Genomic DNA, 286,572 nt, shown 5'->3' on the forward strand with positions numbered 1-286,572 from the left:
TCCCCTAGAGGCCCTAACACTGTGCTGAAGTCACGAAAATCTGTGAAACAATGCCTCCCTCTGGGAATCCTCAAAACAGTACAGAGGGTAGATGGGTCCCACTTCTGGGATCCACTGGTACACCCTGGCTGAGCTATGGTGTGGACCCACTGAGCTGTTCTGATTCAGGTGATGCTTTTCTTAAATCTGATTTTATCCCCACCTATTTCCTTCTTCTTGACTTAAAGCCTAGCCACAGACCAATCCCACCATCAAATCAGGATTTTCCTTACACTGCCTTCGGCCTGGTTTGGACTTCCACAGGTTCATTCTTGCCTATCTATTCAGACTCTGGACCTTATCTGATTCCTTCTGTTTGGCTTTATGTCCTGGATTCAAACCTTGGTTTTACCCTCATAACTCATGGTAACTAGTTACCTGGTCATTTCTAGCTTCCTTGTTTACCTGCTGGGTCAACGTGGCTACAAGTCCTGCCTTTCATTGTTTGGCATCCACCCATGACATAGCATAGACAGTGTATTTCCACCTTACTCCCTTTGTCACTTGAATTGCTTTTTCTACCCACTCTTAGAATATAAAGATGCTGCTCACGTTGTTGATACATAATGTTTTCATATTTCAGTGGCTTGTCCGGCTAAAGGAACCTTCATAACCTCCTCTGGCAATCCATCCCACTATCTAATCACCCTGATAGTCAAAGTTCTTCTTTCTGTCATACCATTTAGTAGAAGCCTGACTGCTGTGGAACAATAATCATTCTAAATGTCACCCACCTGGGAGAGATGAGAACAGTGATGCTCAGAGTATGCACTATTAAGAATGTGCCCAGAATGTAGAAATACCTGTTTAAGATGGAAACAGTGGTCCCCTGAACATATGTCATCGATAGGACCAGGGAACTATAATAATCACTCTCAGAGTTTATTGGGATAAAATGAGGAACCAATGGGGATTACTTTACAGCTCCTGGGCTATTGAGGGTCTTAAGGAAGAAATCCTTAAACTAGAAGTGAAAGAAGGCACCCTTCTGTGGCTGGATGGAGGCAGCGAGTTTGCTCAACTAATACAGCTTGTACTGTCTAGTCCAGAACCTAGCAAAATAGATCCCCATTCATTTATTTTTAATTCTCTCAATTTTAACTGTCACTGCCCACCCTGCTTAAGTTTAGGCACACACTTTCTTCTGCCTAGCCAAGTACAATAGCTCCTATCTAGTTTCCCTGCCATCGCTCTTGCTCCCTTCCATTCTATTTTCCTCACAGCAGTAAGGAAAAATCACAGAATGATCCTATAAAAATGTAAAACAGACCAGCAATCCCTCTACTAGGTATTTACCCTAAAGACTTGAAAACCCATATCCGAAAATATATTTGCACACCGATGTTCATAGCAGCATTATTCACAGTGGTCAGGACATGGAAGCAACTGAAGTGTCCTATGATAGACGATTAGATAAAGAAGCTGTGGTAATATATACAATGGAATATTATTCAGCTATAAGAAGAGATGAAATACTGCCATTTGCAACAACCTGGATGAACCTTGAGATAATCATGCTAAGCAAAATAGCCCTCCCAAATGAAAAGAGGGAAGGGATGGAGGGAGGGACAGGAGGAGGGAGAGAGGAAGTTAGGAAGAAAGAAATGAAGGAAAGGAAAAAAGGAAGGAAGGAAGGAAGGAAGGAAGGAAGGAAGGAAGGAAGGAAGGAAGGAAGGAAGGAAGGAAGGAAAAGAAAACAACTAATGAAGAACTAGAATTCATTTTACAGCTACCTTTGGTGGAGTACTCCCATTCCATTAAAGTGTGGGATATTTGCATGCTTCTTCATTCATATAATCTTCTGCCTCATTGGAAAAAATATGGCAAACACATTCATATTATAGTATGAATGACTGGTACTATGTGTTCTCCCTATCAGAGCAATTTTTAATTACCTAGGAACTTTTGGAGTTACATGTTAGGAAGAAATTAGGCTTATGGGAGAATTTCAGACACTAGCGAGTGGTGAGGCCAGTGGAGAAAATTTCTCCGCCCCCCCCCCCCACCGACCCAGGCTTCTTGTTCAATCTCATCTTCTGGGGCATAGGAAATTGAGGAGAGATAAAAGGAGGAGCATGGGCAGGCTCTGTTCTTGTACTTAGTTGGTCATAATTCTGACAGATGGTTTAGGAGGGAGGCAAGTGACATAGGCAAAATAAGAGAGAATGAGACCTAGTTCTTGTCTCGCAGCCCTCACAGAGTTGTAGGGGGAGGAGGCTGACTGCTATTGACTGCTTAGACCCCACCAGAATTAAGGAGGCGACTGGAATTGCAAAGCTGGAAGGCTTTGCTAGGAGATCAGCAGTTGAGTGAGCTATTTATTCAAACAAGCACTAAAAATAAAGTTTGGTGTCTCACTTGAGAACTTCTAGCAGTGAAGAAAGCTCATTCATTTTTTTTTCAAATAAAACTTAATTGTTGTACTATTTATTTAATAGTGATATAATGACATCTTAGGTTTATGAACTAACAGCCTGAAGGACTCACAACACCCTACAGACTTCAAAATCTGAGAGAAACTAGGCAGGGTCTGTGCCTTCCACCACTGAAATATCATCACCCCAGGGACTGGGGGCTAGGGTGGGGAGGAATTGGCTGAGGCAGTAGCAGTGGCTGTATAACAGCAGATGCTTCCTGGATTATCTTCACAGTCTATTTAGCCCAGGACTCTTGTCTCTAATGGGCAGGGCTACAGTTTAGGGTTGGGCAGCTTGTTTAATGCATGATGCCCAGCTGAGGAAGTGAGTGGGAGCTGAAGCTTAACTCAAGGTCCACTTACCAAATCAAGCACTCGTGAGAGTCTACATGTGCCTAAAGGAAGGGATAATCTCTTCTTCATTGACAGAGAGAAGTGTTTCTAATTATAATTAATAAAACATTTGATTCTAATGTGTGTTGCCTATCTGTGACCCAGTTGAAGGGGTCTCTAGGTATGTGTTGTGAGAAGATCAAGCTGCCTTTGATAGCCCAACCTCCATGGCAAGATAGTATGGTAGAGGTGAACTAGAGACCCTCTCTGAAGTGAAATAGCTGTGCAACCCAAATAGTCTACTCATTCATTTCTTCAGGCCTCCATATCCTCACTTGGGAATGTTGAAATTACAGTAGCTGATTTTTGAGGAGGGCTGCTGAAATGCAGAACTCCGGGGGCACCATCACAGTCTTTCTAAAGAAATCTCGGGCTCTAAACTGACTGTAAGCCTGACTATCCCACTATTTCTCACTTATTTATGTCCCTTACTAGACTATGATCTCTCCAAAGACAAAATATGTTATTTTTCTTATCTACCTTTGTATATATACCCTCTGCTTGCCCCTTGCAAGCTCCACACACAAAGAATCTATTGTTGGACATGGTTCCATAGTGTAGTGGTTAGCATGTCTACTTTATATGCAGAAGGTCCTGGGTTCACACCCCAGTGGAGCGATGGTCCATGGTCTATGGCCATGCCATCCTGAACAAGCCTGATGTCTGATCTTGGACGCTAAGCAGAGTCGAGCCTGGTTAGTACTTGGATGGGAGACCATCTAGGAAGACCAGGTGCTATAGGCATAAATGATAATAATAATGATAATGATAATGATAATAATAATAATAAAAAGAATCTATTAGTTCCTCTAGAAAATTAGAGGCTTTTAGCCTGTTCGATCCTTCTCTTCATCTCTAAAACTTAGCTGTGAAAAAAAAGGTTAGGGGTGGAGGGTACCTGGGAGACCACTAGGAATCACTCTATCCCATCCAATTCCCTCTTTGGCTCCAGGAACCCCTTTCTGACACCATCTCACCGTAGAGGTGGTGGTTGGGGGAAGGGGCTGGAAAGGTAGAGATTAGCCGATCTCTGAAGTCTCTTCTGTTTCCAGCTTCCTATGAAAACGTCCTAGTTACCCTTAGTAACCAGCTATGCATAAATTTATGAATGCATCTAACCCTTTTAAAAAGGTATTTATACATCTTTTCAGCTTACACTAACTCTTGAGGCTAATAAATTCCATACATTCCTTTTGCCTTGCATAAAATCACATTTATTTGTGTTTTTCTAAATGGACCTCTTTTAAAGCCTCGAGTAAGCTCTGGTAGAATCTCCTTGATTTCTTGATCACATCTGCATTCACTATCTCTGTGGGCCTACCCAAGCTCTGTTGTGTCTTCTTGCATACAGAATTCAGAGGCAAGCATTCTTTGTGCAAGGACAGAAACGTGTTTTTCCTGAACAAGCCAAGTATTTGGTTGCCCGCTTTGACTACAAGGGTAGGTAGCTATCCAGTTTTTAAAAAGAAAAAAAAGTTCTCCGTGACAGTTTTTTTTCTCATCCTTTTCCAGTCATCCCTCCCCAACTTCTTCTCTCTCAATCAGTGTTGAAGTGGGTTTTGAAAAGTCAGAAATATGCCCCCAAACAAGCTAGATAACTCTCATGGATCCTAGAAGGGCCTTTGGCTGCATTCCAAGAGCTCCCAACTCTTGAGGAGATAGTGTTTCTCCTGGGATCCTAGAGAAGCATGGAGCCTAGGGGACAGCAACAAAATCATCAACCATCCAGAAAAAATTCCACATTAGAATATGTACAATTGCCATATTATACAAAGAAAAGAGTGCTCTGAAGAAAAGATAACCAGGCTAATAATATACAGTGGACTCACACTTGGTGTTGAGCAATATTGTTGGATTGCTATGTGGATATTACCTCAGTTTTTCCATCTGTCCTATGGAAAAGTATGAGGATAGATAATGCGGCAAAAATAAAAAGCTATTTATAATCCCAACTTCCTTTTAAAGAGGGCAGCTACTGGTACATGGAAGAAAAATTCTTAATTCTGTTGAGACCTTGATGGATTGGCCATCTAGTGATGCTCTAATAGATGAGGGGAGGGGAGAAATTGCACAAGAGGTAGGAATACAATCTAAGAGGAAAGAAGGTAAAAAGATCAGAGAAAGAATGCGAAGGGGAAGAATGCCAGAGAGCTGGCAGAAGTCTCAGTGCTGTGATCCCCTCCCTGAAACCCTGCCTCCAAAGTTAGTAAGGTCTACCCAGACTTGGTGAATACTGAAGATGAGTTGATTTCTTTGAGAAATCAAAGAAAAGACTGAGGTTGTGCTTCAGAAGGGCTGACTCCCCTTCCACCACACTGAGCTGTCCCTTGGGGTCTTCAGTGTCCTTTTCTGCTAGGAGACTGTTGTTAAGCCTATCTACGTGGTCAGATTTCCCTAACCCGAAGTCTCTGGTAGGATGTCCTAGGGTCCCATCCCCTTTCCTCCCAGTAGGCCCCTCTCCTCCAACACTTTACCTAATTCTTATTTAAAGTGAGGGGTGCTAGAGAGGCATCAAGCCAAAAATAGTGTAACAATCCCCTTTACCTTGCACAGAGGTACAGATTAGCCTTAATTTATTTAACTAAGGGAAACCTCTCAAGGGATTTTCTTGCCATAATAAAATGAAATCAATAAAATAAAATAAAATAAAATAAAATAAAATAAATTAATTAAAATAAAATAAAAATAAAATAAAATAAAATAAAATAAAGTAAAATAAAGTAAAATAAAATAAAATAAAAAAGAAAATATATGAAAATCTGTGAGCTAAGGTGACATGTAGACTTGGCTCCAATAATTTTTAAATTGTTACCTCACAAGCCTCCAACCCTCTCAAAGAAACCCACACAGCTTTTCAGTTTTGAGACATCTCTCCCCTGAATCTGTCTTTTTACTTACAGATTTGGTTAGTGCTTGGCAGAGAGCAGCACAGATGGATCAATATTTATGAAGACCCTTTTCCTGATCTCTGAAACAAACAGGCCTCTGAGTATAGCCAGAATCTGATGCTGCTTTGAACTCAAGATTTAGACCTGGTGATTCTGCTGGCCTCTCTTTTCTTGGGGGCTGTGAGTCAGTTGAACTGGTGGTGTTTCTTCATGCAAAGTCTGAGATGTTAACATGAAATAGTGTGGGCCACTCCTGTTATAGAAATCAAAAAGGAAGGGCAGTCTCAAGCAGGAAGAACACAAAAGTCTCAGTGGCCTGTCCCCTGCCACCCCATCTTCCACTTTCCGTCTGCCTCTCCTTCACCTCCACAGGCTTTCTCTAGAATCCTGAACAGAAATGGATGCTGCTACCTCTACAACTGGCCTCTGACAACACGGTACTGCCCTATCTAAGCTGGCCAATTGTGGATAAATCCCTCAGTTCAGCAGAGATAAGGTTGGAATTAGAAATCAAATAGAAACACATAGAAATGGGGAGGGTGTGGGGGTTGACAGCATAGACATCTTTAGCCAAAGCCACGAAAATCTATTCAGAACGTATGGCCACTTGGTCACAGTTCCTTTTCCTCACTAAAACCTTACTTTGCACAAAAGATGGATTCTAGGCCAAGCCACTCAGACTTCCAGCCCAAAAGATTTTTAAGTTCATGCAGTACTAATTGCATGGAGAAAAGAGGAGGCACATACAGAAAAGAGGTAAAGACACACAGAGAAACACATACACAATCTAAGAACCTCTAACCCCACAACCAAGATAAATGATGCCTGACCCCCAAACACACACACACACATAAACCCGCACACAAACACACACACGCACACACTACTTATATGTTCTCTGAATAAGACAGAAAAGGTTGATTGTGACCCCAGCTCCTCCCATACATATCCAGGTGTAATTGTGTTAGCAGAGTTTCTCCTGTCTCCTCCCTCTTTGGAGAAGAGACCAACTTGAATAACATAAAAATGCCTGGATCTGAGATTATCTTTATATTGGCCCATAAAAGATAAAATACTGAGCATGACTGAGAATTTTTCGAGGACTTTTACGAATACAAAATGTCACTGTTGTTTGTGGGGAGTTGCTTAGAAATTGCCCTGATATATTTCTGAAACTGGTATATGTAAATATGTGTACATATTTATGTGTATGTACCTATTTATGTGTATTTGTTTAATAATATTCATAATTTGCACTGGGAGTTTGTTTTCCTTGTTATGCATTCTCTTGAGGCTCTGAGAACTGTGAAAATCTAATAGTAATCTGAAAACCATTACTAGGCCCATGGGGGTCATTAAATAAGTGGGAAGGGGAAGTAAAGGTGTTGGGTCCTCAACATTTGTGATAAATGTACCAGTTTACTGTAGGGAGATCTGAGGGGCTTTAAGTCTTACCTCAAGAAGCTGGCTAATCCCATTTCCAATAGGTTTTGATCTCTACTAAAATTCAAATACTAGGCTTTTATTCTTTAGTTATATCTTAAAATTGATACATATAACTCCCTCCTTCAACAAACATTTTTTTGAGCTCTGTGCTAGGCACAAGGTTAAAGAGGGAGAAAGATTAAGAGAGAATCCCAAAGAGCATCAGGGATGAGGAAAAAGTAGGGCTGAGTTCCTGAGCTCCTTCCTGTTTGCAAATCTCATTTATTCATTAATTCAACAAATATTTTTTGAGTACAATAGTCTTCCCTTATTTGCAGTTTCACCTTCCACAGCTTCAGTTATCTGTGGTCGACCATGACTTTTAAATATTAAATGGAAAGTTCCAGAAATAAACAATTCATAAGTTTTAAATTGCATGCTGTTCTGAGTAGTTTGATGAAATCTTATGCTGTTCTGCTCCTTTCCACCTGAGATGTGAATCATTCCTTTGTCCAGTGTATCCCTACGCTCCCTGCATATACAGTGTGATCTTAGTCACTTAATAGCCCTCTCAGTAATCAGATTGCAGTATCACAGTGCTTATGTTCAAGTAACCCTTATTTTACTTAATAATGGCCCCACAGCACAAGGGTAGTTATGCTGGCAATTCAGATATGCCAAAGAGAAGCTGTAAAGTGCTTCCTTTAAATGACAAGATGGAAGTTCTCAATTTAATACGAAAAAAATTGTATGCTGAAGTTGCTAAGATATATGGTAAGAATGAATCTTTTATCCATGAAATTGTAAAGAAGAAAAAGGACTAGTTAGCTGAGAGACAGAGAGAAAAAAAAGAGAGCCCTCGGTCACATAAGTTTGATTACAGCATATTGTTATAATGTCTTATTTTATTATTAGCTATTGTTGTTAATCTATTATTGTGCCTAACTTATAAATTAAACTTTATCATAGGTATGTACATATAGGAAAAGACAGTATATATAGGGTTCGGTACTAACCATGGTCTCAGGCACTCTATGGGGGTCTTGGAATGTATCCCCTGAAGATATGGGGGACTACTGAACCTACTATTTGTGAGACATTAAACACTAGATATAGAACACTGAATATAAACAAAACAGACAAAAATTCCTGCCCTCAAGAATCTTACATGATAGTAGAGAGAGACAGGTTATCAAGTAGTAAAGAAAATATAATAGATTATTAGGTACACTATGCCAAAAAAATTAAGCAGGATGTAGAGATAAGGATATCAGGAGTTGCAATTCTAAATAGGAGAGGGGCAGAGGAAACCTCACTGAGAATATAGCACTTGAGGTAAAACTTAAAGACAATGAGGGAGTGAGCCATAAGAATAACTTCAAAGGTAGAGAGAAACAGCAAGGGCAAAAGTCCTGAGGTGGGACTCTGGCTGGCATGTCTGCAGAATAGCTAAAAACCAATGTGGCTGGAGCAGAGGGAATGAGGGAGAGAATGGCAAGAAATGAGATTGGATAGCTAATGGCAGAGCTTAAGGTCAGATCATGAGAACTTTTCGGACCATCAGAATGACTTAGGCTTTTACTCAGAGTGAGGTGGGAAGCTGTTGGAGGGTTATGAACGATGACAGGATCAGAATATTTCTTTAAACTTAAAAAAATTGGTATGTATTTTGCACGATGGAAAAAATCAAACAGTACATAAAAGTATGAAATGAAATGCAAAACTTTCCCTTCCATCTTTCCATTTATCCTCACCAGTTCTCCAAAGATAAACATTATTTATAGCATCTTGAATAACCCTTAAGAAAAAAAAATGCATACATATGTGCATGTGTCTATAGAGAAGCATATTTCCTTTTTTTAATTTACACAAATGGAATCATATATTTTATATAGTCCATAGCTTAGAGATTTATCTTTATTGGTCCATATAGATGTATCTCATCTCATTCTTTTTAATGGCCGCCTAGCACTGCACTATTATAATTTATTAAACCAATTCTTTACTGATGGATATTTAGGTTGTTTCTAGGGTGCTTTTTTTGCTTTTATAAAGACTGTAATGAATATACTAATAAACGCTTCTTTGGGCACAATAATAATAATGATAGCTAACATTATTGTGTGCTCACTATGTATATAAGGGAAATTGTTACGTCAGAGAATATGAACATTAAAAATAATATAGTTAACTCTTGGACAATGTGGATTTGAACTATGTGTATTCAATTATATGCAGATTTTTTTCAATAAATATACAGTTGGCTCTCCATATCCCTGGGGTTCACAACTGTGGATTCGACCAACCATGGATCAAAAGCAGTGTTTTTGATCCGGGGCTTGGAATCTGTAGTTACTGAGGGCCGACTTAAGTTATACATGGATTTTCAATAGTGCAGGGGATTGGTGTCTCTAAACTCCACATTGTTCAAAGGTCAGCCATAGTAGCTAGATTGACCATTTCCTTATACTCTCATTGACATAGGATATTATCAGTTTTTTAAAAAATATTTGCCAATATAGTAGGTGGAGAAATGGCAACTTGGTCATTTGATTTGCATTATTTTGTTAAGGAGTGAGGCTGAATATCTTTTTATATGTGTCTTTTTCATTTACACTTCTTTTTCTGTGAACTGCCTGTTCATTTAATTTGCTTGTCTGTCTTTGTGTTATTGGTAATTTTCTTGTTCATTTGTTTGAGCTCTTTGGAAATTAAGGCAAATTAGTCCTTTATTATAGTGCTGCAAATACCTTGTTGCAGTTTGTCCTTTGTCTTTTGATTTTGTTTATGTACTTTTGCTATGCAGAAGTTTTAAATTTTTATGTAGTCACATTTATCAGTTTTTTAAATGATTTCTGGACTTGTCAGCTGCTTACCAAAGGCCTTTCTTTTTCCAAGATTATATATATTTAGAATTTCCCACATTTTCTCTTAGTTCCTTTAAGGTTTTCATTTTTCACATTAAAATATTGGATTCATCGAGAATTATTTTTGATGTAAAGAGTAAGTTAGAGAATTCAGCTAGCCTGTTATGCAAATATAATTTTTAAATATAATTTTTAAATATCCCATCTCCCCCTCATTGATTTGTCACACCATCTTTAAAATATATTGATTTTCCACATGTATTAAGTATTGTTAATAGATGTTGATTTTTTTCCTTGAGAACACAACTGTTTTAAGGTAGCATCGTAATATGTTTTTATATCTGATAGACCTTATTCCTCCTCAAGCACTCTTTTTTTTCAGAATGTATCTAATTTTTTATTTATCCTTTTCCCCTTGTGTTTCACCATCTCTTCCTCACCAAGAACAGCAACTATTCACTTAGCTAATCCATATCATCTGGATATTGTTCATTCAACAAATATTTACTGAGTATTGCTGATTGACAGATACTATGTTAGGGACTAGAGATATAACGATGCATAATGATACATTCTTTGCTCTCATGAAACTCACAGTAAACTGGGAAATAGAGATAAATCAATAAGTAATTACAAGACAATGCCATTGGTGTATTTCCTGAGAGATGCATAAATACTGAGGGTGCTTGACAGAAAAGTAACTAACCTAGACTCAGAAGAAGGGAAGAGGTCAGAAAAGACTTGTTGTAGGTGACACACTAGTTGACTCTTGAAAGATTAATAGGATCAAACCAGGTAGAGGAGAAAGAAATGGGAGAAGATTCCAGGGAGAGCAAGCTTCTTGTGCAAACGATTAGAAACATAATGAGTTTTTAAAAAGCACAAGGAGTAGTTAGTTGCTCCTAAAGCCTAGGGTGTGTGGGAAGTGTTGGCTTGGGGTGGGAGATATGACATATCTGGAGATGCAGTAGCTGGGTCCTGTCTGGAGGGTGCTGAAAGCTGGGCTAAGTGAGCTGGACTTTACCATGTGAGCAATAGGACTTCATTGAAACATTTTAATCAAAGGACTGACATGATCACATTCTCATTTTAGAGTGATCATTATGACTGCAGGGTGGAGAATGAGTGGAGAAAAGGCAAAATTTGAGCAGGGAGATGCATTGAGAAGACTTAATTCAGTAAAGTAACCCAGATGAGAAATGCTGGTTGTCTGGACTAAGGTAGAAACTATGGAGAGGAAGAGAAGTAGATGGTTTTGAAAGATGTTAAAATTGACATGAATTAATGATTAGTTGGACTCAAGTGGTGAGAGGGAGGTATCAAGAATGCTTTCCAGGTTTACTGAACTAGGGCATAGAAAGAGGTATAGGTTTGAGAGGAATGTGAAGAGACAGTGGGTACTTGGGAGTGTCCAGAGTAATTAACCTATTCCTTCCCCTTCCTGCATTGAAATTGATCTGTCCTGTGTCCTGGCCCCTCAAAAGCTCTGTCCTCCCTTTCTAATGTATACTAAGGTGTTACAAGCTAGTTATTCTTACTATGCAATGGGATCACTTTCATTCGGCAGCTACTTTTAAGGCTTTCATCTATAAAAAGTAATTCTAATAATGAGAGTTTCAGGCAGGCCAACTGAGGGTTAAGTCCACCGACCTGTGCAGTCAAAACTCCATGTGTAACTTTCGAGTCTCCAAAAATTTACGAAAAGCCTTATTGATCACATAAACAGTCAATTAAAAAATATTTTATGATATATTATATATAGTATCCTTACAATAAAATAAGCTAGAGAAAATAAAGTGTTATTAAGAAAATCATAAGGAAGAGAAAATATATTTACAGTATTTATTTTAAAAATTTGCATATAAGTGGATTTGTGCAGTTCTAAACCATGTTGTTCAAGGGTCAGTAGTATACCATAGTTTACAGTATGCTCCCCAAAGCAGGTCCTAGTTCTATATTACCCTAAAGGCAGACCTGTCTTTGTCACACAGCATGGACCAGTGTAAGATAGATGTAGGAGAGGTGTGGACCTTCGACTGGTAAGAGACTGGTCTAGACATCCGCAGAAATAGGTCACATACCTAACTGGAACAATCTGTCCATTCTGCCCTAGCCTCCAAATGTAAGGCTCCTTCTTCCTCAAAAGGAATGTGACATTAGGGGTATGGAGTCTTTGAAATCAAGCGCAGCATTTACTATAAAAAAAAAAACCTGCCATTCTGTATTCCAAAGGAGAGGGGCTGCCTGACATCAAAGAGGGATTTGCATTGTCATGGTAACCATAAGAGTTATATCGTATTGTTTGTACCCCGAATTTAAGAGATTATCCTTGGGCTAAAGAAAAAGAAAGTGTCATCTCTTCCACTTCAACATTACCATTTCAGGATGCCTGCCACCTTCCTGTGAGGAATTTTTATTTGTTCATTCATTACATGTCACTTGAGTATTTATTGATTTACTATTCTGCCTTCCTCCATTTTTTTCTCCTTCTTTTCTTACTTCCCTGTGTCTGACCAGCGCAGCCAGAAGGGACCATTTTTCTTCCCACAGATGGTGTCAGTAAATCAAACTTCTGGATGGTGGAAACTGGAACTCTGAAATACCTCCCAAGGTCTCCTTCCCATGCCTTAGGGATGCTTCTGGTCGGCCCTGGGAAGAATCTGGGGTTGGGAGAGGGCCTTTGGAAAAAGCTTTCTGTACAAAAAGGTGACAGAAAATCAGGTACTCATGAAACCCTGCAGAGGTCATTTTCCCTGCCCAAGCCTGTTTGGGGTTATTAGGTAGCCTTTGTATCTTCCCTCCCGAGATGGCATAGTCTCAGTCTATAACCACTAGGCAGGGACTTCACCCAAGTTATAGCCTTAAGAGTGTCAGAGCAAGACTGGGGATTAGTAAATAGGGAAAGGCCTTTTATGAACCTTTACACAAGCAGGTAGGCATTCCCTCATCATCGTGTCTTTCTTCCCATGTAACAGAAGGGTAAATTGAGACAGGAGAGTTACACCCAGCCAAGTTTTTAAAAGTGAATCAAAGAAGGATCTGGAAACAACACAGTACTTAATCCCCTGGGTCCAATTAACCTCTCTTCCCATCGATAACACTGACATCACCTAACTTTTTAATTCCAAGCCCTAATTGGCCTCCTGGTTATTAAGCTTTAAAAATCCTTTTCTTTCTTTCCCCTTCCTGGCTCAATAACTCTCACTTTGGAAATCTCTGGAGATTTTAATTTCCTGAAGAGCCTCCTGTCATCTTTTACAGTAAGTCTTTTCATTTCACCTCATTTAAGTATATTGGCTAGTTTAAAGGCTTAATTGTGATGAAGAAGATTAAGAACAAATTTAATAAGCATTAAGAGTAAAACAACACCCTTTGTTTCCTCTGGCTTCAATAATTATTGCCTTCGTTTTTTATATGTAGTGAAAAATTTCAGATGACCCAGACTGGGAGAAGGAGCTGAGCTAAAGAGAAGGGCAAGAATATGTTTAGCTGGCTTTAAAAAAAATCTGTGGTTGTTGCTACAGTGGTAACAGACAAATGGTTCAAGGGATGGATCTGGAAATGGTCTGGGGAAGAATGCAAAAGAAGCAGGAATGGAGAGAGAAAGGAGTGCCTTCAAGCTCTTCTCTAGTTTTAATGTAGGCTTTTTATTTCACCAGCAAGATTGGCTTCCAGAACACTCTGCATTCTCCAAGTCTTTTGGCATGGGTACAGACAAATCTCTTTTCCTGTTAGTATAGCTAAGACCAGATTAGCATTTTTTCAAAAAGAATTTGACTAAAAAATGAAGGAAAACACAAAACTAAAAAAAGAAAATGTAAATGCATAGAAATGAATACAGAGTCTAAGATAAAGTCTAGCCCCAGATTGGCTCAACTGGTATAGACTACCACGCACCCATGTGTGCACACATACACATACGTGCGTGCACACCCCCTCCCCCCCACACACAGTTGGTCCTTTCTCTTCCTCAGTGCTATTTGTGGAACCCTGCCTCAAAAGGCCCCCTTTCAGGCATTGGGTGTTTTTTCTCCTATGCATTGCAGTCTTGTAGGCTCTCTCCTTTATTACATCATTTATCCCTCTGTTTTCTGATGATCTCAGTACATATTTGTCTCTTCCTAGTGGACTGTAAAGCACTGCTAAGACAGAGACTAATCATAATCATCTTTGTACTCACATGTCTAGCACGGGAAACCATCCATAAATGAATGTGAAAATGAAGTGAATCAGAACAGACTGTGGCAACCTAGTCTCATGTCTATCCTTGAAAAGTAGCTCCTCTAGAAGATGGGTTCTGTGAATAAACAATGCTTTACATTCTAAACTTAGGTCTGTTTGACCCCTTGTAAACGTGCTTTTGGCAATTTACAAAAATTGTACTGCCTTATAATTGTATAGGACTCTATGCTTTTCCAAACATGTTTGACACAATATCTCATTTGATTTTCTAACAACCTAGTAAGGAAACAAAACTTAGACTGTTTAGCTAACCCAAAGTCGCAGAGCTATATAATAGTAGATCCAGGTCTTCTGATGTTTAATCCAATAGTCCTCCCAGCTTGGTGTGCACATCCCAAAGGAGACCATTCTTTGGTTGAGTCATCAATAAATTCAGAGAACAATTCTAAGACTTGCCTCCAAACAAACTCTCTGTTTTCCACCCACCCAATGTGGCACTAGCCCAGGGAGTGACTCCAATGATCATTTGGAGGCAAGCAAATAACAAAAACTTGCTAAATCAGAATTGAATGCCATGAGAGCAAGCAGTCCTATTTCTAGGAATGTATCCTAACAATCATCCAAATTCAAAACAAACTTTTTATTAAAAAAGATGTACTATTCAAAGAAAATACAACTGTGCGCAAAAATCAGTCAATGGTTGGCAGTTTGCTACCTCTGAAATAACTGGACAAGTGTATAAAGATGTATGCATAAGGGTGTTCATGACAGCTATGTTACAATGGGAAAACATTGGAAACTAACTAATGTCTAACAATAGGGGAAAGGGTAAAAAACGAAGACTGTTGTGAAGTCAAAAAAACTAATGATAATGATATACATCTATATTTATTGACATGGAACTATGCCCATGACACTGTGAAGGTGTTTTAAAAGCAAGGTGCAGATCAACACAGTATAACATCATTTTTGTAAATGGTATGACGGCATTTTTAAAATCTTAACAGTAGTGGAAGGTGTGACCTTGAGATTGGAAGGTGGATGGATATGTAATCTTCATTTTTGCTCACATGTATTTTTCTGCAATGAACATATGTTTCTCTCTCTCTCTCTCTCCATACACACACACACACACGCATGCATACATACATACATACGTACATACATATAATGATTTTCAAAGAAAAACCTGAATGCCAACCCTGACATTTATAATCAAATGATTTTCAACAAAATGCCAATACATTTATACATTTCATCGGCTCAAGAATAATCTTTTCAACAAGTAGTGCCAGAACGAATGGATATTCACATGCAAAAGAATGGATTTGGACCCTTACCTCACAACCATATGTAAAACTTAATTCACAATGAATTTAAGACCTAAATATATGAGCTAAACTTAAAAAACTCTTTGTAGAAAACATAGCTATAAATCTTTAATTCTTTGAGCTGGAGCATTGTCCTGCCCTTCAGTGATTTTTTTTTCCAAAATATAAATATCCACAGGCTGGTGTGTAAATAGGTTTTTTAGCTCCTCCTCTATTGTAAGCAATGGTTTACATGTGTATGTGTCTGTCTTTGTGTGTCTGTGATTGTGTTTGTAGGTGTCTGCATCTATATCTGTGTGTGTATGTGTGTATTGCAGATAGACGTGCACAAAGGATGAAGGAGACTCCACCATTGACCTTTTCATACTGTGGCCATCAGCAAAGTGCTGTTTTCTGGGTTTTGTGAACTAGGAATTTATTTTCATAAGGAAATATAAATTAGGAGTAACCTAGACTAGATGAATAAGAAGGGGCCGAGCTGAAATGTACTGCTGAACAGAGATGAAATATCTCTTAACTGTGCCTTTAAAGGCACAGCCTACCCAATTCATTCCCTGAACTGTAACCATAGTGGCCTTCTTGTGGATAGAGTTTTTCCAGCCCCCTCCATCCCACCCTAATATTATTACTTGTCTCTTTGTGTTACATTGAACTGTTGCATCTTACTCCTTTGCTTTTCCAGGTGGGCACATTTTGTTTGTTATCTTGGATCGGGCTTCCTAGAAACTAGCTCTGATACAGGAAGGTTATTAGGGAGTGCACTTGGAACCAGTGCCTGTGAGGAAGTGAGGAAAGTAGGATTGGGGGAAAGGAGAAATTGAATTAGAAAGCCACAGCTGTTCCCACAGGGAGGTCTGGAGCTGGGATGGCCTTTCAGAGTTGTCCAAGTTTGAAGCAAGGGGTGTGAGACTTTGTACTATCATTAGTTATGTGCTGCTTACCACGCCCTATCCTGCCTAAAAGGACATAACCTTGCAAGGCCACCATTGGTTAAGAGCAGTACTAAAAAGGGACTAAATGATGAACCATCAGCAACTAACACTTCCAGCAGCTGGGCAGGATCAGGTTGGTGTGCCACAACATCCTCTACATTTATTTACCTGGCCACACCTCAAGGAAGCTTCAGAACAGGTTGCTGTCAATCCTTTCACCTTCTCCTGTCTCCCCATATTCTTTCATGGCTAGAATTGAGAATTAGGACGAGAGGTAAAGGACTTTCAGATTTAGGGCTTAAGCAACTGGAGAATACAAAAAATTTCCCTGGCTTGAACAAATGGATGGATACTGGTGTAGTTTATTGAGGTGGATAAGAAAAAGGCTTGGGGCATGGATAAATAAAAATTTTAGTCAAAAAAGGTAAGTTTTAAGTGTTTGTGAAACATTCAAATAGAGATGTAAATTAGGTAATGGAATATATGGATATGAACTTAGAGAAATCTGGGATATTGCTTTAACTTGGGAATTAGGATATACATTGTGTTGAAAGCCATGGAAATGAATGTGATCACTTAAGGAGAGAATGTGGAAAGAAAAGAGAAAACCTAGAACTGAGCCTTCAGGAAATCTTCAACATTTAATGGCTGGATGAAGGAGGGTGAGGAGACAGAGACAGAAGAGTCACAGAGAGGTAGGAAGAATACTGTGAGAACATTGTGTCAAAATTCACAGGAAGAGAATATTTTTTAAATGAGGACATGGTCAGTAGTATTAAATACTGCCAGGAAGGGAAGTAGGTTTAGGATAGAAAATTTTTTATTAGATTTGACAACAAGGGAGGCCATTGGTGATCTTTGTAAGAACTGTTTTATGGGAATTATGGGGACAGAAGGCCAGATTGGAGTGGGTTGAGAAATGAGTGAAAAGTGAGGAAATAGGGGCAGTGAGTATAGAAAACTCAAGAAATTGGCTGTGATAAGGAGAGGTAAAGAGGGAAGGTAAGTGAAAGGGTAAGTAAATTTGAGGGATTTTTTTTGGTTGGCTTGTTTGCTTTCTCATATTTTAATGGGGATATAACATGCGTACTGAATCACAAATCATGTATACTGCTTGATGAATTTCTACGATCTGAACACAACCTGCAACTACTATCCAAATTTAAAGGGGCGGGGCGTGGAGAGAGGGAGAGAGAGAGAGAGAGAGAGAGAGAGAGAAACACCTAAAGGCTACTACTTACATACTGCATGAGTCCAACATTCTGGAAAAGGCCACACTATGGAGAGATAAAAAAAGACCAATGGTTGCAAGGAGGAAATCGGGAGGGAGGGATGAACAGAGGATTTGTAAGGCATTGAAACTACTCTATATGATACTAAATTAGTGAACACATGGCATTTTACATTGTCCAAACTCATAGAAGGTACAACACCAAGAGCGAGCCCTAATGTAAACTATGGGCTTTGGTTGAAAATGTTTCAATTTGGTTCATTAGTTATAACAAATATACCACTCCGATGAGGAATGTTGATAACTAGTGAGGCTATTCATGTGTGAGGCAAGGACTATATGGGAAATCTCTACACCTGCTGCTCAGTATTGTGAACCTGAAACTGCTCTTAAAAATGAAGTATATTTTTAAAGAGAGAGAGAGAGAATACCTCAGAAGTCCCCTTGTGACCTATTTTAGTAACTAGTCCCCACAAAGGTAATCATTATCCTAACTTCTAACACCATGGAGAAATTTTGCTTATTTTATTTTTATTTTTATTTTTCAATTAGAATTGACATGGTTTTCCTCATTTTTGAATTCTAATGAAATGGTCCAGTATGAACTCTGTCATGTGTAGCTTTTACCATTCTGCATTTCTTGTGAGATACATCCATATTGTTGTGTTAGTAGCAGCGCATTTAGTCTCATGGCAGTATATTATTTCATTGTGTAAATATATCCATTCTACTGTTAAAGGGCATTAGGGTAATTTCCAGTTTAAGGACTATTACAAAGAGTACATTCTTATGTATATATCTTTTTTATAGGCCCAGCACACTTCTGCCATGTCACCCTGCTATCTTGTATATCTTTTTTTAGTACTCAAATAGTCTTTAATGTGCTTCAAACAAATCACTTTTCGAAAAGCACTTAAACATTTTAAAATATAACTTTGTAAGATACCAGCCAAGATGGCATAGAAGCTAGCTAGCCATGTTTACCTCCTCTCATGACCACACCAAAATTACAATGAAACCGTAGAGCAGCCATAACTGGGAGTCAGCTGAGGTCTGGTCAAACAAGTCTTACAAACTGGGGACAGACATAAGAAGAGGTTGATAAGAGGGGTGGAAGCATGAAATGGACCTCTTAACTGCATGTGGCAGTCGAGAATCAGGAAAGTTATCTTGGCTGCAGAGCCCTCACTTTCCCTGAGGAGCGAGGGGTCCCAGCCCCACATCGGACTCCCCAGCCCAGTGTTCTAGTGCCAAGGAGAGAAGTCCGTACAACATCTGGCTGTCAAAACCAGCAATAATTGTGGCCAAGTGAGATGAAGTGCTGCGGGAGTCACAGATGTTCTTCCTAAAGGGCCCACGCGCAGCTTTACTTACTGACGGACTCATTTGCTCCCAGCTCCAGAGCTATGACAGCTGCTTGAAGAGTTCCAGGGACATAGGGGAGATACTGAGTTGTTGGGCTTCAGGACAAGGGCTCAAGGGGTTGTTTTCTCTTGGACACAAGTGCTACCGGTATCCATTATTCCTTGGTTGAGCCCTTCTTCTTCCCAGTGTGCAGACACAGCCAGCTGCCATACCTGAGTTTCATCAACCTGAATAACACAGGTTGCTTCAGCCAGGGAATTCCCTGAGACCTCACCTCTCCCAACGTGCAGGCCCATCTGAACTGCCTCCAGTGGTTTGTTCCATTCAAATGGTTTGTCTCGGCTCATGCTGCAGACTTATCTAAAATTTCTCAAAGGCTTACAAAGCCCAAAGAAGCAGCATCTGGCCTCGGCATGCCCCATACTGCTTGCTTAGCAGCACAAATCCTGGCACTAGTGGCAGCTGGTCTTGATTCCTGCCTTGGCCTCTTGAGGCACCTCTAAGCCCAGTACAAGAGGCAGCCATCTGTGGATTGCTTGGTGACTCTTAACAGGTGGCCCTGGAAGTAAACAGACTACAGCTGAACTTGGCCTACAGCTGGTTCCCTCCCAGGAGGCCATTGGACCACCACACCCAGTGGCCTGTTTCAACCGCAATGGAGTGGGAGCACCACCCAGGGCTGCATCTGAGGAGAACATACACGAAGGGGAGACTGGGCAGGCACCAGAGCCCTGCCAAAGTGAATCCTGCTCCAAAGGGTCAGTCCCTCACTGACCAATCCTCACAACCAACAAGACCAAGTATCAATCCCTTCCATTGAAGTGCAAACAGCAACCAAGGCTCAACTATAATAAGAAGGCACATACAACCCAAGGGACGCACCTTGAGCATCTGGCTCAGGTGACCAGGGAAGACTGTGCCACTGGACCCCACAGGACACCTACTATATAAAGCCACTCTATTGAGACCAGGAGACTTAGAAGCTCTACCAAATACATAGAAACAAACACAGGGAAGCAGCAAAAATGGGGAAACAAAGAAACATATCCTACAAGAAAGAACAGAACAAAGCTCCAGAAAAAGAACTAAATGAAATAGAGAGAAGCAATTTATTAGATGCAGAGTTCAAAATAGTGGTTATACAGATGCTCAATGAACTTAGGGGAAGAGTAGATGAACTCAGTCAGAACTTTAATGAAAAGACAGAAAACATAAAAATAGAGATGGAAAACATAAAAGGGAACCAGTCAGAAATGAAGAACATGGTATCTGAGATGAAGAGTATATTGGAGAAAATCAACAGATTGAATCAAGTGCAGGATCAAATCAGTGATTTAGAAGATGAGGTAGCAGAGTATACAGAAAAATGAGGGTCATTTAAGGGGCCTCTGTGACAACATCAGATGCAACAACATTCATATCACAGGGGTGTCAGAAGGAGAAGAGAAAGAGCAAGAAATAGAAAACCTATTTCAACAAAGAATGACTGAAAACTTCCCTAACGTGGTGAAGAAAATAAACATACAAGCCCAGGAAACATAGAGAGTCTCAAACAAGACGAAGCCAAACCATACCAAGACACATCATCATTAAAATGCCAAAGGTTAAATACAAAGAGAGACTCTTAAAAGCAGCAAGAGAAAAGCAATTAGAAAAACATAAGACTGGCAGCCTATTTCTCAAAAGAAACTTTGCAGGACAGAAGAGTTTGGGATGAAATATTCAAAGTGATGAAAACCCAAGTTCTACAACCATGAATACCAGCAAAGCTATCATTTAGTGTCAAAGAACTGATAAAGAGCTTCCCACACATGAAAAAGCTAAAGGAGTTCATCAAAACCAAGACAGAATTACATTACAGGAAATGTTGGAGGGACTTCTTTAAGAAGAAGAGAGAAAAAATTTTTATATATGTATATCAAAAATATGAATAAAAAGTGGCAATAACTATATATCTATCAACAAGTACTTCAAATGAAAAGGAATTAAGTGTTCCAAGCAAAAGATAGGATTCTGAATAGATAAGAAAACAAGACCCTTACATATGCTGCCTACAAGAGACTTGCTTCAGATTGAAAGAAATACACAGACTGAAAGTAAAGGAATGGAAAAAGGTATTTCATGATGAACCTAGAAGGTATTGTGCTGAATGGAGTAAGTTAGTTAGAGAAAGACAAAAAATCCATATGATTTCACATACATGTGGAATCTAAAGAACAAACAACAACCACCGAAAAAAAAAAAACAGAAACAAATTTATAGATATAGAGAACATTTTGATGGTTATCAGATGGCTGGGGAATTGAGGGGATAGGTACAAAAGGGAGAAAGGATTAAGAAGCACAAAATAGTAGTTACAAAATAGTCATGGTGGTATAAAGGATAGCATAAGGAATATAGTCAATAATATTGTAATAGCTATTGTACAGTGTGAGATGGGTACTAGATTTATTTGGGTGATCACTTTTTGAGATATATAGGTATCTAATCACTATGTTGCAACCTAAAACTAATATAATATTATATGCCAACTATAACTGAAATATATGTATATTAAAAAAAATTTTAAAAACCATAATTTGTAAAAAAAAATCCCAAATCTTCAAAAAAAAAAAAAACAAGACCAATGTATGGTCTGATCCTATGAAGTTAACTTCATGACATGAATTTCAGAGCAATTTATTAAGATTTTAAATATTCATAAAACATTTGTAGTTATATATGCAGAGAGTGAATGTTACAATGAGAAATTTGCTCAAAAAATAATCCCCTCTGTCGATCTCCCAAAATTTTCCCACTTGAAATGATCCATGAGCTCATTTATTGCTATACTTCTTAAATGTTTGCTACAAAATAAGCCTATATTTAAGTACTGGACAGAAACTTTTATTTCCAAGACATATGTAGATAAGCAACAAGTCAAATTCAAGCATTCTATTAAAAAAAAAACTTATTCAAGCGAAACTCACATAACATAAAATTAACCATTTTTAAAATGAACAATTCAATGGCATTTAATACAATCACAATGTTGTTCAACAACCACCTATACCTTGGTTCCAAAATATTTTCATCCCCCAAATGGAAACCCTGTGTCCATTAAGCAGATGCTCCTCAGCCCTCCTTCCTACTCTCTCTGCCCCTGAGAACCACAAAACTGCCTTCAGTCTCTATAGATTTATTCTTGATGTTTCTGAATATTTCATATAAATTCTAGGTACTGTATAGAAACGGAATCATACAATATATAATCTTTTGTGTCTGACTTCCTTTCATCTAGCATAGTGTTTTTGAAGTTCATCCATATGTTGTAGCATGTATCAGTACTTTAGTCCTTTTTATAGCTGAATAATATCCCACTGTATCTATATATCACAATTTGTCCATCGATGGACATTTAAGCTGTTTCTACCTTTTGGCTATTATGAATAGTACTACTATAAACATGAATGTACATGTGTTTGTTTGAGTATCTGCTTTTAATTCTTTTGTACATACACCTAGGAGTGAAATTGCTGAGTCATACGGTAATTTTATGTTTAATTTTTTAAGAAACAATGAAAGTGTTTTGTTTAGTGGCTGAACCATTTTACTTCTCCACTAGCAATGTACAAGGCTTCCAATTTCATTATGTCCTCAAATTTGTTACATTCTTTTTTTGTAGTATCTATCCCAGTGAGTATGAAATAGTACCTCACTGTGGTTCTGATTCTCATTCCCCTAATGACTAATTATGCTGAGGACCTTTTCATGTGTTCATTGGACGTTTGTGCATCTTCTTCAGATAAATGTCTATTCAAATTCTTTGTCAATTTTTAATTGGGTTGTTTGTCTTTTTCTGTTGAGTTGTAAGAGTTCTTTATATATTCTAGACACTAGACCCTTACTACATGTGTGATCTGCAAATATTTTCTCTCATTCTGTAGGTTGTCTTCTCACTTTCTTAATAATGTCCTTTGATACAATTGAGATGATCTCATGGGTTTATTTCTTCCTTCTATTTAGTGTTTTACATTGATCGATTTTGTATGTCGAATAACCCTTGCAATCTTAGAATAAATCCCATTTGATCAGTGTGTATAATCCTTTTACTACACTGTTTGATTCAGTTTGCTAGTATTTTTTTAAACGTTTTATTTATTGATTGATTTTATTTATTTTGTCCTTTCTCCTCCCTCTCCATTCCCCTCTGGTAAACACTAGTCAATTGTCCATGTCCATGATCTTCATTTGTTTGTCCAGTTCACATGATAAGTGAGATCATGTGATTTTCAACCTTTTCTGTCTAGCTTATTTTGCATAGTATGATTATTTCAAGGTCCATCCATGTTGTTACAAATGGCAGTATTTCATCTCTTCTTATGGCTGAGTAATATTCCATTGTATATATGTGCCACTGCTTCTTTAGCTAATCATCTATTGTAGGACACTTCGGTTGCCTCCATGTCCTGGCAACTGTGAATAATGCTGCTATCAACATCAATGTGCAAATATCTTTTCAAATATGGGTTTTTGAGTCTTTGGGGTAAATATTCAGTAGAGGGATTGCTGGATTAAATGATACATCAATTTTAGTTTTTTGAGGAACCTCCATACTGTTTTCCATAGTGGCTATACAAATTTGCAGTCCCACCAGCAGTGTATGAGAGTTACTTTTTCTCCGTATCCTCTCCAATGTTTGTTATTACTTGTTCTGTTGATTACAGCTATTCTAACAGGTGTGAGATGGTATCTCATTGTGGTTTTCATTTGCATTTCTCTAATAGCTAGCGATGTTGAGCATCTTTTCAAATATGTGTTGGCCATTTATATGTCCTCTAGGGAGAAGTGTCTGGTCAGATCTTCTGCCCATTTTTTGATTGGATCATTTGTTTTTTGTTGTTATTGAGTTGTACAAGTTCTTTGTATGTTTGGATATTAGGTCCTTATTGGAGGCATTGCTTGCAAATATATTTTCCCATTCAGATGGCTGTCTCTTTATCTTGTTGACGGATTCTTTTGCTGAGCAGAAACTTTTTAGTTTGATGTAGTCCCATTCATTGATTTTAGCTTTTACTTCCTTTGCCTTTGAGGTCAAATTTATAAAATCCTCTTTAAATTCAATGTCCTTGAGTTTAGGTCATATGTTTTCTTCTATGCATTTTATTGATTCTGGTCTTATATTCAGTTTCTTAATCCATTTTGAATTACTTTTTATGTGTGGTGATAGACAACAGTCTAGTTTCATTCATTTGCAGGTGGCTTTCCAATTTTTCCAAAACCATTTATTGAATAGGCTTTCCTTTCTCCACTGTACGTTTTTGGCTTTTTTTTTTTGTCTAAAATAATTTGCCCTTATAAATATGAGTTTACTTCTGTACTCTCAATTCTGTTCCACTGGTCTGTTTGTCTGTTTTGGTGCCAATACCATGCCGTTTTGATTACTGTCATTTTGCAGTATAATTTGAAGTCAGGCAGAGTGATGCCTCCAGCCTTGTTCTTTTTTCTCAGGATGGCTTTGGTAATTCAGGGTCTTTTGTGCTTCCATACAATTCTGATGATTTTTTGTTCTATTTCTTTAAAAAATGCTGATGGGATTTTGGATAGGGATTGCATTAAATCTGTATAATGTTTTAGATAATATGGTCATTTTAACTATGTTGATTCTTCCAATCCAAGAACGTATATTCTTCGATTTCTTTTAATAGCGTCTTACAGTTTTCATTATATAGGCCCTTCATATGTTTCATTAGATTTATTCATAGGTATTTTATTCTTTCCGTTGCAATTGCAAAAGGAATTATTTTTCCACTTCTTTTTTTCTGACACTTTATTATTAGAGTATAGGAACACTATGGATTTTTGAACATCAGTTTTGTAGCCAGAAACTTTACTGTATTTGCTTATTGTTTCTAGTAGTGTTCTTGTGGAGTCTTTAGCGTTTTCTATATAGAGAATCATGTTATCCACAAATAGTGACAGTTTGGCTTCTTCGTTTCCCATCTGGATGCCTTTTATATCTTTTTCTTTACTGATTACACTCACTAGGACATCCAATGTTATATTGAATTACAGTGGCAATAATGGACAGCCTTGCCTTGTTCCTGATCTTAGAGGAAAGGTTTTTAGTATTTCACCATTAAGTGTAATGTTGGCTGAGGGCTTGTCATATATGGCTTTTATTATATTAAGGTATTTTCCTTCTATACAGATTTTCTTAAGTGTTTTGATCATAAATGGATGCTGTATTTGTCGAAGGCTTTTTCTGCATCTATTGATATGATCATATGATTCTTATTTTTTAATTTGTTTATGTGGTGTATCACAGTAATCATTTGCATATATGTTGAACCATCTCTGTGCCTATGGGATAAAGCCCACTTAATCGTGGTGTATAATCTTTTTAATATGTTGCTGTATTCAGTTCGCTAGTATCTTATTTAGGATTTTTGCAACTTTGTTCATGAAAGATATTGGTCTGTATTTTTTTGTGTGTGTGTTGTCTTTACCAGATTTTCGTATCAGGGTAATATTGGCCTCATAAAATGAGTTGGTAAGTATTGCCTCCTCCTCAATTTTTTGGAAGAGTTTGAGTAGAATAGGTATTAAATCTTCTTTGAATGTTTGGTAGAATTCACTGGCGAAGCCATCTGTTCCTGGTCTTTTATTTTTGGTAGGTTTTTGATGATTGTTTCAATTTTCATACTGCTGATTGGTCCATTTAGATTTTGCAGTTCTTCTTGATTTAGTCTAGGAAGGTTGTATTTTTCTAAGTACTAATCCATTTTTTCAAGTTATTAAATTTGATGTTATAGATTTTTTCATATTATTCTTGTATGATCCTTTGTATTTCTGCAGTGTTCGTCATAATTTCCCCTCTTTTGCCTCTGATTTTGTTTGTGTCTTTTTTTTTCTTTAGTGAGTCTAGCCAGCCATTTGTCAATTTTATTAACCTTTTCAAAAAACCAGCTCTTTGTTGCATTTATTTTTCTATTGTTTTTGTTGTTGTTTTCAATTTCATTTATTTCTGCTCTAATTTCAATTATTTCTTTCCTTCTGCTGACTTTCGACTTCATTTGTTCTTCTTTTTCTAGTTTTTTTTTAAGATGAAGCATTAGGTTGTTTATTTGGCCTCATTCTTGTTTTTAGAGGTAGGCCTGTAATGATATGAACTTTCAGTTTGCTAGTATTTTATTGAGGATTTTTGCATTTATAGTCATAAAGAATATAACCTATAAGAAACATTCCATTTTAAAGAGAAAAAGAGGAGAAAAATATATCAATACACTTTAGTCAAACAATAAAATAAGGAAAAGGCAAAAAATCACACCACAGCAGCAGTTATAACTTTGAACAGTATTTTGTTATTACATTGTAAAATATAATTGGCCATATATCTTGCATGGAAATTTCCCTTAAGAAGGATCCTACTTAATCTTTCCAATATACTTAAAAACAACTAAATATTAAGCTCATCAAGTCATCTAAGAGATGACTAAACACTGCCAAAGAAGTTAAGTGATTTGTATATGACAACATGTATGGTAAACAGGTATTGGCACTTTATTCTGTAATTATTCACCTGAAGCACTTTCCACTTCACCATTCTATCCTTTGCTACTAATCTCTAAGACTTCAGCTTCCTTACTAAAAGCCCCATGCCATAAAAATTGCCCTTCTAACAGGAAATAATTTTCCATCTACAATTTAAGCCAATTTCTCCCCTGTATTTTCTTTGATGAGATTGGAAAACAACTGGGCAGTATTTTGTTATAAAAACCTTTTACATACTTGAAGTACAGTGAACCAGGTGGCAAAGTTGTTTAACATTGTCTTTGTTAGTATTATTTCCCAAGACTTTTGAGCTACTCTATACTGGACTAGTACATGTTCTCAACATTTCTCAAGGCTATGAAATTCAAAGTATAATATACTGTCCTAATAGAGAAATATTCACAGGAAAAAATCAACTATTAATTTTGAAGGTGAGTGTGATATTTTAAAATTTGAAAAATGACATGGCAATATCAAATCTATTTGAAATCTTCAGGCTGAAATGTTCAAGTTGAGAATAATGTTGAGAGACAGGAGAGTAAAAATGTGAACAATAATTGTTCAATTCACATGTATGAGTCAATTATATTTAGTAAGTGGGTGGAACTGGAAGTGGGTGGAAATAAGACGGAGAAGACTAGGAAGAAAAACCAACAATAAATGAGTAAGGGTCAATTCAAAGTTCAGATGAATGATAAATGAATCAATTTGAATTATTGCAAAATAATTTATGCAATGATTTGCTATATATCAGACTTTATATGACATATAGCTTCTGGTATTTATATGAGGTGTTGAAGAGTCCAATAATTCAGTATTTTTGGTAGTAAATTTAAGCTCTGTAGCTCCAGCTCTTTGGCAGTAGCACTCTGGATCTATCATATTTTGTCCTTTCCAACTTTCTCTCTCTCTCTTTTTCTTTTTCTTTCTTTTCTTTTCTTTTTTTTGTGCTTCTTCTTGTTTTTATTCCCTGTGGCTGGTATAGGCTATTGCCTCTTCTTGTTCACCCCCCTTCAAAAGCACAGTACCCCCACTCTGGCCACTGTGCCTCCTCAATGGCACTGATGGCCACTGTTACCACCTTCTGAAGACAGTCAATAGCTCCCTCTCACTTTCATTTTCTCAGGCTCTGAAGAACTGCAGCAGCAGTGGCAGCCTAGTACATACATATCTTTTGGTAAACCTATTTCACTTCTGTTGAGTATATACTGCGAAATGGAATCATAGTGTCACATTATTTAGCTTTAGAAGATACTGACAAAGAATTTACGCTCTGTTTGTACCAGTTTATACTCCCACCAGCAACGAATGACATTTCAAGTTTCTCTTCATCTTCACCAAAAGTTGGTATTGTCTTTTTGTTGTTATTGTTTTCATTTCAGCCATGCTGGTGGATGTGTAGTGGTTTTTTTTACTGTAGGTTGTTGTAAGTATTGTTCTTTTAATTATTTTAAAATAATTTTAGATTTATGGAAAACCTACAAAAAATAGTACAGAGAATCCCATATGCCCCTCACTCAGTTTTCCCTAATGTTAATGTATTATATACCCACAGTGTGACTATAGAAACCAGGAAATTAACATTGATAGATTATTATTAACTAATTTATGGACCTTATTTGAATTTTGCCAGTTGTCCCACTACTGTCCTTTTTCTGGTTCTGGATCGAATTGCATTTAATTGGAACCTGTTAATGCTATCATACATGTCAAAAGGGGCTTTGCAAGTATGATTAAGTTGAGGGTCTTGAGATGGAATGATCACTTCATATCACCCTGGTGGGCCAAATGTAATTACAAGGGTCTTTGGGGGTGCAGAGCAGACAGGAGATCAGAGCTGGTAGTATGAGATGTAACAATGAACAATGGAAGCAAGATGATGAAGTAATGCAAAAAAAAAAAAAGATTAAGAACCAAGGAATGCAAGCAGCCTCTAAAGTTGAAATGACAAAAAAAAAAAAACAGATTTTCCACTTTGAGCCTCTAGAAGAAACGTAGCCCTGCTGACACCTTGACTTTAGACTTCTGACTTCCAAAACTGTAAGAAAATTAATTTATTGTGTTTTAAGTCACTAAGTTTGTGGTTATATGTTACAGCAACAATAGGAAACTAATACAATTACCTTGACACTTTTGAAGACCACTAGTTTTGTAGAATGTCCTTAATTTGAGCTTGTCTGATGTTTTCTTATGATTAGATTGAGGTTATGCTGGATTTTTTTTTGGAACTTTTGCAATAATACTAAAGAGATGACATGTCCTTTACAATGCATCATATCAAGGTGTACTTATGTCGATGATCTTTATTACTGATGATGGTAACCTTGATCACTTGCTTAAGGTGGTGTCCACTAGTTCTCTCCACTGTAAACTTTTATTTTTCCTATTGTAACTGATAACCATTTGAAGGGAGATACTTCGAGACTATGTTGATATCTTATTTCTCCTGAATCTTTGCCCATTAATTTTAGCGTGCATCAATATTTCTTACTTGTAATAAATATTATTGTGGGGTTTACCTAATGTTTATCTGTTTCCATTATTCCTTTTACATTTATTAATTAGAATTCTTCTGTAAGAAAGATCTATCCCGCCCACACACACTTTGTTTATTCACTTATGTACTTATATCAGTATGCTCCCAACTATATTTATTTTATTCTATGAGTTATAATCCATTACCATCATTATTTTTCTCTTCAATTGCTTTATTTTATTTTTAAATTTATTTTTAATTAGAGTTGATATTTAATATTAATTTTTATTAATTTCAGGTGTTCAGCATAGTGGTTAGACATTTATATAATTTATGTAGTGATCCCTCCAATTAGTGTAGTACCCACTTTGCACTATACATAATTACTAAAATATTATTGACTATATCCCCTATGTTATACTTCCCATCCCCATGACTTCTTTATAACTACCAATTTGTACTTATTAATCTCTTCACCTTTTTCACCTAGCTCCCCAATCCACCTCCCTTCTGGCAATCTAATGTCTGTTCTCTGTATCTATGAGTGTTTCCATTTTGTTTATTTGTTTGTTTTCTTCTTTAGAATCCACATTTAAGCGAAATCATGTGGTATTTGTCTTTGTCTGACTTATTTCACTTAACATAATATCCTCTAGGTCCACCCATGTCATTGCAAATTAAAGATTTCATTTTTTATAGCTGAGTAATATTCCATTGTATATATGTACCACCTCTTCATTATCCAATCATCTATTGATGGAGACTTAGATTGCTTCCATATCTTGGCTATTTTTAATAGTGCTGCAGTGAACATAGGAGTGCATATATCTTTTCAAATTGGTGTTTTGGTTTTCCTTAGATAAATACCCAGAAGTGGAATTGCTGGGTCATAAGGTAGTTCTATTTTTAATCTTTTGAAGAACCTCCAAACTGTTTTCCACAGTGGTTATACCAATTTGCAATCCCACCAATCCATGAGCTATCTCATTGCTTTTTTTTTTTTTGTTTCAACTTACAAATTAAATTTTTTTCTGGATTTATTGAAATATAAGAGACAATTAGTTACTCACATTTGCATTGTACAATTCAATAAACGTTTTCAATTATAGTTGGCATACAATAATGTATTAGTTAAAGTTGTATAGCATAGTGATTAGAGATCTATACAACTCATGAAGTGATCACCTCACAAAATCTAGTACCCTTCTTCCCCCCCTACATATTTATTACAACATTGTCAATTATTTTCCTTATGCTACACTTGCCTATTTTGTACAACTATCCATTTGTATTTCTTAATTCCTTTGCCCTTTTTCACCATCCCCCCAAACTGCCTCCCATCTAGCAGACCTCAAAATATTTTCTGTATTTGTGAGTTTATTTCCATTTTTGTTATTGTTGTTGTTTATTTTCTTCTTTAGATTCTGCATATATGCAAAACCATCTGATGTTTGTCTTTTTTTATCTGACTTATTTCATTCATCACAATACCCTCTAGGTCCATCAAGTCTATCTTTTCCCATCTCCTTCCGTTTAGTCTGTGTGTGTCTTTTAATCTGAAGTGAGTCTCTTGTAGGCAGCATATGGAGGGGTCTTGTTTTCTTATCCATTCGGCCACCCTATCTTTTGGTCAGAGCATTTGATTCTTTTCCATTTGAGGTACTTGTTGATAGGAAAGTAGTTATTACCACTCTTTCTTTATTTTTTGACACATTTTTTTTCTCCTTAAAGAAGTCCCTCCAACATTTCCTGTAATACTGGCTTAGTGTTAATAAATTACCTTAGCTTATTTTTGTCTGGGAGGCTCTTTTTCTGTCCTTTGACACTAAATGATAGCTTTGCTGGTAAAGTATTCTTGGTTGTAGATCCTGGGTTTTCATCACTTTGAATATTTTGTGCCAAACTCTTCTGTGCTGTAAAGTTTCTTTTGAGAAATCAGCTGCCAGTCTTATGAGTGTTCTCTTGTAGATAAATAATTGCTTTTCTCTTGCTGCATTTAAGATTCTTTCTTTGTATTTAACCTTTAGCATGTTAATTATAATGTGTCTTGGTGTGGGCCTCTTTGGTTCACATTTTTTAGTACTCTTTGAGCTTCCTGGGTTGTATGTCTATTTCCTTCACCAGGTTAGAGAAATGGTCCATCATTACTTCTTCAAATAACTCTTCAACTTCTTGTTTTCCTTCAAGTACCCCTATGACACAGATATTTTTACATTTTATGGTGTCCCACAGGCTCCTTAAATTATTGTCATATTCTTGGTTACTTTATTACTGCCATTCTGATTGAGCATCCTTGGCTTCCCCTTCCTCTATATCGGTGGTTCAATCCTCTTCTTTATCTTCTCCAATGACTTTCTCTAATATACTCTTCATCTCAGATAATGTATTATTCATTTCTGACTGGTTCCCTTTTATAATTTCCATTACCATTTTTATGTTTGTTTTATCTTTTTGTTAAAGTTCTTACTGAGTTCATCTACTTTTTCCCTAAGTTCATTGAGCATCTTAATAACCAGTGTTTTGAACTCTGCATCTCTTAGATTGCTTGACTCCATTATTCCTGGATCTCTGTTCTGTTCCCTCATAAGCTTTCTGCTTCGTTGTCTTCCCATTTTGGCTGTTTTAGTGTGTCTGTTTCTATGTACTAAGCAAAGTTCCTAAGTCTCCTTGTCTTATTAGTGTGACTTTGTGTAGTAGGTGTCCAGTGGCATCTACTGAGAGGGATTCAGCTGCAGATCAAATTTAGCTCCAGCTTGTGCCCCTCCAGGGCCACCTGTTAAGATTCAGCAAGCAATCTACAGATGCTATGCTTATAGTTGCCCCAACAGGCCACACCAGAAACTGAGGCCAGCTACTACCAGTGTGCATCTTTGGGTTGGCTCAGCAAGGAGCACCGGACTCACCAAGGACACAACTGGATATAGCTTGGGTAGGGCCCCGAGCTGGAAGAGATGGTGTTTCAGGGAATGCTCTGGGCAGAGTGACCTCTGTTATCTAGTTTTATGATGTCTTAGCTATAAGGACACCAAGTCTGCACCCTGAGGAGGGGGGGAGGGCTCAACAGAGGAACAATGGATACTGCCAGCACTTCTGCCTGGGAGAGACCTCAGCTCAGGCCCTTGCTCCTATAGTTCAGTGTCCCCCTGGAAGTCTCTGGTGCCCCCCGAGCAGCCAACATGGTGCTGGTGCTCAGAGAAAGCAGGCCCATCACTGTGAAAGTCTGCTCGTAGCCACAGCACCTTTAAGAGGCACTTGTGGCTGCTGGCTGCCACTGCCGCAGCCTCTGTCCTACTCAGCTGCTGGGTACCAGGCAGCCTCGCGTCTTTACCCTATCCTACCTTCTACCATTGCAGGGTGATTTCTTATTTCTCTCCCTAGTTGTAGTGTTTCTGTTCAGCTAGATCCCAGGCAACTTTCCTTGCTTTTTGTTCCATGTTTCTGTCATAACTTTGAAGGGGCCGCAAGGGGGACGAACAAAGCCTCTATCATCTATACCATTTTTCCCTTATTATGGTTTTAATTTGCATTTCTCTGATGATTAGTGATGTTAACATCTTTTTTATCTAATTTTTTAAAATTTAATTTTATTATTAGTTTCAAGTATACAGTACATTGGTTAGATATTTATACAGTTTATAAAACATTCCCCCTCATTGCTCTTTCTCTCCTCCAGCTCTCCGCCTAACCATAACATTAATGCTAACTGCAATCCCTATGCCATACTCCCCATTCCCATGACCATCTATCAACTACTGATTTGTACTTCTTTAACCTTTTGGCCCTTTCTTCCAGCCCCCCAACCACCTCCCCTCTGGCCATTGTCAGATTGTCCTCTATATTTGTGAGTCTGTTTTTGATTAGTTTCTTCTTTTTGTTCCTTAGATTCTATATATAAGTAAAATCACATGGTATTTATCTTTTTCTCTGATTTATTTCACTCAACATAATAGCCTATAGGTCCATTGATATCGCAAATGGTAGGATTTCATTTTTTTAATGGCTGAATAATATTCCATTGTATATATGAACCATAACTTCTTTATCCAATTATCTGCTTTATGGACATTTAGGTTACATCCATGTCTTGGCTATTGTAAGTCGTGCTGCCATGAATATAGGGGTGCATAGATCTTTATGAATTATTCTTTTGGTTTTCTTTGGATAAATACCCAGAAGTGTAATTGCTGGGTCAAAAGGTCTATCCGTTTTAAATTTTTGGAGACACCTCCAGACTGTTTTCCAAAGCGGCTGCACCAATTTGCAATCCCACCGACAGTGCACGAGAGTTCCCTTTTCTCCACATCGTCACCAACACTTGTTCTTTAATTTATTGATGATAGCCATTCTGACAGGTGTGAGGTGTTATATCATTGTGGTTTTAATTTGCATTTTCTGATGATTAACGACCTTGAGCATCTTTTCATATGTCTATTGGTTATCTGTATTTCCTCTTTGGAGAAATATCTGTTCAGGTCTTCTGCCCATGTTTTAATTGGGCTGTTTGTTTTTTGTCGTTGAGTTGTATTGCATGATTTCTTTATAAATTTTGGATATTAACCCCTTATCAGATGTGTCATTGGCAAATATCTTTTCCCATTAGGCAGGTTGTCTTTTCGTTTTGTCGATAGTTTCCCTTGCTGTGCAAAAACATTTTCGTTTGATGTGGTCCCATTAGTTTATTTTTTTCTTTTGTTTCCCTTGCCCAAGGAAATGTATCAGAAAAAAATACTAATAGCAATATCAGAAAATTTATTGCCTTTTTTTTCTAGAAGTTTTATGGTTTCAGGTCTTACATGTAAGTCATGTAATTCTTTAATCCATTTTGAGTTTATTCTTATATAGGGTGTAATAAGATGGTCCAGTTTCTTTCTTTTTTTTCTTTGTCTTTTTTTTTTTGCATGTATCTGTCCAGTTTTCCCAGCACCATGTTGGGAGTCTTTTCGATTACTGATTCTATTTCATTGGTGATAATTGGGCAGTTCAAATTTCTGTTTCTTTTTGACTTAGTCTTGGACGACTGCATGTTTCTAGGAATGTATACATTTCTTCCAGATTATCCAATTTGTTGGCATATAATTGCTTGTAGCATTTTCTTATGATCCTTTATATTTCTGTGGAGTTCATAGTTATTTCTCCTCTTTCATTTCTGATTTTATTTATTTGAGTCCTCTCTCCTTTTTCCTTGATGAGTCTGGCTAAGGGTCTGTCAATTTTGTTTATCCTTTCAAAGAACCAGCTCTTAGTTTCATTAATCTTTTGTCTTTGTAGACTCTATTTCATTTATTTCTACTCTGATGTTTATTATTTCCTTCCTTCTATTCACTTTGGGCTTTGTTTGCTGTTCTTTTTCTAGTTTTTTTTTTAAGTATAAGGTTGGAGTGTTTATTTGGGAGATTTCTTGTTTCTTGAGGTAGGCCTATATTGCTCTGAATTTCCCTCTTTGACATGCTTTCCCTGTATCCCATAGATTCTGAGTTGTTGTGTTTTCATTTTCATTTGTCTCAAGATAGCTTTTGATTTTTGCCCTTGATCTCATTGTTAACCCATTCATTATTTAGTAGCATATTATTTAGCCTCCATGTGTTTGTGTGTTTTTTAGTTTTTTTTTCTTATAAATGATTTCTGGCTTCATAGAAATGTGGTGGGAGAAGACGGTTGATATGATTTCAATCTTCTTAAATTCATTGAGGCTCATTTTATGGCTTAACACGCGGTCTATCTTGGAAATGTTTCATGTACACTTGAAAAGAATGTATATTCTGCTGTTTTGAGTAGAATGCTCTAAAAATATCAATTAAAACCATCTGGTCTGGCGTGTCATTTAAGGCCGCTGTTTCCTTGTTGATTTTCTGTCCGGAAGATCTTTCCATCAGTGTCAATGGGGTGTTAAAGTCCCCAACTGTGACAGTTTTACTGTTGATCTCTCTCTCTCTCTTTATGTTGGTCAATATTTGCTTTATTTATTTAGGTGCTACTATGTTGAGTGTATAAATGTTTTCTGGGGTTTTATCCTCTTGTTGGATCGATTCCTTTATTATTATGTAATATTCTTCGTCTCATATTATAGCCTTTGTTTTAAAGCTTATTTTGTCTTATTTTTTCTATTTCTTTACTTTCAGCCTGTGTGTCTTTTGATCTGAAGCGGGTCTCTTGTAGACAACATATGTTTGGGTTTTGTTTTCTTATCCATTCAGCTACCCTCTGTCTTTTTATTGGAGCATTTAATCCATTTACGCTTAAAGTGATTATTGATAGGTATACAGTTATTGTCATTTTATTTTTCATATGCATGTTCTTCCTCCTCTCTCTTTCTTCTTGTTAAAGAAGTTCCTTAAACATTTCTTGTAATACAGACTTGGTGGTTATGAATTCCTTTAGCTTTTTCTGTCTGAGAAACTCTTTATCTCACCTTCGATTTTAATTGTTATGCTTGCTGGGTAGAGTAGTCTTAGTTGTAGGTCCTTGCATTTTATCACTTTGACTATTTCATACCAATCCCTTCTGGCCTGCAAATTTTCTGCTGAGATATCAGCTGACTGTCTTATGGGAGCTTCCTTGTAAGTAACTAGCTGCCTTTCTCTTGCTGCTTTTAAGATTCCCTCTGTGTTTTTAACGTTTGGCATTTTACTTATGATATGTGTTGCTGTGGTCTTTTTCAGGTTCATCTTGTTTGGGGCTCTCTCCTTCCTGGAATTATGTGTCTATTTCCTTTGCCAGATTAGAGAAGTTTTCCATCATTATTTCTTCAAATAGTTTCTCAATCCTATGCTCTCTCTTATTATTATTTATACATTTAGTTATAAGAGTTATATTCAGCTAGTCTTCAGATGGTTCTGCTGTTTTATTGTTCTATAATTGCAATTTTAATGCAGTCATGGGAGGAGGCAAACACAATGTTTTCCTACTCTGCCATTGACTGGTACTCTCCCATTACTATCATTATTTAGTTTGTCATTCACATTGCCCCAGATCTGGCCACTGAGAGCTTTTTCAAGTTGCCTACTTTATAAAGATATTCTCCTAAATTTTCTTCTGAAAGTTATGTTGTTTTACCTTTCACACTCATATCTGCAATCCATATGTAATTCATTTTTGTATGTGGCATTAAGAAGGGGTCAAAATACATTTCCCCCTATATGGATAACCAAGTGACCCAGCACCATCTATTGAAAAGTCTATCCTTTCTCCCACTGAACTACAATGCCATCTTTGACATAAATCTTGCGTGTGTGTATGCTATTCTGTTCCACTGATTTATGTGTGTGTGTGTGTGTGTGTGTGTGTATAACTTACATCAGTACCACACTAGAATAGTGTGATTTAATAGTAAGACTTAAAATCAGATAGTGTAAATACTCCAAACTTTTCTTCTTCAAAATAACATTTTATATTATAGGTCCTTGGAATTCTCATGTAAATTTTAGAATCGACTGGTTAATTTCTACCAAAAAGTCTGCTGGGAAATCGATTGAAATTTCATAGACTCTGTAGATCAATTTACAGAGAATTGACAACTTATAAGAATACAATCGATTTTTATTTACTGATCTTATTTTCTGCAACCTTGCCCAATTCACTTATTTTACAAAAAAAGTAGTTGTTTTTGCAGAGAAAAATGGAAAGAGTGAATATAAACCACTCTACCAAGACATTTGACAGAGAACAAAGAGTAGGAGATCGATAGAGGACAGTTAGCTGAAGGGTTGTGTGAATCAGATGGATGTTGTTTGGTTATATAATTTTTTTTTTTACTTTTTGTTTTATTTTATTAATGGGAGAGTTTTAAACATGTTAAAAAGCTGAATGGCCCAATAGAAAGTGAATAATTTTATATAGAGGAGAAAAAAAATCAAAATCTACAATTTAAGGAATGGATAGTGTTTTAATCTTTAAAACACCACACATACACATGAACACACATGCTTACACAGACTACTATACCCGTAATCCTTCCAATAGAGTTGCATCACTATTATTGTTTATCTTTCATTGTTGAGCCAGGTAGTGTACTATAATTATATTTCTTTTCTTCTTTTCTTTTTCTCTGTAGAGTGAATTTGTCTTTTTAATTGTTTAATTGATTTTCTATTTGTCTATTATTATTATTATTTTAATTCTCCAGAATATTGTTTTTCACATTGTCAAAGACATCTGAGATTCTGTCAGTTCTATTTTTTTTAAATAGCGACATCCATCCTACAGGCTTCTATCTTCTTGTTCCAAAATAGACTGGTTTTCCTCTAGGCCTGCTGCATAGCTTTTGTTTTAGTGCTTCCTTTCATTCTTCTCCTATGAGGAATCTCCTGTTTTCTGGGTCCCAAATCTTCCCATCTCCTGGAGCATTTTCTCTAGTTACTGCCTGAGAAAGGATGCACAAGAGTTAAGTTTTCTAATGCATTGCATGTCTGAAAACTTATTTTTCTATCTCAAATATTGATTAATAGTTTTGCTAGATATAAAATTCTTATTTAAAACTTATTTAAAAAGAACTTCCTCTTAGAATTTTGAAAATACTTTCTCATTATTTCCTAACTTCCAGTGTGGCTGTTGAAAAGTCTGATGTCATCCTGATTACCCATTCTTTTGCATGTGACCTGTTTTTCGTTTCTAAAACCTTCCACTATCTTTTATTTATTCCCAGTTTTCTGAGTTCTCATGCTGCTTTGTCATAGTCTAGGTCCTTTTTTCATTAATTAAGCTGGGCACTTGTTGGACCCTTGCAATCTGGGTGCTAATGTCTCTCACTCCTTGGAAATTTATACTATTTCTTTTATAATTTCCTTCTATCTGTTTTTCTCCTCTCTTCCTTGAATTCCTATTGATTAATTTTGACCATCTAGATTGATTCTCTAATGTTTCTTATCTTTTCCTCTCTGATTTTCCATGATTTTGTCTTTTTGCTTTACTTGCTGAGTCAGTCTTTATTTTATAATTCTTTCAGTGATTTTTTAAAATCCAGTTATGCAGTTTAATTTCTAATAGTTATTTCTTGTCCCCTGTTCCATATCCTACTTCTATTTATTTTATGAGATATCTTATCTGCTTAAGGATATTAATTATTGGCTTTTTAAAGTTTCTGGATCGATGTCTTTCTATGTTTTCTTTGAGTTCTCCCTCTCTCTCATCTATGTGTGTGTGTTCTTTCTTTTGTGTTAAAGGCTTTCCTCAAATATGTAGTGATCCCCTGTTGTTTATTGATATTTTAAAGTGGAAGTTATTCTAAGGTATACTAACTGGTAGGCTTTAATATAGATTATTGAGCAGGAACTCAGACATTTTGTTGAAGGAATAAAAATAGTCATTATCAGCAATCATCATTTTGCATAATTCCTACATGAAAAAATTTCAATACCACCAATAGCACAACAGCACAGTTCGAATTTCAGTTTCCACAATACATTGATGGTGAGTAATTGCATAAAGTACAAACTGAATTGTTAGCTCTTCAACCACAAATCACTATGTAAAGAGTAAATGTTCATCAAAACATGTCACTTCTTTCAAAGTCTATTGGTGATTGGTCATAGTGAATCGCTTATTCAGAAAAATTGTTTGCTGTAGTTATATTGCCTCCTTGTCTCCCAGTGATAAACCCACACAACATTTTGCAAAAAAAAAATGAATAACCAAAAGAGATAATTGCTAACAAAGATGAAAATAAAACAAACAAATGAAAAGTGAAAGTTCTAGAAATAAAATTTGGTTTGATTTGAAAATGGTGACAACAAAGCAAATAAATGATGAGACCTAGGTCTGTATAAACAACATTGGACACATTCAAATAATATTACAAAAACAAGGTGAAGTTGGAACAGCATCTTTTGGTTTAAATTGCACTAGGAACCAAAATTTCTTATGATCAAAATGAAGTGTTTACTTCTTCTTTGGATTAAAAACTATAATTTATTTAAAAATCCCAATCGGTTTGGCTAACATTCAGGCCAAAGCATTGAAGTTATTGGTAGTAATGGCTGTTTTACTCATTTCAGAATTTGGCATAAATTGATTAATGTTAACCTAATGATGAGGATACTGCTGTAAAATTTGCACCTAGATTCCAAGTATTAGTTAAGACAGAGGGTTATGATAATCATCAACCATTTACCATTGATGAGACTGTTCTCTTTTGAAAGGTAACCCCATCAGCAACTTTTATGACAAAAAAAATGAAGGATAATGAAGTAGTCATTAAGGAGAGATTCTAGATATACAGACATAGAAAGTTAGTGAAGATGAACTTATTAACATTGTAACACAGGAGCCCCATGCCTGAAACTTGCACCTGAGTTTGGATATTCCAGAAGAACCACCAAGATGACCAGAAGGGTGAGAAATGCTATTTACTACTCAAAAGGCAGGTAAGCTTCAGCAGTGGCTGGCCAAAGCTGCAGGAATAAAGCTGCTGACCAAGAGCAAGCAGAGTTTTTATGAACACCAGCAGAGGAATGGGTTATCTCACTGGGGGAGAAGATACCTTCTTAGACAGATGAATGGGAGTAAGATGTGCTGCTTGGTTACAGGAGCCGATAACATCTATGGGAACAGCAGAAAATATTCTGGGAGCAGGCCCTGCTGAAAACTCTTTTTTTGTGTTGCTTTCCTTAACTACTGGCCGCTGCCTTCCTTAACTGCTGGCCAGGCAGCTCCCAGTTTTCTGAGAATCTGGAGGGGCAATGCTCTGAGTTAACCCTATAGACATAAATGAGGAAAGTGTTTGTGGCAAAAAGGATGAAGGTTATCTCAGAAGTGACACTGGCAAAAACTTTCACATTAGAAGAACTTTGAGATGTTTCATAAGATTAAAAGTGCAAAGGCTAAAATGTTGGGAGCCGATCCAAATTTAGAAAAGATTATGACAATTTCTACATCAAAGCATAGAAAGGATGCTTGTTCCATATCATAATTTATACAATTAGAGAAAGTCAAGCACTGTTCAAACTATTTCTTGATAAGTTCTACCAAAAAAAAACCCACTGTAACTTTCAATGTTCTTAATGTAAATGGCAACATACTAAATAAATATCAGTTTTACTATTTTATCATTTTCACACATTTATACCTGATCGTAAGACAGATTTTAATATTTGACAAAAATTTTAAAAGTCATGGAATAACTGTAATTTTCTCCACTGATTATTAAGATCACGCTGCTTGGTTCCAGCTTGCAATGGTCACTTTTATGGTTCCACCTTACTATGAAAGCAAGGTCTACCTGTTTCTGTAGATCTCTTCTCTGGGTCATTCAGTTTCTCTGGAGAGCAATCTTCCACTCCCTTGCCTGATGACTATGTTTCCCCTTATCCACAGGGGAAACGTTCCAAGACACCCAATGGATGCATGAAACCCCAGATAGTACTGAATCTTATATATATATATATATATATATATATATATATATATATATATATATATATATATATTATGGTTTTTCCTACACATATATACTATGATAAAGTTTAATTTATAAATTAAGCACAGTAAAAGACTAACAACAATAACCAATAATAAAATAGAGCAATTATAACAATATACTGTAATAAAAATTATATGAATGGCTTTAGGGCCATTATTAAGTAAAATAAGGGTTACTTGAATACAGGCACTGTGATACTGTAACAGTCGATCTGATAACCAAGCAGGTTACTAGGCGACTATCAGGTGGGCAGCATGTGCAATATGGAGATGTTGAACAAAGGGATGATTCATATCTCAGGCAAGATGAAGTGGAAGGCATGAGGTTTCATCTTGCTACTCATCCAAAATTTAAAAATCATCAATCATTTATTTCTGGACTTTTTTATTTAATATTTTCAGACTGCAGTTGACCACTGGTAACTGAAACCACAAAAAGTGACTCCATGTAAAAGAGGGAACTACTGTACATGTCTAGCTGCTAACATGCTTGAAGCTAAGTGGCAGAAGAGGTATGGGGATCTTACCATTAAATATGTAGACTTTGGCTTAATTCCACTGTTTTCACAGGTGCTCTATGCTTGATATCCCCCAAACCAAAGTCTCTCTAGTATAGTTTGCTCATGGAATAATTCTCCTATCTCTTACGGGGGGGGGGGGGCGGGAAGAGATGCAGGGATATAACTCTCCCTTACACAAGTCTTCAGACCAACTCTTCATTACTCCTTTCCTACCCCAACTTTACTCATTAACTAGTTTCTCCAATTCCTGAGCCTCTCTGGGATACATGTGAATTGGCTTGCTTCTCGAAGGCATCACCCACCACATGGGCTTGATATTCATCCTTTTCAGTTCTGCTAACTCCTCCACCTGCTTTCCATTTTCCAAAAATGTGTTCACATCTTATCTTCTGGTCATTTTTTTGCTTTTCAGTTTCATGAGTTTATACTTAAAATTTTTTTTACTCCCATTTTGATGGGCTTTAATGGAGATATGTATTCAGTGTGCTATGTTTAACTGGAATAATATGTTTTCATAAATTTATAATGATCCTAGTTTGCCTTATTGTGTAACTTCTTTGGCAGTGCTTTTGTTAAAGAATCAAGAAAGTAGATAATAATTTCCATTCAGCATTAAGGCTTTACCATGCAGGTACAGCAAAAAGTCAAAGGGACGAAAGAGTTTGAAGCACTTAAAAATGTTGAAATGATGAATCATGTAATACAAGCTGAATAAAAATGGGAAAAAAGAGAGAATTAATTGTGAGAAAAGTAAGGAGTCAATATACTGAAGTTGCTGATTGGGTCAAAAAAGAGTCATAGTGAGAATAGTTGAATAAGTAAGAAAAAGAAGAAGCTGTGATCCTACCATGAGCTGTTTGCATTACCGATTTTGGAGATTTAACAGTCATGGGTGGCCGAGGTGGTACAGAGAACATGGTTATTAGAATGAGGTACCAAAGAACTAAGAGTTCATTTAAATGAGTTGTCTATATTGATGTTGAAGTTATATAATATAATGAGCAAAGTCATAGTAAATGAAGTCTCTGAGCAAGTGGGCCTTTTGGAGAACAACGGCCAAAAAAGGAGGAGAAGGAAGATGAGAAGGAGGAGGAGGAACAGGAGGAAGAAGAGGAGGAGGAGGAGGAGGATGAAAAATGGGAGGAAATTCTGCTTCAGTTAGATTAGATTCATCTTCTACTGACAGAAAATCCAAAATAACCATAACATAAACAATGTAATTTATTTCTCTCTCGTGTGTCAGGCTCAGGGATCCAGGCCGCTTCCAGCTCAATGTTCTGCCATTCCTATAGTATTGCTCTTGTGCTCATGGTCCAAGGTGGTGATCTAGACTCCAAACATCACATCTGCATTCTAGACAATAGGATGAAGGAAGTTTCAAAGAAGAGACAAAAGACATAGGCGGCTTGCTTAAAGGAGGTTCTTAGAAGTTGACACGTATCACTTAAAACTACATTCCACTGGCCTGAATGTTATGTGCCACTGGTTTAAATCTCATGGCCACTTATAGCTAAAAGGGAAGCTAGGAAATATAATTTTTTTTCTTGGAAGTTATGTATCCAGCTAAAATTATAATTTTACTATGGAAGAAAAAGAGAATGGATATGAGAGGAAAATCTCAGGCTCTGCCACAGCCCTGGAAATCAGGTATGAAGGGAGAACTGGAATAAAGATTTGTTAATTAGAGAAGAATATTCCCACCATTAAGTGGTTTTCAAAAATAATCTTAAATTCTTTATGCCTCACTTTCCTTTATTTTTTTAAAGTAAATCCTTGGTATTTCTTAACAGAAAAGTCAGCAGCAACTCAGAGATATGCTGCATTAAATAATCGACCCTTTAAAGTAGTTTGTAAACTTGTACTCTTTACTACTAAAAAAGACTACTGCAGAGGCTAAAAAGAACCCCCCCGCAAAGAAAAGATATCCACCTCCTAATCCCTGGAACCTGTGAATTCCACTTTATATGGCAAAAAGAATGGGGGAGTCTTTGCAGATGTGATAAAATTAAGCATCTTCAGATGAGGAGAGATTTTCTTTACCTCCTCTTCACCCCAATGGTATGGGAGGGAGCACCACTCTAGGGTTCTTGGGATGGTCAAATGCATGGCACCTGAGACTGGACATATGCGATGGACAGAAGTTTACTAGTCACATATACTCAAAGCATGTCACCGCATGACATGCAGGGCCACACAAGGGTCGCTCTCAGGAACAGAGTAAACCATAAGGGACTGTTGGAGGCAGACTTTGCAGTAACAGAAGGATGGGGTACCCCTTGCTTCCCAAGGGAGGATATATTGGCTTGTTTGAATAATCTCACATGCTGTCAGGGAGGTAAAATCCATTAGGTTGAGAAATAGACCAGATGGGGTACAGCTGATCTGTCTGATAGAGGGACTGGTTAGATGTGGAGCATTTTCTGCTAGCAAGAACAGAGAAAACCACAGTTAGAACTTTGAGGCCCTGTGAGACTCTAAGAAGTCAAGGAAGCACATGACATTTTAGACCCTATGCTATAGGAGATTACTCTAGATTATCCAGGTAAACTCTCTATGCAATCTCATATTTCCTAATAAGAAGGATATGGGTAGAGATTAAACACACAGACAGAAGAGGAGAAAGCAATGTGACCATAAGCACAAAGAGTGGAGTTATTCAGTCATAAACTATGGAGTACTGGCAGCCACTAATATCTGGAAGAGGCAAGGGCTAGATTTTCCCTAGAGCTCCAGAATAAGCAAGGCCTTGCTGACACCTTGATTTCAGCTCCGTGAAACTGATTTTGGATTTCTGGCTTCCATAACTATGATAAATAAATTTTTGCTGTTTATATGCTACCTCTTCTGTGGTGTTTTGTTATAGCAGCCACAGGAAATTAATACAGCTACCAACCACTGAGCGTTCACTACGTTCCAGGTACTATGCTAAATCCTTTGCATGCATTATCTCTTTTAATCCTCACAACAGCCCAACGAGGTTGATACTATTGTTAACCCTATTTTATAGGTAGGAAAATGAGGTTTAGAAATGATAAATAACTTACCCAACATCACACAGCATTCAATGGTAAGTTGATGGTGCTACCTACAATCTACATGGCCCTAGCACCCATGCTCATAACCACTACCCAATGTTATAATTAGAATATCCAGTTTCAGGACCTTGAGAAAGGCTCCCTGACAGGATGGGAAACAGGAGAGGGAAATTTGGATGGCAAAGGAAGAAGGCAAGATATAGAAAATGCAGGAGTTGACAAGAAACAATCTGGTTGCATAGACTAACAAAGTATATATTGGCTTATTCATTCATCCATTCTACAAATATTTACCAAGTGTCTATTACGTTCTCAACATTCTGCCATATGTGAGGATAGAGATGGTCAATGACTAAAGTTCTTTTTGAACCTCTCTTACCATCTCTGCCCCAGAGTGAGGCACAGATAGATTTCTTGGGCGATACTGGCCAGAGACTTTGTTTCACCTCCCTGCTGAAGGCCAGCTTGAGTTTTATTCATTTTCAAACCCAGCCATCTAGTCCTCAAATCATTCAAGACTCCCAGTCAGGGAAGGGCAGAATCAAGGGTAAACCTCTCTGAAGAGTTTATTTCTCCCCAGGATATCCTTTTTCTAGGAATAAACCTAGGCTTTCCTTAGTCCTCCCTTCCACTTACTGGTCACATAGGTACTTTGCTATAGAGCCCTTTCGGCTTTGGAAAGGGGTTTTCTGAACTGAGTTAGCTTGAAAACTAATACCCAAGAAAGAAAGAGGAACCATTAAGAGGCAAGTGCTGCTCTTCACTGCTTGTCCTGCAACACTGTTTTTGGAATGCCTATACTCCACCCTTCGCTGCCTTCACCCACATATTCCTTAGTTTCTGCTGATGAAACCAATCAAGTTGGAATAGATGAATACCTCCATGTGTATGCATGAGCTTGGTCCATTTCCCAATGTGTAGACTGTCTTATGATAAAGCTTCCATGAATACATTGCATTGCAAAAACAGAAAAACTCATACAAATTGACCTTTTATTGTTTTAAAAGATCTTCCCTGGGGACTTTTTAAGCCTAAATGCAATGGAAGAAGTCATAAAGGATAAATATAGATATATATGACAAAGTTGAAATAAAAAACTTATACACATTAAAAAATATATAGATACTGCTGGTGGGTAAGTAAATCGGTACAACTTTCATGAAGGACAGTATGGTATATGCATTAAAAGCCTTTCAAATGTGCTTACCACATCACTCAGAAATCCCACTAAGATTTATCCAAAGGAAATAAACACGTATGTGCAAAAAGATTTTGCTACAAAGATATTTATGTTTTAATAGATGGTTTTAATAGATGGTTTAATAGATGGTTGGAAGCAACACAAATACTCAATAATAAAGAGCTGATACATTGATATGATGAAATACAATGCAGACAATAAAAATCATGTTTTTAAAAAATATTTAATGTCATAGGAAGTACAGGTTATAATTAAAGAAAATATTTAAAAATGTACACATAGAATCGATTTTAATTAAATAAGTAGATGTACTCATTAGTTCCACAAATATTTATTGAAAATCTAATATGTGCTAGATATCGTGACAGATTCTAGGAATACAGTAGTGGACCTAACAGACATAGTCTTTTCCCTCATGGGAGAAAAGAGACCAGAAGGAAATGCACTAAAATCCAAATCATCAAAGGTACCTACCTCTGGATGGGATTAAAGATTACTTTAACTTTTTTCTTGATACCTCTATATTTTCTTTAATTATATAATACTTTTATAATCAGAAAAAAAGGTTATTTTTTCAAAAATTGCTTTCAAATTGAGGCCAGCTGCTATGTTTTCCTGAAGCTTAATATATAAAACCATTTTGTATTTAAAGACCACTTCAAGGTTTGGAACCCTTCCATGGCTGCCACTTCATTTGATCCTCACACAATCTTTTATAGGGCAGGGATTACAATGCCCATTGCATGAATAAAGAGACTAAGGCAGGAAAGCAAGTGATTGCCCTGGAAAATGGAGAGTTTGGGCTAGAATCATAGCCCTAAATTCAGGGTTTAGGGATCCCTTATCTCTACCTGTTTCTCTAAATGTGTTGTGAAGGAAAGGGGCCTCCCAGGGCTTTGCCCCAAATCCTTTTTCATATATTTCACTCACTCCCTAGGCGATGTTGTCTTTACCTCTTTTTTTTAAGTGATTGGATACTGTGGAATTCCCAAAGTGGTATTTCCAAATCATTTCACCTTTTACCCTCTCAAAAATGTGGAATCATGGAAGAGAAGGTAATTTACAAAGCATTCCAGCTATGCATCTAAGTTGAGAAGATTGCCCGGAGGGTACCCCTGCTACTGATCTGCCTTTCCATCTCTCTCTGTCAGGTAAGGATACTCCTTCTTTCCTTTCCCTCATACCTTTTTTTGGGAAGCCTGCTAGGTGCTGTTTGATAGAAAAAACATATTAGACTTAATGTGTTCAATCTGATAATAGAGTCATGCCTGAATACCAAATGTCCCATGATGTTTGCATTTTGACCAGGAACTCTGAAGAACCAAACCCTAAGGAACTGTGAGATTTCAAGCAGCAAAACAAGCTAGTGAGGGAAATATCTCTTGTCAGGATTATGTTTTGGCAGCTCTGTTAAAGATTTTATAAAACCTAGGCAAGCTGCTTCCCCCTGCTGCAAATAAGAGTTGGCACTGCTGAAGGGTAGGACTGAGGATCCAGACCTACAACAACCTGCCTTTCTGGCCTGTGTCAGGAGTTAGTGAGTGTAGCCAGGCACAGTGTCCTCAATCACTCCGGGAAGCAAGGGAGCCTGATGAACAGAGAAATGGATGAGCTGCTAGTAGAAAGATTTGCAATCCTGAGAGAAAAACAAATTCTGTTCCTAGTCATTCACTTCCTGATTCCAGTTTCCATCACTCCTGGCTTCTTGGTTCAATGGCAAATCTGAGTCATTTGCTGTCGGCTTCTTTGCCTTGGTTCTGGTCTCTACTTGAGCTTGCTGCCACTGTTGCTGCTGAGAACCACCCTCCATCCATCAGCACAGCTGGCTCCCAGTTTGCTGCAAGGGAAAACTGAGATTTTGTCACTCTGGTTCTGCTTCACTGCTTCCATTTCAGGGCTTGCCCCTTGGGGCATGCCGCTCTTTCCTCCACCCACCCCTCTGCCTCCATGGCTTCTCCCCAAACTTAAAGCTGTTTCCTGAAACATCATTTTTGGAACCAAAAGCATTGAAATTCAGACTTAGACCAGGTCTGACTCAATCATGGCTACAGCGGTCACCTGCCTGGTGTGGTTTCAAATGGCATTGGGAAAAGATTCCCTGCCCATAACTACATTCCCCAAATGCTTGTCAAGGCAATAATAATAATAACTAATATTTGCAAAAAATCAAGTGAGTGCCCGGCACTGTGCTAAGCAATTCACTTGCATAAATCATTTAATCCTCAAAAAAGCCAATATAATAGGCACCATTATTATCCCCATTGTACATTTTTCTCAGTTCAAGATGGTAGACTGAGCACAAACATTTAAGTCATCCCTCTCCAGAGATCTCATTAAAATAATAGTACCAAAATTTTAAAATGCATAAACCCACCACAATAAAGAGAACAGGAGGGGAGCCATCAGTGGATGAGAAATTTAAATAAATTTCTGAAGTCAGAAAGCATCTGGAGGAGTGCTAACTGATGAAGCAGAGTGAAGCAAACAATCAGTTTAAACTATGTGTGGAAATGATGCAGCTAAAAAGGCAGCCTGCCTGCCTTGCAAACCTTAGCATGGTCTGGCTTCAGAGACTACAAGTATGACAAAAGAGTAGGAGTGAGAAGTGAGCGGTGAGAAGTGTTGTCACAATGGGGCTTCACAGGTGAAGGTCTGCACAAATAAGAGTTGATCCTCAGCCCCTACGTGGAGATGACCTGGAAGTCAAATATTTACTTGCCAGCCTAAAAACAAAGGGTTTCTTCTTTACAGAAATTGAAGAAAGTATCTAAAGAAAATTAGGGCAGCTAGTTTGGTATTAGGGCCTCAGAGTTAGGCCTTCTGCAGTCCAGTATTTGGACCCTTCTCCTCCACTCTCATGCCTCCTCAGAAGATTCACAGTCAGTTCCCCTCCTGTCATCCTTAAGCAAAATTTACCCATTGACAAGATCTGCTCATAAACCCAGCTCCCAGTCAGACTCTCTATTGCTTCATTTTAAAAGATGAACAGGAAACGAAAGAACATTAGAGATATGAGGAAAGGCTGAAACATTAAAGATAAATGGAACAAGCAGAATTAATTCAAGGAACTAAACGTAGCTTTAAAATAAAACTCTAAGTAGTATCCATGGAGAAATTTGAGAATGTATTACATTTGTAAAACAAGAGTATAAAGGTATAAAAAAACACAAAAATATACATGAGCTCTTTGCAAAACTTTTCAATGCAAACCACGTGGGAGGTAATACTTATTTGAAATCAATGAATTTAACCTTTTAAAATGATGAGTTTATGAAAATAAAAAATATGATTGATAAAGTAAAAAAATCATAGAAGATGCATTCATTTTCTATTGCCGTGTAAAAAATTACCACAAGCTAAGTGCCTAAAAAACAACAAACATTCATTATCTCAGTTTCTGTAGGGCAAATGTCCAGGCGCAGTATTGCAGGGTTCCCTGCTCAGGGTCTCACCAGGATGCAATCAAGGTGTCCCCAAAATGTTTTTTTTTAAATCTAGATTTCAGAGCTCTTTTTCCAACTCATTTAGGTTGTAGGCAGAATTCAGTTCCTTTAAGTTGAAAGAAGACCCTCAGCTCTTATAAGCCACTCCTTTCTTTAGACAGTTCACAACATGATTGTTTTCTTCAAAGACAGCAGGAAAATGTCTCTGACTTCCTTGTGTCTGACCTCTAAACCCCCTTTAAAGAGCTCATCTAATTAAGTCGAGTCCACCCAGGATAATCTCCCTTTTGATTAACTAAAAAGAAACTGATTTGGGACCTGACTACATTAACAAAATTTCTTCACCTTTGCCATATAACCTAATCATGAGAGTAACATCCGATCATATTCACAGGTCCACCCACACTCAAGGGGAGGGGATTATACAGGGCGTGTACACCAGTAGGCAGGAATCTTAGAGACCATCTTAGAATTCTGCCTGCTACAGTGAATTGGAAGATAAAGATAGGGAAATCGCCCACAATGAAGGAAAAAATAAGAAATAAAGGAGAAAAGGAAAACAATAAAGGACAAAAATTCAAGAGGTTTAATTTCTAAAGTCCAACTATTAGAAATTACAAAAAGAAGGAAGAAAGTTATCAAAGGAGTACTATGATCTAATTTCCCAAAGTAGATAGAAGACATGAGTTTTCTAACTGAAGAAGCCAACTGAATATCACACAGAATTAATTTTTTTTTCAAAGCCACAGTTCTAAGCCATATGCAGGGTGAAGAGAATGAAAAGACAACCTACCAACTGGAAAAAAATTTGCCAAATACTATAAAACTCTGATGAAAGAAGTCAAACCTAAGTAAATGGGGAGACATACAATGCTCATGGACTGGAAGACTCGACATGGTTAAAATGCCAATTCTCCCAAATTGATCTATAGCTTTAATGTAATATCTTTCAAAAAACCCAGAGATATACACAAGCTTATTCTAAAATTAATAAGGAAAGGTAAAGGAATTAGAAAAACTAAGAAATATATGAAAAAAGAATAAAGTTAGATGAAACACCCTGAATGATTGTAAGATTTGTATAAAGTTAGATAATTAAGACAGTGTGGTATCAGTAAAGGTATAGGCACACAGAGCAATGGGACAGAAGAGAGCTATAAAAAGACAGAGACCTATAAAAAGAGATAAAGGTGTAAAGGCAAGTCAATGGAGAAAACAATTTTCTAAACAAATAATGCTGAAACAATTGGATATCTGCATGTTTTTAAAAAAGTCTTGATCTAAATTTCATACAGTATATCAAAATGAATTAAAATTGGTATTAAGTCTAAATGTAAAATCTAAAAGTATAAAACTTTTAGAAGACATAGAAGAAAATCCTCCTATCTTTGGTTAAAAAAAATATTTAGGCATGGCTCCAAAAGCTAATCCATAAATAAAAAAAAATTGATAAAGTGGACTTCATCAAAGTGTAAAGCATTCACTCTGTGAAAAACACTGTGAAGAGAATGAAAAGATAACCTACAAACTGGGAGAAAATATTTGCAAATCACATATATGACAAAGAACTTATATTCAGACTATATAAAGAACTCTTACAACTCAATAATAAGACTTATTGAAACAAACCAATTTTTTTAAATGAGCAAAAGATTTAAAGTGTCTCTTTATGAAAGGCATAAAAGTGTCTTGTAAATACATTAAAATGGTCATTCAAGAAATGAGAATTAAAACTATACAGCCACTTGAAATTAAAATGAAAAAATATCAATACCAAGTTTTGGCAAGGGTGTGAAGGAATTGGAACTCTGATGGTGGAATTTTACAACAGCACAACCACTTCGGAAAGCATTTGGCAGTGTCTAATAAAGTTAAGTGTATACCTACTATATAATTTAGTCATTTCACTCCTAGAGAGAAAGGAAAACATTTGTCCACACAAAAACTTGTATGCAAATGTTGTTAGGAGCTTTACTTACAATTGTCAAAAATAACTCAAATGCCAAGTAAAAGCAAATAGATAAATTGTGGTCTAGCCATATGATAGAATACTACTTAGCAATAAAAAATAATTGACTACCGATTTATGCAACAACATGGAAGAATCTCACAAATATGATGTGTGGAAGAAGTCAGACAAACCTTACATACTACATTATTCTAGTTGTACAAAATTCTAATCTATAATGAAGAAAGTAGCTTAGTGGTTGCCTAGGAATGGGGGAAATAGATTACAAAAGAGGTCCAAGGAAACTTTTGGGGGTATTGGATATATTCGATATCTTGATTGTGGTGATGGCTTCATAGATAAACATACGTGTCAAAACTTATTAAATTGTGCACTCTTCACATGTGCAATTTATTGTAGGTCACTTACTCAAAAAAGCTGTCTTAAAAGATTATAAAAATTACACTAACTTAATTCAAAATGTCACACATGAAAGGATACATATCTATGATTCCATCAAATGAAGTTTGAGACCACAAAAATGTTTTAATTTACTTTAAAATCAGAAGAAAAAAGTGAGCTTTTAGGTCAAAGAAAATGCTTTAATATGTGATGTTAATATATTTGTCTTTTTACTAATATATCCATAAAATATCTGTTTTGATCTTTTTTGTGAACTAAGGGCCCACTAAAGCAAAATTACCTGGAGCCCATGAAAATCATAATGTATCTCTGTCTACAGTGAATTATATTTGCAAAGCCACAATAATATAAGCATTATTTATTGGTCATCACCTTTTAGAATCAATCTACAAAGCATCAAAGCATGGGAGATAGGAGAGAATGGAAATGTTATCAACCTTGACAGTGTAAAAGCAATTGTACATTTGACAGAAACTAGAGGTAGAAACAGAAATAAAGGTGAAGGAACTTAAACAGTTCCATCTGATCAAAGTGGGGAGTCAAGAGATGCTGTCTATAGTTGTTGGAATAATATATAAGTATTTATGCACATTATTTGATGTTACAAAACGATTTCGTAGAACTACAATACTATGTATCTGTATTGGGTAGTGTGGAGAAATGGAAGTGGGTGTGTTATAGTCCACTGAATTGTCATCTATCGTAGTAGAAATTCAATAGATTAATATCTCAAATTGATAAATTAAGAAAAGTGGCAAAACATATTATTCGGAGAAATAGAGGTGAATCAGCAGAAGAATTAAAAGAGAAAGGTTAAACGTAGTAGCTTTGTGGAACTGAAGTTTGAGGGGACTAGAACAAAAGATTCTGCTTTTTCTTATACGTTTGAATTTTAAAATCAGGTGCATGTGTGATTTTGATAAAAATGAGGTCAATTTCTTTTGCCTGTTATTCTCTACTTGAGCAACATTTGTACCCTTCACTGCACTTATCCCAACGTGTAATTATTTTAGTAGTGTATGATGATTTGGTCTATGTGTTTTTCCCATTAGACCGTAAGCTCCATGAGGACAAGATCGGTCTGTCATTTTCACCAATCTATACCCAGCGCCTGGCACAGAAGATCGGCCAGGCATCAGGGTCTCGCCACACATATCACCCTGGGAACTCCACATTCAAAGACCTCTACAAACTTCCTATCTATGACCACTGGCAGTTGAGATGAACAATATCCTATTATGGAAAGGCAGTTCCTTCCCAAGGGGGAAGAGCAGGAATGGGTATTAGAGACAAATAATACTACAGCCAAATAGTGCCAAAGAAAGGGCTCTAAATCTTCCCTAGTGGGAGTGTGAGCTGTGGCAAATTAGAGATGTGCTTATCCCTCTAGCCCTGAAATCCTCTTTAAAAAACACCAAAGAATGCCTCAAAGGGGAAAATAAATTCTAAATGGGCCTCCAGCATCTCTTAGTCTAGGAGATATGAGCCTTCAGCACTTTAACACCAGCTGGGCCTCCTCTCAGCGGCCCTGGGCTTGTGTCTGCCAGCAAGCAGAAGTGGGTCCAGCAGATGCAGTTGATGTAGTGAACAGTTCTGAAGAGGAGTCTGGAAACTGCTTGAAGGTTAAGCAGAAGATTATCTCAGAGTCAGCACAAGAAATCCTGGGGTGGGGAGCAGAGGAAGTGGGCTATCATAAACTCATATAGCCATTTCCCTGATAACTTGGGTGTTGCTGGGTGGAATGGTTTGGGCAGACCTGCTTATTTGACCTGTGAGGCCTTTCCCTCCTGACCTCAGCCCCACTCCAGACCACTGGAAAGTCATGGGCAGGGAGATTTTGAGGTTCAGAAAACCCTATGGAACCCCTTGGGCTGGCTGGGCTTTCCTGGAGAAAGCATTCCTCTAATGAAGGGAACCCCAAAGAGTGGAGCATTGAAAAAGGCCAATGAAAAATTATGGGTGGTACTTTTGGAGGACCTGGATGGGAGGCATGATGGCTCACAGGGAGAAGGTCCCTGCTTAGTAGGCCTAGAAACCCAGCTTCTGGAAATTTCTCCTCCCCTTTTCCAGAGAGGCAATGGTGTTACTTTTGTCAGGGTGTTAGTTTTGTCTACCTAGTGACATTCCTCTGGCCAGATTCCTGGGGCTGGGTGAGTTATCAATAGGCACTGCAGTCACTCAGAACCTTTCTGGAATGAGTAAGTCAAAATCGGGAGTTTTGTGATCCATCTTGAACTACTGCTGCATGTAGTTCAGTCTTTGGGCCCTCAGGAGACAAGTGACAGATTCATTCAGGTGAAGGAAGAATTGAGAGTTGTAAGTAGAGAAATGAACAATGAAGCCATTTCTCAAAAGTGGGGAGGGCTCGAAATGGAAAGCATGAAAAATGCCCCTCCTGTGCTAGGCATGTTTCTCAGGGCCTAGGGCAAAGGCAGGACATGGTGTTCCTGATCTTAGAGTGATTGAAGAAGCTGGTGGCAGCACATAGCTTGCTGCTGGCTGGCAGGTCATATTGTCCTCACCACCACCCTCCAATGGCTCAGGGACTACAGGGAGTCTCTGTCATTAGAACACAGTTTCCCCTGATTCCTCAGCCCTCACATATCAAAGAGCAGGAGTGGCTACTTTACTCTGGGCAGTGAGGAGTCTCTGAAGACAGCCTTAATATATACAAGTGATTCAGAGCCTAATGTTGCTTTCTTCCCAATGTCTAACTGGTTTTTTCTTAGCTCCTGCACTTGACCTGGCTTCCTTTTTCCAAATTAGTCACAAAATACCCAAATGGAGCTCCACATTCAAAATGATCTTCCTCTTCTTTCTCTGGAGACAGTAGAGTAGTTAAAGACACACATTCTGGAGTCAGACTGCCAGGATTTGCAGCCCAACTCTGCCATTTCCAAGCCATGTAGCCTTGAGCAGTTTGTTTACCTTTTTTTGTACCAGTTTTTCATCTCTAAAATGAGAATAACTATAGTGTTTAACTAATGGAGTTGTTGTGAGGATTAAATGAGACAGGTAACGGGCCTGACACCTAGTTAGGGTTCACTAATGTTTTTATTATTTGGAATGAGAAATCCTTTCTCTTGGATTCCCCTGCTCCCGTAGTTTTGGATACCTGCTCCTCCTTTCCCCAATTAATTCTCCATTCTTTTCCTTACACTGCTAGTGTTTCAGTACTACCTCTTTTTAAAGAAGAAATTTCCCTTCGATCTTTTCCAACTCTTACAGAGCCCAGGTCTAGGTAATCATTGGCTACCAGAGTTGAAAAAGCCTTTTATAAATCATCTGGTTTAATTTGTTCTTTTTGCAGATGTCAAAAGTCAGTGCCAGAAAGACAAAGTGTCTTAATAAATATCATGCTGAACTAGAACCCCAACCTAGCCCTACAGATATTAACAACATCAGACGCCAAGACCTACTACATTTAATTCTAGTAGATTCAACATGGACCTGGTAAGGATCCACTAGGTATGTATATGTTTGTGTGTGCATGTGTGGTACTAAGATGGATGCTGAGAGGATTATAAAAATGGTTTCAAGTTGCTTGTCCTACTGGAAATGTTGGATCTCAGGAGGTTGTGAGGCACTATATGTCTTGGGAAGGGGGAAGCTCTCCAGTCCTTTGTTTTATATATAGATATCAATCTATAAATAGATACAGGTATAGTTTTATGTATATATTATTTTATGTATAGTTTTGCTTATATATTGTTATATATGTGCGTGATTATTTATATATACATATGTGTATATATAATCAAAATTAGTTTTACTTGAAGAGTTTAGTTTCCAAATAGTATCTTTTTGTTCCAGTACAGTGGGCATATCTATGCTAAATGATAGGGTTTGCATACACTCATAAATGGAACTATAGTGTAATTGGTTCAGGGGACAAGCCCCTCTGGTTCTGAAGGTAGACAGTAGGTCCTCACCTTAAAAGAAGATAAAAGACAGGTCCCCCTATTTTTGGTGAGAACTAAGTAAAGGACCATTAAAAGAGAGAAAAACAAAGCCATGTAGGACCCTGTGAGACCTGGAAGGTAGAGGAGATCTTCTCAGGGAACTCTTAACATGGGCCGGAGGTAGACACTCCTAAAAAAAGAACAGGCTGTTATGAGAGCTGGATAGTAACCAGGAATAGATGGGAATGAACTAATAATTCCAAATCAGGTAACCCCTAAGCAAGACAAAACTAGACTCTTGGTTTTTACTATAAAAATGACGTACAGATGTATTTGTCCCCTGGAAAGTCTTTACGTGTTAAGAAGACATAGTGGTAGTTGTTTATGGCTTACTGTGAAGATATGTCCAGTAGATTAGAAGGTACCATGCTCTTGAGGCTGTGTTTCCAGGAAGGGAGGAAGGAAGCTCAAGCTGCTGAGTTTGGTGCCAATTTCCTTACCTTCAGTAAATCAGTAACATCCCAAGGCTGCCTTGTCCCACTGGAAGCTTCCTTCAGGTCAGGCATGACTAAATTCTCTCTTGCAACCTGAGACTAAGTAGGATACAGTGAGATTCTAAGTCTGACCCATTTGGGTCACCTTTCATAAATTCTAGAACCGAAGTGGGCCTCAGTGTATTTGAATAGATGAAAGGATGAAGGGAAGGGAGAAGGAAGGGGAGGGAAGGGGCAGAGTGTTACACAAGTTTTGGCATGCAAACATTAGCAAACTAGCCTTTCTTCTTATCAAGATTAGTCCTATAAATGTGTTTACTTTCTGTCCCCAGTATACCAGTCCTCTCAGCAGTATTAGACACAGTCGGCCTGAGACACTCTCCTGTCTATGCTCTCATGATGCCACAACTTCCTGATTTGCCTTTCACCTTGTGCTTTCTCAGTCTACTTTGCCACTTCATTTTCCTCCATTCTACCTCTAAATGTTTGAAGTGCTCCAGGGCTCAACCCTAAACACCTCTCACACTTTCTTCCAAGATAATTTCACCCAGTCCCATAACTCTAAATAACATTAATAAGATGAACACCCCCAAATTTCCATGTCTAGCCTTCACTTCCTCCATTCTTACAACATATAGCACAGGCTCTGGAGTTTGAACCCTAGCTCTACCTCTCACTATATGACCTTGAACAAGTTGTTTAGCTTTTTTTGCCTTCATTTACTTTTCTGTAAAGGGGATGATAATAGTATCTGACCTCACAGACTTGTCATGAGAATTAAGTGATCTAATAAATATAAAGCATCTGGGGCAATATTTGGCATGTAATAAGCATCAATAAACGGTAGTTGTTGCTGTTTGTTGTTATATTTCTGACTGTCTACTTGGCATCTCCTCTTGGATGTTACATAGGCATCTCAGATTTAACACAGACAAAACAGAACTCTTAATTTCTACCCCCAAAATCATCGTGCCTCCACTTTTCCTCATCTTGAGTACGTGACACCAGCAATTATCCAGTTGCTCATGAAAAATCCAAGTGTCATTCTTTTTGTCATTCTTTTACCTCATCTTTTACTTCCAATTCTTTAACAGAGCTTCTCAAGCTCCCACATATATCCAGCATCTATCCATTTCTGTCTCCATTATTGCTCCAGTCAGCATCATGTCTTACCTGGATTCTTCCTTCACACATATGCCAATAATCTAATTAAAGCAGTTACCCAGATCATGCCACTCCCCTGCTTAGAACAGTTAATGGCTCTCTATTGGATTTAGACTAGAATCCAAACCCTCACCATGGTCTATAAGGCCCTCCAGGATCTGACTTCTGCCTATCTCTCCAAACTCATCTCTACATTCACTGGCCTTCTTTAGGTTCTTGGTCCAACACTAAGCTAGTTCAACCCTCAGGGCCTTTGCACTAGCTTTGCCTTCTTCCTAGAATGTCCTTCCCCTGAATCCTCATGTGACTGGTTCCTTCTATCATTCAGAATTCAGGTTAAATGTCACAATGTCACTTTTTCAGAAAAACATTTCTGGATTCTTTAATCTAAAGTAGCTTCTCCATCACTGTTTTGTTTTCTTTATAGCATTTATAGCTATCTGAAAATATCTTATTCATTTGTTGACTGGTTTTGTCTTTCACACCCCTCTAGAATGTAAGCTCCATGGGGGCAGGGACCTTGTCTGCCCTGTTCACCAATGTATCCTCAGTGCATATGAGCATCAAAGGGTTAAGGAATTTATTTTTTAAAAGATTCTTTTTAAAATTATGGTAAAATATACACTACTTATTATTTACCATTTTAATCATTTTAGGTTTACATTTCAGTGACATTAAGTACATTCACATTTTTCTGCAACCATTACTACCAGCCATCTCCAGAACTCTTTTCATCTTTCAAAACTAAAACTCTGTATCCCTCTCCCCTCAATAACTCCCTATTCTCTTCTTCTCTCAGGCCCTGGCAACCACCATTCTCTTTTCTGTCTCTATAAATTTGACTACTCTAGGTACATCATATAAATGGAATCATACAATATTTGTCTTGTTGTTTCTGGTTTATTTCAATTGTCATAACATCTTCAAGATTCATACATGTCGTAGAATATGTCAGACTGTCTTTCCTTTTTAAGGCTGAATAATATTTCATCATCTGTATACCATATTTTGTTTATCCATTTGTCTGTTGATGGACATTTGAGTTGCTTCCACATTTTGACTATTGTGAAAAATGATGCTCTGAACATGGGTGTGCAAATAACTGTTTGAGTCCCTGAAATTCTTTTGGATATATACGCAGGAATGAAATGGCTGCATCATGTGGTAATCCTATCTTTAATTTCTGAGGAACTGCCATACCATTTCTACAGCAGCCGCACCATTTTACCTTCCCACTAGCGGTATATATGTGAGTTCTACTTTCTCCACACCCTAGCCAAAACTTGGTATTTTCTGTTGCTGTTGTTGTTGTTTATAATAGCCATACTAATGAATATGAAGCAGTCTCATTGTAGTTTTGACTTGCATTTCCATAATGACTACTGATCATCATCATCTTTTAATGTGCTTATTGGCCTTCTGTACATCTTCTCTAGAGAAATGTCTACTCAAGTCCTTTGCCCACTTTTTAATTAGGTTGTTTGATTTTTTTGTTATTAAGTTATAGGAGTTTTTTATATATTTTGGATGTTAACCCCTTATCAGATACATGATTTACAATCATTTTTCTTTCATTTCATGGGTTACTTTTTCACTATGTTAATAATGTGCTTTGATGCATAACATTTTAATTTTGATGAAGATAGGATTATTCTTAAAGGGATAACAATTAGGGGAGAGACTGGGATTTGACATGAGGTTTGGGGTGGGAAGGCTGATGTTCAGAAGAGTGTGGTAAACCAGCAGGTCTGAAAGGGAATCATGAAGGAAAGTCCTTGGTAATCTGAGGATGGCATGAGGTCTCTGGAAACCCTGGGTAGGAAGAGTAAAAGAGGAGAGAATAATAATAGATAGCACTTGCTGAAGTATTACTATATACCAAACTCTGTGCTAAGCATATGTCCATTACCTCTCTGAGAAATTGAGGTAAGTCGTTTTTTTTTTATTTTATGATGAAATTTGTTTACGAAATCCAATAAGTTTCAGCTGTACATTTTAACAGTAAGGAATATGTGTGAGTGTGTGTGTGTGTGTATACACACAATATACATATACATATATATATTTACACTGTGTTTTCGCCTCCCATAGTTAGATTTTTTTACTGTCACCACATATTGGTAGGGTGTAAGCGGTGGGGGGAGGGGGGAGGTAGATGGGGTAAAGGGGATTAAATATGAGGTAAATATTTTTATTAACCCTAATTTATAGATGAGAAAATGGAGGCACAGAGAGATTAAGCGATTTACCCAAAGTCGCACAGCTAGAAAGTGATAGAGTTGGGCTTTGAACCCAGTCAATCTGGTTCCAGAGCTTGTGCTCTCATCCACTGGCCTTCTGTACTCGACAAGTAAAGGAGATGTGGGGCAGGGCATGCAGGACGTTGTGGTTGTTAAAACTATGATGAAAAAGCAAGTTGCAGGTATTGGCATGAAAGTATGCTTTCAAGAGTAAACAGAAGTAGTCAAAGGCGACTCTTTATAAACTGGCTTCACAAAAGCAGTTTTTATTCGTCAGAGTGGAATAGAGTGGTAGTGAAGTTCATGGGCTTTGGCATCAGATAGACCTGGGCTTGAATCCCAGTGTCGCCACTTACTAGCTAGTGACCTTAGGAAAATTATTTCACTTCTCTGTGCCTCAGTTTCATCTACAAAGATAAATGTACTTACCTCATGGAGTTGTTAATGAGACTTTAGTGAGATTGTGGATGCAAACTACATGGCACCATGCCTGTCACTTGATAAAGGCCCAATAAATACAGGCTCTTGCTCCTGAATCAACCTATGGTGTGGCTCCTCCCCCAGCTAATCTACCCCATCTTCAGGTTAAAGAGAAGATTTACCAGGCCAGGCTGAAATAGTTATACTTGAGCACCTTCATGGGTCATCAAGGCCTATGAGTGGATAGGTGATGAAAAGTGATGTCTTCCAGAACAGAGAAAGGTTCTTCCTTCCCAGAGGACTCATCCCCACTGCCATCCCCACCTTGAGCCCCCAGGAAATGCATTTCTGTCTATCTTAGAAAAACTACTCTGTCCCAGCTGCCAGTTACCTAGGGTTCAAGAACTCAGAATGTCTTGCAAGGCAATGAAGATTTTTTTTTTAATTTTAAAAGAAGGACATTTGCATGTCTTTTTTAGTAAAGTTTAACCTCAGGGAATAGGAAGCGAAAACAGTGGCTGTCTGGCTCAACTACAGACACTGAGCAACCAGAGGAGGGAAGGTTGTATGAAAGACAAATTTCCCAAACTTTCCAGTTTTTTCTTGGCTATCTCTAGATTGATTAATTTCAGAGAAACCAAAGAGAATTCAAGGAAGAATCATTGAAAAGATTAATAAAAGGAAAAAGCTACTGAATGGTGCTAGGAGCTCCAAGTGAAGGACAATAAAAGGGGATGGGAGGAGGATGGAAAGGGGGAGGCATTTCCACCAGAGACTGCAAAGCCGCAGAGAGCTATGGGAGGAAGGGTCAGGAAGCCTGGGCCCAGCTACCTCCATGGCCCAGCATCAGGCCGGATACTCTGGGAAATCGAAAGGAAAATAAGGCTTGGCCTATGCCCACAAAAGAACAAATTACAGTCCAAGCCAAGCATACAAGCGCTGCAACAAGGCATTCACTCTCTGATATGGTACAGTGAGAAGTGTTCAGCATTCCTAGGATGATGAGGCTTTGGAAGGTGATGGGGCTGGGACCTAGGGGCAGGGGCATGATGTGGCTGGGCAGAGTGGAAGGAGAGCAATAAACGACTGAGAAGAATTGCAAGACCAAAGTGTAGGAGGCAGGATGAGAGCAAGGAAGAGTGAGGAGCCATACCTGCTGGAGTGAGCAGTTCTCAGAACAGGCTAGTGGGAGATGGACACCAGTGGGGGAGTTTAGATTTTATACTATAGGTAGAGGGTAGTTACTGAAGACATCTGAACAGAAGAGCATAATGATGCCAGTCATGTTCTGGCAAGATGGTGCCGTGGATTAGAGGTGGATTAAGGGAGACTAAACCTAATACGACAGAGGACTCAAGAAACTTCCTACAGCTATGGCCATTGAAAATGTGCTCAAGCACTGATGGGGCCAGGTTTCAGTTGACAAACCCAACTGGAGCCCAAACACCTCCCCAAAAGAAACAATCTGGGATCCATACCCTGAGACCACAGCCTCAGTTCCCACATGCCCATTAAGTCCATGGAGCTGGTCACCATTCAAAGCACATCTCAGCAAGCTTAGGCCTGTATCAGGGATAGAATTCTGGGCAGATGATGTCTGTTATCAATAGAGAATTTGACTTCAGGTGGGAAATTCAATTTGTGGGAGCAGATGAAATCTTCTGAAACCGAGATCTGATTTCCCAAGCAAATGTCCTTTGGTCTTAACAGAAGAATGAGATGAGGAAAAGGGAAAGTTATAATTGGGCCTTTCTGCTAAATAGGAGCCTTCTTGGATTACCAGGGAACTGCCTGCAGTGCCTTAACAAATGCTTCCCATTTCTGGGCCATGGCTTTTGAGGCAAAGAATATCACTAAATATCAATGTATCACTTAGAAATGGTTGTTATTCATTAGCCATCCCCATCTCCATCTGCTCTTCTCTCCTGCTCCTTCTCTCAGGCCCACCCTATGATGAGCCTGGACGGACTTATGCAGGTTGAGAAGATGAGAACTTGCAGACAGAAAGTTTAGTCAATTGATCCCAGATCAAACACAGCAAATTACTGACAGTCCAGCAGTGAGAATACTCTAGTCAGGCCTTTCTGGAGGTTTCTGCTCTACCCTACTGTGACGCACAAACCAACACCAGCTGTTCCTTGCAAAGCTATTTTTTTCCTTCCCTGTCTGGTGAATGGTGGCCAGAGGAATAGAAAATGGGGTCCATAAAAGATAGAGGAAGAAAAGATAAATTAGTGAATGACAGAAAAAGTGAATGGCAGAAACGTGCCTCCAGGCTTAGCATTCCTGAGCCCTGTGTTCTGCTCAGGTGGAGTAAGTATGGAAAAGAGCCAGGAACACTCTATACAGGAATCAATCACTCTCTACTGGTGTGGCCCTGGACAGTCATTTAGCCAGTCTGGGCCTCAATTTCCTCATTTGTAAAATGGGAGTTAGCACAGCCCTACCTATGTACGTCAAAATGTTATTGTGAAGATCAAATAAAAGTCAACTGTGAAGTCCTGTGTACATGTAAGGGATCATTGGAGGATGAACCAGGAAAGAACCCCCAACCCTCAAACTCCTCAGCCACCTGCCTCTGTGTCAAACATTCCCACTATTAACCATGCCTTTGGAGAAAAACATGGAGAGCTTAGCTCTGAACAAAATGTAAACAGTTGGGAGGAGAAATCGTTGACCCATTAGTATTCACTGGGACTTTAGTAAGAATTCATTTATCAGATTAGCAGGGAACCCCTCCCCCTCCAGGGCTTTGCCCGGGAGGTGGATTTAAATACCCTTCCTTCCCTAGAGTCTTTCAAGGGACATTTTTCTGTGTGGTGTTTTACTTCTCAGACGTTCCAGGTGCATCCTTCTGTAAGTCTGCACACCTGTGAAAAGCACTGGGAAGACCTTGATTCTCCTTTTTTTCCAGGTGGACCTCAGGAACAGAGAGGTTAAGTATAGTGTCGATGACCACAGAGCGACCTAACCATGAGTGGGAGCCTATCAGAGGCACCAGTCCCCTGCTCACTAGCCTAGGTACATTTCCTATTGTCCATTTGGTTTCTTCTTTCCAAATTTCATCCCACTTTCACCCCCACCCAAACAGAGGTGAGTAAGAGCTAGAAGGCCAGTTCTTGGCAACAGTGTCTCAAGCACAAGCCTGGAATCCCTCATGGGAAATAGCTATACTGGTGGCAACAGTGGCAATAGCAGCAGCAAGCACTCGGCATCTGACAGGCTCTGTCAGCATCAATTTAAATTGTTGTTTTGCTTCCTAACTACAGGAGGGCAAACATGCCTAAGATGCCAGTAGGAGGGAGGAAAGGAAGGCATACAAGGAAGCAATGGGCCATTCCCTAGAGTCTGTCAATTCAGTCCCACTCCAAGGTTTTCCAGAGCCACTGGTCCTCTCTCTGCAGGGCTCTCTCTGCATGAGGGAGGTGGGCGAGGAGGAGGCACCAGTGCAGAAACTCTCTAGAGAGAGATGAAATAAAGAGAGAGAAAGAGAGAGATGGAGGGAGGGAGAGAGGGAAGGAGGAAGGAAGGAAGGAAGGAAGGAAGGAAGGAAGGAAGGAAGGAAGGAAGGAAGGAAGGAAGGAAGCTCCAGAGCAAGGCCTGGGTAATACAAAGCCGGTGGAGAGGCCATCTTAGTCCTGGCCCTCAGTGGCCCCTCTTTTGGCCCTAGTCCCCATTCCTCACCTCAGGCCTGCTTGGACTGTGCTTTGATGCAGGCTTCACGCAGGGGGCTCGTTAAATAGAGTTCTGAGGTCTAGGATGGGGTCCAGTAATCAGCCTTTTCATAGCTGATTCTTTTGCAGCAGGGTCAAGGCCCACAGCTGAGGAAACACAGCACTAGAGCTCCTTCACCCCACCCTACAGAAAAATTCCTGGTCAGTATCTCATCCCCTCACAGCTCTGCCCTCCAAGAGGTGACAGGCGATCTGATAAATTTATTCAGGCAAGTGCATTAATGGGTGCTAATGGCTTAATGCGCTGTTCATTTCAGATAACAAGTGCAATTTACCGGGACCTTCTGGAGACTAGGCCTTAACCCAAAGGAGAATTTCTGACCCACACAGCTGGGGGTGAGGCGGGTGAATCTGAGTAAGGGGAAGGCCTATATCACACCAAGTAGGCTGCTTAAGCCCTCTGGGACCTAGGGGTGAAGTTGGTTCTGCCTTGAGTCCTGCTGGGGAACTCCAGCCTGACAAGAAGACAAGCTCAGCACACACACCACCAAACCCCAACACTCCAAACTATTCTAGTCATTCATTTGCTCACCACTGTCTCTATTAAAGACAGTGGGCTAAAAGCAAGCAGGTTCTGGATTAATTCATTCACTCAGCACTTCTCAAATGGGAGTCTCTATACCTCCTATTGGGTACCTAGAGCTATAGGATAAATATGGGGCATTTTTTGGATTACATGGGAAATCAAACACTAGTATACTATGTAGTAGAATGTGAAATTTCACATATGATTTTTAAACAAAATGGGAAACTGAAGAAATTTGACATTTTTGGCGACTTTGGCTTTTACATCCAGTCTCACTTTATTCTGTTGTTAGGGATTGTGTGTGTGTGTGTGTGTGTGTGTGTGTGTGTGTGTTTAAATGTTGAGAAGTACTGTCAATTACCATCTGCATTTACTTAAGCATAGATTAGTTTATGGGATTACCTAGACTAGGACAGGGGAGGGGTACATTTTGATAGAGGACAGAGATTGCATTCAGGAAATACCCAGAGCCTAAGGGGCTATCTAGGGATGCACACTCGAAGAGTATCTAGGATGAAAGAGGCTTATTGAGGGGAGGTGGGTATGTAGGATGCCCAAAGGAATTCTTGTTAAACTAATATGTATTAGGTAAGTAGATGAACAGAAGGGGGAAGGCTAGGGAACCAGCAACATCAAAGAGGCCTGGGCTTTGTCAATGCAAATAGTGTTTCTCTGACCTGAAGCCCCAGAGAGGAGACAAGAACTGAGTGACCTGATTTTGATCGCAGGGCACCACTATAGGATGACCTCCAGTTCTGACCTAGGGATCCCCCTTGCCATGACTGGGCACTTCCCCAGCAAGTTGTACCTGCCCGTTTGTGGTAGGGGAGAGGAATATAGACGGGGAAGCCAGGAGCTAGCTGGGGCCCATAAAACTAGCAAGCAGTAGGACAGCTGTGTTTGACGGGACAGGGTATCAGCCAGCCAAGGCTCAGGAAAGGGTTGGCTGGCAGTTTGCAGCTCAGGAGCTCAGAGTTGCTCCCTACAATGTCTTCCAGCCTGCACCAGGGAGGCAAACTTAGCTAGCACATAAAGGATCAGTAAAAAACAACAACAACAACAACAACAACAACAACAACAACAACAAAACTTCTTAACATAATTGTCCAGCCTTTTGTCTTCCTTCCTATTAGTGACAAATCTTTTAACATGGCCCTTTCCTTCTCCATTTTTCTCTGGTGTTCTCTCAGTCATCCAGCTTTCTTGCTAGCTCCAAGTTTCCCAGGTAGCTCAGGAGTGTCCCTCTCCCTTCTTCTCTACCCACTCTGTCCCAAACATCAGGGCCTTGGTTGATCCCAGATGTTTTAAGATGAGTGAGTGTCTTGCCAAAAGGCAAGATGGAAAATAAAGGGCTGGGGGGGGGCGCTGAAATTTTATAAAATAGGTTTCCTCCTTAATCTTTCTGATTATGCCACCCTTCCTTCCTCCATCCCAGGGAGGTCTTCTTGCTGCTTTAGGCAGATGAACTTCATACTCTGGCTATCGATGACACCCTGCTCTTCACCCTGGGTGCTGATGGGTAGCTGGGTTGCTGCAGCAGAAGCAAGCAGCTTAGTATGTCTCTGGAAAAAGCTAGCAGCCTGTGTCTATTGTATAATCCCAGGTGAAGGGTTGGAGTCATACAGTCTTTTTGGAGACACTATAACTGCTGTAGTCAAATTGGCATGGGCTCAAGTCCTGAGTTAGGCCCTACTAGCTATACAACCTTGGGGAGATTACTTTCTCTGAGCTGTTGTTTTCCTTTAAATAGTCATAATCATAGTACCTAATCTCTCTGTTTTTTTTTGAGGATTAAATATGATAATGCATGCAAAATGCTAGCATAGTGACTGGCCCATAAGAAATACTCGATAACAGTTAGCAATCATAATTATTATTACTATTAATTGTCACATGGGTAGAATCTAGCTTCCACTAGTTACTGCGATGTGAGTCTTGGCTTCCTCCTCTGTAAAATAAGGATGATGATGTTCCCTAAGTAAGAGGGTTGTGGTGATCATGAAATAAGTTAATGCATGTAAATCTCTCAGGGCTGGCTGGAGGTCCTACCAAGGGAGTAGAATTAATTGTACCCCCTGGGATGAAGAATCATCCTTCTCTTCCTAGGAGTGTTTACAGAGCCCCCAGATCATAGTGAGTGATGGTAGGCAGTATTACTATTATTACTGGAAGCCAAGAGAGTTTCTGTCTGTTTATCCCTAGATTCTCAGTGGTGAGTAGTTAAGTAGTGACTGCAGTCCAAGATGCCATAAAGCTAGGCTGCCTCCCTCCACTCTTAGTGTGTGGGGGAGGAAAATAGTGCCACTTATTAGCTTTGCCTCAGTGTATTCATTTCAATAGGAAATAAACTTCTGGCTGAAGATCTTCATTTGTCTTCCAATTGTCGTGAGATTTGAAGAGACTGAACTCTTACGCCAAGGGGATGTTTCTCCCCAAATTTGGGTGTGACTGGATCAAAGGTCTCAGTTTTACACACAAGTGTTAATTTTGCTACATTTTGGCACAAGGCTAAGAATGGTGAAGAACTTTCTCTGTATCCTGCCTCCTGCTCTCCCACCTCCCTCATTCCTGTTGAGCACAGCTTGTCAAAAAAAAAAAATCCTATTTATGTGATTCTCTGGTGATGGGGGAGATTCTCCCTTTGGAAATGAAATCAGCCATATACATGCAGGCTTGAGAACTCACTTTGACCAAGAGCCAGAAACAATGCAAATACTACATCACTTCAGATTGGAATTAGCAGCATATGAACAAAATCAGAAGCTTTTTAGTAGATGACAAGGAGGCACATTGGTCTTGAGAAAGAATGATGGCTACCATTTACTGAGACCTTTTGCATCCATTATCTTATTTAATACTTTCAATGACTCTAGGAGGTAGGTTTTGCCATCATGTCCATCCCACAGTTAAGGCTCAGAGAGATTAAGTGACCTACCTGAAGTCACACTTCCAATAAGAAGCAGATTCCAAAATCTACTATTCTTAATCACTATTCTAAACTGGACAGTGCCTCATTGGTAACCTAGGGGCCTTCACACATGCATTTGTCCAATGACACAGTCCCTCCCAATACTCTCTTCTCCTTTACTACTTCTTCTTTAATTTACCACATAGCAGATTAACTGGAGCCCAGGCATATGTTTCCAGTGAGCTCAGCAAGCAGCAAAAGATGGCTAATCAGAGTTGTAAAATAATTTTGTTTTAATTATTAACCCATTAAGTTTTATTATAAAAACTTATACAAACCAACTCATTGATATATGTTATTAATATTAGTAAGGAACGAAGTAAGGATCAGGGGACTCTGGAAGAGATCCCCACACCCAAGACACCACCCCAGTGAAACCAGCCAAGGACTGTCTGGCTTCAAATAGCATTCTTCACACTGGATAGCTGGTTCCCCACAACTTCTCCAATCCCTGTAGACAGGAGGCTGACTCTTCCCTGCTTCTCTTCGCCTCTTTTGGAAGGATTAGAAATCAAGTCTGAGTCACTTCTCTGGCTAGACTTCTTTCTTTTTTTTCTTTTTTTTGGTACTAGCTCAGCATGTCTGAGGGCCCATGTGTGACTCTGTGTGTGTCCCTGTGTGTGTGCTCCTTGGAGCATCTTTCTGTGTGTTGGTCTGCTTAGGCATTTGCCAAAACTTCTGTGTTTCTCTCCTGGTGTGTCTTTACTTTCACTTACCATCCATTTTTAATAGTTCCATCAGCTTGTTTTCCCAGCCTAGGCTACCCCCATCCAGATGCAGGGAATTTCCATCCTTTTCTTCACAGGAAGAAATGCCAGGAAGGAAGCAAAAAGTCTGTTCAGTGGATGGATGGCCAAATCTGCTAGTCAGCTACTCCACTGCTGATCCCAGCTGTGGGGGAGCCACAGAGCTCTGCACCAGGATCTCTGTATCATGGAAATTCCATGCTGCTTACAAGATCATCCTCTGGCCCCACAATTGCCCCCCAGTAACCCTCCAGCATCTTCTGAAGCTTTACCCAAATGCTTAAATAGAAGTGGAGGTGAGGAAAAGATTTCAACTAGAATGGGTTCCCTTTTCCCAACAGCCTTCCTTCCAGAGTCCAGGCACACAGGGAAATTGAGGAGGGTTCACTTTTTGCCTTAGAACTGCTGAGGCTCAAATGTGCAAATGTTAGCTATCTCTCCGAAGTGCCTCTGGCACTCAGAAATTCACCACACATTTAGCATCACAGGAGGCTGTTCTACTCCATCGCTTCCTTCTGCTTTTCTCTTCCCTGACATCACCTTGGCCCTCCCGGACCCACTGTCCAGCTTCCCTGTGCCTCTGGGTCCCCACTGAGGCTGCCCTTTGGGAAAGAGGAGGAAAGACCTTTCTTCTTAGTCCCCAAACTTATCCAAAGGAGTCAGCTGGGAGCCCAAGAATCTTTCCTGAATGTAGGCTGCTACATGTTTAGTATTCACAGCCTGTCTCTAAAAAAAAATATCCTGTGATCATTCATCAGGCAATGTGCTGTGTGCCTAACTACGCTCTTCTGGGGTGTGTGTGTGTGTGTGTGTGTGTGTGTGTGTGTGTGTGTGTCTGTGTGTGTCTGTGTCTGTGCGCGCCTGCGTGTGTGTATGCGCGCAGGACCGTCTCTCCATCTGCTGATGAACACACACTAACACGCGCGCGCGCGCGTAAACCTTCTTCCCTTTTCACCAGTCGCATGCTGTAAGCGGACCTCTGCCAGCTGGCAGATAGCTAGCTCCCTTCCTGAGATAGGCTCCCGGGCTGGGCCTGGGCTCGAAACACCTCGCACTCCAGGGCTGGGGAGAGGCGCTGCTTGCCGGAGACGGAGCAGAAACTCAAGGTGCGTGTGGACGTTAGTAGTGGTAACAGGGAGAGGAGCTGCGGGGAGGGCGACCCCAGCAGAAGGCGAGCAAAGAGGGGCGACGGGGAGCTCACCGAGGCAAGGTCAGGGGCCAGGGAATGAAGTCCCTAAGAAAACGTTACGGTTGCCGCTTCTTATCTGCAGTTCACTACTCCCAACCTTCACTTTGAAAATTGGTTTGCCCTCTTAGCTGCCAGCAGTTCTCAGCAGAGCCCAGCCAGAACGGTGAGGTTCAAGAAGTGAGGCAGTGCCAGGCTGGGTGGTTGGGCGCTTGGGTTGTGTCTTGGGAGATTCTTTCCCCAATTGTCAATTTTGTGCTTATTTTTAGTTGTGACCCGAGCCAGGAGCTGTGCCTTTAAGCCGCGTTCCCATTCGGGGAAACTGACGCCAGCACTTGAGGGTCGGGAGGCGCCCGAAAGGCCCCTCATTCTGCGCTCCTCTATTTTTTCCCTCCCCTTCCCTCTCCCCCCGCCTCTCCTCCCTTCCCCTCCTCGGCCATCCAGCCGCCTCGCGGCCATCCGTCTCCTCGCCGCCTGCCGCACTCCTGGAGCGAGAGAGAGACCTGCGAGCCACGGCGATGGTGCCGCCCGCGGCGCAGACATGGAGTCCGCGCGAGGAGCCCGCGCGCGCCACTGTCAGCCTGCCCGCAGCCCGCCGCCTGTGCGCCAGCTCCCTGCGTCTCGGGCGGGCTTCTGCCTCCCCGCTAACCTCTGCCCGCCTCACCGCCCGGCGCCACTGAGCCCCAAGCCTGTGCGGAGCTCCGGAACACCGGCGCCTTAGTCCCGCTGCCACTGCTGAGCCGCCGCCGCCGCGCCGCGCCGCGGAAGAGGAAGAAGAGGAAGAGGAGGCAGAGGAGGAAGGTAAGAGGCGCGTTGTCTTCAGGGGGGTGCGGCCGCAGTCTCAGTCTGGCCAACAGTGGGTCGCAGCAGGACCGTGCTGCCCCAGGCCGACTTGGGGGCGAGGGGCGCTTGGGCGCCCTCGGGAGCCCGAGCCAGGGCAAGGGGCCCCAAGCGTCGGGCTGCCGGGAGTTTGGGCGGGTGAGGGAAGAGGCCGGGTGCGTGCCTATGCCTCAGTGAATCGCGGGTTTGGCGGGCTTGCCTTGGCCGCTGGGGTTGCAGGGTGAGATACTGAGTGCTGGGAAGTGCAGCGCTTCATTATGGAGCCTTTGTGTTAGCGCCGTAGCCGCGGGCACAGTTGGGAGAGCTGGCGAGACGCAGGGCCTGGCTAATGGGAGGTGGCCACTTAGATGGGGTTCCGGGAGAAGCCCAAGCCCCAGGGCTGCCAGAAACAGCTGTCTGAAGCATGTGCGTGGTTCCCTGGGCCATATTCACATGCACACACACACACACACACACACACACACACACAGCTGCACCATATATCAGGCGCTCAGCTACACAGTAACCCCCATCCAAAGATCACACACACAACACACACACAACACACACACGTACCTTCCCACTAGGATACTAATAAAGCAGTCATCCAAACACAAACAGCGACACCCCCTCCCCAGCGTGCTAAAATATGCATACACTCTCTGTCTCTCTCCTCCCCAGCCTGGTGCTTTGGAGCTTGGGAGAGTGTATGTGAGTGTGTGTGTGTGTGTGTGTGTGTGTGTTATCTTAGAGTATTCCTGAGAAGCTACATGATAACTGCAAATTACTGCAGATTCAGTACCTGCTCCCCCCCTCCCCGCCACACTCCCCACCCCACCCCCACCACACTCCCCCCTCCACACACACAGCAAACACAGACAACCCCCAACCTAAGCTACAGTGGACAGGAGCCAAGACCCTTAGTAACTCCATTCTGGCAATTCTCGTAGTCATGCCTGACCAAACCTGAGCTCCTGGGCCAACTGTGCGCACGCACACACACACCCATACACACACACTGAAACCACTGCAGGGTCAAATGCTTGACACCTTTCACCAGAAGCATGTGGTGCCCCCACCCTTGCAGCTGCCACCAAAGAGCTCTTGATCACAGGGTAAGCTGAATTCTGCCAGACTTGCCCCTTTCAAACAACACACACACATCTTAGTCTGGCTGCAGAGCCCTAGAGCCTTAAGGGGGGTCTCGGCACCCTGCAGCTCTTGTGGAGGGTGGGGCAGTCCCTGGACTCCTGCCCACTGGAGAAATTGCTATAAGACCAAGGCTCCCTTGGGGGCGCCCTTCTGGGGCAGAGAGTGGGAGTCTCTGCTGAGAAGCTCCCAGTGAGTTTTCCCTGCTGGAAGGCTGGGGTAAAAGGTGCACATTTTGGCCTGAATGGCCAGGGTGGTGTGGCAGTTCTGCCACTGGTGCCCTTAGCTGGGAGATCTGCCTCTCCCTCCCCTTCCCTGCTCCTCAGGCCCCTCACAGAAGAAGCATGGGAAACCCAGTTTTCAGCCTGGGAGCTGAGAGAGGCTTCCCAGGAAGCGTTTGCTATTTCTACTGAGCAAAAGGCTCTTAGCTTTCCCCCAGGAGACCTCAACAAGATTTGGCCATGCCGGAGCAGACATGCCTGCTTCTCCCCAATTTTGTGGCTTATTTTTTTCATGCGAGAGAAGCAATTCAACCTCGGCAGTTTGGCATGAGGTGAAATAACACATGTTGTGTGCGTGGAGAGAGAAGCAAGGTGTTTTTTTGGGCGTGGGGGGAGGGCTAGTGAATTTGACTGATTTAAGTAGAGACCCCTGAGTCAGACTGTAGCCTTTGGTAAAGTCGTGATGGAGATGGCTTCGACATCAGAGCCCCTTCCTAGCACCCCTCCCATCGGCTGCTCCAGGCTCCTCTGGGTCCCTTCCCCTGCCCTCTTTGACCATTTAGGCAGGGATTTGCTCCCTGCTCAGTCACATCTAATGACAGAATCCCAGCCTGGCCAGTGTTAATAGCTGATAACTGTTAACTGCTTTCACCTCTCAGGTAACATTTGCAGAGGAGTGGCTGTGTTGGTGGGGCTTTCAGGCACCTGTGGCAGGTCCCTGGCGGGAGCCTTTGTGATGTTGCCTAATGTCTATGTCTGGCTCGGAGTTAAGCTTAGTGTGTGGGAGTGGGGGTGTGGGAAGGTGGGATGTAATTATGGAAGGCTTTGAGTCCCACAGAGAGGTTTAAATTGAGTAAGAGGCAATTGGGAGCCACTGCAGGATACTAAGAAGGGAGAGGATATGATCCAAGCAGGAGAGAAACACTCTTGCTGTGTGTGGAGAGATCCTGCCCTCTCTCCCACTGACACCTACCACCACAACTGCCTTGCAAGTGTGGACCGATGGCTGCTAGAGAGAGGGTGCTGGCCAGGATATGGTGGTGGGAGCCCCCAGGCTCCTTCCTGCAGTGTCTTCCTGACCCAGACTGCAGGGGCTAGAGGCCTGAAGCCAGTAAGTGCCCCTATAAACACAAGCTAGTGAAGCTGTTGGTGTTGTGGTTTCAGACAATAGAGTGGAGCTTCTGCCTATCTGGGTGAGGAGACTAGGGACTCCTAAAAGGCTTCAGGCCCCATTTTGAATGAGTCAGGGGACCTCACTCTGGTGAGTGGTGCAGACCCAGGGTCTTGGGAAGTGAGCTGTGTGGCCTGATTGGGAATTTTGCCACCATCAAGGACCTTTGAGATCAATAGTATGTTGAAAAAGTGCAACAAGAAAGCCCTGGGATTGCTGATAACAGCAGCATGCTGTGCAAGGCACAGGGTAGGGTGGAAGATGAGGCAGTTGCAGTCCTGAGGTATTAGGGTGAGTACAGTGGGGATCAGGGTGGTTTGGGCAGAGGAGAAGCATTTGTCCAGTACCACCCCACTTCATTAATCAACAGTTCAGCACTTGGAGGAAGCATGGGTAGATGCAGGACATCAGAAGCACTCTAGCCACCCACCCCCATTCTGTAGAAATGATTGGGCTCTGTGGGCCAGCACCAGACAAGGCACTCTGAGAGGGCAGAATCAATGCAATAGAAGAAGGATCCTTATTCTTTTGGAGCCTCTAGGCTAGCTGAAACCATAAAAGACACACACACAAATCATATATACACATACAAATTACACACACACACACACACACACACACACACACACACCTAGAGCAAAGTGTGGGAAGTGAGGCTTATGCTGACAAGCTTGGCTTCTAGGGGCTGGGATGATCCTCCTCTATTCTGGGTGAAGGTCCTTGGGAGGAAGACACACCCAAGTTAGCTTTAGCTATGGGTCAGCCTTAAATCTATTAGCATTCACAACAGAAAACTCCATCCTGGCTCCTTTCAAGGACTTCTGTTTTCTTTCTTACTATAAATTCAGAAAGAAAAACATTATCTTGCATTATCAGCAGCCAAAATGAAGGACTCTCAAAATGGGCTGGATCTTGCAGCTCTGCTGAGAAATCAGAGGGCTGGGGCAGAGGGGGAGGAGAGGGAGTACGAGCAGGGAAGCAAGCCATCTTCTGTCCCTTCCAGTTCCCACTCAGCTGAGCTGGTAAGGAGAGGGCAGGGATCGTGGAGTTCTGTATGGTTTCCCACCCATGGCAAGCAATTCCCCCTTTTGTGAAGGCACCGTCCTTCAATGGAACATGAACATCCCTGTGGCAGATCAGCACTTACTCCCCTGGGAAGTCAGAAAATGAGCTGGGAGGCAGAGTGAGGGAGGGAGGAAGAGACTGACTGCCTGTTACATATAGGAGACAGTGTGCCTGTTTGTGTTGATGAACATGAGATGAGTAGGTTTTTCTGTATGTAGGCCATAGCTAGTGAACTTTTCTGAGCCCTGGCTTCCCTTTGGCATTAGCCACACTGCTAACCATCCCTAGCTTTTTGGAGAGCTCTCCGCCTGGTTGTACTATTTGGGTCCCCTTCCACCCCAGTGATCTCTGCTTTTTTCTGTTTTGCTACCCCTCAAATCTGGGTGTTCTCTGACTCCACTTGTTTTTCATTTCCTCTGTTGTCAAGGACTTGAAGCCCTGTCATGGCTTCCCCTCTCACTCCTCTACTGGTCATTCCCACTTCTCAAGCCCAAACTTAACCTCTCTTCTGTATTTCAGTCCTATATTTCCAGCTACTTACTGAACATTTCCCATTGGATAGTTTGCCATCATGTCATATTAAGCATTCACAAACTCATCTCATCATCTCTCAAAGACCTCTCTGTTACACAAGCCTTCTAGTCTCCCAGACTAGAAATGTTAGAACCATCTCTGACTCTATCCTAGTCCACCTTTTCCCCTGCTACCACCTCTTGTCTACACTGCACTAGCCTCCTTTTCCAGTCCATAATACATATACCTGCCAGATTAATATTCCTAAATATCCTTTATTCATGATACTTCTGATCAAAATATTTGAGGGGTGGTATCTGATTACCTGTGGGATAAATTTCAGCCTCCTTAGCTTGGCATTCAAGGTTCTCCTTGAGTGGGCCTGCCTAACACTATTTATTCTTCCAACTTCATTTCCTACTCTTTATCTACATCATGGATCCTCAAATTTTAATGTGTCTGAAAGTCACTTAGGGGAACTCATTAAAATGCAGATTTTGGGTCCCCCCACCTGAACTTCTGCTTCAGTAGGTCTGGGAGCTGGAGTCACGGAATATACACATTTACCTAGTTCTTTAAGCATCACTGATGCACTTGGTATCCTTGAGAAACAAAGTCCTATATGGACCCTCTACTCCAGCCAAACTTCTTTAGGATTTCCTAAACATGTCTTTTGTACATTTCTTTTGGCATCTGTTCATGCCATTCCACTCACTGGGATTGCCTTCTTCTCTCTGTCTATGCCCCTCTCCTATCCAATAACATTATACCTGTCCTTTAACCCTACATTCAAATTCGAAGTCTTCTCTGATTAATCTAAACTGAAATGATCTCTCTGTCTTCTCTGAACTCCTCTTGCACTTACTTTCTCTAAAATACATTTGGTAAGCCCATTGCTGATACACCCATTATTATCACTTACAACATTAATTCTTTATATACAAATATAGCTTCTCATATTTGTATGCCTTATCTACATTGTAAATTCAATAAAGGAAAGAGCCTGGGGTTTTCATCTCTCTTTTATCCCCATAGCATACAGTGCCTTACACATAGTAGGTGTTCAATAAACATTTGTTAGGTTGGATTGAATACTTGTTGGTTCATGTTAGACAGGGATTCTATCACAGCTCCCCCTGCACATCAGTTCAAAAAACGTTTATCGAGCATCTATTGGGCGCAAGGTGCTGTGCTAGTTGTTGGAGAACACATAAGCATGAAGGAGGCCTCTTGTCTCCTCAGTCTCATCTCAGTAATCTTTGCATTTACAGTGCCTAGAGCATATAAAAAGTCCTAAATAGATAATTGTTAAGCAAACAAATGAATTAATGAGTAAGTGAAGGGATGAAGTTCAGATGGGAATCACTTAGGCAAAGATATAGGGCAGCTGTGTCATACAGAAATGAGGTAGGAGTGGAAGATAAAGCAGGCAGGTAGACTGGGGTATGGTGGATGACTTGTTTTTGTTCTTAATTATAAACATTTCTCAAAATATAGAAAAAACAGTATAATAATCCCATGTACCCATTATCCACTTTAAGAAATTATCAGAGCTTTGCCATATTTGCTTCATCTATTCTTTTTTTTTCTTTGCTGAAGTATTTTGAAATAAATTTTAAACATCAATCTTGTCATTCACCCCTAAAACTTCTCTATGCATCTTTTAAAGAATGAACATTTCCTGATATACCAGAGTATCATTAACACATCTAACAAAAGTAACAATAATGCCTTTATATTATTCATTACTCAGCCCATAATCAAATGTCCTCAATTGTCTCAAAACATGTTTTACAGTTGGCTTGTTAGAATCGAGATCCAAAAAAGCTCCACACATTACATTGCCATTATGTCTCTTAAGGCTCTTTCAACAGTCCCCTCTCTTTAACTTGTTAGAGAAGTCAGGTTAGTTGTTCTGTGCACTGCCCCACATTCTAGTCTATCTACTTCCTCTTGTTGTAATTTAGCTTGTACCACTATTCCCTGTATCTCTTTTGAGTGGAAGTTAGCTTTAGGCTTGATTAGATTCAGGCTCATTTTTCTTTTTTCTTTTTTAACCTCTTTGGCAGATTGATTAAAAGAGGGACATCCTAGAGGCGTGAAGACCAGCTAGGAGAATGTTATAATAGCTGAATGTGAATAGAAGGAAGGAGATGGATGGATGGATTTTAGAAGTAGAAGAAACCTGATTTACCTGTCAATTGGATGAGTGAGATGAGGAAGGAAGAAGAGTCAAAAATGATTCTGAGGCTTTGAGCCCATATGATGAGGAGAGTAATAATACCATCATATGTGAAGGATGGGTTTTTAATGAGAGCAGCAGGAATCATGCTTAGATTAAAAGAGAAATATTCTTGCATCAATAAGCCATCTATTCTGTTTTTCCAGGTAACACTATCTTTCCCAGAAAAAAAAAATTGATTAGTGTTATAGCTAGAAACTTGGGCCCTCCAGAAACAAATAAAAAAAGTACTCCGTATTTTTTAACTGCCAAATAATTAAATAGCCTACCCCAGAGCCTTGGGAGGAGGGATAGTACATGCACCAATGTATAGAGAGAAGGTAATGCTGATATCACTCTTGCAGATCAGCCAATTGACCCACATCATCATGGATATCAGAGTCACCAGTCTTGCGTAGAGGACTGAAGGATGCCAGAGCTTGGGATTTCTGTAGACTTAGCCAATGAGCATAGCCCAAAACCCAAGTCAATTTTTAAGGTCCCTGAAGTCTTCATCCCACACCCATCTCTCCATTCAACATGGAGCCTGCATCTTCTTAGGTCCTCAGTGGACCATGGCAACAATGATTCTGCCAAGGCCAAAGATTGTCCAGCAGCCCTGGTATATTCATTGGGCTCTGAGAAAGTCCCAAGATTATTTAGTTGCCTCAATAAGAACTTGCTTCAGCTGCTGAATTAGATCAGGTTAAGAACTACTCTTAGCTCCATTCTATGTATCCTCATTCATAAAACCTCTCTGCTTACCTTCCCCCAGCTCATCTTTCTTCCTGCTTTCTCTTCTGTTCTTCCCTCCCTGCTCTGTCTCTTCCAGCATACATTTATTCTCCATGTCAATCAAACATTGGCCCTTGCGGCCCATTGTGTCTTAGACTGATCACTTAAGCAGCATTATTGATCACCAGGAAAGCCTTAGGAGGTGGGAGTGTATTGAAAACTAGAGATCCAACAGCCAATTGGCTGGCTAGGTCTCTCTGGGCAGCTTCAGCTCCTTAACTGACTGTAACATCGTTTGAGAAAGGAGAGAGAATAGACAGAGAAGATTCTCAGGGGGCCCTTATTTACCTCATTATTCCTTCATTTTGGTGTTAAAGGCAAAGGAACAGGAGTCTGTTGAGTGTTCCTTGGTCTAGCTCAATACTAATGTTATGGTGGGAAGGGGAGAGCAAAGAGCCTGCTCTTTACAAAGTCATAATTTATCAGAAAAATAATACTTACTTATATGAAGCAACTAAGAAAATACAAGTTGGGAAACAATTATATACTATATTATGTACTCTAAACAGTAAGCACTGTGGGGTTTCAGGGCACAGAGAAAGCCAGCAGCGTGGGCTGGAATGGAGGGAGAAGGCTTCTCAGAAGAGGTTGAGCTTGAGTTAGATTTTGAATATTGTGTGAGATTGAGATTTTTGCCTAGAAAAGGAGCAGGCTTCCAAGGGTGGGTGGGTATAGTTTGGGAAAAGGCTGGAGGTGGAGGTGGTCATGGCATGATCAAACAAGGGTGAGAAGGAGGTCTGACTAGAGGTGTAGGGTCATGGAGGTGCAGTGGAGAAAAATTGGCTTGCTAGGTAAGGTAATGGGTGTCTGGATTTCGAGGGCTTTTGATATCAGCAAGAGGAGTTTGGACTTGGGAACATCCTGGACGGCTGCTGGACAATTAATGCAAAGTGTTTAGAATGGTTAGCTACACAATAGGAAGCAGACTTGACTGAAATAAAGAAGGATCGAGACAAGTTTATAAAACACTATAGCAATGCAAGTGAGAAGTAATTAGGGTGTTGGCAGTAGGCATAGAGAGGAGGGTCAAATCCAAAAGGCACTTAAGGCATTGGCCTGGCGGTTAAACCACCAAGTAGATTGTCTTGACTTGTTTTTGTCTCACCTTCTCTGTCCTCTTAGCCTGAATACTTACACATTCTTTGTCTCTTGCCTTCAGGGCGGAATTTCACTAGTGCTAAGAAGACAATGGGTTAATCGGTTTACCGAAACAAGTAAAGTAGATTTGTGCCAGGCCCTTCAATGCCTTCTATGTCTTGGCCTGAAGGAGTGAACAATGGGGCTGTAGAATCCTGTATAGAGATGACAGCTGAGACTCCCAACAGAGCATCTAAAGCCAGGGGCTGTTTCAAGCTCCCAAGACATCTAAGAGCTGCTGAGAGCAAGGAGACACCTTTCAACTTCCCTGGTAGAATCCACCCAAAAACTTTCTCTCAGCACTTGGGATCTTCCCAATGGAGGTCACACCTGGGCCAGGGCATGGCCAGAGCTACCATAGCACTTTAATGCCAGTTGGAGTCCTGTTGTTGCAGCTAGCGTGAGAGAAATAAGCGAGGAGTCCACAAGTGGGTGGGAGGGTGATAGTAGAGGCCTCTGCCTGCTCATTCCCTTCCCCCACCAGCTCTCTCCTCCCTCCCTGTCCAGCCCATTGAATTTCAGCCCTGGGCAGGTGTCTGGGCCTAGTGTTCCTCCCTGAAGTTGGAGTAGAGTAGAAAACTGCAGATAATGATTTTTCTTGTGGAACGGAATGATGCCTTCTTAAGATGAATGAGTGGAGAGTAAATCTGCCCAGGTTGTGGATTCCTAAGCACCAAGGGACCTCAGCTCTGGGGGCAGGACCACCCAAACAGGCCTCTCTTTCCTCGTGATCCAAACCCACTGGGAAACAGGAACAGATGGTTGCACTAGTGGATGAGCACACGTGCACACGCATGTGCACATGCACAAGTGCGCACACACACACACACACACACACACTGCATAGTCTGTTGACCAATGGTCTACAGCATTTCACTGCTGAAGATTTCTGTTCTGATTTTCAGTCAGTCTTCTGGGTGCTTGTTTGAGGTAGGGGTGACGGTCGGAAGGAGGGTGGCTAAGAAGTGGGCAGATGTCCCAAGTGGAAGATGTCTATGGAGGTGGGGAATTGGGAAGAGGGATTGCAAGTCGCTGACTACAGCAATTGTCCTATTTACAACCCTTCACATGGAAAAGCCCATTGAAAGTGGAAAGAAAAGGGCATGGTGACAACAACTAGCTCAGGAACCAACCAGATAAGTGTCAAGACCTCTTAATTTGGAAATCCTGCTGCACTCTGCACTTACTTTCTCTCCAAAGTTTTGTCTTGTATTTATACACTTTTCCCTTCAATAATTCTTCTCTTTGTCTTCCCACTTCTAACCCAGACACAAGCAAGTCAATTAAAGATGTTTTTCCAGTTGACACATGAGTGAACTGAGGTACCCAGATTAATATATTTTTTTTAGATGAGGCAACCCTCGGTTGACCTCACAGACTGCAAGGACCTTGTCAGCTTACAGTCTCTTATTTTATTTTAATTTTATTTTTTACACCTACAGCACCTGGTCTTCCTAGGTGGTCTCCCATCCAAGTAGTAACCAGGCCTGACCCTGCTTAGCTTCTGAGATCAGACGGGACCAGGCTTGTTCAGGGTGGCATGGCCGGAGACCCCAGATTAATTTTTAATGGGATTTGCCTCCATCCTAAGTTAAGATGGCCAGTAGTCTGGATCTTGAGGTTGTGGGATGGGACTCACAGGGATGGCGAGGGTGCTGTGTGTTGCACTGCTCCTGTTGCCACCATCAGTGAAAACACAAATAATACAGATATGATTAGCAAAGCCAGTGTTGTCCCATATTCATCTTGTCATGTACACTCAAGCTGTAATCTTTCTAATATGTATGTAAATCACTCACTGACAAAGAAAGAGAAGGGAGATTTTTAAACAGACCTACCAGCCTACTGTTGCCACATTGTTTAGTGTCTGTCACCTGCAATGTCCAAATTGGAATTGGCTGTTAGGTCTGTTTCCCCCTGCCCCCCCCCCTTTTTTTCTTTCTCTTCCCTCTCTAGAGGTTTCCATATTCAGTCTAAATACAGTTTGTCCTGCTTTGGAATTCTGGGTGATTGCTGAACATGAAAACACCTGGTCTTTAACCTGAATTCCAGTTCCATTTCATTATTCCCTTTAAGTACATTTTCTCTTTGAAGTTTACCATCATTTTAAAGTTGCCACAACTAAGACCAAATTCAAGATTTCCTCTCCAACCGTACCCTCCATGCCGATTCCCAGCCCTGAGCCTTTCCTCGAATCTCTGTCTCTATTAGCGTCACTATCACTCTTTCAATAGCCCATAGACTGAGCCTTGGAATCAGTCACCTCCTCTCCCAACATAAGTCAACACCGTGGCTTGGCAGTTCACCTGTCACAAGTAACTCACAAGTTCTTGCTTTCTTGACCATTCTCTCTGCTGCCATCATAGCCCATACTCTCCTTACCTCACACTTGGATTACTATAGCAGCATTCTGACTGGTCTTTCTTCATGCTGCCTCCTCCCCACCATGTGATCCTTCAACACCGCAGACAAAGGAATCTCCTTAAAACATCTTTCATTATGTCACTTGCTTGTTCAAGAGCCCGTTATTGCTCCCTTTTGCTTATGATATCAAATAGAAATTCTTTTCTCTGGCATCTGAGGCTTGCCTTCTACTCTATTTCTTCCTGATCCCCAAGTTCCACTAGTTACCTTATTCTCCCTGTCCTGCTATATCTCACTCAGAGCTTGCTCCTCTCTTTGTATACTCATCTTACTGCTTTCCCAGCAGCCTACAATAGCCCCCTTTTCTCCACCTCTGCAAATCCTTCCATCACATCCTCTAACAAGCTCAAGTACAGCCTCTTCTGTGAAGCCTTTCCTGATCATTCTAGCTCTCATTGGTTGCCCTCTTTTTTAATTATATTTTTTCCTGATTATTAAAGTAAAACCTATACATAGTGGGAAAACTTTGAGAATACAGAAAAATAAGATAGTCACTTACAATCCTTCCTCTTCCATTTTAGAATTTAGACCGTTTTCCCACCACAATTTAGCTTTAGATTACACTGTCTCATATTGCCTTGATTTCCTATATGTTCACCTTTTTCCTCAGAGAGTGAATTCTTCAGCGGCCCCTTTGATCCATGCGTTTGTCATGCTGGACACACAAACACATTGGAGGGACTCAACAAACCCTTGTTAGTGGATTGAGGTGAGATAAGCCATACATCATCCATCCGTACCAGTCCCTCTCATTGTCATGAGAAGAAGCGTGCATGCTTGGGTAGCCAACCATAGCTCTGCAAATTCCTGTTCCAGAGATGTACCAGAGAGAGGGGACTACACATTAAGAGACAGCTGGGAGTTCAGGGTTCATATTGCCCTTGAACTCTGCTGCCTCTGATGACTTAACCCCCTTGTGGGGTGCTGTTTTTTTCCCTCTGAAGGAAGCCTGTGGCTTTGAGGTAAGAGCTTTAAACTCATCCTGGTGGCCAGAATGAGCGTTTCCTGATATGCTGGCATTTACTTGCAAGAATCAATAGTCACTCCCTTTTGCCCGTCATATCAAATTGAAATCTTTCATTCTGGCCTTCGAAGACCATCTGCCAGTTCACTTTCCTTCCCTTTCCCATTTCATCAAGGTCTCTCTCGTGTTTTCCCTAATTATCCCTTTCACTTGAGCCAAGTATCTGGTGCGCCATACCCTCAAAAAGCAACTTCCCTAATGTAAGGGTGTATGACAAAAGGTTATTTGCTATCTATCATCCCCCCACCTTAGTCCTAGGCCCTGTGCAGCCTAGATCCTGTATCTTGAATCTTGTCCCTTTTTTTCTCCACCACAAAGGTTCATGGCCCAATCAATATGTGCTGTCATTGACCTCAGGCTCAGTGTGCGACTTTCTCAGTCCTTGTGTAATAATTTTGTATTAAAATGTCAATATGTGCTTGCAATTATATTGTTGTATGAAAGTGTTCCTTAGCTAGTTTCTATCTGGGTTCTGTAAACATTAGGCAGAGTGTGTACTCTGGAGCCAGGCTTACCACTTACTGCATTTTGTGATTTCAAAGACACAATTTTAACATTTCTAAAACTGAAATGCTTCTTACAATCCATGCTGCATTGTAGTTTAGTTGGAGGCATTTTTTTTCTCAGAGAAACCTAAGAAAATATTGCCTCACATCTAGAGTCAGTGAAAAATATGGTACTAAGATATTTAACCTCTCTGAGGCCCAGCCCTTTTGTCTGCAAATTACTTACATCAGAGGGATATTGTCATGAGGATTCAAAGATAATATTTGTATAGCACTTAGCACAGGGCCAGGCACTTTGGTGGGGCTCAGTAAATGTCAGCCATTGTAATTACCCAACTTTATAAACTATAAACCCCTCAAGGGCAGGAACATGTTTTTTTTTCTCTTCTAGAAGATAGTATGATGTGAAGGGTAGAAAAAGTTTCCCTTTCCAAAAATATCTTTTTTACTAGACTGCCAGACAGCTGAAATTTCAACATTAATCACTCCTTTGCGTTAAGGCATTATCTCCTGAAGACCTCTGTTAAAATGCAAATATGTCACTTGGGATGGTAAGGCATTAATTCATTAGCATTCATGATCTCATTAGTGCAGATCAGTATATCAGATTAACTAACAGGCACCAAGAAAACCTTGAGAGCCCTAGTAAGAGGCTAGTGAAATACATGACTAAAGGTGGGAGTGGAGGAGTAAGGGGGTCAGGAGCTTGGGGCCACCTCCAATCTGCTCTTGCATTGGGGAGTTTTTTTTGTTGTTGTTGACAAGATTTTGACTCTGGTCTGTGGTAAACTAGGGAGGATCTGAGTGACAGAGACAACATGAGTGGGAATAAACGTGAGGTTGGAAGAAAGGTCAGTCCTTAAAGGTCATTTAGTTCAGTCTCCCCCTCAAAATTTTAACTCATCAGTAAGACATTCACTGCCTCCTAGGGTAGCTTATTCCATTGTTGAACAAGTCTAATTAGAATATTTTTTGATTTTGAGCTGAAAACAGCCTTTCAGTAACTTCTTTTCTTCTTCCTCTTGGCAGTCCCTTTAAAATAGTCATGGGCCACTTAGTGATGGGGATATGTTCTGAGAAAAGTGTTGTTAGGTGATTTTGTCATCGTGCGAACATCAAAGTGTTAACTTACACAAACCTAGGTGGCATAGCCTATTGCGTCAAGGCTACAAGCCTGTACCACATATTATTGTACAAAATAACATGAAATTAAATCAAGCACAAGAGAAATGATGCAATCAGGAGACAAACACGAGATATATGAGTCTGCTGGTAGCATAACCAGCATACATACTGTTTTACAGCAAGCATTTTTTGTAAGTAGAAAGAGTATACTCTAAAATAACAATAAAGCATACTATATAGTAAATATGTAAACCAGTAACATAGCTATTTATTATCATTATCAAGTAGTATGTACTGTACATAATTGTTCATGCTGTATTTTTGTAAGACTAGCAGCGCAGTAGGTTTGTTTATGCCAGTATCACGATGGATTTGTGAGTAATGTGTTGTGCTATGACATTATGACATCTACATCACTAGGCAATAGGAATTTTTTAGCTCCATTCTAATCTTATGGGGCCAGTGTTGTATAATGCAGTCCATCGTTGACCGAAATGTCGTTATGCAGCACATAATGAGTATAGCTATCACATTTGTTTCCTTGTCTGTCTTTTTACTTTTATTTGACTTTTTTGGCTAAATCTACCTAATTTGCTCAATTATTCCTTTTGTGGTATGATACCACAGCTGAGCTTCTTAACTTAAAGGTCTATGAACCTCCTGAAATTGTATGTAAAATGTTGGCTAAGCGTACCTACATGTCTTCCCCCAGGGTTCATAGCTTTAAATAGTGATAACAGTTTGGAAATAGTGATAACAGTGGTCCAAGACCAAGAAGAGGCCTTATCCTATTGACTTTATAGCATCTTAATTACTTTGGTAACACTCCAATTTGTGAAGATTCTTCTTAGGGGTCCTGCCCAGAACTGAATAGTCTTCCTGGGGTGCTCTAACCAGCAGAGTACAGTGGACACAGTGCTTTAATGACCACTTTGGTATTGCACCATTCTCACTTTTGCAGAACTCTCAGTTTAATGGATGAATGTAAACATCTTGTTCCCTGGTAACCAACCCTTACCAAGATTAAGTCACCTTTTTCAAAAGAGCAGCTTACTGCCTACCCCTCACATCACCACACTGAAGAGCATCTTAGTTCTTTCAACAGGAGCTAGTGGAGGTCCCTTATAGGGATTTGTCTAGTCATGTTACTTAGAAAGCTAGCAGAGCAGCAGTGTGACTGGCCATAGCTCCCAAGTTTTCTCTAGTGCCCCCATTTTCTAAATTCTGTGCACTGTAAAGAGGGGACTGGAGCTTACTGCTAGCCTTTTTTGAGGCAGTAGGCCCAGGGGGCTTTAGAGGATGGAGTTTGGGGGGATGGTGATATCAGTGGAGAACAAAGTCACGAATGTCAAATGCTTCAGGAATAACGAGCTCTTAAACATGAGTATGCCAACATGAGAAATAGACATATTTGGGGAGATAGGCTCTTCTCTATTTACTTCATTCTAGTTGCCCAGACAATGCACAAAAAAGTTAAATATTAAAGGTACTTGGGCCTATATGGGATAGGAGCAGGGCAGCTGGTGAATGACAATTGCCTATAATGTGTGACATGGGACAACCTATTGATTAATCCAGTCCAACTGTCACCACCTCTACTAACTGTAAGGGTACCTACTTTCTCACCATCACAGTCACTCTTTTAGGTGTAAGTACTGAAGACTGTTGTGAAAATGCGACTATGTCATCTGAGAGGAGAAATACATCAAATAAAACACTCATCCTGTAAGCTGCTCTACAAAAAGAAAAAAAAAGATTTTATGGCCAAATAAGTTTGAGAAATGCTTTTACCCCTCTTAGATCTTCACAATGCATATTAGCATTAAAGGCTATGAGAAGTCCTGCAGTAGAGAAACCTGCTAACATTTTTTAAGGTTTCCAATATGCATTTGACCACAGATCACCATCCTCTTTTCTTCCTCAGAAACAGTCTATTAGCATTCTCACAACAGCTTTGAAGAACTCAGCTTTCACCCATGACCCACTGTTTTGCATCCGGCTGCACAAATGACTCAATGCACCCAAGGTTATGCAGAAATGAGACAAGGATGGGTGAATCTTGTTGTGAATTGGCTATACGAGACTCCCGAGACAGGGAGAAAGTACTGGGTGTTTGAGAGAAGGGACCTTAAAATGAGGACGAAAACAAGACAGAGGATGCTGGAGACGAGCTTTCCCCTACCTCACAGTTTTTCCACTGGCCAGCCCTGGTAGATGCCATGCTCCTAGCTCTGAGCCATCAGTGAACAAAGCAGAGCAGCTTTGGCTGGGCCAGGACACTGCAGGGCCATTTGTGGTCATTGGTTTTTCAGCTGGGACTTTCCACTTTCATTTCCTGCCCACTGCTCTCCATTCCCTCCATTGGCCTCTGACACAGTTTCAATTTCTCTATTAGTTGATCCATTTCTTTCCTCTTCTCTTCAGTGAGACTGAGGAGGCTTTCGAGTTTGCTGCTGCCAAAGGGAGGAATGAGAGCATGGAGTGGGGTCAAATGAAAGGAAAAAAACATGGCCTCTTCTGCAGGGCCTGGGGCGAGTCTGTATTTTCCCTGCACCTTCAGAGCAGGAATGGGCACTACTATGTCATCATAAGAAAACCTGGAGTCATACAAAACTCCTACCTTTTGCCAAGAGCACTTAGAAGGAGTTGAGGGTCAGAAAGGCAGGGGACGCCCTCTGGGAACCAGAAGGATGCAGGGTGAAGGATTCCAGCTGGTATTTGTTGAAACTGGTTCAAGTTGGAGAAATACATGGATGATTGATAGATAGATAGATAGATAGATAGATAGATAGATAGATAGCGGTGTAGAGAGTGCACAAACTACATGTGTATAAACAGTAGTCCCTTCTTATCTGATGTTTTACTTTCTATAGTTTCAAGGTCAATCACAGTCCCAAAATATTAAACGGAAAATTCCAGAAGTAAACGATTCATGACTTTTAAATTGTATACCATTTGAGTAGCATGATGAAATCTTGCTCCATCCTGCTGTGTCCTGCCTGGGACATGAGTCATTCCTTTGTCCAGTATACCTACACTGTATATACAGTACAATAAGATATTTTGAGAGAGAGACCACATTTACATAACTTTTATTACAGTGCGTTATAATGATTCTATTATTAGTTATTGTTGTCAATCTCTTACTGTGCCTAATTTGTAAATTAAACTTTATCGTAAATATGTATTTATGTATAGGAAAAAAACATAGTATATACAGAGTTTGGTACTATCTGTGGTTTCAGGCATCCAATGGGGGTCTTGGGATATATCCCCTGTGGATAAGAGGAACAGCTGTATGTACATGTCTATATGTGTGAAAATAAATGTGCAAGGTGTTGAATCTTTTTCTGACTAAGGATGCCTATGGGACATCTGGACCTTTGCAGGGGCATATCAGGATTACAGAAGTGACTTGTCAGTAGGGCAAAGGGATAAAATCCCTGTAGTGCCATAGCCTTTTATCATCAATGAAATAGATGAGATGGAGCTTGGTCATTTCCCTCCATGCAGGGTATAAGAGTGTTCTTATGTATGCTGTTAGTGCACATACACGTGGTCGCCTGTGAGGATTGACCCTGCAAAAGGCTTCTCAGTACATCCATTTTAACCCCACCTCCTCTCATACTGCCCAAAGCCCAGAAGGATTTTCTGGTACTGATAATCTCCCTAGGAGCTGATCTCGACTAGTTTGAATGTTTCTAATGCCAGTGACTCAAGCTCCTTGCTAGGCAGTTTATTCCACTGCCTAACTTCATTGAAGTTAGGAAATGAGTTTTTCTTTCTACTCACTAAATTCTTTCTATTTTTAGATATGAAGATGCCAGGCTTTCTCTCTCTTCCTCTCCCTCCCCCTCTCCCTCTCTCTCTCATCTCCTCTCCCTTTCTCACACCAGGTCATTAAGGCCTACAGTAAAAGAGACCTCCAGGATTTTCTTTGGAGCCTCAAAATTTTCTGCCCATCTCCTGCTCTAGGACCAAGATTTCCTTTTCTATGACATATGTGAGCTTCAGCTTTGCCTGTCAGGAGAGCCCTTTCCATCTTTCCTTTTGATTTCACTGTACCTTCTCCCCTGCAAAGACTCTCTCCACGATCCAGAAACTGCAGAAAACCTGCCAAATACCACACTTCCACCTCACCCCCCCCAGATTACCCCTTTGGAAAGATCAAGACTAGATCATTATGCAGTGAAAGAGCCCATGCCTGCTCTGCATCTCCCCATCCCTGGCAACCCAGAGTAGTGTCGTTAAATGAATGAAAAAAACTGAGGCGTGGACAAGATATCCCAACAATTTTATACTGCAAGTATGGTTTCAGGATTTGCTTGCATCCAGTGTTATGCTAGATGCCATGGAAAACTGAAGACTATGACATGGGTCTTGCCTTTAGGACACTTGTTCTCTAGCTAGAGAAAAACAAAGGAACTTCCAGGTGAAACGTCTTTTTCATTCAATCAACAAATATCCAATAGGTACCTCCTGCGTGCCCATCCCTGTCATAGGCACTGGGGACAAAATGGTGAACAGGACAAAATATCTCTGCCTTTGTGAAGCATATGTTTTCATGGGAACACATGTTTAAAAAGCAAACAAATAAATCTTTGCTACTTGTATTAAAAAGTTCCAGGAAGGAAAGAGACAAGGGTCTGGGATGGAGAGTAACAGGGAGCTACTTGAACTGGGGCAATTAGGAAAGGCTTCTCTGCAGAGGTAACATTTAAGCTGATAATTGAAAGGCCTGAGGACAGTCCACACCGAATGCCTCAGACAGAGAAATCACACTGGCAGAAGGAAGTGGGGAAGCTTTTTGAGGAGATGGGGTTTAGCTGAGTGAAGTGCATGAAACAGAACTTTGACCACTACCTTTGTGGCATTGGTCCCACTCTGGTAAAACTGAGAGATGCACTTCCACTCAAGTAGAGAAGTCATAGTCTTCTCCTCGGAATCTGAGATGACCACTTTAAGAGGAATGGTCTTCAGGATTTCTCCAGATAATCTGACTATAAAACGCTTTCTATGCCACACATAGTAGTTTCCAATTAGAAACGAAGTTTTACAGGTAGGACAAAATCAGGAAGATAGAATATGAGTGGAGGAAATTAGGGGATTATTGTAGTCAGAAGTAGAAGTTATGTGATGAATGGAGAATTATATGTAGGTGGGGTTCAAATTATGGTAAGGGTTATGAAAAGGGCTTTGGACTTGATCTAGTAGGCAATAGGAAGCTGCTGTTCGTTTTTGAGTAAAGAAATGAAGACAGAAGGAAAGAAAGGAGAGTTCCTGATAACTTTTGATAACCAGAATCCCTCTTTCTGCCCAGTAAATGTGAGCTCCCATAAGGGAATATGGTTATGCAAATCCTAGCTCTACTGACTTACTGACCACTTATTGACTCTGAACGTGGGCAAGTTACTTAACTCCTCTGTGCCTCAGTCTCATCCAATGTAGAATGGGGTTATTTTTAGTACTAAATAAGTTAATCACTGTAAATTGCTTAGAACAGTGCCTGATGTTTAGTTAATACTCAATAAACTTTACCATTATCCAAGGAAGAAACTGGCATGAAGGGTTACAGTCTGGATACTACCATGAACCTTGAGTTGTTCTAGTCACAATTTGATCAGCTGGGTTTCCAAGAAACTATGAACATTGCCTGAGCTCAGGACCCAATGTATGTAAAATAAGTGTGGACCCTTACTTTAGATGCCTTCCACTGGCATCTGAAATCCTCATTGTTCTTTAGTGGTCATCCAGAGATTCAAGCATTTTAAACTGAATTAAGCTATCCTCTTATCCAGCTATTTAAAAAATGTTGAAAATTAGGTAACTGGCTATTGTCACCTGGTATAAAGCAGAGTTTTGAGGGAATGGAATACAGGATGGTATATTAGTTATCTATTTCTGTGTAACGAATGATCCCAAAACTTAGCCATTTAAAGCAATAAACATTTATAATCTTACAGTTTCTGTGAGTCAGGAATCTGGGTATATCTTAGCCAGATGCTTCTGGCTCAAAGACTTTCATGAAGTTGTGGTCAAGCTGTTGGTCAAGGCTATAGTATCCGAAGACTCAACTGTGGCTGAAAGACCTGCCACCAAACTCATTTGTGTGGTCATTGGAAGGCTTTAAGAGTTTCAATTCCTTGCCATGCCATGTAGGCCTCCCCATGAGGCTGCTTATAACATGGCAACTTGCTTCCTCTAGTATGATTCATGAGAGAGACAGAGAGAGAGACAGAGAGAGACAGACAGAGAGAGAGAGCGTGAGTATGTGCATGTGACCAAGGGTAGGCCAACCCAAGGAAGAGGCCACAGTCTTTTCTTTTCAATTTATTTATTTATTTAAATTAGTTTCGAGTATATAGTACATTGGTTAGACATTTATATAGTTTATAAAATAATCCCCCTAATTGCTCATTCTCTCCTCTGGTTTTCCACTTAGCAAATATATTAATGCTAACTGCATTCCCTATACCATTCTCCCCATCCCTGTGACCATCTATCAACTACTAATTTGTACTTCTTTAACCCTTCACCCCATTCTCCCAACCCCTCTAATCCCCTTGTCCATCACCAAATTGTCCACTCTATTTGTGAGTCTGTTTTTGATTAATTTCTTTTTGTTCCTTAGATTCTGCATATAAGTGAAATCGTATGGTATTTATCTTTCTGTCTGACTTATTTCACTCAGCATAATAACTTCTATGTCCATCCATGTCATTGAAAATGGTAGGATTTCATTTTTTAATGACTGAGTAATATTCCATTGTATATATGAACCATAATTGCTTTATCCAGTTGTCTGTTGATGGGCATTTAGGTTGCTTCCATATCTTGGTATTGTAAATTGTGCTACCATGAACATTGGGGTGCATATGTCTTTACAAATTATTGTTTTGGTTTTCTTTGGATAAATACCCAGAAGTGTAATGGCTGGGTCAGAAGGTATATCCATTTTTAATTTTTTGAGAAACATCCAGACTGTTTTCCATAGTGGATGTACCAATTTGCAGTCCCACCAACAATGTATGAGGGCTCTGCATCCTCGGCAACACTTATTATTCTTCGATTTATTGATGATAGCCATTCTGACAGGTGTGAAATGATATCTCATTGTGGTTTGCATTGCTCTGATGATTAGTGACCTTGAGCATCTTTTCCTATGTCTATTAGCCATCTGTATTTCCTCTGGAGAAATATCTGTTCAGGTCTTTTGCCCATTTTTTAATTGGATTTTTGTTGTTGTTGTTTTTGTTGTTGAGTTGTATGAGTTCTTTATATATTCTGAATATTAACCTCTTATCAGATGTATCATTAGCAAGTATCTTTTCCCAAAGAGTCGGATGTCTTTTTGTTTTGTCGATAGTTTCCTTTGCTGTACAAAAACTTTTTAGTTTAACGTAGTCCCATTTGTTTATCTTTTTTCTTTTGTTTCCCTTGCCCAGGGAGATATATCTGAAAAGAAATTACGGTTAGTAATATCAAAAAGTTTCCTGCCTATGTTTTCTTCTAGAAGTTTTTTTGGTTTCTGGTCTTACATTTAAGTCTTTAATCCATTTTGAGTCTATTCTTGTATACAGTGTAAGAAGATGGTCCAGTTTCTTTTTATTTTATAGGTATCTGTCCAATTTTCCCAACGCCATTTATCGAAGAGACTATCTTTATCCCACTGTATATTCTTACCTCTTTTGTCATATATTAAGTGAGTGTATAGGCATGGATATATTTCTGGGCTCTCTATTCTGTTCCATTGATTGATGTATCTGTTTTTATGCCAGTACCATGCTGTTTTGATTATGATAGCCTTGTAGTATAGTTTAATATCAGGTAGTGTGATACCTCCAACTTTGTTCTTTCTCAAGATTGCTGTGGCTATTCGGGGTCTTTTATGGTTCCATATAAATTTAAGGATTATTTATTATAGATCTCTAGAGGTCACAGTTTTTTTATAACCTTATCTTGGAAGTTATATTCCAACAATTTTGCCATATTTTGTTATTTAGAAGTGAGCCACGAGGTGTAGTGCAAGCTCAGTGGGGAGAGTATACACAGAGTGTGAGTAACCAGAAGTGGAGATTATTGGGGCCATTTTAGAGGCTGTTTATCACATATGGATAAGGATTGATGGTAAATGGTAAAAAGACCATCTACCATCAATAGAAACTTGAAATAGAAATAGAAACTTGAAATACCCTGTGTAATCCAGGTTAGCATAGTTATTGGACTTAGTGGTAGCCAAAGATATTGGATACCAAAATAGCAAAGAGAGAAACCAAAAGGTGGATGGTATCTGAGGGGTGTTTAACCCACATCTAGAGTTGCCAAATATCCTGGAACCCTCCTCTGATCCAGGCCCACATTTGTACATAAGTATCAGCCTCCCTTGCCCTTGCCCACAAAGCCCAGCCCTGTGGGTGTGGCTAGAGAGACAGGAGGCAGTTGGGATAAGTCACAGGGAATCTGGTGGTAGCAGAAGCAAGAGAGGGGAATGCAGGTTTGTAGTTGGGAAAGTTGTTAATTTTGGCTTCACACAAGGGGCTAAAGCAGAAGGGTTCGTCATTTCTGCTGAGCTAGCCCTTGGCTATTCGCAGAGTGGTGAGCTTGGCTAACAATAATGAAGGACTGTGTGGACTGTAGGTTCTGTTGGGCCTAATGGGTATGAGGCCTTGGGGAGTGCCCCCAGCCAGCCCTTGGTAAAACAGTTTGGGTACCTCCTCCTCCCAATCCTGTAATGCCATCCTGGCTGTATCACTTGCTGATTTTGTGATCTAGGGTAAGTTGCTTTATTTCTTAGTGCCTCCATTTCCTCCCTTGCAAAATGGAGATAAATAGCCCCTAGCTTACAGGGTTGTTGTGAGGAATCTGTGAGCTTATGTAGGTAAAGCACCAATAAACAATAGCTGTTATTACTTATACACCCACCTCTGATTCAGGGCATTCAGCCCAAATAAAGCAGTTCTCTCCCAGTGCAGGACTCTGCTTCCCAAACCAATCAGAGTTTCTCTGAGTGTAAGAGCCTTCTCTTGCAGAGGGCTTTACATGGATTTACATGGGTTAGGCGCTCTAATGATTTCTACTTTACATAAGAAGAAACTGAGATTCAGAGAGGTGAAGTGACTTGCTCAGGGGCACACAGCTAAAAATAAGTGGCAGAGTAGGGACCATAACCCAGATCTGTAGTACTTTCAAATCCTTCCTTTTTCTCTTACCTATAGTTGGTTGGCTCTGAGCACAATTTTGGGATGTGATGGAGGTAGACGGTAGGGTCAGAGATTGGCTACGGAAGTAGAAGGCTTTGGGTCAAGTTCATATAACCATTTGAAGCCCCACAAATTTGATTTTGCAGTATAATTTCTACTGTATTTCTATGTGATTGAGCCAGGAGTAGAAGTTGTAATATGTATAATGACATTCTCCTACCCTCACCCCCCCACACACACACTCTTTTCTACCAAATGGCTACTTTCATTTTGAACATATTTCTGAGATCAAGAAAACAGGGAAGGTGATGTGTTTGAGGATCTGTTCAAATTGCTAAGCTATGAGAGCACAGCCATACTCCCAGAGATGCAGATACCCTCTCCTCGTTACCAAGGGAAACCTCGGGTCCACAGTGGGAAGTGAGGATCTGGGCTTGCCACAGCTTGCCCTGGCCTCACAGCTTAGGGAAAACTCACCCTCTCCTTTATCTACAATAGCTGCAGAGAGGGAAGAGTTTGAAATCCTCCAAGCTGGAGGTAAGGAATTAGGAATTGAGAAGATTCCAGAATTGAGGGTTAGTCTGGAGAGAGGGAGGGAAGGTAAGGAATGTGCAGATTGGAGAGGTCAAAAGAGGATAAAGAAGAAGGATGAGGAGTAAGAAAAGCTAAGGGCAAGGGAAGAGAAAATCAAGGAAGAAAAGAATTTGAGAGCCATGAAGAAATGGAGGAAAGATGAGGAGGGCAAACTCAGATTGCAAAATATGGGAGATACTGAAAGGGTGGACTCCAGAGTTGTCATACAGGAAGAATGTAGGGGCAACAATGTCCTTAATTGAGAGCTTAGTAGATTTTTCTAGAAGCTTCCTTGGGACATGGTTTTTTCTTAGGCTTCTTATTTCTCGGGGTTAGTTTTCAGGGTGGTAGGTGCTTGTTAGAGATTAATGGAGAAGGGTGGTTCCTCACCAGGCACCCCTTGGTGCTGCTTCCACTAATGAGCAATATTTATAAAGTACCTACTGTATGCCAGAGGAGATGAGATTGAAGAAAATCAAACAGCAAGAAGTTAAAAGGAAAAAAAAAAGCAACAGGGTTAAACTGCCCTTAAGGGAGAGGGCAGAGATGCTGATGGAGGTTTTCTGCTCAGTAGCCTGCAGAGGACATGTTGACTAAATGAAGGCCTGGTATGGGAGACTCCCAAAGGAGAACGGGTGTATATTCTAGAATCCTATTTTAGAAGACTATCAGGCCCACCTCCACCAACAGAAGGACTAGCTCTGAATTTAGAGTAAAGATACCAAATGTGTCTGGATGTGTGTGTGTGTGTGTGTGTGTGTGTGTGTGTGTGTGTGTGTGTAGTCTGCATGTGAGTTCTCAGAAAGGAACATTTTTTCACCTGGTACAGAGATACATTGCATACTCAGGTGGTAGTGGGTCTTCCTTTGGCCTATGAAGGTTGTTTAATATCAGCTCTCTTCTTTTCTTAGCTGCCTTCAAGTGTCTGCTCTGCTCTGTGGAAGAGGGGCACTGTCTGGCAATGTGTTCTTGTTTTTCACAGTTCCTTTTTCCTCTTCCCCAACCTTAGCCCGAGCTGCTATTTCCTCAACAACATCCATAGGGGAAAGCGATCATTGGCTGAAAAAGAATCTCTGAGCCAATGAAATGTCAGTTCAGCCATTGTTTCCAAATGCCTAAAAGAGAATGGTTTATAGATGGAGTGAAACCCCTGTTGACCAGAATATTTGCAAATGTAGTTTTCTTGTTCATATTTTCATTTCAATTTATTGTTGAAATTCTCTCTAAAGTCTGAGGCCTCTTGCCTTAGAACATAAGGCTTAGGGAAATGAATTCTGTGTTTGATGCCTTAAAGACCTTGCTTTCTAAATGTCAGCCCAAATGTTTAAGATTACAGGAAGATGGTAAGCTATAGCAGTTAGAACACTGAATTCTACAAGTCAGAGGACGTGGGTTCCACTGCCAGTGCAGCCACATACATGCAGTATGATTTTGGGCAGTGGCTTATCCTTTTTAGCCTCGATTTCCTCATCTATAAAATGGAGTAGTAATATTTTTATAAGATAAAGTATAGGTGAAAATGCGTACAGAACTCAGATGATCTCCTGAAAATTAGTACTAGAATTATTCTCCCATGCAGGCTTATTTCCTTATGCTTTGCCTCTTTCTCCAAATGCTGAGTGAAGAAAAAATGTATCTGATCAACTGATATATCAGAAGATTGGATTTTTATGGGCTGAAATTTCACCATTTGTCTCATTTCTTCACTTGAAATTTAACCCCTATGGACATACCATGTCCACCCCAAACCATTCAGAGCCCTTAGCTCCCAGTTTATTTGTGAACACCTTACCAATGCTTAGTCATGTTCGATAATAATGCCAGTGTTGGTGCCTTTGTCACTCCACTACTGGGCCAGGCTTCAGGTTCAGACAGTCACACCTCTTTGAGACCTCTGGACAAGCACAAGGCCTGTCATTTAGTGAGTGCTTAATACCTAGTGACTGCTGGTCCTGGTATCATTATTTTGTAGGGGCTACCTAGTCACTGGGGAATACAGTAGGAATAAACACAGAGTTTTCAATGCCATTCTGATTGATACAGTTGGATACATATTCATGGCAAGGGGGATATTGGAGCTGGAAGTGACCTGACAGATAAGGAAACCCAAGTCAGACACTCCTAAATCAGGCAGTAGTAGGCCAGAGGCAAATCTAAACAATCGCTCTTCAGGAGCAGATAGGAAGGAGAAAGGGAGGCCAAGAGGCAAAAGCTGAAAAAGGTTGTGGTTTGGGCTCAATCCTCGTCCCCAGCCCTTTCTCATCTGCCCATTAGCTGGGATTACTTCAACTGGTTAGGCTGAGGGTTTGGGATAGGTTAGGAGTCCAGGCTTAGCTGACTTTGGGACTGTGTGCCCTCAAGAGAGAAGGGCAGGAATGAGTCAGGGCACCCATGCTAGAGGACAGCCAGAGTGCATCTAGCCAGGGATTAGGGCAGAGAGTAGCGGTGGTGGCATACATATCCCTCCTTAAAGACATCTGGCCTACCCCCCAATTTGGCCTGAGGATACGGGAGGTATTCGGTATTGGCTTTGCCCCCAGGGAATCTCTTTGAGACCCCAGGAAAAAGGAAGAGCCAGCTGTGTGTCCCAGGACTTTTGGAACCTTGGTTTGGTGTTCCTGCAGACAGAGCTGAGCTGTGGTGGTGATGAGGGCAGCGTCTACTGCAGAAAGAACTGAAGAGAGAGGCTAGGCTACTGGCTCACTCAGGATATGACTGTTGTATAGAAATATTCCCATCTGGATAGTTCTAGAAAAGCAAGTCTGGGTAATGATAAACTATGAATTTTATGCATGAGCTGAATGAACATTGAAAAACTTCAGCCCCAAGCTCCTGGCTAGCATCTGAGCCAAATCCCACTTGCACAGCATTTAATCAGCTTCCTGACAGATCCCAGTAAAAGGGAGATGAATTTATGAGATTGATTAGCTAATACCCAAGTGTTAGGCTTACTCTGTGATCCACAAGCATCAGGCTGGGGCCTCTAGACTTTCTGCTGCTCAGATTCTGCAGCTGCTGCCATGGCAGGTGGGCCTGGGGGCTGCTCCCTGGGGAGGGCGCTGAGCTGAGCTATTCCTGCTCTCAGGCTCTCTCCCCAGCCTGAGATGTATCTGGACCTTGGGAAAGAGTTCTCCTCTTTGCTTTACAACCCCCATTATGGCATCAGCTAGTTTTTCACCCATCTCCACCTCATTCCAAGGATGCCCTCTTCTCTCTACCAATCCAAAGCATGCTAGTCCTTCAGGACCTTCCCGGAGTGTCACCTACTCCAGGAAGCCTTCCCTGAATATCAGAGCCCTCATTGCGCTTTCCCTTCTCTCAACTCCAAAGGCTCAGTATTATCTGAATTACAGAGAATCACAGACCATAGTTAGAGTTAAACCAGAATTTAGCTAGTTGCATCCATCCCCACTTGTAAATGTTATATTTTTTAAACCACAAAAGCAATATGTGCTCATTATAACAAAGTCAAAAAATAGAGACTTAAAGAAAAAATGTATTTCCCTATCAAGCCCTTCTTATTTCACTCCCTCAAAAAACCAATATTACCAGTCTCTCTGCTCTGTCTCTATGCTCATACAAACATATATGCATAGCCCTTTTATTTTACCTGTAAAGAAACTGAGGCCCAGAGAGGTGAGGTGACTTTTTCAAGATCACACAGCTGTCTAGTGGTGGAGCTGGGAGTAAGAACCCAGGTGTCCAGGCTCCCAGTTCCCAGGACGGTGCTATTGTTGGTTAGTTGCCTCCTAAGAGGGTCTTGTCTCCCCAAGTGAATTGTAATCTCGACTGAGGGCAAAAAAAAAAAAAAGAAAAGAAAAAACAGAACGTGTTCTCTCTTGCATTTCCCACAACACCTAGCACAGTTTTGAGCATCTGGTCCAGGATGTTTACTAAATGTTTGTCTCCTTATTTTAAATCCTTTCTGAAACAAGACATAGTATAAATAAAGAAAAAGAAAATGTTTGACTCAGTGCCTGGTTGCGCTAGACTGCAAAGCCAAGCCATGCAATGGTACAGAAATTGATTGTTGAGATAGATGGCTTGGGGGAAAAGCAGCTGAAAACCCAAGTGATTAGTGACCGGCTCTGTCTCTGGAGGCAGAGACATATCCAGAGACTAAGGAGCTCAAACGTTTGAGCTAACAGAGCTGAGAATCTGGTTTGGGGATGGGTAGGGACAGTGCTGGAGGTGAAGAGGGAGGCCCCTCAGCACCCCACTTTCTTTGGCATCTGTCACTCCCCATGCCAATGGCCACATCAGCTGTTACAGTCCTCTGCATGCTAATTAAGGCCCCCTTGGCTATGGCCAAGTACTTAAGGCTCCTTTCATGTTTTGAGTCTTGAGAACTTACTTTATGGCCTTTCTACTCCTTTGTGGCACCAGTAATGGGATTTGTATGGATTTATTTGATATATTTGTTTATTGCTGATCAGGTGTGAGTGTAGAAAAGTCTGAGCTGGAATTAAGGCTCACACTAAGAAGAATGTCTCCCTGCCTTAGGGAGCTGGGGAGGGGTTGAGAGTAGCCTCTGGCATGTCAACTGATCTGGAAACAGAACCCTTTGGAAAATCATAAACATTAATTGAATTTTAGAGCTGAATTAATTGAATTTCGAGATCATCTAATAAAGTTATCAATGCCTCAATTTATATAGCACCCAATAGTTTATCAAATGACTAAATGTGACTCATTCCCCTTATTTTACATGTGGAAACCTGTGTTTATTTAATAAGACCCTGACAACTGGATAGTAGATTGCTGTTAATTGTCTTCGATGTGAGAATGGCATTGTGGTTATATGAAACTGTTCCATTTTTTTTAGGAGATGAATGATGACATACTTAGGAGTGAAGTGTCGTGATGTTTGAAACTTTAAAGTGATACAACATTTAAAAAGATATAAATAGAGGCTGAGGAGGATGGGGAGTTGTTGTTTAATGAGTACAGAGTTTCTGTTTGGGACAATGAAAAAGTTATGAAGATGGATACTGGTGATGGTTACACAACAATGTGAAGGTACTTGATGCCACTGAGCTGTACACTTAAAAATGGTACCTTTCAGGTTGTGACATTGTACTACAATAAAAAATATATGTAAATATACACACAGATAGATATAGCAAAAATGGCATGATATTAATAAATGTTAATTCTAGGAAACAAATATAAAGGTGATTATTTCATTGTTTGTAAAGCTACTTTAGCACCTCAGTATATTTGAAAATATTCAGAATAGAACACAAGGAATAAAAAAAACACTTTTAATATGGGTAGGCTTGTGGAGAAGTGGACACATGGCTGTCTGTATTGGCCAAAGATTGTATCGAAGATGAGTCATGGAACCTAAAAGCATGTGGAAGACACATGATGGAGAGGAGGCAACAAATGGATTGCTTTGTGATTGGGTGTTGTTGATTAATTGACAGGTAAGATGACAGAGTTGAGCCAGTTGTCTACTCTGGATGTTACCTGGGGTGATAGGAAAGTCGTTACATGGAGAGTCCTTAGTTTATAGCATAACACAGCTCATAGTTAGGAGTATCTGAAGGGCTCTGAGTTACTCAGAGGCTGACTGTTCAGTTTCTGCTTCACACCTCTGCAGGGCCATGGTGATACTTGTGAGTTATCCATGATTGAATGAAGCAGAGAAATAGAAGTTGCTGAAATTCTCATTGGTTCATTTGGGTTGGCTTTGTGCCACCCAGCTCTACTCTTGAAATCTTGTCCAACTACACATCCTTTAGATGGGGTCAGAAGGGCTCTTTGAAAAGTGACCCACAATGGCTTGGTGGTCTAAGGTTTGCTGAAAGGAGAAGTCAAAAGGAAGGACCCATGATTTGTCACCCAGTCCTACCTATGTGTATTCTTTTGGCCATCTGAGCCTTTGCTGATGAGAGAGATGGGAAGGGGCTCTGGCACAGTGTTGAGATCCTCCATATGTTCTTGCCTGGTGTATGAAGGTACCATCCATATCATTGCTGTCAGGGCCTGAGGGTCAATTCAGAATTCAACAAATAGAGCCATTATGGTGCAGTCCAGGCCCTCCAATGATGCAACATGTTGTAATTTGTGGGGATTATTTTGTCCTTACTGTCGCTTTGCTAGACCTGTCCAGCTTCAGCCCTACCAGGGACTCATTCCTTCTCAAAAGGCAGAAGGACTTATGATTGACCCTCCCAGTACACAAGGGAAAGAGACAGGGACTTAATTTGCATTTTCCTTTGGCCAGCATTTGCCTGATGTCTACATTAATCACCATAAACAACAAATGCCACCAAGAGAACGGAGCAAACCAATGAGAGAGAGAGAAGGAAATAGAGAGAGGGAGAATGGCAGTGGGGGGAGAGTGAGAAATCTAGAGAGACTGAGAGAGAGACAGAGAAAGAGACAGAGACTGAGAGACTGCCTGAGCAAGCAGTGGGACCTAATGGGAGGGAGCTAGTTGGTCTGGAAAAGAACTGGCCAAAATGAATCCTTGGTGAGCTCTCACGTCATCTCCTGGGTCTCTGGGACTTTAGCCTCTTGAAAATTAGATCTCCTTCTAGTCATGTTTGATAGCCATGTTCCAAAATAATGTCGTCTGGGGCTAAAAGGAAATCAGGTTGTGAGCAAATCCTGGTGCAGTGTAGCATATCAAATGAATGCAGGTGAGAAATTGGTCAGACAAGCCTAGGATAGAATGTTAGAGATTATTTTCTTCCTTATTTTATACATAAGGAAACTGAAGCTCGCAAAGGGATGGGACTTACCCAAGACCACTCAGCTAATTAGTCCAGGTGGAGCCCCTGAATCCTAATCCAGTCCTTTTTAATAAATCATAACAACACATTGTGCAGGCAAGCAAAACCCCCCATGAGCTGAGAGTTCTTTTTATCTCAAACATCTTTAGAAGATGGCACTGACAGAAACTTGGTCTTGGAAAAGGCTTGCCCCTCCTCCTTCCCTTTCTTACCCAGCAAGGTGGCCATGCTCTGGAGTCAGGCCAAGCTCCAGTAGATCCCGGAGCTGTCTGCAGCCTGCTCTTCCTTCCTCTCCTTTGTCAGCAGAGGCTTACTGGAAAGGCCACTTTGAAATGAAGATAATGTCAGTGAAGTACTTGTTAGTAGGTAGCCACTGGCTGACTATAGGCTTGGCCATCACCCTTGTTCTCAGTCCAAGATTCTTGATCTGTGCTGCACCTGGTCCAACAACTCTTACCTTAAACTTTGAGGAGAGGTGTCACCAGATTCTGCCTGGGAGCCCATCTTTTTCCCCATTCCAACTTCCAGGGCCACGTAATCCCCTGATGGGTTGCTGGAGAGGTATATCCAGGGAGCAAATCTTGGGGCAGGAGTAGTCCTGGCTTTTCAGAGTCACAGAACCTCAGAACAGAAATAGATCTTGGTCTGCCGTCAATGTATAGATAGGGAAACTGAGTATCACTGTCTTAAAAACATAGCCTCGGTTCCACTTTAGAGCAGATAATGAGGGAACAGGATCCCTAAAGAGTTTGATTGCATAGGAGTACCCAGAGGATTGGGCAGGGTTGTTAAGTGGGCCGTTAAGTGGGGGATCTTGGTGAGGACAGTCCACAGCAGAGGTTGAGGGATGAAAAATACATGAGTATTACTCTCATGACAGAATAAAAGAGTAAAAACAAAAAGTTGCAAAGTTCTTGATGGACAGAAAAAGCTGGAAAATAACTCTCAAAAAGGAAGATGCATCTGCATCTCAACCTCAAAATGTAGCTTCCTGTTGGTCTGGTGCCCCAGCTGGTGTCACCATTGCCCCTGTCCAGAAACCCGGTCCTCTCCTTGCTTCTAAACCAGTGAGGATGGGATTCAAACAAGACATTCAGCAGCCTAGTCTCCCTGAGCCACGATATGAAGGAGGAGGGGAATTATTTGCTGCAGTCAGGGATGCTACATACAGTTGTGGAGGTTGTGAATTGCATAAAAGTGCTTGGTCAAGGTGATAAGTAGGGGTAGAAATCCAGCCCATGCTCTGCTCCCCAAAACAGATACCCTGTTGCAGAGCTGAGTCCACCTGGATGAAGGAGTACATTTTTCATCTGATAAAGCCATACTGTTCATGGAGCTGTGTTCACCCAGAGAGAGTAGATTTTTCTAAGATTTTTACACAAAGGCAGTGAATAGACTATTTGTGGCTCGGGCTGCTATCAGCCATAGGCTCTTGTGCTCCCCCTCCCTCTGTACCCCCTTGTCCCAGGCTTCTTGTTCCTGTAAGTCACCTTCTGAGCACAAAGGCAGGAAATTCAGTGAGGTGGGTCTTTTTGGGCCTGGGGTCCATCTCATGAAGACACCTCAATTTCTGAGGTCTCTCAGCCCTGCATCTTCTGCCCCTGTGTTCTGCCCGCCTGTTTGGCTCAGCTACCACATCTTGAATTCCTGTTCCTTTCCTGGTAGTCTGGTGCCAACTGTTTATCTAAATTGTGACTCTGACTACTGCGTCTCCTGTTTTCTGTGCCCTGCCCTCCCAGCTGGCCCTCTGTAGTAAGCTGTTGCAGCTAGAGCACACCCCCTAGGCCTCCAGGGCCTAAATGTAAGGGCAGGTGGGGATGCCCTTCACCCAGAGCACACCAGCTCCCCCTTGCTCGCTGCCTGCGCATCTAGATGAGGGTCTCCTTTTGGTGCATTTCACTGCAAAGGAACATATGTGTGGGGTGGACAGGGAGGACGACAGTGACCAGGGGCTCTCTGCTGGAGTGCTTTGTATTGTCCACATCTTCCTGTGTCAAGACACCAGATACACACCCTGTCCTCCTGGGCTGCAGGAGAGAGGCTGTGGCAGGGCCAGGAACAGGTAAAAACCTACATAGTGTGAGGGGGAAAGGGACAGGTTGGTCTTTGAGATCAAGTAGCTTCTTCCAGCTATTCTTAAAGCATCCTCTGCCCCACTTTCTGAAAGCACAGGCCCGAGTCTTCCAAATGAGCTCACTGGGCCCTCCCAGAGGCCAGCAAATTATGGTGCCAGATGGGCTTGGAGAAAACTGCCCAAAAGAGTGCTGCTGGAGAGAAAGGGGACCTCAGGTCAGGACCAACACTGGGCCAGTCATGGAGGAGGTGACATGGGGGGAACCAGGTTCCCTAAACCACATTACCAGGGAAACAACATTAACATGGAAACCAGTGTCATCTCAGCTGAGCCCCTTCAAGTGAGGACTAGCACAAACCCTTGAATAGGAAGAATGTGAATGAAATAGCTAAGCCTTTTCCCTCTCTGCCTCCTCCCTCTTCTCCAAATCCCAGAACTGGAAGGAGCTAGACAGTAGAAGAAGGGGTGGGGAAAGGAAGCAGAGGGCCTGCCATCGATCTCCTGCCCTGATGAGCTGTAGTCATCACTAGCTCCAGCTGGTTCTCCTGGGGCAAGGGGGAGGGGAGCTGGGTGTGGGTCCTGGCCAGGAGGAGGAAGGGGGAGACACACACACCCACACATGCAGCAATCCCCGTACTGTGTCTTAGAGCCAGAACCAGAACCAGGAAAGAATGCTGGGGTGCCCATTCAAGGGTACAGAGAGACCCATGAAGCTGGAGTCCTTTAAGGAGTCCAACTACAAATGGATACAGGACAGTGAGCCAAGCTTTGTAGAGTCCAACAACTGTCCCTCCGCTGCCTCTCAGAGAATAGAAGTTGCCAATTTTCCCAGTGCCTACTTAGCTACCAGCCACCACCCCTCACTCCTTACATCTCAGTCCATACTCCGGAGGCGGGTAGAAATCCTAAAGGATAGAGTTAGCTAATTGGGAAGATCTGGTCATGTCAAGATATGAAGGTATAAAAAGTAAGGAACCCCGGGTCAGTTTGTTCGCAGTTACAAATGTCTGCTTCCTGGTTCTTTGAACTCTCTTGGAAAGAACCACACACCCTGGAAGAATGTTCAAATTTAGTTATGCCAGTTGCCTAAGTCAGCCAAGTAATTTAGTGAGGGGGAAGGAAAGGGGAAGGTCCCATGGAGCTTGAGTTCCTCTGCTGATGAGGCAGTTCTTCAGGAATCTGGTTTAGGACTAGGTGGGTCTTTGTTGAGGCCCCACTGCAGGAACTTGTCAGTTGAGATTTTCTTTGGAGTGGCCGGGACAGATGGAGAGCAGGGAAAAGTTTGAGGCAGAGAAGAGAGTTCTCAAACAAACATCTACCAGCCTCTGGAAAAGATCCTAGACCAAACTAAATGTTTAGTCCTGTTCAAATACAGTGGTTTAAAATGTAGTTTAAATTTTGTCCAATAACGTTAGAAAATATGCAGCTTCCTTACTGGGTTTAATTGGTGTACTAGATTTTAAAAAGCATCCTAGTTCTCTGTTCAATAAGAAAGGAATCTGAGTTCTGTGAAGGAAATGTTCAGCAAATTCACAGGTTTCATTCTGATTTAGAGTTTGCAGTCTACTCAATTCAAGTTCCTGCCCCTGAGTTAGTTATTTTCAGAAATGGAAGCTGAGACCACTGCCCACTGGTAGCCTCTGAGGCTTCAGGCTCTTTAAAGGCTCACCTTATCTCAGGCTATTGCCCAAGTGTGGAGGGCTGGAGCACAGGTCGGGAGGGATACAGGGGAAAGGGAACTGTTCCTCCTTGGTTCTGCCCTGCATAATGGTTCTCCCACTGAAGAGCACTCATTTGTCACATTTAGCTTCAGGAGGTATGACAGGATAATCCATCCCTCAGGCCTGGGCCTATAAAAAACAGGGAAGTGGCACCAGCAATCTGCCATTCTCTGTCTTTGCCTTCACTGACTGCAGCTAAACTGCCCTTAAAATGCTGACTCCTGCCTTGTCTGTGATAGAGTGAGCTTTTAACAGGGTAGCATGGCCTGTGAAGCTTATTTTATTCAGGGCTGCATAAAACGCGGGATGGGTAAAGAGCTTGAAGGGCCTGAGAGGAATGGACCAAAGATACTGGCAGCTGGGTGTGAGACGAGCCCCATGAGGCTGGGGTATGCCTGGATCTTTCCTGGATGCCATCTCCAGTCACGCTTGAAGAATGGGCCCGGCTCTTCCAAACATTTCTCAGACGTGGAGCTTCAATAATCAGCTTCGTGGGAAGATGTCTACCCACATGGTATTCTTTGAGAACCTCTGCAGACCCCTTTCACCACAAAATATGTTTTCCATGCTTTGTCATTATCGCTGTGGGTCAAGGCCTTGTGCTCCGAACACCCATTTTCTTTTTTTGTCTGGGAAAAGTTTCATATATCAGATTCATTGGCTTTTACCTGTTCAAAGCAGGTTCACAGAGAAATGGGATCCAAGGCAGATAATGTTGAATGGGAAGGGGAGAAAGGATATGTTTGCACCAAGGTCAAGAATAATGGGCTAGCTGAGATGGGAGCATAATACTGGGGCAGGGAGGGAGGACTAGACAGCTAAGGGGGGAAATCAGACAACTGAGATCAATTAGATCCCTGTAATATGGGTGTCCATGTGGTCTCCCTTGCCCTGCAGATTAAGATAAGATTCCTCCCAAATCCATGACCTCCCAGATCTCTGCACTCCCAGAGAAGGCTTCCCTTCTGTTAGTCCCCCAACACCAACTGCAAGCACCTTGTTCTCCTGAGAGGGTTCCATCTAAACCAGTCATTCTAAACCTTGCTTGCTCATTGAGAATCACTTAGGGAGCTTTTAGAAGCATTGATGCCAGGGCCCATCCCAGACTAATTACATTAGCATCTCTAAGGGTAAACCCCAGGGGCATTTCAGGTTTTTAAAAACTCCCTCAGATGATTCTAATATGCAACCAGCACAAATAACTTAAAACGTGAATTTAGGAATCCTAGACTTAAAGAATCCTTGTCATTTTCCCAGTCAGGCTGTAAGCTCCCATCGAGTCCCCACATCCCTCTCTCCTCTATCTCCTCCTTTTCCCTCTGCTATCCCACAGCCCCAAAGTTCTCTTCATTTTCACCACCCAGCATTAGGCTCTCTCCTCTGTTGCCTTGGCTCCTGCCTACCCATACTGTCAAGGCAAGTGGCTTATCAAAATCTTTTCCTAAAAACAGTCTTAGTTCTCTCCTTAAGAGGGATTCTGGTGCCAGCTGGTGAGATGATTGAAATTTCACCCCAGATCCATGTGATTTTGACAAGGACCCTGGATGGCCTCATTGTTATATCTCCGCTGGCTCTGAGAACCATCACAGAGCACACTCTGCTATTTCCATCCAAAAAAGCAGGACCCACATCTTGCAGAGGAGGCCCAAAGTTGGCAAAGCATTTGGAGAGTGCCTGTCTGTGTATCCACTTGAGGAGTCTTTGTGTACTTGTGGGTGTCTACCCTTATGGCTGATATTCGAATTTGGCCCATTTGCAGACTGATAGGACTTTCCTAAGTACAGTGAAAAATGTCCTTGATTCATGACCTAAAAAAAATATATTTGATACTGTTGCTTCAAATCTACTTTGAGATGAAAATGTGATATTTTATTCAGTAGATATTTATTGAGCGCCATCATATGCTAGCAGCAGAGCTAGGTGTTTTGGATTTGATGGTGACCCAAACTTGCATGCCTGGTACTTTTAATGGATTTTAGTAATCTCTTTTTTGAACTCCTCTTCTTGAACTAAAAGGCACTATTTAAAAAAAAATACTTTAAGCTCTGAGTCAGGAATTTCTATGCACTGGAAATTCTCCTCTGCAAACGGGTGAGTTTCTGTATGTGAGCCAAACACGTTATTTCCCTTTTGTGTGTATGGAATGGTAATGTATGAAAAGGCACATGATGTGTACATAAGCCTTTTATGGGCCTATCTATGATTCTCAGAAAGGACTGCGAGGGCACCTTGACTCCTGAAACTTTGCTTTCCAGAGCTCTTTCAAGTTCTCAGACACTGGCTCACTAGCAAATCGGCTAACAGCTATCGGTGCTTACAATAGTCCAGGCACTGGACTTGATAATTCATATGCATCATCTCATTCCATGCTCACAACTGTGAGCTAAGTAGCATTATCATCCTCATTTTACACCTGGAAAAACTGCTCACCAACTATTTGGTAACAGTGTCAGGATTCAAACCCAGGACTATCTCGCCCCAGAGCCTTTCAGAGCACATCACCTCCTGATTCCAACCGCCAAAGCATAGCTGAGGGAAAGCAAACTCTTTTATCATCAATAACAACATCATCATTGTTGTCACAGTGATGGTCATGGTCATTGTCATCCTGTCAACATATCAGCGATCATTTTTCAAGCACTTTCTTTATGCCAATCTGATGCTGGCAATTTGAATATGCAAAAAAATGAGCCATAAGGTGCTTCTTTAAGAGAAAAGGTATATAGGTATAGGAAAAACCATTTACATTCACACACACACACACACACACACACACAATTTCAGGTATCCACTGGGGGTTTTGGAAGATATGCTCCACAGATAAGGGGGGGCAACTGTAATAATAGCAGTTAACAGTTATTGAATTCCTATTATATGTCATGCACTGTCCTAACCATCTTGCCAGGTTCTACCTAATCATTTCTTACCACGTTACTATGACATAGATCCTGTTCTTAACCCTGCTTTAGAGAGGAGAAAACTAAGATTTAGACAGACTAATTTACCCCATGACCTCATAGCTAGTAATTAGCAGAGCTGAGGTATGGCCTCAGTCTGACTCCAGAACATGAACTCCTATGCTGTATTGCTTCCAACATCAGGGGTTCCCATCTCCCCCACTTTTTTTCCAGTTTGGGAGCATTGTCTACCACTGGCTTCTAATAATTGGAGAGTGCTCTTGGACCCATCTGCTAACTGGGATAGGGGCTAGAGTGGCAGGCCACCATGGGTGTGAGCAGATGCCCTCATCTATTAATTGACAATCCAGGCACTTTCCATCTGGAAGCCAATGCCATGAGAATGAGAAATCTGCTCAGAGAGGGCCTCCTGGCCAAACAATTTGTACAGCAGAATTTTGGGAAAATACATAGCTGAGGTCTGTAGAGGAAGAGGCCAGGTAAACAAGATGATGATTCTTTTTATGTTTTCTTCTTCCTCATTCTATAAGATCAGATTTTATAAAGTATTCATTTTTCTCTTGTACTTCCCTGCCCACTAGCATCTTGATAATGCCTCCTTCTTTCTTCTCACACCGACTAAGCCCTGAGTCCTTTACCTCCTATCTACTTTCAGTGTCATTTGCTCATAATCTCATTTCTTTCTTCTTTCTAAAATGTCTGCTCCTCTCTGCTCCAAATCTCTTTACTTCTCTCTGCTTTCATTTCAGTTCGAGCCACATTAAGGTTCTAAAGCACTTTGGAAAGTGGTGAGTATGGCAGGATGGCAAATAGTTTTATGATATTTTGCTGTCATTGAGCTTGGAGTCTTTGAAAACCAGTGGCAGTTCGCAGCCCTGGCATACCTTTGTCTCTGCAGGACTATTAACTAGCCCTAGATGTGGTCTCTGGCCATGACCCAAAATGTGTACTTCTCGGATGATGCAAAGTCATTCCAGGTATAGTAGTATGAGTTTGAGCAGCACTTCCCAAATAGGCTTCCACAGTACCCTGAGTGTGAGGAATTAATAGGTACCATGGGTGAGAAAAAGGTTTCTGGGTACAAACGAGTCTGACAAATGCTGAGTTAAATAAGCTAAGCTTTACTAAAGGGTTTCATGGAGCCCTTAACATACTAATCAGAATCATGACTCTCCAAGAGGATGTTTATAGTCCTGCCACCCAAAGCGTGGTCTGAGGATTGGCAGTTTAGACATCACATGGGAGCTTGATGGGCATGCAAACTCTGCAGGCCTCCACCTCAGACTTTCTGAGTTAGAATCAGCATTGTAACAAAATCCTCGGGTGATTTGTATGCTCATTAAACTTTCAGACACACCCAGAACTTAGAGTACCCAGCATTTCTAAAACATTCTTGTTCATGGAACCCCTTTGTGAAGACTCTTCTGGGACTGGTGTTTCCTGAAACATACTTTGGGGAAATATTGTCAGCCCTCTCAGTCCACAGGTTACATGGATTCAACCAATCATGGGTTGAAAATTTTTTAAAAAAATTCTAGATAGTTCCAAAAAGAAAAACTTGAATTTGCCACGTGCTGAGTACTGCACTGAATCCATGCAAATGAAATAATGTATAGGCATGCCCTGCTGTTGCCCCTATGCAAATATAGGTTATATGCAAATACTATGCCATTTTATATAAGGGAATTGAGCACCTTTGGATTTTGGAATCTGCAGGGGGTCCTGGAACCAATTCTCTGCAGATATAAAGGAATGACTGTACTAAGGCTACTCATTGCCCAGAGACTACATAGAAAGACATTAACCAAAGCAACATTTAGAAATTAGGGGGCTGATTCATTATGTATTACCCAAAGCCTGACTTTACAGAAGTTTTAAGTCTTCAGAATCTTCTGTTCCCAGAAACTCTTCCCATAACCCCCATCTCCAATTAATTCATTTCCTGTAACATTTTTTAGTGTCACAACTGTTCTTTGTCTGTTCTCTAGTCGAGATCATCCTGTTTGTTTCTTAAATCCAGCAGCTTCTTCAGAGTACTGGAACTTAGGGTCTGAAGCTCTAAAGAATGTTACATGGTCCCCTGCTATAGAACATTAGAAAGACAATTTTATAGAAGCTGGACAACTTTTCAGCTCATTGTGTCCTATTTAGTTAAGCTGTTGTTTTTCTTTTAGGCCTTTGAGCTATGGTGCCAAACATCAAAATAACACTAGCTATTTTGTGTTCAGGTCTTGAGACTAATTTGGGGGGGGGCATCATTAAAATTTTATAAGAAAATTCTCATTTCTTTCATTCATATTTGTGATTTTCAAGTGTGTTACCACATTGCATTCATAAATAAGTTTTTAATTAAGTCTCAGGGCCCCATTTTTTCTCCTCAAAGAAACACATATACAATTTTATGTTAAAATTTAAATAGAAAATAGGCTTTGAGATATGAAATTTTTATTTGCAAGAAACTTGTCAAGGATGCAACCATTCTGTACAGTAAGGAGTTGACATGCCCAAGCTCTGATTAGGACATAGATGAAGCTCTCAGCAAGGTTTCTTGGAGGTTGTCACCAAACACCTTCTCAGTGGCCACTTTCTAAGGCTGGCCAGGGTTGTCTGGTCAGAGTGTATGAAGAGGAGGTGACATGAGCAGCACAGAGATACTTAGAGATGTGTGAAAGTGAAAAAGACCTATGCCATTAGGCCCCTTGGGCTGGAGGCTTGCTAACCCCCGTAGTTGCCCACTCTGGATTTGGAACTATAATTCTGACCTCTCCCAGACTCCAATCAGAGCAGAAGCATCCGAGTAAAAAGATAAGGAGGCCATGGAAACACCTTCTCATGCTGGATCAGAAGATCCAAGGCTTCATTTGAATTTTCCGCTTGCTCAATGATGCAGACAATGCTACCGTTCAGAGCCCATCAGTTTAAAGCTAAATGCAAACCCATCTAGAAGAGCTACCTATTAATGCCAATGGTTCTAACCTTTTTAAGAATCAATACCCATTTGTAATGTTAAAAATACCCCCAATAGTGATTCTACATGCATTTTTCTCTCTCTACTGACAGCCCACAATTGGTGTATTCAAGAACTTGCCTTGTAAGAAATCCTTGCCTTTTAGAGGACCCAAGAAAGGCACATTGATTATTCTTAATAGTTTATACCTGGGTGTGAATTAATCCTATCAGCTACCATTTCTTGAGCATTTACCATGTGCTAGGCACTAGGCTCAGCATTTTACACACATTATTTTATTTAATTCTCCCAAAACTTGATTATCTCCACTTTAAAAATAAGGAAATGGAGGCTCAGAGAAGTAGGTGACTTATCCAAAGAAAATCACACAGCTAGTAAGAGGCAGAAACAAGAGACAAACCCAGACCTGTTGGATTTTCAAGTTGTATTCTTTATTCCTTAATCTGGGGAACTGGCTGTGCTGGCAGAGAGCACCGGAGAGGCCCCACATTCGGGGATGGGGCAAATGGGCTCCTGAGGAGGCAAAGTGAAGGACTAGGGGGTTGAAGAGTTGCAGACACTTGCATTTGCCTCAAAATTTTGCCTGGAGCTAGCCCTGCAAGCCAGCCAAGGTTAAGGTGGCCCTCATGGGCCACTTAGAGATCAAACGATAGAGGCCATTCCTGAATTCACCTCTATATACACAACTGTCTGTATATATTCTTACAGACAAACTGTTCCAAGAACACTGGCCTCCTTTACAGTTTATGGTCATTCCGAGCACACTCCATCCCTGAGCCTTTGCACATGCTATGCCTTGTGCCTGACAGGCTCTTCCCCAGATAGCTACAAGGCTCACTCCCTCCCTTCGGGTCTTTGCTCAGTTGTCACCTTCTCACCGAGGCCTTCCATGACCATCCTATTTAAAATTGCAGCTGCTCATCCCCAATTCCTTGCTTCATTTTCTCTAAAGCACTTATCATTCTCTAAAATATCATATAGCTTTATTTATTTATTTGTTTGTTTGTTTGTTTGTTTGTTTGTTTGTTTATCGTCACTAGAATGCAAGCTCCATGAAGACAGATTTTTTTACTACATATTTGACCCCTTTTACCCTGTCTACCGCCCCCCACCCACTTCCCCTCTACACTCTGGTAACCACTAGTCTATTGTTCATGTCCATGAGTCTCTGTTTGTCCTGTTCATTTGTTGCTTTTAGGTTTATATCCCACATATAACTGATATCATGTGGTTTTCAACTTTTTCTGTCTGGCTTATTTCACTTAGCATGATTATCTCAAGGTCCAGCCATGTTGTCACAAACGACAGTATTTCATATCTTCTTATTGCTGAGTATTATTCCATTGTATATATGTACCTCAGCTTCTTTAGCCAAGCATCTATCGCAGCCTCTCCAACATTTGTTATTACTTGTTCTGTTGATTATAGCTATTCTAACAGATGTGAGATGGTATCTCATTGTGGCATTTCCCTAACAGCTAATGGTGTTGAGTATTCATATGCGTATTGGCCATTTGTATGTCCTCTAGGGAGAAGTGTCTCTTCAGGCCCTGTGCCCAATTTTTGACTGGATCATTTGTTGTTGTTGTTGTTATTGAGTTGTATGAGTTCTTTGTATATTTTGGATATTAGGCCCTTATCAGAGGCATTGCTTGCAAATATATTTTCCCATTTGAGTGGTTGTCTCTTTACCTTATTGACAGTTTCTTTGCTGAGCATAAGCTTTTTAGTTTGATGTAGTCCCATTCATTTATTTTAGCTTTTACTTCCCTTGCCTTTGAGGTCAAATTCATAAATCCTATTTAAGCCCAAGGTCCTTGAGTTTAGTTCCTATGTTTTCTTCTATGCATTTTATTGTTTCAGGTCTTATATTTAGGTCCTTAATCCATTTTGAGTTAATTTTGCTGAGTGGTGATAAACAAAAGTCTAGTTTCATTCTTTTGCACATGGCATTCCAGTTTTCCCAGCACCATTTATTGAAGAGGCTTTCCTTTCTCCATTGTATGTTTTTGGCTTTTCTCTGAAAAATTATTTGCCCATATAAATATGGGTTTACTTCTGGACTCTCGATTCTGTTCCACTGGTCCATGTTTATGTTTCGCTGCCGATACCATGCCGTTTTGATTACTGTCGCTTCGTAGTATAATTTGAAGGCGGGCAAAGTGATGCCTCCAGCCGCATTTTTTTTTTTCCTTAGGGTGGCTTTGGCAGTTTGGGGTCTTTTGTGCTTCCATACAAATCTGATGATTTTTTATTCTATTTCTTTAAAAATGCCGATGTGATTTTGATAGGGATTGCATTAAATCTGTATAATGCTTTAGGTAATAAGGTCATTTTAACTGTGCTGATTCTTCCAATCCATGAACACAGAAAATCTTTCCATTTCTTTGTATCTTCTTCAATTTTTTTAACAGAGTCTTATAGTTTTCAGGTCCTTCACATATTTCGTTAGATTTATTCCTAACTATTTTATTCTTTTTGTTGCAATTGCAAAAGGAATTGTTTTTTTCCTACTTCTTTTTCTGTTACTTCATTATTAGAGAATAGGAACGCTATGGATTTTCGAACATTGATTTTTTTATCCAGAAACTTTACTGTATTTGCTTATTGTTTCTAGTAGTGTTCTTGTCAAATCTTTAGGGTTTTCTATGTAGAGAATCATGTCATCCCCAAATAGAGACAGTTTGACTTCTTCGTTTCCTATTGGATGCTTTTTATATCTTTCTCTTGCCTGATTGCACTCACTAGGACATCCAGTGATATATTGAATAACAGTGGTGATAGTGGACAGTCTTGCCTTATTTCTGATCTTAGTGGGAAGGTTGTTAGTTTTTCACCATTCAGTGTAATGCTGGCTGAGGGTTCGTCATATATGACCTTTATTATGTTATATTACTTTCCTTCTATACTGATTTTGTTAAGTGTTTTGATCATAAATGCATGCTATATCTTTTCAAAGGCTTTTTCTACATCTATTGATATGACAGTGTGATTCTATTTTTTAATTCGTTTATGTGGTGTATCACATTAATCGATTTGCATATGCTGAACCATCCCTGTGCCCCTGGGATAAAGCCCACTTTATTGTGGTGTGAAATCTTTTTAATATGTTGCTGTATTCATTTCACTAGGATTTTTGCATCTTTGTTCATGAGAGATATTGGTCTGTAGTTTTCTTTTTTAAGACAGTGATTTTTATCTGTTTTGTTCACTGCAGTATCCCTGGTGTCTAGAACAGTGTCTGGCAAATAGTAGGAACTCAGTAAATATTTACTTAATGAATGATTTTATATACAGGTAGCTTTAGACATGGCTTCTCACCCCTGTCATATCTACAGAGACACATGGGTTTTTTGAGATAAAACGAAAGATGAGCAGATAAGAGAATGAGTGCTTTCATGGGTGAGAGGATGTGGGGGTGGGAGTACTTTACACACAAAATGCCCATGGTCTCAATCTGGCTAAAGCCAAGGACTTGTAATCTTGACCCTTCTTGACAGTAATTTTACTCTTAGTATCCATTGATTGAGAAACACATAATAACCACAAACCAATGTGACTATATGTTTTAAAAATGAGTTTTGTTAATCATTATGACAACTACCTAATGTTTGGAAAATAGTGGTACATACATGCCTAAGTTGTTTTAAGATAATGCTTAAATGCCTAGTCTCTGGCATCTATCAGCTAAGGTGTGATTTCTGGCATTGCCACATATTATAAGCCTCTGCCTCAGTGTCCTCATCTGTAAAAAGCAGCTAACAATAGTACAAAGCTCACAGAATTGTTACAGAGTCAATGAGATATTACATGTCAAGCTCACGCAAAGTGCCTGGCATGTAGTAAGTGCTCCCCACATGTGAGCTCTCCTCCTCCTCCTCCTCCTCCTCCTCTTCCTCCTCATCATTATGTGGTTTATTGATTGACATATCCGCGGGCAGTGCTTCAAAGCATATGGATATGTGTCTCTCTTGAAGAATGCTGTGGCCCCTGGGGTCCTGGGTCCACAGCTCCGAGGGCCAATATGGTGGATACTAAGTGTTGTAGGCATTCAAAGAAGTCAAGTTGGAAGCTGAGTGAATAGGGGCATGATGTCATGAGAAAAGGGAAGATAGACAAGAGGGAGAGTGGCCACAGGCATCGTCTTGGAATGGTGGCTCCATGTACACATTCAGAGAGAAAGCCAGCAGCTGCGCAGGAGACCTTCCAATGCTTCTAAAATCCAGACTTAGATAAAAGTTGCTCAAGAAGACAAAGCTAATTATTACCAAAAGGTCCTGGGATATGTTTCAAGTGTTTTATCACTTCCAAGTGTTAGCAATTCAAGAATAATGAGGCTGCTCTGATTACCACTTTGTTTAGCCTTGCATTCTGTAAACTTCTGAATTCTAGATGGTAGCCTATTGGCGATAGTTTGGGTTTGGGTGACCTGAAGAGTTTCTCTTACATTATTTTCCTGTTCTCCCCTTATCCCCAAATAGAGGCTCTACAAAGCTGTTTTTTTCTTCAATCTGTACTACTTTCTTTATTTTATTTTATTGTTAGTTTCAAGTATATTGTTTTGAGACACTCTGTGGGGCCGCAGCACCAAGAGCAACAGTCTGAGGGAGTTGGGAGAGCTGGGCTGGTAACAGGCCAAGGATAATCTCCTCTACGGCATTTTGTTATTATCCCCTGCAGAGCAGGAAGCATGTGGCAAATTAACCAGGGGCTTCACTGAGTCTTGGTGGTTCAAGAGATCAAACAAGAAGGAGGTCAAGGATGGACCTTCATGGGTGGAGATGGGGGGTTGTGGGAAGGAGTGGCTACCCACTGAGGCTAAACATTATTTGGTTGGAACCAATGCACCCATGGAGAGAGCACACAAGCTGTGCCTATAGGCTGATTGATTTGACAAGGGAGTTGAGTACATTCTGTGATTTTTTTGTTGTTGTTCAAAATTGGAAATAGAGCCGATTAAACTTCACTGTCACAGCGAATAAACCAGGAATCCAAGCTTTTGGTTTTATTTTAGGAAGCTGATCTTTCTGGAAAGACAGAAACTTTAATGGCACTTGGCAACATGCCCATGAACTTCAGGTGGAAAGCTCAAAACTCTTGTATAAGTCAGGAGTTTTTGCCCTCAAACCAAGGATGTTAAAAAGATAGCTCTGTAAGTCCTTGCGACTTGGCTGAGGCCCCCTCCCAATTTCTTCTGGAAGCCTTGACTCCATTCTTGTTACCACACAAGTAGACCATTTGTAACTGTCCAGTCCCATTCCTGACTTGATGAGGAGTTCTGCTCTGGGGCCTCATTTGCATAGACAAATGCAGACTGGCATTTGTCAGCTTAGCACCTCAAGCCAAGGAGCTGCAATTGGCAACCTTCTGGGCAAATACCCTAGATATTCGATTCAAAAATGACAGCGTCATATTGAGGCTAATTTGCATAGGCTTATCAGGTTTATTACTACAATGTCTCCAGAAACTTGAAAATCTTTGAATTCTTATGCAACTGGAATGCTCAAAGTCTGTTGCTATGAAACTTGGAGTGTAAATTACCATGAGTACCATTAATCTGTTCATTAGGAGGTTAATTTGTAATTTGTTGGCAAATTACATGTGAGTCTTATAGCAAGAGTGTGGGTGGTGTTTTTGTGCCAATGTGTGAACCCACCTGTGTCTCTGGATGTGTGTGTGTTTGTGTGTCACTGGGATTGGCACTCTATGGGGGCTCACATCCTGGGTTTTCTCACTGCTCCCTGTATCTCACCTGGCTCTTCTGGCACATCCTGGGTCTTAGGGTTGAAAGGCTGCTGTGCTGAGCAGCCCTTGATTTAGTTCCAGCTTACAAGACATTATCTCCTCCTGAGATAGGATTGAAAAGGTGTCCATTAATGCTTTAGAATCATCTGGCTTTTCTAAAAGATGTTCTTTCCCGTTAATGGCTCTCAAGTTGTTTTTGCACACAGGCAGTTTCCCCCTGGCAAAGGAACTTGGATCCTCTACAGGAAACAAGAAATGGGGCGGGGGAGTTGCATTGGGGTAGGAGATGGTGACCTGGACCACACTGGTGGGAACAGGAAGAAGGATGCTGAGGAGGGCTGTAGGGCTTCCATTGTTACCCTGAGTTATTGTTAATGGAGGGGGACAGAATCAGTGACACAAATCTCACCCCAGCTGAGTTAACCTGCTCTCCCATAAAAGACTGATACTTATAACAAAGTGAGAAAATTACTTTCCTGCATTAAAGGATGGGCCGTGTGGTGTGACTGAAGGGACATTGGAATCCTACTTACCCAGAAATAGCTCCCAGCTAGCCTCCCAGGGCTGGATTTCTGCTTTGGATGGAGACATCGGAGATTCAAATATATTGTCTGGGAAAGAAGACCTAGTGGCAGAGCAGGGCCTGAAGGGAATGGGGACACAAAACATCTTGGTTTTGAGGCTCAGGAAGGATCCCCCAGGGAATAGTCACTGCTTTGGGGGTTCCTGAACAATCCGAGGGATGGAAGTCCATGGGTTCATCACAATGAATGATTGTTCAAACGTGAAAGTTGGTAAAGGCTCCAAAAAGAATCTTATCTACATACTTCACAAGTGAGCCTTAGAATAGGCCTGGGAGGATCAGAGATAATTTATGATGTTTGTTTGAAGAACTTGGGAAGCCACTGAGAAGCAGACTTAGGAGGTCTTCTGGGAGCCAGAGAGCCACAGAAAATGTAGCTGTTAGAATGTCCTCTAGAACCTTTCTCTTTTCCACATACTCCTCCTCCCAGTTCATTCAACCAACATTTACAAGAGTACCTATTTTTGCACCAGTTCTGGGAGATACAGAGGACAAAACTTATACTCTGCCCTGCTCTCCACAAACACATTCTAATGGGAGGGTAGACTTTTAAATTAATTCTGCCTGGGGAGGCAGATGGGGCTCAGAGAGAGTGTCCCGGAGAAGGTGACTTGAGCTGAGTCCAGAAGGATGTGTAGAGGGTTTCCAGGTAGACAAGGTAGCAGAGGGTATTCTAGGTAAAGAAAAAGCAAGTGTAAAAGTATGTGTCAGAGAGCTTGGGGTGATCCCCATAAGCAAAGGCAAGACTGCCTTCTTTCTAGAGTAGGAAATGCCATCTTCCTTAATACAATGTCACCCAGGACCTCCATTATTGGCCCTCGAAGGAGACTATTACAGCAGGAAGAAGTATCTGTAAGATTCACCTCGCCTTGTCACATTGACCCATCACAGAGGTCCTTTAATACTCCACAGGATTGTTTATATCAGGCTGAAACCTTTAGACAAAACCATATGCTAAAGTCCAGAAGATGACAAAATAATAACCAACCTGGAAAATAATAAATATAACTAACATTTGTTGAGCATGCCCTCTGAGTAAGGCACTTCTGAATGTATATATAATGTCTATTCATTTAATCTTCATAATAACTCCATGAGGTAGACATGAAACTATTATTATCATTATGCTAATTTCACAGATGAGGACCAGGAAGCTAGACTAGACAATCAGCACTAGAAGGTATCGCTCAGTCATATTTCGGTGTTGGGGTCTTCGGGGACCCATTCCTCCTTCCTAATTCCCAGCCTGCCACCATGGGCCAGAGACAACCGACAGTCCCAGCCTCCTACAAGTGCCTTCTCAAATGGGTGTTTAGCTTTTCTTCTCATGTTAAAGAGGCGGTAGAGAGGAATGAGGTGGAGGGATCAGAAACTCAGATGCCTATAGGGCCAGACCCAAAGGAGTAAATATATTCACTGGGGCAAGAACAGATATCTTCCCAAGAAATATTTCATTCTCTTTATTGTCTTTTAAGAAAACAGCAACAAAACAGTACGAGGACAGTATAAAATGACAATTGACACTTAGCTCCATGATGAGCGTACAGAAGGAATAGTAGGGATTGGGGTGGCCTGGAAAGCCCAACTGTCATCCAAAAGGGGCATTGCTACTTTGTTCCAGCTGATCATTGTTGGGTAGGACTTTAAGGCCCAGGGTTGTCAGCTAGGATTTTTCAAGAGAAGCAGAAATCAGATTCTTATATGAAATCTGAGGATTTTAAAATTTGCAATGAATTTTTTAAAAATTGAAAACACTCTGAAGGCCAAACAAAATACACTTGCTTATTATCTGAGTGACCTTTGGGCAAGTAACTTCACCACTTGAGCCTCAGTTTCCTAATATGTAAAATAGGGATAATACTAATACCTAATTCAGAGGGTGAGTATGAGGATTCATGAGGTCATAGAAGTGAAATGCCTGTTACATAGTAAGTAATTAACATGATAGCTATTAGAATAATCATTATGTTCCAGTCTCTGTCTAGGTGACTGAAATGAAGGACTCTACCCTTCACCTCCAGAAAGACCCCATGCCTTATTCAGTGGAATTTAGCTTTGTTCTTGCCAACAGAAGATTCTAAAGATAACACTTACAGAGCACTTGGCCAGCAAGTGTATATGGGGAGTAGGGTGCATTTCTTTTTTTAATACCCCTTCACACAGTAAACCCAGTGCTGACTGATTTACAAAGCCAGTCTAGGGCTGAGGAGGGGCTGAGGAGGCCTGCAGAATGATTTCCTTTATGCAGAAAGGAAGAAACAGGTAGGGAAGCTAGGCCAGAGTTCACATCCCAGTCTACCTTCAGTTCTTACTAGGGACACCCAAAGTTTTTAAGAAAGTTCTCAGCTGCTAAAGCATTTACACTCACATCTATTATTTTAACTTCTTTTCAAGTGGTGGTTCTCACCACTGGCTGCGTATTAAAATCACCTGGGCAGCTTTTAAATAATACTAATGCAGGGGCCTAAACCTCACATGGCTGTAAACAAAATTGTATGTGGGTATGTGTGTGTACATGCACTTTTCTCAGGACTTGGTTGGGGCCTCGAAGGGCAGCGCTGAAGATGAGTACCAAAAACATGGAGTTACTATGGAAAAGCCCTGTGGTTCTAGGCTCGTTCAGCCATCACACAGTATCTATCCTTGCAGACAGGCCTTCTTGTCTCTCTGAGCCCTGGTTTCCTCACCGGTTCCACGGGGATCAGTAATCATGCCCACTTTGTTTCCTGTGGTGGTTGTGAGGGTATACTGAACCACTAAAGCATATACAAGAAAGGGCTTTGAAAAAGCCCAACCCCCTCTCCACAGCAGCGTGCCATTATCACAAGGTTTAGGAGGGTGTGCTTGGGGAGGTAACAGAGGCAGCAGGGAGCAACACGACATATCTAGAAAAGGCTGCACATGTTAATAAAGTAGCTCAGAAATGAGAACAAATTAATGCAAGGCCCAGCAAGAACAGAACATTCACACTGCAGGGGCAAAACACCCATTGGAGCAGCTAGGCCATGGGAAGGAGAAGGGAATAGAAGAGCAGAAGGAGATAGGGGCCAAGTGAGGGGAGATTTCAATGCTAGAGAGGATTGCTCTGGTTAAGAGCAGAAGAGAAGAGGTAAGGCATGAAGGAAGAAAAGAAAATGCTGGTAAGTACCCCCAGTGGGCCTGGGGAGCAGGAAGGAGCACCTGACAGCCTTGATGGGGGTGGTGTGGGGGAATCACTGCAGAGAACAGAACCAGTGCCTTGGTCAGGTAATAGTGGGAAGGAGGGTCCCTCAAACTTCGACACATTTTGCATCATCCTCTGGCAACTGGATGCAAACCACAGGGCAGGGGGTCACCGGGATTGCTACTACTAACTACAGAGTCAGCCCCCATCCCCTGCTGCTTTATTTTCCTTCTTTCTGTCAAACAACCAGGACCCATATGACTCAGAGGCAGGGATGGGCCATACCTCTATTCAGAAATCCCTTGACAAATCTTCAGGAAGAAATGGTCTGAGAAGAAAGGGCCCTAGAACTAGAGCAGTGTCCTGGAGGGCCCCTACCAGGCCAGGCATTAACTCTTTGGTTGCTAGATTGGAAAGCAGTGGGGACAGTTGGAGGGCACGCAGGGGGTCTCGGGGCAGCAGCTGTTTACTGATCATGAAGTCAGGAGTGTCAGATCTGAATAAGTGTGATGATGGTACAGGTGTTCACTGGTGGAGTGTCAGCCCTGATCCTGGGGCACTTGGAATCAATCTTGGAAGACATAGGGGATTCACAGGCAGAGAGCTACTGCTGGAGACCCGAAGGGTCCTGTCTGCAAGATGGGGTGGGGGATAATGAACAATTCTCCCTTTGATCCCTAGCAAAGGTGGGTCAGACACTGGCTACATTGTTGAATAGCAATGCCAAGCTCATGTTCACAGTGCCAACCCTTCATAGCCTTCTAATTCCCTTGCATACCCTGCCCAGGTGTCCTGGAATGAGGGATCATTCTGGAGGGGACATCGGCCTGTTAAGTGCCATATAGCCTGTTAGAACAGAAAGGGACCCTGGAAATCAGTTAATCCAGTGTTCTCTCATGACATATGGGGAACGGAGGCCTAGAAAAGGAAAGTACAGGGCCATATACTAAGGTAGTGCTAGAGATGGGATGAGCAGCAAGATGTCCCTGCTCTTAGTCTGGTGTATTTTCTATTGCTTTCTTTGCTATTATTCCCAGTCTTCAGTATAGTCAAGGGGAAATGCCAGAATATCCTCAGGGCCAGCCTTGTCCATAGGTGAACATGATGTGATCAAATATGTCTCCTCAAAAAAAATGTCTCCTCAATTGCCTGTCATCGTGCTTGAAATTTCCCCATCAGTGATTCATTCCTTTGGATCTTAAAGCTTTCTAGTCTTTCAAGGGGATAGAGATGGGGGATTTATTGACAATCACAAGACAAAGACCTTGCAAATTGGATTTGGGTTATACAGCTGGGGAAGAGCAGCAGCAGCTGGCCCAGAAAAGAAGATTCAAGCTGAGGTAAACAGGGGACCTCAAGGTAAGATTCTGAATCTAGGGCCCACGCCACCCTGATGGGATAAGGAAGGAGTATTTGATACACCCACACCCAAAGCTTTCCTCACGCACTTGCTGGGGTGCGCACAGGAAGCATTTCTGCAGATTATATTGTGACTTGGGAGGCCTGAATCACTGCTGTGTTGCCCATGCTGGGGAGAAAGGTCTGGAGAGTAAAGGATAACATCAGGCTGTCTGGAGTAGCTATGGGGGCACCGTTAAAAGGAGCAGCCTAGGAGAGATGGATGTGACAAGGGAATCAATGAAGACATTGAAAGGAGCCTCATACACAAGAGGAATGGCCTCTGACATTGCCAAGGGAGGCTGGATGTGGAGTCTGTTCTGCACCTCCCCCAGTGACCTGTTGGCTGAAGGTACCCTGGCCCATGGCTGAGCTCCTTTCTGTCACTGCTTCTGACTTTCATTCTAGTTCAGCTCCAGAGCTGTGCAGTGCACCACTGGGCTGGGCTAGCCATAGTGCCTAGACCTCTGAGCCCTCGTGTTCTGTGTCAGTCCTAGCATTTTTATATCAAAGGGGCTTCAGGTAACAGTCTGGAGGGGAGGGGGAAAGAAAGGAAAGAGGCATCACAGATATGTCTGGCAACTGTTTGCCTGTCAAGACCTCATGTTTCCTTAGAGTGTTTACCTGGGGTAGGAGGGGTTAGAGGAGAGTGCTTCTAGAAATTTGGGAATTTGTCTTGAAGCTGCATTTCCATATCAAGAATAGTATTGTAATTTAAGACTGTAGGTCTTTTGGGGGTGGTTTGCAAGGGTGAGCAGAGCAATCTAGAGACCCTCCCAGAGGCTCTACTAATTCTATTATATTCTATTATGGATCTTAGCTAGCTGGGTTGAACCCAGAACCCTAGCTTCCAAAAAAAAAATAGAGCGTCTACCCTCAAGGCTACCTACTTTCTGCTGTCTGACATGAGCCCTGTGCTTCCTGAAAGGGTGTCTCTAGAGGCCTCAAGTGGTTTCTACCCAGACATGTGCAGTCCTGGGCTCAGGTGGCCTTGGATGGAGGGAGGATGCTGCTGTTGTCAGGAATTGGAGACCCAGAAGCCAAGTCTACCCCACTGGTTCCACTCAAGTTCCTCAAACAATCTCCCTGGCTTAAGGCCAGGTCATCACTAACCCAGGTGTCATGGGCACTGCTGAGGGAGGACGATATTTCACAAAGCAGAGACTCCTGCCCAGGTGCAGGATCAGTGATTCAAGATGGAATTCAGTGCAGTCAATTTGGGAGAGTCAGCTAGGATTTCTTTTAAGCTTTACTTCCCAGCAAGCCCCTCACACCTTGGAGACAGACTAATCCCTGACATTTGTCTAGTGGTGTTACACTTTTCAAAGCTTCTTCTCATCCATTATCTCCAGTGAGCCTTGAAAACAGCCCTCCGAAATAGGACAGGAAGGTGTTATTAGCCCTGTTTTATCAACAAGAAACCAAGGTCCTGAAAGGATATGTGACTCATCCAGGACCACACAGCTATTTAGTCAGAGAACTAGGACTTAAAATGTTTAACTTCAAGCCCTGTGTGCTTTACATCTCTCATGTAGACTCCCACACAGAACCATGGAGGCCCCCAGTATCTAGCACTGCCTGACACATAGTAGATGCCAATAAATATTTGCTAAGTAGGGGCAAGGCAAGAAGAATATAATTTCTAAAGCAGTTCTATCTTATGATTGGAACAGTAAGGCAGGACTACTGTGTTATGTCATAATTTTGACCAGGAAGGAAGGAGTAAGAGATCTTTCCCATTTCACAGATGTCATTACCAAGGCAGGGATATTAGGGTAGCTCCTACAGAGAGGCCACAGGGCTTAATTTTCTGACAAGACTGTGTTCCACTTATCTTTTAAATAAGAATGGGTGGATTGCTTGTAGAAGGAGATTTAACTTTGGGTGGTGAACATATAATATACATATGGCATTTTGAATTGTTCAGCTCCATGAGAAGAGCACTTTCCCCATGCTGTTCCTGCAAAGCAGGTCTCTCCCCATGTTCCCACGAGTGGTGGTTCCCTCAGGTTCTGCCATGAGAGGGATGTCCTAGAACACTGGATGCCTCCTCCTTTAGGGCCTGTGCACCCCACTTTTAACCCTTCTAGCATAACCCAGACTGCATAGTCTCAATGCCTGTCTCCTGGATGGCACCTGGACCAAGATGACCTCCCGTTACACTTTGTTTCTCCTGCAAGGCCTGGCACATCAAGTAAAAAGAGATGGCCTCTCCCTGGCACTAGGCACTGCAGTCAGAAACCTGCCTCCCAGGGCCCCACCTCCACCTCCACTAGCAAACTGGAGCCACCACTAGTCCTGTCAGAAAAATGGGGAAACAGGACGTGGAGACACAGGTATTCAAATGTGCTTTGCAGTAGCACAAAGTGGCTTTGGAGGCAGGCAGTGGCCAATTTGAGATCCTTCTGGTTTCAAATCTTGGCCCCACCACTTATTACTAGCTCATGTATTTGGGGCCATTGGCTTTCTTCCCCCTGAGTCTTGGTTTTGTTTTCTTTACAGTGGGGAGGATCCTGGGATGAGAAAATTGATATAAAGCACAGTGCCTGACAGCTGGATTTCCCAGCTGAATTTCCTGTAGATCTGTGTACTTGGAGCCCCCATTTTCCCCTTCTGGCTCCCCCACGGGGGCCAGTCCAGTCAGTGCTGGGAGGCGGGGTGGAAGAGAGCTTCTTCGGGGAGGAATGTAGGCGGGCGAGAGGAGCAGATGCATGTTTACCAGCTGCCTCGCTAGTTCCCCACCTTGTCCTCAGCTCTGGGGCCCAGCCAGTCGCCTCCTTCTTTAAGATTCTGGTCACAGCAGGGGCTGGGTTTCTAAGGCAGACATGATTTTTCTCTTCCTTACAGGCACAGCTGCTGCTGCCCTCGGAGCTGAGCACAGCCAGGGGCCGTGCAAGGGGGAGGCAGCCCACAGAGGCCTCGACAGTAAGTACAGTGCTCAGAGCAGTCGGATTTGGTTTTACCTTGGAAAGGGCCAGAAAGCGGGGTGTCCGGCCAAGTGAGGCTGGGGTATGTGGGGTTGGGTGTCGGCAGCCAAGTTTTAGGGTCTTCACTGGTCCTTCAAAGTGACTCCCGGCAGCTCTGGCACAGGCCCCAGATCCTGAGTGTGAGCCTGCAATCGATGAATGGAATTGGTGCATTGGGAGCCGACATCCTCCACACTCCCACCCTGAGCCCCCAAGGAGCTGTTTGGATCATCAGGCCACCCTTGGCCCCTTTGGGGAGCTGCCCTTGAGGAGACTGGAAGTCAAGATACTCAGGACTGAGGTTTTGGACGCCTGTGGTAAAGTGACAGTGTGAGCAGGGAATTTGTCACTAGAGGGGTCAACGAGGAAAGATAGAAGCCAGGAGGGCAGCAGGGGAGACCCCCTAAGGGGCTTGACCCCCACTTTCCCCAAGGTCCCTGTGGACTTCTCCCCAAAGCTCTGTTGCTACTGGGGAGCGGGGTGTCAGAAGTGCAGGAGCTTCTGGGCACCCTCCCCTCAGCACCTCTGCTTCACCAGGGCATCTCAGATCACAAAGATGAGTTTATCCTAAGTCACTTGGTCCCCCTCTCAGAAAAGATCCAGATCTCCCTTCTGCTCCTCCACCTCCAGTCACTCATCTTTACTGAGAGTACCAGTGATCATAATAGCTATTACTATGTACCAAGCATCATGTTCTTTAGGTAATAATAAGAATTCACATACAATAAGAACAGTAGCAAGCATTTACTCAGTACTTTCTGTGTGCCAGGCATAGTTTTAAGTGCTTTACATGTGTTATCATATTTAACCTTCACAATAACCTGTGAGGTAAATCCTGATATTATTCCCATTTTACAGATGAGGAAATTGAAAGGTGGATAAGCCTAAGGTCCCACAAATAATGAGAAGCAGAGCTGGGAATTCTACCCAGTTTTACTTCAGCAACCCTGCTTTTAACCACTAGAAATTGGATGAGAAATTGGCTTAAATGAAGTAGTTGAGTAGAGTTTATTTTCCCCACAGCAAAACTTATTTTATTCTGTAAATCTGAAGTCCAGGTGTAAGAGCCAAAGAGATTTTGACCAATTTTCAAATCACTCCCATTGCATTCTGTGGAGAAAGATAAACCCAATGGGCTTTATTTAGGACAGCAGATCCTATTAGTAGGTGCCTAAACATCGCAATGATACCTTAATTGCTAATGGCCATTATTGATTGAGCACTTACTTTGCATATTTAATCTTCATGTAGATACTTTGAAGTAGCTACTATCATGAAACTTATTTTATATATGAGGGAACTGAGGCTCAAGAGGTTAGTAACTTGCCACAGAGTTGGGATTCCAGCCCAGATCTACTGCCTCTAAGGCCCAGGTTGGAACTAACCTTTGGCAGATTGGTGCCATTCCCTCTCCAGCTGGGCTCCTTGAGTTACCCCCTTCCCAGCCAGTTTCCCAGAGCTCTGCACTCTTCCCTCCTTTCTCTGCCCCCATTTATGTTAAAGAAGAGATTGTGCAGGTTGTACCAGAAAGGGCTTCCTGGAGAACATGGAGAGTACTGCCTGGATTTGCATTTTGTTGTACGAAATGCCCTGCTTGCAACATCAATAAGTTGTTCTGTTTTATAAGTTTTATTAATTAGATAAGTGTCTGGTCTGCTGTCTTGGAGTTGTTAATCTGACATTATGACTCTGAGTACCTCTGCTAGGAATTACTTTCTAAAAAGTTTTTAGAGCCTTGCAATGCTGAGCAAAGCCATCTTTCCACCTCCTGGGGAGGGAGAGAGAGCTTGTTTCTTCACCAGGAATTCAGTAACAGGAACTGCAATGGATACTTGAGTAGTAGTATTGCTGTGCCTATTAATTTTCATTCCTTCTTCCCCTAAGCTGGCCCCTGTGAGCTGAATCAAATATGGTCCGGTCCCCAGAGGTTCTTCCTGTATTACATCTGGTCCTGCAGTGGGGTTGTTTGTAACTTCCCACTGTCTAACCTGGCCCATTTATAGAACTGCCTTTGGGGACCCTCTTTGATGTGGATATAATGGAGCATATGAGCTTCTTGGCTTTGGTCTTCATTACTATGGCAGAATCTCAATGCATCTACTGGCAATCTACCTTTCCCACCTCCTTCTGTAATGTGAGAGGTGGGCCTTCCATGTGTAACTTTTGGTGCATAGTATATGTGACTAGTAACCCCAGTGCTGGGCTGTGTCCCTGATTATCTCTGTGGCCTCTTCTAAGCACACTGCATCATCACACATGGCCACACGAAAGGGGCCAATGGGTAACACAAGCCCTTTGCCCTTGTTCCTGCAACCAGAAATGAAAGTTCCCCTTCAGTTTTATCTGAATGTGTTCTATGATTTCTTCTTTTAATTGAAGTGGCTTCAATTAAAGTTTCAATTAGAGGTTTCCCTCTTTGCAGAATCTTCCTTATTATTAGTTTGCTGTCATTTTTGATATCCCTTTCCTAGAATGCCCTTCTCTGCCTTGTCCATCTACTGGACCCCTATCCACCTTCACCACTCAGCTCCGGGTCTGCTGAGAGCCATGGAAGTAGGGGAACGGACCCTCCCCTGTGCTCTTATAGTATAGCAGTCTCTTCTATCTCTTGTGGTGTGAAGTAACACATGGTTTTATATTTGTCTGTTTGCATACCTGCCCCAACCTCAGACTGCAACCTCCCTGAAAGGAGAGATTGGACCTATTTTACCTCTGTATTTCCAGTATCCAGTACCATACCTGGCACAAAATAGGTGCCCACTTAAATTTTGTTGCATATATGAATGAATGCTTGAATGAATGCTATCTAAAAGCTGGTGGAGGGAGGCTGTGATTCATAGCAAGGAACTCCACTATTTGTTCCCCTTACAAGAAGGGAGATGGGAGTAGAACTTGCATTATTCTGGAACAGAGTCCCAGCTCTGTGGATTTTGATCACTGAAAAAATACAAATACACCATAATGCCAAAACCTGTATCTTGGGGAAGGGCTTTTTTGGTTAATAAAATGTTCTGGGCAGCTGAGGGTTAGGCAAAAAAAATAAATCATTGTTCCTTACCCTTTTTGGTTCTTTCAGTTCTTTCTAGAATACTTGAGTCTGCTTTTCTACCTTAGTGAATCAATTCTGGGGTCCATCTTTGAATTTGTGTTACCAAGTAGGGAACCTATGCCTCTCAGGATCCCTTGAAATTCTGTCCCCCAAACTCGGTTGCAGGGTAAGGTGCAGTATTTTTACCACCCCACCCCCACATCCACCCAAAGACAAGCCCACAGGCCCTTTGAGGTTTGCAACTTTACTGGTACTCACCTCCAGGAAACAGAGAAGGTATCCCAACTAGCAACATGGGGAGATGCAGAGTGTTTGGGTGCTAATTCATGCCCTCTGAGATACTAGCTCGGCACCTGTTTTTTCCCTTGGCTTTTATTCCTAGGGGGAGGGTTCACCAACCTTGCTCTCTTTTTTTTCCGATTCCATAGAATCTTCCCTTTTCTTTAGGAAAGATCCTATAATTCTTTGCTCCCTCTCGACAGGAAGATGCAGTTGGACAGAATTAAAGGTGTCTTGTTGTCCTGAGGCTGTATTTGGCATCTCTGGAAACTCCAGATGGGGTGACATGAGTTTACCAGGCCTCTGCTCCCATGTCTGTTGTTGAGTTGCTTTTCAACCTGATTTCTACCCTGCTCCATCCCCATACTCCTGGATGGACAGTTTGGAGATGGTGCACTTGGCACAAGCTGAGGGTAGCTCCTGTTTGAACTTTCACAGAAGGTTAGCCTAGCCCATGCTGGGCATGGTGCCTGGGCTTCAAATACCACTTGCATCATCTCAGGCAAGGAGTGAGCAGATGGGCATATAGGCAAAGCAGCAGGATAGGTGTGCCTTTCTCTGTTCAGCTATGACTAGACTGGCCTGCCTGTCTCTTCATAAGCTCCCCAAGGGGACACTGGGAAGAGGACCTTATGTCTTAGCAGAGCCAGCTATGAGAAAAGAGAGCAAGAAAAAGGTTTACTTACTATCTCCCTGGGTCAACTCTAGCCTCTTGCTTTCCAGATAACCCCTCTCTAGCACATCCTCCCCTACTCAGGCTATCATCTTCATGCCTCCTGCCATAGCCCCCTGCTCCCCTTCTATCTCTGGCCCTGTTCTCAGTGCCCTCCCTCTGTACTTGCCCAAATCTGGCCCCTTCTGTAGTACCCAGCTGCAGTCCTCCTCTAGAAAGCCTTCCCATGCTGCTTCTGGAAGTCAGCAGAGAGTGGACAAAGGTGAAGTAAATAACTTCGAAGGTCCCTGCCAACTCCGAGATTCTCTAGATGTTTTACCAGAGTCAGGGGGCATCCCAGGCTGATGGTCCAGACCCATTGATGTCTGGTAGCCTCACAGAGAGGAGGGAGACAACACAGCCAGCTAGCTAAGTAGGCTCTCATTTGTCTTCAGGAAGCTTTGCCTAGAGTCCTGTGTAGCCAGTGCCTGCCAAGCAGCCCCCAGAGGGTTGCTATTTGGGCCCTGGGTCTTTGGCTGCTGGAAGCAGTTACTTGTTGGGATGTTCCCAGCAGCTCCTCCCACACCTGCTCCTCTTACCTATCCTCCAAGCCTTGTTTACAGTTCATCCCTTGGCAGACTAGAAGCTAGGATACAAGAGGAGAGAGAGAGATCTTGGTGGCCAGGGACCCTCTCCTGGCTTAGCATTTTGTGCTGGAGCTCTGCAACCTAACCTGGCCTTAGAGAGATATGTTCACTGAAGAGAAGAATTCAGGCCTGCTGCTCCCTTCCCTGCCAACTCTTTTCCCATAATGACCATTCCCTCTCATCTTCGAGAGTACTCTCCTCTTTTGTTTTCTCCTTTTGATCTTTCATAAGAAAAATATAGCCTCTGGTGGCTGGAGGATTGGCCTAAGTTTGGACAGTGGTCTGGGTCTCTTCCTCAAGTTGTTTAAGATTTGCCCCTTGCTCACCACATCCCCATCTGTGAAATAAGGAGGGTACTGTAATGCTGCCAGTATGGTATGCCATAATTGCGGTGCCCCTCTCCCAAAAGCTTAATTATTGCAAGTCCTATACCAGAAGGCTCTCTTTACCATGTGGCACTTTCCCAGTAGCAGAAACCTGAGGGGAGAAGAAGTTGGGCACAAGGGCATTTCGAAAGTAGGAGAGTCAAGGGAATGAACCCCCAAAAGGCTAATGCAAACCGGAGTTGGTGAGCATAGGTTCTCTGTTGGACTTCCCTTTCTCAAACCTGTCCTTTCTCCTTTAGTGTCTCCGAGGTCCTCCTCTTGTCTGGTTTTGCCTCTTCTGTCTGATTTTCTCTGCTTCACCTCGCCCCTCCCTCTTGGCTCTGTCTGGCCCCTTTTCCTGCTCAGCTGTCATCCCTTCCATTCCTCCTGTCTCCCCTTCTGTCTCAGTGAATCTCTGTTTGCCTTCCTCAGAAATGCTTGTTGTGGTATGTGGAAGCTGGATGTTGGGGTGCCCAGAGCTCTTTGAAATGACATGACAACTCCTTCAAGCTTTCGTAAATATGTCATTGCTCTAGTTGCCCTTCACTGCCAGTGACAGGTGAGTGGGGGCAAAAATGTAAGGATCTCCACACTAACTCTGCCATAGCTCAGCATCAGCAACTTTAGACCTTGTGACCCACCATGCCATATGACATCAGCCTCACATCTGGCATGGTCCTCACATCTGTCACCAGGCTGGCAGCCCAAGCAGGGAGTGTTTAGGAGCATGTCTGGGCATATTAGACAATGTGTCTGAGTCTATTGGATGTGTAGTCCCTGCAGGGAGAAGTCAGGAGGGGAGGGAGTGGCTGCCAAGCAGTTTCACTTCGGTGTCCTCTCATTCTTTTGGAAGTATCATGGGGATTCGTCTTTTGGGAGGTGACTTCAGGCTCCCAGGTATTTGTGGAAGGACAAATGACATTGGTCTCTCTACTTGCTCTCTTGTGACTTGCTAGAACAGGTAACAGGTGTCTCCGTTCAAGCCCACTGGAGAAAAGCATCTGTTTGGGCAACCCGAAAATGAATCCAGATACCAGCCAGTTTTCCAGAAGATGCCTCTCCAAGCTCAGCTGAGGAGAAAATTTCAGGGCCATGAAGACCTGGAGGGAAAGAGGGAGGTAGCCATAGGAAAGTAACCAGATTGTCTACCCAGAGACAACCTAGAGACTTGCAGGAGTGCAGAGTCATCCTACCCGCCCCCCTCAGCCACTGGCAATTCTGAAACAAAAGTTGTTTTCCCTTTAAAGAAACAGTTCTTCCCTGAGAAGGAATAGCTGTTACATTTCTCACCCCAATATCCCTGAAAGGACTGGAGCCATTCTGGTTCCCATTTCTTCTTAGATTGCAGCCTCTCTTTTACTCTTTTTTTCCACTCCATTCTCTCTCAATGTTTTTGTCTTTGGCCAGAGATGTTGAGGAGATTTTCCCACTGACCAGACTAAACATCGGAAACCCATCTTTCACGGACTAAGACGGAACAAATAGGTTTTTGATAATGAATTTCATAGAATGGCCAGAAGATTCTAATCTGTACATCTCAAAATGACTTCTGTCCGTGCATCCATTGAGCTATTTAGAAAATATTTATTAAGCACTTAGTATGAACAAGGTACTATACTAGATGGTGGAGAGATGCTGTTGAACAAAAGAGACATACTCAATACTCTTATGAGGTTTACAGCCAAATAATCACATAAATGAATATACAATTATAGACCATGGTGATTATCATGAAGGAAACAAACAAGTTACAGTAATAAGGATAACTAGGGCAGAATTCTCAAGGAAGATCTATGTGAAGTGATGATATTTAAGTAGAGACCTGAAAGATGAAAATCATCTACATGAAGAATGTTGAAAGAGGTTTCTAGGAAAAAGGAAATAGCAAGTGAGAAGTCTCTGCGGTGGCAAAGAACTTGATGTGTTCAGAAGCTGAAAGGAGGCCAGTGGGACTAGATTGTTCTAGGCAAAAGTAAGAGTAGCATAAGAGGGGTTTGGTGAAGAAGGCAGGAGGGGATCACACAGGGCTTTGTAGGCCATGGAAAAGGAGTTTGGATGTTATTCATTTGCAGTGGGAAATATCCACAGGGTTTGAAGCAGAAGTGACAGGGATCTGATTTGGACTTCTGCAATATCTGTAGAGACGAGACTCAGAAGGGGACAACAGTGGTTACAGGCAGACCAGAAAGAAGGCTACTGCAGCAATCTAGGGGATAAATCATGGTGGCTTGAACTGGGTGATAGCCGTGGAGGTTGAGAATGTTGATCAGATTCTGAAGGTGGGGAGTGAGGGAAAGGGAGAGACAGGACTTGAGAATAACTCTGAGGTTTTTGGCTTGAGTCATTTAAGAGGTGATGGTGCCATGTACTGAGAAGAGGGAGGTTGCAGGAGACCTAGGCTTCAGGGGGGAAATCAAGAGTTCAGTTTTGGAGATGTCAAGTTTGAGATTCCTGTAAGACATAAAAGTGGAGATGTCAGAATAGATAGTTGTAATATAGGAGTTTCAGAGCTCACAGTAAAGGTGTGGGAAGAATGCATATTTGAGAGTGTCTGCATATAGATTACATTTAAAGACAAGGGAGTAATGAGATCACCTGGGAAAGAGTAGAGAGAGAAGAGAAGGCCTGGTACTGAGTAGGGAAGACCTGTAGTATCTAGTGATTTAAGTAGAAGAGGAGAAGCCACAAAGGAGACTGAGAAAAACTGGGCAGAGAAGCAGTCGGAGAGTCAGGAGATAGTAACAGAAGCCAAGAAAAGTGAGCATTTCAAGGAGGAGGGTGTGGTCAGCTCTGTCTAAAGCTGATGAGAAGTTGAATAAGATGAGAACTGAGAGATAATCTTGATGATCATTGGTGACCTTAACAAGAATGACTCTGCAGAGTGATAGATGTGGAAGCCAGATTACAGTGGTGTGAGGAACAAGTAGGGGATGAAATGGAGACAATATATGTAGAAAACTCTTGAGCAATTTTGCTGTGAAGGGGGTCAGGACAGTGGATTGTGGAATAGATGGAAGTGTTTTGTTTGCTTTCTTAAGGATGATGATTTCCATTAGTATGCTAGCACAATTCTGGAGAGATGGAGAGATCGATGACTTAGAGAAGAGTGAATGCCAAAAGGAGCAAAATCCTTGAGAAGGTGGGAGAAGATGGTACTAGTGCATAAATGAATAGATCTGTCATTGATAGAAGAGAAGAAATGTCCTCCATTTTTAACAAGAGAGAAAAAGGAATTGTTGGTACAGATGTAGACAGGATGGAGTGTAGATTTGGTGATGGTCAGATGAGGGAGCTCTCATTTGATGGCTCTGTTTTTTCAATAACATGGGAAAATGTCATCAGCTGAGATTTATTGAGACAAGTGGGAAAGTGAAAAAGATCAAGGATTGATGAGGAGCTATGAAACAGGCATCCTAGAGAGTCTGAAAGTGGTAGCAAGACAGTGCTGAGAGCCCATACCAGGTTTGACATCATGAATATAAAGTGAAAGCCATCTACCCAGTTGTAAGCTTTTTCTCTAGCTGCCTTCACCTACTCAGATGCAGGCCTGGAGAATGCATATGGTAGAGTTCATCAAATAATGAAGATTTGTAAGAATATAGCAGAGGAAGAGGAAGTGAGTTGAGATGTTTGCAAGAGAATGATCGTAATGATAGATCAGGAGCTCTAATCTGGGCATAAAGGGAAGAGAAGGAGCTTGAAGGAGAGTAAAAAGGTGAATAATTAGGGGCAAATGCTTAGGGAAAACCTCTCTGGGGAGGTGAGACCTGAGGAATGAAGAGTCAACTCTGAAAATGATAGAAGAAATGATTTCCAGGAAAAGGGAATACTGGCAGGAAGTGAATATGTGATCATGATATGTCCTGACAACTCCTGCAATGATTGTCCTTATAAAAATAAACTGGTAGGATAGATGATGAAGTAGAGTGGGATGTTGGTGAGGAAATTGAGAGGTGGTGCAATATCTGATGATGGCCCAAAGTCTTGGTTTGACGATGGAGTAAGTAACTGAGCAAAGTGGAAGAAGCAGTTATTGGAGGCTTCCTTATCACCATATGGATGTTGAATTCACCAACAATGATATCAAAAGTTGGAGAGGGCACACCAGTTTGAATGGCTATTATAAAAAAAAAAGAAAGAAAATAGAAAACAATAGCAAGTCTTAGCGAGGACATGGAAAAATCAGAACCCTTGTATGTTGTGGTTAAGAATGTAAAATGGTGGAGCCACTGTAGAAAAGAAAATAGTGATTCCTCAAAAAATTAAATATAGGAATACCATATGATCCAACAATTCCACTCTTTGGTATATAACTAAAAGAAGTGAAGCGGGAACTGGAACAAATCTTTGTATACCCATGTTCATAGCAGCATTATTCACAATAGCTGAAAGGTGGAAATAACTCAAGTGTCCTCTGGCAGGTGGCTAAAATGTGGTACATATATACAATGGAATATTATTCAGATTTAAAAAGGAAGGGAATTCTGACATATGCTTACAACATGGGTGAACCAACCTTAAGGACATTATGCTGAGTGAAATAAGCTAGTCAGAAAGAACAAATAGTATATGTTTCATTTATATAAGTTCTTAGAATGGTCAAATTCATAGAGACAGAAAGTAGAATGGTGATTGCTAGGGACTGAGTGGAGAGGAGAAAGGGGAGTTAGTGTTTAATGGGTACAGAGTTTCAGTTTGGGATCATGAAAAAGTTCTAGAGATGGATGGTGGTAGTGTTTGCACAACAATGCGAATATTCTTATTGCCACTGAACTGCATACTTAAAAGTGATTAAAATGGTGAGTATTGTGTTAAATAAAATAAGAAGAGTTGGCATATAGCGGAGGATCCCATGTCACTAGGAACCAAAGTCCTCAGTGAATGCGAGGACTACTTGAGAAATTGTAAATAACAAGGAAGGAGGAAGAGGGATCGAAGTGGGTGGCAGGTATGTTCCTCAGAGGGACAGAGTTTTTTTTTTTGCAGAATGAAAGAGTAATAGCCTGGAGAAGGCACAACAGCAAGGAGAGACACCTACTCTGCCTATAGGTCCTGAAGGTCTTGAGATTTGACAGGGAGAAAAATAAAAACAGCTTCCACTTGAGAAGGCTAGTGGGGAAGTCATGTCCTCAAGGAATAAAACAGGCCTCCATTAGGAAAGAAAGTGAAGGGTACTCTCAGAGAATAAATTAAGGATATAAGGGAGTTTGCTGTTGACTGAGAGTTCTAGAGGGCACAGTGGAAGGGTTTGAAGAGAAGAGAAGGGTGCCATTAGGGTATGAACACACTACTGTAGGCATGAGAGTCTGGGCTCTAAGGGATGACCAGAGGCGAGTAGACTTCTTTCTGATGGTGACTGAAGTTAACAGACATGTGAACTGAGTCTTCTGTATAGGAGAGTGGGCTTTGAAGCATGTAAAAAGTCCTTCCTGGGGCTTGAGTCTCCAATATGTGTCCTCTGGTATGGTGCCTCAAGGGAGGCCGCTCTAATATACAGTACTGGGGAGGCCCTCATTTTACTTGCAAAGGAGCTGAATCCTCCTACTGGACCTATTCATCCCCTGCTGGGAAACTTCTTAGTCCAAGAAGTTGGCAAAAATTGGGTAGGGAAATTGGCTCTGAAGTTGGCCAGACTTGGGTTAACATGGTGGTTCTACCACAGTGTATATAGATGTGTGTCCTAGAGCAAGTTACTTAATACTGTTCCCAAACCTCAGTTTCCTTATCTGTAAAATGACAATACCTCCTCATGGGTTATTGGGAGGCTGGAGTGAGGTAGTATGTGGATAGTACCTGGTGCATAATGATTCTTCAAAAAATAGCAGCTATTGTTTTCTGCCACATCTTCTCTTTCAGCATCTTCCTTGCCTTCCTCCCAGATGTTGTGAGTTCCCAGGCTGTCCTTTTACTGGCCAAACTTTTCAGGAGGGCTAAGGAGTGCCCCATCTTCCAGATCTTTCTCTCTTTTCCCTAATGCAACCTTACCTGTCTTATTTTATATCCATTTAGAGCCCTCCATATTCTCTCCTAGGTTAAATCTGATTCACCCAGTATGACCTCTGCATGAATTTATGTCCTTTCTCCAAGATAGCATTTGCATTTTAATGGGACCTACAATGCCCTAACCCAACAGAATAAAAAAAGCACCTCAGTCCTCTTACCTGACTGTAGCCCTCTCATTGTCTGAGGATAGTGTTCTTTTAAGTGCTTACTTCTCTTAGTATGTCTGTAGAACAACAGCATGGGCACCACCCTGGAATTTCTTAGAATCTCAGACCTTACTCCAGACGTACTGTATCAGAATCATTCTAGCAATACCCTCTGGTGATTTGTATGCACATTCAAGTTTGAGCAGCAGAAATGAGGGCTCTTTCACAGAAGGAAGGGTTTGTGTTCAAGCTCCGTATAAGACAGCTCCCAGAGCAGCTAGTTCAGAGCTCTGGTGATGGGGCTCCCATCCCTGCCATCAGGAGAAGATGGTATCTCCTGGGGTTCCACCTGCCAAGCTGGATCCTTGGAGCTTCCAGGAGAATCAGCTCTTGTGATTGGAATTAGAGGACTAACTGGCCCCACGTGGCTCCAGATCCTGCCAGTTGTGAGGGGAGTAACAAGATTCCCCAAGGAGCAACAAGACTCCCCAGGGAGCCAACCAAATGTAAAGAGAAAGGAGCCAAAGGCAAGGAGGGACGGAAAACTGAAAGCTGATGCCTGAGAGTCTAAGCTGTTAATATTTCTGTCTTCCTGCCCAAAAGTGCAAGAGAGAGAGCATTAGCTTAGGATCAATCCATCTTCTCAGTTCACTTGTCTTTTAGCCATGTCCTGCCTAGCAACAGTTGTCAGCACGAGCTCCAGCTACCAGTCCCTCTTTGCACATCTAGAGTGGGGTGGGAATCAGTTTAGTTACAGAAGAACTGGAGTCAGGGTTTCCACAGGGAGCCAGGTTGACTGATAGTTGGGTCAGAGAATACAAGGGTACAGAGTACATTGTGGGTCGGCCTCTTAAAGGCAAGGAGTTGATGGAGGAAGGGCCTGGGTTATGTGAAGCGGATGAAGTTTATCTTCAGCTGTCTTTCTCTGCCTCTCTGGCCTCCCCAAATAATGCTACTAGTAATATTACTACGTCTGCATCTGCATGATATATCTAACCTTCCAAAGTGCTTCTGTAGCCGTGATCTCATTTTATTCTTCCAACAGCTCTTGAGTGAACAGAATTGGAAACAGGTTCATTAGGATGTGGGCTGGTCATCCAGGCCTGGCTGAGACTCACAATGCTGCTGGCCACAGGATTTGGCCAGCCCTGTGATGGAGACTCAATAACCAGAGGATCCAGGCCCCTGAGTGGGTGGGTATAGTTGGGGGTGCCAGGATTGTGGGCTCTTTGTCAGATAGGTTTGGTTCCAGCTGGGCTGCTAATGTGCCTCACCTCTTTGAGTCATTTCTTCCTGCCTACCTTGGGAGCTGGGATGGAATAGGAGCAGGACAATTAGAGATTGTGAAAGAGATAATGGATGTGAAAGCACCTTTTCTCAAATGAGGTAATAGGTGTAAAAATGAAAAATAAACATGGCTATAAGTGTTATGTTGTTATTGTTAGGCAAAAGAAAAGGCTAGTCTTTTCCCCTGGTCACTGACCAGAGGGGCAAGCCTGGTACACGGTGATGGGACACCTTTGGGGGCATTTGGTAAGAAGGGAACAGAGTGAAGACATTGTATACTTTGGGACAGACAACAGAAGAAAATAGCAGTTCCCAGAAACAATATTGAGCTAGGTTGGGGAGACCATAAGATTTGGCTGCTTCTTAATTTTGTTCAGGGTTGCCCTGTTTGAAGGGACCAGAAGCCAAACATCTTTCAAAGTCAAATTGCCTATTTTCCCCAGGAGGGAAGTCGCATGACCCATTGAAGGTTGAGCTCCTGTCATCCATCACTGCTTGCCTTCAGTGTCATTCCCAAGTCTTCAGACACTTGGCAGATTTCAGAAGAACTGAGCTGTAGACACAGAAAGATACAAACCCCAGGAGGAAAGGGACAATTTCCTTTTGCACTATAAAATGGCCTTCTGGTCTGTTAATGGGGGTGTTTCTTTTCTGACCACAGATTCATCAGAAGGCCTAGGTAGTGTGAGGAAAGGGCTGCTTGCAGAATTTTGGGAGGATCTAGTTAGGGACAGTTTGTCTAACTCAGGAACGAGCCAGGGGTAAATATGCTCCAGTCACACCTGGAAATATGCCTATGGATGTGAGAAAAATAACTGGGTCCCCTGTGGGAAGATGGGGGCTGCCCATGCACAGAGCTTGGCTTCTTGTCTCTTTTCATCATGCCCTGCCTGTTCCATGAGTTCTCCCTAGTTCCACTAGCTCCTTCTCTGAACACACAACTTGGACCTTAATGATAGACTTCATATGTTATTCTCAGTTACCACTCTAATTTTCTTGTTCAGTGTACATTTGTCTCCTGCCCCACAACTAGACTAGAAACTCTTTGATGGCAGAGTTCTGTAAGTTCTCTTATGTCCCCTGGAACCCTGACTCTGAGTAGGCATTCAATAAATACTTGTTGATGGATAAACATGAGTCAAAACAGTAAAGCAGAATGCTTGTGTCACAAAAGGCTCTTAGCTTGTCTCTCATCAACATTGGTGGTACCTAAAGACCAAGTGATGACTGAAGTGTCCCCATATTCAGAAAAAGAAAAAGGTGGTAAAACTGAGTCTGCAGTGGCCAGGGGGCCCTGAGCTCAGGATAGTATACAGAGCACTCCTACATATGCCTGGATCTTACTTGCTGGTGTCTCTGCTCCCTATACCACAGTCTTCACGGCCCCACAGGCTCTCATCCTTCAACCTGCCCTGACTCGTGTCCATGTTGGAAATGAGTTGGTGTCATGCCAAGAAGAAGCCCTTTTCATGTCAATAAGGTGGGATAACAGGAGGCAAAAGGCACATTTCAAAAGCAGCCCCAGGGATAAGGAAAGACGACAGCTGCAGGAAGTTGTTCTCTGGCTCCCTTCAAGGCCAAGCTCCTGCTTGCCACCAGGAGCAGAAATGAGAGAGGCGCAAGCCTGAGGCCACTGTCACCAAATCCCTGTTCTGGGAGGGTGCCTATCCAGGACACTGGCCAGCCATGTTCCAGCTTCTAAGTGACTTTCTGTTGAAAAGTAACCATTTGTCTTAGCAATGTGGGAGGGAAGGAACCAGTTTCTGAATTCTCCTTCAGAAGGCTTGACCTTATCCTGGCAGCCCCTTTTGCCTCCCTAAGGGGTGACAGACAAACACCAAGCCAGCTTGTGTGCAGCTAGAGTTGATGTGGCTGAATTCAAATCAGCCATGGTCTATCTTTCTTCCCGAGTTCTACAAGAGAGACAAGCCCAGAACTATGAATTTCTCTTTTATACAATTATTGTAAATCTTCCCCCATGAATAGTCCTAAAGTTCTTCTCTAATTCCTGAATTTGTGTCCTGATAAATGACCTAATTGCCTGAAACAATTTGCTACTGAGGAATTTGGTATCCTTAACTAGTCATCAATCATTCTCATAGTGTCAGACCTCCCATTTCTTTTACAAACTTTATACTAGTTTGATTAATTAGTTCCTGGCCCTCTGTATCTTGTTCAGAAGGGCTCTGCCTGTAACCTTAATTTTCAAGAAAACACACACTGAGACCAGGGGACTCAACTTGGGTATTAGGCCAGGAAGCCAAAGGGTAGAGTAGTGAGGGAGCTCAGGCTCTGGGTCTCTTGGCTCTGTTGCCCTCTCTTCCACTTCTACCTACCATACTCTATCCATTAGCCATTTATTGCCCTCTTTACCTCCTTCTCTTGTCCCTGGCATCTAATGCCCTCACCACTCAGGACTCTTCATTCAAATACTGTGCTTGGGCCCATCCTTGCCTGCAGTATGCCTCAGCTTGGTCCTTGCTGTGAAACCTTTATAAAGTCCTTGTGCAATTCCTAAGCTTCAGTGACATAAGTTGTGGGCATCGGAAGAGCCATCTGTAATCTCTCCCGAGTATTGGGGCAGCAATTTCTCTTCTCCCAGAGTTCATCAGGGGTTCAGGTCTGCTGATAGCCACAAGACACAACTCCCCTTCTTGCCCACAGGAGCCATTTTCCAGTTGCCCTATTAACTGAAATAAGCTGGCATTATGTACAGTTGTGTAAAGCAATGACCCTCAACATCAGCCCATTTGTTTATATATGCCATCTAAATCGTTTATTGCTATATATGACCTAAGGGATATTAAAGTTTAAAGTTGCACAAAGACTTCATGAAAGTGTTCCACATTTGGAAACAACTTCACATTTCTTCCTGATTTACTTGTCTGTTTTGTAGTTCCTTCTTTCAAGGTTTTGATTTCTCTTAGGGACCTAATAGCCAGTTCAGTGGTTGCTACCAATTAACTTTAAAAGTAACACACTTGCATTTAGGTTCCTTCTAGAGTCCCAATATCTTGAGGAAAAGACTAACCCTAATGTCAGGCTTTGTGGTACCAGCTTCCTCTGTTGGCTCTGGCCCTATAGATGAGTGGCTTCTCTTTTCTAGAGTCCTTTTCCTCCAATCTGAAATAGGAGACAGTCACCACCTCTGCTGGTTGCAGAAGTGTGTGAACTCCCAGGTGCCATGGCCAGCACCCTAATTGGTGTCCCTCCCAGCTGGTTCTGAGGCTTAGTTGCCTTTGCATCTTTTTTTGCTCCCATCTTCCCCTTCTCCCAGTAATGTGATGCAGGAAGAGAGCACAAATGATATGGAATGTGAGCAGCTGCCAGCAGAGACTCTGCAACAAGTGACCATTCACCGAGACCCTATATATGGCTTTGGCTTCGTGGCTGGCAGTGAGAGGCCTGTGGTGGTGCGATCTGTGAGGCCAGGTAGGTGTCCCACAGGGTGTTTCCCTGGCCCTGGCTCCTAACCCCCAATGCCCACTCATCTTAAAGAGCAGAGCTCCTGAGTACACTGTGTTCTGAAGGAATTCATGGAGAGTGATTGAAGACTTGCCAACCAATCACTGTGTGATGGAGCTGTTCTTTTGAGACTAATTAGCATGGACAATCGAGGCTGCATGGAGCCCTAGGCTAAGGCTGCAGCTGATGGTTTGGTAGGGTCTGCATCTTAGTAAAGCTTCCCTTTGCATAGAACCTTCATAGAAGAGCCATATTGCCTTGGATGAGATATTTAATTTCAATTCAACAAGTATTTATAGATTGCCTACTCTAAGCCCAGCAAGGTTGTAGGGAAGTACAAGACACAGTTTCCATCCCCAAGAATTTAATCATCAGGCTGTGGAGACTAGTACATACTCATGAGAAAGGTCAGCCATTGAAGACTGGAATCAGTATACAGACCATATATTGGAGATGAGGGGAGTGGAGAATGAAATCTCTGAATGCCATAGTGGCAATAAGAATAGCTACCATTGATTAAGCACCTACTGTGTGCTTTACATCATCTTGTTTAATCTGCATAGTCAGCCCTGCAAGGCAAGTAATATCATTCTCATTTTACAAATAAGGAAAGAAAATGAGAAGTGACTTGTCCAGAGACACTCAGCTAGAAAGCAGCAGAGCCAGGATTTGCACCTGAGCCTGTCTGATGCCATGTGGAGAAGTGGGGCTTAAATGGGGCCATGTGGGATGGAACAAGCGGAAGTCCCACCTGAACTGTGTAACATGCCATCATGAATGAAACGGGAAATGGCCAAAGCACTGTTTTGTTCCAAATCTGCTAGACATTGACAGAAAAAAAAACAGAAAGCAGCTTTATTCTTAATTTGCTGGGCCTGAGGCTTTAGATGTTTACAACAGTTTCTCACTCAGTAAAGAGCAGCCAGAGTACAAACTGGCCTAGCAGAAGTTTCATGAATTTTGCAACCCTCAAAGGAAAAGAAAAGGATTTTTGTAAGTTCTCTCTTCAACTAGAGGAAATAGAGAAAAAAATTCAGTATAGGAGTTTGTGGCTGACCTAAGTTAGTCATGCAGTTTTGGAAACTGGTTTTGAGTCTCTGATCACAGGTCAAATTTGTCCTCTGTAAGAGGAACCAGATAAAAAAGTTAGTAACAGACCACGAGGAACCCCTTCTTTCATTTCAAAGGAGATAGAATTCACAGGGTAGAAGGAAGCCCTCAGGCTAGATCAGGGTGTCAGCTTCAAGTGGTATAATGAAGAGGAAAAGTTGGAGGAGTGGAGAGAATGAAAGCTACAGGCAAGGGCCACAGAAAGTCATGGGGCTGGCAGGCCCAGCCCTACAAAGAATTGGGCTGATCCTCAGAGCTGCTTCTGGCCCAGGTGGTTCCCAATGGCAGAAGACTTGTTTGGTTCTGTATTTGAGACCGTAAAAAAAGACAAGGAATATCCTGGAGAAGAACGATTATGGTTGAACATGCCAATAAACCATTCTGTGAAAACAGTGGTAAATTGATGCTACCTATCACTGTGATCAGAGAGTTGATTTCCATGTGAACAGTTTTCATTAAAAAGAAGGAAAGGAAAAAAAGGAGGGAGGGAGAGAATAGGTAGAGTGGCCTCCAACTGAAAGATTGGTATTTTTGGTAGAGGTAGACAGAAGGTTGAAATTAGTTGAAGAAACTGTCCCTTGGAGGACATAATAACTACCATTTATCAAATTCTTACTGACATCAATCAACAGTTTTAAGTGCTGTACATTCATCATCTCATTTTTCCTCCCAACATTCATATGTTTAGATCTTTGTATTTTCCCATTTTGCTGATGAGGAAAGAGAGACTCAGCGAGGTTAAATGTCTCGTCCAAGGTCATAGAGATCAGGTCTGGCTGGCTGCAAAGAGTGGACTATTCTCCACCACACTCTCTACTCCTGAAGACGCTGTGCTGTTGAGAGGATTTGCTGATTTGGTTGAGGGCCACTGCAATTGGAGTGGTAAACCCTGCTGACTGAGCCAGCACAGATACCCTCAGCAGACAGGCCCCATGCTTCAGAGCCATTGAGCTGTGTGCTCAAGCAACATAATTGCTTGGTTTTTGTTCATGTTTGGGGAATCTGCACAACACACTTCTTTCTAGAGAGAGGGAGCAGTCGGGATCTGGTACTTTAAAGCAGACACAAATAAGAGTCCAAGGAGATGTGAGCTTGGGACATGTCATTAAACATTTTGGGGTTGAGTGAGGCTGATTCTGACTTCTCATTCTTCTTGAATCTCTGAAAAGCTTTTCCCCAGGAAGATCTTTGCAAAACGCCAGAGGCAGCACTACCTGTTCTCCTCTATCCCCACCCTCTACCTCAACCAAGAAGGTACATCCCTCAAACAGGTCTGCTTTCTTAACCTCACCAGTAAAGATGGGAAGGAGAGAAAGCAAATTTCCAACTGCCCATAATTTAGGGTCTGTGCCTTTTTCCCTTCACTTATGGGAAAAGAGCATCCCTCAGAGCTGAAAGAAAATAAATCCTTCAGGTCTTTAGTTGATCCCCCTGGCCCCAGGCAAGTGAATGCCTAAATCGTTCCAGAGCAGTAAGTATGAATAATGTTCAAGCAAGAAGATTCCTACCGTCACCTGTACCACCTCCAGTAATCTGGAAGTCATTCCTTGGGCCTGAGTGGATGCCACCTGGTGAAATGAAAGTCTGTGTTCCTCTTCATAACCAAACCAGAAGAACACTCATTAACCTCATCTGAGGCCTTTGCTACCACAGCACTCCCAGCTGAAGAAGGTCCACTCTATTCTCTTTATTCAGTCCTCTACCCTCCATCTGTTACAGGCAGCAATGACACAGAACCCCCACCACTGGAACCACACAGCCTGCACCATCTCCTGTAGGCCTCAGCATCTGCTTCAGTTCCCTCAAATACTGGTGACTCCTGCTCAGACCTGCACTTTCCCAGCAGTTGGCCCAAGCCCTCACGCTTCTCTCCTCTCCTCTGCAGGAGGCCCCTCTGAGGACAAGCTCCTGGCTGGTGACCAGATTGTGGCTATTAATGAGGAGGACGTGAGTGAAGCCCCCAGGGAGAGGTTCATAGAACTCATCAGGTAACAGGGGCCTTCTGGGCCTTGGCAGGAGCTGAGCACTGTCCCCTGCCCTGCCTCACTAGTGGCATAGGGCTACCACAATCCTCCCTGGCTCTGATAAAGAAGCCCTCCCAGGAACAGCAGCCCTAGCCAGTGCTTCTGGCTATGCAGGACTTCAGTGGCCAGCCCTTCTGGAGCCCCAGTGGTCCTCACACACTCTGGCTTAGCCTTCTCTGGGATGTGAGCAAACACAAAGAACAGCCTCCTGCAAGAGCTCACCTCACTCCCTCCACCCAGCTTCTTCCCTCATTCGAGTCCCTTGGTTTTTAACTTACTGTGCAGTGGGACAGACCAGGTGACCAATGAGAACCAAACATGCCATTAAAAGAACACTCTGAGATAAGCACAGTATGAGGAAGACATTGTTCCCCCCGCCCCATGCCCAACAAGAAAAACAAGAAGAAGAAAATCCAGATCCCTGGCCAATGGGTTGAGGAAGGGAACCTGCTATTGTGTATTTTGCTCACAGTGTATGCTACCTCTTCATGTCCTGCATGGATGGAAGTAGATGAGAGGAGTGTTAGGACCACCACCATCTGTACATGGGAATAACTACAACGATTTCCCCCTCTTACCCCTATGTAAACCAAGCTACTAGCTACCACACACATACCATACACACACATACCATGAATACCACATACCACACACAGCACACACACCACACCATCACATAGTACACACACACCACACAGATTCACACCATGCCATCATATACCACACACACACACCATGCACACCACATACTACACATACACACACACACCATTCCACTACATGTCACATACCACACACATGCACACTGCGCACAACACACACCCTGCACATACATATACCATGCCACCATACACCACACACCCCACACACCATACACTACACACGTTCCATACACATGTGTGCAACATGCTTACACACACACATACACCATGCACACTCCCCTACCTCACACTGCACCACATGCATACATACATACCACCCACACACCCTCTTGCACTGACTTGTTAATAAAGAATGAGAGGATAGAGGTGAAGGTTCTAAATTCCTTGGGCTAACCTCAGTTTTGGAAACCTTGGCTATCTCCCCCAAAATGGAACCATGTTCTCTCTGTCGTTCTCTGCCTCATGTAGTCTGTTCCATCTCTGCCACCATCTCTTTCAAACACTGTTGGTTCAGAGTGTTTTCAACTGATTCATCTTTCTTGTTCTCCCAAAGCCCACTTGCTCCCAACCCCCTGCCTCCACTTCAAAGGCAGGCTTAGCACTGTGTGTATGGAACAGCACCCTCTCTCTAGCTCTGGAGGGGTTTGGAATGCTCTCTCCCGAAGTCTAGAGCAGGTTTTCCTTGACATGCTCCACCTCAAGCTCAATATCTTGGAATGTGTCTGGTCCCTTATGACCTTTAGTTTGTCTCTACTGCAAGTTCTTTCTCTAACTCTACCACCACACCAGTATGAGGTGAGTTCTCTCAACTCCATCCGGGCATGTTGTGGTTCTTTCAGCCCCAGCCCCTCAGAAGTTTTTGCTTTGCTTCCAGTGGTAATCTTTGCACCCTGGAACAAGGTAGCCCAATTTTTTGAGGGAGTCCAGAACTCCTTCAGGGTCAAAACGGAGCTCACTCATTTGATAACCTCAGGGGTTAGTGGATCATTCATTCATTCTTTCATTCATTCAAGAAATACTTATTATTATCTACTGTGCATCAGATACTGTTCTAGGCACTGAATATACAGGAGTGAATAAGGCAGACCAAAAACTTCTGCATTGGAGTTTACATTCTAGTGGAAGGAGACACAATATAAGCAATAAACATGATAAGTAATCATGCAGTATACTAGAAGTCGATGGATGTTATCGAAGAATAGAAAGTGGATCAGGATAAAGAAGGTCAAGAGTGCTGGGCACAGGGGTGCATAATGCAACTTTAAATAGCATGGTCAGTGTCAGCATCATTGAGAAGGTGACATTTGAAGAAAGACAAAGGAGGTGAGGTTGTTGGAGAAAGAAAGAAGAGCAAGGGAAAAGGCCCTAAGACAGGAATGTGTATGGCACGTTTGGAGAATAGGAGAGAAGCCAGTGTGTGGAGTAGGGTAAGGGAGCGGTAGAGTTGTAGCCACTATAAGAACTTTGGCTTTGTTTTACATGAAATGGGGAGACATGATAGGGGCCAGAGCAGAGATTTACATAATCTGACTTACACTATGCCCCCTCCCTGTTCAAGAGACAGGTTTTCCTGTGGTGTTTTTCCTGGAACACAACTTTCTTCTCCTGGGAGCTTCCCAGACCCGGGAGCTGATTCATCTCTGAACTTTGCCATGTTGAATATGGGTAATGTCCCAAGTCCTTAAGCAGGGGACCTTGGCCTTGTCTGCTTCCTCTTGAATGACCAGAACCAAGGGCAAGTTGACTCTGCTTCTTGAATACCTTTGTCCCAAGAAATATTTTTAAAAGGCCAGCAAGGAAAAGGGACACTCCTTCAAGGCAAAATATTTCCAGTACTTTCAGTTCTTTAAAAGTGTTATCTATTCCTGGGAGAAAATGTTTATACCTCCCATCCTGTTTGTTCATTGGCATAATTCTTGTCAGAAGAGTCTCAAATTCTTCATCCTTTGGAATATTTGCTATCTGGAGAGTCTTGGCTTCCATCTGTGGCTCCCTGGCACTCATATTTTGGTCCTTCAATTAAAACAAAACTGCTGTGTATGAGTCATGATGACCAAATGACCTCCTTTGGGTTTTTCCTTTGAATTTTCCCTTTTGTTAAGTATCAAAATGCCAATAATCATGGTACATGGTTCCCAAGACTCTGACTGTGTGCCCTTTGAGTTCCATAATTCAGGTTCTTAGTTTTCCTTGAAAATTTTCTAGTCTACAGATAAAATCGTTCCTAAGGTTTGGGGATTTCTATAGGGAATATGAGAAGTAAGATAAAAAGAAGACCTGAAAAATTATAACCTCAGAGATAACGGTAATATCATCTTCAGATGCCTTTGTGGACCTATACAGATGGCTTATGTTGGCTACTACAAGTGATGGGAGGCAAGGCACCCATGCAGATACTCAGATTGCCCTCTATACTAATCCATATACCTGAATGCAGCCCACAGGAAAATTCTGGTGTTCCTTCTTGTGCTAGATGAATACCTAGTGCATGATACACTACTCTCCTGTTCCCTCTTCTCTCTGTAGGACCGCTAAGGAATTCATCGTTCTTACAGTTCTGCACACTCATCAGGTGAGTTAGCCTCTTTGCCATCTGCCTTTCCTCCTGACTGAGACAAGAGGACCTCATATCAGAAAGTGACAGTGATGGGAGAGAGGGTGGGAGGAGAGACTAGGACCAACATTTTGTTAGCCAAGGATTTCAGAGTGAACTTAAAGCATACCTTCTGAACATCTTGTCTCCTCTCATATCCAAGGCTTGAGGATTTTTAAGGGCTATACAGTGCTATATTCTGTCCTGTGCCCTCTGCTTAACCCCACTCAAGCTTGCCACTGCCACAGCTCCAGACATACTTTCTACATCTTTTTTGCTGGGCCCCATCAAAATTTATCTGTCTAGTGTCTAACTCCCATAAAGTCCTTGCAAATGGTGGGTGCTACTCTTACTTATTCATTCATATAAGTATTTACTAAATGGCCTGCAATGTATGAGATCCAACACTGGTGGGGAAGGATTTAACATAAAGTTGCTGGGGAGGCATAGTTAGACAAACAGGTTGACATTTGTCCTGGTTCGGTCATTGACTGGCTGTGTGACCAGTTAATCGTTCAGTTACTTTTTTTGAACCTGTTTCCTCTTCTGTAAATTGAGGGTTTAGACTAGAACAGTATTTCCCAAACTTGCCTGATCATAGTCCCCAGGACTACTTATTAAAAGTAAAAATCCCTGGACCCTCTCCTCAAGAGTTGGATTCAGAAGGCTCAGTGTCCATTACTAGGTTGTATACTTATAGTAATTTTTACTCAAATATACAAATCCAGGTACAAAACTTTCATGTACAAAATTTGAGCTCTCCTTCCATCTCCAGCCTGGTTGTCCCTCCCCCGTGTCCCCAACACTCCCCTGTACCAGCACTGATGTCCCACCACCATCTCAAAGCCACAGGGAGGTCACATCTGTTGGGGTGGGGAGCATGATATCAAGGGAGTCTTCATGGATGAAGATGCGCCTGAGCTGGACCTTCAAGGATGGGGCAGGATTTCCCAGGCAGAGATGGACTAAAAGATTTCCCAGAAAGATATGACATTTCTGTGCAAAGCCAGAGACAGTGCACAGGTGCAAGTTAGGGGGACAAGGTTTAACTCGAACTCTGGCACTAGCTATCTCTCTCCATGACCCCTAGCTTTCTTCTATGTCGGTATGAAGCACACACGCATGTCTGCTTCCTCTAGCTTGTTTCTCTCTCTCTCTCTCTCTCTCTCTCTCTCTCTCTCTCTCTCTCTCTCTCTCTCTCTCTCTCTCTCTCTCTCTCTCTCTCTCTCTCTCTCACACACACACACACACACACACACACACACACATTTCCTGGCAGCTAGACCTTTCTCAATCACAGTTATCCTCATTCTCCTCTGTCTCTGGGCAGGGAAATCCTGCTCTTCAGTGGGTGTTATCAATAGGTCCCTCCCTCCCCACCTTACTGCACATATGCAATTGCCTAGTGGGCAGTGGGAAGTTGGTCCCCACTCCTCAATCTTCTGCCATGAAAATTGCTACCACTTCTCCCCTGAAAATATGCTTGTTGTGTGGTTAGAATGAACTGTTCTGATCAGAGACCCATTGCAAGTTACTATGTTAGTCAGGTCTCCTCAAATATCACCCCCTTGTAGAAGCCTTTGTTGACTACCCTTTCTATGACAGCATCTGCCTGTTACTATCTCCTGATACTTCTTAATTTTCCATCATAACTGAAATATTATATATTTTTAACTTTTTTAAAAGTAATTGTAGAATCACAGGAAGTTGCAAAGCTAGTGGAGACATCCTTGTGTACCCTTAACCCTATGGCTATATCTTACATAACTACAGTACAATATCGAAACTAAGCCAAAGCCCAGATAGCAACACAATGTGTAGTTATGGTTCAATGTCAGTCTGTCACATGTGTAGGTTCGTGTATCAACACAGTCAAGACACTGGTCAGTTATTTAACTAAAAAGAGCTCTCGTGTTGCCCTTTTATATGTACACCCACCTCCTCCCCACCCTCCAATTTTTGTCAACCACTAATCTGTTCTACAGTTTCTGTAATTTCATCATTTCAAGAATATTATATAAATGGAATAATATAGTATGTAACCTTTTGGGATTTGCTTTTTTTTCACTCAGCATAATACCCTTGAGATTCACCCAAATCGTTGCATGTATTATTAATTATTCCCTTTTTTTTTTTTTTTTTGCTGAGTAGTATTCCATGGTATTCCATACTGTGGATGTACCACAGTTTGTTTAGTCATCCACCCATTAAAGGACTTCTGGGTTGTTTCCAGGTGTGAATAAAGCTGCTAGAAACATTCCTGTGCACGGTTTTTGTCAACACAAGTTCTCATTTCTCTGGGACAAATGCCCAAAAATGCCATTGTATATTTAGTTTATTAAAGGAACTGCCAGACTATTTTCCAGAGTGGCTGTCGCATTTTGCATTCCCATGAAATGTTATATTTGAATGTATTTATTGTCTTTCTCCCTTATTCGAATTTCAGCTCCACTTGGGGAGAGACAGTTGTTGTGTTCATTGCTGTATCCTCAGTGCCTGGAACGGCACCTGGTACAGAGTAGATACTCAATAAATATTTATTGAAGCAATGAAAGAAATCCAACTTCTAGCCATTACAGCAACCTGAACTAAACTAAATTCGAGTGTCCATCTTTGTCCCAACTCTCATCCCAGTGCCTCCAACACCCCTTTGCCCCCCAGTTCTGATGCCCCCACTGTCCCATCCAATGGCCTTTGTGCTATGGCCAGGCTACTTTACTTCTCCTTATACATTTCTTAGTCCTTACTGCCCTTCAGATTTCTGTCTCTGTACTAGTCCACATCTCTTCTAATAGGTGGCTATTTCTTTAAAGACTTGGCTTGGGACTCATGTCTTCCAAGCAACTCTGCCTGACCAACCTCAGTGAGAATTTCTAATTAATTAATTCTTCATCAAACATTTACTGGCTGCTTACTATTCCAGGTGCTCTTCCAGGCTGGGAATATAGCAGTGCATGGGACAGACAGGGTTCTGCCCTCAGAGGGCTTACATTCTAGTCCTTAGCTTTATCTTCTCTAAAGCCATGGAACATAGAAATTGGGGAACATGTACACACAGGGATGATAGTCAAAACAATTAGCAACCTGTACAATAGGACCATCCGATCAGAATATAAGCCAACCATAGGCACTGGAGCAGTCTTGGAGGCCTCCTGACTGCCATATGTTAACTCTTCAGCTGATTGTTTATATATAGAAGTCTCAGGGGAGATGCCATGTGGCACTCAGGAAGCTTAGGGCAGTAGCCACTTACTAATCAGTATGAAAGAATCCCTCAATATTTTACAACAGGTGAGGCCATACCAGTGCATCCCGACTGAATGTCAACCTTGCATACATGTAGAGTTGATTCTCATTATTTACAAATTCACCTATTTCCTAAAATGGACTTGTAACTACAAAATTAATACTCACAATGCTTTCCTGGTCATTTGTGGACATGTGCAGAGAATGAAAATTTTGAGTTTTCCAATGCACATGTTCCCAGCTGAGGTCAAACAAGGCAACATACTCTGTCTTTTTGTTTCAGCTGTCATACAGAGATAACCAAAGGTTAGCGATGGTAGAGGGCAGTGCAGTGTAGTGCAAGAAGCTCTGGCACTAAAGACAGTTGGATGGGATTTGAATCCCAACTCTGGCAGCTTCAGGCAAATCACGTAATACTTTAGAACCTTGTTTTCTCCTGGTGAAATACAGAAAATAGAATCTACCAGGATGAGCAGCTTTTAGAATTATAATCTATGTGAGATACAGATACACACACACACACACACACACACACTTCCCCTAGGAACAACTGTTTAGTATTCATTAGTTCAGTTTTCAAGGTGACTATAGATCATAACTACCATGAAGAACAAAAACAAACTGAAAGAATCTTCTCTCTATAGGTATAGTGAAAGATTCTTGAAGACCCTCAACATATGTTCAGTGTTATAGCCCCTACATCATAGAACATAATACTGAGTCCATAGCAGGCACTTGGCGTCTCATGGGTGCATGGAGACTGCTGCCTCTTACTAAATCCTCATAATGTTCCTCATAATAAAATCCTCATAAAGCTTAATCGCCAATTCTTCCAGAAGACTATCTTCCAATAGGTACAGGATGTGGCCCAAGAATCTGTATTTTTAATAGGAGCCACAAGTAAATCTGATGCTTGGTAGAATTTGGGAAACATTGGACCAGACAATCTCTAAGGCTCCTGCCACCTCCTACATTCCTTGACTGATAATGGTCTGATACAGTGGTTCTTAACGCAGGCTATACATTAGAACCACCTGAGAACCTCTTACTTGGGTTCTAGCCCTGACCGATTGAATTAGAAGCCCTGGGGATGGAGTCCAGGTACTGGTCTTTTGAAAAGTCTCCTCAAATGATTCAGATATGTAGCCAAGGTACATATCAGGAGCTGCTGGTCTAATATGTAGTCTCTTTCAGATGACATTTTCTTTCTAATGGAGTGATTCCTAACCATGGCAAACTATTTGGGTGTATTTTGGACACTCACAGGAGTCTTTTCCCAGAGCCCCTCAAACCATTCTGCATAAATAGTCACTTATTAAGCCCATATTTATTTAAGGGTGTTTTTTAATCTTTGAGTGACCAACTATTCCCCATGGTTGACTATGTATTAATTTTGGTACCTTTAGACCTTGGCACATAGTATGTCCTCAATAAATATTTTAAAATAGATAAGGTAATGGAGTGTGAACTGCAATGGCACAGCAAGTAGACAGTCCCTTCAAATGCAACTCTAATTTGCTGGTTCTGAAAACTTAGCCTGTACCCAAAGAGCCTGAATCCCCTTTGCTTGGAGCCCCCTGGCCAGAAAAAGAAGCCAAAATAATGAAAACCATTGCAGAACTTTTTTCCACAGAGCTTCTTGAAATATAGTGTTTGGCAGATGGTAGGTACTCAAACAATATTTGCTGAACTGATTAAGTAATTCATTATTAACCTTAGCAATCAATTACTACCTTTTTTTCTGCACTACTCTATGCTTGGTGCTAGGGGGAGATGTAGTAATGTAAAATGTCATCTCTTCTTTTATAACCTGGTTGGGAATAGGAGCAATGGCTATGTAGATAGATTAACAAGGAGTACTGTAGGAAATCCAGGAAGGGGAATGGAGAAGTTGGAGAAGGATTCAGGACCAAAGTAGAATTTGAACTGGAGTTTAGAGGTGTCATTTAGCTGAGCAAAAGGAACACCGGAGGCCCTGAAGGGCAGGGGTGGTAAAGAAAGTGTATGAAGTAGGCACAGAAATGGGAAGAAGTCCACTGTGTCCAGGGAGCTGTGGGAAGAACCACCTAACTAGTCATTAGATGCGGAGTGAGGGTCATGTACGGTTTGCGTTGGGCCTCAGAAATCAAGGAGAGGACATGTTCACCTCCAAGTGATTCTGAGTGAAGGAAGGAAGGCCCCCGGAGTCCATTATCAGTAGGTGCATGAAACCAGAATGACCCTCCATTGTCCCAGGCTCCCACAGTGGTTGCTGTGGGTTTGCTTGTAAGTACGCTCAGATATCAAAGATAGTGAGCCAGCAGAAAGGAGAATCAGGATGCTGTAAAAGCTTCAGAAACCTGAGCTCTATCCTCTTTAAATCCTTTCATAGTCATCAAAGTAGGGCACTATCATGCATTAAAATGTTTGGCCATGTACCTGACTTTGGCCAAGATATGAGTGAATACAACCCTAAAATCTGTATGAATAGAGCCAGCAAATTTAAAAATGGCCAGAGAATTACCAGATGCTGAAATCAATCCTGAGGAAGAGGAAGGCTCTCTCCTCTACTGTTCACTCCACCGAGCTGCTGGCTTTATATTTGCTTTAAGGGTCTTGCAGTGGCCACGGAGGTACTTAGCAATTCTAGTTCTGTGTTTTAAGCCAAAATTCATTTTAGCCAGAAAGGGAGACTATTGCAAAATGAGACTCACAGCTGCTTGAAGGGAAAATAGGTCAGTGAAGAGCTCAGATGTCCCAGCTTTAAGGTACTTAATCTATAGTTAATGGGTTAGGACATTTTCAACAACATAAGTTCCTGGGCCCCATTCCCTCAGAGATTGACTTTTTAAGTCTAATATGGGCCTAGAAATCTGTGTTTTAACAAACACTCCCCAGTAATTCTTATCATCAAGAAAGTTTTAGAAACACCTAATGAATTAGTGCAGGGGTCAGCAAACTTTTTCTATACAGAGTCATATAGTAAATATTTTAAGCTCTGTAGGCCATAAGTGACAGCATAAAAGCAGCCAAAGGCAATATATAAATGAAGAGCATGGCTATGTTCCAATAAAGTTTTAGTTATAAAAACAGGTGGCATGGAAGATTTGGCCCATGCAGGCCCATAGTCTGCTGGCCCCTGAATTGTGTTCATTACTTCGCTCTGGTAACACATTCACGTTTTGACCAGGGCCTTCTCAATTCTCAATATTTTAATTGAAATGAGTGACCCGAGTATTAAAAACTTCAGGACCAATAGCCGAACTTTGAAGATGCTTTGGGACAGGGTGACCTTTGAGAGCCCCTCATATCCATACTGCAAAGCAGGTGTCACCTGTGTCAAAGCATAAGGCTAGATATGACTCTGTGACATGAGGCAGAGACCAGCTGGCAATGAGTGAGTCACCATCAGTGATCGAAGCTGAAGACTGAGAATAGGGTGGAGTTTTAGAGACCAACAGGATGAGGGTCAATGAGGAATATGACACAAACAAGCTGAAAATAGCTCTACGACAGACATAAAAAAATTACTATAATTCCTGAAAATATTGGCAGTTTCATGTACTCTTTCATGATTTTGCTCCTATAAATATCCGAATCTTGTTCATAGTGGTATCTCTAGGACAGCATCTAATATTAGACTTTTAGTAGGGATAGCAAGGAGGCTGTCCCCTCCCCATAGGCGAATACATAAAAGGATACCAGTTGGGGTTCTTCATATGTTTAAATCCATTCAAGAGGACCAAGGTAGAACCAGAATCAGTGGATGAAAAGTCAGGAGTGGACTTTCAGCTTTAGCCTGCCATGGGGAACAATCACGAATCCAAGACTCAGGACATCTGGGTTCTAGTTTCAGCTCCACTACAAAATTATTTTGATATTTTAAGTAAACCACATCCTCTTCCCAAGCCTCCGTTTTACATGTAAAACTGAAGGGTGGACTGCATGGCTCATTTAGGTCTTTAGAGATGCTTCGCTCCACACTGTGCATGAGGGCATCTGATGACAGATGATCACAGAGAAAGGAGAGGGTGTCTGTCAGGTAAAATGAAGATTTCACCTGCCTCATGTCTGTGGCACCTCAAGTGGAAATTTGGACTACTGTGGAGATGGCGTCAGCAGAGCTGCCTGAACACAGCTACAGATCATTCTCTCTTGCCCCCTTTTGTCGCTCCTGCCACAGCCTCCAGCCCCTCACCAGGATTTGAGCGCCAAGCTGTGCAACATGCAAAGTCATTTCTTGACTCCCATGAACAATCAAAAGTGTAATCGCTTTCTGCAGTTCTGCAGTGATATCCAGCCCTAGATTTTCTTGTGCTGTATTGTCTGCTGCCAACAAAATGTTCCCATGGCTCAGAATGAGAAGTCTAAGGTCTCTTTAGCTTAGGGGTTCCCAACGTTAGCTGCATTTTTAAATCATCAGAAGCTTTTTAAAAAATACCAATACCTGGGCCGCATCCCCAGGAATTCCATGTAATTGGTCTGGAGTGGGGTTTGAACATCAGGTTTTAAAAGCTCCTTCAGTTTTTTGTTTTTGTTTTTGTTTTTGTTTCGTTTTGTTTTTTGTTTTTTTGGTTTGTTTTTTGTGGGGTTTTTTTGCCATGTAGGCAAGATCAAGACCCATTACCTGAGGTTCTACTGGACTCTGGTTGAACAGGTGGCTTTCTGTAATGTGCTCTCTGTAAGAAGGGAGATTGCCGGCTGAGGAAGAGAACACAGCTGGGATCAGGGACCCAGACCTGATGAGGAAGTTAATTTCTGGTGTGTCTTTATCTTAAGGCCCTGCACTCCTGTGGCTGATCTGGTAAATGAATCTCAACCACAGCATTTACGGCAGAAAATAGTTTAATGTATGGCCTTCTGAGCTGGCAGAGACCTTCAGGGCCTTTACACAAAGAAATTCTGGATTTTAGGCTCCATGGGAAGGCTGGTAGGGGAGGCAGTTTGAAGAAGCCCCAACCCTGATTTCCTCCAGTCTTCCTCATCTCAGAAAATGGCAACTCCATTTTTTCCTGTTGACTCCTCTCACCTCCCACATCCATTCTGTCAACATATTATCTTGGTTCTGTCTTCGGAGTATATCAAGAATTCACTCATTTTTCATCATCTCCATTATTACCATCCTAGCCCAAGCCACTATCGTATTTTAACTGTATTATTTTAGTACATTCCTAATTGGCCTCCCTACTTTGTCCATAATACTCCTACACTATTTTCTACACAGCAGCCAGAGGCATCCTTTTAAAATGCAAGTCAGACCCTGTCTGCTCAAAACCATCCAGTGGAGTAAAATCCAAAACTGTTTACACTTTACACAGTTTATAGGGCCCTACGTGACCCAGCACCAAGCTGTCTCTCGGAGCAGGACCTCTCTGGCCTCCCCTTCAATCATTTTGCTGCAGCCACACTGGGCTTTCTTGCTATTCCTCATACATGCTACTCCTACTCTCACTTCAGAGCCTTCATTGTTCTTTCTGCCTAGAAGGCTCTTTCTCCAGGTATCCTTCCTGGCTTCTCTCCTCCACTTCTTTTAGGTCTCCTCTTAAGTGTCACCTCCTTGGAGAGGTTTTCCATGACCATCCTGTCTAAAATAACACCCCCATCACTTCTACCCTCACTTGCTCCTTCTCTTATGTAGTCCCTTACTCTGCTCAGTTTGTCCTCATTGTCCTTATTTGCTACCTAAAAGATATTTGTAATTTGTCTTTCCATCCTAGAATGGATGCTCCTTGAGGACAGGGAGTTTGGGCTGTCTTATTCATTGCTGAATCTTTCAAGGAACACCCAGGGAAGACTTAGTTGCAGCATTTGCTAACCATGTGTCCTGCTGAATTTGTGGGGCAGTTTTCAAGATCTAAAGAGCCTAGCTGTTTCTTTGGGCACATTTTTTAGATTTAATTTTATTAATTTCAAGTATGCAGTACATTGGTTAGATATTGATATAATTTATAAAATGATTCCCCTAATTGCTCCTTCTCCTCTCTGGCTCTCCACCTAGCCATTACATTAATGCCAACTGCATTCTTTATTCTGTGCTCCCCATCCCTGTGACCATCTATTAACTACTAATTTGTACTTCTTTAACCCTTCACGTCATTCTCCCAGCCCCCCCCAACCCCTCCCTTTTAGCCATCACCAGATTGTCTTCTGTATTTGTGAGTCTGTTTTTGACTAGTTTGTTCTTTTTGTTCTTTAGATTCCACATATAAGTGAAATCATATGGTATTTATCTTTCTCTGTCTGATTTATTTCATTCAGCATAATAACCTCTAGGGCATTTCTTATAGAATTGGATGAACAAAGTAGTAACAAGCCCAGAATTAGAAAGCCAGGACACCTAAGTAAAATCTCCACCATCTCTGTTCCTGAATAGTGTAGAAATTGTGGACAAATCATTTTAGAGTGCTATGCCCCTTTACTCACACATCTGAAATAATATTTTCTATGAGCTGTCTTCCTAAGGAGCATAGTTATGAGATGAATAAGATCATTTCTGTAAATTCTTTGAGATGTTTGTATTCAGATGTAATAAAAGCCATCATTTAGGTATATCTCAAATTAAGAAAATCAACTATATAAAAATTCAGTGTATGTTATTGCTAAAGATTTTTCGCAAACCCCCTTAAGCCTAGAGCATTAACAATAGCATTCAATTTACCCATATTTGATTCATTGCCCAACTTTTTCAGAACAAACCAATCATATAAAGATGCATTTAGCACATTGCCTTGCACCTAGTAAGGGCTCAATACTTATTTATTGACTTATTGATCAGTAAGGGAAAGTGTACCCATACTGAGAAATCTTAACTCCAGCGTGGGAAAGGTCAGATTTTTCCCAGAGGTGGGGAACTCATCAGCCCTCTTCTTTTTTCCAGTCCCCGAAATCTGCCTTCATCAGTGCTGCGAAGAAGGCCAAGCTAAGATCCAATCCTGTGAAGGTTCGATTTTCTGAGCAGGTGGCAGTTGGAGAAACAGATGCAGTAAGTGCAGCTTCTGCAACCTCTTCTCAGCCCTTGGCCAGAATAGGCCCCTCTGTCGAGATCTCTACAACAGTAGCTCATCTGCTGCTCCTCAGTGTGCACAGGATTACGAAGGGATTGGATGAGAGTGGAGAGATGGAGATCTTGGGGCTCTGGGTGGGTAGTGAATGAGGAGTGGTTGGTGTCCATGGAGGCCCTGGGCATTTTGGGGAGAAATAATATGTATCATCAATTCACTCAATATCCTCATGGTGCTTAGAAAAATTTCATCTCTAGCTCAGTAGCTTTTTACATACAGCTCCGTAAACATCTCTTAGCTATTTGATAGAAGCAGGACTGAGACAGTGGTTTTTCTGGAGATCTGGAGGGAGAGTTACTGGTGAAATTGAGCTCTTTTCACATTGAAGTAGTTCTGCAACTCCATATCTTGACTGAAGAAGGCCGAAGTGAAGAACGAAGCAGGCTAGGGGAAATGATACAGACTCTCATTAAGTTGCAAAGCTTTGGATAGGCACCTGCTGTGTTCCCAGCACAAGGAATGCAAAATAAATACCAGTTCCCTGCCACTGGATACTTCTCAGTAATGTTGGCGGGGGGGGGGAGGTGGGGGGGGGCGGGCAAGTGCTTCAGACTGAGATAGTACGGAATGCCCCACTGAGTGGTATGGTTTTGAGGAGCAGGTAATACTTCATAGCCCATGCCATGTACCAGCCAATTTGGGATCACGGCCAACCAGCAGTCTTTCTCGGTGCTTTGTGGGGTTCACATGAGTTAAGCTGTCTGCTCCAGGTAAGGAAATGAGAAGTGGTGGATGGAGAGCAGAAAGATGTGTGGTAAGAAGTCATGGATTATATCCAGAGTCCCTCAGGAATCTGCAGAAGTTGGTGATATCTGGTGTGGGTGGGGAGGGGTTAGCTAGAGCTACCAGACACCTGTGTGCCTTTGCAGGCTGTCATGGGCTGGGTTCTTGGGAAGCCCATGGCATTTATGTACTGAGGCACAGCTATAGTTGAGAGAAGCTAGTAGGTTCAGACTGAGCAGGGGAATCAACGGGGTGCTAGGCATTTTGATAGTTCCTTGAGGCAGGGGCACTCAGAAGAATGGATAGAGGAAACTGGTGTCTTCCATCTCCATTTCCCTGACTCTCACTTTCAAACTCAGCCCAGGCCCTCCTCTATCCCTGTTCTAGGAAGATTGCAAAGCCCAAGGGACTACAGGGCCCCACTCACTGGCAAGCTGTGTGAATAATTGGTGGTTGGGCTTCACATCAGTCCTGACAGAAGAGGTTGAAGAGAAGTGGAGTTGGTGAGTAGAGAGGAAAGGGAGCAGTATGGAGTCCCTGTAGATCAGAGTGAAGCAGACCCTGAAGTCCAAGTCACTAAGGTGACCTTTATGTCCCGAGTCTTTGAAAATCCAGAGGAAATGTGACTTGAATTTGGAAAGTACAGACAGGTACTTTCTCAGCATTACAGAGTAATCAACCAAGGCCAGGCCACCCACTGAAGAACTCCTTCCTTTCCTCTCCCTTTCATTCTTCCCCTCCTTTTTTCTCCCCTCTCTTCCTCTCCCTTCCACTCTCCCCTTCTTCCACCACGACTTTCCTCTCCATATGTCTCAGCCAGCTATAGCTAGGCAGAATCAACCCCCCAGCCCAGACCAATCTGAATGCAAATGCCCCAGAGTAGCTAGGACCTCCCTGTCAGGTAACTTCTTTCGCTTCTGGACAGGCCATCAGGTGTGAGACTCTGCTGAGAAAGAGACATATATCAATGTTCCCACTCTAGTTGTGCTCAGGAAATTAATTACTTGATGCCAAACAGCACCCTGCCACCACCACCAATGTGCACCATAGCAGCCACACCATTGGTTGGGACCTGGGGGAGTCCAGGCCCAGGTGACTCCAGGCTGTCCTGTCATCACTTTCCCTTAGTGTTCCAGGGCTTTATTAAGCAGTGAGCAAAAACAAATCTTGTGGGTGTTCCTGGCCAACTCTATTTTAAAGCAAAATCAATTAAGTAATTATGTGATTCCAACCCAGTGCGCTAAATAAAAACAACCACCTCTGTTATCAGTCTGGGGATCCAGGACCTCTGGCCTTGGCAAGAATTTGGTATCTTGGGTTTAGGGAAAGAACCAGGGAGTCACATATACAGAGTTTCCCAACTCTATATCTCATGACTTTCTACCATGGCTTGATTCTTGGCTCCCCACCACCGCAAAGCACTCCCTAACCCAGGAGGGACTTGCTTGTTCACGTTTTCATATTTTGTCTGTTACAGTCCCTAGATCTAGACCATTCTCTTCTGGCTTTTTTAATAGTCCACACCTACCATCTCCTTCAAAATCAAAATTCAGTTCACCTCATCTAGGAATCCTTAACTCATACCTGTTGATTGATTTGTTTTGTTTTTATAATTATTCTCTAATGCATTCCTCTGGGCGGGGGCTAGGTATATGTGTGCACGCATGTGTGTATGTGCCAGGTCACTACAACAAGAATGTAAGACTAGACCAAGTCTTCCTTTTTGCCATAGCCCTGATGGGGCTTAGCGTAGTGCTGGGCATATAGTAAGGCTCAATGAATACTCACTGAATTAAGGAATCTGGCCATCTTATGCAGCTTTTCAGTTCCTATAGAATTGAGATGATCTTAGCCTGGAGAAATGGTTGGATTCTCCTGATGAGTCTAATCCTTCAAGTAGGCACATATTAAACACCTACTGCTAAGATATTCCACAGCCATTTATTGAGCACCAACTGTGTGCGAGGAACTCTACTCAATATTAGGACTACAAAGATTGAGTAGAACATAATTATTATGCTCTGAGTTCACATTTGTCAAACTATGAGAAGAGCACTGAAAGAGGTATATATCAGTTACTACAGGAACACATGGGAACACCAGGTCCATGTACCTAATAGTATTGGACAAGACTTTACAGAACTCATATTTAAACTGGCTTTTGAAGGATAAGTAGGAGTTCGCTAAGGAAGGAAGAAGGAAGGCAAAGGGAACAGTCTTTATTTAACAAATATTTATTGAGAATTTAACATGCACCACTCTATAAATAAACACCTGGGCCAGGACAACTTTTGGTAGGGAGTTATAACAGGTGTTCAAAAATGAGCTTTGCCAGTGGTTCTCAATCAGCATCAATAGTATCCACTCTCAGAGAACATTTGGAAATGTGTGAGGATGTTTTGGGTCATCCCCATGGTTTAGTATGCTATTGGAATTTAGTGTCTTAGGGTCAGAGATGCTAAGTATCTTGTAGAGAGTGAGACAGTCCCTGAATGATGACTTGTCAGAGTTCTGGAGGCATAAAAGAACAGTGCGGGTACTTGGAATGGCAAGATATGATTCTGGGGAAGTTGGCAGGGTCCAGGTCAGAAAGGACCTAAGATGCCACAGGGGAGGGGGAATGGCAGAGCAAAGGCATGTACTTGAAAGTGATCTCGATGTGTGAAGGGCATGGTGGAAAGAGAGGTGTCATGACATAGGAGCACGTGAATGAGGTGTGCTTCTAAGGAGACCTCCCATCACCCCTTCTGTGTGTGGTAGTCTCTATGGACCAAGCACAACTCCAAGTTGTGGAGCTTTAAGCCACAGTAGAAAGCAGGTGGATTGTGACATGAAATGGTGAACTTTTGATATGGCCCAATGTCTTGGAGAATTTGGTTCTGGTCTCCATGTAACATTGTTATTGAACTGCTCTTTCCTCTGTTTCTTTGTCCTTCCATATCTTTGGCTTTCTGTCTTCTTTACTCACTCCTTTTTCTTCCTTTCTACACCCTTCTTTTGGTGTCTCTTATCCTTCTAAATGAGCCCCTCTCCTCGTCCTTTCCCCACTGTCTGTTCCCAGAAAATGATGAAGAAAGAAGCTCTTCTGCTCATCCCCAACGTCCTGAAGGTTTTCTTAGAAAATGGGCAGATCAAGTCATTCACATTTGATGGCCGGACCACAGTTAAGGTACATACAGAGTTTCTTCTCTCAGGTCAGCATTGCCCTCTCTGGAGCACACACAACTGCTGGTCTCTGGGTTCCTTTGAGTCTACACAGAGCTGCTCACTGCCAGAGCAAGGTGGCCTTTGTGTTCCTGCTGCTGTGAGCACCAAGCTACAAAAACACAGCCCTTGGATGAGGTTTTTAGGGGAAATTTGCATGCCCACCTGTGTGTGAGTGATCGTAAATGTGTATGTGTGCATGCCACACATGTACATGTGCGTGCATGAGTACATGTGTGTGCATGCACATGTTGCACACACATCTTGTAAATTGCTTTGTGTAGGTGTTACATTAGGTTCTTCAGGGATCTTAGGGACTAAGGAGAGAGATCATTAAACCACTTATAAAGCAAAGATGATTTATATTGATACAATAACACTTACACAAGTTTAAATGCAGAAATCAACGAACACAATCTCTTGGGAGATTAGCTTAGCCATGCCTTGCTTCTTACAAGCATAGCTTAAGCACCAAAATTTGAAAAGTCCTGCAACAAGTCCCTTTGACTATTCCTTTCCCAGGAAGAAAAATTTCTGAGCTGCGATTCTGAATGGCTCAGCCAGGTGTCTAAAAGTTGTAGCGATTCCCTTAGTCCTGAAGAGGAGAGGTGATAATACGAATAACCCCCAGGTTAATCTCTACTCTGAGATAGAAATATCCATTCTTGCTTCTTCTGGACTCTCTCCAGTAAGAAAATGCCATTTCCAGAATGAATGGTTTTATGTAACCAAGGCTGTCCAGACTGCTGAGCAACTACAGCACCTGCCCAGAAGATCTACCTTGACCCATAGCCGTCCTGAGGTACCCATGCTGGGGCCAAGAAACCCCTGGACCAGGAAACTTTCCCTAAGAGGAATTATCAGGTGTTCAGAATTGGCCTTGCCAGTGGTTCTCAGCCAGGGTTGGCACCGTCCCCTCCCAGACAACTTTTGGGAAAGTCTGAAGCTATTTTTGGTCATCTCCATGGTTTGGTGTGCTACTACATTTAGTGTCTCAAGTCAGAGATGTGAAGTGTCCTGTATGAATTTGAGCAGTCCCTGAATTATGAGGAATTATCCTACCCAAAGTGCCAGTAGCACCCAAGTTACAAAACACTGGGCCTATCCTGTGTTGATTGAACCAAGAGTTTCTTTGGAAGGCTTATGCCTGGGTGGGCCCCCCTGGGACCTAGGACCAAAACATACTCCTTCAGGTACCTTGGATGGTCTCTTGTCTGTTGAATATCTCAGTCTATGGGAGGAGCATTGAAATGGAACTAGGCAACCCAGAGGAGTCCAAAAGCCCCTCCTCTAAATGTGGATATCTCTTTGTCAGAATCCTCCTTGGTGCTTATTCATGGGTAATTATGTCCCTTGTAGATCTGTCCTCACACTAGAGTCTTTATTCCTCTCTTTTGCCTTGGAGCCTTCTCCAAGTATTCTCCTCCCTCCCAACATTACCACCACTGTTGCTTCCAGGTAACCCCAGCCTTCTAGGACAGCAGTGCCCCCTGGCTTGCGATCTCATCCTGACTTCAGGGAGGGTTCACTGGCTATTCTTTGGAAGTTGGACAGGCTTCCAAGCCATTTGACTCACAGAGGTACCTGGGTGAATTGACAGCCTGGCACAGAAGCCGTTATACTTGTAACACCATTTGGCAATCACTGGCTTGGCTGTCCACAATCCCAAAGCAGCTGAACTGCAAAGAAAACCTCATTTGTTCCTGCCAGAGCTCCAACAACACTGGTCCCTCTGTGACTACTTAGATAATACAAAGAGATATTCTCAAGTACCTACCAATTTCCAGCTGAACATTTGAATGGCTCAACATCTTTTCATGTTCACTGAGGGGGTTGTTTGGCAGCCCTGGCCATAAGGGAGCTTCACATTCCCAAGACTGCTTCTTCCCTGCCTTTGGAAGCTGAGCAATGCTGACTCCACAAACACAAACACTGGAGCACTATGTAGGCCAAAGTCGCAACAAATAGATAGCTGAAGTGTCAAACTGACGTGTGGACAGCCCTCACAGGTAGGTTTACAGACACCCTAATATAAAAAGTAGGGCAGCAGAGCAGACAGAGCCCAGAAGAAGTGACGTAGTTTCTCTGCACCAACACATTTTTCAAGTTGCTAAATTGATTATCTCTAAAAGCCAGCTACGATCAAAAATGAACATTTTGCCAGTAACTCAAGTCATTTGATTTAGATTTCGAATCCAGAAATAGTCTACTTTTAATCATATAATTGTGTTTTTTGCTTTTTTAAATTCCTAAATAAAGACTAGATGGACAAATCAGAGCGAAGATTCTGACTTACTTGAGCAGGTGGGAGAAGAACCAGCACAGTGCTTGATACTTAGCACTCAGGAAATAATTTATTGAAAGGAAGGAGAGAGGGAGGAAAGGAGGTCCATCCTTGATCTTCTCAGCTATATGCCTGGCCAGGCCAAGTTCATAAATACTCCTCCCCACCCACTGTGTACCTATGGTATTCATCAGGGCTCAGTCCTCTGAATAGCACTCATGCATCAGCCTCCTCATCCTGGAGCACATTGCCTGGGCCACAATAAAGGCTGGTGTTTCTGTCTTAGCCTTCTCCCCAGGACTATCATTCTTTGTATTCAGTCTTGCTCTCCCATGTTTGGTGCTTAGGGTATCTTTGTGCTTGAATGGATCTCCTTCTCAAGGCTCTTTTCTATTCCACAGGATGTGATGATGACATTACAGGACCGTCTTTCCCTGAGGTACATTGAGCACTTTGCTCTTGTCCTTGAGTATGTTGGGCCAGAACAGAACCACAAGTTCCTGCTTCTCCAGGATAAGCAGCCCCTGGCTTATGTAAGTAACTCTTTTATCCTGGCTTGATAGCTTTGCATTTGGCCTCTACTAGAGAAGAGGACCCTACATACTTTTTTTCTGGAAAATTCATAATTATATGCTCAGCCAACTCCCAGGAGTCACAGGTCTCAATCGAGGTTTGTACTACTTACCTCCGGAGGGCTTTTGGTGGTGTCCCTTGTGACCTAAAAAGGGCATGAAGATTGTTTGTCTTGGTCTCTTGGTCACAGATCCTGGAATGCTGAGCTAAAAAAAAACAGTGTCTACTTGCCTGTCTCCTGGAAGCTGTCCCCATTAGACTTTTCTGCCTCTGAGAGGAAACTTGACCTTCAGATGAAGGCTGTAATGGAAGGGTCAGCATGTAGAGTCTAGTGAGATCAGTGAGACCAGGACAAGTATGGGCTGGGAATGGACTGAGTAGGACCAAGAATGGGCAGCATGTCACCCACACCAACTTTCAAGGGAGAGTAGGAGAAAGTGTCTTATCATTCTAGCCTTTGCCATATGGAAATAGGCCGGGGAAATTCAGATTTTCTGCATTGTGTTTCACCAGTGGTGAAGCACCAGGAAGAGCTGGAGTGGCAACCAGCACCAATCAATATTCCCAAAGAGGGAGGAAAAAGCTGAAGAGGGGAAGTTGGGAAGAAATGCCTAAATGGAAATGAAACAAAAGCCAAAAATCACACAAAAAAATGAAAGGATTTTGGAAAGAAAAAATGCAATCCAAATGCAATCCAGGGACTAACAGGTTACCACCTATGAAGGGAAAGTTGTGAGTGTCCTGCTTGGAGTGACGACTAAGCGCCTCTCCACCCCTCAAGAAGTCTTTTGAATCCTATTGATCTCTTGTTCTGAATAGGATTTTAAACTTTTTATTGCCAAAAATATCTCAAATATACAAAAGAGTAGAAGGATTATATAAGGAATCCTTATTACCCATGCCAGCTTCAGCAGTTACTGATATATTGCCAACTTGTATATCTGTATCTCTGAATGGGATTTTGAACCTTTGATTTAGCTTCTAGTCAGCAACTTCCTTTGCTTGGGGTTGAACCCCTCTGCAAGGTAAAGGCCCTAGCCCCATAGGAAGAAGAGTCAGAGAAGTTCCGAGGAGCCCTTCCTTCCTAACTAGTACCTTAGGTGTTAGACCCAGTTGTTGATAAAGGCCATGTCCTGGATAAGTGATTCAAAAATTGTAGTCACTTGTGTCAGAAAGGCAGAAGAGACCTCGCTCCTCATCACTTTTCTCTAGGGGTAATTGGAATTGGCCAGGAGGGAGACAGAGTGGTAAACAGCACCCTTGTTCTGCCCTAAGCCTCGCCTTGAGGACACACTGAGCTGGCTTCCACTAGCACAGCCATTAATTCCCAGATCTTTTTGCCTCCAACCGCTCATCCCTGGGATCCAGGTGGTACAGAGGACACACTATCAAGGAATGAAATGCCTCTTCCGAATAAGCTTCTTTCCCAAAGACCCTGTGGAGCTGCTGCGTCGGGATCCTGCTGCTTTCGAGTACCTGTACATCCAGGTAGAGTCTGATTGGGGATACACAGATAGACCAATGAACAAACAAGCAGGCAGGCTATTCAGCTATTGCAACATAAGTTTTTCCAACTCCAGGTAGCTCTGAAGGCCCTTTTCTTTTCTGCTATCATTGTATGCCATGGCCAAGTTAGCTCTGGTGGCCTGAGCTGGCTGTAGCTCAAAGTCATATCTGTTAGTCTAGACGGATCTCGCTAATTTTCAGGAGCAAGCAATATCAGTGTCTTTGGAACCATAACAGGATCCCAAGGTTTAACAAGTCCATTTGTATAACAGGGGGTCCCAACCCCCAATGCCTAGCACCAGTAAGGAAATGATTTCCTATTCACTCTATCCAGGGACATTTGCCGAGTGCTTACTCTGGGCCAGGCCTTGTGCACAGCGCTGTCAATCAGGGTGAACAAAGAACTGTCTGACACACTAGAGCTTATAGATATGTGCACAAATAAATATAAGACAGTGTGACAGGCACTAAGATAATGTCAAGGTACAGTGTCAGAAGGGGCACCCAGGAAGCAGTTTGCCAACTCTCCATAGCCTTCCTATTTAAAAGCTTCACAGAGGAAGTGACACATGTATGCTCTTAGCCTTGAAGGATGAGTAGATATTTGCTGTATGCAGAGATGTGGTGGAAGGGGAACAATCTAGGCAAAAAGTCTTGGATCTACAAAGTTTTGGTGGCGAGAAACAGCATGATATGATGAGAAAATTGCAAGTAATTTATTATGGCTTGAGTGAGGACGGTGAGGTAAGGAGCAGTAGGAAATGAAATGGGAATGAAAGGAAGCAAGTAGTAAAGGGTTTGATAGGTCATGGCAAGCACAGGCTTTAAAATGATTTAGAACAGTGGTTCTCAAAGTGTCCCTGGACCAATAGCAGCAGCATCAGCCTGAAACTTGTAGGAAATGCTAATTCTTGAGCCCCAGCCTAGCCCTACTAAATCAGAAACTCTGTGAGTGGGGCCCAGCAATCTGTTTTAACAAGCTTTCTAGGGAATTCTGATGCCTGAAGGAGTTTGAGAACCAGTGCCTTAGGGTGGCAGGTCTTAACCCTAGTTACACATTAAAATTACCTGGGAAGCTTTGGGGGAAAAAATGTTCTGTCCTACCCAAGACCAAATAAATCAAAATCTATGGGAATGGGATCTGAACATTGACATTTTGTAAATTCCTCATGTGATTCTAATGTGCAGCTAAAGAAACCCTGCTATGGGGTGTGGGTACAGAAATGTTGATAGATGAATGATTTTGACAGACTGCATAAGACTAAGGAAGTACACCAGCTAGGGAGCTATTGCAGTTATCCAGAGGAGAAATGATGGGGGCTGGAATCAGAGCAGTGATGGAGGGGGTGGGGTGGGATTCAAGAGATATTTAAAAGGTAGAATCGATGAGCTTTAACTCAACGATTGATAAAGTGGTATCGTTGCCCAAATTAAGGAATATAGGTACTGTAATGGGTTTGGGGAAGAGATGAGTTACTTTGGGGATGTGTTGAGTTTTAGGTGCCATAGGACATACGGAATGCTTGATGAGAGGGTAAATAAAACCCTCAAAACTCATCTCTGATGATGTCTCTGATGGTAACACCTGGATATGTGCTGTGAGACACTGTGGTTGTCCTTGCTGCCCCTTCTGACAACCTAAAATGTTAGGAAAACTCCTCAAACAGCCTCAGGTTCCTTTACCAGCATTCTAGGGAACAATGAGTTGTGCTTCTTCTGTGAATTTTATAAGTTTAGTTCTCATTTTATTTGCCCTAAAGTTCTTCATTCAAGCTTCCAGGGATCATCTTGATTCAAATATTTTGGAATTTGGTAACAAAACATGTCCACCCTCTCTCTCCTCTTTGTGATGATATGGACTTAAGGCTGTATTCCTTCTTCCTTTTAAAAAAATTTTTTTAGATTATTTTCAAAATTTATTTTTCAGTTATAGTTGACATATAATATTATGTTAGTTTCAGGTGTACAACATAGTGATTAGAGATTTGTATACCTCATAAAGTGCTCATCTGATAGGTCTAATACCCATTTGACACTATACATAATTATAATATTATTGATTGTTCCTTCTTTTTTATATTGAACAGCTTTATTGAGGTCAAATTGACACATAACAAACTACACATATTTAAAGTGTACAATTTGATAACTTTGACATATGTTCATACCCGTGAAAATATCACCACAATCAAGATATTGAACATATCCAGCACCCCCAAAGGTTTCCTCAGGCTCCTTTGTATTTCATCCCATTTCTAGGCAACCACTGACTCGCTGTCACTATAGATTAGTTTGAATTTTCAAGTGTTTTATATAAATGAAATCATGCAGTATGCACACTTATTTTTGTCTGGCTTCTTTCAATTGGCATAATGATTTTGAGATCCATCCATGTTGTGTGTACCAGTAGTCCGTTCCTTTTTATTGTTGAGTAGTATTCCATGGTATGAATGTACCAAAACACATTTTGTCCATTCACCTGCTGATGGACATTTGGGTTGTTTCTAGGTTTTGGCTACTACAAGAAAAGCTTCTATAAACATTCACGTACAAGTGTTTGTATGACATATGCTTTCTTTTCCCTTGGGTGAATACCTAAGAATGGAATAGTTTATCATCTAGTAGGTCTTTCTTTAATTTCTTAAAGAAACTACAATGCCATTTTCCAAAGTGGCTGTACCATTTACATTCCTACCAGCCATGAATGAGAGTCCCAGTTTCTCCACATCCTCATCAGCACTTGGTATTGTCAGTATTTTTTTTTTATTTTAGTCATTCTAATAGTGTTCAGTGGTATCTCATTGTAGTTTTCAATTGAGTTTTCCTAATGACTAATAATGGTAAACATCCATTCACGTGCCTATTTACCATCCTGCCTCTTTTGTGGTGAAGTATTTTTTCAAATTTTCACCCACTTTTTTATTAGGGTTTTTTGTTTCCTTGTTACCAAGTTTTAAGAGTTACTTATGTGTTCTGGATATAAGTTGTTTGTTGGATTTGTTATTTGCAGTTATTTTCTCCCAGGCTTGTCTTTTCAGTCTCTAAACAATGTCTTTTATAGAGCAAAAATTTGAATTTTGATGAAGTTCAATTTGTCAATTTATTCCTTTATGGATTGTGCTTGTGGTGTCATATCTAAGAAATCTTTGCCTAACCCAAGGTCACAAAGATTTTATTCTATTTTTTCTAAAAGTTTTATCATTTTAGGCTTTACTTGTAAGTCTGTGATCCATTCTGAGTTAACTTTTATATGTGGCACAAAGTATTGATCAAAGTTTGTGGGTGTTTGCATATGAATATACCATTTTTCAGCACCATTTGTTGAAAAGACTATCCTTTCTCCACTGAATTAATTGCCTTTTTATTTTTGTCAAAAATCAGTTGTGTATATACGTGTGAGTCTGTTTCTGAACTCTCTCTTCTATTTGATCTACCTGTCTATCTTTATGTCAACATCACGCTCTTTTGACTATGATAGCTTGACAATAAGTCTTAAATCAGGTAGTGTTTATCTTCCAACTTTGTTCTTTTTCAAAGGTGTTTTGTCCATTCTGGGTCCTTTGCATTTTTATGTGAATTTGCTTATTAATTTCTGCCAAAAACCTGCTGCGATTCTGGTTGGGATTGTGTTTAATCTATAGATCAATTTGGGGAGAACTGACATCTTAATAATATTGATTCTTCAAACCCATGAACATAGTGTATTTTTACATTTATTTAAGACTTCCTTATTTTTTTCAGCAATGTTTCTAGTTTTCAGTGTACAGATCTTTCACATATTTTGACAGATTTTTCCCTAATCATTTCATATTTGTGATGATATGGTAATTGGTTTTGATTTTTAATTTTGATTTTTGATTACTGCAAGCATGTGGAAATACAACTAGTTTTTGTATATCGATCTTACATCCTGCAACCTTGCTAACTCATTAGTTCTAGTAGTTATTTTTTTAGATTCCATTGGATTTTCTACATAGATTATAATTGATGAAACATTCCTCTTCCACTTTCTCCTCTGTGTAGTGATACCACCATGGCTCTCTAATCCCTTAGCTCATCCTGGTTCCACCTCAATACAATGGCCAACTGGTCTAGCTCAGGCTGAATCATTGATAGCTGGGAATCTGACCCTCTGGGGTTTGGTATTGTCAACATGCCCTTGGCCAGTAACTCTAGGGGACCCCTTTTAGGATAGTATAAGGAAGACTGACTTACTACTGCTTTTGACCTTCAGATCCCAAGGTACAGAATATTTGCCCCATCTCTGCAATACATATCTCATCCTGGGTTTCTGGGCCAGAGCCCTATAGAGAGCCCCTCCAAATGTCTCTCTTCTTTTGTTCCTATTTGACCTAGTAGAGGAACCTTATATGGCTGGGGGATGAGTATAGGCCCTCAAGAAAAGGCAGGGAGGATCTCTTCTAACAGAAAAAAGGGAGTGATGCCATGTCTTACTTTTACACTTCTGCCCACTTGTGCCTTGCCACTGTGCAAACCTTTCACTGAAAAGGAGGCTGTTCAATATCTACTGAATGAAGTGAATAGTGTCTCTGTGACCTGAGGTTCATCTTGTTACCCCTTCCGCAAAGGCAGAACTTTCCTCTTCCCTTTGATCTATGAAGACTGACACCAGGATGCTTTTCTGGGATGGAAGAGAGTAGATGGAGGTGGGATGGGGAAAAATGTCTCCTCTAACTGACAGATTTGGACTGCCCTCTCTCGCAGAGTCGGAATGATGTTATCCGGGAACGCTTTGGAATGGACCCCAAGCCGGAGATGCTTTTGGGCCTTGCTGCCCTCCATATCTATATCACTGTTTCAGCCACTCGACCTAGTCAGAAGATTTCACTCAAGAATGTAGAGTGAGTTGTTCTTGGGCCCTTGGGATGGGGGCCCTTCTAAAGCTGTGTAAGGAAGAGGTGCAATGTTCAAGCTTTGCTGTGCTTTTCAGGAATGTAGGTTTGGGATGGGAGTGAGAACTGGAGTTTCTCACACCTAAACCATGATGTACTTGAGCTATTGCTTCTTTTAGGGAACTGTGTCCACTATAATTGTCCTGCGCCCATCCCTCTTTCTCTTGTTCTTTCTCCCAGGCTCTATTCCTCCACCTCTGCTTCTCAGATTCATTTGGTTTCTGTCTTACCACCTTTGTTCATCTGTCCCAGTTTGTCTGTCTCACTAATTTCTTACTTTTCTTCTGCTTTCAGGAAGGAATGGGGCCTGGAACCCTTTCTTCCCCCCTCCCTCCTGCAGGGCATCAAAGAAAAGAACCTCCGGAAATCTCTCTCTCAGCAACTGAAGGCGCACCAAACACATCCTTCCAGTGGCACCAAGGTACCCAGAGTAGATCATTGAGAACCCTGCTCATACACTAGTGGCCATGGGTGCTCCTGCATGTCTGTTCTTCTCCAGAAGCTCCCCACTGTTTTCGACTTGCATACACATCCAGCTTGGCCAGATATAGCAGACAATTGCAGAGAGGGGTTTTCCAAAAACTTGAGCCTCCCCCAGAGACACCTCAGTGGCCAATCACTGAGAGAGCCCAGGGTCTCCAAAGTAAAGGGACCGAGATGTAGGAGGAGAAAATTCTCAGGTCATTTCACCCATTTAGTAAGTACTAGCTGAGCACCTGCAACCCTGTCATGTGGACAGCACATGTTTTCCATGGAAATGACTACTCTATTACGCATTAGCTTTCTAATTCATCAGTCCTGAGACAGGGAATTCTGAGATAAAAGTCCAGCCCTGTGAGACAAGACCTTACCTGGAGAATGGGTGACTGGCAGAGTGGAGGGCTCAGGTCACTGCTGTGCTCTCCAGCACTTTCTTAGGTGCCCTCTGAGGAACTCCCACTCCTTGCTTCCCAGCCCTGCAGGCCGGTTGTAAAGCTCAGTCTGCTTGTGCCCCAAAGGCAGGTCAGTGTTGTGAGCTACTGGAATTAGCATGCAGATATAGATACAGGACACAGTCACCTCATACATTCTACCCATTCCAGATTCCTTGCATTACCAACTAACTTCTCTTTGAAGATGCAAATTCTCCCAGAGAGTCAAGCCATTCCTACCTTGCTGTGCATATTTAATCGGATTGTTTTCTTCCCAGAGGAGGACATCAGTACTCCCAGCCATCTCCTCAGCAAACGTTTTTTTTTTTTTTGAGGCTCCCCATTGCTTTGGCTGGAGATACAAAGATAAAGAAGGCCTGGCCTTCCCCTTTGAGTTGGTCACAGGCTATTGGGGAAACATGACAGTCAGTCACAACGCAGTGCAATAGGTGTGGGTGCTCTGGAAGCATACAGAAGGAATGCCCAGCACAGCCTGAGGGGAGTGGAAAAGGTATTTGAGGCCAGAGCTGGGTCTTGACTGACAGATAAGAGTTTGTCTAGATACGTGAGTTGCAGAGAGGAAGACTCTCCCAGGCAGACTGTTTTCAAAGGCCCAGGGTTATGAGAGAATGTAGTACATGGAAAGAAATGCAAATAGTTCAGCATAAGTCAGGAGAGAAAGTTCAAGAACACACCTGTAGTGTGGTGGAGGGTGGGGCCTAGAGAGAAGGATGGAGAGAGGTTGGTGGGAGCCAATTTATAGAGTGTCTTGTGTGCTGTGGAAAGAAGTTATATGTCACCCTATAGGCAGCCGGAAGCCATTGAAGGGTTTAAGCAGGCAGCTGATGTGATTAAGCTTATGTTTTAGGATGCTCTCACTAGGCAGTGTGGAGGGGTGGAAGGAAAAGAGTGTTAGTAGTGAAGTCACATGTGGGGGACATCAAGGCAATGACCATTGGGCTAGAGAAGAAAGGTGGATAGGTTGGAGAGACAGGAGGTGGAATCAAGATGATTTGGTGACCGATGGCCTTCTCAGGAAAGAGGGTGAGGGAAAATCCAGTGTGACGCTGAGATTTCTAGCTGGAATGCCCAGGGGATGTTGCTACCACTAATAAAGATTTTCCTATGAGGAAATGCCAAAGGAAGAGTAGACTTGGGACTTGGGCGTGTTAAGGATTAAAGGTATTGAGGGTGACCCCTGGTTGGGGATGGCCAGTACCTAGTGGCTATAGGGGATCTCAGGAGAGAGGTTTAGATGTGATGAGGTGTCACAGTTGAGGAAAAGAATTGGAGTTAACCCAATTAAGATGGACTCTTAAGTAATGAGGCTCTGGAGGAAACAGGAGGGTTTAGAATGCTAGAGGCAGAGCTGTCCAAATCAGAACATTCCTACAGTTTCTGTGAAGGTCTCCTCACACTCCCACAGTGTGGCTTGCTGACTAGTGCCTGTCCTAAGATGATGACACTCCTTCCTGAGAAAACAGGAAGTTTGCTTTTGTGTATCTCAAGTTTCTCATATTTCTGGGTGGGTTGTTTCCACAGGGCTCTGCAATTCAGGCAAAGCTCCAGTATCTTCGAATTCTGAATGAACTTCCGACCTTCACTGGTGTTTTGTTCAACACTGTGGGCCTGGTCAGTGAGGGCAGTGGGATTGGGGGGAAGGGAGACCTCTGTGTGCACTATCCTTGGGTGGAGGGCAGGAGAGACTCCATTAGAGCTTTAGGAGAGGCATTCTCTCTTAGCAGATATTTCTAAAGGCCTTCCCTCCTGTTCCTCTTTCTTTTCCCTCTCCCCTCTCTGGTCCCACCTCTGATAAAATGGTTAAGTAGGAGGCCATATTTGTTTTTAGTACCTCTTCATGACCCTTTTGCGTCCCCTTTCCTCAATTTCAGGGGTTGGCAAACTTTTTCCATAAAGGGCCCGATAGTAAATATTTTAAGTTTTGTAGGCTGGCTATGCACATGTCACAAATACTCAGCCCTGCCACTGTGACATGAAAGCAGCCATAGGCGATATATAAACAAATGTGTGTGACTGTGTTCCAATATCTCTATTTGTGGACACTGAAATTGGAATTTCATGTGATTTTTACATGTCATAAAATATGGTTCTTTTGATTCTTTTCCCCAACCATTTTAAAGTGTAAAAGCCTTTCTTATTTCATGGGCTGTATAAAAAAACTGGTGGTGGGCCAGATTTGCCCATGGGCCAGAGTTTGCTGACCCCTATCCTGTTGAATTTCCCTTCCTTATACCCCTATAGCCTCCCACCCCAGGCTTCCTGAGTCAGCATACTTCCCCCTGCCTGCCCAGGGCCTCTACTGCAGCAACATCCTTTTCAGGAGTGGGGACTCCTGGTCCCCACTAAGACTGTGCCCCAGGCTAGTTTACCCTAGTGAGCTATGGTGAAAGGAAATTCAAATCATCTTGCTGACTGGATCCAGGTGCTTATCATCCTCTCAGAAATGTGCTGTCATGCTCATGCTGGCAGGGCACACCAATGGAAAGCTGCTTACCAAAGTATAGCAGATGGAAGAGGTTCCTCAGGGTGATGCTAATACCAGGGAAAGGGCCCACAGAGGGCACCAAGGAGCCTGCCAGGACCACTTAAATGAATTCAGTGCATCAGGCACAAAGGTAGCCATTCACATACTGGAATTTGAGGATTGCCGAAAGCCCACTGCCCCCTCCCTCCATCTCGCCCCACACCCTTGCCATTGCCAAAATTCTTATAGGCCATTCCTTTAGGTAAAGACTGCTATAGTGCCTATCAAAGAGCAAATATCTTCTTAGGGAGAGAGACCCCCTCCTGTTCCGCCATTGAGCAGTCAACCCTTAACACCTTAGGCAGAGTTATTCTTTGTCAGTTTAACTCTTGGCACCTGGTGAGAAGTACATGTTTGAGTGGCCGTTAGTCATTGGCGGGGTGGGGGGCAGGGGTGATAAAGAGAAAACACAAGATGCCACCTGTTCAAGCAGAGCACTGGGTGGAGGCCTTAAGTGGTCTGCAGAAACAAATGGAAAATCCTTGGAGCTTAATAGGAAGAGGATGCTGTAAAGGCACTGAAACAAACCTCGCCTACTTCATGATTTTGCTGGAACCAGCCCTGCTGCTTCCCACTTCATTCAACCTGCTGCTGAGGCTAAGGTGTCCATTTGGACCAATGATCCAGGACCCTGACCTGAGAACAGGAGAATCCCAGGCCATTTTCCCCTGAAAGTTGTCCTCCTCCCCTGGCACTGAGCCCCAGATGCTTCCAGGCCTCCTAGCAGAACTGGTCCAATGCCTGTTTTCTGTTCCCTCCTCCTGCCTCCTCCCCCACCTCCTCTGCCTTTTTTTCCCGTGAATGCTGCCCACCACACTTGGGCACCAGGGTGAGAAGCAGTCAGCCACTACTCTCCTGGTAGGACCCCGTCACGGCATCAGCCATGTTATTGACCTCAAAACCAACCTCACCACTGTGCTGTCCGAGTTCAGCAAGATCAGCAAGATCCAGCTGTTTCGGGAGAACCAGGGTGTGGCCCGGGTGGAGACCAGCATCATGGATGCCAAGGTAAGACTGGCTTTGGAGCCTACTTCTCCCCATGGACAGGCCTTGGAAACAAAGGAAGAAGTAAACGAGAAAGAGTTTGAGCCTGTCAGGTGAGGTTCAGTTATTCTGATGTGGTTCAGACCCTGAGCCCCTTTGGGCTCATCTTTCTTTCCTATCTCAACCTTGTAGGACATGACATCTTGACCGCATATTAAGGTCAGCCAGTGTTAGGGAAAGCTAGGGAGTATCCAATCAACTCATAAGAGGTCTTTAGCAGAGAGCAGGGGGACCGGAGAACTTGGAGCTACCCTTAGGCCATCACTTCCCAATCTTTCTTGTGTTGTAGCACACATAGGAAATTACATTCATGTGGAATACTAGGGTAAATGGACCAGCCCCAGAGACTCTGGCACCCCTGCCTGGATGCCCCAGAGGCTTAAGGTATATGTGTACACCATTTGGGGAGCTCTGCCATAGGTACACCCACTTGGGATCATGGAGAAGGGGATGTCTGAGTATGTGGACAGAACCAAGGAGATGGTGAGCAGGTAGAGCCTAGTCCCCATTTTATCTCCCGGAGTCCACCTCTTTCAGAACCTTAGAACATTTTCCATAGATTAGCTCCTTCAGACTGGCAAGCAGCTGTCACCTAAAGAGAGCCTGACGGCTATGGCCAGCCACCCACTCCATAGCTTTCCTGTTTGAATACCCAGTGACCACTGTGGGTGGGAGGCAGGCCTGCCAGCTGGTGAAAGCTATTAGAGGAGGTGCAACTGTTCTTCCTTAAGATTTTCCAAGAGGAGATGCTAGCAGATTAAGAGATGGACAGTTTGCTGTTTCTAAAAGAGAAAATTATTTACTTTATTTTTGTTTTTGTGGAATCCAGAAAGCTTTAATATGTTAATTTTTCCACCTGTGTTTTCACAGGATTTCCATTGGTTTAGGAACCTGCCTAGAGTTGATATTTAATTGGCTTGTGACCTCAGCCAATGATTGCTGCCCTTCTCAGGTGTTGTTGGGTAAAAAGCCAAATGGGTAGGTAGGGAAGCGGGAGGAAAGACAGACATGCAGGGGAGATGTAGCTTCCTGAGAAATAAAACAAATTTAAAACAGAGAAATAGCTTTTCCACCTGAATCTTCTTCTTTGTTGTATGAGTGATTCTCAACATTGGCTACACAATTAAATTTTCTTGAGAGCTTTTGGAAAATACAGATGCCTGGGTCTTACAGAGATTGTGATTTAATTGATCAGGATACAACTTGAGCATCAGGATTTATTTATTTTTCAGTTCCCTGGGTGATTCTGTAGTACAGCCAGGTTTGAGAACTGCTTACTTCTGGGTCCAGTGCTCTGGGAAGAACAGGCAGAGCATAGTCAGTAGGGTGTTGCTTGAGTAAGGAGCACTATTCTGATTTTTAGGACTGATCCAACCACAGTTGTGGGCATGAATGCTGCCCTGGAGGGGCTACACTCTTACTGGGGAGACCTAGACTCACAAAGATGTATGACCTGCTTTAAAACACAACATCAGAACATGTATAGAACTCTGTAGTCAGATCAGGTTCAAATCCTAGCTTTACCACTTCCTAGATGTGTGGCCTTGAAAAAGTAACTTACCCTGTCTGAGCACTGATTTCCTCAACTGAAAAAGCCTGTCTCAAAAGTCTGCCATTCAAGATTAAATGAGAAAATGTATGTTGAATGTCTTACTTAGCACACTGCCTGATACATTATAGTATTCAAGAAATGAAACCTGTTATTTTTAAAACTCAAAACAACAATAAAGTTAATAGCAAGTAATTTTGTAGATTAGTGTGGAACATAGAACAAAAGAACAGGAAGGGGTTAACCAGAACTGGCTTCCCACAAGAGAGTGTTAAGATGGGTCTTGAAGAGATAGGCATGGATTAGCAGAGAGAAGTAGCATGTATTCACAGGCAGAGAGCAAGCACGGAAATAAGCAAACCATATGTGCAGGTCGATAAGCACAGTTGCTTGGCTACAGCACACAGAGGGGAATAACGAGAAAAGAGATTGGGGAGATTGGGGGTGGACAGAACAAAAACCAGTTATGAGCTTCGAAGACCAGTCCGAGGAATTTAGATTCAATGCAGTAGAATAGTGGGAATCCATTGTAGGCCATGGGTCAGACAAGTGATAGGATGAAAGCTGATTTGGACCAGTGGGCCCAATGGATGGGAGCAAGGCTAACGTAAAACCCAGGGAGGTGAGGAGGGGATCATGGTGCTACTGCAGGGGTGAAGTGATAAGGGCAGAGCCTGAGGTGGAGGGACAGCAGAGGTAATGAAAAAGAAAGAATGAATGCAAAACATGTTGAATCGTTAAGAGTGTGCATGCACATCCCTATACACATTTCTCTTCTGCACATACAGTACACACATCTTATTGTACCTAACCTGTTGCACGTAGCTCAAGTGCACTGAAGAACGGCACTATGCATGCAGCGCACAGAGGGTCCACATCATGGGTGGGTGGAGAGGTGAGAGACTATGTTAGGAGATAAACAAGAGATCTCGTTGGTGAATGAAGGGGCTAGGAGGTTACATTTTGTCGAGATGATGCAACCATCAGGTGGCAGATAGTTCAGGTATGCTCTCCTTTAAGCAACCACTAAAATGCGTATGAAAAAACACAGAAGAATTATCCACTTTACATTATAATGTTTCTACTTTGTAGAAAGAGTCATCATGTGCAGTGGGCAGAATAATAGCCCCCCAAAGATGTCAATGCCCTAATCCTCATAACCTATGAATATGGTATGTTACATGGCAGGGAGGAACTAAGGTTGCAGATGGAAGTAAGGTTGCTAATCAGCTGACCTTAAAATAGGGAATTAACCTGGAATATCCAGGTGTACCCAATATATTTACGAGGGTCCTTATAAGTGGAAGAGGGAGGCGGAAGAGAAAGTCAGATCAATGCAGTGTGAGAAGAACTCAGACTGACCTTGCTAGCTTCAAAGATGGCAGAAGGGGCCATGAGCTAAGGAATGTGGGTGGCCTTTTAAAGCCAAAAAAGGCAAGAAAACCCATTGTTCACTAGAGCTTCCAGAAGGCAGAAGGGATACAGCCCTGCCTACCCTTGTTTTGAGTTCAGTGAGACTCATTTTAGACTTCTGACATCCAGAACTAAAAATAATATATATATTGTTTAAGCCACTAGGTATATGTTAATTTGTACAGAAGCAACAGGAAATGAATATATGGAGAGATTCCTTCAAGTAGGAGGTTCTCATTAAAGATATGATTTGATTGATAAATGTTCTGCTCACGCTCAACTTTGGTTACATAAAATCCGATGCATCTGTAATCAGAGATGTCTGCTGTGTGCACCAGTAGTTACATGTCAGTGCCTTATGAAATGAACAGGGCACTATTTATACCTTTCTTAGATAAATTGGCTGTCTAATGGAAACCCAGATCTTTTTTCTCTCTCACTCGTCCTTTTTTCCTCTCATCACTATATCATTTAGTATGAACTTACTGTTGCTAGGAATCATGCTAAACCCACTGGGAGAGACAAAGATTAAAAAGAAAAAAGAAAAAAAACCTGGAAAAACATCCTTTCCCTCAAGAAGCTTACTATCTTGTAGAAGAGAAAGAAGTTCGTCAACTCATGGCATACCGAAGGAGTTACCATAGGTTAGGTACCAAGAGTATGTCCATGTACAGAGGAGAGCAAAATTAATTCTGGCTGGAGGATTAAGGAAGCCTCCTGGAGGTACTTGATATCATCAGTGTCTGTAGTTACTGAGCGGTGCCTCTCTCCGTATATGTGCACAATTGGAAGGATTTGGCAGTTCCTTACTGGAGAATGGTTTACTTGGTCTTAGTAGGAGTCTATCATTGGGATCAGTGTCATGCTGTAGGCTGCTCACGCAGTTGCTTAAGAGCCAGTTGGGTACATCTCTTCCAACTCTGTGTTCAGTGATATCTCACTGATAACTTGAAAGTGGCCATAATGGGAGCATGTACATTAGGGAAATTGTCGAATGCTACAAATCAGGACTTTTGAAAACTGGTTGTTAAATGTTTACCAGCACACCACTTCAGAGGGTACATAAAGAAAGACTGTCTGAATTTCCTTAACAAGGAGCATGGAAGTTAGAAGTCAGACTTGGCCCACTTCCTCCTAGATATACCACTCTGGTTTGGGAATATTTTGGAAGGGCCTGGTGAAACTAAGATTATTCACTTAAAGCAGTAGTTCTCAGCTCTGGATGCATAGTAGAATCATGTGTGGAGATTTAAAAACCACTGGATACCAGAGCCCTTCCTCTCAGACCATTTAAACCAGAATGTCTGGGGGTGAGACTGGGGTATATAGGTTTTTAAAGGTAATTCTGATATACATATGACCTGAGAACCACTGCCTTGAAGTGTTAGTCTACCCTGCCCCCAAATTGGCTGGCTTTGCCCAATTAGCCTTTCCCAGTGCTGTGAGGTCAAGGAACATAATCTTGTACCCCTGTCCTTCCAGGCCTTTGGATTCTCATCCTTTTCCTATTTTCAGGGATGCTAGGGTGAGCTGAGGTTACTCCAGGACCAATCCCTTCCTTAATTGACATCCGAAAGTGCTAGGTACCTTTGGGCTCCCAGAGAACCCCAGGATGGAGATGGGGCTAGAGCATGCCAAACTAATCCCTACTGTACCCTCTCATGGCCGGCCATGCCTCTAACTCCATTCTTCTTTTCTCCTTCTCCATTTGAAAATGGCCTGGACATATTTAGTTACAGTTTTCACTCAGCTTATGTGCTCCTAGGGCAATGCATGTGGGGTAGTGTGCAAATATCTTTCTTCAAGAGATATCAGTCTGGGACTGAGATAGCTCTAGGCCATTACCATACCCCATTACCACAGAAGCACATAAGGGGGGAAAAGAAGCCATCAAAGCAATGTCCCAAGGGATTTCTTGTGACCCAGAGTGTCTCCTATTCTCATGTTTGAGCTTTACTGCTCTAGTGCAATCTGTAGGAACAAGCATTACATTAAACAGCATGACCATTAAAATCGTATTTAAAAGAAAATGTTGGTCTTGAAGGTTTCTAAGAAAACCTATCCAACCTCTTCGCTTGCCTGCCTTTGATTTGATTTTTACCCCACTGGCAAAAAATTACATCTATGTTCCTTTTACAAGCTGTGTTTGGCCTGTGCCGGGGTCCAGTTGGCTGTGCAGGGGTACAGAAGAGAGGTTCCTGATGTACTGTGCTGAGTCAGCTTGGAATGTGCTTGGCCCTTCTGTGCACAGGATTTTGCTTTCACACTGCTTTATTACCAACATTGGCCTATATTGGGTTAAGAAATAAGAGGGAAAGTTGAAGTCAGAAAGTTAAGTCAATTGGCCACTTAGTCACTCAGACTCTGATCTGTCCATTAGCCAGCAAACCAGTCAGCCAGACAGTTTAACTGGTCAGGAAGTCAGGCTATTAGGCTGTCAGGTATTCTTCCTGTCCTACATCCAGCTTGTCAGCCAGGGCGTCAGTGGGTCAGACTACCCTGCAGCGAACTGGTCCTCAGATTGTCCATCAGTCATCCAGCAGTCAGCCTGTATTTTTGGTTAAATGGTTCCTCATTCTATTTATCAGCCAATGCCATTTCCTCAGAGAATCTTTCTCCAGCTTCTGAAACCAAATTAGTCACACATGTGCACATTCACACCCACCTACCCACACACAGATCCAGGACATTCTATGTTCTGATAGCTCTCTGCACTTTTCCTCCATAGTGCTTATCACACCTTGCAGTCATACTTATTTCTATGATTATTTGGTTTATGTCTTATTTCCTGCTAGATTCAGTGCCATGATGTCCAGAAATGTGTTGGGCCTGTTCTAGGATGAATGGCTGCATCTCTCAGTGGGCAATGCTGTCCATGAGCCATCTAGCCAGTATGTGGACAGAGTGGGGCACAGGAGCATTTCAACTGGAGGGACTAGTATAGGTTAAGGTATTAAGGGGTACAAGAACATGGCATCTCTGGCAAATTGTAAATGATATGTCATTGCTGTTGCATAAGATGAGGAATCATGATGAGAAGAGGGCACAGGTGGTTAATGAGAGATATGCTTAGAGTTATAAATTGAGTCTGGGTCATGAAGGGCTTTGTGTGACATTGGAAGGCAGTGGTTTTTAGGTGATGAGCTATTTAAGATTTTAAGTGACAGGGAGAGTCGTAATTTAGAACATGACTCAGGCAGCAGGAAACGAAGTGGAAAGAAATGGGTAGAGACTGGAGGCAGGGAGGACAATCATGTGGCTGTTGGAGGTCTTGAAGTAAGTGTGTCCCCAACTTTTCCATGTCACAAAAAAATATCATGATTTGTATGGCATACTAGAATAAAAGATGACGCAGCTTGTGGCCAGAGGTACCCCATCTGGAAGCTGAGGTGCTCAGGATCTCAGTACACTTGTCACCCAATTCACACATACCTTGAGAAGTTTTGGCCTTGAAGGGAGATGATGAGGGCCTGAGATAGAGCAGTGGTAGCAGAAATAGCTGTGATGTTTATGAAGGCTCCTGAGGCAAACCTGGTGAGTCTTTGGCCCTCATAGTAATGGTAGTAACAGTTATTCATACCCAAACCTCTGTGTATCCTTCCGCCATTGGTGGCAGGGAACGAGGCAGAAAAGGGCATCTCATTTTCCCCACCCCCATTCCATTTCCCTTCTGTCCCTACTTTGTTGTACACAAGGTTGACCATTCTATTGTGACTGAGAAACATCCATTGACTAGAGGTACAAACACCCACTCTGCCTTTTCTAACAATGACCTAAAGGTAACATTTCATCCTGGTCCATTTTTCACCAGAGAAAGGAGTCATTGGTCCTTGGGTACAGACTGTTCCTTTTCTTGCTGATGGTATTGCCTGAGCGCCATAGAAGCATCACTAACTCATTGCCTAAGGGGAAGAATCCAAATGCCTTACTGTGACATGCAGTGTAATTGGATGTACAATAACTATTAAATAATTCAAGATAGGGTCAGTACAACAGAAGATCATGTGATATAGACATTGCATTGTAAAAGTTCTGAGATAGGTAAAGAGCTCAAGATGGAAATAGGCTGGAGATGGTGATTTTGGAATCCCCAGGACAGAGGTGAAAGTTGATGCCCTGATGATGAACTAAGGGTTAAGGACTGAGCCCAGGACATGGATTGGGTGGGAGAGGTTGTGCAAGAAGAGCCAGCCAAAGAGAAAGATGGAATGTTCAGAGATTGCAGAACCAGAACACAGTATCACCTCATGGAAACAGAAGCCAAGAGAAAAATTTCCAAATGAGAAGGCAAATTACACAAGCTGAGAGGTGTGAAAATAAATGCAAACTATTGTATTTAGCTGGAAGAAGGCTTCACTTCTAAATCAGGTGGCAAACTATGGCCCACAAACCAAACCTGACCCACCACTTGTTTTTGTAAATAAAGTTTTCTTAGAACACTGTCACACCCATTTGGTTAGCTTATAGATTTTCTATGGCTCTTTTCACACTACAATGGCAGAGTTGTAACAGAACCTGTATGGCCCACAAAGACTAAAATATTTACTATCTAACCCTTTACAGAAAAGGGTTGCCAACCCCTGGTCTGTATAAACTACAAAATATTCAACTCACGCTATGTGTCGGGATCCTGGGAAATAGCAAAGAAAATAGGTGCAACTTTAGCTAAAAGCTGAGCTGATATGGATTCAGAATGGTTTCCAGGTGATGATCCAGCCAAAGAAGAAGGCTAGTCTTATTGGTGACCAAGTTCTATCAGGTCTTCATGATGTACCTTTTTACTGCCACTATTCCAATGGAGGCCCTAATCACCTCTTGCCTGGACTTCTCACTGGTCAGAGAAGGGACTCACTCCCTTCTCTTAATTCTTACAGTTCTTAATGCCTGGTTTGCGAATTCTCAAAAGTTAAGGTGACCCATGGCTCCATGGCTCCCTCTTCAGCCAGTCTTTAGAGGTCTTAATCTGGCAGTCATTGCCCTACCTCAGGGAGAATGCTCCCATGGCTGACTTCCACACTTTTAAAGTTACAATATAGACATTGGGAAGATTCATTGAAAATGTGCTGATTTTTCATTTTTATTATATCATTGCCAGCTCTCTGAAGTAGTCAACTAGCTAATCCCGATATTAATTTGACTGATTTAAGGTCAAGAACAAAAGTCAACAAAGTATGCTAGTATTTCCCAGAGTGGGTTAAAAAAAAATAACAACTCTGAGAACACCATGAGATGTTCTATGAAAATAGATTTTTTTGATCTAATAATTTAGAAAAGTTTGAATACGAAAGCCCCCCCCCCTTGAAGTTTCGCAGTGCACCTTAATATATTAAAGGATTTGAGAATTTCTGTAAGAACAACAGTCTATATAGCTTTGTTTAACCCAGTGTTTCACACACATATTTGACCGGGGAACCCTTTTAATATCTTGAGAACATTTTGGGAAACAGAGGAAAAAGAGGAAAGCATAAAGGTCTGAGCAGGCCTGCAGACCAGAAAGACTTTGGCCTAGAAGCCACAGTGAGAACTTGGTTGAATGGAGTGTCCATGTCTGGAAGCTGTTCTGGGTAGTGTAGGGGGTTAGAAAGATGAGCAAGAGATAGTTTATGCAATCAAGAAACTTTCCATCAAGGATATTCCCCGATCTAGCTTTGACTCCCATGTTTACCCCAGCTTTCCCAGCTGCCCCACCCATCTGCTGAGCCCTGACAACCTTCAAATCAGCCACACGGCAGTCATGTGATGTTATAAAATTTTAGTCTTTTTCAGTAAAAGGGATTCATTAAATGTATAATTGATGATTGACTTTGTTTTGATACCTGGATAAGAGTTTACTGTAAATAAATTCTCAAATTGGAAGAAATTATTTCTCAGGCCACATGCCTCAATTTTTGGTTCAGAAACTATGGTTCCCTTAACCATGCAAGTCATCTTTTCTTTACTATCATTCTCCAGCAAACTGAACTTGCCCCCCTCCTTCTGGTATCCTCATGTTTCTTCCCATCTCTCTCCCAGCCTCTGGTACTGCTGATGGAGTGGCTCGAAGCCACCAACTTTGCCTGCCTGATTGCGGGGTACTGCCGCCTCCTGCTGGATTCCAGGAAGATGGTCTTCTCCAGGCCTACTAGCCAGCCTCTTCCACCTCCAATGATCAAGGCAGGTAGGGCTCAGCCTCAGTCTTTGGTGTGCCAGAGGCCCTTTGGACCCTGGAGATATGGAGGGAGGAGCTCCACTGCTTTAGTGCTCACCCCATTCTGCCAGCACCTAGTTTTCCAGAAGCCGAGGCTGTACCACTGTGTCCCACTTGGCACAAGCCAGTGGGAAAGACAGCTGGCTTTCAGATGGGCTTGTCCCACAAAGGATGCCTGTGATAACACATCGCGATTGAGTCAGTAAACAATTGTAAGATAAAAATAGCAAACAAGTAATAAACAGAACCAATTAGGGAATTACACTGAATCTAAGGCAAAGTTTTAGAGGTATATCGATCTAGAAGGGATGCATGGGTGTTCTGGCTTAATTGAGTAGAGGTTGTAAATGAAGATAAAACTTTTCTTTTGTTCATTATAGTGGGGTTGACAGCTGCCTGAAGTAAGAGGCCATGTGAGGCTCAGGTAGGAAAGACTTTCCAGGCCCAGAGTATAGTCTAGCATGAGGCTTGGAGATAGATAGGAGAGAACGACCACTAAGAACAAAGTCAAATGCCGCCCCCAAACAGTTCAGTGCAGCTAGCCCTCAGAGCTGTCCTGATTATGGTAATCAGGGATGGGCCTTGGAAAAAAAATCGGCCCAGTCTTAATACTGCTGCCCTGAACCAAAGTGGGAGGAAAAGGAAGAGACCCATAGAACAAGTACTCTCAGTACACGTATTAGACCTAAGGCTCAAGTTAGTATAGTAAGTACTTCCCGACCCCAGCACCCAGACATCACAGGCAGAAACTGAGACTTTCCACCCAGTGGTTACCCTCCTCACATGCTGAAGTCTCTTCATCTACTTGCCTTGCTGCTTGTCTATTTCTTTTTTCTTCAAGGCTCTCTTGCCTTGCAGCATGGTCACATATGCTCTAGATTGAGGAGTTTGAGAGTAGAAACACATGCCTGATGGATGTTCCAGCACCCAGTGGCCTGAATACCCACACACACCCTCTCACCTCATTATCTCTTTGTCATAGACATCATGACAAGCCCACGTGTACATCTCATAACATTGTCCACAGGAATTATAGGGCAATCCACCAAATACAGATTTGAGAAAGAGTAAGTAGCCCCAAGGCATATGAAGGAGGCCACATAGAAAAACAAAATAACTGACTTGGAATAGAAAGAACCCAGAGGGCCAGGTTGCCACACATCTCCAGGCAAATGGTTCTGAAGTGAGTGGTCATACATACCGTCAAACCTGTGGTAGCCAAATGATGGCAAAGCCAGCATCAGCACTGTCAGTGTCACCTGTGGTCTTCTTCTCTGTCATCACACACAAGTAAATTATACTAAGTATGATGGAGAGGGAAAAGGGAAGGCAGAAGAAAAAGCCTGGAGCCCAGCTGAGGACCAGATGTGGAATCGAGGTTTATTTAGGGGGGGTCCATTTTAAGAAGTCCCTGAGGTGGCTTTGTATTCCAATCCTGCCTTCCAAGGAGTTTCTGTCATCCCATCAGTGCTCTAGCCAGTGCTATCATTAAGTCTTCCCTTTGTTGTGGGAATAGTGGCACCATGTCAGGGCTTTGTGTCCCTTAAGTCTCACCGACCACATTGCAGGTTGTGTCTATGTTGCTTTTCCAAAATCAAATCAATTTCATTAGATTCTCTTAGAGGTATGGCAATCTGGAAAGGAGACTTCTATAAGTGCTAGGCATAGCTTTAGAGCCCCTCCCTGATTTCTAAGAGCCCCAGTCCTTGGGCCTGCAGAGTTTTGGGGTCTTAGGCTGCCTCTAGCACAGGGCCACTCTGTCCATGCAAGAGGCAGATGCACCACTGTTTGTAGGGCTTGACTTTCCCAGGGGGTTGGACCAATGCCTGGGCCCAGTACTTGGCCTTTAGTTGCTGAGTTTCTGGGTGGGACAGGCTGAGCCTCATGGCTCTACCAGTCAGGGGCTGGTGTGGACATCTTATCCATGGCCCCAAGGATGAGAAAGGGGGAAAGCAAGTGACACCAGTGAGAAGACCTCCACTCAGATTACAGTGAGTGGCCAGGAGTTCCTAGTACAAAGTTGAAATGAATTCCTCCATCAGCCCTAAATTTCATCCCAGAATAGAAGCCCCAGTGCCAACTGTAGTTAGGAAAGGCCTACAGGGAACAGTCATTCTGCCAACCTCACCTGGGCTTCTTTCTCAGGGCTAAAACTCCAGCCCACTCAGAGCCTGGGTTCTCTAACCAGGTCTGTATTCTTGGTCCATAGCAGCTGCTGGCTGCTAGCCAACTCAACTCAGTGTTCAGCTGACTGGGCCTAAAGGATGCTGTTAAACCAGCAACTGGAAAAGAAAAAGCATCACCTCCCCTCTGAGACCCAGAAAAAAAGGAAAATGGGGATGTGGAACGGAAGAGATTACCTGTTGGGCTTTATCAGTAGTTTTCCCAAAGTAGGTTTTTCACTTATTCACTCACAACTATTTCTCAAGTACTCATTATGTGCCAAGCACTGCAGATAGAGCTGTGAATGACAGGCATGGCCCTTGCCCTCACAGAGTTTAATGGGAGAATACAGACTGACTATTAAAGGGATAATGCCAATACAGTAAGTACCTTTGCATTTGTATAGAGGAAATTCAACTGACACAACAGAACAGCACCTGGTCTTAAGGATGCAACTTAGAGAAAGTCTCAGACAAATGCCAACTTTCAGCCTGTACTGGGATGATAAGAAATCCAGAGGCAGCTGCCATCACTCTCTAGCTTTGAGCTCCCTGTATTCTTGGAAAATCCAGAAAAATAAGATTGGAGGCCCCAACTGGAGTCTCAGTTGGAGGAGGAGTTCACTTTGTTTTCTCTCATGGTTAAAAAACAGTTTGGTCTGGTGAATCAAACATTCTGGTTAATGGCTACTACACATTCCATGCATGTCTTATCGATTTTCAAATAGTGAAAACCCAGCATGTGCTAAATCTAGACTTAACATAACAGACTCTTTTATTTTTGATGATTTAGAAAGAACACAAGGTTCTTGCAAGGCCACTAAGTCATTTGTCCTTGTGACCAGTAATGCTTTTCGGAATGTAGGATATAACAAGGCCAATAGAAAGTCAGTTGTGTCAATGCTGTGTTGACTATATATGTATGTGTGGATAATATAGTTTTCAATATAGATCCAGTTGGATCACCATCCTGTTCTTTGCAGGCATTTTTTTAAGTTGGTCTTCAGAGTGGGTGAATACAGAGGGATAGACTAAGGCATCTCCTTGGGAAAAACTGGTGAACAATTTACAGATTTGCAATCTGGAAGTTATGCTGTCTCAGCTATCATCTGAATGCACCTGGCTTTATTAGCATTTTTAACCTTCTGTCTGGAGGAGATTTAAGGCTCTTCAGAGATGTTTTCTTCTTCGCATAGCCCTATACTGCTCCTCGGATCTAGAAATCACAGTACCGAGTGAGTGGCTGTGCATCACCTGGCCTTGACAGCCTGGTATTGGATGATGTTTCCATTTTGCAGGGAGGGAAGCCACCCTTAGACCTCCAGCCCTTGTCTGAGAGGAGTCACCACCTCCTTATTGAACATGACCCTGGGAGCCACCTCTGATGGCAGCCTATTGAGATTGTTCAGCTGTCTCATAGGTAATTAACACCCAGTGCATTGCCAGGGCCTGCGATCAATGCCTACGGGCAGAGACCTCCTGAACTGCTAGTTCAAGCTCCTGGCTCAGTGCTCTCCTAGAGCATTTCTTCCCTAAGTCTCAGAGGGTCATTACCTACTATTCCTCCAGCTGATCCACAGTTTTCTAAATGCAGCTGCTAAAGCCAAAATTGAACCCACTCAATGTAGTTACATTGACCAGATTTAGAGGGCAACATGGTCTGTGGAAAACAGTAAGGGCTTGGGATCTAAAGTCAGAAAGACTTGTATTCCAGTTCCTGCCTGCTGTATCTTAATGTGTGATCATGAGCAAGTTCCATAAACTGATTTTCAGTTTCCTCTCCTGTACACTGAGCATAATAATAGCACCTTCCTCATGAGGGATTGACAGGATCATGTGAGATAAACTCCACAAAGTCCTTTCAAGTGCAGAACACATTTTTGCTCTTTTTTGTAATGATTAAGAGTTCATCTCATGCCCAATGCTGTTTCTTTTTAATAATCAGTTTTAGCTAGATACAATTTCCAGGCCAAAAATTTCACCCACTTGAAGTTCACAACTCAGTGTTTTTCAGTATATTTAATATATTCACAGGGCTGTACAATCATCACCATACTTTAATTTTAGAGCAGTCTTGCTCCTCCTAAAACAAACTCTGTACCCATTAATCTCATTCCCTATTCCCCTCCTAATCACATCCTAGTCCTAAGCAACTACTAATCAACTTTCTGTCTCTGTACCTTTGCCTATTCTGAACATCTGAGATAAATGGAATCTTGAAATATATAGGCCTTTGTTACTCGCTTTTTTTCATTTAAGCATGTTTTCAAGAGTTATCTATCTTTTGGCATTTATTAGTACTTCATTTTTTATGGCCAAATAATATTCCATTGTATGGATAGACCACATTTTGTTTATCCATTCATCAGTTGATGGACATTTGGGTTGTTTCTAACTTTTGACTATTCTGAATAGTAATGTTAAGAACATTAATGTACAAGTTTTTGTGGAGATCTATGTTTTTATTTCTCTTTGGTATATACCAAGGAGTGGAATTGCTGGTCAAATGGCAACTCTATGTTTAATTTTGAGAAATTGCCAAATTGTTTTGCAAAATGATTGCATCATTTTACATTCCCATCAATGACATTAGAGGGTACAATTTCAGCATATCCTCACCAACCCTTGTCATTATCTGCCTTTTTTATTAGATCTATTGTAGTGTGTGTGAAATGTATCTCATTGTGGTTTTTATTTGCATCATTGTAGCTGATAATGTTGAACATCTTTTCATGTACTTATTGGGCATTTATATATCTTCTTTGATGATATATCTATTCAAATCCTTAGCCAATTTTTAAATTAGGCTATTTTACCATAAACATAAGGGTTTATTTCTGTACTCTCAATTCTATTTCATTGATCTATATGTCTGTCTTTGTGCTGGTACCATACATACTATCTTGATTACCATTGTTTTGTAGTAAGCTTTAAAATCGGGAAGCATAAATCCACCTAATTTGTTCTGTTTTTTAAAACTTACTTCCCCCCCATCAGCTTTATCGAAGTATAATAGACAATTAGTTGCTCATATTTACATTGTACAATTCAATGAGTTTTTTTTTCAATTATAGTTGGCATACAATAATATATTAGTTTCAGTTGTACAGCATAGTGATTAGAGATCTATATAACTCATGAAGTAGTCACCCCACTAAATCTAGTACTCCTCTTTCTCCTTACATATTTTTTACATCATTGATTGTTTTCCTTATGCTACACTTTATATCGCTATGAGTATTTTGTGTCTCTCCATTTGTACTTTTTAATGCCTTTGCCCTTTTTTCACCATCCCCCTCAACCCTACTCCTGTTTGGTAGCCTTAAAAATATTCTCTGTATCTATTAGTTTGTTTCTCTTGTTGTTTTTGTTGTTGTTGTTGTTGATTTTGTTCTTCAGACTCCACATGTATGTGAAATCATGTGGTATTTGTCTTTCTCTATCTGACTTATTTCATTCATCACAATACCCTCTAGGTTCATCAAGACAGTATCTTTTTCCATCCCCTTCCTTTTAGTCTGTGTGTGTCTTTTAATCTAAAGTGAGTCTCTTGTAGGCAGCATATGTAGGGGATCTTATTTTCTTATCCATTTAGCCACTCTATCTTTTGGTTGGAGCACTTAATTCTTTTCCATTTGAGGTACTTGTTGATAGGAATATAGTTATTATCATTCTTTATTCATGTTTTTGATACATGCTTTTTCTTCTTAGAGAAGTCCTTCCAACATTTCCTGTAATACTGGCTTGGTGTTGATGAATTCCTTTAGCTTATTTTTGTCTGGGAAGCTCTTTATCTGTCCTTTGACTCTAAATGATAGCTTTGCTGGTAAAGTATTCTTGGTTGTAGATTCTGGGTTTTCATTAGTTTGAATATTTTGTGCCAAGCCCTTCTGTCCTGCAAAGTTTCTTTTGAGAAATCAGCTGCTAGTCTTATGGGTGCTCCCTTGGAGGTAACTTATTGCTTTTCTCTTGCTGCTTTTAAAATTGTCTCTTTGTCTTTAACCTTTGGCATTTTAATTATGATATATCTTGGTGTGGGCCTCTTTGGGTTCATTTTGGGGATGCTCTGAGCTTCCTGAGTTGTATGTCTATTTCTTTCACCAGGTTAGGGAAGTTTTCCATCATTGTTTTTCAAAATATATTTTTAACTTCTTGTTCTCTCTCTTCTAGTACCCCTATGACATGGATGTTGTTACCCTTAATATTGTCCCATAGGCTCCTTAAATTATTATTATATTCTTAATTATCTTTTTTTTTTTGCTGTTCTGATTGGGTGTCCTTGGCTTCCCCATCCTCTATATCAGTGGTTTGATCCTCTTCTTCATCCACTCTGTTGATTCTCTGTAATATACTCTTCATCTCAGATAATGATTATTTCTGACTGATTCCCTTTTATAATTTCCATTTCCATTTTTATGTTTTTTATCTCTTTGTTAAAATTCTCACTGAATTCATCTACACTTCCACTAAGTTCATTGAGCATCTTTATAACCAGTGTTTTGAACTCTACATCTGTTAGATTGCTTGACTCAATTATTTCGGGAACTCAGTTCTGTTCTCTCGTATGGTTTCTGCTTCTTTGTCTTCTTATTTTAGCTGCCTTTCTGTGTCTATTTCTATGTACTAATCAAAGCTCTTAAGTCTCCAGGTCTTATTCACATGGCTTTGTGTAGTAGGTTTCCTGCAGCACAGCCCTGAAAGGGATTCAGCTGCAGACCAAGTTTAGCCCAAGCCTCTACCTCTCCAGGGCCACCTGTTAAGAATTCTGCAAGCAATCCACAGATGCTATGCTTATAGTTCCCTTAAAAGGCCATGCCAGAAACCGAGGCCAACTGCCACCAGTGTGAGTCTTGGCACTGCTCAGCAAGTGTCACAGGACTTGCTGTTAACACAACTGGAAGTGGCTTGTGTAGGGCCATGAGTTGAAGGAGGTGAAGTTTCCGGGAATCCTCTGGGGAATCTTCTGTTTATCTAGTTCAATGACATCTCAGCTATGGCAATGCTATGTCCGCACACTGGGAGTGGGGAAGGCTCAACAAAGTAACAATAGGTACCACCAGCACTTCTGCCTGGGGGAAAGCCTCACCTCTGACCTTCACTCTGACAACTCAGTGTTACCCTGTGAGTTCCTGTTACCCACCCCCCCCAGCAGCCTACCAGGCGCTGGTGCTCAGAGCAAGCAGGTCCATAACCGTGAAAGTCTGGTCACAGAAACCACCCCTTTAAGAGGAACGTCCACAGCTGTTGAAGCTTCTGTCCCACTCAGCCACTGGGGACTGGGAAGCCTCACGTCTTCACCCCCTCCAACTGTTGCAGGGTGATTTCTTATTTCTCTCCCTAGTTGTAGTGCTTCTGTTGATCTGGACCCCAGATGACTCTGCTTGCTGTTTGCTCTGTGTTTCTGTCACAACTTTGATGTGGTCTTAAGAGGAGGTGAATGAAGCTTCTAGCATTTACGCCATTTTTCCCAGTCTCCCTAATCTGTCCTTTTTAAAGATTGTTTTGGTTATTCTGGGCCTCTTGTAATTCCATATGAAATTTTATATCAGCCTGTCAAAGTCTACAGTCATCTAGGATTCTGAAAGGGACTGCAATGAATCTATAGATCAATTTGGAAAGTACTTCCATCTTAATAAGTTTTCAAATCCATGAATCCAAAATGTCTTTCTATTTAAATTTTTAAAAATTTCTTTCACCAATATTTTATAGTTTCCAATGTGCATGGCTTGTTCTTCTTTTGTTAAATGCATGCCTAAATATTTTCTTATTTTTGGTGCTATTGTAAATAGAATTGTTTCCTAATTTCATTAACATATTTTTCATTGCTGGTATATAAAAATACAATTGCTTTTTGTATATTAAGCCTTTATCCTGTAACCTTGCTGAGCTTCTTGTTTACTTCTAATAGTTTATTATTAATGGATTGCTTGGGATTTTTTTATGTACAAGAATATGTCATTAGTAAATAGAGATACTTTTACTTCTTCCTTTCCAATCTGGATGCCTTATATTTCATTTTACTGTCTAATTGTACTGTCTTATTTCCCATTCTACTTTCTAATGGACCTTCTAGTATAATGTCGAATAGAAATGGTGAAAACAGAGATCCTGGACATTTTCCTGATCTTGGAAAAGCTTTCAGTCTTTTACCATCGAGTATGATATTAGCTGTGGGTTTTTCATAGATTACCTTTCTCAGGTGGAAGAAGTTCTCTTTAATTTCTAGCTTGTTCAGTTTTATCATGAGAAGATGGTCTATTTTGACAAATGATTTTTCTGTGTCCATTAAGATGATCATATGGTGTTTGTCCTCTATTCTATTAACATGGTATATTATATTAACTGATTTTTGGAGGTTAAACTATCCTGTTATTGATTTTTAATTTAATTCTGTTGTGCTAAAAAAACATACTTTATATGATTTCATTCCTTTTAAAATTCTTGAAGCTTATTTTATGATATCACATGTAGTCTATCCTGGAGAAAATTCTGGGTGCATTTGAGAATAATGTATATTCTGTTGCCGTTAGGTAGCATGTTCTATAGATTTATAGGTTTAGAATGTTGTTCAGGTTCTCTATTTCCTTGTTGATCTTCTGCCTAGGTTGTTCTATCCATTATTTAAAGTAGGATACTGAAATCTCCAGCTATTGCTGTTGGTTTGTGTATTTCTCCTTTCAATTCAGTCAGTTTTTGCCTCATGCAATTTGGGGCTCTGTTTTAAGTGCAATACCATGCTCTCGTGGTGGCTATAAGCTCTAGTGAAAAGCAATGCTGGCACATTGACCCTGTCAAACTGGAATGTGAAAGGCATTTTATTTTTCAATATCTTGAGTATCATGATGAAGTATAAGGTAGTTGTTAAAAACATGGGCTTTGTGGTCCCTCAGACTTGGGATCAAATCCAGACTGCCATTTATGACTCATGTGACCTTGGATAAATCACATTACTAACTGGATCAGTTTCTTCCTCTGTGAAATGGGGATAATTATAGCACCTACTACATTGGGTTGTCATGAGGATTAAATGGGATTGTGTGTGATGACCCTACCTAAATTAGTGCTTGCTTGGCACCTATCTCTCTGCTGATAGCAAAGTGATTTGACATTGTCTGAGTATGTTCTCACAGATAACATGGGGAGGGGCCCCAAAAACAGACTAACAGAGATGTCATTCAGAGATTATATAAATCTCAGAGGGAAGACCCACCATCATTAAAAGCTGTTGACTAGAACCTTTATGCCACATGTGGGTGTAGCAGGCAGGCTGGCCCTGTGTGAATACAGAGAAATAATATGATTTGAGAAATTACAAGAACGCTCTTCTGACCCTTCTCCCCATATATGCACATCTCGGCATATCTCTTATATACTTTACACATTCAGATACTCAGAATTCTACTAGTGGAGCTTTATTCTTTTAGGGTACCTCTACTGACAGTCCTCTTTGAAATGCAAGCTCTCAGGCATTGTACATAGCCTGTTTTACATTTTCCACTAAATCACTAGTGACTTGTCAGATTTCTTTCCTTCTTCTAGAAGACATCCAACATAACACAAGAGTGAAAGAGTACTGGGGGTTGGAAAGGCCCTGAAAAGGGTAGGAACAGGACAGTTCTAAGAAGGACATGAAACAAATCACACTTCTTTAGGTATGCTTACAGCTGACTCTCAGATCAGACATACCCTTGTAAGAGTTCATCTATGTATAGATTCCAAGGTTTTCACCCCCACCACACCTCACCCCATGCCTTTTCCCACTTCAGAGGTGGTAGGACTGTTAGTAGCTCAGACCATTCTGTTCTACTCACTCTACTTACAGGGTTGGCAGCAACATGGCCAATTGATTCCCCTTCCCCTAATCTGTAACAGCCAGGTAAGACTCTCTTTATGTACCTGTCACCCAATTGTGCACCAGAGACCCAGGCCAGAGATGCCAAGAGAGCTCAGCCACAGTCCTCAGCACCAGGGCTCATCTATTGATTCTCTTTCTGGGTTTAGATTACATGCACAGCGCCCACCGCCCTGTCACTGGGGGCCACCTGGGGAAAAAGGAGAGTAGTTATGTGGGCGGCATGGGCGCCAGCCCCAGGAAATCGAGCCACTGCACGCCCCCGCCTGCCAACTCTGAGCTTGTCAGCTTTTGCTACCTCCACATGCGTGAACAAAGGAAGGAGCAAGAAAGCCAGCCAGATGTCAATGAGAACTTAATCTTCTTTGAGGAGACCAGGCCCCGGACCAAGTCTGACCCCACATCCAAAAGCTCTGGCCAAGGTTACGATATGGTCCCTGATGATTATGATGCAGCCAGCCTAGATCATGAGCCTTGTGCCAGCAGGTCCCGGTCCTATACCCTGGACAATTCCCTTGGGGCCGAAGCCCTGAATTTCTACTGTGACTCTTGCAAAGCCAAACTCCAAGAGCAGCTGGTTCCTCGCAAAGGTGGGAAGTCCGGCTCCTCTCGTGACAATATAGTAGACTTGATATCCCTCCCACCCCCTGGGAGTGAGGAGGAAGAGGAAGAGGAAGATGAGAGCACTTCTCTGTTGCCTGCCATTGCTGCCCCACCTCCTGGTTTTCGAGACAACAGTTCTGATGAGGATGACCCCAAGCGCCGGGTTGTCCAGAGCCAGGAGCAAGGACGCCACCTGCGTGGGCTCCTGTACGATGAGATACCAGTGACATTGATTGACAGTGTGCAGACCCGGACAGTTCGAGATCATGCCCAGGAGCTAGATGATGCCCTGGTGTCCACTCTGCAGGCTCTGGAAGCCCTGGCAGCCTCAGAGGATGGACCACATCCCCCACCCCCACAGACTGCAGGTAACAACAGCCCGTTCCTCTTCCCTCTTGCCTCCCCTTCCAGGCTGGGCCAGCAGGTGGCATTGCTTCTTCCTAAGCAGAGATCAAAGTCACTATGATGTGAAAGGGCAGTGGATGGGCCAGAGGCAGTTCAGATAGAGTCCAGGAGCAACGATGCTGTGGCAGGTGTCTGCTGCTCAGCTCCAGCTAGAGCTCTGGCTCTTACCATTCCATCTCTGGAAATATCTTGCAGATGGACCCTAGGAATTGCGGCCATGAGAGCTACAGAGCAAGGCCAGGATGGAGAATCAAAGCAAAATTGTGAGAGATATAGAAGACATGCAAAAAATACCCAGCATGCACATGACTGGAAGAGAAAAAAAACGACCAAGTAACCACCTATTGACCTGGGATCAGGGGAGCCAGCAGCCATCACTGCTCAAAGCAGAGGTCTTTACCCTGCCTAAGAGCATGGGCTCTCAGTCAGACACACCCAAGTCCTGGATTCTTCTCTCACTTTCAGTGTGACCTTTGGCAGGGCACTTACCCTCCCTGGGCTTCACTTTTGTCAAATGGGTTTGTTAACAATAGTCATATCACATAGAGTTGTTGTGAAGATTAAATGAGATCATTTCACACAAAGCACTTAAGTACTGCCTAGCACATAGGAAGGACTCAGTAAGTGGTAGCTATTATTAATTATTATTAGGTTGGAGAACAATACAACATGCATGCTTTTACCTATTACAGACACACGTATGTCCATCTTATAGACAAATACACATGTTGGACATGTATCCATAGTCATACATACATACTTCCATATACATACACTTTAAAAAGAAGAAGTCAGTGGTACAGCAACAGAAAATGAATAGGGAAAAGTAAGGCATATGAAAAAGCATGTGAGGTGAGAGAAAGTATAGATAGAGAAGATAAAGAGGTTGGAGTCGGAGGGAGCCTGGCTGACCAGGGAGGGAGAGTACCAACCCCTGCCTTTTCTGTATGTGAGGGCATCTCTGGTGTGAGGCAGCCCCCATGTATTCTGCCCCCATGGCTGGTATTTCTTTTTGCTCAGAGTATGGAGCTCTAAGCACTAACTGCTCCTAGGATAGAGACCTATGTGGTAGCCAGAGAGAGGACAAACTCAGCTAAATGGCCTCAGCTATAAGGACAGCAGGCAGGCTTGGCCAGATGAGGAGGGCTAGATAAAGAGAGACCTCTCTTTGCCAGCTCTCTTCAGGACAATTAACAAAAATTTCCTAGCTGTGGAATCTAAAAATAGTGATGATTAGCATGTTGTTTTGCATGTGATTTGCATGTTAATTTGCCATGAAACTGCTCAGATCGTCTCCATGCCTCTTTTGTTTCTGTTTTGGATTCCTGCCCTTCATAACCCTTCTCCCAGCTTGACTCCCTTTGTCCCCTCCCCTCCCTCGTCCCACCCTCAGTCTTGCAGTTCCCCCAAGCCTGACTTATTTCCCCCAGCTTGCAATACTGCTAGTTAACCTTGGCCTCCATAAACTCTCTACATATGGTTAGGAAAGGACTTGATCTGAGTTCAGTGCAGCAAGCCCTGTTCGTGTTCCTGTAGGTCTGATCGTGCTGGCCACAATCACCCCTGAATCATCGCTGGACTCGGGCCATGAAACCAACTCTTCAGAGCTCACAGACATGTCAGAGATGATGTCTGCCATGAAGCAGCACCAAAATACCACCTACTTCCTGGCGCAGCACCTCAACAAGGACAGTCTTCTGGCCCGCAAAGACCTGCCCTTCCGCATCCAGAGCTGCGCAGCCCAGGCCGTTCTCACAGCCCCTTACTCTCCTTACTCTCTTGGGCGCTCAGACCCCAATCCATCCCTCCAGCCAGCTATCCCAGGCCAGAGTCCTGGCCCCCCTGGCACTCGGAGAAAGCTGCCCCAGTCAGAGGCCCAGCCACAGCGAGAGCGAACATATGCTCTAGCAGTGCACCCAGCACTGTCCCCACAGCTTAATGAGCAGAAGAATTTGAGCCTGCTATCCCCAGTTCCTGAGGACAAAGGGTCTGGCCACACTAGGGCAGGCCTAGAGATGTCACTAAGGGCAACCACAGCATCCCTCAGTGAAGAGCAGGTCTCTGAGATAAGGGAGAACCTACCAAAGGAAGTCAGGTTGAGCCCCAAGCTTATCCTAGACCCAAAGGGCAGTGTGACTCCAGCTGTCATCTCGGCCGCCCTACCGCAGGTGGTTCACACTAAGATTCTACCCACCCCTGGCGGAGCCTTGGGGAACACCCTCAGCAGTGGGGAGAGAAGGCTGGAGGCCAGCATGGGAAGGCCAGAAGTCAGCATGATAAGCAGCAGTACCAATAAGAATCTTAAGTTCAAAGTGAGCCCCAGTGCTCCAGAGGCCTCACGGAATTCTCAGCAGCAGCTGAGCTCAGAAGTCTCTTCCAGCTCCAGAGCATGCAGCCGGGCTGATAGCCTACATCTCTCCCCAAAAGGAGACAGGCTGCCTATTCAAAGTTTCCCTCCCAAAAGCTATCTTTTGCGAGCAAGTCGAGAGTCTGTGAGCAAGCAAGCTACAGGGGATGTGGCAGGCAGGGGTGGGTCAGAGGGCGCTAAGCCTTCCCTGCACAAGCAGGGCACCATCTCTAGCCAGGGGGAGAAGGGGCAGCTAGAGAGCATACCCAAAAGCAGCAAGCTCGAGGAGACCAGCCTGGTCCCACGAGCCAGCTACCCCATGGCTCTGCAGAGCCCCAGCAGCCAGTCCCAAGGCCAGAGCCCACTGAGACCCCAAGCTGTCAGCCGTCAGGTGAGCACCATGCCGTCTAGGAAACTTGAAACAACCCTGGATGGAGCCCATGGGACCTCCGAAGGCCCTACAAAGCCCAAATCATCCCGAGGTACTTTCCGGCTACGCAATTTATTCTCTGCCACCTTCCCAACACGCCAGAAAAAGGAGACCGATGAGCGACAGGCCCAGCTGCAGAAGGTAAAGCAGTATGAACTGGAGTTCCTTGAGGAACTTCTAAAGCCACCAAGCCAGGGGGAGCTGCCAGGCACTGAGTACCTGCAACCCCCAGCACCAGGCCGCTGCAGCTGCCAGCTACGCAGCAGCCCTGTGCAACAAGGGCCTGGCATGTCCCGTGAGCAGAGGCGCAGCTGCGATTGCAAGCGCATCTGCCGAGGGGGCCGACCACAGGCTCCCCAGACGCCAGTGCCTGGCCTCCGGGGGAGGGAGAAAGACAAGATACCCTCTACTCAGAGGCAGACAGAGGCTGGCCCAGACCTGAGCCTCAGCAGCCCCACCAATGTCCAGCGCATCCGCTCCACCAGCCTGGAATCCCGAGAGTGCCGATCAGACCCTGAGAGTGGTGTTTCGTGCCTGACCACGTGTGCCTCAGGGGGTGAGTGTCTGGGAGCTCCCAACTACAGGAAAATGATACGCCGCTACAGTATCAGTGAGCTGGAGCAGGGTGACAGGGCCTCGCTGACCTCAGATGTGTACCCACACCCACCCCTGAGTATGCTGCCCAGAGAGGCCAAGGAGGTAGAGGCAGGCCTCCCCCTAGTCTTAGGTCCCAAAACCAAGCCTCTGGAGTCACCAACCCTGGGAGACCCCTCATATGTCCAGGTTGCCCCTGAGACCAAAGGTCCCAGACAGATGGCCGTGTTCTCACTGCCAGAAGAGGTGTACCAGAAGCCCGCTGAGCTGGACGAGGATAGTGAGAGCAGCAAGTGCTGCTCCATCCGCTACTGCTTCTACTACCGCAAGTGCGACATGGCAGATGATGTCAGCGATGGTAAGGATGAGCTGTCCTACTCTATCCCTATGAAGATTCTGCCCGGCATGAAGCTGGATGAGCAAGTGGTACCCGTAGTGAGCAGGACCCTGCAAGTGCTAGATGCGGCCACCTGCAGCAGCAGCAGCAGCCCTGAGGCCTCCCGCACCCAGGAGATTGACCTGCGAGTATCCACCTTTGAGGGAAGCCTGGCCAAGATCAATGCCCTGCGGGCCCATGCCTATGGCCTGCCTGATGGCTTCCTGGCTGCCCGGCTGGACACCAATGAGCTACTGACTGTCTTGCAGCAGTGTGTAGCCAGCCCTGAAGCCCGTGCCCCCAAGCCCTACGTCTCTCAGATCTCTGAGTACAAGCTCGAGCTGGCTCTCAAGTTCAAGGAGCTTCGGGCTTCCTGCCGCCGTGTGGCCAATGTGGACAAGAGCCCAACTCACATGCTGGCAGCCATTACGGGAAGCTTCCAGGTGCTGAGCAGCCTCATTGAGACTTTCGTGCGGCTGGTGTTCATTGTGCGCTCAGAGGCCCAGCGCCAAGAGCTGCTGGCCAAGGTAGAAGAGGTGGTGAGGAACTACACCTTCCTGCTGCGTGCCGCTGAGGAATCCACCACCCGGAACCTTAAGCAGCAGCAGCAGCAGAAGCAGCAACAGGCAGCAGCAGCTATAGGGGTGGCCCCAGAACACCCACCAGGCTCCCCAACTTCAGTGACTGTTATGAGCACATTCACCCATTCCTTAAAAACTCTTATTAAGTAGAGCATCAGCCCAGGCCTTCCCCGTCCCCACTCTCAGCCCTAGGTTTGAGCTTTGTGGTCCTTGTATCCTGTGGTGAGTGTGTGTGTCTGCTGGGCCAGTCAAGGTCTGAGAGCCTTCAGTCTCCAGGGAGCAAAAACTTCCCTGCATTTAAGGCTGTCCCTGAGTACTCCAGGCCACTGGCACCCTGGGTGTTCTCCCTCCTTCCCTGGCCTCTAGGCGTCACTGTGAGGGCCAAGGCCCCTGGTCACTATGCCCACCACAGAGCTGTATTTTTTCTCTCTTCTCTAGGGCTGCGAGGTGACATTAGGTTCACTTCCTGCTCTGTTTTGGGGACAGGGAAGCCAGGGCCTGAAGCAGGCAGGCCCAAGGGCCTTGAGTTCCTCCTGGCATCTGCTCCCCTCCAGGGAGCAGTGGCAGTAGCAGCAGGCCACAGCGCTAAGTGGAGGGGAGAGGGCATATCAGCCCAGATGTGCCCGCCCACCCTGAGCTCACACTCACGTGGCAGAAGCCACCCCAGAGGGCCTGTGCCCGGGTGGTAGTCCTACAGTAAACAGCCACATGGGACTGTTTGCAGCCAGCCCAACAGGCTGACAGCCTCTAGAGCCCTTGCCCCCTGGCCTAGTAGCTCCACACCAGCCATCCCCAAAGTGCCCTGTCCCTCATGGATGGGCAGGGCAGCTCAGTCCACTAGGGAGCAAGCATCTTGGATCACCCCACTCGTTCTGGATAAGGTACCTGGTGAAAATGCCTGCTCTAGGGAAACCCGGAGCAGGCCTCAGAGCCCACCTGGCCCAACCCAGCATAGCGCAGGGCCTGTGGCTACAGGCGTGTGGCTCCTCTCTCAACATCTCTCAACCAGACAGACTGTCCTTAGGAGTTCGACTTAGCTACAGATTGGGGGTGGGGGTGGGGGGGAGGGGGGAAGGGGATAAGGGGTGGGGGGGTTGTTGATGACTATATCTTAAACTTCTGGAAGCTAGCGTGATATGTTAATCCTGAGTATATGCTTTTGGCTGTGTATTGACCCTGTGGATTTGTCTCTCTAAGAAAAGAAGCTGAGCGCCTTACCCGGTGCAGTCCTGCACCTTTCCCTCTCTCTCTTTCTCTCTCTTGAGTCATCTGGAAGGGAATTCACACTGTTTAGCATTCTCCTTGACACACATCTACTGTTACTGTCACCACCCCCCTACAACCTTTCTGGGAGTGAAGACACGGAGTCCCTACCAATTGTCCCATTGTAGGGAACAAAGAAAGCCAATGTTTCTTCTGTATAGATTGCTTCTTGTCCACTTCTCCATACTTCCCTGTTTCCCACTCACTCATATCCTGTGTCTGTCTCTTGTCATCATTATGTGAGAGGCCCAGGTGGAATCTCCCATTCTTATGTGAGTTTTATAAAAACGTACACTGTGCTTAACCCCCACCCATCCTTGGTGTCCTCTAGTGCAATAAAGCCCCCCTGAGTGGCGGTTTCTCCCAGCAAAGATCAGGGGAGCTCCTCTGCGGAAGCCAGCTCCCCTCTTCTTTGCCTCTCTCACAGGACCAAGTTGTTTAATGGGCCAGAGATGCAGCCAGTGGGGAACCTTTCCCCCTTGACTGCTGACCAAGTGCTGACTGATGTGGTCTTCCTCTTCTCCCAATTTTTTGATCCTACACCTTTGCCACTTAGGCCCTGCCTGTGTCATTCTACCGCCATCCTTCACCTCTCCCTTAGCCTCATGGAGAGGACACATTTTCTAATGTCTGTATATAGTATATATACTACACAAAATATATAAATTATATATATATATATATACTAATTTATGTCTTGTTTTTCAAATAAGAATGATTAAACCTATTCATCTTACTATCCCAATAAGTCTTGGTGGTGCCTCTTTGTGGGTGTCCTTGTGTCCTTGAATTGTTGGTTGGTAGTGGCCTTCTGAGTACTGTTCCTGTGCCTCTCTTCCCATCTATCTGGACTCCAGTGTGTGATGACAGCTGAGGACCCTGTTCCTCCTGCCTCCCCTCTGTTCCTCTTAGTAGCCTCCTGTTTATCACAGGAGTTGGATACTGTCTATTCCTTTCTCTGTACCCTGGAGCCTCCAGCTCGCCTGGTCACCAAGGCTATGACCTCAGAGCTGAAGGGGACAGGGAGCAGTGTAGGGGCAGAAACACGATATGCTCTGTGCCCAGTGTGCCGGTGGCCTGGGAGTCCAGAGACAGGGTTTTAGGCCAGCTTTCAGGTTGGAATTGGGAAATGGGGCCTCTCCCTCTAAAGTGTGCCCAATCACCTCAGAGTATAGTCACCTCAAACTGCTTTGTAGTTTAAGCTAGTGACTCCCTTGCAATGACCTCTGGCAATGTATTGGGGAAGGGGTGGCTGGCCTCTTTAGCATTTCAGAGCAAGTACCTAATGGTGAGAAATGATTTTGTTTCTCTATTTTTTCATCTCCTTCTGGTAATCACGGTCCCCACTAGCCTGTGAGGTGGTTTTGTGCTAATTAGAAAAAGGTTCTCTTTGCCACTCCCACCTGCCCCCCCACCATGATTAATTAGAAAAACAAAAAGCTCACTCCCTGGGTGGTGCTAGCCCTGAGGGCATATGGCTCACTCATTTAAGCTCTACCCAGGCCCACTGGCCTCGTTGGCCGAGTGCACAAACTACACAGCCATGTCCAGTAGCCCTGATTATTCACTTCCTCCCTAAGACTAAGCTCAGACTCTTTTTTCACATCTGCAATGGTCGTGGCTAAAGCGGTTTGGAAGCAAAGCATAGAGGAGGAGCAAGAGACAGTGCAGTCAAGCTGGGCTGCTACGGATCCTGTCCCACAAGGTTGGGACTCAGTGAAAGGCAGTGCCAGTGTACAGTAAGGCCTGCTACCTCTCGAAATGACTCAAGAAACTTGGGCTCTGTCTCTGCACTACACTGGTAGCTGCTCACAGTCAGAAAGCATGCTTACTCAGTTCTATACCCTGGGTACCCACCCACACAGTATCTGGCACTTAGTAGGTCTTCAATAAATTTTTGTTGGATGATTGTTGAATGAGATTACTGTCAGGAAAGCCCTCCCCGACCACTATACCTTGTGAAAAGGGCCCTCTCCTCTGGGAATGGTTAATCCAAGGCAGCACAGTTGGGCAAAGCCAGGCGGCCTGGCACCTCCAATCAAAGGATAAGTAGTTGGATCTGAAATCTGGCATGCCACTGACTCAGCTGAGTTTTACCAACAACTTTCCAAAATCTTCAGAAACTCTCCTGAGGTGACCAATGATCTCCTTTTCTGTGGATCCAGAGTCATCCTCTGCAGTAGCCAGGAGCACTGGGGGTGGCCATCGTCCCACCAGCATCTTCCTTGCCATCTTCAGCCTGAGCCAGAGCCTGAAGCTGACAATCTCCGACAGCCCCATACCAGACACAAGTCCCCAGAGCCTGACTCCTGCCTTTCTGATTTCAGCCAATTAAAGGGAAATGAGTTAATGCTTTTGGCATGTGCCCAGGATGCTTGTGGTGCCAGCACAGTCACATTTTTTTCAAGCTGTCGTCAAGGCACTGTGGATAATAGGCAATTTCATCAACAATGAATTAAAAAGACCTCCCTCAGCCAGAACTTTTCTTACCAAAGGGGTAGGGAAGGATCAGTTTGCCAGCACTGGGAAGGGGTATGAGTTTATGTTTTAGGTTCAAATTTCTCCAAGTAGTCACTAGGATGGAAGTAATAACTGCATCCCATTCCCCATTTTGTAGGCTGGAAGTCAGGCTATGCGCGTGTGTCTTGAGTAAGGAGGAAGTCCTCCATGGAGTGGGAGGAAATGACCTCTGAGGGTTCAGTCCTGGACCCTGGCAAAATGTCCTGGACTCCAGGTGAGTCTCTTGGTTCCAATGCCCTAACTTTCTAAAAGCCAATGTTAGGTAGAAGTTATGGAAGCCCACCTTACAAAACGATTCCTTTCACTTTAGTGTTTCTAGTGACTCCTTCACACCCATGCTCACACATCCACACACCCAGTTCTTTGGTGCTGCCTAAACTCCCAGTATCATGAGGATAGGCTCTGGCACCCACACTGATGTTTCCAGCTGCAGGTCCTAGACCTATCACTTAGGAATGAGCTCACTTTTAGTTTCCCTGCCTTCCTGTCTGTCTGTCCTTTCCTCTGGATGTTGATTCTCCATTATTATTTTCAAGGCTTTGGCTAAAAGGAATATGCGTTTGTACCCTTCCACAACACAGAAAAGTTGATCCCTGCTCTTAAATATGCAAAACCAACTGTGCATGAGCACTTGCCATATGCCAGGCACTGTGTTAAATAATTTACACACATGTTCTCATTTAATCTTAATCTCTGAGAGAGACTGTGATTATATCTTCTTCTCAGAGGAGAAAACTGAAGCCCAGAGAGGTTAAGTCACTAGCCCAAGGCCACACAGCTGGTGATTAGCCTGTCAGTTTTCCAATCCAACCTAGATGTTCAACTGCTGTACTGCAGTACTCAGCCCAGCTCTACCTTTGAAGCACCTCCCCTGGAAACAGGCACGGATTCAGCCATACTCTTGAGAAGATGGCCTGCAGTTGTTGCTTGGGGCCCAGGCATATGTGGGTTGTAACAGGTAGTTGGGAACATTGGGGTATGAGGTGCAGGATACTGCAAGCCTACCTAAACCACCACCCCAACACACACACACACACACACACACACACACACACACACACACCTATTTTGGCTAGACTAGCCTAGTGCCACACTCACCTCGGAGCCAGGGAGTGGAACCGTATATGTGTATGGAAATTTGTGGGTAGAGATGTTGTGTCCAAAAAGCCACCATCAAAATTATGGGCTACCACCATATGCTCCTCAAACTGAAGTCTAAGTCTCCCAGGGAATGTGGTATTGTGCTGGCAAATACAAAAAGCCACAGTTATGATGTCACCCATATTCCTGATGCATTTGTATTTTTTTCAAAGATTTGGGAGGAAAATATATGGAGGATACATTAAATATTTATATGTAAAAATATAAAGAGGCATGCAGAAGTTTCATGCAGTGTAAAGAATACATATCTTTTCAACAACACTTGAGACTCATGTCTGATACTTCTTGCTACATTCTCATACCAACCTCCCGACATCCAGGTTCACTTCCCTCTACCACCAAACATGCTTGGTGGAAATATGGGACACACTCAAGGTCTATCGGATGAGCTAACTGGTGGTGTGGGCCCCAAGGACAGGATGTGCAGGACTGGCCTATTTCCGTGGATCTGGGCACAGGTGGGGATTGGGCACTTCTCTGGGGATAAATAGAAGATGTGGCATGATGGAGTGCCAGGAAAGGTCACCAGGAAATGATGGGGCAGCGTTACCAATGCCTTCTGCCCCTACCTGACCTTGCCCCCGCCCCATTGTGACTTATCACACATTTTGGCACAAGGTCAGCCCCAGGCACAGCCTGAGGGAGCCATATTCCCTGCAAGCTGGAGATATCTTCAATGAGCAAGTAAGCAGGGAGGCCGTGCGAGTTAAGATGAGCAGCTACCCCCTAAAACAGGGCTCAGGTCTATTTTCAGTCCAGCCAATGAGTTTCCATATGATGGGGTACAAGTCATTTCACCTCTTTGGGGTTCTTAGCTAAAATGAAGGTGACTGAGTCTCTGGCCTCCCTCAGTGGCTCTGAAGATTAATGAGGTAGTGCTGGAAAAGCAGCTGTAAAAATTCTGAGTCCTAGCTGTATTAGCTTAACAAGTACAAATCAAACCTCCCCATTTGCAGCTGGTCCACAGGAATTAATTAAGCTTGCACCAGGAGCCTGGAGCTGGAAACTTGGGAGGCATATTTTCTTTAAATATTGATTGTTCTCAGTCAAAATTGTCTTCTAGTCAATTCCCCTCAAAAGGTATATGCAAGATCTCCCTCTTGAGGCTGTTTTTTGAAATTGGGAAACCTGCCGTTACCTCAGCGGAGAACCCCCATCCTGAGGTGAACATAGTCAGACAGACCTAAGGCTCTTCTTGGCCTTTAGCCAATATCTTGATTTGTTTCTCTGACATCCTCCTCTCCTCACTTCATTCATTTATCTTACTAGAAGCAGCTATAATTGAAGGAGGCTTGAACTTCAGCTATTTCTTCAACATTTAGGCTTAGCTCTTAGCAAAGGGCTTTTACCTCCAAACTCTTAGCCAGCTTCCTGGTGACAGCTTCAAGTTCTATCCACCATGCCCAGTGTTTAGTTCCCATGTGTCCTACCATTGCCCTAGCAGTTTTCCAACCTATGGCAGCCTTCCCAGGCCAGCAGTAGAAATGATTTTCAAAGACCCTTGGGGAGGGGGTGGTTCCACTCCTAGGATCATGGCAGAATGGCCTAAAAGGCAAAGTTGGCTTTGGTTCCCAACCCCTGGTTGTCTTTCCTACCCCTTTCTCACCAGGACATACTGGGTCCTCATGCATTCTTCTGGCCTCTAAATGCCCTTTATGGTGACGACCCTCTAGGCCTTCTCTCCCTTCAGAATGACCTCTTCCTCTCCCCAAGCAAAAACTGACTGATAATATGGTCATATATTAAGTTTTGAGCCATCTGATTAACAAATAAAGCAATTTGTGCTGTAACTAAGGGCTCCCTGCAAAGTTAGAGTCATATCTAATACATAATACAATGAGTCTGAGTTTTTAATTGGTATGCATGCTGTGTGACCTTGGCTTTGGAAATTCCTTCTCTCAATTATGGGATTATGACAGTGGGGAGTATCCAAGCCACTGAGATAATGTGTTCTCTTTGCCTTCTCTAGAACCCTAATCACTCAATATCTCAGCCTGCCCTCCCTACAGCATATAAATTTGAGGATAAATTTGCAGCATGTGCAAATTGTTTGCAGTTTCTTGGAATTAACTACAATTCCTGCTTCTTAGTTTGATTTATAGGCAAAAAAAAAAAAGATGTATGACAGTGGCAGGACTCTTGGCCCCCGAGGAAAGAGGAATTGGTAGGAAAGTGAGAGTAAGGACAAGCATTTCTATCCCTTTCCTAACCTGGCACAACAGGAATGCACAATGTCTGTAGAGACCTGAAAAAAGTTCAAAGAACCAAGTAGAAAATGGACACATTTTCCCGCTGCTGAACAATGGAGGAGACTGATTTCACTTGCAGTTTCTATAGCTCTGAGCCCACAGTAGCTTGGCTCTGTAACAGAGCTGCAAGTAGGAGCTCTACACCAGGAGCCAGAAGACTGGTTCTACTTGCAGCTCTTCCAAGAACTAACTGTGTGACCTTGGGCATTCACTTCCCCTCTCTGGGTATTGGTTTCTTGCCACATAAAATGAGTGTGTTAAACGAGAGGGCCTGTTAGCTTTTTAAAAGCACACATTCTTTCATTTAAGGATTTTTTTTAAACAAAGGCACGTACTTCTAGTATCACCCAAATACTCTCCAGTCAATCATTAAACTGGGAGAACACTCCAGCTCATAAAAGTTAAACACCTCAACAAACCACAGAGACCACTTGACCCTGCTATTTTCATCAAATCCCCTGTCAAGGGGGGCTGAAATCTCCCATCTCTTAAATCTCTAGATGATTTCTAGCCCCCTTGGATACCAACCGTGTACAATAAAGCCTACCTTCACAGGAAACCAACTAATGGGAACCCTAGGACACTTAAACGTATCCAAAGGGTCCAGCTAAATCCTACCTAAGGTAAAATAAGCAAACTTTGCTTTATGAGATAAATCTTCTAGAACAAGACACATTTAAGATGGAGTTACGTTAATGAAACCAGAACTTACGAATGTGTCCTTTGCTCTTTCAAAGGAATCCTACATTGAATCTTTTCTGAAAAGCCACTGAGTTACCTCCTAATTTATCTACAGTGTCAATCCAGATTTTCAATTCACATACTTAAGTATTTAAAATGCATCCACACCAAGGCTGGGTCTATGTTAGGGACTGCGGGAGATGCATGGTTTCTACCTTCAAAGAACTTGCATGCCTGTTGAAGACAGATAATATGAGTTTGGGAGTTCAGGGCCCAATGAAATGCCAACTCCTGAGCTGGTGAGCTCAGTGCAGGCTGCAGCACATTGGGAAGTCTACAGACTTGATGTCCTTTGTGGCCTTTGAAAACCCTCTGGTGTGCTTATAAAGGTGTGATACCCACTGGCCATCACTTTGGAATTGAATGCCTGTTGGCTGAAAAAGTGAGGGTGGGAATATGAACAAGGACAAATCACACAAACATGAAAAGGGAAAAAATTGGAACATTGGCAGGAGATAGAAAAGAGAAAATATCTTGAAAGAAATGCTAATACCCAGAAAGAGCAAGAAAGGTTGCTTGAAGATGACAGGGAGATCCAGCTAGTCAAAGTGAAATATTAGAAGCCCAGTGCACTGGAATTGAAGTGGCAGGCCCAGCAAAAGGAGATTTTGCTACAACTACTTCTTTCTAGTCCTGCAAGGAGTGAGAGGGGAGAGCCAGGACTTCTTTCTCTCTGTTGTTACAGTAGTCATTTACTAGTCTACAAAGCTTTTTGAAGAAAAAGGCCCTGTTTTATTCTGTAATCCAAAGGCTGAGCACGATACTTTGCCCATAGTTGCCGCCCAAGACATGCCTACAGAAGAAATGACTGAACAAATGGATGAATTTAGAATCTCCTATAATGTCTGGGATCTCAGAGGGAGACAAAACCAGACCTGCCCTATGAGGCAGGGGATTGAGGGAGCCCTTCCAAAGGGAGACTGTTGACAAAATTCTCCCCATGTCCCTGAGCTTTGGAGTTAGTTGGAAATATAAAATGTGGGCAAGAGGGCATTCTTCTGCCTTTTCTAGAACAAAATAATTTGTGCAAAATAATTTCCCACTCCCTTTATCTCCAGCTTAGGGACCAGATTTCCTCTCATCGGCACTCCTGCCTTTATCTTCAGCATCCTGAAACTAGCATTCAAAGCCCTCCGCAGTCTGGTTTTGTATGAGTCAAGGTCAACCAGAGAAACAGCCCCAGTAGAAGACGTATATTAAAGGATTTATTGTAAGGACTTGGCTTATACCATTGTGGGGGCTGGCTAGGCAAGTCTGAAATCCATGGGACAGGCCGTCAGGAAGAGTAGGCTGGAATTATCAGGCAGCAACTGAAAATGCATTACACGAATGGAATTTTTTTTTCAATGAAACTCAAGTTCAGCTCCTAAGACCTTCCAACCTATTAAATCAAACCCACCCAAACTGTCTAGGAAAATCTTCTTTATATAAAGACAATAATTACGAACGTGAATCACATCTACAAAATACCTTCACAGCAACGTCTATTAGTGTTTGATTCAATAACTGGGACTACAGCCTAGATAAGTCAACACATAAAATTGACCTTCATAGGCTTTCAGTTGCCTGTCTTATCTGAGCTCTCAGCACACCTTTCCCTCAACTCACCTCCCCCCACATTCATCTGCTCTGGGCCTTTGTTAAAATTATTCTCTCAGCTCTCTATCCCCTTGTTGCAATCCTTGGTTTTACTAGGTCAGTTTCCTGAAGTATCCTTCCAAAATTCTCTCAATTTGATTACATTTCTCCCACTCCCATACTTAACCTTATTTCTGTAAGTATCTTTATTGCCTGCTAGGGGGAAAGGATTGTGTACTATTCATTCCCTGTGTGGCCACCCTCCTGGAGGCCCTGGCATAGAGAAGGATCTCAGCACATTTCTTTTGAATTATATCAAATTTAAGAACCCTCCACCATTTACATATAACTCAGCCACACTCTTTTCAAATCCTCACCTCTTAGGATCCTTATGCCTGCCCCATACACATTGTCCCTTTTCTAATGGTCTAATTTGTCCACATTCAAGCACCCTTAAAGGTCTGAGGACATTTTTTCTAATTATTTTAATTCAAATCACCTTTAAACTCTCCCCTCAGGGACTACATTACCATAGATAGCGCCTAAGGCCCACCTACCCCTAAAGAGTAAGCCCCTCACCCATCTCACCTATTCCCTAGTATAGATTACCTTTCTAGAGAGAAAAAAAGGATCAAGGATAACAGCATCATTTGTATACACATTTACATTCATAGAACTTGTTGATCAGATTACCTAGTGTTTGCCTTAAGGGGATGTTTAGTTTTAATCTAATGAGTTGATTTTTAGATAATCTAATTAGATAATATACTAACTCATTCCTTTATCTTCTTCAGGTCTTTGCTCAAATGTGACCTTCCCAGATAGGCCTTCTCTGACTACTCTACTTAAAATTATACTGCCTTCCCCTCCATTACCAACCACCATGGTACCTTATCCTACTGTCTTGCCTGATTTTTTGCCACAGCACTTATCACCATTTGATATATATTTTCTTTCTTTATTTCTTTATATGTTTGTTGTTTGAGAATGTAAACTCCATGAGAGCAGGGGTTTTTTTTTTTTACTGCTGTATTCATAGTGCCCAGAATAGGGCCTGCCACAAAAAAAGGTATGCAGTAAATATTTGCTGAAACAAATTCCTTGGGGAAAAATACTTTATAGTCCCCTCCATGCCTAGCTCACTGACTTGTATGGAATAAAGCACTAAGTAAATATTTAATGAATGAACTGTGATGGAGAACTACTAATCTTCCGCCTTTCAGTTTTTACTCACTTCTCCAACTATTCCTATATATCTGGGCCTACATTAATTTCTGAACTCGTAAAAGTGTGACAAAAGTTCAAAAAGAAAAAAAAGGTCCTCCACTGACACCATTGAAAATGGCAGGAAGAGAAGTATAGGATGCTGCTTTGAGTACTTTCTGCCTTTGCCACTTGGACAAATCCCTTCACATTTCTGGGTCTCCATTTCACCATATGTAAAATGAAGCTGGTAGACCAGATGATTTCTGAAGTCCTTTCTGTTTTTAAAGTTTGCAATTATGAGCACTGTCGTTCTCATAACTAAAATTGTATAATTCTAAAATTGTATGATTTTTTATTTTAAAATTGTATGATTTTTCTCTTCTAATCCATGGTTGGAATATACATAATGAAAATGTGGTATAAGAATAAAAGCTCTTTTTGGTCCAATTAGCAAGTATCATCATAAAAATAATAAGGCACAGTGTAAATGGCCACATTAGCAATATGCAGACGATGCTAAGGCTCACATGAGGCAGACAGGTTTTTAGTCCTCATTCATTCAGGGCTCTTCATATAAAGTCCCTTAAGTATACCAGATTTTCCTTCCTTTCTAAGGATTAGATTCACACTTTTATTGCCCAGATACTTTGGAAAATCCATACTTCGTCACTTGTTTGAACATACTTGGTCTCAGCGTCAAAAATAAAACACAGCTTTCTCGTGCAGTGTCTGGATGATTCAGGTGGTGTGCCATCATTTTCCCCTTGGGACTTGCCATCCAGGCAAAGTCGACACTATCCAGTTGCAAGGGGCAAACAAACCTTTTATTGTGCCTGTACTATGTATGGGTGTCTTCTCTGTGATGAAAACCTACTTTAATTCGGCCCCGTCCTTATACAGAGATAAACGTCATTCATTTTCAGAAACAGGCAAACTCATGTTCACTAACCTCCCCTTCATTCTGGTAAACTGTGGCTGCCATCCTGATAAACGGATTTTCTTAAAAGAAACTGTAAACCAGAACTAGACTTAGTTTCTGGTGCTAAAATAAAAAAAAAAAAAAGCGTAGTTGACTTCCCGCTTGCGGCACGATCTGGCCATTCACGTCACCAGCATCCCCCCACCCCCAGTCAAGCGCGGATCATCTACGCGCTCTTTAGCGAGCTCTCCTCCGCTGCACAGCTACAGGGGGCGGGGCTATTAGCCTCACCCCCTTCATGGTTTCCAGTCAATACCAGAGAGAGCTGAAAGCGGGCGGGGCTACAGCGAGAACCTGCCCTTCGCTGCCGCTCAGCTAATTGGGGCAGGGGGGTGTGGGCTTCCTTGCTGGTTCCGCCTCCTTGGCGCTGAGCAATTTAGAGCCGCGCGCCGGGCGGGAATGTAAGATGGCGGAATAGCAACGCGAAGTGCTTAATACTGAATCTCTGGGCCGACTTCAGTTTGGGTATCGGCAGCAGCAGTGATAGCTGAGCAAAGGGCGATTAGGGTAGTTGGCAAAGATGCCGAATATCAAAATCTTCAGCGGCAGCTCCCACCAGGACTTATCCCAGAAAATTGCTGACCGCCTGGGCCTGGAACTAGGCAAGGTGGTGACTAAGAAATTCAGCAATCAGGAGACCTGGTAAGGGCGAAGCTGGGACCCCAATCGGCCTCACCTGCCCGGGCGGCGGGGGCGACGCTTAGGAGACAGAGGGAAGAGGGACGGGGCCGCCCGCGTGAGTTCTGAGGGACCGGGTGGCGGGCGTGCTCTATGGGCTCTTTCCGTTATTTTACCTCTCTCGGGAGGGTCACATTGGTTCCCACCGTGCTGTGGATTGGAGTCAAGATGGAGCATGAGGAGAAGATGCTGGATTTGAAAGCAAAGGTTAGAGGATCCAGTCTAGGGATAGTGGCTGTCCAAGAGCGGCAGGAGGGGCGAGACGCTTTAGCCTCGGCTGTGGGGACACGTGGCTTTGTCGCTTCACTGTTGAGCCACCCAGGCTGGGCAGGTGCCGCTTCAGCTCTTGGACCAGCATAGGAGAACGTACTGCGCACTGAGCCCTCATGGTGATTCTTCTACAATCTAAGAAGCAGCTTTTCATTTTTAATTGTGTTGAATTTGGCGTTGAGGGAAATTAACATATGTACTGAGGGCGCCAAAAGCATTACTGAGCACTTCCTTAGATTTGCAAGGGTTGGCTTTTTCACATCTTTAGAATCCTAGACTCAGTGTCATACTTTTTTTGTTAAATCTAGGCGATCAGGTAGTGATACATTAACTCTGCATCCTGATTGCTGGCATCTCAGCTTAAACCATCGGTAAAATCTTAGGAACCCTTAATCCTGGAATCCTTGACCTTCCCCAATGCAACTACTGATAAAAGCATATTTTTTTAGCAAAGTCTACCCTGAACTTGTCTACTTCTCTTGGCGCTGGGTGGGAAATTTAGGAAATGATTTTGAATGTTAAGATATTTCAGGAAAGATGATAGAGGGAAGACCTGGATCACATAGTGTGTTGCAACTCAAAATTTTTTCATTACTTTACTAAGTAAACTTGCTCCCTCCCCCCCACTTCCACCCATCTCAGGCACCTTCAGGCCATCTTAGAGATAACTTGGTTATCTGAGCCTTTCAGTACCCCTTCCTTCTAAAAGTAAAATCTTCTGGCTCTGATAGGCCTACCTTGTGTTTTGTTGTGACCCTGTAGATCAAATCAGCAGTATCCACAATCTTACACTCATCTGTTAATGGGAAAGTTTACACCAAACCTAATGATCGGTTAAATAAGATTGCTTTGAACATGTTTTCCTAAATGCCTTTATTTCCATTTTTCTTTCTTTAAACTTATTACCGAAGTGTAACTCCCATTATAATTTTTAGACCCTGCTGATAAAAGCACTCATCTGTTGTGGGCAATTTCCTTCTGAATACTCAATTATTGTGCCACTGGTTGTGATGCAAATGATAGTGCAAACACTGATACCATCTGTAACCAGGCAATACCTTAGTCAAAAGAGGCTAGCCAAGCCACTGTCTTAGCTTCGACTGCAACATTATGATTCTTTAAACAACTAGACAGTAACATTGGAAACATCAGATAAGATTAAGCAAGCCTAATGTGGAAAATTGCTGACCCGTTAGGTTTCCTTGTTTCTGGCTTAATCAATTAGCTTTTTGGTTCCTTAGATGTTCTGAAATCCTCATTAAACATAATGGAATATGTTGCCTATGGAGCTTCCCCCCAACAACCTTTGACATTTCTGCACTGCAGAAATGGTAACTGCTCCCTGCTGTGACTCTTGGGATCTAAAAGGTCATGGGACAGGGCAGCACCATGGGTGCTGTAGTTGATCAGATGGGGAACTGCAGAGCCCATCCTCAAATGAGAGTTTTGCTATTTGCTACAATTTGGCAGAATCTCAGGTTGATGCTCTCCTGAACAAAGTGGCATTTCTTTTAAAGTCAGGATCATCCTTTGCTGTCCAGTTATTTAGGAAACTAACACATATAGGTGGTATATCTCACACACACAAATAGTTAAGAGGGGTCAAAAACAGGCTCTGGACTCAACCTAGATTTGAATCCTCAGTCTTTCTTTGCCTCATTAATCTCATCTGTAAAGTAGTATCTACCTCTAGAGTTATTGTGAAGATTAGGATGGTACTGAGATAGGACTGAGGTTCTTAGAACGTTGTCCAATGCAATAAATGCAGAAATGTTGGTAAGAAAGTGGTGACGGTATTGCAGAAAATATGGAAAGTAAAGAAGTGGTCAAGGGGAAAAAAGACATCCCCCAAAATTTCACCACCCAAGACAAAGTTCACATTTTGATATATGACCGTCCAATTGTTTCTGTGTGTGCTTATATACTTTTTCAAAAATGTAAGACATGTTGTTTATAGCTTTCTTCACTTAGCAATACATTTTGACCAGTTTCTCTCATTAATATTTAGTCTACTTGGTTTTAAATAGCTTTTAAACAGTATAGTTTGTCTTATGATTTTATTGTAATCTTAGATAACCAAGTCCTTATTATTAGATGTTTTCAATTTTTGATCTAATGTGTTTAATATAAAAACCCTGAACATAAATCTTTGACCGTTTCTGATTTTTTCCTTTTTTTTTTCAGAGAATTTTATAAGAGTTTACTTGAGTCAAACTGATGGCATATGTCCGGGAGCAAGATCTCAAATGCTCCCTATTTCTGAATATTAGGATTAAATCCCTAGAAAGGGAATTGTTAGGTTGGAGGGTATATACCATTTTTAGGCTTTTGAATACCTATTGCTAAATTGTCCTCCAGAAAGGTTGAACCAATTTCCACTCTCACCATCAGTAATAACAATATTAATAGTAATGTATAGTGTATGATTAAGATGTGTTGATTCAGATGCTAAGCACTTTATATGCACATATTTAATCCTCGCAACACTGCTTTGAGGGGTTACTCTTACTATCTCCATTTTATAAATGAAGGAGGTTAATTTGCAAAACTGAGTATTATTGTTCTTTAAATTTTTTGCTGATTCTGTAGCTCATCTGGTTTTTAAAACTTGAATATACTAAAATTTTTTACTTGATTCTCTTCGAACTTTGGTTTATTTGGTTGCTCTGGATAGGCTGAGCGGAGGAAAATTAATTTTGGTTGCCTAGGATTTTCCTAAGACCTATATCCTTTGGTTAGTTAATCCCATATATTTTGCACCTGCCAACATTCCTGTCTAAGTTCTTGAGATTTTCTCAAGAATACCCCTTGCCTTTTAGACTCACTTTACTTTTTTGTGTTTCTTAACTGTGTTCATTGGATAACCTTATGTCTGATGCTAAAGGAAGGGTAAAGGAGAGCTAGTTTTTTCATTGGATGGACAAAGCCATTTGGGGAGCACCTCATTAGCTAGAGGGAGAGCACAAGGTCTGTGTGTTTTAAATTGCTAAACAAGGTCTATGCACCTGACTATGTTAATAGCAAACAGGTTTTATGCAAAACTGTTGTACCATCAATCACTGTCTAATGTAATCTGTAAACTGAGTGTAGTTCATGGGCTTTTTAAGGCTTCGTGAAAGTTTGTACCTTATAATACTTATGGAGGGAGAGATTGGTTTTGATTAGTGAAATTAGAATTATGCACAGTAAAACTATGCAGTACCCTAGTTTACTTCCACCACTTTATTTTGAATATAGTTAATTTTTTTTTTCAAGTTATTCCTGGTCATAACATCCTTCTATGCTTGAGGGGATGTTTTAGTCTTAAGTTTGGCTTTGGGAAATGGCTGAACCATTGGTTGATTATCGTCAGGTGATGTAATAACACAAAAATTCTACTAGTGATTGTGTTGGGTGGTGGGCTGGTGATTTTTTAAGAATTATTTTTCAAACCTTATGTAATGTTGGAATATAAAGGAATCACCTCTATTAAAGCTATGTAGTTAGCAAATGCTCTCTGATACTTAAGTTGGCAGTGCTAATTTTATAATTAATACCTTACCTACTTTCAAGAAAGGATTTGAAGTGTGTTTCATGATAGTCAACATACAAAATGTTCTGATACATCAGAAGCCTTATAGAACAAAGGACTATAGTAATTGTGCCAAGATTTTTATGTAAAATGATTACTGAAGTTTAGCGTTACTTTATATATATCTTGGTTTTCTGGCAGCCAAAGGAATAAAAACAGATGTAATGGATTATGTAGTTTTTATTTTCATAAAACTCTTTAGAAACTAACAGGCACATAATTCTAAGATTTTATGGGTGGGACACTTGAATAATTATATTGAATAACATAATGGACAATGTAAGGAATTTCGTGTTTTTTTTTATATATATATATATTGACTCTGATAGTTGAGGCATTTGTAAAGACAGATAAGCCACCATGGTGTAAGTAAGTTGTTTACTGGTCTTACTTGGTAATAAGAAAGCTTTAGAATAGTTAATTAGCCCAGCCTTTATATATATTGTCTTGGAATCTCTCCAAGGATGCAGTATATTAGTAAAGGAGACCTGGAGAATTCCCTGTAAACTACCACTGCCTCTTAATTGGGCCTAACACAATGAGTATCTTGCAGAATAAGCTCACCTCCAGGAGGTGTTATTTAGTCCTTTCTATTTGTTTTTTTTAAATAATATACTTATCTCAATATATCCAAAATACTACATTTTAACATGTCATCAATATAAAAATTGAGATAGTTTTCCTTTTATATGTACTGTGTTCACAATAAAGTGTGTATTTTAGGAAGCGCCCTTCTAGCTGCTAGAAAGGATGCTGTCTGATTCATGAATCATTTAATTAAATCCAATTAGATCCTCCAAAAAAAGGTGTATTTTACACTTAGAGCACATCTCATTTCAGTTCCTCAGTCACTCTAGTCATATTTCATGTGCTCAATAACCACATGAGGTCAGTGACTCCCATACTGCACAGTGCCATTCTAGAACCAACACTTTGGGAAACATGCAAGTTGCTCCTCTAGAAAGCCCTCCCTGACTCCCTCCTGCCAGTCCATTTGAATTTTGAAGAATGCCTTCAGAAAGTAATATTGGTATTTGGCATAGTAGTAGACATTCCTGACAGATTCAATTCTTTCTTAAGGCTGATCTTGGTGGTTAATAGATAGCGGTTCAACTGGATCCACAAAATTGCTGTATTTTTCATTATGTTGCTCAGTATCACTATTTCAGGATCCCACCATAAAATTCTTTATAGCTATCACATCCCGTTGGGCGTATCGAGGTGTGGCTCTACCCAAAATTAAATATCTATCAGCTGAATATAAAAGGTATTTGTCAAAACCTTTTAAAGAAACATGTTGGAACCACTTACCTCTAGTGTAAAGCGAGTTACTTTGTGAGGGACTATAAAAAGTCTGCCTTCTATTGGAGTGACATCAGAAGCATGGCAGCATGAGGGATCTCTCCTGATCTCTCTCCTTAAAATGACAACAAGCTGGATACCTACGACTCAAGAAATCACACCCAACCTGCACCCCCACACATCTGAGAGATCTGAGCATCAGAACATTTGAAGGTGGGCCAATCACATGAGATAATGTGGTAGAAAGGGAGAGATCAAAGACAGGCACTGTGTAATGTAGCCCAGAGCTCACAGCGGGACAAGGGGTAAGGGGGAATTATGCAGTGATTTTTGGCTCTTTGAAGCCCTGAACAGTCCTTCCTGAGTGATCAGCCCAGTGATCTGGGCAGAGAGCAGGACAGAAAGCAAGCACAGAGGGGTGACAGCTATGTCTTAGCAACTGCCATTTCCAGACAGAAAGCTGAGTCACAGACCCTGGATGCTTCCCCCCACCATCCCAGAGGGTGCCTTTCCTCGCTCCCCCCTTCCCCTGTACCCTCCCAGAGCTAGTATTGAGCCCCAGGGGAATCTGTAGCAACCATAGCTGAAACACACACTACAGCTGGTCCCAGTGATGTGTGGAGATACAAAAGCAAGGCAGCTGAAGCTTGAGCACCACATTACGGGAAGGAAAATAGCCACATATACCACTGGCCTCTCCCAATACATCCACCCCCACCCAGTTAGGCTGATTCGGAAGGAACCAGCAGAGCATTGCATCTGATTTTTGGGACAGTACCAGGACTTCAAGGCCTTTTTAGAGGCTTGGACCCCCATTGCCCTTCACATTCTCTCATGAGGATGGAGCCCTGGCACCAAGGATAACTGATCCCGGAGACACATTTCCCTAGAGAATAAAGGGCATTTTTAACCTTAAAGCAGAGATCCAGCAAGCTTGAGCAGTACAGGAAGCTTGGGCACCACCTACTGGAAAGCAAAAGAAAAACATCTTATCACCCTGCTGAAGAGAGATCACTATATAATAAACTTTCTTTTAAAAGAAAAAAAACTGTACATTCCCTTTAATGCCTAGATGGAGAGATAATCCATCAAACACTATGAACAACAAGATGACAAGACAACTGAGAAAGATGAAAGATTCCCAGAAAATAAGCTTAAAGATACAGAAATATGTGATTTAAATGACAGAATTCAAGATTACACTTCTGAAAAAAAAAAATCTTGAGATGCAAGAAAATTCTGATCTACAGTTCAAAGAACTTAGAAACAAAATCAACGAATAACAGGAGTACTTTACAAAGGAGATTGAAACTTTAAGAAAGAACGAAATAAAACTTCAGGAGATGAACTCATTAAAAGAGATGAAGAATAAAATAGCAAGCTTAGAAACTAGAGCTGACCAGATGGAGGAGAGAATTAGTGATATCAAAGACAAATCTGGAAAATGATGCAGATGGAAGAAGACAGAGACTTGAGAGTGGAAAAAAATGAAAGAACTCTACAGGAACTATCCGACACTATCAGAAAAAGCAACATAAGAATAATGGGTATACCAGAAGGAGAAGAGAGGTGGCAGGGAACAGAGAGTATATTCAAATAGTTGATGGGACTTTTTCACCTATAGAAAGAACTGGATCCTCAAATCCAAGAGCAAACAGAAACACCTAATTATCTAAGCCCAAAAAGGTCTCCACAACGCATTAAAATTGTCAAAAATTAATGACAAAGAATTCTCAAAACCTGGTAAAGATCACAGACAAAAAAGAAAACTATAGACCAATATCTCATACAGATGCAAAAATACTAAATAAAACACTAGCAAATTGGATACAACAACACATTAAAAAGATTATGCACCATGTAGGCTTCATCCCAGGGGCATGGGGATTGTTTAACATATGCAAAGCAATTAATGTGATACACCACATAAAATAAATATCAATAGATACAGCAAAAGCATTTGGCAAAATACAGCATCCATTTGTGATTAAAACACTTAATAAAATGGGTAAAGAAGGAAAATATCTCAATATAAAAAGGCCATATATGACAAACCCTCAGGTAACATCATACTTAATGGCGAAAAACTAAAAACCTTCTAAGGTCAAGAATAAGACAAAGCTGACCACTATCACCAATGGTATTCAACCTAGTATTGTAAGTCCTAGCTGGAACAGTCAGGCAAGAGAGAAATAAAAGGGAATGAAGTAGTCAAATTGTCACCTTTTGCAGATGACATAATTCTCTATAAAAACCTAAAGACTCCATTAAAAAGCTGTTAGAAATAATAAACACAGCACTAAGTTTCAGGATACTGAATCAATGGACAAAAATTCATACCATTCCTATGCTCTTAACAATGAATTTTCAGGAAAAAAAATGAAAAAGAACATACCTTTTGCAATTTCAACAAAAAGAATAAAATGCCTAGGAATAAACCTAACAAAGCATGTGGAAGACCTATACACTGAAAACTATAAGACATTATTAAAAGAAATTGAAAACAAAAAAAAAATGGGAGGATATTTCATGTTTTAGGATTAGAGAATCAACATAGTTAAAATGACCTTATCACCTAAAGCATTATACAGATTTAATGTAATCCCCATCAAAATTCTGATGGCAGAATTCTTTAAAGAACTAGAACCAAACAAAAGACCCCAAATAGTCAAAGCAATACTGAGGGGAAAAAAATATAGGCCAGAGTTCTCACTCTGCCTGACTTCAAATTATACTACAAAGCGACAGTAAAAACAAACAAACAAACAGCATGGTATTGGCAGAAAAGCAGACACACAAACCAATGGAATGGAATTGGGGGTCTGGAAATAAACCCCGATATATATGAGCAAATAATTTTCGACAAAGGAGCTAAAAACATACAAACAGCCTCTTCAACAAATGATACTTGAAAAATTGGAAAGCCATATGCAAAGAATGAAAGACTGCTGTCTATTGCCATATACCAAAATTAACTCAGAATGGATTAAAGACCTGAAGAGAAGACCTACAACAACAAATTTCATGGAAGAATAAATATAGATACTAAACTCATGGACCTTGGATTTAGAGAAGATTTTATGAATATTACTTCAGATACAAGAGAAGTAAAAGCACAAATAAATTAATGGGACTGTATTAAACTAAAAAGCTTCTGCGCAGCAAAAGAAACCATTAAGACAGGCAACCATCCAAGTGGGAGAAGATATTTATTTGCAAACAGTGCCTCCTATAAGGGCCTTATATCCAAAATATACAAAGAACTCATACAACTCAACAATAAAAAGCAAACAATCCAATTAAAAATGGCCAGAGGACCTGAACAGACCCTTCTCCCGAGAAGACATACAAGTGACCAACAGACATATGAAAAGATGCTCAATCTCACTAGCTATAGGGAAATGCACATCAAAACTACAATGAAATACCACCTCAAACCTATTACAATGTTTGTCATCAACAGGACAAATAATAACAAGTGTTAGGTTGTGGGGGAAAAGGAACTCTCAGATACTGTTGGTGGGAATGTAAATTGACACAGCATGGAAAACAGTATGGAGGTTCCCCAAAAAACCCAGAATAGAATTACCAAATGACCCACCATTCCCTCTTCTGGGTATTTACCCCCAAAACTTGAAAACATTTATCTGCAAAGATATATGCACCCCATTGTTCATAGCTGCATTGTTTACAGTGGCAAAGACATGGAAACAACCAAAGTGTCCACTGATAGATGGTTGGATAAAGAAGCTGCGGTACATGTATACAATGGAATATTACTCAGCCATAAGGAAATATGAAATCTTTCCATTTGTGACAACCTTGATGGATATTGAGATTATCATGCTAAGTGAAATGTAAGTCAAAAAAAGTTGAGAACTATATGATTTTACTTATGTGGTTTATAAAACAAAGTAAACATGACTGGCTCATGGACATGGATAGTAGATTAGTGGTTACCATTGGGGAAGGGGGAAATAGATTAGGGTAAAAGGCATCAAATATTTGATGATGGAAGGACATTTACCTTTGAATGGTGAACACAGTGCAATATACATGTGATGTATTATTGAATTGTAAACTCGAAACCTATTTGATTTTATTAACCAGTGTCACCCCAGTAAGTTTCATAAATTAAAAAAAGTCAAACTTCTAGATTTTCACAATGAGTAAGCCTGGAGAAGGTTCATATTCTGTCTGAAGTGAGTGGTTCCAAGAGGCAGCATAAGTAATCCTGAGGCGTATTCATTCATTCATCCTTTGTGTCATAGTGACACTCCCTTGCTGGGGATACAGATGAGCATTATAAATCTGGTCCCTGCCTTCATGGAGCTTGCATTCTGGTGGAGGAGACACAATAAACAAGTGCATATAAAATAAGGTGATAAGAAATTGTGTAAGTGTTCTAGGGGAGTAACTAGGGTGATGAGAGCGTCGCTTTATTTAATTTTATTATGGAACATTCCAAGCATAGAGTAGAATAGCGTAATGATCCCACCCATCCACCCTACCTCCCATGTACCCATCACCCAGTCCAATAGTTAGCAATTTTTGGCTAATCTTATTTCATCTATTCTTCCAGCTTTATACACCGCCCTCTATTGAATTTTTTTGCAGCAAACCTAGATGTATCACCCATATGCATTTCAGTAGCCACAATACCATTTTCTTGCCTAAAAATATTAACAATAATCTCTTAATATAAAAATAACTAGTTTGTGTTCAAATTTCCCTGTTTCATAAATGTGTTCTTTTACAGTTGGCTTGACTTTGTATGCAAATAAAGTCCATATAGTGCAACTGCTTGGTATTTTTTTAAGTCATTTATAAGATCTCAGGAAAGTACCTTAAGGTGGTCAGAGAAGATATTTTGATTCGAGACCTGAGAAATGAATGAGCTATATTTAGGAAGAACATTCCAGGTAGTGAGAGGAGTGTGAATTATAAATTCACATGAAGTTGTAATAAAAAATACAGAGAGATCCTGTGTACCCATTACCCAGTTTTCCCAAAGTTCCAAAGCATAGTTTTTCCATACTACAATTTTCTTGCAAAACTATAGTATAATGCAACAACCAGGATATTCGCATTGATGCAGTTAAGATACAGGACTATTCTGCTGCAAAGATCCTTCCTGTTGCCGCGTTGTAACTACACACACCTTTCTCCTCCTCCCGCTATGTAGTTTTTATATTACCTTCCTCTGGTTTGGTATCTGGGTAACACTGGCCTCATAAAATAAGTTGGAAATAATTCCTCGTCATCTGTTTTCTGGAAAAGATTGTGCAAATTTTGTGTTAATTCTTTAACTGTGGTAGAATTCTCCATTGAAGCTGTTTTAGGTCAGCCTTCTTAGAGGTTTATCAATTTTATTGATTCCCCTTCCCCCAGGAACCACCTTTTTGTTTCATTGGTTTTTCTCCATTGTTTTACTATATTCAGTTTCATTGATTTCTGCTCTTATGGTTATTTTTTTCCTGTTTATTTTTGGTTTTATATTCCAATTTTCTAGTTTCTTGATGTAGGAACTTCTATTACTGATTTAAGCAAATAATGCACGTTTAACATAAAATATTTGTTGAATTCAGTGCTTGAAAGTTTATCTCCAGATATGTCAAACTAATGTGTTTTCTTCCTTTGTTCTGGCTACCAGGAATCTCAGATTCCCTATTTCTAATTAGTTTATGATTTGATTTTTTTTTTCACCATTTGCTGCTATTTTTCTTTTACAATATAAATTAACCCATTCTTTATAAAAGTAGGATCCTTTCCATCATTACTTAGATTGGAAAGGAATAAGTATTAAACAGTAAGTATCACCTTTATCAGCTTGCAAGACATTTTTACTGGACCAGAGTACAGTTAGTATAGAATGAAGTCAAGGGCTACATCTGCCCATTGTATCCCTGGCACCTAGCATGGTGACTGGTATAAGAACATTTAATTTGTTGAGTGAACTGGCCATCATTATCTCCTTTGTTCTTGTTACGATTTTTCTACTTTTGTTATAGGGATTGTGACAGTCGCAGATGCTGTATCAAATTCGCATTCGCATGTCATGTGCTTGAAATGAGATATAGCCTACCAACTGAAATTGTGGTTCAAGTATTTGTGAATACCTCAGCCATTCTTTTTCATGTCATGTCTCTTGTAATTTAGGTAATATTTATATAGTGCACTGGAGTAAACTGAGGCAATGAACTGCTTCTGGTACAAGAGCTCCTCCAGGACAGTGGTCCCCAAACTTTTTAGCATTGGGGACCAGTGCTCCTATGAGACTCTAATGCCCGATGATCTGAGGTGGAGCTGAGGCTGTGACGCTAGCGCTGGGGAGCAGCTTCAAATACAGATGAAGCTTCCCCCACTTGCCTGCCACTCACTTCCTGCTATGCAGCCTGGTTCCTACCTGGCCACAACCAATACCAGCCCACAGCCCTGGGGTTGTGGACCCCTGCTCCAGAAGAACTGCTGAAGTGAGGGTATCAAGATCCACGTGCAGCTGTAACCCATTAGCAGCATATTAGAAGGGAAACTATGGTTTTTAAACCTTACCGTCTATAGAAGTATAGTCCTTTGAAATCTATTGTTTTTGTCATCTTTCCTTTCCTGGTTGTAGTGTGGAAATTGGCGAAAGCGTACGTGGAGAGGATGTCTACATTGTTCAGAGTGGCTGTGGAGAAATTAACGACAATCTCATGGAGCTTTTGATCATGATTAATGCCTGCAAGATTGCTTCAGCCAGCCGGGTTACTGCAGTCATCCCATGTTTCCCTTATGCCCGGCAGGATAAGAAGGATAAGGTAAGAGCAGAATTTCCTTTAATTTTTTTTTTTAATCAGGAGAAGCACAAGCACTTGGCCAAAGTTCCAAAAGATTCCTTAATCATCAGATATATATTGAGAAGACATTATTTTTTTAGCACATTTTCTTAGGCATTACTGAATCTTCAAGTGACATGTGATTGGTATAAAGCAACACATTTGTAGTCTGTATATTTTATTCTGGTCATACATATATAACTTTCTGTTAGCTCACTGCTGTTTTTTAATTGTATCAATAAGACCTAAGGACCAGCTCCCATGGAGTAGAATATTTTTGAAACTATGGTAGAACCTCTGGGACCATCTTGCAGTTATAGTTGTGAGCTCTTCATAAAACTTGGAAGTCTGTTACATGAGTACTTGATCTCAGTGTACACACACACACACACACACCCCTCCCCTTATTTATCTGGTATTTTAGAGGATAGGCATATACCTAAAACTTTGCCGGTCTATTGTGTACTATAATCAGTGCCCAAATTTTACATACAATGCCTAGGAGAAGGTCAGATATTTTTATTCCAAGAGTATAGAAAAAGGACATTTTATAGTGCAGCAGCTATGTTTACCTGTTATTTAAGGGGGTTGAGGTTGCTGGAAGGTTGACCTCCAGTTGAGTAAGGCAGTGGTGTAAATAAATTCCATGTCTTTAAATTTTGACACGCTAGATGTTATACTGGTTTGACTCTATATGTGTGAAAAGATATTTTAATAAAATTCTTTCAAAAATATTTTTTTAAGCCTGCCTAATTTAAACTAAGTGTTGGAAACACTTGAACAGGCCAAATATATATACATTAAATTAAGAAAATGAAAGGTAGGAAGGTATTTTCTTTTATGAAATACGTATACTGAGTTTGAAAAGTGATGTTCCACTTAATATTTATGCTAGATTGTAATCTACTCAATCAATGGCCATGTCACTTTTTATGAATTTCCTCGTAGCACAGTGCTTTAAACATAGTAGGTACTCAATAAATAGATGCTTATTGAGCAAACAAATTATTTCTCAAATTGACTATTTGGTTTGTTTTCGTTTTTTTTTCTCTCCTCTGTGTAGAGCCGTGCTCCAATCTCAGCCAAGCTGGTTGCAAATATGCTCTCCGTAGCAGGCGCAGATCATATTATCACCATGGACTTGCATGCTTCTCAAATTCAGGTAACAGTGGAAGCTAAACATTAGCTTAGAGATTTTCAGGGGTTAGAAAAGGGGAGGAGAGAGGATTGAATGCTGAAGCAAAAAAATGCCCAAGTACAGCTCTAATGAACTAGACATTGACAATATTTTAAACATCCTCACTTTAAGCTCAGTTTTGATCTTAGTCATTTAGGGTGATTGGAAAAGGAGACAGTTTTATATCCCGGGAAGAGTGGAGGCTTTGGATCAGACTTAGCTTGAATACTGGCTCTGACACTTACTAGCTTTGTAACTGTGAGCAGATTATTTAACTTCTCTGAATATACACTGCTTTGTGAGTATTAAGATTAAATTCATAGTATAATGCCTGGTACATGACAGGAACCAAATAAATGGGAGCTGTTATTGTTATCATTAAGTTTAGAGCCATAGATATTGGAACCTACTTTCTAGCATAAACCCAAAGTAAGGGGAGCTAAATACCACCTTATATTTATACACTTTAAAAGGATTTTCAAATCATTACTCTTGGAACCTTATGGTAATCCAATGAGGTACATAGGACAGGTGATTAAACCCATTTTGTAAAGAGGAACAAATTAGTTGAGAAACACAACTAATCTCTAGCAGCTTGAATTAGAGCACAGATCTGGCTTCCAGTTACTCTCTGTGACCATTTATTATAAGTACTTTCCATTAAATTTATGTACCATAGCATCTCTAATTGGTTTACCAGTAAGCTTTTGCTGAACTTGGCTATTTTTTCCAAGGGTTCACTCATATGGCTAGGGTCAGTTGTGGGTCACTGAGGGCTGGCTTTGCCTGTTGCGGCTGGGCTCTCTTGCACAGTCTGAATTTCAGGAGACCGTTTTTATAATCTCCCACACTGGGCATGCCTTGTAATCAGTCTGAACGTTGCAGTAGCTATTCTCTGGGCAAGTCATTTATAAGTGTCAATCATTTATAAGTGGAAGAGAAGGAACACAAAGCAAAACTGACCCAGCTCCTTTCTACAGGGCTTTTTTGATATCCCTGTGGACAATTTATATGCAGAGCCAGCTGTCCTGAAGTGGATAAGGGAGAATATCTCTGAGTGGAAGAACTGCACCATTGTCTCACCTGATGCTGGGGGTGCTAAAAGGTATGGCTGAAATTCATATTATTCTCAATGTACTGGGAAAATCTTTCAGACAGTTGTCAGAAAGTGATGTCTTTCTATCCAAGTGACTGACACTTTTTAAGTCCTTCAGCCTGGATGTGCCAGTAGCCAGGATATAGGCTGGATATAGTTTTACCCACTCCGCTTTTTCTGGCCCCAGTCCCCACCTGAAAGACTAGACAGCAGTAGGGGGACCCTGAATAGTTGGGTATTGTGGACCTGACTGTAACCTGTTGGTAACTTGGCACTGCAAGGCTAGTAACACTGCTGGAAACCAATCAGGGAAGGGAGGAAATTTGGTTTTCTAATGAGTGGTGCCTGCTGTCAAACCACATGATAATAGTGGACAAGCAAGCTTTTACACACCTCTTAACGCTGTTGTCGGTTAAACCATTTTGATCCTTTGTATTAAAGTATTAAGCAGGAAGGAAGATAAAGCATGGTAATTTTATTTAAAGCCAAGACCTTAACATTTTAAACAAACTGCCAGGGATTACCATTTGCAGTACTTCATAGCTCACATGGTGCCGACTAAAAGCTTTTGATTTCCTTAGTGGGTCAGCATTAATAATGTATTCAAAAGTGTGACATATTCTCTTTATGTTGTGGAAATAGAACGAAGAGCTACCAAACACAGATGATTAGGAAAATCTAATTCAGATCTTTCTAAAAGCCATTCAAATCTTCAGTGACTGTTTCTCAACAACTTCTTTATTTCAGTAATTTCAACAGTACTGATAAGCTGAGAACTTGAATTCGATTATCCAGACAGATGTATGGCTTTGTCAGGCTCGTGTAACCACCAGTTACCATCTGTAATACTAGAGACAGCCTAAAAAACATCCCCCAAATGGTAATTGTTATAATTGTTTTAACTTGTGCATTATTTTCACATCTTGCCATGGGACTTAGAAAATAGTCATATATGAAATAAATAATCAAGCAGGATTTTCTTTCCAAAGTTAGGTACAGAAAAACCGCCTTTAATAGATGACTTATTACTACATGGATTTTTTTGGTTTTTAATTTTCTTAGTGATAGAGTGTTTTCAAAGTGAGTAGCTATCACTTCTGTGTTGGCAGGATTCTTGGAGTAGGGAGAGATCCCGGTGCAGTTGTGACTTGCACATAGTTTTCCCCTCGAGGGCATGGAAAGTGACTTTTTGTAGCCCTTGATGCTTTCTCTGCCAATCACTAAGTTTGTTGGCCATTAAGTATGGATAGTTTGGGATGCTTAAAATAATCATGTACTTATCTCAGATTTATTCATACATTCCAAGTAGATTGGTTACTCTAGATAATATATGCCCATGAAGTAGTAATAGGCTCATTTAGATCAGGGTACAAATGTCACCTAGGTTGTAGTTCAAACCTTGCTGTGGTCTCTATTATATGGTCACAGGTTCTTCCTTTTCTAGCGCAAACTCAGACATGTGACCAGCGTCAGAAGGGAAATAGGACAGAATGCTCTGGTTGGATCAGTACACTAAAAAATAAACCCCAAAGCACAGGTCTCATTACACATAATGAGGATGGCACGGTGGAGCATGGTCGTACATGCCAATGGGACAGCAGTCATTTACACTAAATGAATTTCTGTTTGAGTGAATGATAACAGTATTTTGCCACCAGACAGGTTTGTCTTCTATCTCACCATCTGGTCTGCTCTGTATTATCTTGTAATTGGGAAAAAAAAAAACACAAAAACTGTTTTGATTTGGAAATACGTTGGGTGTACAATGGCACATCCAGTTTGCCTGGTTAACTGGTATAACTTCCTCTCTAGCAGGTATTAAAGGAACTCCCAAGCTTGGTGTCCAGGCAGAAGCATTAGAACAGGCTGGGTACTGCTCCTCTCCTGCCAGGTTCAGGTCCACTTCTCACCACATCCTATTGTCAAATTGAGACAGGCTGTACTCCTGGTATTAGTTAACCGAGTCTCCTCTCACCACTTCTGCTGCCAATTCAGTGTATGTACCTTAGCATTATACTGCTTTCTAGAACTGGTGAGGGTATCTGTCTACCCCCTACTGTAACCCAGAATGAATCGTAATTCATGGAAACTGCTCTCAAGATAAGGAGACATTAGTCTATAAAACCTAGTTCATAATGTCAGTAAGCTGTAGTTGCTTTCTTCCAGCCCTGGGAACTGTTTGGTTTCAAGGAGTATTCTCCCTCAGAAAACAAGCCCATTATTTAATCTATCTATTTTGCTTAGGAACTATATACGCCCTAGATTTTTAAACTAGGAACATTTCATTTTACAGAGTGACTTCCATCGCAGACCGGTTGAATGTGGACTTTGCCTTGATTCACAAAGAACGGAAGAAGGCCAATGAAGTAGACCGCATGGTGCTGGTGGGAGACGTGAAGGATCGGGTGGCCATTCTAGTGGATGACATGGCTGATACTTGTGGCACAATCTGCCATGCAGCTGACAAGTGAGTGCTGAGCAGTGATGCGGGCTGGTGGTTAGAAGAAAAAAGCTGACTGCTATCTGAACGCCTTAATCTCGCTGATTCTTTTTGGAACTGAATCTAGGGAATGATAACTAGCTTTGGGAGTTTTTCGTCACCCTAGGCTTGAATTGCAATATGTGTAAGTTGATGAGTACTCTTTATAGTACTAAATTATGTATAACATAAAATTGGCCATTTTAACCATTTTAAGTGTACAATTCAATGGCATGAGTTACGTTTGCAGTGTTATTCACCTGTTACCACTGTATTTCCAAATATTTTCATCACTTTGAATACTCTACTTTTGATAGTTTTTTTTTAAAAAAACAAGATAAGTAGAAATCCATAAGCCAGAGCAGAGAGAAATATATTCTCATATTATATTTTACCTGAGCGGGAAACCCTAGTCTCTTGATCGTCTATTTTAGGGGCTACTTCATTCATATTACTTCTCATCTCTCACCTACACTGTACTAAATTGCCTTCCCTCTGTTCTCTCTGCTACCAGTCACCAGTCTCTTATCTCCCCCAGTCCATCTCTTACATTGCCTTCCCACTTGCAAATCTTCCTAAAACCTAAGGCTAGATCCCATCATTCCTCACCTTTAAAACTTTAAGTGGCTCTGCATTGCTCACAGTCTAAGCCACTACGGACAGCATTGTTTCTCATAAGTCTTTTTTAACCTCTGAGTGTGCGTTGCTCAGGGCCTGGCATGTAATGGGTACTAAAAACATATCTGTGTGCTGAATGAGCCCTGATTTGGATCCTGGAGTATACATTTATAAAACTCCTTTTGTTCTTGTATTAGTAAGGTAATACTAATTACTATAACAGATCAACCCCCTAAATATCAGTGGCTTAAATGATAAAATTTCTTTCTCATTTATGGTGCACTCCATTGTTACTATTCCTCTTTCAATCTTGTGTCACTGCATCTTTAACATGTGTCTTCTAAGATTACTTTCAGACATTTTCATTTTCATTTTGGCCATCCAGAAAGGGAAAACAGCATGGAGAATCAATCATCCATGGAAGATTTTTATAAGCTCAGCCAAGAAGTGGTGTACATTGTATCTGCTAACATTTTGATAGCCAGAATTAAGTCGCACGGCCACACCTAACTATTCGAGGTGGGGGGCTGGGGGTGTGACTAGGAAATGTAGTCCAGCTGTGTGCCCAGAAAGACAAGATAGATTTTGTTGAGTGTAACAATCTGCCACGGTCCTTTTACAAAAAACCAGACCTATTCAGAAAAGTTCTTAGTCCAGTTCTCTCTCCTTATTATGCACTGAATTGTGGCCCCCCAAAACTTATACGTTGATGCCCTATCCCCCAGCATGTTGGCATTTGGAGATGAGACCTTTGGGAAGTATTTAGGTTTAGATGAGGTCATGAGGGTGGTGTCCTTAATGATAGGATTAGTGCCTTAGAAGAGGCCAGAGAGCTTACATCACTCACGCATGTATACGCACAAAGAGATAAAAAGTGGTCACATGAACACACAGAGAGATGGTAGCTGCCAACAAGCCAAGAGAAGAGGCCTCAGAATGAAACCTGCCTTGCTTCCACCTTGATCTTAGACTTCGCAGCCTCCAGAACTGTGAGAAATAAAATTCTGTTTAAGCTACCCAGTCTGTGGTAGGGCAGCCACACTAACTAATGCACTTCTTCCTAACTCAGATTCTGTAGTAACAAGTAAGATTAATCCAAGTCAACTCTGCTTTTTCCTCTAGGCTTCTCTCAGCTGGAGCCACCAGAGTTTATGCTATCTTGACTCATGGAATCTTTTCTGGCCCCGCCATTTCTCGCATTAACAACGCATGCTTTGAAGCAGTAGTTGTCACCAATACCATACCTCAGGAGGATAAGATGAAGCATTGCTCCAAAATACAGGTGCGGGTGAGATTCTTGCAAAACAAAACTGCACTAAGCATTCATGAGGTGGTTTCACATGTTGAATTACCAGAAGATTTCTTGCTTTGCTCTTAAGGATTTAGTTTCTTATCAGGGTCTGTCATCTAGAAGTAAAAAATCATGTATCTAAAGACTCAGATGGCTGAACCTCAGAATCTCTAGAGGTTGGAGCCCAGGAGTCTACATTTTAACAGGCTCGCCCAGTGATTATGATGCTCACTCAAGTTTGCAAGTCCATACTTTATAATATCTGTGTGTGTCACTCTTAACTATTGGCTCTTGCAGACATAATGTGAAACCTTTAAACTGAAGGCACACTCCTTAGAACTCAGGTGTTTCTCAAAGTTGCTCTGGAAACAGCCTAATTACCTCATGTTCTTGTTAAAAAATGCAGATCCCTTTGCTCCATCCAAGGCCTACAAAACCAGAGATCCTGGAGCCACTACTTAAAAGTAATTCCCTAAGTAATTGTTAGACACTCAAGTTTAGATGTCGTCACACTAAAATATAAGGCCTTTACTTAATGAAAAATGTGTACAATAATCCATTAGCTTTGTGAAAAATGTAAAAGTGGAGGGTTGATGTTATTCTTAAGGATTTTTTTCCACTTAAATATATGTTTTCTTCATTCCTAAGAATTTTAAATGCTGACTCACCACCATCTCGGTGAGTGTGACTCAGAATTTCTCCTCTGTTAGCGTGTCGACTATCCTATGAGGTTCTATTTAAAATGTTACGTAGAATAGCTGTGTACACAAGGGAAGACATCACAATGCAGCCATCTTACAAGGAAAGACTCTCATTAGGCTGCTCATCATTCTCTGCAAATTGGCCAGTTGTCTCTGTCTATATTATACTAACCTGGTGTTTTTCTTGCCTGTCTAGGTGATTGACATCTCCATGATCCTTGCAGAAGCCATCAGGAGAACTCACAATGGGGAATCTGTTTCCTACCTTTTCAGCCATGTCCCTTTATAATAGAATAAGTTCAGAGGCTTTTAAAAAATAACCCCACCCCTTGTTTTCCCTTGATATTTGATGAAATATTCAGCAGAAGATTCAGCTTATTCCAGTAGCTTTCTACATCCCATATCCAGGTATATTTTAGTTTCTCCAAAATTAGGGGAAAACTGATTGAGACTAGTTGCTCAGATTTTGTACCTGTATTGTCTCATTCTGGCTTCTTGGTTTTGTGAGCCTTGCAGCTTTAACTACAGCTCAGCTGCTGTAAATTTTCAGGCTTTGAAGGGTGTTGTGTGGGGGTGTTTGAATGTGATTGGGGAAGCTCAGACTACTTTACATGTGAATGTTTCAGGGTTTCCTTAGTTCAGAACTACTAGCAACAAAGCCAACCCAATCCACCCCCCTCCACACAAACACACACACACAACACATGACAAGTTCTCTAAATTACAAGAGCCTTAGGCAGCCCAGAACCCAGCTTTGGTTGGTGAGCCCCTGTAAGGCAGGCCTCTGCGGGGGGTGGGCTGATGGACGGCAGTGCACAGTGCAACAGATGCTTCTTGGGAGGAAAAGTCCTGACCCATCACGCTCTGCTTGGGGACTGTCACTTAGAGTCTTTTGTACCTGTTCCTTTTTCCATTTGACTTGACCTTCGGCCATCTAACCTTTTCCTGGCCAAATAATCTTCTTGGGCCCAAATGATCATTGTACCATCGTCTTCTGGAAAGTAAACCTCACTTCTTGCTATGTATTCTGTAACATTAACACAAGATTATTTCTCTGTAGCTTAATCTTCCTTAGCCCACTACCACCGTGGTAGAAAGTTCTAGGTGGTGTCGTAGTGCCTTTTGATTAATTTAAGTATTTAATTTTCCTCTTCCTTCCATGGATCTGTTTAGCCTCTCAGATGACCTGAGGTTGCTGTAAAAAAGATATTACTAGCTCTTGTAGAGGAAACTAATAAAGTTTCTGACTGTGTTGTGTGATCATGGATCTGTATCATATCTGTACTGCTCTATCTGCCAAAAGTTTAGTTTACATGTCTTGCTGCCTAATGAGACCTTGTAGTCTTTGCTTCCAAACTATTAGCTGCATTGTTAAGCCAGGAGAAGACATTGGCAGCAATTTTACTGAACTATAAGACCTTAAGATGTCTGGGGTTTACATAGAAATATATATATAGTAATTCTATGCATTATACCTGAATCATAGGATGCATATTGCCTACTGGTTCTTATTCCTGGGGATAGGAAGTACATATTTTATTATTGGAAGAAAATAGTTTCTATAATTTATTTTGAACTAGTTTTGTCAAATATGGTTAAGATTTTCATACTTCGGTAGTTGACATACTTTTGGCATTTAATTTCAGCCCATTCTAAATAAAAACTATTTAGAGAAGGTAAATGTGCAAAAGTTAAGAATGAATTATAATGAATTCCAAAATTTTAAGTGAGTTTCTTTGTGCATCAAATATAAGGGCATTCTTTTATTTTGGAAAGCTATATGCTTCTGGAGCTTTGTGAAGAGTGCTTGCTCCCTTAATTTTGAAGCTTAGTTCTGGTTTTGTTTTTGCTTTGTGTTGAATATTGGGACATCTATCTTACAATGAGTCTTTTGAAAAAAAGTGATTCAGAAGGGACCAAAGTGAGCTATGAAAAGTGTGCCTCTGACCCTCTAGCCCTCTTTTTCACCTGAAATTTTTGCTCTGGGAGAAGCTGATGTAGAACATCGATGCCATAATTGGCTGATTATGCTATTTCCTGAAGTATTGGATCAGTCAATCAGGGTTTGCCATGTCAGAATATTTTGACATAAAACATCTGCTGTGGGCCCCCTTGAGTGATCCAGTGGGCTCTTCAGATGAGGTTTTGAGCCATTTAGGAAAGAACCTCAGTCCCCACCTTTGATCCCTATGCCTGGGAGAAGGTCAATATTCAGTTCTCTGTGACACTCAGCAAAGTTCCATAGGCACCTCCAAGGCCTATTTTTTTCTTCTAGTGGGAAAGACCCAGGTATCCTGAATGGCAAGTGATTCTTGACTGGGGAACCGTAGTAGAAGCGGACCTGATGGTGGGGTGTGAAGCAGCACCAAAGCTGAATAGAGTTGTAGTGAGAGCACAGCTGAAAGGAAACTCCTTGTGATAACTAAGTATCTATCGCTCCTGAGCAAAAGGCATCAGCAGGTTCTATCTATTATTTCTCATCCCTTCGACTCCCCCAACCCTCAGAACCAGAGAAAAAATTACTTGCACCAAAGCTAAGCTCATCGAGTCCCCAAGCTAATATCTTTATAAAAGCTTTATTTCTTCTCAAATTAGGGCCGTTAGTCTCCATATTTGGAATAGAAGCATTTTCTGCTAAAGGGTTTGTTTAACTTGCCCATTAATATATTACATAGTTCTTAATCTGAGGGTTGTTAGAATCATAAAAAGCAAAAACAACTCTCATTGACCTGCCCTTCCACCATCTCCCAACTAGCTCCTGATTGTGGGGGTGAGGGAAAAGGTCTCAGGAGAGGAGTCTGGTTTCTTAACACCTCCCCCATAAACTCTTAAAGTGAGAATGGAGAAAGCTCTGCATTGCTACTCAGGACCCACCACTCAGACTAGAGACCACTGAGGGAGTAAATGACCTATTTGTGAAAAAAGCCATTACATTTGGTCATGAAATGAAGCCAGCGTCCAACCCTTGCTTTAATCTGAACCTCCAGTCTTTAGCTGGGTACTTCCTCAGTTGATTGGCTCTTGGAGCCCTGAGCCCTGGCTTCCTCTGCTTCTGGCTTGCCCTTGTGCTTCCTCAGCAGGGGATTCACTTAAATTGCTTGTAACAAGACCTCTTGCACCCAGTGCATAATATGAACAAAACAGGTTCAGACATAGGAGGGTCATGTGTCTCTGGAGTCCTCTACATCACATAACCAACATCACCAAGGTCATCTAAGTGCTATCCATAACTACAAATAGGAGAAAAGAAGATTAGAAGGAACACAACCATGGGGTGGGAACCTATTCCAAAGTTAATTCACACCTCATTTCCAGATCAAGGATTGACCAGCCATGTACCTATTAGTCATTTGCTGCCTTTTGCAGACTCTGGCTTTCAGGTAAGGCTGTTCTTTAAAGGCTCATCCTTTTGCATGCGATTATTCAAAAACATTCACGTTGGTCTCCTCCCCCCCCCCCATCTGAACCATTCGCTAGTCCCTGGACACTTCTGCTTGAAACAGGTGGCTTCTGTCATGACATTTTAAAGGCAAAGGGTGCTATAGCTAATGACTTCCCATCCTGTTTTACTTTTTTGCCATTTTTGAGGCTCGTTTTTCTGTTGCAGATATTTTTCACCAGTCTGGGACTTCTTATTTAATAATAAAGCAAATTCCACTCCACAGCATGACAGTAAAGCTTGATGTTCCAGAGAGTCTTGGTTCGAGCATTTCTTCTAAATCACCTTTTTCAAACTCTAGGTCTTTGTGGGACAACTTCAGGGGAGCTAAGATGTTAAGGGGCACATTCAGATCCCTTGTACTAAACACATGTCGGGGTTAGGATTGGGCCTTGCCATTGATTCTGTTTGCTATTGTGGGATCTTTTCTGGGGTGGGTGATGTTGGCTGACTCAGAAGACTTTATACTGTTTGTAAAAACCTGATACTTCAGGGATAAGATTGAATGTAAGGTTAGAAGTTAAATCAGAAGTAAGGTCAGATATTAGTTGTCAAATCTGAAGGAAATTCCAGTGTGGTCAGTTTCTGAAAGTCTGGCATAGTCTGTTAATAGGTAAGTGACTTGAAGTCATGTTTGGTGCATTCAGATAGGGAAGCGGTCACCATTTTTTTTTTTGAGTGTGAATTGAAGTAGAGGGAGGAGGGATAGAGTGGGTAATAAAAAGTGATGGTTTTCAAGCTTCAGGAAGTTGAATTTGACCCAGAAAACCCAGGGTAATGGTGATTCAGTTGCTGCTCCACATGGTCCCCAAGATTGCAAAATAAAGGGCTTGCAAGGGCTGGACAGATTCCTACTGGTCCGCCCTTTCTGAGACTGCTTTCTTATATCGGCACTGAGAGCTATGAGAAAGAAGACGCTTCCTGACCAGCACCTATTCCCCTCTCCCCCACTCTCCTGCCCAGAAGCCTGGATGCCTTCAGCCGTTGATGTTCCTAAGTAGATCCTGCCATGAAGCTTAAGCCCTCTTCTAGAAGATATTCCCTTTGGGTTTTTGCTTACAGAGTGAAAGGGGAGGAGAGAAAAGGGCATGGGTAGCTTTTTCCATCCCAGCCCTTGGTAACCTTACCAACCCCAGAACCTCAGAAGCCTGGCTGGCTCCTTGCTCCCACTGAGTCTATGATCCTTTTTGCTGCTGGCCTATTGTATGCCCTGGGTGATGGCCTACTGTCCTTCCCCATACCCTAAGGAAGACCAGAAGATATCTGCTGGCCACCGGATTCAGACTCTTCCATCTTTTCTCTTTCCCAAGTTCCTTTTCCCAATATATTTCCTTCAATAGCTCAGCTATCAACTACAAAATTAAAAACAGTGGGAGGGGAAGCTCATTTTGAAGCAAAAATATCTGAAACTGGAGTGTAACAATAGGTTTTACTCCCATTCCCCTCCACCCCACTTTGTTTTTTTCAGCTGGCTCAGTTCTTACATGTCTCCACTGCCACAGTCAGTATGTCCACTCACTGCTACAGCTGGGTCTTGTTGCTTCACCCACATTGTTCCATGAGCTCACTCACATCTTGTGGTTTTGATTCAGGGCCTGAATATAAAGCAAAACAGGGCAGCCAGGCTTGACCAATCCATTTCGCCTGGGCAGTACACCGAGCAGAGTTATTCAACCTCCAGCATATAAATCTGCCTGGAGGCACACCCCAACTTTACTCATCATCCTCAAAGTTCTGGGGGTGGGGCCTCTGATGACACAGTGGATGGGGACTTTGAGGTGTGGGAGGGGCTGCAGCAAGGGGAAGAGCAGAGGGGCGGGCTGCCCAGATGTTGAAGCCTGGCTGAGGATAATCCCCACTCTGGTCCCTTTCCTGCACCCACCAGCTGGCCCATGGAACCTGTCACTACTGCTTAGTTGCCACTAGGGGGAGCCAAGCAGAAAACAAAGGGAAGGAACACCTGGGGAAAATGGTTTGAGGCTTAAGGAGTGGCATGAATGGCTGCCTCAACACCAGTAGGTCCTCCCGGTCCCCTCTTCCTCTTTACATCCCCAGCAGCCAGGATAACAACACGGTGCCCAATTCCAACTCATTCAACAGAAGGAAAGTACACAAAGTGTTAAGTACATAATCTGAGGTGCTCTCATCTAGAGGGGGAAACAGTACATTACCACTCGGTGTGATAAGGACTGCAATGAGGGAAGATCAAGGTCTGATAGGAGCATAATAAGGGACACCTAGGCCAGTGTTGGGAGTCATGGAAAGCTTCCTGGAGAAAATGGACACGAAGCAGTTGATTAGAAATTAACCAAAGAGAAAGTGGGCGAAGGGTGTCTATCAGGCAGACAAAAATAGTACGTGCTTACCTGGACACCCAAAAGAATGCAGCTGGTGTGTGTATGTGTATGTGTGTGTGCGTGCGCACGAGCACAGGCATATGTGTGTTTGAGGGTAGGATGGGGAGCTGCGATGAGGGATGGGGCTGGTGAAACCAGATCATGAAAGATCTTATAAGTAGGGTGACCATAGGCCTATTGTCCTAGCATACTTATTAATAGCACTCTCCATCACTCCCCAAAGTGCCATTGTTTGGATGACATGGTAACTCTATTATATGGTAAGCCTACTTGTAAGACATACAAAGGAGTTTAAACTTTATCCTAGAAACAAAAAGGAGCCAGTGAGTGCTTTTAAGTAGGGTAATGACAGGGTCAAGTTCACACAGTTAAAATAGATGGGCGATAGTGTGAAGAATGGATTGGGGAGGGGGGCAAGAGTGAAAGGGGAGATCAGTTAGGAAGTCATGCAGTTATCCAAGGGAAGATGAAGGCAGCCATGGCAAGACAAGTGCTGGTAAAGAGAAGAACAATTTGTAATATATTTTGGAGGGAAATACAGCAGAACTTGGTGATGTTTTGATGTAGGGATTGAAGGAGAAGGACGAGTCCAGGACAACTTCCATTTTTCTGGCTTGAATGCCTGGTGGACACTGGTACTGTGGAGTATGGGGGACAATGCAGTTCAGTTGATAAGCTGTGAAGTTTAAGGTGCCTTGGGGGGACCTCGCCAGGTGGACTCAATGGCAGTCAGTGCAGCTAGCAGAGAGATTGAGGTCATCAATACATTTTTGCAACCATATCCTCTCCAGATAACCATGAAGTGGCAGGGCTATAAACTAGGCTGGCCTTAAATATCTTGGGTATTTGAATCCAAAGGACAAGGGAAAGTGGGGGAGGTTATGGAAGAGGAGCAAAATCAGGGAACAATGAAGAAAGGCAAAAAGGGTTTTAAATGCACAATATGAAATTCTAGGTTATAGGTTACCTAAAGGAGAAAGATAAATAGAAGCCAACAAAGAAGCCTCTAAAAGAAAGAGAAGTGGTCTTTTTAAAACTGTAATTTACAATGGCATTACAGACAATTTGGAACACGTGTGTAAAAAAGCCTTAATCCATAATTGGCCTCCCCATCACAATGATGATTATTTTGGTGTATTTGGAATGTATGCATGAGTGAAGCAAGAGCAGCAGCAGCAGGTTAACTAAAGAAAATCTGCAGTTAACAGTTTAACAGGGTCCAAGGTCAGACTTGGAAGGCTATATCAGCGATCCAGATAGAGAATGGCAATCGGCCTCACTGAAAAAAGGGGGCAAGGGCTTCAGAGAACAGAACAGAGAGTCCCTATGCCTTTGTTTAAATTAAAATGTTTACTTTAAGATAAGTACAGATTCAGATACAGTTGTGAAAAATAATACAGAGATCTCATGTGCCCTTTACCCAGCTTCTCCCAATGGTAACATCATGCACAATCAACATACACACACGCACACACACCACCATCACCACAAGGAGCCCTCAGTTGCCACTGTACAGCTACAGCCATTTCCCTCCTACTCCCTGACCCCTCTTTAACCCCTGGCTACTACTAATCTGTTCTTCATATGCATGATTTTGTCATTTCAAGAATCATAGAGCATGCAGCCTTTTGAGATTGGCTTTTTTTTTTTTTTTTTTTACTCAGCTTAATTCTCTGGAGATTCATCCAAGCTTCATGTCTCAATAGTTTGTTCCATTCACCCATTGAAGGACATATGCATTTCCACTTTTTGGCTATTAAGAATAAAACTGCTATGAACATTGATATACAGATTTTTATGTGAATATAAATTGTTATTTCTCTGAGATAAATGCACAGAAATGCAGTCACTGAGTCGTATGGTCATTGCATGTTTAGTTTTTTTTTTTAAGTAACTGCCAAACTGGTATACACAGTAGCCATACCATTTTGCATTCCCACCAGCAGTAAATAAATGGCATAGTTTCTCTGCATCCTCACCAGTCTTTGATAGTGTCACTATTTAGTTTTTTGGCTTTTGTTGCGCCATTCTGATAGGCGTGTAGTAATCTCTCGTTGTGGTTTATTTGCATTTCTCTAATGACCAATGATGTTGAACATATTTTCATGTGCTTATTTGCCATTCTTTGTAACCTCTTTGCAGAAATGTCTGGTCAAATATTTTTTTCTTTTTTAAGCGAGCAATCCTTGGTTGACCTCACAGATTGCAAGGACCTTGTCAGCTTACAATCCCTTATTTTTTTAATTTATTTTTTTATTTTTTACACCTACAGCACCTGGTCTTCCTAGGTGGTCTCCCATCTAAGTACTAACAAGGTCTGACCCTGCTTAGCTTCTGAAATCAGACGAGATCAGGCTTGTTCAGGGTGGCATGGCTGTAGACTGGTCAAATCTTTTTGGATCTTATTTAAGCCTTCTGTTTTAGCTGGTTGCCTCTGACACCACTCCAGCATGAGAAGCAGGGATGGACTACCACCTCATGACTGCCAGCCGGGGGTCAAAGTACAGGTCCCCACCCAGCCCCCATTGACAACCAAGTAAAGGACCTCCCCCTTACTGCTAGGAGTGGATGGGAGTTCTGGCCTCCACTAGGCCTCCACTGATACCTCTGGGCTGGGAGGGCTCGGAGTTCCTCCTTGCTGCTCCCCAGATGGCCTCCCCTGACACCACAGGGTCGGGGTGTGTAGCCTCGTTACTGCTGGGTGATGATGAAAGTCTTAGCTCCCCACTAGAACTTCTGACAACACCTAACCAATAAGAGAAAGGTCACCTCATTATTACTTAGTGGAAGTGGAAGTCCAGGGTCCCCGTGCAATCTCCACTGATACCCCTGGAGAGGGAACCTTGTTACCACTCAGCTGAGATGAGAGTTCCAGCTCCCTAGGCCTCCTCTGACATTCCCTGGCAGGGAGCGTAGGTGGGAGGGAGCTCGAGGGTGGGGCATCTCTTTATAGCCTGAAATTGAAGTCTCTGCTCCCCACTAGGGACTATGCTGGATCAGAAAGTAATGTTCCCGGGAAAGCCAGCTTGTCTCTACAGGTTGAGATCTACCTGGCCCCCTAGGTCTAACACAATTCTGCTTCCTTTTTAGTACGGCAGAGAAAAGGCCCCAGAGGGTCCCAGGCTAGCAGGACTCCATGCTATAGCTTGGCCTCTGTGAGTCCTTTCCTCTCTCTGGCAAATGATACCAGCTGCCATACCAAGGCCTGCCTCAGTGAAACCCCAAGTGGCTCCCAGAACCCCAATTTGGAGGATAAGGGGAGTTGTAACTAAATGTCCAAAATGCAGTTTGACGAAACCTTCATTTTCAAACTATGTCACTACACATTTCTGTGAGGAGAGAAGGAAAGAGTACTTTAAACAGAGTTAAAGGATTACAGCTCCCCAAAGTTTAGGGACTGGCTGGCTACTCTCATAAGTGAATGTAAATTGTGGACTCCTGTTCCACTGCTGAGAAACTTGCTACAGCCTCTAGATTTATAGTGTTGTCCTTCTCTGTACAAACAGCAGAGGGCCTCATTAGGACAAACTCAATGTCAATGGCAGATACTTGGGAAGGGAAGTTTGTCAAGGTTCTAGAAGCACAGTAAAACTTTAACAGAAGAGTGCAAGAAAATTGGCTGTTCAGCTTAATGCCCTCAAAAAAAAAGATTTTCTGAGTTAATAGGGGTTAAGCAGAACCTTCTTATTATTCTTCTCCTTGTGATTGAAAATTCATCCAAAATTCCCAAGTCATCCTCACTGCCTCAACTAGCAATAGGATCCTCAGTGGGGTTTATTCTAACTAAAAATATAGGATGTCAAATTACAACTCAGGACATTATATATTTTTCAAGAAATCAGGCAGATAGAGAGAGGTAGGCAGACTAGCTGGGGTCCTCAGGACCTGAGGAACAGCATAGATATGAGTTCCCTGGATTTTCTTTTGTCCTCATTTATCCTGGATTGGGTGCTGGAGAGGAGGGCAATCCAGAAATGCCAATGGCAACAGAAAAACAAAGCCCTAACCAAATCCAGCTCCAGAGGATCAAGAAAGAAACAGCCTAACAAGACAGAAAACTTATTGACAATAACCACTCGACAGCAACCAAATACTACAAAGAAATCCTGCCTTGCCCGCCCCACACAAGCAAGACCTAGCGGGAAGCCATGATTTCCACCCTCACCAGGATGTAAGGAAGTTCCAAAAGCCCCCACCAGGGTGGTTTCAGAAAGACCTAGTATGGGGCTGGGGCGTTCATCACCAGCAGGTGGTAACGGAGGACTCTTAACCCATAGTGTCAGTGGTAGCACCCCAGCCCCTCCCAGTGGGGGCCTAGTGAGGAGCCTGAACTCTCACCTGCCACCTGCATCTGGGTATCAACTAAAGCTGAGTAGGGACCCTGGACTTCCATCTCAAGTGGCTGTTTTGAGACCACGTCCCACCAGCAGGGTGTCTGAGGAAACTGGCTAAAACAGAAGTTTTAAAGACTATCCAGAGTCTCATAATACTCCAGATGTCTGAGCAGCAATAAAAAAAAATCACTCATCTTTCCAAGATCCAGAAAGATCTCAAATTTATTGAAAAAAGATTATTAATAGATGCCATCACCAGGATAACAGAGGTGTTAGAATTAACTGACAAAATTTTAAAGCAGTCATCATCAAAATATGCTTCAATGAGCAAATACGAACACACTTGAAACAAATTTGAAAGTCCCAATAAAGAAATAGAGATATAAAGAGAACTGAAAACTATAAGAACTCAATGGATTGACTCAACAGCAGAATGAGGGAGCCAGAGGAAAGTGCCAGTGAACTCAAAATTAAAGCAATAGACATGACCAATTTTGAACATTAGAGAGAAAGTGGATGGGAAGAAAAAAAAAAAACAGAACCTTGGGTCTTGCACAATTATAACAAAAATATCTAACATTCAAGATACCAGAGTTCGGAAAGGACAGGAGAGAGAGGATGAGGCTAAAAGGATACCAGAAGAAATAATGGCTGAAAACTTTCTAAATTTGGCACAAGAAATAAACCAACTCATGCAAGAAGCTGAGTGAACCCCAAACAGGATAAACCCAAATATAACCCACACCAAAACACATCACAGTCACACTTTTAAAAACTAAACACAAGGAAAAACTCATAAAAGCAAGAAGAGAGAAACGAAATTTTACCTATAGTAGAAAAACAAGTTGAACGACCAGATTTCTCATCAGAAACCATGGGGACCAGGAGGGAGTGCTGAAAGACATTCTTAAATGAAGAAAAATCAAGGGCAATTTGTCATCAGCTGGCCTACTATGAAAAAATGGTTAAAGGAAGTTCTCTAAACAGAAATGAATTGATAAAAGAAGGAATTGAATCTTTGAATATCAGGAAAGAGGAAAGAACACAGTAAGCAAAAACATGGGCAAATGAAACAGGCTTTTCTTCTCTTGAGTTTTCTAAATTACGTTTGATGGTTGAAGCAAAACTTCTAACCCTGTCTGATATAGTTCTCAATGTTTGTAGAAACAATGTTTTGGACAATTATATACTTGTCAATTATGCTTCAATAAAGCTAGAAAAATTAATATAGCAAGAAAAAAACAATTATATTATAAATGAGGAAGAGTAAAGGGACATAAAAAGAGATAAGATTTCAACATTCAACAAAATGGTAAAATGTCAACACTAGTAGGCTGTGATAAATTATGAATATTATATAATGTTTAGAGCAACCACTAAAAAGTTATGCAAAGAGTTATGTAAACACCCAAAGCACTATAGATAATTAAAATAGAATTCTAAAAATGGTACAGATAACCCACAAGAAGTTAGGAAAAAGAACAAAGAAAGAAAGAAACAAACAGAAAACAAACAATAAAATGGTGGTCTTGATCTCTAGTATATCTAGCATATAATTACATTTGATGAATCTGGTTTAAATACACCAATTGCAAGTCTTGGATTGGTATAGTGGATTTTAAAACATGAAAAAATGCTGAATGAATGTTAACTAGACTTATCGTGGTGACCATTTCACAATATAAACATACATTGAATGATTATATCATACACCTGAAACTAATATAATGTCACATGTCAATTACATCTCAATTTTATAAAAGGTAAAAGAAAAAAAAACACTAGACACACAGCTAAATTTGAATTTCAGGTAAACAATGAAAACATTTTTAGTATATTATGTCCCATGCAACTGCTATCTTAAATTCACCATAGCTACTTGTTTTCTCCCCAATTCCTCATTTTTCCTAAAAAATCAGTAGCAAGAAGAAAAATAAGCAGTTGTTTAACTCATGTGTTAAAGGAAACTGAATTAATTGTCTGTGAAGTAGATTTCTCTCACAGAATTATTGCGTGGATCAAATGAGCTAATGGAAATGAAAGCCCTTAGCACCCAGGAGCTGCTCAATGAATGTTACTCTCCTTCTTAAACATCAAGGAAAACTTTCAGACATCCTCAGCTTGGCTGTGGCTCAGAGAAAAAAAATCCAGATCACCCCCAGAACTTGGAATATCATTATTATTTCAGTAAGGAATGCTTTTTATTGAAAAGGTAAGACATGGTTAACAAAAATCCAGGCAATACAAAATGTGTATAATTAAAAGAAAATATCTCTCCTACCCCAGACCACACAGTCCTACACTTCCTCTCCCTAGAGGCAACTGCTGTTATCAATTTATTCTTCCAATCGAGTTCTATGCCTATGAATGCCTGTATATAACCCTCGTTTTTCCCACCAGAGGGAACATACTAGATGCACTCTTCTGTACCTTCGCACACTATTTTTAGCTTCTAATTGACTGGCTGCAGTGGGATACAGGTGGTTGATCCCGAGAGTCGTCATGAAAAACAGCCCTTTGAAACTTGTCGCTACCGCTATGTTAGGATGTTGTCAAGGATGTCGTTCATTGTGTCCCACAGCATCCTCTCTGAGGACCCGTGGGGAGGAATTCCTGTCTGATCTTAGTACTGAGAACAGTTGCGCTTTTGAGCAATGAGTTTGTTTTTATCTCCTGGACATTGTGAATTGTGTAACAACAAGGTTTCCCCTTTCCTGTTGGCTGCTAGAAAGCTTAGAGCCAACTTTTGGGCCTACTCTGCATAGGAGCAGAGGATTTTGTGGTATGCATTTCCATATTTATTCTTGGCTCCACTTTCTGCCCACCCTTGTTTTTCTATGTTTAACTTATGCTGCCTTGATTTATATTGTAAGCTACCTGATTTTTTTTCCCTGAGAAAAGGTGTAATGGCATAATTAAATAATCATCTGGCTTTACTCACTCACTACCTCCAGTCTCCACTCACCCTTCCTTTAACCCCTGTTATATCCTTTCATCAGCTTGCCGGTGTTCCCCTCTGTCCTGCTTGACAATTTCTCCCCCTCCAACCTTTTACCTCAGTCAGTCTTTATTGCTTTGGGGCCTTGGTGAGGGGTGGCTCTCCTGCTTGTTATCCCCTCCCACCCCCAACCCTTGCCATAGTCTTTGCCTCCATATACATTGTGGGCAGCCTCTCTACGCTCGACTTGATCATTCTAGGACTGAAAACTCTGGCTCCTGGCCACAAATTAGGATCATTCTCCATCCACCCAAGGTTCCAGCTTGTCACCCTGGCAGCTGGACCTGCATTTGATAATGTGAATAGTGTGTGCTACAAGTTCTCGCAGGCTCAGTTTACTTCTGGACCCAGCTGAGCAAAACTTAAAGGGAGGGTTCCAGAGAAAAGATGAATTTTGAAGAGAGCTATCTTCATGTCCCAGATGAAAGGTTTAAAGGGCCAAGAAAGCAGACTGGTCTCTGGAAAAGAACACAAAGTCCCCATAGAAAAATTAGGAGCCTTGAGTTCTGTTCCCTCACCTGCCACTGAGAGGTTAGGCAATGTCTGGACAAGTCCTGTCCCCTCCCTGGGCCCCAGTTTTCTAATCTATAAAAATGGAAAGATTAGGTGATTTCTAAGGACCTTTCCAGCTTTGATAGTTTATGGTTATATGCTTCCTACCGCTCTTTTTATGGCCTCTACACTTCCCCCTTCCCCTGAGAGTTTCCCAACCTCTGCTATAGCTAGTCTACATATCTAAGCAGATTGGCTGATTCTGCCCCTGTTGGAAGATGTATTCCTTCCCTCTTGTCTGCTGCTTCGCTGAGCTTGTGCATAAGACACTTCTTATTGGCCATAGAACATAGGTTTCTGCAATGATCAATTCTCTAAACGGGCAAACATGCTTATATAGACCAAGGGTCCCTGACCCCAAAGCATGGACTGATATGGGTTCATGGACTGTTAGGAACTGGGCTGCACAGCAGGAAGTGAATGGCAGGTGAGGGAGTGAAGCTTCACCTGTATTTGCAGCTGCTCCCCAGCGCTAGCATCACTTCCTCAGCTCCACCTCAGATCATCAGGCATTAGATTCTCATAGGAGCACCTGGCCCTGGTGCCCAAAATGTTGGGACTCACTGCTATAGACTATAGTATTAAGAATTTCAATTTCACATAGTAAGAAATTCAAGGGAAGCCTAGCTGGAAGGTCCGATGGGTCCACTGCTTAGCTAGTTAGTTTCATTTTTCTTTTGACGCATCTGTAGTATTGACTATTTTGCATTGCAGCATTGTGGCTGGTGGATGAGCTGGATCATAATGAGTGCCATTTTACTGTGATACTAACCAGCACAGGGATTATTCTCATCAGAGCTGAAAGTGCACAGAAGTTAATAGTTGCCCTTTTTCATGGAGTGGAAATACATATTTCTTAACTTCAGAAATCCTTCAAACATACAGAAATAATGCAGAAACAATAATAACTCATTCTAATAGTTCATAATTGAGTGCAGTAATGCACCAGTTCTGTTCAAGGAACTTTTGATGGAGTAACTCATTCTTCACAACAATCCAATGAAGTTGGTACCATTATAATAAACACCTAAGGTAGCCATGACCAAGATATAACAAATGTTCACTTTTTTGCTGTATTTACTTTAGAACCTTTAAAAAAGGAAGAAAGAAAAAGAAAAAAAAACAATAGAAATAAAACGTTAAAGAAATAGTTAACATTTTCTCTATCCCATTCCTCTACTACCACCCTCCTCATAGGCAAGCATCATTTTGAAGTTGGTGATTAGTGAGAGTCTTTCTTATTTACATTTTTTACACTTTTATCACATAGTATAAACTCATTAAAAATCTAAAATATTGATTTATGGATTTTTTTTGCATAAATGGTGTCATGGTTTACATTTCCTTTTGAAACTTGACTGGTTAATTTTGTACCTTGCTATAGTGGATGACCTTGTTTACCTAGTTTCCAGATCATAAATTGTCAACAGTTAAGGCCCATCTAGACTTACCTTCACCATAGAGCTCCTAATTCCATACAGTCTTAGGCTTCAAGAGGTCTTCCTATCAGTCTTCCATGGACCAGCTTTATGTCCCTTACAACAGAACCAAGCTAAATAGTTCCCATCAGGCCACTAGCTAGGAATTTTCTCAACTTCCAACCTGCTCCCCACCAAATTATCTATATCTTTTTTTTTACCACCTTAACCTTCTTTCTTCCAATTTCATCAATCCCCAGAGCTTCGATGATTATCTATTGAACGAATAACTCACAAATCTATACAGCCCAGACTTAACTCTTGCTTTCCAGGTCTGTATATCTATCTGCCTAACTGGACACTGTCTGAATGTCTTAAAGGCACCTCAGGTTCAACTTGCTTCAAGTCGAACTATTTCCACCCTCTCTAAAACAAAGCACAATTCTTGAAAGAATTGTCTACACATATGATTTCAATGTCTCACTTCTCATTCACTCTTCATTTTTAATTAATTTATTCTTCAACCCATTCTCATCTAGCTTCCATCCTTGCCACTTCACTAAAACTGTTCTTGTCAAGGTCCCTAGTTCCCTCCAAGTTACCAACTCAAATGATCAATTGTCTGTCCTCAACTTATTAGGCCTCTCAGCACCAGTTGTCCCATCGATCACTCACTCCTTGAAACTTTTTCTTCATTTCGTTTTGTTTTTGTGATTCCTCCACACTTTCCTGGTTTTCCTACCTCACTGGTTGCTCCTACTTAGTCTGCTTTTCAGGGCCCTTCTCGTCTTTGTGATCTCTAAACTTCGGGGTACACAGAACTTAGTCCTCAGAGCCCTCTTCTCTACCCATACTCATTTTGATGAGGATCTCATTCAGTCTCATTGCCAAGGAACCCCAAACTGCAGCCCTGCTCCATACCTCCCCTCTAAACTCCAGACTCATATTCCAACCACTTATAGAACAATTCCACTTGAGTGTTTTACAGACTGTCCCAACCAATGTGGCCCAAACTAAGCTCAAGTTGTTGGCCAAAGAAGACTTCTCTACCTTAGGACACGGCCCTAAGCAGAAACCTAGAAGTCATCCTTACAATCTCTTCCCCAACTTCCCACACCATGTCTACCACCAAATCCTGCCTATCCTGCTTCCTAAACCTAGACCTATTCCTAGACTTTTCACCACCTCTACAGTTATTACTGCTGCGGACAATGGACAAATAATAAAGGATCTGGAGTAGGGGAATTGTTGTATTTGCTTTATCAAATATATTTTGTTTTTATCTGCCTATTGTTCACAGCAGTAGTTTTCAAACTTATGTGTCAATAGTGTTTTCTTTAAAACAGTGGGACTTTTTTCAAAAGTTTTTTTTTATAAAAACAAAGAAAAAACCTTTTAAACATAGCTAAATTGGAGCTATTCTGGCTGGAGAGGGGCAGAGACCCTACAGCCCCTCCCACTCAGTGTTCTCCTTGCCTTTTCCTCCTCTCTCACCTCCAGCAGATACTGGGGTAGATCCACAGAGGCCACTCTGTGGAACTTTAGTACTCCAGGAAATGCCATTGGTAAACCTGCAAGATAAAGTCCAAAACTCTTACAAAACAAAGAAGTCACCAATAATAAGAAAGCACTTCTCCATGCTCTAGGTCCTGCTCCCCTGCCTATCTCATGTCTTGCCACCCTATCATTCTCTTTATGCTTGGGCCACAGCCAACCACTAGCTTGTCCCTCATCACCTCCAGCAGTTTCATCCCTTAGAGCACAAACATCCTGTTCTCTGAGGGAATGCCCTGTCCTCCCTTCCGGGCCTCAATCTGGCAAACCTCTCTTTCAAGAATCAACACAAACCAACAGTGCCTCTACAAAGTCTCGCCTCACTCCTCAAGGAGGATTTAAGGAGGCCTTCTTCAAACTCTCAGCATACTCTAAGCCTTCCATTTTCTTGGCATAGGTGCCTCGATGACAAAGGATCTTACTCTGTTTATCTCTTTATGCTGCAGATGCCTAGTTTGTAACAGGTGCCCAATCAATGTTTGGAGAATGGCCGAGTAGACTGAAGTAATGGTCTTGACCTTATTTACAAACCCTATTAATATGTTGCTTTAACCAAAAGGACTAACTAGATAGGGCTATCTTTACTGATAAGCATGAAATACACTGAGACTGATTTCTTCTCTTTCAGCCTGGAAGTCATAAACAATGTACCCCTTCTGTCACAGGTTTCTGAGGAGGAAGAGAGGCTTCTTACAGCCAGCTGCTGTTGGCAGCTTTCCTGAGCCATTATCTGGCCTGACTAGGAGCCCCACAGGACCTCTAGGTTATCATGCACACAATAGCTACAATGTGCTGGGCAGTAAGAGTGAAAAGAAAAATCTCTATAGTCTCTATACTGTTTATACTAACTTAACAAAAACATTGCACACAGATGGAGGGGCACCAGACCAAGTAGACTATCAACACAGGGAAGGGGGTGAGGGATAGTGGAGAAGGAAGCCTATCAATTCAACACTAACCATTCCCAGAAAACATACAGAGGTGGCTCCCACTATCTCCCAAGTATTTTTTTGGTTGTTTTTTTTGTTTGTTTGTTTCATTTTGTTTTTTGTTTGTTTTTGTGTGTCATCAAAGAGGCAGTGAGAGGGGACTTACGAATAGCAGTTCCCATTTATTTAGCACTTGCTATGCACCAAGAGCCACACTGATGGCTTTGTACATTTTAATTCCTCATAACCCCTTGAGATAGATATTATTGTCATCCCCATTTTACAGATGGATAAACTGAGGCATGGCGAAGCCAAGTAATTTGTCCACTTTTACACAAGGAATGAGCCAGGATTCCATCACTGGTAGTTTGACCCCAGAGCACATGTCCTTAACCACTGCACCACATTGTCTCCCACTGTACAAAGGTCACTGTAGCTGTGGTCCTGATCCTTAGGGAGCTCACAAAGAAGGGAACCAAAGATTGACATGGTCTTCAAGGGAAGAGAATATGACCAGAAGCACACAGGGCAGAAATGGAAAAGGAAAACCATACAGGCTCACCAGTCACAGTTGGTGCTGGGGATCAATGGCAACAGGTTGGCAGTAGGGTGGAGTGAAATGAGGAGCTTTTCCTAGAGTTGCTGACAAGAGCGCTGACACAAAGCAGAGTAAAGGCACAAAGCTAGGAAGGTGAGTTTCCTCTAAGGAAGGCCAGGCTGCTAGCCTGCCATGGGGAGTAGGCAAACAGCCCCACCCTCCACTCCCACGTAGATATCCCTACGAAGTGAAAGCAGAGACTTGAGCAGATACCGGTACACCCATGCTCACAGCAGCACTATTCACCATAGCCTAAAGGTGGAAACCCAAATGTCTATCAATGGAGGAATAGATTAACAAAATATGGTTTTTACATTCATTCAGTAAAATATTACTCAGTCTTAAAAAAAGAATGAAAATCTGACACATGCTACAACATGGATGAACTTTGATGACATTACGTTAAGTGAAAGAAGCCAGGCACAAAAGGAGTCCACAGATATAAGGTACCTAGAATAATCAAATTCATAGAGACAAATGTAGCATAGTGGTTACCAGGGGCTGGGGGGAGTGAGGAGTGGGGAGTAATTGTTTAACGGGTACAGAGTTTCAGTTTAGGACGTTGAAAAAGTTCGGAGATGGATAGTGTTGATGGTGGCATAGGATTGTGAATGAACTTAATGCCACTAAATTGTACACTTAAAAATGATTCAAATGGTAAAAAAATAAACATAAAAATAAAAATGCCCAGTAACAGCTTGCTTTACTGAGCTCACAGCCCAAAAGGAATGGTGGTGGGTTTCGAGGTCCAGGGACAGAACATTAGATGGCGGAAACTGGTCACCCAGAGAGAGAAGTGGCAGTGAGTGTGCATTGCCTGAAGAGAGCGCCAAAGAGCTCCTGGATGGTGAATTTCTTCAGCTACCTCCGTCATCCACCCCACCCCCAGTCTTCATATGAGTGCCTGTACACACACACACACACACACACACACACACACACACACACGCACACACACATGTTCATCTACCCCAGAGCAGACATTGTCTGCCAGCCCATCAGAAGCAGCAGTTTGGTATGGCCTGAGTCCCGGGGAATCCTGGGGAATCCCAATAACTGAGCAAAGGTTATGCTTGCCTCTCCCAGCTTCTCTAGGGAGCACGTCCTCCCCTCTGAGGCCCAACCAGTCTATTCTCCAGCGAAGAGATTGCTGAGAGGTGCTGCCTGTCAGGTCCTCAGGATGGCCCTGCGGGAAAAAGGGGGAGCCCAGGCCAGTGGAAAGATCATGGACTCTGGATGTGACAGGCTTGGATTCAAATCCTGTTCCTACCACTTCATTATGCATGACCTTGGACACTATATTTAACTTCTCTGTGCCGCAGTTTCCTGTGGTTAATAATAGTACAAGGATTTTTTTATACTTGTGAGGATTAATAAGATATATCAAGTAGTTATAACAGTGCCTGCACATAGTTAGTGTGAATTAAGTATTAGCTAGCATTCCTCCACAATATGGTTGTGATGGTTATGAGAATGGATGAAAGCTCCCAGGGCTATATCAGCACTCAACATCAATAACTACGATATTTATACCAGAGATCGAGAACCTGAGCAGTCAGATTCATGGCCAGAGGAATGTGGAGACATTTAGTGCTGCTAGAGAAAGGAAAGCCATGGTTGCGGTCTCTCAGGAATACAGAGAATGCCAGTCTCCAAAGAGCATGTCTTGCATCCTCCCTAAGCGATTGCTTGGTGGCTCAGACCACTCAAGAAGGCAAGGGAAAGGAAGCAAAAAATCAGTAGATACTTTGGTCTTCCCTACATGGGACGTCTTCAGGGAAGGGGAAGGGAGTGGGTCCACCCAAAGTCTCCAGGGACCAGCTGTACAGTAACAGCCACTGTTTCAATTCCTCTGCTCTTGGTGTCTGCTTGTTTTTGTGGCTGGAGAGGAAAGGCATGGGCGGGGCTCTGCTGTACAGCACCAGGAACCACAAACCCGCCCCCGGTGTAAGGGTACAGAATGTACCCAGACTGCAAACCACACCCTTGTGGCTCGGGGAGGCCCCCGGGTGGGTTGGGGAACTGTCACACTACATTGTTTGAGGGCCCTGTGCCTAGCAACTGGCCTGGGATTCCATCGCACTCAGACAATGGGATGTCCCAAGGGGCCAGGACTGAGTTAAGGGATCTCCTGTCAAATAATCACTCAGCCCCAAGGATCCCTCTGAGCTGAAGAGAGTCCATAGAACCCTGGGACCCTCTTGGGGCCAAATTAGATCTAGAGCTAACCTAGGAGAGCTTCCAACCCAAGGCCACATGAGGAGACACTCCCAGCCATAACCAGACCCTCCTCCACTCCCAACCAATTTCAACTCCATCCCCCAGGAGGCCTCATGAGGGTTCCTGGAGCACTGCAAAGAGGGAGACAGATGAGACATTTGCAGAGCATGGAGATAGCTTCCCCAAGTCTGAAGTGACTTGAAAATGAAAGAAGATTGGGAGGGAGCCAAGCCCACAGGAAATGGGGTAAGAACTTCAAGTTGGACAAGTTGGAGGAAGAAGGTCCTGCAAAACCAGAATGAAATTCAGTGGAGACAAGTGGAAGGGGTCTGTTAGTAATAAAACCTAACAACATAATTTGGCTCAACACAAATAAACAAGGAAAACACCAGTCAAGGAGGGAATTCACCACAAGTTGAATATGAATCAGCCTCAAAATAGAGCATGGCTCACTTATGTTGGCCACATTTTAGAAACCAAAGATCAGGACACATATTTGACAAGGATGAGTATACTTATGGGGAAACAAGTCTTTGAAATTGAGACTTTCCCCCCAGCAAGCCTAGGTCCTAGGCTCACTGAGACCGTGCTCTGTGACAGTCTAGTCTTCATCAGCAAGATATGTCCAGAACCTGGAAGAAATGGAGGTTTAAAAGAAGAAAAAAATACATGAAAAATGGGGCCTCTGGGCAAAGACTGGTAAAGTAGAGGCTGCATGATGAGATTGAAAGAGTTCTGGCCCCAATGTCCATGAGCTGGACAATGTATTGACTGTGCAACATCAGGAAAGTTACTTAACCTCTCCCAGCTCCAGTTCCCTTCTCTTTGAAACTAGGATAATAATATCTGCCATAAAAACTGTTGTGAAGGTTTAAGTGATTCCAAATATGTAAAGCACTGAACACATCACAGGTTCTCAGTAAATGCATAGCTACCAGTTTAGAGAAAGGAAAAACTAGATGTGAGGAGATTTTAAGAGGCATCCACTAAGTAGCTGTTCCCCCAATTACATGGAACCTAGAACAAGGAGAAATGGAGTATGGCTGGAGTAGGAAGGATTTGGGTGGGTGTAAGAACCTGGTGAGCATCAGAAGTTGCGAACTGGCAGCTGACAGGCTAAATCCAGCCCTTAGGCGTGTTTTATTTGGCCAGAACAGTGTTTTCAAAAAATCTGAATTAGTTGCCAATGTTTTAAAAAGTGGAAGATTTCACATAACAATCCAGATTTCTGGCTTCTCTTGTAAAAGCAGAAAATCTACTAGCTCTGGATCCACATGTCCACATGACAAGGATGTGGGAGGGGAGTGAGGGCTGCTTCTTTTAGAAAGTTTCTCACATCACATCAGTGTTTCTCAAGCTGTAATGTGCAGAGGAACCACCTGGGAATTCGGTTAGTATGCAGATGCTAATATCCAGAACAGGCAAATCCACGGAGACATAAAGTATAATAGTGGTTGTCCATGGTTGTAGGAAGGAGGGAATGGAGAATGAGCTTACTATTGGGTATGGGCTTTTTTTGGAGGGGGGTGATGGAAATGGAACCAAGTAGATAGAGTTGGTGGTTGCATAGAATTGTGAATATACTTTAAAAAAAAGCCCCACCGATTGTACATTTTTAAAGGGTGTGTTTGATGGTATGTGGATGGTATCTTAATAAAGCTGTTACTCAAAAACTGCAGATGCTGATTCCATAGGGCTAAGACTGGAATAGATTCTTTGTTTCTAACAAGCTCTGGGTCAAGGCTGCTGGGTCAAGGCTGCTCAGCCTAGGAGCAGCTCTTAGCGCTCTTACACATCTGCTTTGAAAGCTCTGCTGCCCACTGGAACCACCTGGGGAATTTAAAAAAACATTCATGCATGGGTCCCACATCCCTAGGGACTTAGATAACATTGGTCTGGGGTGAGCCCCGCCCCTGCCTTTGGCCATCAGGATTTTTAAAGCTCCCTGAGATGATTCTAATTTGCAGCCAAATTTGAGAACTACCATCTTATGCCCTGATCACTTTCCCCTTACCTGTAGGCTACCCTGGGGCATTGGACCTCTGCTCTGCTCTGACTGGAAGCTTAACTTCCCAGGCCTCCTGGTCCCACCCACAGCGTTCATCCCACGCTAGTGCTGGAATTCTGAACCAAAGATTTCCTCCCCCTCCCTGCTCACCAAGTCCCTTGTTTGTGTAGGTTGTTTTGTTTTCTTGGGTGGCTTCAGGTATGAACATTTGTCAGGGGCTTTTGGAAAGACTAAAGAACTCTGTCCGATCCTCCCAGGTGCCTCTGGTTAGTAACCCGGGACTCGCTGCCAGGGAGGGCCTGCCGGCCTCTCTGCCACGCCCTTGTCTGGTGGCCTCGTGGCGGCCCACATGTCCTTCCCCCCTCCCCCGCTCCGCCCAACCCCGCTGGAGGCCGCGTGGGATGACATGTGCTGAAAGGGGAGGGTGAGCCAGAGGCAAGAACTGCAAGTCTGCCTGGGTTTGGAAGAACCCTAGACACCACCACAGTTACTCTTCAAGTGGACTGAAGAGGACAGAGGAAGGGGAAGAAAGGGGTCGGGGCGGCAGATGAGACACTGCGCTGAGGCTCACTGGGTAATTTAGCATATTGCTTGAGAGCATCTTAGAGCCGCAGCCCTGAGCATGGTCCAGACTCTGGCAAGTCATTCCAAGTGAAAAGAGGTTATAACCACAAAAAGAGAACATTTTGTTCTAACTGAGTGGGAGGAAGACAGCTGGGCAAGGCCAATGGAAAGCGCCCCTCCCCGCCCCCCTCCCCAGCCAGCCTTGCTTTTACAGGACTTATACCACATCCCAGATGTTTTAAGCATTAACATTCCCCCTGACCCACCCACTGACTACTTATTTTCTCTGTGCAGTTGGCTTGAATGCAGCTGGCTATTTGTGTCCTCTTTTCCTCAAATATTTGCTTGTTTCTTTTCCTAGAGATTGGAAAGCATTTAATGAGATTCTACCTAGAAGGTTCAATAAAAGCTAGGGAAAAAAGCTGGTGTTATGTCACAGACTTGATTGCTAAGGTGATGCTAATTGATTTAGTACTGGGGACATTTTCACACTTGGTCTTGATAACTCCTCTGAGCAAAGGAGTATGCAATGCCCTTTGGAGGCCTGGTATACAGTTTGGAGAGCAAACAAAGGCCCCTGGTGACAGGTCACTGCCTTGACCTCCAGGATCCCCTCTTTTTTCAAGACTAGCTTTGCCCCTTGAGTTTTCAGTGTTTGGTGTGAATCAGGGCACACAGGTGCCTGCAAGACAGCAATGGAGGATGACAGTGCCAGGTGGGCTGAGGGGCCACCAGCAGGGCCATATGGGAGGAGGGCTTTGGAGCTTTTTGAATGTCTCATTTCTTCCTTCCACCCAAGAGATCAGAGAGCCTGCTGGGGGGGAGGTGGTGCCCTGCGGCAGGCCTGCTAGGAGGAGAAGCAGGCTTGGACATTCTCAGAAAGCTCAGTCCCTCAACGGCCACACTGAAAAAGTGTTGACAGGGAAGACTTTCAGCATCTCCTCCCTCACCAGGCTTAGCCAGCCTGCTCCCTGCCCCTGTCCTTGGTCCTCATCTCAGACTCGTCCAACAGTGGCGCAAGAGATAAAAAGCAAAAGATTGAGGTATAGAAGGCAAGTGGCTCTGAGTTAGGCTGAGAGGCTTTGGGAGAACTACCATCTGTGGAGCAAAGACAGAGTTCCTCAGATAGGGATTCCTGGGGAGTGCTCTGTCCAGACAATGGTGGCCTGAAGCGGGTAGATCTGAGCTGTGACCTTGGGGAAAAGAATTTGATGAGGGGTAAGGGAGAACAGAGAGGCAATGGGCAATGAAGGGGAATAATTATACCAGCTAATGTTTATTCAATGCTTGCTAAGTGCCAGAGGAAGGGCTAAATGTTTTACATGGGTAATCTCATTTAATTCTCTCAATTACCCTAATTACCACCATTTTACACATTGGTAATAGAAATTCAGGCTCAGAAAGGTTGAATAACTTGTCCAGGGTCCACAGCTAGTAAAGAGAGAGTGAGGCCTAGAACTCAGCTCCATCTGAGTTTAGAACCACTGCCCCTTAACTAGGCAGCCTCCCCACTGATGGCATAATGGCCTCGGAAGTTACCAAGGAAGGTGCTGGCAACTCCACCACAGGCCCTGCAGGACTACCACATCTTACAGATCCTGGGGCAAGACAGCAGGGGTCACAGGAAAATTATCACCCCACCCTCTGTGTCCACTTTTTCAGCCTGTGGAGAAGAGCCCTTCCCTGCGATTAGCTTCTAGTCCCCTGCTCCAGCCATGTGCAGATCCATGTGCAGCCAGGTGGATCATGGGATAGGTACAGGCCTTGAGGTTGGTGCAAATCTCTGGGCCAGAGTGGAACGAATCGACGCAGAGAAGCAGGTTCTGCTTTCTTGGCTCTTGCATCCCCAAGGAGTGCAAGGCTTGAACTAAGGGAGTATTCTAGATGTTCCTGGCCAGCGATGCTAAGATGGGGGCATCTCTTTCATCAGCTGCGCTGCAAGTCACCCCAGAAAAAGCCAATGCTGTTTTGACACCTATTTTTTTTCCTCCATGTGAACCTTTCTGTAAGGGTTTGTGCACAGGACACTTTAGAATCTTTTTTGGGGTTGTCTGGTCCTTGCTGCAGCAGGCAGGCCCTTCTGGCCAGGGACAATGAATCACTCAGTCCAGAATGCGTGCATATGCTTGGGAGAACACTGTGTGCCCTGGACCAGGGCCGGAGCCTGAGGAAAAAGGGAAGTGTGCAGGACCGACCAGCCTGAAGAAAGATGGGGAGGGGTTTCTGCTATGGCAGCTGCTCAGGCTCCTCCACCTAAACTTCACCAATGTTCACCTCACCTCCTTCCCTTGGATAGCAGGAGGTTGTGGGGAAAATAACATGATGCTCAGCTCAGCCCACACTTGCAGGCTGCTCCCCTGCAGACCCTGGGTGTTGAGTCATAACCCCCATATCTGACTCCCCCAATGTGTACTTATTAATGATGTACCATTGTATGAATTGAGGTGGATTGCTCTTGGATGCCAGCCTCTTCTCTATGCCCACTGTCTTTGCCATGACTCAAGCCTTGATCCTCTGTCCCTGAATTGCTGTTACAGCCTCCAGCCACACCCCCTCAGCCCATTCTCCTCACCACTACCTGAGCCATCTTTCCAATAGATACATCTGATCTTGTCAATCCTATAGTTTAAAACTTTCAGTGACTCCTTATTACCATCAGGGCACAGGGTAAACATTTTGGCATGGCATTCAAGGCTTTCATGGTTTGGCTCAGTCTTGCTCTCCAACAGCATACAAATGCTCAGTTAAATGTGAATTAAACTAAATATTTTTTTTAGTTTAAGTATGTCCCTTGCATCGTGTCCTATATTTTTATTTGTTAAATCTGAAAACCCTACTATAGCCACATAGCCATTTCTACTGATATGGCTGTACTTCAGGCCCTTATCTTCACTTTATACATGTAGTCACCAATGTCCAAAATGATTCCTTTGCCCCTGGGCTCTTCCTCTTCTAACCCATTCTCTTCTCTGACCCAAGGTGTTGCTCAGGCCATTCCATCACTGCCATTGAAGAATTCTCTTTACATTTACTATTCCTGTCTAAATCCTTCCCTTCCCTCAAGTTTCTCCTTCATGATGCTCTCTCTGAGAGTACCAGAAATAGTCAAACTCCTCTTTTCTGGGCTCTTGACACACACCCCTGTCCCACCTAACATGTGATCATATCATGTTTTGCATTGCAACCTGCTGATCTGTGGAGAATGTATTTTCCCAACTAGATTGTAAGCTTTAAGAGGACAGGCATCATGCTTCATCTTTTTGATTTTCTCCTCTCTCCCACCATTGCATAGTGGGGCCTCAGTAAATGTAGATTGGTTGATCAGTGGCTTATTTACTCTCTGACAAAACTGTGACCATCAGCTCCTCAAGGGCAGTTTTTGGACTGAGACTGATGCAGTTCTGTTTTGCTTAACAAATATTTATTGAGCGCCCATTCTGAGCCAGGAGCTTTCCCAATGTGAAAATACAGAGATGAATAAGATAATGCCTGTGCTCTCAAGGAACTCACAGTCTAGCTAGAAAGTTCCAGTGTATATGGATACTTATAAGGCAATGAAGAAGGCATATACAATATGTAAAGTGCTTAAAAAAGTGGGAGTGATGAACAGAAATTGGGAAATGAGATGTTGGAGACATTATAGCGGAGGTTAGGTCTCCTTCGTTGGATGGTAAGGGCATTCTAGGCAGCGGAACTGCAGGCACAAAGGCATGGAGTCAAGAAAGAGCATGGTGTGTGTTAAGGAACCATAAGAAGTTCAAGATCAGGGTCTGGTATGAAGGACTTTGAAAAGTAGGAAGAAATGTTTGGGTGATGGGTGATAGGGAGCTGTTCAAGAAATTTCCCCACCAGTATTATTGAGATATAATTGACATATGTACAAATTTAAGGTGTACAACTCGATGATTTGATATCTTTATATATTGTAAAATGATTACCACAGTAAGATTAGTTAACACATCCACTAACTAGTTAACATTTTGTTCAAAGTTTTTAACTAAGCAGACTTCTGTATTAAGACAGGCAGTCAAAGCCAAACAAAAAAGACCACATGGTGCCCGATTCCATTTATATGAAATGCCCAGAAAATGCAAATCCAGAGAGACAGAAAATATATTAGTGTTTGTCAGGGACTAGGGGTGAGAACATGAAGTGACTGCTAATGGGCAATAGGGAGGGAGCTTTTCGGGGTGATGAAAGTTTCTGTAATTGGATTGTGGTGGTAGTTACACAACTCTGAATGTACAAAAAGCATTGGATTCTACACTTTAAACAGGTGAATTTTATGTTATATAAAATTTATATATTGATTAAGCTTTTTAAAAATGAGGGACCATCAGTGTGGTCACAGTATGAGGAATCGATTGGAGTGACAGAAGTCTGAACGTGGCAACAGCAGCGAAGAAAATTCTGCAAAAGTCCAGGCAAGAGTTAGTGAGCTCTGACACTAAGGTAGCAGCAGAGGGGCTGGAGAGAAGTTTTGGAGTCAATAGACACTCAGGAGGTTAAATCAATGAAGTTTGGTAAACAGATTGCCTGGGGAAATAAGTAAGAGAGACAGAAGTATCTAGGATGACACTCTGGTTGCTGGCTTTGACAAGTGAGCAGATGACGGTACCACCAAAGCTCACAGCAATTAGTACGATGCCTGGCCTTCAGCACACATTTGTGGAACGAATAAATAATGAATGAATGAAGTACATTCATGTCATTTCTTCCCACTCTATTGCTTTCTCTCACTTGTAGATGAGGCATTTGGACCCCAGTGTGCTTGTTTCCAGCACTGCCCATTTGAAGGCATGGAGATTCTGTCGTTCCCAGGTTCACTTCTAGAAAAACCTTCATCTCGTTTCTTCCCTTCTGCCCCAGAAATCCCCTGAGCACACCAGAGTTCCTACCCTGGGGCTGGTGGAACACTCAAGAATGGACAGCCACCAGGCCCTAAGAACTCTTGTCATGGGCTCAGGACTCCTCTCTTACATCATTAACTCCCACCTTCACCCAGACTCTGCCACTCACCCACAAACTTCCTCCCTTCTCCCAAGTCCTAGATTTCACACTAACATCTGTCACCGGCCAGTCCACCTGACCAATGTTCCTCTTTGGACCACCAGCCTCAGAACAACATCGAGGGGTGTTTTTTAAACATGGAGATGGTCAGACTCCATGCCTGACCCACTCAATCCGAACCTACAAGGCTAGGCCAGAGAATGGAGCGGGCTCTACAAATTTCAGAAGTTTCTGGGTGGTTCTGAGACTCAGTAATGTGAGAGCTTATGTGGAGAAGAGTGTTAGTGTAGATTGGGGGTGCTTATGGGCCTGCCACCCCAGCAACAGTGCCTGGTGGCCACTCCATGGACAGAAAGCTCTCCCCAACATGAGCCTTTTTCCCTTATGTTCATCTTTCAGTCAGGAAAGGCCCTCCTACTCCACTACTAATCAGATTACCCTCTTGCACAATATTCTGCCCCTCCTCCTTCCCCTACTAAATGTCCACAGGACAATCAGTTCTAAATTGCTCTTTCCTCTGTCCTCCAGGCCACTTAGCACAGGCTGACCTGCATAAGAATTGGTTGTTTACATGCAAGCTTTTGAAGAGCCCAGATCAAATCTGGGAAGAGAAATGCCTTTAGACTAGCAGCATCCAGGACAGAGCCAGGGACACAGCAGGTGCCCAATAGATATTTGGGGGATTGAATCACTAAGGAGAGGAGCCAGAGGCATGAATAACATAAACCGAAGGCTGTGTTTTTGGCTTTAAGAGTGACCCCATTGCAAATATTTTGACAAGAGACCTGCCTGCCTGGCTTATCTACCTGACAGTAAAGTCATAGGTCAAAACCACTGTGTTGGAGCCCCAGAGAGGGTGGAAATACAGTGACCAGGCTAAGGAGCTGTGGGAATGGCACTATGGGCTGCCCAGGCTGGTAGGGAGCTTTCATTCAACCATTTTTTAGTGAGCTCCTCTTATGCGCTAGTCACTGCACAAGTTACCAAAGATAAAATGGTGAACAGTATAGATAAGGTTCCTGCCCGCACAGAGTTTACAGTTTAGTAGGGAAGATAGACATTAAAGAATGATAATTGTGAGAAGTGCTGTGAAGGAAAAGAGCAGTGAAAGTGCATGTAACAGGAGAACTTGAAGGAGCCTGGTGGGAATGGAGGGGGGATGCTGTTCGAGGAAGATTTACCCAAGAAAATGACCTTGAGCCAAGACCATAATCATGACCAGGAGTTAAATAGGAAAAAAAACTGGGAGAGGGCATCTCAGGCAGAGGGTACAGCTATGTGAGGACCTGAGACAGTTACGAGCTTGGCGTGTTTGTGAAACACACAAGAAGGCTGGTGTGGCTGGAACAGAGAGTGTGAGGGGGTAGGAGGCAGGAGATGATACTAGACAGCTAGGTAGGAGCCTTTTGGATCACAGTAAGGAGTTCGTATTTTATTTAAAGCTGGGGTGTAGTATGATCTAATTTGTGTGTTAAAGAGTCCCCTGGCTACCACATGATAATGGTTTGAAGGGGGACTGGAGTGGAAGCAGAGAGACAAATCAGATTTTCATGGTGACCTGGCCTAGCTAGGTTGGCGGCTGCAGAGACTTCAGTCAAGTTCAGCCCACACACTTTACAGATAAGGAAATCGAGGCCCAGAGACGGGGAATGACTTGTCCGAGCTTACCCTGCCTCCTGGTCCTGTTCTCCCACAAGAGAGAGGTTAATAGATAACCAAACAGAGAAGGCAAAATGGACTTGGGGCACATCTGGGGTCCTGGAAGCCAATGCAGATGCTTGGAGTGGGAAGGAAATGAAGCAACTCTGTTATCCATTATTTGGGGTGCTCTGGATTTTCACTGCCTGGGGGTGCAGTGAAGCCAGCAGCAGCTCTCAGTTGCATATCCCAACCATGTTTAGTCTGGCTGTTGCTCAGCCAGTTGCTAAGTACTTACTGGCCAGCTCTTTCCAGCCTCCATAGTATAACCAAGTGCTGAGCTGGGCAGAACTCCCAGTGCTCCTCCATCTCAGAGCAAGCAAGCAGTAACCTCATGCAAGGCCAAGTGAGGTCAGAGGGGAGGGGCGACTCTCCTGAGCTTGCATAGAATTAGCTGTTCTTGGACACACCGCTTCTGTGGGTAGCCAATCACAAGAGCCACAGCGTACTTGCTCTTTTTTTCCCTTCTACACTTGTCCTTGTGAAAACCACAGAACTTCCCGCCACAAAGTGAGCTGAGGAGAGAAGTTCCTTCTTTCCCTTGCCCCACAACCAGCCCAAAAGACCTTTGAGAGAGACAGCTGGCTCACAGCCTAAGCAAGATGAATGCTCTGCTTCCCAAAGTGAAACATTTACAATTTGGGGAGAAGTTGGTTAACAACCAATTAGGGAAAAGTGACACCAAATGGATGTCAACCGAGGCTTTGCAGAAAAAGCTTTGGGTGTAGAGAATCATGAAAATAACCCTGGACAGGAAAATTCTCATAGACTTCACTTGCTAGTCAGCATTGATGCCCACTTATACTGTACCAGCCAAAGTGGCATGTGCTATTTCCCCAACCTGGGCTCCAGCAGCTCAGGCCTCACTTCACTATCTACCCATCTGCTTTGAGAGTGCCATTCTTTGGGCAAGAGGGGTACCATGGTGGATTGAAAAGGTTAGGGAATCTTTTCTCATCCTGGTTCTTTTATTAACAAGTTGGAAAACCTCCCTCTAGGTCCATTTCCCCCTCTAGAAAATGAGCGTCTGAGTAAATGCTCCTCCAGATCTCTTCTAGTTGTGACATGCTAGGAGACTAATAGCTGCTATGCACCAGATACCAGGCTTAGCATTTTACATTCCTCATCTTACTTAATCCCCTCAACAGCTCCTATGAGGAAGATATTATTATGATCCTCCCTCGTCCACTTTATAGATAAGGAAAATGAAGCTCAGAGAGGTTATGTGGCTTACCCTAGAATGTACACCAAAGCTAAAGAAGGGATCTGAAATCGGGTCTCCTGATCCTACACTCATTGCTTCCCCAAGCACTTTAGGCTCTATGCCATCTAAATTGCTCTTGGAGCCCTGACAAACTAGGAATGTCTGAGAATGAAAATGACCATGCTTCCCTCTTTCACACATGGAATACTGACCTGACATGTTGGTAGAAACAGGTGGTCACTTTGCTGCTGTGAGCTGAAGGGTCAGGAGAAGACTTGTTTCAATTAGCTTCAGGTAATGATGCCAAGGTAGGGGATCCTAAGCACCCAGTGAAGCAAAAGGGCACCATCAGTTGGAAAAGTTGGCAGGAGTGCCTTGTGAGGGTATCATCTGATATATGTAGCCTCAGATTTCTCTTTTGGGTTCTGGGATATCTGACAAATACTGGACAGGTTTTCAGGTCTATACTCTAATGATACTAATGAGGGTAGGGGATCCTAGTGAAAATTTAATAGACAAGTATAAAAACTTTCACAGACTCTGTCTGAAGAAGTTCTTTTGAAGGTCTATACAAAGCGGCAAGGGCTGCTTGGAACTCTCTGTCCAAGAAAATGATTAACTTTCCCTGTTTCTGGAGAAGGATGCGATCTGTTTATTAAACGCCTAAATTAAAGGGAGAGGATACAGTGCAGTTGGGGGTTTTCCGCCATAATTCATCCGAGGCTCTCTGTCAGGGAAATTTGAGCCTGGGGCTGACTCGGCTTCCTGGGCTTCCTGACCGCTTCCTGCTCCCAGGCTTCCTCCAACCCTGTACCTCTAATCAGTTCAGGTTGTTCAGAGTTCAGCTCTCATTAAACCTTTGAAGTCTGGGTGGATAAATCACAGTTCACAAACCACTTAATGTGTATCAAAGATTGGCCAAGGAAGCAATTGTTCCAGTTTGGATGCTTCTAATTGCAAGGATCAAATGAGATAATGTCTGTGTGCGAAAGCACTTTGTGATCCTTGAAACACAGTAAATTACTTCTATTATTACTTTTCTCAATAAGATGGATGGTTTATTTACTTACAACATGGATGCTTGTCCTCATTAGTTTTCAAACAAACCAAATTGGCACTTGATGAGCCTGGAAAGTGCTAAACTTTCCTTGTGCTTTTTACTGTGTTCCTCAAGCTACCTGATCCTTAAGAACCTTCTGATAAGCCTGTCCCCTTGCACACTTGGGGCTAGTGTAATTTTCTTATTGTTTCTGCTCAACAAAGAATGAGAAAGACACAAGATGCAGGAAGATTGCCTACAATGTAGTGCTTGGGTTTGTCCATACTTTGCCTGGGATGGGAATTCTCAAGGGGAAGGACTGTGGGCTGAGTGGCTGAGGGGCCTTTGTGAACAATGGGATAGATCAGTCACAGACAAAGACAGGTCAGCTAAGAAATGGAGTTAGTTAATGTCCCGATAAAATCTCCTTTCACAATTGCCTGTCATACGTTACTGTTGGAAAAGAAAATCAATGCAACTCTTTAGCAGTGTATTTGACAATATCTCACAAAATTATATAGGCATTTAACTTTTGATTCACCAATCCCATTTTTAGAGATTTACCCTCATGATACACCTCCACTAATATGGTAATGCATATGTATAATGTTATTCATTATAATGTTGTTTATAATTGAAAAATATTTAAAACTATCTAAATATCCATACATAGGAGAGTGATTGAATAAGACTTTGGTACAGCCACAGAATGGAGTAATGAATGTGCTGCTGTAAAAAAAAAAATGAAGATGCTCCCTAAGAACTGATAGGGAGTGATTTTTAGGATACGTTGGTAAGCAAAAAGAAAAAGCAAAGTGCAAAAAGTATGCTTCCTCATTCTTATAAGAATGAAGTGAGAAAATATAGCTGCATCTGCTCATTTATACAAAAAGAAACATAAGAAGAATAAACCAGAGACTAATGGAATTGGCTGCCTACAAGAGTGGGTGGAAACAGTGCACAACAGGTGCTCAATAGATATTTCCTGACAATGACTTACAGGTACTATGGAAGACAGTAGAGGGGATGATAGATTTAGCCTGGGTGTATCAGGAAGTTCATATTGCTATCTTGAAAGATGAGTATGTGGTCAACAGGTTGGCTGGCTATAATGGGGAAATTATTCCAGGCAGAGGAAACAATTACTAGCAAAGATCCAGAAGGGAGGGGGCTATTGTATGAGAAGGCTGGATAGGGCAAGCAGGAACCAAAATTTGGACTTCCTTTTCTGCAATTGTAGGGAATTTGAATTTTATTCTAAGTGAGATGAGAAGCCATTTTGAACAGAGGAGTGATATGGGCCTTTTTATGCTGCATCAGTCCGTGGCTATAATGTGGGCACGGACTGAGGAGGAACAATGTGGAAGCAGGGAGACAAGTTAGGAGGCTACTGCAGCCACCCAGGCAAGAGATTATGGTAGCTTGGACTAGGGAGGTAGTAATAGAAGTGGAAAACAGAGATCATGTTCTGAATATATTTTGAAGGCACAGCTGGTGGGATGAACTGATGGATTGGATGTGGTGGAAGGTGAAGGAGAAAGCAGAATCTGGAATAATTTTCAGATTTTTGGCTTAAGTGATTGGGTATCTGATGGAGCCATTCAGCGAGATGGAGAACACAGTAGAAAGAGCAAAATTTATGAGGAAAGGTGATGAGTCATCTGTATGTCAAGTGTGAGATGTCAGTGTGACACTCAGCAGTTGGAGGTGTAGGTCTGGGGCTCAGGGAAGAGGTCTAGGCCAGGGCCATAGACGTGGAAACATATAGATGGAGGTTGAAAAGATGAGGCCAGAATGTGAGAGTGTATTATCACTGAGAGAAGAGAAGAGATCTGGGGACCGAGTCCTGGGGAACTCTAATATGAAAGAGGGACAGAAAATGAAGACTTCATCAAGGTGGCTAAAACAAGCAATTGCAGTAGAAATAGGAAGATTAGGAGAGAAGAGGGCCATGGAAGCCCAAGGGGGGAATTTGAAGGGGAACCTGCTCAACAGTGCCCAGGGCTGCAAGGAGTTCCTAAGCTAGGGACTGCAAAGTGTCCATTGGTTTTGACTTCACTTCCAGTCTTTGAGCAGATGGAGAGAGGGGCGAAGCCAGGCTGCAGGTAGTGCTGAATGTGTGGGAAACAAGGAAATGCAGTCAATGAGGGGGGTTCTTCTTCAAAGACTTTTGACTGTGAAGGGGAGTGAGGTAGGATAGCAACTGGGAGAAGGGAGGGCGAAGGGTTGAAGGAGTGTCATTATAAGCATGAGATAAGCAAGCCCATTTTAACTACAGAGAAAGAGCTAACATGCGATGCTGAAAACCCAGAAAAAAGAACAAAATTAGAGTCACATGGAGGTGGGGAGTGACGGCCTAGATGGCATGGAGAGTCCAGGGAGAGGGGGTAAGGTTGAATACAAAAAGACAGACCTCTCTATGACGGGTAACTTTTCATGAAATCATTTCCAATACAGAGGAAGCAGCAAAAATCAAATTATTCATGCATGCATGCCTGGGGCTCTTTATAAACCTGGAGAGTGTAGGTGTAATCATGTTAATTCAAATAGAGCCCTGGGCCTTGGTCATAGGCATCTGGAAAAGATAGTACTGATAGAGACACTGGTTTCCCACTGTCAACTGCAAACAATGTACACTTCAGATGTGTTTGTACACAATTTAATGTACCCATGGGAGCCTATGATATTAATCAAGGTAAAAAGTCTCCCTTAAAACAAACTTTGAGACTTTACAATGAATAAGTAGTACCAAATTAATGGGCTTGCCAATTGTCCTTTTCTGCTTCAGATTTTGGTCAGGAGCTGGAGGGCTGATAATAGGGCAAGGAAAAAAAAGCCCCAGGCTCCTTTCCTCTTTTTCACCTCTGAGGCTCTCCCTAACCCAGAAGGTTCAGCAGAACTCTAGCAGCAGTGAGGCCTGGGTGTAGCAGCAGGCTGACCTTTTAGAAAACAGAGAGGGCGTCTGGTCATACAGTTTGTGCTCCAAGGACAAAGGACTTAGGGCTAAGATGGTCTGTCCTTTTGCAGTCAATGGAACACATAAGCTGTTGCAAAAGAGCCCATGTATGTCATTGCCTAACCGAAAAAGCAATATGCTGACTGTTGCTACGTGATGTGATACATTAGACAGAGAAGCAAAACATTAGGTTTGGGCTCAGGCTCTGCTGCAAGCTTGCTGTGTGACTTCAGGCAGGTACCTTCTGCTTTCTGGGAATCAGCTGCTTCATTTGCCAAATCAGTAGACTGGACAAATGATCTCTAAGGGAACTGTGCCACCCCCCCACCATTTTATGTGTGTGTTTTTTTAATTAATATACTTTATTTTTTAGAGCAGTTTTAGGTTCACAGAAAAATTGAGCAGAAAGTAGAGAGTTCCCATGCACCCCTGGCCCTCCATACGCACAACTTCCTCCACTATGAACATCTATTACAAGAGTTGAACATTTGTTACAATTGACGAACCTACATTGACACATCACTATTATCCAATGTCCATAATGGCGGTGTACTTTTTGTGGGTTTAGACAAATGCATCATAGCATGTAACCACCATTACAGGATCATACAGAATAGTTTCACTGCCATAAAAATCCTCTGCTCCACCGGCTCATTCCTCCCTCTCTTCAGCCCCTAGCAACCTCTGATCTTTTTACTCTCTCCATAGTTTTGCCTTTTCCAGAATATCACATAATTGGAATAGTACAGTCTATAGGCTTTTCAAATTGGCTTCTTTCACTTAGTAACATACACTTAAGTTTCCTCTGTGTCTTTTTGTGGCTTGATAGCTCCTTTCTTTTTAGTGCTGAATAATATCCCTTTGTCTAGATGCTTCACAGTTAATTTATCCACTCATGTACTGAAGTTCATCTTAGTTGCTTCCAAGTTTTAGCAATTATGAATAAAGCTGTTTTAAACATACTATGTACAGATTTTTATGTTGGACATAAATTTTCAACTCATTTGCATAAATATCAAGGAACATGATTGCTGGATTGCATGGTTAAGTATATGTTTAGTTTTATAAGAAATTGCCAACCTGTCTTCCCAAGTGGCTGTACAATTTTGCATTCCAACCAGCAAGGAATGAGAGTTCCCATTGTTCCACATCCTCTCTAGGATTTAGTGTTATCAGCCTTGAATTTTGTCCATTCTAATAAGTGTGTAGTGATATCTCATTGTTTAATATGCATCTCCCTAATGACATATGATGTTGAACATCTTTTCATATGGTTAGTTGCCATTTGCATGGTGTCTATTTAGGTGAAGTGTCTGTTTTTGTCTTTCGCCTATTTTTTAAATTGGGTTGTTCATTTTCTTATTTCTAAGTTTTAAGAGTTCTTTGTATATTTTGGATAACAGTTCCTTATCAGATATGTCTTTTGCAAATACTTTATCATAGTTTGTGACTTGTCTTCTCCTTCTCTTGACAGTGTCTTTCACAGAGCAGAAGTTTTTAATTTTAATGAACTCCAGCTTATCAATTATTTGTCATGGATTGTGCCCTTGGTGCTACATCTGAAAAGTCATTGTCATACTCAAGGTCATCTTAATTTTCTCTTATGTTCTAGAACTCAACATTGCCATAGTTTTACACCATCAATTTTTGGTCTATCACCCATTTTGAGTTGTTTTTTTGTGAAGAGTGTATTATCTGAGTCTAGATTCATTTTCTTTTGTATGAGTTCTTCCTGTACCGTTGGTTGAAAAAACTATTTTTGCTCCATTGTATTGCCTTTGCTCCTTTGTCAAAGATCTGTTGATTATATTTATTTTGGTCTATTTATGGGCTCTCTAGTCTGTTTCATTGATCTCTTTGTGTATTCTCTCATCAATGTCATATGGTGCTGATTAATGTAGCTTTATAGTAAGTCTTAAAGTTGAGAATGTCAGTCCTCTGACTGTTCTTCAATATCGAGGTGGCTATTCTGGGTTATTTGCCTCTCCACATAAACTTTAGAATCAGTTTGTTGATACCAAAGATAACTTGCTGGGATTTTGTTTGGGATTGTGTTGACTCTATAGATCCAGTTAGGAAGAACTGACATCTTGACAATATTGAGTCATTCTATCCATGAACATGTAATATCTCACTATTTAGTTCTTTGAGAATTTTCATCAGTTTCATAGTGTTCCTCATATAAATCTTGTATGCATTTTTTTAGATTTATACCTAAGTATTTCATTTTGAGGGTGTTAATAGAAATGATACTATGTTTTAAGTTTCCTCCATTTTTTTTCTGCTCCAAGCACTCAGTCTTCCTTGGTGGTCTCCCATCTAAGTACAAACAAGGCCTGACCCTGCTTAGCTTCTGAGATCAGATGGGATCAAGTGTGTTCAGGGTGGCTTAAGTTTCAAATGCTTCTTGTTCGTTGCTGGTATGTTGGAAAGAGATTGACGTCTGTATATTAATTGTGTATCCTGCAACCTTGCTATAATGGCTTATTAGTTTCAAGGTTTTTTCGGTCATTTTTTCATATTTTCTACATATACAATCGTGTCATCTGTATTTCTTCCTTTCCAATCTGTATACCTTTTCTTGTCTTGTTTTATTGCATTAGCTAGGAACCTCCAATATGAGGTTAAAAAGAGTGGTAAGGGGGGACATCCTTGCCTTTTTCTGATCTGATTGGGAAAATTTCTAGTTTCTTCTGTTAACTGTAGCTTTTCTTTTTTTAGATATTTTTTTATCTAGTTGAGGTCATTCCTCTATATTCCTAGCTTTCTGAGATTTTTTTTTAATCATAAGCGAGTGTTGAATTTTGTCAAATGCTTTTTCTGTGTCTATTGATATGATCCTGTGATTTTTTTCTTTTAGCCTTTTGATGTGATGGATTATATTAATTGATTTTTGAACATTGAACCAGCCTTCCTTAATACCTGGGATAAATTCCATTGGCCATGGTATATAATACTTTTTACATATTGTTAGACTTGATTAGCAAATAGAGGATTTTTGCATCTATGTTCATGGGAGATTTTGGTCTGTAGTGTTCTCTTCTCACAAAGTTTTTGTCTGGTTTTGGTATTAGGATAATACTGGTCTCATAGAATGACTTATTTTCTCTGCTTCTATCTTCTGGAAAAGATTAGAAAATAGGTGTAATTTCTTTTTAAAAGTTTGAGGAATTCACCAGTGAACACATCTGGGCCTGGTGCTTTTTGTTCTGGAACGTTATTAATTATTGATTCAATTTCTTTAGTAGATATAGGCTTATTAAGAACATATATTTCAACTTGTGTGAGTTTTGAGAAATTGCATCTTTCAAGGAATCAATCCATTTCAACTAGGTCATCAAATTTAGGGCACAAAATTATTCATAATTTTCCTTTATTATCCTTTTAATATCCATAGGATCTATAGTGATGGCCCTTCATTCATTTTTAATATTAGTAATTTGTGTATTCTCTCTTTTTATCTTAGTTGGTTTGCCTAGAGGCTTATAGATTTTAATGATTTTTCCAAACAATTAGCTTTTTGTTTTTTTGATTTTCTCTATTGATTTCTTGTTTTGAAATTTATTGTTTTCTGTTCTATTTTTATTATTTATTTTCTTCTGCATACTTTGGATTTAATTTACTCTTCTTTTTCTAGTTTCTTAAGGCAGAAGATTAGATTTTTATTTTGGGTTTTTCTTCTTTTGTAATATATGCATTCGATGTTATAAATATCCCTCTAAGCACTGCTTTCACTGCCCGTAGCAAATATTACATTGTATTTTTATTTAGTTAAAAATATTTTAAAATTTCTCTTGAGGTTTGTTCTTTTCACATACATGTTATTTAGAATTGTGTTTTTAAATCTCTACTAATTTTGGAATTTTACAGCTATCTTTCTGTTATTGGTTTCTAGTTTAATTCCACTGTGCTCTGAGAGCAGACATTGTATAATTTTTACTCTTTTACATTTGTTATGGTGTGTATTATGGCCTAGGTCATGGTCTACCTTGGTGCATATTCAACGTGAGCTTGAGAAGAATACATACTCTGCTATGTTGGATGAAGTAGTCTATGGATGTCAGTTATATCTAGTTCATTGATGGTGTTATTCTGTCCATTTCTGAGAGAGAGAGAGATGTTGAAGTCTACAATTATAATAATGAATTCTTTTATTTAGTTCTTTGGTATTTCTCTCATGCATTTTGCCACTATGTTGTTGGGTACATATGCTTTAAGGATTGTTTTGCCTTCTTGGAGAACTGACCCCCTTATCACTATGTAATCCTCCTCTTTATCTCTCATAACATTACTTGTTCTAAAGTCTGCCTTGTCTAAAAATAATATACATACTCCTACATTCTGTTGGTTAATGTTAGCATGGTATATCTCTCTCACATAGTTGGGTCTTGTTTTTTGATCCACTCTGACAATCTTTTAATTGGTGTATTTAGGCCATTGGCGTTTAAAGTGGTTACTGATACAGTTGGATTAATGTCTACCATATTTGTTACTGTTTTCCATTTGTTGTTCTTGTTTTTATTTTTTATCTTCCAGACTTTTTCTGCCTTTTGTGGTTTCGAACATTACATATAACTTTCTCTCCTTTCTTAGTATATCAATTATACTTCCTCCATCCTTTTTAGTGGTTGCCCTAGAGTTTGCAATATATATTTATAAGTAATCCAAGTCCACTTTCAAATAACATTATCCCACTTCATGGATATTGCAAGTACCTTATAATAATACCATTTTTCTAATCTTCTCTCCTGTCCCTTGTACCATTGTTATCATTCATTTCACTTACACGTAATCATAAATACATACATTATTGCTATTATCATTTTGAACAAACTGTTATCCATTAGACCAATTGAGAATAAGAAAAATAAAAAGTTTTATTTTTATTTTAACATATTCATTTTCTGATGCTCTTCCTTTCTTCTTGTAGATCTGAATTTCTGACCTATATCATTTTTCTTATCACTGAAGAACTTTTACCATTTCTTGCAATGTAGGTCTACTGGAAGCAAATTTCCTCAATTTTTATTTATCTGAGAAAGTCTTTATTTCTCTTTCATGTTCGAAGGATAATTTTACAATGTACAAAATTCTATGTTGGTGCTTTTTTTCTCCTTAAATATTTCACTCTATTCTCTTCTTGCATGCATAATTTCTGAGGAGAAGTTTGATGAAATACTTACTTTTAATCTCTGTAGGTAAGGTATTTATTCCTCTGGATTCTTTCCAGATTTTTTTTCTTTAGCTGTGACTTTCTGAAGTTTGAATATGATATGCCCATGAGTAGTTTCTTTGGCATTAATCCTGCTAGGTGTTCTCTGAGCTTCCTCGATCTGTAGTTTGGTATCTGAACATTAATTTGGGGGAAATTCTCAATCACATTGGTTCGAACATTTCTTCTGTTCTTTTCTTTATATTTGTTTTTTTCTTTCTGGTATTCCCATCACACGCATGTTATACCTTTGTAGTTTACTCACAGTTATTATGTATTCTGTTCTGTTTTTCACCCCCAGTTTTTTGTTTGTTTGTTTTTCCCTTTCACTTTTGAAAGGTTGTATTGTCATATCGTCAAGCTCAGAGAAACTTTCCTCAGCTGTGTTAAGTCTCTACTAATGAGCCCATTAAAAATTTTCATGATTTCTGTTAATGCGTTTATATCTGGTGTTTCTTTTTTTTTTCCTGGTGTGTCTTTTTAATTCTTTCTTAGACTTTCAAACTCTCTCTTTACATAATCCACCCATTCTTGTATGTTGTTTACTTTATCCATTAAATCCCTTGGCATATTAATCATAGATTTAAAAAAAAATCCCGGTCTGATAATTCCAACATTCTTGCCATATCTGTGTCTGGTTCTGATGCTTGTTCAGTCTCTTCAAATTATTATTTTTTTGCCTTTTAGTATGCATGATAATTTTTGTTGAAAGGTGAATATGATGTACTGGGTAAAAGGAACTATGGTAAATAGACCTTTAATAATGTGGCAGTAAGGCATGGGGGACGGGAAGCATTCTGTAATCCTATGATTGAGTCTCAGTTTTTTGGGATGCTGTAGCCCTGGACTATGAACATCACCAGTGCTTCTCAGTCCTCCCCACTCTTAGGTGGAATAGGATGGTTAGAGTGGGCTGGAGTTGGGTATTTTCCTTCCCCCCCCCCCATGGAAGGCTAGAGCCAGCTAGAGTCAGATGTTCCCTTCCCTCAGATCAATTAGGCTCTGATAAAACCCTAGCAGGTAGGTGCTGGTACATTAGTTTCTTTGGAGGGCAGGCCTTTTAAAGAAGAACAGAATGTTCTGGTGCATTTCAAAATTATTACCTTTTACCTCTCTCTGCCAGAACCACAAGGGAGTTTTTCTAATATTCACTTTGAGGACTTGGTTGAGTTCCTGGAGATAATATTCACAAAAGCTTGGTGCCTTCACTCTGACTGGGTCCTCAGGATTTTTTAAATCTCAGGCTTGTATACACTGAGCCACCAGAACTGCTTCAATGACAATTCCCATTTTCCTACCCTGGTACTGGTCCTCACAGAGGTTTCGGCTTCTGAGTTTCTGCTCTGAGTTGTGAATCTTCATATCTCCTTGTCTATCTCTCCAATTTTGGGGGCAAGATTTTGCCCTGTAACCTCACTTCTCTTATGGTTTTAAGATTTTTTTTTTTACGTCTACAGCACCTGGTCTTCCTAAGTGGTCTCCCATCCAAGTACTAACCAGGCCCGACCCTGCTTAGCTTCCAAGATCAGACAGGATCAGGCTGGACTTAAGATTTTTAATTGCTGTTTAGTAGGTTGGTGACATCTAAGCTCCTCACATGCCAAACTAGAAACCAGAAGTGTCTATGATTTTTTCTGTGTCTTTATTTACAGTTTGTCTCCCTGGCTATCCTGTAAGCTCTGTGAGAACAGGTACCTTGTCTATCTTATTAATCATATATCCTTAGTGCCTAGATGAGGAACACAAATAGGTCACATGAGTTAAGAAGTGTATGAAAAAACAACTTGCCATACTTTGGAATTCAGCAGTTTCCCTTTGTTCCAGCCAGAACACAGGCTATGCTCCAACAAGTATGTCTGACAACAATTGGAAGCTTGATGTTGAACCTTTCAAAACCACATAGACAGGTCATGTGACCCAATTCTTTGGTTTTGCCAAGAAGGGGGTGTGCAACTGGGAGAAAAGATTGCAGTTATTTACCAGCTTCTTCCCAAGGGCAAAAAACAGAATGTTCAGCATGTGTGGGAGGGACAGGAGTTCTTTTTGCCTGAGGAATTTTTGCTCACTGGATGGGCAGGGTCAAGTGACAAACTTTCATAGCTCAGCCTGGCACTAAAATGGGCCCTCCCAGAGGCAGGGAAACTGGGTGTTACTGGGTAATTTTTACCCACAAAAATCCTTAGCTTTGCAAAAAGGTACATTCCCATAGTAAATAACCCTCTCAAATTAACATCTTCTCAACACAGCCTGCCTATTTGGAGTGTGAGATTAAAGGGTTAAAGACAGTGGTGATTGGTGGGATGAGGCCAGACAGGATGACTTGCAAGGCCTCTTGCAGCCCCAAGATTTGAAGATTCTGTGCTGATGTTCCCTTTATAGCCACCAAAATCTAAAGGGGTCTTCTTTGGAATTTTGACTTTGGTATTGGAGCCTCAGATTTTAACCTGGGGCTGCCTATTTTAAGGATCATATTCCCTTTTGCCTCCATAAAAGCATTCAAGAGGATAGTCTAGGCTCCCAGTTTCTGGAATCTTTCTTTGGTTACTTCCTAAAACCCCCTCACCTGGGAAATTCTGGGAAAACTCTTCTACAGAGTAAAGACACCCCCTCCCCACAAGGATCTACTCAGCTCACTCTGTTCTAAGAGCACACAGCCACACTTCCAAGTCAGCTCTGGCTCACTGGAGTAGATAGTGGTCATCGACCCTTTTATGATAGGCTTTTTTTTTCTTTTCCTCTTTTTTTCTTCTCCCCCCTCATCTTTCAATATATCCAAATACCTGAAGAAGAAACTGCTGGTTGCTTACTCCAACATCCCTTCTTCTTGTCCTTAAAAACAGAAACTTGAATTTGGGGATGGAAATCTACCCAGTTAAAGAAAGCCTCCCTTAGGAGGAGTGGTGCAATTAAGTTCTAGCCAATGAGATGTAAGCAAAAGTGTTGTATAGTATTTCTGGGAAGCTTCCTCAAAAGGAAGGAGTGATTTTTCTTCCTTTTCTCCTTTCTGCTATCTAGATTGTGGATGTAATAGCTGGAGCTTAGGCAACCATAATGCACAATGAGGCAACATGTTAAATACGGTGGGACAGCAACTTGGAAGAAGCTTGGATATCTGGTGACTTTATAGAGTCACCCTATCAACCCTGTACTGCCTACCTTCATACTTCTCTTATGGGAGAGATAAATAAACCTCTATCTTTTTTTTAAAACAGCTGTTATTATTTTTTTCTGTTATTGGAACCAGAGTTAATCCTAACTAATACTGTACCCCCTCCCTAAAATGAAACTGTAGCTTGGCAAGTAGCTCCAGATAATGGAGTGGAGTTTTATGGGTTAAAATGTGGACATGGATAAAAGTGAGCATTTAGAATATCTTAAGGGATAACAATGGGGATTTCCCTAAGCAAGAGGCATGGGAATACCACTAGGCTGTATGTAGTTTCCCTTCATGTTAAACCCATGAGAACCCACGTAATGTCTCAGATTTGCCTCAGTATCATCAGTGCCTCGCCTGGTGCCTGAGACGTAGGACAGGCTCAATTAAAAATTGTTGAAAGACTAAACAGTGTATTGCTTTCATAACTGACATAATTAACAGGACAGTTTACTTGTGTGATTTGAAAGACTGGGAAAGCTCACCCCTCATCCCCATTGAAAAATTTCTTCCTTAACCCACCATCACTTGCCACAACATCTGAAACTCTCATACATTTATTACCGATCAGTGTGACAGCTACTGTGTTCAGCTCTGAGGATGTAGTGGTGAGCATAACAGGTAGAGGTCTTGCCCTCAGGGAACTTCCAATGCAGTGATGCAGAAACAACAAAAGAAAATATGTAAACTTGTCATTACAATCTGGGATAAGTATAAGAAAAGGAACAATAATGGGGAAAACTTCTTTAGATAGAGGTATGGGTGAAAACTTCTCAGGAAGGGAGTCAGCTGAAAGATAGGAACAAACAGCCATGCAAATGATAGGAGCATTTTTGCCTGAGGGATCATATGCACAAAGGCTCTGAGGTGTGTTTAGCCCTTTTCCCATTTAGAAAAAAAAGGTGCAGCTCCCTGTCAGCATTGATTTAACATCATATGTAGGAATGCTACATTTTTCAGGATTTAACATTTTCAGTGATAATTACTATATTTTGTAAATGGAAATGCCACTACTAAAAACAGAATGCTATAAATAGAATGATGTCATTTGTTTTCAAAGGCTATCAATATACTAGAGTGATGCGAAAATAATAAAAGCGAAATATTTCATGGCAAACTTTGGGAGTAAGATTAGGCTGTAATTCGTGAGTTAACTTGGTATAAATGTTGCAGCCCTAAGCACAGCTGGCAAGTGGTCTGGGAGGGTGGACAAACAGGAAATGGATTAAGGAATGAAAGAAGCTCAGTGAGGCTGGAACTGGGTAAGAGTGGCGGAGTGACGTGAGAAAAGTCTAGAGAGGTCATCAGAGGCCAGATCAAGTAGACATCTGTAGGCTGTGGGAAGGAGTTTGGACTTTATTCTAAGTGCAGTGATAAACTTTTGATAAGCTTAAAGCAGGGGAACACCAGGATCTGGTTTTGCATTAAGAAAGTCGCCCTGGCTTCTGTGTGGAATTGGACAAGGACCTGTGTGCAAGCAAGGAGACCAAAGTGTGAGGCTTTGTCTCCATGTGAGAGAGGAGGTGGCTTAGACCAGGTAGTGGCAATGGGGCTGGATAGAAGTAGAGGGACTCAGGGTGTGTCTTGTAGGTCAAGTGAACCACGCTGTGCAGTGGGTTTGCTGCAGAAGCCTGAAATGAAGGAGGAATCAAGGGTTTTGGTTTGAGCAGTTGTGTAGATGGTGGTGCCTTACACTAATGTGAGATGAACTGGGGGAGGTAGGAGTCAAGAGTTTAATTTTAATCACATAGATATTGATGTATTTTGAGATATACAAATAGAACTTTTGAGGAGACAGTTGAATATTTGAGTCCAGAGCTCAGGGGAATGCTTAGGACTTAAAATATAAATTTGTGAGTTATGAACATGGCGATGTTACTTAAGACCTTGGAAATAGATGGAACCCATCAGATAGAAAGAGTATAGATGGGGCAGAACTGAGCCCAGAGGTACTCCAGCAGCAGTAAGAGGAGGAGAAGCCTGTAAAGGCGACTGAAACATAAGATTATTCATATATTGCCCATCATCCCCAATAGAATGTTTTAGAGTTTAAGGAAGCTGATTAATAACTCCTCTTATCTTCTGCCTGAAATCAGAATCAATTAAGAGAGACACATAAATGAGTCAGGGAAAAGATAAGAATATTGCCTTTATTAATAATAAAGCTGCTTGGAGAAAGAGTAGAGTTGCTTCTGAACAGGACTGCTAATATGAGCAGCCCATCTCATCTGCTCTCTCTTTATGGAAATGTGAAATGAGCTCCAGGAGCACAGAGCTCCTGTCTGACCTGATCTGTGCCTTGCAGAATGGCTTGCACACAGTAGGTGGCAATGTTTGATGTTAAGATTGAGATAATTCCTACGTCCAGGTTGTAATCCCAAACTGATTTTATCAATATTTCTGTAAATGGGGTTCAGGCATCAGTATTGCATTAAACTATCTCCAGGTGATTCCAATTCAGAGCCAAGGTTAAGAGTTATTATTATCATCCAATCCCAGTCCTTCATTTTATTTTTTTATTTTTTATTTTTTTTCAGAAGTGTATTTTATTTTTTATTTTTAATGCCAGTTTATTTATTTATTTTTCATACTATATATACGTAATTTTTTTAATGTTTTATTTTTTATTTTCTCCCTGCCCCCTCTTCCCTCCCTATGGTAACCACTAGTCCATTGTCCATGTCCATGAGCCTCTGTTTGTTTGTCCTGTTCATTTGTTGTTTTTAGGTTTATATCTCACATATGTGATTTTCAACCTTTTCTGTCTGGCTTATTTCGCTTAGTAAGATTATTTTAAGGTCCATCCATGTTGTGGCAAATGGCAGTATTTCATCTCTTCTTATGGCTAAGTAATATTCTATGTACCACAGCTTCCTTATCCAATCATCTATCATAGAACACTTTGGTTGCTTCCATGTCCTGGCCACTGTGAATAATGCTGCTATGAACATTGGTGTGCAAATATCTTTTCGAATATGCGCTTTAAAGTCTTTGGGGTAAATACCCAGCAGAGGGATTGCTGGATCATATGGTAGACCAATTCTTGGTTTTTTTGAGGAACCTCCATACCGCTTATTATAGTGGCTGTAACAATTCGCAGTCCCACCAGCAGTGCTTGAGGGTTCCTTTTTCTCAGCATCCTCTCCAACATTTGTTATTACTTGTCCTGTTGATTATACCTATTCTAACAGGTGTGAGATGGTGTCTCATTGTGGTTTTGATTTGCATTTCCCTAATATTTAGTAATGTTGAGCATCTTTTCATATATTTGTTGGCCATTTGTATGTCCTCTAGGGAGAAGTGTCTATTCAGGTCCTCTGCCCATTTTTTGACTGGGTTGTTTGTTTTTTTGTTGTTACTGAGTCATATGAGTTCTTTGTATATTTTGGATATTAAGCTCTTATTGGAGGAGTTGCTTGCAAATATATTTTTTTCTATTCAGATGGTTGTCTCTTTACTTTGTTGATGATTTCTTTTGCCGAGCAGAAGCTTTTCAGTTTAACGTAGTCCCATTCATTTATTTTTGCTCTTACTTCCCCTGCCTTTGAGGTCAAATTCATAAAATCCTCTTTAAGTCCAAAGACTTTGTTTCAGGTCTCATATCCAGGTCCTTAATCCATTTTGAGTTAATTTTTGTGTGTGGTGATAGATAACAGTCTAGTTTCATTCTTTTGCAGGTGGCTTTCCAGTTTTCCCAGTATCACTTATTGAAGAGGCTTTTTGGTGTTTTTGTCAAAAATTATTTGCCCATATAAATATAGATTTATTTCTGGATTCTCGATTCTGTTCCCCTTGTCTGTGTTTCTATTTTTCTGCCAATACCATGCCGTTTTGATTACTGTCACTTTGCAGTATAATTTGAAGTCAGGCAGAGTGATGCCTCCAGCCTCATTCTTTTTTCTCAGGATGGCTTTGAAAATTTGGGGTCTTTTGTGCTTCCATACAAATCTGATGAATTTTTTGTTTTATTTCTTTAAAAAATGTTGATGGGGTTTTGATGGAGATTGCATTAAATCTGTATAATGCTTTAGGTAATAAGGATATTTTAACTATGTTGATTCTTCTATCCCAAGAATACAGAATATCTTTCCATTTCTTTGTATCTTCTTTAATTTCTTTTAATGAGATCTTGTAGTTTTCATTATATAGGTCCTTCACATGCTTTGTTAAATTTATTCCTAGGTAATTTATTCTTTTTGTTGCAATTGCAAAAGCAATTATTTTTTCTACTTTTTTTTTCCTGACAATTCATTATTAGAGTATAGGAAAGCTATAGATTTTTGAACATTGAATTTGTATCCAGAGACTTTACTGTGTTTGATTATTGTTTCTAGGAGTGTTCTTGTGGAGTCTTTAGGGTTTTCTATATAGAGAATTATGTCATGCGCAAAATAGTGACAGTTTGAATTATTTGTTTCCTGTTTGGATGCCTTTTATATCTTTCTCTTGCCTGATTGCACTAGCTAGGACCTCCAATGTTATATTGAATAACGGTGGCTATAGTGTAGAGCCTTGCTTTGTTCCTGATCTTAAAGAGAAGGTTTTAGTTTTTCACCATTAAGTATAATGCTGGCTGAGGGTTTGTCATATATGGCCTTTATTATGCTAAGGTACTTTCCTTCTATACCGATTTTATTAAGTGTTTAGATCATAAATGCGTGCATTATCTTGTCAAAGCTTTTTCTGCATCTATTGATATAATATATGATTCTTATTTTTTAATTTGTTTATGTGGTGTATCACCTTAATTGATTTGCGTATGTTGAACCATTCCTGTGCCCCTGGGATGAAGGCCATTGATTGTAGTGTATAATCCTTTTAATATGTTGCTGTATTTGGTTCACTAGTATCTTATTTAGGATTTTTACATTTGTGTTCATGAGAGATATTGGTCTGTAGTTTTCTTTTTTGTGTGTTATCTTTACCAGGTTTTGGTATCAGGGTAATATTGGCTTCAGAAAATGATTTGGGAAGTCTTGCCTCTTCTTCAATTTTTTGGAAGAGTTTGAGGAGAATAAGTATTAAATCTTCTTTGAATGTTTGGTAGAATTCACTGGTGAAGCCATCTGGTCCTGGACTTTTACTTTTTGGTAGGTTTTTGATTGTTTCAATTTCCATACTGCTGATCGGTCTATTTAGATTTTCCGGTTCTTCTTGATTAACTCTAGGAAGGTTATATTTTTCTAAGTACCAGTCCATTTCTTCTAGGTTATTAAATTTGGTGTTATATACTTTTTCATAGTATTCTTGTATGATCCTTTGTATTTCTTCAGAGTTTGGCATAATTTCCCCTCTTTAATCCCTGATATTGTTTATTTGTGTCCTTTCTATTTTTTCTTTAGTGAGTCTATCCAGGGATTTGTCAATTTTATTAACCTTCTCAAAGAACCAGCTCTTTGTTGCATTTATTTTTTCTGTTGGTTTTTTATTTGTGTTTTCAGTTTCAGTTATTTCTGCCCTAATTTTGATTGTTTCTTTCCTTCTATTGACTTTAGGCTTCATTTGTTCTTCCTTTTCTAGTTGTTTTAAGATGTAGCATTAGATCGTTTATTAGGGTTTGTTCTTGTTTTTGGAGATAGGCCTGTAATGATAGGAACTTTCCTCTTATGACCGCTTTTGCCGTGTCCCAAAAGTTTTGATATCTTGTACTATCATTATCATTCATTTCCAAGTATCTCTTGATCTCTCTTTTTGTTTCTTCTCTGACCCAGTCATTCTTAAGTAGTATGTTGTTTAATCTCCATGTATTTGTGGTGCTTTTCACTCTTTTTACAGTTGATTTCTAGTTTCAAACATTATGAATCAGATAAATGGCTGGTATGATTTCAACCCTCTTATATTTGTTGAAGCTATCTCTGTGTCCCAGTATGTGGTCAATCCTTGAGAATGTTCCATATGCACTAGAGAAGAATGTACAAGCAGCTGTTTGGGGATGGAAGACTCTCTAAATGTCAATTATGTCCAGTTGGTCTAATGTGTCATTTAAGGATGTGATTTTCTTATTGATTTTCTGTTTGGATGATATGTCCATATCCAACAGTGGGGTTTTTAGGTCCCCTACACCATAGTGTTTCGGCCTGCTTCTCCCTTTAATTCTGTTAGTAATTGCTTTACATATTTCGGAGCCACCTGATTGGGAGCGTAGATATTAATAAGTGTTTTGTCTTTTCAGTGCATGGTTCCCTGTATCATCACGAAGTGTCCTTCAATATCTTTCTTTACGCTTTTTATTTGGAAGTCTATTTTGTCTGATATTAGTACTGCTACTTCTGCTTTTCTCTGAATGCCATTTGCTTGAAACATCATTTTCCACCCTTTCACTTTGAGTCTATATATGTCTTTGGAACTGAGATATGTATGTCTCCTGGAGGCAGCGTATGGTTGGGTTTTGTTCTTTGATCCAATCTGCAACTCCGTGCCTTTTTATTGGTGAGTTCAGTCCATATGCATTTAGGGTGATTATTGAAATATGAGGTCTTCTTATAGCCATTTTATTTTTTGCTTTCTGGTAGCTCAGTGTTTCCTTTGCTTCCTTGTCCTTGTGTTTGTTTTCTTTATTTTGGTTGGCTTTTGTGGGTTTTCCCTCTGGGTCTTTTTGTTTTATGTTGTATACTTTGGTTCTAACTCTTTGGTTACCATTTCAAATATGAAAAGGATGGTTATATGTATAGTCATCCCTTTTCTTCTGTGTGTGCCTTATCTCCATTCTCCTTTGCAAATTTGAATGTTTGAATCCTTCCCTTTTCAGTTATCGTTGTCTTATTTTGTCCCCATGTATGCTGAATGTTCATTACTATCTCGATATAAGAAAACTCTTCTTATTGTAAGCTTATAATGCTCTGTTCATAGTAAGGGTTGCACTCTTCTGCTTCTATCAGCCTTCTAGTCACCTTACTCCTATTTATGTTTGTTTGTTTGTTTGTCTGTCATTTTGTTTTAGGTGAGCTGACCCCTTTCAGTCTTTCCTGTAGTTCAGGCCTTGTAGTGGAGAATTCCCTCAATTTTTGTATGTCTGGAAAGGTCTTAAATTCCCCTTCATATCTAAAGGAAAACATAGCTGGATACATTATTCTTGGCTGGTAGTTCCTTTCATTTAATTGTTTGAATATTTGATTCCACTCTTTTCTGGCTTGTAAGGTTTCTGGTGAGAAGTCTGACGATAATCTAATGGGTTTTCCTTTGTAGGTTACCATCTTCTTTTCCCTGGCTGCCCTGAGAATTTTGTCTTTGTCGTGGATTTTTGATCTTTTTAATACAATGTGTCTTGGTGAAGGCCTTTTTGGGTTGAGATAATTGAGTGTTCTGTTGACTTCTTGAATTCCAAGCTCCAGCTCATTTCTTAGATTTGTGAAATTCTTGTCAACTATTGTCTGAAAATGCTTTCTGATATTGCCCCTTTTTCTCCCCTTTGAGAATTCCCATTATTCTTATGTTTCCTCTCCTTATGGCATCAGTAGCTAGTTCTTGTATTTCTCTTTCATTATTTTTCACTCTTCGGTTTCTCTCTTCTTCCTTCTGATTTGTTTCTAGATTTCTGTCTTTGATATCACTGTTCCTTTCCTCCATTTGGTTGACTCTATTTCCCAAACTTGTTATTTCATTTTTTAACTCTTGCAATGTGTTCTTTATCTCTAGGAAGTCTATTCGGTTCTTTTTGAGGGTTTCGATGTCCTGCTAAAGAACTCATTCTGCTCATCTAGTTGTTTTTTTCAATTGCTGAAATTGTTGATATGATTCATTTCAGATCTCACTGGGTTTTTTCAGAAGCACTGTCCTGAATTCTCTGTCATTAAAGTCGCATATTTCTATGTCCGTAAGCTTATTTTTTGGAGAGTTTTCTCTTTCTTTCTGAGATGCTTTGTCACCTTTGTTGTTCATGGTGTTTAATGGGCTATTTCTCTGCCTGGTCATTAATTAAAGTGTGTTTTGCTCCTCTCCTCCGCCCCCTAGAACGAATATTTATTATATAATGGTCCCTAGCCTGTTGCAAATAAAGTGTTTTTCTTTTGGTTTCCAGTAGGTGGCATCTGAGCCTCTTGGATCTTTGCTTTATATAAAGTTTTAATAATGTCTTTTTTTTTCCTTATAGTTGTTTAATCATGCTTACTACTTGCAGTCTCAGTTCCTGTTAGTGTTAGTGACAGTTTCGGTAGCTTTTGCTCAAATTTCCCTGGGGCTCCGTGTTGATCCATCTTGGAGGGTAGGAGGGAGGAGCCCTCTGGGTTGAGGGTTGTAGGCTGTAGCTCATCCACAGTTTTGCAACCGTGGCTGGTAAAAATCAACTGTTGTTTCTCTGCTGTCCCTGTTTCTCTGCTTTCTGCCCTGATGATTGGGCACTGCTACCTGCAGCGTGGAGCTCACAGCACTCCCAGGCAGGGCTATTTAGGGAACTCATTGCTCCTTCTCCCCTTCCCCACCTCCTACAGGGAGCTCCAACTGCCAGAGGCAGCTTCTTTGTTTCTCCCAGTCCACCACCCAATACCCTGGGTTCTGACCTGTAGTAGCTCTTATGCACAGATCTCATGCTCAAACATGCTGGTATGCAGTTTGGGTGTTTTTTGTTGAGTTTTAGGTGTGCAGCTTATTGTTGTTTCAAGGGGAGAGATCTGGGAGTATTTCTCATGACACCATGTTTAATCCAATCTCCTCCACCAATCTCTCATTTTATAGATGGCGACACTGAGTCTTAAAGAGAGAGTCATCTGTAACACTAGAGGGCTCATCCTGGCCCTGTTTTTGACTCTGTGAGTGCCTCAGACAAGACTGTTTCTCTCTCTTGGCTTCAGTATCCTTTTCTGGGAAGTGAGGAGGTTGGGATAGTTAATTTCTAGAGCCTCATTTGGCCTTTATGACACATTATTCTCTGATCCCAGGTATGACTTAACTTACTGGAACATTACTTGTGCCTCAAAGGTGCTTCTCTATGATGGTTAGGTTAGTTTTGTACTTAAATGACTAAGTTCTGTATTGGAATGGACAGCACAAAAAGGGATCTTTGGGACACTTCAGGACCCATGAAACCAGTCCATGGTAGAGAATATGTCCTTTTTCCTCTTAGGTAGTGGCAGCAGGAAGTTCATTAGTAGGACAGCAGCAAAACAGCAGAGGAGCCAACTGAGGAAAGTTCAGTGGGCTGGGGCCACCTTTTCTGCTCGCATTCCTCCTCTTCCAGTTCTTGTCTCCTCCTGCCCACCCCCTCCAAGTCAGCTCTTTTTTATTCCGTTCTTGCCCTCTTTACTTATCTGCTTTAATCACGAGTCTTTCAAAGGTGAGCCTGTTTCCTCTGCCTACCCAAGATGGGCTTCATGCAACCCGCCCACCTTCCTCCCATTTGAGTTTGTTGACCCAGAGCTTGTAAATGTGTTGTCACAATATAGGTAACCAGAAGTGGTTCATGAGATGAGAAAGGCTGGAGAATAAGGCTGTATATGATTCCTTCCTCTACAAAATTACATGGGATGTTGTGGCACTGACCCATGTATTGGCTTTTAAAAGTGGCTGTTTTTTTCAGCAACTTGATAGAGCTCGATATGAGGATGAATAGAATCTTGAGTCTAGAAGGGAAACTGAGGCCTCCAGCAAAGAGGTAATGTGTACAAGTCTCAGAGGTAGTGGACTCTTTTAGGCCCAGGTACTTGCTAAGCACCTGGCTTATAAATGATCCTGGGTAACCACTTTGTTTTGCAAATTGGAAAACTGAGATGTAGAAACACCAATCACTTGCCCAAGGTCATATAGCTTGTTAGCCAGACTAGAATTATACCCCAGAACTCTGACTCCTCTTCCTAGAATACCTCAGCTGCTTCAGTGTTCCCCAAAGTGACCTTTAAGGACTGGCTTGCGGTAAGACTAAAGAGGATATGTCAAAAAGAATGGACCAAAAGATAAGTAGAGATCATAATTCTCAGTGTTCCCTTGGGGCTTTTCCTCTATTGTTCTTGGATACCTCCCCAGCTGGGCCTTCCTCCTCCCACTCATGGCTTCACTGTGGGTGGTCTCCAAAGGGCATGCTTGGCTCTGGCCTGCTACTCAGCCTCCTCTGCACCCACTTCCTGGAGCAATGTCTTCTCACATCACTTTAGCTCCTGTGACACACAGACACACCCACATCTGGTGCTCTAGCCCTGGACTTCATATTTCTTTTCACAGTTGATTCAGGAATATTTCCTTGTAAATGTGCTTAGCTCAACTGGAAACCAAAATCGGAACTCATATTCCTTCTGAAAATCTGCAGCCTTTTCCTACACCAGGTTCCTTCAGTACTTCTGTAGTCTCTTAATCCTCCAGGCTCAAACTTTAATATAACCAGAGGCTGGGAGGAGGTGGGAATGGGGAGTTGGATATAGGGTTTCAATTTGGGAAGATGAAAAGTTCTGGAGATGGGTGGTGGTGATGATTGCACAACAATGTGAATGTACTTAGCGCCACTGGACTCTACACTTAAAAATGGTTAAAATGGTAAATTGTATGTTATACATATTTTACCACAATTAAAAAAAAACACAAAACAAAAGAACTTTCGTCATCCTTGACTCATGGCTACTTAGCCTTCTTCTTCCCAGCTCACTTTGTTACCAAGTCATGCTGATTTTTCACTTAGTAGAGGTTCTTCAAGCTTCCACATCCCCCAGCATCACCAGGAGAGCTTGTCAGAGTTGAGTTCCTGAGTGCCACTCACCTCTTTAGTTTGGGAGTGAGGCATGGAATCTGCATTTAACCAAACTTCCCTACAAATCTGCTGCAAACTGACACTAACCACACTTGGGGAAATACTGCCTTACAGTATCTTTTGGCTTTGTCCCTTTTGTCTTCTTTTCAGGACCCCTCTCCCTATCCAGGCTGGCTCTGATCACTTCACACCTGGATTACCGCAACAGCTGGCCTGACTTTAGCTAGCCTTTCTCTGCTCCAGACTCTACAGCTGCCAGGACCCATCTTCTGCAAATACCTTGGGCATCACATCACTTCCCTGACTAAGAGCCTATCATGGCTCCCTCAGACCTATTAGATCCTATCTCAATTTGTTCAGCTGGGGTCCAGCCAAGTCAGCCTCCCATCCTCCCTCTTTCTTCCTTCCCTGTTTACTCCCATTCTATCAGGATCATTGGCCATTTTTAATCTTAGGTTATCCCCTCTGCTAGTTTGGGATGGTCTCCATTCCACCCTCCCTTCTGCACCCCTGGAACACTTCTGGTTATATAAGAGGAATTATGAAAGCTGTTGAGATTCTTCACCCTTCTTCTCAATTTCATGTCTCCCTTCCCCCAGTCCCGGCTCTGCCATTCACTAGCTGCATGACTTTCTGCAGGTTGCTTCACCTCTCTGTACCTTAGTGTTCTCATTTTCTTATCTGTAAAGTGGGGATCTTAATGACACATCTTCATAGGTTTGTGGAAAAGATAAAAAGAGGCCATATATGTAAAAGGGCTTAGAACAGTGCCTGACACCAAGTAAGTATTATTATTATTTTTTATATTATTATTATTATTATTAATTATTATTATTATTATTATTATTATTATGACATTGGTTAACGGAATCCAGTGAGTTTCAGGTATACAATTTAGCAGTAAGACATGTATACACACACACACACTATATATATATTGTCTGTATAGCTATTATTATTAATTATTGTTATTATGGCCCCTTCTAGCCAGTTCCTCCCTGGAAACCACTTCTGTTTGGAATAGGTAAATGATGGAGTTCTCTGTCAAACCTTGCCTAGAATTTGGGTTCCAATGAGCTTCTCTACATGAGACAACTCGAAGAACTGGGCTATCTACAAAGCTTAAGTATGTCCATTAATTTCTAACCAACTAGGAGGAGAAGAGAGGAGATCTGAAAGGAAGATTTTTCCAGGGTTAATTGGATGATGTTGGGACAACTTCAAAACCCCCTAAGGGACAGTGGATTGTGTGTCTTTTTCCTGTGGTCTTTCTAGAGTCCTTCTTCCTATACCCCAAGTTCCAATGGTCCTGCTTCTTCAACTGTTCATTCCCTGAGTTTCTTCTCAGAGCCCAACAGGGAGGGCCTCCTTCAGTGACAGTTCCCAGCCTGAGAGCCTTGCACCTTGTACCTTAGCAGTCCTTGTCTATGAGTTATCTAACATCCACGTTTCTGTTCTACTTTTCAAATCCACCTTTGTGCTTTTATGGCAAATACAATATGTTCCTATAAAAACCCCACTGAATTTACAGTCACCATTTGTTATTATGCATTCTCTCCCAGTGACTATTACAAGTTCAACTACTATTGAGTTGGGGGACGTCTGAGGATATTTTTGACATTTAAAATGGGCCCTTGTGGTCACACAGGTTGTGAACTACTGCCTCATGGGATACATGGGTGCCACGGGAGTAGCACCGAACTCTCCGGCTCTTAGTTTTCTTGTCTGTCAAATGGAAATAAGATATAACTGCCTCTTTTTCTAAGGACAGGAAACAGATTGCTCCATATTCATGAGGAGGCACATGAAGGGGTGATCTTGTGATCCTTGTTGATTTGCGTGGAGGGCTGCTGTGAGGATCACATGAGATAATGGGTAGGAGGGGACAGGGGAAGGGGCCTGCCCAAGCGGAGGAGAATTACTGTTGCTATTCATCTTGTTCTTTTCCTTGTTCTGGATCCAGCTGGACTAGCTGAGCCTGGAACCCTAAAATCTGTGAAGATCTTTCCAGTGTTCTTTTGCCTTTCCTCACCCCTAGTTTTTGCCTTTCCTCACCCTTAGTTGTTTTTCTGTGGGACAACAATGAAGAGCTAGCTGTTGTTCCTATATGTGACTAACAAACAACCACAAAAGTTCCTCTTATCTAGTCTAGTAACCGCTGTGGCCTCTGAATGGGAGTGTTTGTCTCTGTTTAGTCGGGGTTGCCTAGGAAACGGAGTTGTTCTTTCTCTCTCACTATGGGACTGTGGGCAAGTTTCTTCCCCTTTCTTGTAGAGAAGGGCTGGATCGCCAGAGAGGGCTGTATATTTTCTGGGCCATCTTATGAGATTCTGTTGGCCCTTGTTTGGCTGGAAATCACGTGTGGGAAGTCTACAGAGGAGCTGAAGAGTCAAAAAGTCCCTCAGTTCATCTTGAAGTGGGGAGGGGTTTGGCGTTAAGTGGGGGCTGGAGAGAGCTGGTCCAGGTCAACGGTGGCTGACTGGTCCAAAGTTTGTATCCATTGCAACAGCTGTGAAATCCGCACACCATGAACCAATTAGAAGGTATAGACAATGAACCTGGAATCATGAATAGAGAGGTTAGGAGCAGGTGGAGAAATTGGGATTTGAAAGGCTACCAACCAAGGGTTTGTAATATTATGAAGAAGAATTTTGGTGATTAGAAAAGAACAGGCCAACACGTATGAGCTTTACAACCAAGGAAGCATGGCATTTTGTATATATTTAGGCCATGACTGGAACAAAGGAGGGGACTAAGACCTCTTGATATTTGAGGATTGTGACTCAGTAAAATCAAAGTGTTCAATTTCAAGTGGCAAAGGAATTAGGTATAAGTGTATGTCAATCTCAGCCTTGCATGATGAGATTGAATAGGTTATTCACATTGGAGTGATAGCCTTCACTGGGAACACAGTGGGCCTAGAACACAGCTCAGGGTCCAGAGTGGCTTCAGATTAGGGTGTGGTAAACACTGACAGGTAAACACTCATTGACAGCTGATCAGAGAAATGACAAAACTCTGGATGCCAGAGACATGGGGCCAGGGAAAGGGTGATGGGTAAGGTGGAACCCAAAAGAGGGGCGGGGGAGAGAAGCTGGAGTCAGGATCCTTAGACTTGGTCCTGCCCACATGACCGGTGGGTTTTGTGAGCAAACTTCAGTGACAAGTGGAGCAGCAGGGACTGAGAGCATGTTTCCTTGGGGGAGGGGATGGGGTTTTGACCACTGCATACATTCTGCATCTTTTTCTCACTAAGGTCCTCTTAGATCCTTTGCCAAAGTCAAGGGTCTCATGTGGATTGATATTAAGACAAATTCACTGTGATCCCAATGATGTCTTTCAAAGAGGGAAGAGGCCCACTTGTGTTCGCTTCCTCTCTTCTCGCTCTCACATGTATACCCTCTCCTCTTCTTTTGGGTCTTCTTGGGGTATTCCTCCTCCAAAATCACCCCTTCAAGCTGAGTTTGTGTGCTAACAATCACCTTGCCACTCATTCTGAGTATGTCATATGAAAGTAGGGGCAAGAGA

At 42.0% G+C, this 286,572-nt stretch overlaps 2 protein-coding genes and 2 pseudogenes across 9 annotated transcripts; 2 read left to right on the top strand and 2 right to left on the bottom strand.

Moving 5' to 3' along the window:
- Positions 1-68,146: 68,146 nt before the first annotated feature.
- FRMPD3 (FERM and PDZ domain containing 3) lies at positions 68,147-198,476 on the top strand. 8 transcript variants are annotated; one of them, XM_036226669.1, is made up of 17 exons: positions 68,147-68,361; positions 68,711-69,242; positions 122,545-122,622; positions 138,369-138,523; positions 141,552-141,654; positions 144,879-144,924; positions 155,048-155,152; positions 159,016-159,123; positions 161,844-161,975; positions 163,384-163,503; positions 168,247-168,383; positions 168,729-168,855; positions 170,888-170,977; positions 172,719-172,898; positions 181,909-182,053; positions 192,247-193,068; positions 194,642-198,476. In XM_036226669.1, exons 4-17 carry the CDS (start codon positions 138,376-138,378, stop codon positions 197,581-197,583), a joined length of 5,205 nt encoding a protein of 1,734 aa, XP_036082562.1. In that variant the 5' UTR covers positions 68,147-68,361; positions 68,711-69,242; positions 122,545-122,622; positions 138,369-138,375; the 3' UTR covers positions 197,584-198,476. The 8 variants fall into 8 exon arrangements, with proteins under 8 accessions (XP_036082562.1, XP_036082570.1, XP_036082568.1 ...); XM_036226675.1 differs by lacking the exons at positions 68,147-68,361; positions 138,369-138,523 and having other exon boundaries at positions 69,123-69,242; XM_036226671.1 differs by lacking the exons at positions 68,147-68,361; positions 68,711-69,242; positions 138,369-138,523 and having other exon boundaries at positions 112,008-122,622.
- Positions 78,966-79,084, bottom strand: LOC118608304 (annotated as a pseudogene).
- An 11,022-nt stretch (positions 198,477-209,498) lies between the features above and the next one.
- Positions 209,499-230,396, top strand: PRPS1 (phosphoribosyl pyrophosphate synthetase 1). Its single transcript, XM_016127602.2, has 7 exons — positions 209,499-209,772; positions 221,568-221,751; positions 222,833-222,931; positions 223,927-224,051; positions 226,336-226,509; positions 228,262-228,421; positions 229,328-230,396. The coding sequence occupies exons 1-7, from the start codon at positions 209,651-209,653 to the stop codon at positions 229,418-229,420; spliced, it is 957 nt and encodes a 318-aa protein (XP_015983088.1). The 5' UTR covers positions 209,499-209,650; the 3' UTR covers positions 229,421-230,396.
- Positions 230,397-237,190: 6,794 nt separating this feature from the next.
- Positions 237,191-237,309, bottom strand: LOC118608383 (annotated as a pseudogene).
- Between the last annotated feature and the right edge of the window lie 49,263 nt (positions 237,310-286,572).

Source organism: Rousettus aegyptiacus, unplaced genomic scaffold, assembly GCF_014176215.1.
Source record: "Rousettus aegyptiacus isolate mRouAeg1 unplaced genomic scaffold, mRouAeg1.p scaffold_m13_p_9, whole genome shotgun sequence".
Classification (NCBI taxonomy): domain Eukaryota; kingdom Metazoa; phylum Chordata; class Mammalia; order Chiroptera; family Pteropodidae; genus Rousettus; species Rousettus aegyptiacus.

What these genes read in the sequence shown, in the direction of transcription:
- FRMPD3 (XM_036226669.1), top strand. Translation starts at nt 138,376, where the DNA reads ATGCAGGAAGAGAGCACAAATGATATGGAATGTGAGCAGCTGCCAGCA. An exon ending in ATGGCCGGACCACAGTTAAG is followed by an intron (nt 159,124 to 161,843) that starts GTACATACAGAG and finishes TCTATTCCACAG; the next exon opens with GATGTGATGATGACATTACA. An exon ending in CCCACCCCCACAGACTGCAG is followed by an intron (nt 193,069 to 194,641) that starts GTAACAACAGCC and finishes GTGTTCCTGTAG; the next exon opens with GTCTGATCGTGCTGGCCACA.
- PRPS1 (XM_016127602.2), top strand. Translation starts at nt 209,651, where the DNA reads ATGCCGAATATCAAAATCTTCAGCGGCAGCTCCCACCAGGACTTATCC. An exon ending in GGCAGGATAAGAAGGATAAG is followed by an intron (nt 221,752 to 222,832) that starts GTAAGAGCAGAA and finishes TCCTCTGTGTAG; the next exon opens with AGCCGTGCTCCAATCTCAGC. An exon ending in ATCTGCCATGCAGCTGACAA is followed by an intron (nt 226,510 to 228,261) that starts GTGAGTGCTGAG and finishes TTTTTCCTCTAG; the next exon opens with GCTTCTCTCAGCTGGAGCCA.